The sequence below is a fragment of the Rhinoraja longicauda genome, chromosome 2 (genome assembly GCF_053455715.1).
Source record: "Rhinoraja longicauda isolate Sanriku21f chromosome 2, sRhiLon1.1, whole genome shotgun sequence".
NCBI lineage: Eukaryota > Metazoa > Chordata > Chondrichthyes > Rajiformes > Arhynchobatidae > Rhinoraja > Rhinoraja longicauda.
In genome coordinates this window covers 61,169,776-61,413,568 of record NC_135954.1, presented here as the reverse complement: position 1 = coordinate 61,413,568, position 243,793 = coordinate 61,169,776, and the positions used below count along the sequence as shown (strand labels likewise).

The window sequence follows — 243,793 nt, the reverse complement described above, 5'->3', positions numbered from 1 at the left end:
TGAGAGAACAGTGATCATGATAGGAAGAACTATGTACTGAGAAGTGTGTGCATGACTGATTATATGCGTGTGTATAGAGAGAGGGAGAGAGAGAGGGAGGGATTGAAATTGAAAGATAAAGGTTGCTAAACAAATAATTAGAGGAAATCACAAGAAAGAAACAGTAAGAAACAGTAAGAAATAATAAAATCAGAGAAATTAAGCAGGGGGAAACATTTAAAAATAACAATAACAAAGAAAATGTGAGTTGATGAGATATTTTCTGCATTTTAATGGTACTGATTACACTGCGAGAGGCGGGTTTGCTTACTAAAATGGCGGCCGCTCCGTTCCGTTGCGGACTTCGCTCCTCCAGTGCACGCGATGTCGACGGTTGGTCCATCTTGTTCCTCTCTGGTGTTCACCAAGTCCGATTGGCCGCTACAGCGCAGCGGAGCGGCGCCGCCGGCAACAGGTAGGAAATGTGGGCGAGCTCAGGGGAATGACGCTGTCTGCTCCCCCCACAGGGAAGCGACCCCCAAATGCGCCTCATCTATTGAAAATACGGCGGCGGGGGCGGGTCCGGGCACCGTGTAACGAGCAACGTCGTGCGCCTGGCCTGGCCTGACCTGCCCGCTCACTGCACGAGCGCGGCGCAGCGCAGCACCGACCCCGGCTGCAGGCGGAGCTGTGGCGCGAGTCGCTACCTGGCGCCCAGTTTGCTTTTACTTTCTGAGGAGGCCGAGCTGCAGCTCAGGTGTGATGTTGGGAAGCACAGCCAGGCCCAACTGCCCGGGCAGCTGTGTGCCAGCGTACGTGCTTGACAATATTGTATGTCCCACAGGCTTCAGGAGGTTTCTTCATTTTAAAAAAAACACTGGGTAGGATTGTTTCATTAAATTAATAGTTGGAAATATTACTCAGCAAATATGATTCCACATTCTGTAACATCTGTAGTTGGAAAGTTACTGGAGAGTATTCTGAGGGATAAGAGACACAGGCATTTAGATGAACAAGGGCTGATTAGGGACAGTCATGAGTGGGAGGCCATGTCTCACAAATCTGGTTGAGTTTTTTGAAGACTTGACCAAAACATTCGATGAGGGCAGAGCTGTAGATGTGTATATGGACTTCAGTAAAGCATTCGACAAGGTTCTGCATGGGAGGCTGCTCTGGAAGGTTAGACCGCATGGAATCCAAGGAGGGATAGGTAGCTGAATGGATAGAAAATTGGCTTCGTGGCAGGAAGCAGAGGGTGATGGTGGAAGGTTGCTTCTCGGACTGGAGGCCTGTGACGAGTGGTGTGCCTCAGGTTTTTAGTACTGGGCCCGTTACTGTTAATCATCTATATCAATGATTTGGATGAGAACATACAGGGCAAGGTTAGCAAGTTTGCAGATGATACAAAAGTGGGTGGTTTTGTAGATAGTGAAGATGGTTGTGAAAAATTGCAGCAGGATCTTGATCGATTGGCCAGGTGAGCTGAGAAATGGTTGACGGAATTTAATACAGAGAAATGTGAGGTGGTGCATTTTGGGAAGTTTAACATGGCAGGCCTACAGAGTGAATGGTGGGGTTCTGGGGAGTGTTGAGCAGAGGGATGTAGGAGTGCAGGTGCATGGTTCCTTGAAGGTGGAGTCGCAGGTAGATAGGATGCTTAAAAAGGCGTTTGGCATATTGGCCTTCATCAGTCAGAGTATTGAGTATAGAAGTTGGGTGGTCATGTTGCAGTTGTACAAGACGTTGGTGAGGCCGCATTTAGAGAATCGTGTTCAGTTCTGGGCACCCATGTTATAGGAAATATGTTGTCAAGCTGGAAAGGGTACAGAGAAGGATGTTGCCAGGGATAGAGGGTCTGAGCATTTGGGAGAGGTTGAGTAGGCTGGGACTCTATTCCTTGGAGTGCAGGAGGATGAGGGGTGAACTTATTGTAAAATACATGAGGAATAGATCGGGTAGATGTGCAGAGTCTCTTGCCCAGAGTAGGTGAGTCGATGATCAGAGGACAGATGTACAGCACTTTGGTCAACGTGGGTTGTTTTTAAATGTGCTATACAAATAAAATTGACTTGACTTGACTTGACATAGGTTTATGGTGAAGGGAAAAAGATTTAATAGGAATCTGAGGGGTAACTTTTTCACACAATGGGTGGTGGGTGTATGGAACAAGCTGCCAGAGGAGGTCGTTGAGGCAGGGACTATCCCAACATTTAAGAAACAGTTAGACAGGTACATGGATAGGACAGGTTTGGATGGATATGGACCAAATGCGGGCAGGTGGACTAGTGTAGCTGGACCATTGTTGGCCGGAGTGGGCAAGTTGGGCCAAAAGGCCTGTTTCCATACTGTATCACTAAGTCTCCTTTGGTGCCGTAGAGCCAACAGCTAGGGCAGTGGTATGCTCCTCCTGTAGAATATGGGAAAACGGAGACTTCCAGTGCCCCTGAGGACAACACCAGTGGGAGTTACAGTTACAGGTTTACAGTTTGCAATGTGTCCAACTGCAGTTTCTTATAGACTCTGTTATGGAACTGGAGCAGCGGCTGACAACAGCAGGATCATCCAGAAGGATGTCATAGTTATGAGTTACAATGACATCGCCATGTTTAAAGTTCAGGCAGAAAGTAGTTGGACCACCACCAGGAAAGGGAATAGGCAGAGAGTGCAGAGACCCCTATGCTCATTGCCCTTGCCAACAGGGTATACCCCTTTGTTTTCTGTTGGTGAGGATAACCGGTCAGAGTAGAGCAACAGCAGCATCAGGTCTGTGGCACTGGCTCCAATGCACATCGGGAAGCCAGGCGTTAGGGGGGTAGACAGGCGGTTCTGTGGCGGCAACAAGACTCCAGGATGATGAGTTGCCTCCCTGGGGCCAGGATCCAGGATGTCTTGAAGTAGCTGCAGAACATTCTCAACAGAGAGGGGAAACAATTGGAAGTCAAAGTGGAATGTTTTATTCCTTGGAGCGCAGGAGGCTGATGGGAGATAGATGGGGTGAAAGCACAGTCTTTCACCCAAAGTCAGGGAATCAAGAACCAGAGGACATAAGTTTAATGCGAGAGAAACAAGATTTAATCAGAACCTGGTAGGAAACGTTTTCACTTGAAGGGTGGTGGGTAAATGGAACAAGCTTCCAGAGGAGGTAGCTGAGGCAGGATCTATAACAAGCTTGTCAAGCTTGAAATGGTTCAGAAAAGATTTACGAGGATGTTGCCAGGACGAGGGTGTGAGCTACAGGGAGAGGTTGCGTAGGCTGGGTCTCTATTCCATGGAGCACAGGAGAATGAGGGGAGATCTTATAGAGGTATACAAAATCATGAGAGGAATAGATCAGGTAGATGCACAGAGTTTTTTGCCTAGAGTAGGGGAATCGAGGACATAGGTTCGGGGTGAAGGGGAAAAAAATTAATAGGAATCCGAGGGGTAACTTTTTCACACAAAGAGTGATGGGTGTATGGAACAAGCTGCCAGAGGAGATAGTTGAGGCTGGGACTATCCCATCGTTTAAGAAACAGTTAGGTACAGGGATAGGAGAGGTTTGGAGGGGTATGGACCAAGCGCAGGCAAGTGGGACTAGTGTACTTGAGGCATTATTGGCCAGTGTGGGCGAGTTGGGCCGAAGGACCTGTTTCCACACTGTATCACTCTATGACTCTATAACAGCATTTAAAAAAGCTTTGGACAGTACATGGTTAGAAAAGGTTTAGAGGGATAAGGGCCAAACAAGGAAAAACGAGATAAGCTTAGATTGGGCATCATGCTTCTGTGCTGTATGACTCGATTCATAAGCATTACCTTCTTAGCGAGATGAGATAACATTTAGGATGACTAAAGAGGCTGGGTTTTTTTCCCCCTCATACCCACCTGCGTTCAGGGGCATTTCGAACAGTTCCTTAAAGAACTGATCAGAAGTGTTTGGTCTTTTGAACCTCGGATTTTTCAACCATGTTAATCTAATTCATGAAGTCTTGGTGACTTATCCTATTTGCACTTGCATTTGTTAATTGTTGCTTTGTACAATTCAAATAACATAGTGTGTAGGAAAGAACTGCAGATGCTGGTTTAAATTGAAGGTGGACACAAAAATGCTGGAGTAACTTAGCGGGACAGGCAGCATCTCTGGAGAGAAGGAATGGGTAACGTTTCGGGTCGAGACCTTTCTTCAGAAGAAGGGTCTCGACCCAAAACGTCACCCATTCCTTCTCTCCAGAGATGCTGCCTGTCCCACTGAATTACTCCAACATTTTGTGTCTACCAAATAACATAGTGGTTGGCAGGACACACAATCTCAACAAGTACCTTCACCCGGAAGATGCTGTTAAAGTTCGGTTCAGCAACCAGACACATCCTTATGAGCAATTGCCATTCCTTCACTTATAACAATATAGAAGCTCCACAAGCATACAAACAGGTTTGCAGACAATGGCCAAGCATCCCATCATGCAAAGTCAATAGCCATTAACTCTTTCAATGCGACCATGAAAAAGATTTGTCTAATCCAAATGGTGAGACCAATTTGCATTTTTTATAGAGACACTATGCATATGCTGGAATCTTGCATAGAACACAAAGTGCATAGAACACAAAATTATGTAGTTCTTTACATGATGTGCATTTCCATATTGCCTTAATTATGGTGATCAGTGCATAATTTAATGAATTGACACTAAAATCAGTTGGGGCTTTTTTCTGATTTCGTTTTTGTTTTCTCTGCAGCTGCATACACATTGGAAATGGACTACATTGTGCAGTTTCTGAACTGGATCTATGGTGGAATTGAAGCAGTATTTTGTGTAGCAGATTTTATGCTGTTTTATTTTGTTGTAATTTCAGTTACTGGATTAGTTATAAGTTACATTTATACAGAATTCTTGACCAAAGATGGATTAACATCTGAAGAAGACATCGCATCTAATAGGGAGCTCAGTGCAAGTGAAGAAACATCAGAAATAAAGGAACCAGTCACCATTGGCACATGGACTGAAAACAGCAGTAAAATATTACAAAGTGGAAATGACATGGACGCGTCCAAGGACTTGGTTGCTCTGCTGCAACACATTAAAGGAGTAGAAAAACCTGAAACTTTAGTTGAATATAAAAGCAATGAAGATATATCTTCAATGAATGCCCAAAAATCTATGGATTTTCTTGATATCTACACTAGCATGAATGACAGTTGCTGTACTGATGATACGAGCAGCAAATTGCAATTGGCCAGGTAACGTGAAATGACATTGCAAGTGCATAGTAACCCGAAATATAATACAAAATCTGCAGGTGATGCCGATTTTGTGGCGGGTAGCACTGGTGTTTGATTAACACCAAGGACGGGTATAACAAACAAACTATTTCCAAGATGTGTGTGAAGCAAAATGTATTAGTTGTAAGAATAAGAAAATAGCACAAATTCCATTGAAAATCTTGGTCTTGGAGAGTTAAAGGGATCCACTGGCTATGTTTACCTCAATTGATGTCAGCACAATTACAACAACTTGCATTTGTAGCATATCTTTAATATAAAAATTGATTAAGATGCTTTGCAGAGATATCTATATACTAAAACTCTTGTTTGTTTGTTCCTGAACTACAGCCAAAACGGTACATGATAGCGCGACAATTTAAGGCCCACCTTACTCACTGTCATCCCTTTGGTGCTAATGGGAGAAGTTTCATTGAAATTGGTGTTATATTTTTCAAGTTATTCACATTTTAAAGTTTAAATTATCTCCTAGGGAGATAGGAGATAGGTGGGGGGTTGAGGGGGATGGAGTGGGGTGGGAGGGGAGGGGAGGAGGGGGAGAGAAGGGAGGAGGGGAGAGGTGGAGAGGGAGAGGGTGCTGCACGAATGCAGGAGAGGTTTGGGCCCAACGGGTCCACTTGGTCTAGTTAGCAACTAAAATCTGGCTGAACCTTGTGAGGGAGTGGCTAGGGAGTTTGACTGAGTGAGAGCGTTAAATGTAGATCTTAGAAGAATAAAGAGAGACATGGAAGTTTAGGAAGAGAATTCTAGAACTTAGATCTTCGACAGATAACGGCATGTTTGCTGATGGTCGACTGATTACGTTCACAAATGATCGGCATCAGAACTGAAGGTGAGGATTAGAAGGCTGGAGAAGATTACAGATATTGGAAGGTTATTAGATTAATGATGATTTTAAAATTGAAACCTTATTTAAATGGGAACCAAAATTGGTTAATGGGCAGAGGGTAAATGGTGAAAGGTGTGAGATGGGACAGAAGGTAGCCTCATTGTTACAGGGTGGAAGGTAGGAGGCCAGTAAGGATTGTATTGTTATGGCTGAAGCTAACAGAGGCATAGATGAGGTTTCAGTAACAGACAAGTTGATGCAGGTGCACTGTAAGGCAGCATGGCAGTAGTAGAAATAAACGACCTTCGTCATGACAACGATACGTGGGCAGATATGACATAATGATTGCAAAGAGTCGTTCACTCAGTTGCCAGGGAGAGGGGGAGAATCTGTGCCTAGAGAATGGAATTTTTAGACACAAAGGAATGCAGAGGCTGGTTTAAAAAAGACACAAAATGCTGGAGTAACTCAGCAGGCCAGACATCTTCTCTGGAGGACATGAATAGGTGGCATTTTAGATTGGGATCCTTCTTCAGACTGATTGAAGTAGGGGGCAGAAAGTTGTGGTTGTGCTCTGGGCTGAGGTGTGTGGTTGAGATCGATTAAGTGAAATACGCAGAATCAAGTCAAGTCAAGTTTATTTGTCACATGCACATACACGATGTGCAGTGAAATGAAAGTGGCAATGCCTGCGGATTGTGCACAAAAAAGAATTACAGTTGCAGCATATAAATAAAAGTTAATACAGAGAAGACAAAATTTAGTCCCTGGAGTTATAAAAGTTAATAGTCCTGGTGGCCTGTGGGAAGAAACTCCGTCTCATCCTCTCCGTTTTCACAGCGTGACAGTGGAGGCGCTTGCCTGACCGTAGCAGCTGGAACAGTCCGTTGCTGGGGTGGCAGGGGTCCCTCATAATCTTGCTTGCTCTCGATCTACATCTCCTGATGTATAGGTCCTGCAGGGGGGCGAGTGTAGTTCCCATGGTGCGTTCTGCCGAACGCACTACTCTCTGCAGGGCCTTCCTGTCCTGGGCCGAGCTGTTCCCAAACCAGACTAATGTTGCTGGACAGGATACTCTCTCCAGCCCCAGAGTAGAAGCAATGAAGGATCCTCAGAGACACTCTGAATTTCCTCAGCTGTCTAAGGTGGTAACGGCGCTGCTTTGCCTTACCCACCAGTGTGGCAATGTGCGTAGCCCATGTCAGATCCTCTTTGATGTGGACTCCCAAGTATTTAAAACTGTTCACCCTATCCACAGTAGACCCATTTATCTCCAGTGGCATGTACGTCCTTGGATGTTGAGCCCTTCTAAATGTGATACTAATTTAGGATACACATGCGTGCTGCATGGTTTCACGCTAACATCGGCATTCCTGGTTCCGGTGGAGATGCTAGGATTATTGTAATTGTTGAAATTAAATGGTGTCAGAAAATTTGCCAAATCAATGAAACAGACCTGCTGGCTTCCCAGCCATATGTCTTTGTGGGCCAGGACCAACAGGATTGCACATACCCAGCTCCATCAAGATCGACACATCCCTCGACTTGCTAGATTTGTATATTCTGCCTCAGTCATTCTATTCCCTCATTAATATCCGAGGTGCTTATCTCAATCATGCCTGTAGTTACACCATCCATAATGCAATTTGTGCCAGTGTGCAAATTATTTTCCATTCTAGCAAAAGACAAAAAAATGTGTGAATTGGTGGAGGATACAACAATTGGGCAGCTTTCATCTGAAATTCTTAACTTAATCTAAATTAAATTATTGAGAGGTTGTACATGTCTACTGTAAACTGTAAAAAGATAATGGGGCATTTTCCATACAGATAGTCCTGAACTGTCTGAGTTTACATCTGAGTTTAATTTCATTTCAATATTCCATGATGTTGCATGTTTTCTAAAGGCTGGAATGGGTTGCTGTGCATGAACAAATTTAAATCAAATTATAAAGGGGAGAGTAAATACAAAATGCAAATGAAATGGTGCATTTATGATCCATATTATGAGCTGCTACATTATTTTGTCCTTTGTATTTTCTAGTATTGATTGTTATGCCTTGTGTATTTACCTAGTACTGAGGAAGAAGACCTATACTGTGGGGTGGAGGACTTTAAGGAATGGCATCTGAGAAATTCAGGTACTCTTAGTGTATGCATATTGGATGTTTATTTCAAATATTATTTCAGTCTGTAGCTGCAGCATGTTAATATTTGAAAGTTACTCACGAACACTAAAGAGCGAAGGTCTAACAACACCCGGGGGTAACTGCAGTAGGCGTACTAGTTCTACATGCAAGGAAGTAAAGTGCTGGAATTTAAAAAGCCGCAGATGCTTGAAATCTGAAATAAACTTAAAGTGCAATATATGCTCGGGCAGTACAGTGCCCTCCATAATGTTTGGGACAAAGACCCATCATTTATTTATTTGCCTCTGTACTCCACAATTTGAGGTTTGTAATAGAAAAAAATTACATGTGGTTAAAGTGCACATTGTCAGATTTTAATAATGGCCATTTTTATACATTTTGGTTTCACCATGTAGAAATTACGGCAGTGTTTATACACAGTCCCCCCCATTTCAGGGCACCATAATGTTTGGGACACAGCAATGTCATGTAAATGAAAGTAGTCATGTTTAGTATTTTGTTGCATATCCTTTGCATGCAATAACTGCTTGAAGTCTGCGATTCATGGACATCACCAGTTGCTGGGCGTCTTCTCTGGTGATGCTCTGCCAGGCCTGCATTGCAGCCATCTTTAGCTTATGCTTGTTTTGGGGGCTAGTCCCCTTCACTTTTCTCTTCAGGTGATTGACTTGGCCACTCAAGAATTGATCATTTTTTAGCTTTGAAAAACTCCTTTGTTGCTTTAGCAGTATAATTGGAATCATTGTCTTAAAAACATAGAAAATTGATACAGGAGGAGACCATTTGGCCCTTCGAGCCAGCACAACCATTCTTTGTGATCATGGCTGATCATCCAGAATCAGCAACCTGTGCCTGCCTTCTCCCCATATCCCTTGATTTCGCTAGCCCGTAGAGCTCTATCTAACTCTCTCTTGAATTCATCCAATGAATTGGCCTCCACTGCCTTCTGTAGCATAGAATTTCACAAATTCACAACTCTGGGTGAAAAAGTTTTTTTTCTCATTTTAGCTTTAAATGGCCTCCCCTTTATTCTTAGACTGTGGCCCCTGGTTCTGGACTCCCCCAACATTGGGAACATTTTTCGTGCATCTAGCTTGTCCAGTCCTTTTATAATTTTATATGTTTCTATAAGATCCCCTCTCATCCTTCTAAATTCCAGTGAATACAAGTCCAGTCGTTCTATTCTTTGATCATATGACAGTCCCGCCATCCCGGGGATTAATCTCGTGAACCTACGCTGCACTGCCTCAATAGCAAGGATGTCCTTCCTCAAATTAGGAGACCTAAACTGCACACAATACTCCAGATGTGGTCCCACCTGGGTCCTGTACAACTGCGGAAGGACCTCTTTACTCCTATACTCAAATCCTCTCGTTATGAAGGCCAACATGCCATTAGTTTCCTTCACTGCCTGCTGTACCTGCATGTTTACTTTCAGTGACTGGTGTACAAAGACACCCAGGTCTCGTTGCACTTCCCTTTTTCCTAACCTGACACCATTGAGATAATAATCTGTCTCCTTGTTCTTGCCGCCAAAGTGGATAACCTCACATTTATTTACATTGTACTGCATCTGCCATGCATCTGCCCATTCAATCTGTCCTAGTCACCCTGCAATCTCCTAGCATCCTCTTCGCAGTTCACACTGCCACCCAACTTTGTGTCATCTGCAAATTTGCTAATGTTACTTTTAATCCCTTCATCTAAATCATTAATATATATTGTAAATAGTTGCGGCCCCAGCACTGAGCCATGCGGCACTCCACTCGCCACTACCTGCCATTCTGACAGGGACCTGTTTATTCCTCCTCTTTGTTTCCTGTCTGCCAACCAATTCTCTATCCATGTCAATCCATCTCTTGCACTGGCTGCCTCGCCAACAGTCTGTCTGTCCTTTCTACTGTTTTATTATTATTTTTAGTATGTGTTAAAATATGTTTTAGTGTTTCTTGGTTTGTTTTATGTGGGGGGGGGGTGGGAATTGGGGGAAACCTTTTTTCAATCTCTTACCTCGACGGAGATGCGATTTTTCTCCGTGTCGTATCTCCGTCCCCACAGCGGCCTAACATCGTGGAGTGGTGTGGCCTTTCCTGGCGTTTCAGCCCGTGGGCGCTGCACGGACATTAACATCGTGGAGCTGTGATCCTTTGCCGAGGATTGACTGTGAAGAGCTCCAACCGCGGGGCCTGGGGACTTTAACAACATGAAGTCTCTGGTAAGAAGAGGCCAATTCGGGAGCTCCATGCCGCGGAGAGAGGTTCAACCATCCTGACGCCGGAGTTTCGATCATCCCGACGTGAGGGCTTCGGACATCAGACTGTCGGTAGCGGCGATTGCGGATGGCTCAACAGCCCCAACTGTGGGTGAACAAAGAGGAAGCAGATTGAACTTTATTACCTTCCATCACAGTGAGGAATGTGGAATCCGCTATGGTGGATCTTTATGTTAAATGTTATTTTATGTGGCTGTGTGTCTTGTTGCTGTTTACTTAGTATGGCTGTAATGAAGTCTTCTGCGAACAGTGGTCATTGACAAATCCACACCTGACTCCTGAAGAGTGTTTCTGATCTGTCGGACAGGTGTTTCAGAATTTTGCTTTATTATAGAGAGAATTCTTCAGTCATCAGCTGCGGAGGTCTTCCTTGGCCTGCCTGTCCTTTTGCGATTAGTAAGCTCACCAGTGCTCTCTTCTCAATGATGTTCCATACAGTTGATTTTGGTAAGCCTACGGTTTGGCTGATGTCTTTAACAGTTTTATTCGTGTTTCTCAGTCTCATAATAGCTTCTTTGACTTTCATTGGCACAACTTTGGTCCTCATGTTGATAAATAGCAATAAAAGTTTCCAAGGGTGATGGAAAGACTGGAGGAAAGACTAGGTGCTGAGAGCTCTCTTATACCTGCGTTATGGAGGCAATGAAACACACCTGAGCATTTACAAACGCCTGTGAAGCCATGTGTCCCAAACATTATGGTGCCCTGAAATGGGGGGACTGTGTATAAACATAGTTCTAATTTCTACATGGTGAAACCAAAATGTATAAAAATGGCCTTTAATAAAATCTGACAATGTGCACTTGTGATTTTTTTCTATTACAAATCTCAAATTGTGGAGTACAGAGACAAATAAATAAATGATGGGTCTTTGTCCCAAATATTATGGAGGGCACTGTATCTGAGAAAGGAGGAACAGAGTTAAAGTTTCAGACTTTAAACTTTGGAGATACAGCGCGGAAACAGGCCCTTTGGCCTACCGATCCATGCTGACCAACAATCAACCCGTACACTAACCTACAGACACGAGGGAAAATTTTACAACTTATTGAAGCCAATTAACCTCCAAACCTGTATGCCTTTGGAGAGGGTTGATGACTTCGCCAGAACAGAAGGCAGTGGAGGCCAATTCACTGGATGTTTAGAGAGAGTTAGGTTTAGCTCATAGGGCTAACGGAATCAAGGGATATGGGAAAAAAGTAGGAATGGGGTAATGATTTTGGATGATCAGCCATGATCATATTGAATGGCGGCACTGGCCCGAAGGGTTGAATGGCCTCCTCCTGCACCTAGTTCATATGTTTCTAACTGAAATGTTAATAATATTTGTCCTTCCACAGGTGCTGCCTGACCTGAGTGTTTCTTACTTTTTCTGATTTTATAATTTAAGTCAAACAGTTTCAGCCACAACTGGAGTGTTCTGCCCGGTTCTGTGTACCATGCTGTGGGAGAAATTTGCAGGCCTCAGACAAGGTGCACATTCACTAGATTGATTCCAGGGATGAGGATTTTAGTTGGTGGATTGAGAGAAGTTGGAGTTGGCCTTGGAGCAAAAGTGGTTTTGTTGGGATTCTGATTTGTGAATTTAAAATCGTGAAGTGGTAGGTGTGCAGTGGAATAACTTCATTTGTGGCAACCAAGTTACTGCACAAGTATCTGAAAGGAAAGAAATTGCAAGGCTACGGGGAGAAGTTGCACAAGCTGGGGTGATCCTTAAGGTTGGTATGGATATGACTGGTAAATTACCTCCTGCAATAAAGAAATTTTGATTATCTTCTTTTTGTCTTAAACCCATTTGAAAATATATCAACACAAGGTAACAGAGGCTTGGATCACCCTTGCCCAACCACCCCTGTTTATGTGCATTTCTATTGAAAAATAAATAAAATAAATATGTTAATTGGTGGGTTATTGAACTTTGGCTGATCCAGGTGGATACAAACTGAATACTGGAACATGATTTCAGTGCACTACATTGTGGCGAATGGACTGAATGGTCTTGTTATTTGGTATTCTCTATACATTTGATTTGTCAATTGTGATTTCCCACTCAAAGTTTAGTGATAAACTTGAAAAGATTATCAATAATACAATGACAAAAGATATCTTCTCTGATCTTTGGCAGATTCAGGCAATGGTTTAAGAAGTGACCATGTTTTACATAATGAAATTGAACAAAATTCGACCAAAATGGAGGTAAGATGATAGATGTTGTCCTAAATTTATTCAACTAATAAATGATCTGTGCTTCAGAGCATGTTGCGGACTTCAGTGATCGCTCTACAAATTTCAAATTCAAATTTCTTGATGTTTATGAAGCCTACTTCTGGTCATACCAACGTTAATGTTGCTTTCTGATGGATTTCACTTTAATGTTGTCGTCCTGCTACTCTTTTCATGGTGCCTACACCTGGGCCTATGCGTACGTGTCCTGTTATTCAGCAGATACTATTCAAAAGTCAGGAAGCTTCACAGGAAATTTATTTCCCAGCATTGCAGGTTGCTTTAAGGAAATCTGTCACTGGGGAAAACAGAATTACAGTAAACCCTCGTTTCAACAGACCTCTTTGTAGATTTCGGTTTTAGCGGACTGAATCTGTTGTAGATGGAGTTCATTGTTTCACGGAATGACCACGATGGAGCAAATATTGTTTTTGAACCTTTTTAGCTTAGTTTAGTGTAAAGATACAGCATGGAAACACCGAGTCCGTTCTGACCAGCGATCACCCATATACCACTTCTATCCTACACATTAGGGACAATGTGTAGGATAGAACCATCACAGTGGTTCTCTTTTCTCCCACTTTGCAAAGACAAAGTCATTGTGACAGCGTGGGTTTTCCCCCACTGCAAAGACCTGCTGGCGTCCAGCAAGCCCACTGGCCTCTGTGACCTGCTGGCAGAGCCCCCACCCGTCAGCACCAGAGCTCCGGGCCTGACCCCAACCTCCCCCGCACAGCAGCTCCATCCCACACACTGGAGACAACTTTCACATCGTGTAGGAATGAACCTGTGCACTGGAGCACCTGCAGGAAACCCATGCTGCTGCAAAGAGCACCCGAGGTCAGGATCGGACTCTGTTCTCTAGCGCTGCAAGGTAGCAACTCTACCGCTGCACCATTGTGAAGTCGCAAGGTATTGTGTATTTTTTGTCCTTTACTGTTTATTGTGTAGTGTATGTTTATTTACTATTTTAACAATAGTGCTGTATATATTAACCCCCTTATTCAGTTATAGTGGAAAATTGGCAATAACGGATGCCATCCCTCCCTCCGTGTGGTACTTATGGGGAGGGTTTGCTGTATTCAACTGGAACCTTTGAGCTGAGGTTCTATAAGGCGCTGGTCAGGCTCCATTTGGAGTATTGAGACCAATTTTGGACAGTATATCTGAGGAATGATGTGCTGGCCCTGGAGAGGTTTCAGAAGAGGTTTATAAGAATGAAGATAGACACAAAATGCTGGAGTAACTTAGCGGGACAGGCAGCATCTCTGGAGAGAAGGATTGGGTGACGTTTCGGGTCGAGACACTTCATTAGACTGATGTCAGGGTAGAGAGAGATACATGCATAAGGAAGTGTAAAGTGTGAAAACAGGACAAAGGGAATTGAGAGCAAGGAAAATGTAGAGTAGATCATTGTTAGCTGGGAGAAGGTAACAACAAAGCAAACAGAGATAAACTGTAATTGGAGACAGTAGGACGGGTCGGAGAACTGGGAAGGGGGAGGGATGGAGAGAGAGGGAAAGCATGGGTCACTTGAAGTTAGAGACGTCAATGCTCATACTGCTGGGGGGTAAACTACCCAAGCGAAATATAAGGCGTTCCTCCAATTTGCGCTGGGCTCATTCTGACAATGGAGGAGGCCCAGGACAGAAAGGTCAGTGTGGGAATGGGACGGGTTGTTAAAGTGTTTAGCAACCAGAAGATCGGGTAGGTTTTGGTGGACTGAGCGGAGGTGTTCAGCGAAACGATCGCCGAACTGCGCTTAGTCTCGCTGTGAGTGGGTTAACTTATGAGCATTTGACGGCACTGGGCCTGCAGGGCCGTCTTAACGCATGGGCCTGATGGGCACTTGCCCGGGGGCCCACGAGCATAGGGGCCCCATGCAGATCTGTGTATGTTAAGTGACTTGCAATAAATAAATACTACTTTAAAAATGTAGGTTCATTAAGTGCTTTTTTCGCAACATTTTCGGTCACTAAGTGCTTCTCACAGCGATCTGTAAGTGCTTTTCGCAACAATGTAGCACCCTAAGTCCATCGTTAAGTGCTTTTTGGTAAGTGCTTTTCGCCGGCACGACAGGGGGGGGGCTGGTAGGGAAAGGGGGGTGGGGGAGAGTAACGGTAGGGGCCCCAGTACACTGCTTTGCCCGGGAGCCCATAATGCTGTAAAAACGGCCCTGTGGGCCTGTACTCACTGGAGTTTAGAAGAATGAGGGGGGACCTCATTGAAACGTGCCGAACAATGAAAGGCTTGGATAGAGTGGATGTGGAGAGGATGTTTCCACTAGTGGGCGAATCTAGGACTAGAGGTCATAACCTCAGAATTAAAGGACATTCCTTTAGGAAAATGAGAGGAATTTATTTAGTCAGAGGGTGGTGAATCTGTAGAATTCTTTGCCACAGAAAGCTGTGGTCATCAATGGATATTTTTAAAGCAGAGATAGATAGATTCTTGAGTAGTACGAGTGCCAGGGGTTATGGTGAGCAGGAAAATGGGGTGGAGGGAGAGATAGATCAGCCATGATGAATGGCGGAGTAGACTTGATGGCCGAATGGCCTAATTCTGCTCCTATCACTTATGACCTTATGACTTCATGCAGGAAAATGGTTGCTTTAAGATTAATTTAGTTTAAGATTACAGTCATCTTTATTTGAAGTTCTTTTAAATATACTTGAAAACACTGCTTGCTTTTTCTCCCCTTAAGGTTGAAAAGGCTATAAGTTTGAAGAAAGATAATTATCATCAGTTACGGAAGATTGTATGTCAGGCATTGGAGAAAGGCAAGCAACTCCCTTCTTGGATAATGACCGAGGAAGCTTCACAGGTAATTCAGTAATTGATTAACTTGGTTTTCTGCATTGTTTATGCAATATTCTAAAGCTCACCAGACTGTGTGTTTCAGTTTGGATACCTGTAGGCAAGCTTGAGCCCAGGAGTGAAACAGCTCTGTTTGTGTGTTCAACTCCAAGAAGGCCATTCCCCATTTGACACCGCTCTTCTCTTACTTTCTTGGAATTTAGGGGGCGAGATTCCTCATTTTTAAGACATAGATACATTTGCAATAGAATGAATCTAATTACATTCTGTCCACAGATCAAATTAGCCCACCAAGGATACTATTCAACTTTACTTTATCATCAGATACGGTGAATCTACTAGAAAGTAATATTACAACATTTGTACAGAGTCTGAGATTGTCAAAGTAAAGCGTCATGATATTAACCCAGTCGTACCATCCACAATTGTGCAGTTCTTCTAGCTGATATGCATAGACAATTGAGAACATCGCGGTAGTACTACACAAGTTCACAAGTTATATGCGTAGAATTAGGCCATTCGGCCCATCGAGTCTATTCCACCATTCAATCATGGCTGATCTCTGCTTCCTAATCCCAATTTCCTGCCTTCTCCCCATAACCCTTGACACCCATTCTAATCAAGAATTTGCCTATTTCTGCCTTAAAAATATTCACTGACTTGGCCTCCACAGCCTTCTGTGGCAATGAGTTCCACAGATTAACTACCCTCTGAGAAAATCAGTTTCTCCTCACCTCCTTGCTAAAAGAGCACCCTTTAATTCTGAGGGTTTGAACTCTGGTCCTAGACTCTCCCACCAGTGGAAACATCCTTTCCACATCCACTATGCCTTTCATTATTCTGTATGTTTCAATGAGGTCCCCCCTCAACCTTGTAAACTTCAACGAGTACAGGCCCAATATTGTCAAACGCTCATCATTATGCTAATCCATTCATTGCTGGAATCATTCTTGTAAACCTTCTCTGGACCCTCTCCAGAGCCAGCACTTGGAGCGGGTACCCTGGAAAATGCACCCTACGAGACCATATGGGTAGAACTTGGGAATAAGAGCAGTTAGTTTGCTGGGGTAATACCACAGGCTACCCAATAGTCAGTGAAATTAGAGGAACAGATATGTAAGCAAATCACAGAAATGTGCAAGAGCAAAGTTGTGAGGGATTTAAATCCTTATATTAACTGGGATTGGCCTCGTGCAAGGGATTTGGTAGGGGCAGGAAAATGTTTGTGCAAATAAATTAAAGACTGCATTTGATATATTAATCAAATTGTGATCAGCTAAATTGATTAAGTTCTTCGAAATGGATTGAATGTTGAAAAGATGAAATAGACGAAATTCCATAAGCCATTTGAAGAATGAAATCATAAACTTGTTAGCAGAAGTAGGCCTCGGGATTAAAATATTGAAGAGAGCACAGTATTTACCAAGGAACAGGAAGCGTACAATGATAGTGAATGATTGCTTTTTCAAACGTGAAAAGTGTAGAGTGATGCCCTCTATGGTTCAATATTAGAAGTACTTTTCTGGATAAAAACATAGAAAATAGGTGCAGGAGGAGGCCATTTGGCCCTTCGAGCCAGCACAACCATTCATTGTGATCATGGCTGATCATCCACAATCAGTAACCCGTGCCTGCCTTCTCCCCGTATCCCTTGATTCCGTTAGCCCCTAGAGCTCTATCTAACTCTCTTTTAAATTTATCCAGTGAATTGGCCTCCACTGCCTTCTGTGGCAGAGAATTCCACAAATTCACAACTCTCTGGGTGACAATAGACAATAGGTGCAGGAGGAGGCCATTCGGCCCTTCGAGCCAGCACCACCATTCAATGTGATCATGGCTGATCATTCTCAATCAGTACCCCGTTCCTGCCTTCTCCCCATACCCCCTGACTCCGCTATCCTAAAGAGCTCTATCCAGCTCTCTCTTGAATGCATTCAGAGAATTGGCCTCCACTGCCTTCTGAGGCAGAGAATTCCACAGATTCACAACTCTCTGACTGAAAAAGTTTTTCCTCATCTCAGTTCTAAATGGCCTACCCCTTATTCTTAAACTGTGGCCCCTTCTTCTGGACTCCCCCAACATTGGGAACATGTTTCCTGCCTCTAACGTGTCCAACCCCTTAATAATCTTATACGTTTCGATAAGATCTCCTCTCATCCTTCTAAATTCCAATGTATACAAGCCTAGTCGCTCCAGTCTTTCAACATATGATAGTCCCGCCATTCCGGGAATTAACCTAGTAAACCTACGCTGCACGTTTTTTCTCGCCTCAGTCTTAAATGGCCTCCTCTTTATTATTAGACTTTGGCCCCTGGTTCTGGACTCCCCCAACATTGGGAACATTTTTCCTGCATCTAGCTTGTCCAGTCCTTTTATAATTTTATACATTTCTATAAGATCCCCTATCATTCTTCTAAATTCCAGTGAATATAAGCCCATCTTTCCAAGATTTCCAATCTTTCCTCATATGACAGTCCCGCCATCCCGGGCATTAACCTCATGAACCTGGTGATCCTAATGTTAAAGATCTAGAACAAAGCATGAGGGTCAAGAGATAGACACAAAGGGCTTGAATAACTCAGCAGGTCAGTCAGCATCTCTGGAGAAAAAACCATAACCCTATTGATTCGAGTTAAAGTAGTTCTTTGTTTAACATCCATAGATTCCCAAAAGATTATCCGTGGAAGGCTACGGCTGGATAAATCAATGGTGTGTTGAACAGAAACTTTGTGGAAATTCCATTGAACAACTGGAAATTTGTCTGGAAACGCTTCAGAAGAAGGTACAATTTTTAAATCTATGGTGTAATATAAGGTGTTTATTCATGCTCTCACTTGTTTACATCAGCATTAATGAGACCAGGTAATTTAAAGTCAGTAATATGCTTGGAAAATAAAAGTTTGCAAGTATAAACTGCAGGAAATGTCAGAGTTGCAAAGTACATAAAACAGGAAAGAAGGAGCCATCTGCTAAAATCTGCTATGCAACTAGTCCATCATAAAGTCATTCTTTATAAAAATAATTTACCACATAAACATTTCTTGAAAATTGAATGTTTTTTATTTTTGAAAGACAATTAGAATACTGAATAATCTGAAGTTTATTCCAAAAAAAATTAAACCTATTTACAACTATTTCATAACCAAAATATAGAAACAAATATACAATTTATTTTTACAGTGGACATTAATATCTTCCATACAAAGTGAGACTGGAAGAGCAAACGAATGCAAGAAACTGGTTGAGGATCAAGTGACTGAGCAAAAAGTGTATGAAGGCATAAAGTTTCTAATGCTATACAAGGCTATTCATCTTCACAATACCATGGAAAATGGAAGAACTGTTCCTGAATTTTGTAAACATTTGTTTGCAAGGAACACCTCACTTTACCCATATTATCTAATGATAAACCATCTAAATTTGATTGGCCACACCAGATGTTTTGAAGAGGTAAGCAATGATACTCATCCATTTTGATGTGATATGATAGAATTCAACCTTCAGTTTGAAAAGAAGAAGCTGAAATCAGATGTAGCGGTATTGCTGTTGAATAAAGCGGCATGAAAGAGGAGCTGGCTAAAGTTGATTGGAAGGGGTCCCTAGCAGGAATAATCATGAAGCAGCAATAGCAGGAGTTTTGGGAGTAATTCGGGTGAAGCAGGGACTTTTTACCCCAATGAGGAAGAAAGATACCGGGGGAGAATGAGACGACCGTGGCTAACAAAGGAAGTCAAAGTCAGCCTAAAGGCATATGATGTGGCAAAGATTAACAGGGAGCTAGAGGATTGGGGAGCTTTTAAAAACCAACAGAAGCCAATAAGGTGAGAAAAGAAGAAATATGCAGGTAAACTCACCAACAATATAAGAGGATACCATAATTTTTTCAGATATATAAAGAGTAAAAAAGAGTCGAGTGGACATTGGACTGCAGAAAATGATGCCTGAGAAATAGTAATGGGGAACAAAGAAACGGCAGAGGAATTGTATACATTTTTTGCGTCAGTGAAGGACACCAGTAACATGCCATAAATTCAAAGAGTCAGGAAGCAGAAGTGAGTACAGTCACTATTACCAACGAGAAGTTGCTTGGGAAGCTGATAGGTTTGAGATGTTCTCCCTTTCCTAGCCTCCTCTTGTCTTTCCAATGGCTTCCATTATTCTTTTTGTTCCCCCATCCCATTGAACTTGGCAAACCATTTTTCTCAAACATTTCTACTTCCCCTTCCCACCCCCACCCTCAATCCAAATTCAGCACCGGTCTCAATTATTTTGCCAACTATGTCCAAACTTAGCAGACAGGATTGAATAGAAAAATATGGGATACTCACTACCCTCTGCGTGGAAAAGGTTGTCCCTCAGATTCCTATTTAATCTTTCCCCTCTCATCTCAAACCTATACCCTCTAGTTTGTGATTCCCCTACCCCGGGCAAACAAAAAGTATACATTCGCCCTATGCATTGTCTTCTTGATTACATATATATCAATAAGATCCCCCCTCAGCCACCTGCACGCCAAGGCCTGTCCAACCTCTTCCTGTAGCTCATCCCCTCAAGTCCTGGCACCATCCTTGTACGTCTCCTTCCAACTGAATACCATCTTTCACACAGCAGTGAGACAAAAAGTGAACATAATACTCCACGTGCGTTCTGCCCCCCCCCCCCCCCCCCATATCTACCTGTGATGCCACTTTCAGGGAATTGGATCAACTCTATTTTTGTGAAGACCAAAAATAGGACCATATGAGAGAAGTTGAAAAAATGTAGAAAACTTTTAGTGAAGAATATTGCATGTTAAGATTTAACATGTACACTCTAAAAGAAGATGAGAGGAAAATAAGAGCTGGAAAGAGGCTTGTGGCAAGTCTACCATTGCCTGATACTGACCTGTGGGAAAGTAGAGACATTCTTCTGACACCCAACCCTTTTACAGAACCATCAGCATAAAATTGTTGCCAGAAGCAATTTTGATATTGTAGCTTGCACAATATCTTGAGGGCAGGCTAGCACAAGCCTTGGTCCTTATACAGCTTGGGGGGGGGGGGGGGGGGGGGGGGGGGGGAGAGGAAGAAATGAAAATTTTAAAAAAACATTAATTTAAAAAATATGAAACAGTTAATAAAATTAAAGTTTTAAACTGCAAAACACACCATACGCTCAATTGAAGGTGAGCTCTCCATAGGTATGAATGGAATGCTGCACTTATGCCAAGTCCTACCTGGCACAGGTTCAACTGCTGGGAGATTGCTTACAATTTATCGTGCTGCTGGGCTCTAGGAATCCAATATCAGATCCATTTTTTTAAAGTGAAGAGCAGCTAACAAATTTGGCTATTTCGTGCTGGCATAGATATACTGAGCATAATGGCAGACATAATATCTGTATATATTACCCACAAAATACCCAGACATAATACCCACAAAAATATCTGTAGTTTGATGTGTAAGTGCTGGAATTTCCCAGTAACTTTAGGTTCAGTAAAATAATAAATGCAGACCTAAGTAAGATATCAAAGAACAGGAAGCGGAAGAGTAAATTGTGTTTACATATTTCTCTCAGCATAAACCATCTGTTCTTTTCGTACTTAAAAGGATGATTTTCAGACACCGTTTCAGAGGTTGGCATCCATTTCATTAGTAACCTTTTATATAACATCTTCTAATTTGACTTTTAGGGGTTTCTTTCATCCTCATCACATCCATAATGTCTTTAGTTATGGATGAAGATCCATTTAAATTTAACACTTGTTTCATACCATGAGATATTATATCAAATCAAGATTATTCTTTCTTAGTTGATCCATATTATGAAATTAGTATTTAATCCCATGTCCTTTAACATAACCAGGTCTAAAATAAACTATTCCCTGGTTAGATTTACAACGGTGCATGAAAGTAACTTTAATTTGATTCGTCCTGGCGATTATATGATTTTCTAATCTTACAAACCCTAATTTTTTTAAAAAATATCTTGATTGGTACAAACTGGATTGACCTTTAGAGCTTTTGAGTGTTTGCATATGTTATACGCTTCTCCAAGTCAGACTAATTTCGTGAAATTAAAAGATGATTGATCAATTGGTTACCGTAAGCTTAGTGTGGGTAAGTCCTAATAGATTTGAAGGGGGAAGTTGATGGGTGTTGGGGAGTGAGAATAAATTGCAGGGTTACAGGAATGGATGGGGAAAATTGATACTGCTCAGCTGAGAGGAAGCAAGTACCCCACAGGCTAAATGGCCTTCTCCTTTAGTATATCTCGGGGATCTCAAAACTATGGCCCACGGACCACATCCGGCCCGCCACGAGATTTTATCCGGCCCGCAGCAAGCTCTTAGACAGTGGGGACTGGAGGCAGAAGCTGCCGGCGAAGGTTCGCTGGATCGCCACTGACCCAGAGCCGGGACAAGGCGAGAGATTGCAGCGACCCATCAAAACTTCCCTCCTCGCCGCCGCTCAACCTGGGAAGAGAGAGGGGGGGGAGAGAGTCGGGGTAGAGGGAGCAGCAGGTGAGAGCGGGAGCGTGGGGTGGGGGAAGAGTGTCAGCGGGGGCTGCTCCCTCCCGCTCTCCCTCCTTCTCTCTCCCAGAGCCAGAGAGATCTGTGCCGCTCCTCCACTCTCTTCCCCGACCCGTCTCCATCGAACGCAGCAAAATAAGAACAAACACAAGTGAAACTTCCCTTCTCGCCGCCGCCCCTCACCCCGGGGATGCGGGGCTTCTGAACAACAACTACACTTGTGTTTGTTCTTATTTCGCTGCGTTAGAGGGAGATGGGGCCGGGGAAGAGCAGCGGCGCAGATCTCCCTGGCTCTGGGAGAGAGAGAGAGGGGAGAGGGGGGGGAGCAGCCCCCACAAGTGGAGACGCTCCCTCACTGGACCCGCTGACACCCTCCCCCTCCCTACGCTCCCGCTGCTCTCTCGACCCCGACTCTCCCCACCCCCACTCTCTCTACCCCTCCCTTTCCTCACCCCCATTCTCTACCCCTCCCTCTCCTCTCTATTTCCCCCAGTGGTGGTCACTATATTTTTTCTGTTTTATAAATAATTGTATACCTACAGTATGTATATATATATATATATATATTCCAATATTTCAAGTTTAAAAAAAATTGAATATTATTTATTTGTTGCCATATAAACCTGATGTAAACTAAGCTAATCTAACCTAACCTAGTTTAACCTTTCCTAATCCAATCGAATGTAACCTGGTCTGAACTTTTTTGAGTTAATTAAATTTATAAAACTCACACTTCTTTTTTTTTCCTACGGCCCGCAAAAATGTGCCAAATATATAATGTGGCCCTCATGCTGAAAAGTTTGGAGGCCCCTGGTCTATCAATCAGTTAGACAATGGCCTTTTGATTTCCCTTATCACCAATTCCTGTTCACAGTCCAGTGGAAAACAAATCAGCCCGTTTATACTTTGTTTAAAAAGTTTATGGAACTAGATATTCTTTCATTTGCAGTGCTATTGGATGAAGTAAATCACAAAGCACGTTTGCTTTACATTAGTGATGTAACTGATATGGATAAACAGGGAGACAATGTGGCTGATCTTGTTTTTTTCTAAAAACATTTTTTTGAGATTCCTTGGCTCCCCCAAGATTTTTTATTTTTCATAAATTACATGTGGAATCTCATTGTTGTTAATGTAGCAATTTTGGTGTAGTCGTTGATCAGATCTGTCCTGCCGTGTTGTCTTACTGCAGTGAATAAGACATTCTCAAAAAAAGTCTGCGTAAATGTACAGTATTGTCAAAAATAGAGAAAACATTGAAGAATAGTTACCCAAGTAACAGCACATTACTAATTAAGTATTACTGCTTCACGGAGTGGTGCAATGATGTCATCTCTCGTTTATTTGGATTTGTCTCTTTTATTTCAGACTGAGAGAGCGCTCCTGTGTTACACTTTGGAAATTGCAATGACTGACAGCTTTGTTCTGGAGTAACTGGATCCCTGGCATTCTCAAGTAATGAATATTGACATGTATCCACTGAATAAAATCAAATTGTAACAGCTTACAATGTAACAGCTTACAAAGGACAGCTGACATTCTTACAACTGCTGGATTCAAGTCGAGTCACTTTGAGTTTATTGTCATATGCGATGATGGTGATGTGTAGGTATAATGAAAATCTTGTTTACAGCAGCATTGCAGACAGACAACATACATTATATGAATTGTATGAACATTATACATGAATGACATCCAAATTCGGCAAGACTGAAAAAGTTTGTAAACAATTAGAAAAATTACCCATGGTAGTCCAAAAGGAGTGCGTAAATTCTAGGAAAAAGAGAACTGCAGATGCTGGTTAACAAACAAAGACAAAGTGCTGGAGTAACTCAGCGGGTCAGGCAGCATTTATGAAGAACGTGGGTTGGTGATGTTTTGGGTGAGGACCCAAGAAATAGGTACAAGTCCAAGTGGGGCCTCTTGCAAGAGTGAGGCCGCACACAAATAGGAGGAACAGTGCCTCATATTCTGCTTGGGTAGCTTTCAACCCAACCATATGAACATTGAATTTTTCAATGTTAGGTAACTAACCTACAAAAAACCTACCCTGTGCCCCACCTGGACTTGCACCTACTTCTCCCCGCCCACATACATACGTTCTTTTGGCTTCACAATATACACTTCTACCCTTATCTCACAGCTTTGTCTTTTCATCTCTGGCATTTGTCCAACCATCTGCCTATCAAAAAAAAAACGTATCTGTATCCATATCAGTCACCAGGCTTTGTCATGCCCCTCTATTCCAGCATTCTTCCCCCTCACCTCGCCACACAATCAGTCTGAAGAAGGGTCCCATCTCAAAACATCACCCATCCACATTCTCCAGAGATGGTGCCTGACCAGCTGAGTTATTCCAGCACTTTGCCTTTTCTATAAATTCTGTTCATTTCAAATGAATGACAATGGATAGAAAATAAAGTATTAAACTGATACAAAAAGTGATTTTTTAAAAAACAAAGAGCATGCATCTAGAAAGTGCAAGCTATGAGGAAAAGGAGTTGAATTAAAGTGAGCTATTCTGCACATAACATTCAATTAAGGAGTGAAATAAAAGAATGGATCAACTGGGCTTATAATCACTGAAATTTGGAAGGACGAGAGGGGATCTTACAGAAATAAAAATGTCTTAAGGGATTGGACAGGCTCGATGCAGGAAAATGTTTCTGATGTTGGGGGAGTCCAGAACCAGGGGTCACAGTTTAAGAATAAGGGGTAGGTCATTTAGGACTGTGGTGAGGAAAAACTTTTTCACCCAGACTTGTGAATCTGTGGAATTCTCTGCTAACGGAATCAAGGGATATGGGGAGAAAGAAGGAACAGGGTACTGATTTAGGATGATCAGCCATGAACACATTGAATGGCGGTGCTGTCTCGAAGGGCTGAATGGCCTACTCGTGCACTGATTTTCTGTTTCTATCATTTGTTTGCAGAAATAACATTACTTAAAATATGAACAACAAAAGCCAACTTCCATAACAGTAAAAAGCCAGTGTCACAGAAATATTGTTTAAAAGATGGGCATTCACATAAGGAGACTTTGGGGGCAATTATCAAATATTTTGTCAGAAGAGATGGTATCTTGAAACAGTGCCTTAAAGAAGAAAGTTTAGAGAAGTAAACAGGTCTTTGGGTAGTTAATTCATAGTTTAATCTCCTGGTAATGAAAGACAAGCTAGGAGCAATACATTCATAGGATGCTGAGAAGGCTGGAATTAGAGTAGAAGTGTGCCTGGGAGAAAGTATAGGAGTGGAGGACCCGCTGATGCAATTTAAAAGACAAGAAATAAGAATTGGGAGTTGGTTCACCAGAAGCTGGGGAAAGTCGACGAGAATAAGGATGATAATAGAATGGGGTGTGATTAAAGTGAGGCCACCATTTTGGATGGTAGCAAGTTTGTGATGAACAATAGAAGTGAAATCAAGAGGGCAATGGAACAGTGGAGTAAGGAGAGAAAGGCACCAACAAAGTGTCAGATCATCAGAAGCAGCAGCAAAGACTGGCAAATACTAGACAGCTGAAAAGCAATGCAAGAGATGGTATAGCTATGCGGGCTGAAACTGGCTGTTTAGCAGGCAACAAACTAAGCTGAAACTAAGATTATCAATACTAGTTCAAAAAGCTTCATGCTCTTCAATTAATTGTTAGCTTCATATCGAATGCAACAAACAGCACCTTGTAGTGAGTCCAAAACGAGCGTTATTGTTCAAAGGTCTTTATTCGTAGGTAACCGTAACAAACTGCAACTGCTTACTTTGGACACACACTACTTAACTAGCCAATACAATCTAATCTCATCTCTCCAGCTGGGCGCCAGACACAACTATACCTCGCGCTCCCGCATCCCGTGACTCGTTAGCCCAACCGAGGGTTCGAGACCCCCCCGCTAATCCGTATGTCCCTACATGACCCCCCCCCCCCCAGAACCCTCGAAACCGTACCTCACGGGTGCCCGGACCTCCCTCCCGGAACGCGTACGGAGGGGGGAAACCGATACCGCCAATGTGATGGGAGGCGGGGAGGTCGCCGCCGCCGGAGGCGATGGAGAGCGCTTGATCGGGAACGGGGGCCCGGGCCCAACCATAGGCGGCGGGGGGGCTGAGGGGTGGCAAACAAGGCGCCGCTGGCGGCACCAGGGGGGCAGCCATAGGCCGGCCCCTGCGCGGCGGCTGGGCCACCGACACAGGGAGGTCCTGGTCCAAATGGGCCGGCTTGAGCCGGGATACGGAAACGAGTTCCTGGCGATTACCCACCAGTAAGATAAAAGTGACAGCCCCTCTCTTCAGTACCTGAAACGGGCCCTGATAAACCGGCTGAAGAGGGGGGCGGTGGGAATCTTTCCGCAGGAACACGAAATCACAGTCCCGCAAGTCCGACGGGACGTGGACCGCCGCGCTTCCATGCCAGGATGTCGGGACTGGAGCCGGAGAACCTACCCATGCCCGGAGGGAACCCAACACCGACGTAACGGGTGGTGGCAAAGCGGGGACGGAAGGGAGGATGTCACCTGGTACCCGCAGGGGCGAACCGTAGACGAGCTCGGCCGAGGATGTGCCTAGCTCGGCCTTTGGGGCCGTACGAATGCCGAGGAGGACCCAAGGCAGCTGGTCAGCCCAATCGTGGCCGGTCAGTCGGGCACAGAGGGACGCCTTAAGCTGCCGATGGAAGCGCTCAACCATCCCGTTGGATTGGGGATGGTAGGCGGTGGTCTGCTGTAAGCGAGACCCATACAACTGTGCCAGCGCGGCCCAGAGGGAGAAGGTGAACTGGGCTCCCCGATCTGTGGTGATGATAGCCGGTACGCCGAATGCAACGCCAGGGCCCGTGCACAGGAGGCCGCCGAGGTGTCCGACAATAGGAGCGCCTCCGGCCAACATGTAAACCGATCCACCACCGTCAGGAGATGAGTATAACCCCTGGAATAAGGCAATGGACCCACCAAATCCACGTGGATGTGGAAAAAACGGACTGGGGGAACCTCGAAACTCTGGTATGGCGGCTGGACATGGCGATGAACTTTGGAAGTTTGGCACGGAATACAGGCCCGTGCCCAGGCCGCCACCTGCTTCCGCAGGCCGTGCCAGACAAACCGGGCGGCCACCATGGCCGAAGTCGCCCTGATGAACGGATGTGCCAGGCCGTGAATGGCCTCAAAAACCTTACGCCGCAGGGCGGCAGGCACCACCGGGCAAGGGCGTGAAAGGGAAACGTCACACCACAACTTGGTACCTGTGGGGCCATACGCCACCTGCTCCAAACGCAGTCCCGAGGCTGTGGAGGCGTACACCTCGGCCATTTTTTCCAGGCGCTGAGCCTCCGCTAGCTCCTGGAAATCCACCTGTCCGCCTACCACGGCAACGGAGGGAATGGCCGGCCGGGACAGGACATCAGCAACAGTATTAAGCCTACCCGCAATATGACGGACATCGGTGGTAAACTCCGAAATTAGGGTGAGGTGCCGCTGCTGGCGAGCTGACCACGGATCAGAGACCTTAGCAAAAGTGAATGTCAGAGGTTTGTGATCCGTGTAGACCACGAAAGAACGGCCTTCCAAAAAATAGCGGAAGTGGCGGACTGCTAAATAGAGGGCCAGGAGCTCCCTATCAAAGGCACTATATTTGAGCTCGGCTCGCGAGAGCTGCCGGCTGAAAAACGCCAGGGGCTGCCATTGACCTTCGACCTGCTGCTCCAAAACCCCACCCACCGCCACGTCTGAGGCGTCCACCGTCAGCGCCGTGGGGGCGGAGGAGCGCGGGTGCACCAGCATGGTGGCGTTGGCGAGGGCCTGTTTGACCGCGACAAAAGCCGTCTCTGCAGATGCGGACCATACCAACTCTGCGGGGTTACCCGCGAGGCATAGAAAAAGAGGGCGCATGCCCCGAGCTGCTGCAGGCACGAACCGGTGATAAAAGTTCACCATGTCTACGAATTCCTGGAATCCCTTGATGGTAGTAGGACGTGGAAAAGAGCGGACCGCCTCCACCTTAGCTGGCAAAGGGGTGGCTCCGGCCGATGTAACCCGGTGACCCAAAAAATCTACCACCGACAGGCCGAATTGGCATTTGTCCGGGTGCAGAACCAGGCCGTGGTCCTGCAGCCTCTGGAATATAGTGCGGAGGTGGACTAAGTGCTCCTGGACCGAACGGCTGGCAATCAAAATGTCATCGAGATAAATAAACACGAACGGCAAACCTCGACCCACACGGTCCATGAGACGCTGAAATGCCTGAGCTGCGTTTTTAAGGCCGAAAGGCATGCGCAACCACTCAAACAATCCGAACGGAGTAATGGTAGCCGTCTTTGGGATGTCCGGCGGATGGACCGGGATCTGATGATACCCCTGCACCAGATCGATCTTCGAAAAAATTGTAGCCCCCTCCAGGCTAGCTGAGAAGTCCTGTATGTGCGGAATCGGGTAGCGGTCCGGCCGTGTTGCCGCGTTAAGTCGTCGGAAATCCCCACATGGTCTCCACCCCCCAGATGCTTTGGAAACCATGTGCAAGGGTGAGGCCCACGGACTACTTGAAGGCCGCACAATTCCCAGCCTCTCCAAGCTCAAGAACTCCTCTCGAGCCATGGCCAGCTTTTCGGGTGGGAGGCGCCGTGCCCGGGCAAAAACCGGCGGGCCCTCGGTCGGAATGAAATGCACCACCCCATGCTTCTCGGAAGGTGCATCGAACCGCTGAACGAGGAGCTGCGGGAACTCCGCTAGGACCGCATCGAACTGACCGGGGGCCGTGATGGCCTGGATCGCTGAACTGGGTGGGGCGGTGCTTGGAGGGGCCGCAGGCCCCGTACTTCGGGGCCGTACGTCGGCCGAGGGCTGCAGGCCGATACCGTGGACGTCTACGACCAACGAAAACGCCCATAGGAAGTCTGCACCCAAAATGGCCTGACCCACATCCGCCATGATGAAATTCCAATGGTAGGTCCTAGACCCAAAGGACAGGGACATAGCCCTCTTACCGTAAGTGCGGATGGCGCTACCGTTCACTGCAATAAGGGGCGGCCCCTTCCCCCCCGCTTGAACTTCACAGCCGTAGGGAGGCACAATACTCACAACCGCTCCCGTATCCACCAGAAACACGATCCCGGTCTCTTGGTCCGTCACGTAGAGGCGGCAATTACGGCCAATCGAAACTGCCTCTACGTTCGATCGGCCCAGGCATTTCCCGGAAACGTACACGGGGCTCTGCAACTTCGGGCATCACTGCCCCACCGCCGATGGAAGAAACACCAGCCGCTTTTATTCTGCCGTGCTGGTTGTGCCCGCGACCAATAAACATGTTCTGCAGCCCACTCTTGCCTGGCAGACTGCGAAATAGCGGCCGAGCCGTCGCTCCCGGCCGCTCCCCCGACTGCCGCTGGGCCTCGAGACACGATTGACCGAGTCGTCCCGGGTGTGTCGCTCCCTGACGAGCACGTCGGCTTTCTCGGCGAACGTTTCCGGGTCGTCAAACGAGACGTCGGCCAACACCAGCCTGACGTCCTGGGGTAGCTTCTCTCGAAATGCCGCCTCGAACATCATGCACGGCTGATGGTCGCCCACCAAGGTCAGCATTTCCGTCATCAACTCAGACAGCAGCCGCTGCCCCAGCGCTGGTAGATGGAGCAGCCTCAGAGCCCGCTGGTTCTGGCTCTAGCCGAATTTCTTCAGTAGGAGCCTCTTGAGCCCCACATACTGCTCCGTTTGGGGTGGACTGGTCAGATATTGACTGACCCTCACCGCCACCTCCGCCTGCAGACAGCTCACGAGGTGGTGGAACTTCTCCAGTTCGCTATCCACCTTTTTAATATGGAACTGCGACTCCGCCTGTACAAACCACAGGTGCGGCTGATGGGCCCAGAACGGCGGTAGGTGCACCTCGCCCGCACTCGCTCCCACTTGCGACATTCTGCGTGTTCTTCGCGTTCAGGTCACCAATGTAGTGAGTCCAAAACGAGCGTTATTGTTCAAAGGTCTTTATTCGTAGGTAACCGTAACAAACTGCAACTGCTTACTTTGGACACATACTACTTAACTAGCCAATACAATCTAATCTCATCTCTCCAGCTGGGCGCCAGACACAACTATTACTCGCGCTCCCGCATCCCGTGACTCGTTAGCCCAACCGAGGGTTCGAGACCCCCCCGCTAATCCGTATGTCCCTACAACCTTGGTTTTAGTATCTCACTACATGAAGTGGACTCATTGGGCCCAAACCACTCCTGCAATGGTGCAGCACCCTCTCCTTCCCCTCTCCGCACCACTCCCCTCTCTCCCTTCTTCTCCTCTCCCTCACCCCCTCCCTCCCCATCTCTCCCCCCCCCTCCCCTAGGGTTGCCTCTCCTGCATTGATGCAGCACCCTCTCCCCAATCCCTCCCCCCCTCCCTCATGGGAGCCTCCCGGCCCGGGCGGCCAGCATTGGTGGGGAGGGGAGAGTCCTGTCCCGGTGCGGGGATGTTCAGTGGTAGACGGTGGTGGCTCTCCCACTGTTGCTGAGCCACTGGACTCTGGGCGGCATGGGGAAAGCACTGAGCCGGCCGGGGAGAGGAAGGGGGACGGGAGAGCCGAGGGCAGGCCCAATGCCAGGCCTCGGCCTCACTGCCGCTGCCGCATTTCCCCTTGGCCCACGCGGTTACCAGGTCACGCCATGGCTCCGGCTGCTTCCTCCGGCACCAGGCCTGGCTCTCCCGCCCCCAAGAGACAGGCGGCCAAGCCTTGCTCAATGGACCCCAACTGCGCAGGCGCGGACGCATTTGTTCTGCACACGGCGGCCATCTTACGTAAGTACCAGATCAACGGAGCCTCAACTGCACATGCGCAGTTTGTAAAACATTAAAATGTGAATAACTTTAAAAATATAACACCGATTCCAATGAAACTTCTTCCATAGGACCACAGGACAATGGTGAGCAAGGTGGGCCTAAAATTGTTGCGCTACCATGTACCGTTTTGGCTGTAGTTCAGGAACAAGCGAACAAACGAGAGTTCTCGTATAGAGATGACAGCTGATGTAAAAACCTTTTTTTGGTCAGTATCTGTTGCACCTTGGAGCTGCCTTCATCGTGATGTTGGCTCTCTAAGGCAAGCAGAGTATGTTTGATAAGTGGGAGTGCACATCCACCTGACAACAGCACGCCATATTTATTTATGTCCAAGTACAGCCAAATTACATCTAAATATGTAATATTAAACAGAAGTTTGAAATATTGAAATATAAACAGATGAATAGTAGCAGACTACTATAGATTTATCATGTGCATGAGACTAATGGTATTTCCATAGTCTTAATAGATGTGGTTACAGTACTTTATTAGATTTTCTACATTGGGATTGCTCAATTTCTTTTTGGTTTTACAATCAATTGACTTAAACTTTACAAAAGATCCGTTGCCTCATTGATCTGTATCCAAACCTCTACTAAAATTCTTACCTATGGTGCATCAGTTCCAGATGAGCTATTGCAACTCTTTCCACACCATGCTCTCATTCTCTGTAAACACACGTTCACACAAACCACTCTTTCTTGGTTGATTACACACAGCTTGGGGTAAGATAACAAATCCAATTTAAATTGTACTGATTCACATACTTATCATGCAATTTGCTTTTATTTTAGAACTGGCATTATGTTCTGGTCACCTGTCGCCCATGCTGTTATGGGCCCACAAATGCTCCTAATATCCCCAAACTTTCATTTTAAATTGTTCATCAAGTTTAGATCCTTTCATATCCTTTCTTTTCAATCTCACAATTCAATAACATTCTTCGTACCCTAAAAATCTGTTGCTGTAACTGATTAACTCAACTGTAAAATAACATAGGGACATTTCTTCTCCATTAAACATTTGTTGGTTCTTTTGTCAAAAGATTCAATTTAATCTTTAATAAGTAATGAGGCAACAGTACGTATCCACCAACTAATCTCTCCTTTAAATCTACTACCAAAATGGCTGACATCAGCCAGAAACACAGGCTGGAGGAGTAACTTGGAACATTTTGTTCAGAATGACAGTCGCTCCATCAGCAAACTGATTCCGGAAGGTCAATGGTCAGCTTCTTTCCACACTAATATGAGCCAGCACATTCTGAATGAGGATAAGATAACAAGAGAAAAAATTGGAATCAGTGAGATTTTTACAGCGTATCAGGCAGCAAATTCCTAAAACAATAGTATGAAAAACTGTAACAGTTTCTGACTGAAGATGGAACACGACCCAAAAAGTCAGCTGTCAATTTCTCTCAACAGATGCTGCCTGATCTGTATATCTCCAATGGTTTGGTTTTTGCTCAAGATTCCAGCAGCTGCAGTATAGAAACATAGAAACATAGAAAATAGGTGCAGGAGTAGGCCATTCGGCCCTTCGAGCCTGCACCGCCATTCAATATGACCATGGCTGATCATCCAGCTCAGTAACCTGTACCTGCCTTCTCTCCATACCCCCTGATCCCTTTAGCCACAAGGGCCACATCTAACTCCCTCTTAAATATAGCCAATGAACTGGCCTCAACTACCTCCTGTGGCAGAGAATTCCACAGACTCACCACTCTCTGTGTGAAGAAATGTTTTCTCATCTCGGTCCCAAAAGACTTCCCCCTTATCCTTAAGCTGTGACGCCTGGTTCTGGACTCCCCCAACATCGGGAACAATCTTCCCGCATCTAGCCTCTCCAACCCCTTAAGAATTTTATATGTTTCTATAAGATCCCCCCTCAGTCTTCTAAATTCCAGCGAGTACAAGCCTAGTCTATCCAGTCTTTCTTCATATGAAAGTCCCGCCATCCCAGGGATCAATCTGGTGAACCTTCTCTGTACTCCCTCTAAGGCAAGAACGTCTTTCCTCAGATTAGGAGACCAAAACTGCACACAATACTCCAGGTGCGGTCTCACCAATGCCCTGTATAACTGCAGTAGAACCTCCCTGCTCCTAAACTCAAATCCTCTTACTATGAATGCCAACATACCATTCGCTTTCTTCACTGCCTGCTGCACCTGCACGCTTGCTTTCATTGACTGGTGCACCATGACACCCAGGTCACGTTGCATCTCCCCTTCTCCTAATCGGTCACCATTCAGGTAATACTAATCTTGTGTCTTTGTAAATAACAGCTGTTTCAAAAAAATTCTGAAAATCAATTTGCAACCTAGAATCTGTCCAAGATTTATCAAATCTATTGCTATCATCAAACACCTGTTACTAACATGTGCAGAAAAAAATCATGACTGTGTATAACAGTATAGACATTGCAATATCATTGCTAAAAGGAAAATTAAATGGTAATAATAGGGTCCTAAAACATTTTTAAATTAAAAAAATATTTCCATTTCCTAGGTCATTTAAAGTCTGTTTGATCGATGTCTCCCCATCTAGCATTTATATTGAGTCTGTTGTCTTATTTTGATGAATTTTTATTTTGTATAGTAACTTAAGATGTTATTATTTCAAATATTCATGGATGATGTAAAATACCTGGATTAACTCTTTACGTTTCAGCCATATTTACTAAATGTTACTGTTTATATTTGTAATGTGCCACGAACATAAGAATTTTTAAAAATAAATTTGTTACTTCAATAATGGAAACTACTTGCATTGATGTTTATTATAAATTACATATTTATTGCAATCTGAATAAACCCAATGATTAAACTGTTCCAAAGTGTAGCAGAATGGAGCAGAAATTGGTTATCATTAGGATTTTAAGGTTAGCTTTCACGACACATGGCATTTTACTTAATCATAACTCTTATCAAAATACAATTTACCAACTTTGATTCACATCACAGTTTTGTATTAAAACTTTAAAGTGGAGCTTGTCATCTGATTTCTTCCTAAACTGATGCATTTCATCTTTTTCCATTGCTTGTTAACCATTTTAAAAATATATTACTTTGCATGATTTCAAAGTTAAAATGACATTTACGACATATGCAGCATAAATCTGAGCAGCAGGCAGTTTGGCTTCTTCCAGTAAACATCTTTAATTCAGATTTCAAGCTTCAACCTCAGCCAACAGCAAAATGAATATGGAAGCGAGGCAGTGGATGTGAAATTGTCATAATTTCCCCACTACCCCTATCATGGCGCCAATACATTAAATTTCCCTTCCTTGTGTTGCCAATTAGGCCGAGATGAGGAGGTACATTTTGACAAACTCGCTGTGGTTGTACAGATACTGAAACAATGAATTTTGTGTATTGTTTTCTGACTTTCAGCTTCTGCATCTGTCACTATTGGAGTTTATACTGGTTTACATAGACATTAGTCTTTCAATTCAACTTGGTATTTACCTCTGTAAGAATGATAGTTTTAAAAATCACTCTGCCCACCTCATTTCTGCACCCTTTTATCTAAACCAAAAATATTATTACATTCTGTGAAAGTTATAAACCAAGATTGCAATACAAATATTGCAGATCTGAATTACAATTGATAAAATATATTTGAGAACTGTGGTTTAAGTGACATGCACTGTTTCAAAACATTGGAGTAAAACTTGTAAAAACTTTCATTTTACATCCATGTGTTCCGAGGATGGAAAACACAAGAATTATTGTATAATTTACACACAATTTACAAAAATACAGTCAGAAAATATCCTTAAAATTTTACTAATTACATTTTTGATTAACATCAACAAATAGGAAATAAAAATTTCATAAATGTTCTTTTTATTTGTTCTCGGCATGGAGAAAGTTCGATTAATGGGGGGAGGGAGGGTTGGGATCGTATGGGACAGTAATCAACTAACATGTGTGAACTACCATCCTTTAAACAATTAAACATAGTTTGAACATTTTTGATGGCTAATAAATCAAATCTTGTCAAGATACTGAACTGTTCCATGCTTAGCAGGAGTATTTATCGAGTGGTATTCTGGCAAGATCTAATTGCTGAACCAAAATTACGAGAGAAAAAAAATTCAGAATGAATCAGCTGGCAATGGGACTAAGAAAGCAGGTGTGAACCTGAATAGTCATCTTAGGCTTGCAGCAATAATATTTTCCTCCCATTTCCCTATAAAAAGTGCAATGGAATGCACATACCCCCAGGGTGAATTGAATTAAAATTAACTGGAGCTCTATAATCAAACAAAACACCCTGATAATTATTTCTGCCAAGCTCAGGAGAGTTTTACCAATTTATTCACTTGAATGATCAGATTATCAACATATATTTTCACAAACACCTCTGTGACAGTGCAGGCAGAAATACCACAACAAAAACTTTCTCCATATCCAAGGAATAAGTAAAAGGAACAATTATGAAAATGTGATTTCCTGATTCCTTGTGTTTATCAAAATATAATCAGGACATTGAGTACAATTTTGCTTACACTCTGTTTGGTGTACTGGTCAGGAAAATTGTGAGTATTGATTTAATTCAACTTTACACACTTTAAGCCACCATGACAATTTTATAAAAGTACTCTGCAGGAAAGACTTCCTTATGCAGGAAAGACTTCCTTATACAAGAACAAATTAGTAAAATCAGTCATTTGCATTGAGCAGCTATCAGGAAAATATGAATTTAGCTTATTATTGTGACTTGGCTTTGTGCTTTGTTTTCATTACACTGGGACAGTCTGTTGCTTCAGATTACTTCTGCAATAAACAAGTTTTTCAATTATTTAGTAAAGTAGTTCTATGATCAGAGCTTGGTGTACATAAATAAAATATGACTCAATTAGGATCTTGTTCAGCTCACAGGCATTCAGCTATCCACTTGTCCTGTCCATGCCAACATCTTTCACAGTGGAACCGCTGGACAGAATTCTCTATCACTGATTTAAAACTATAATCATCTTGCTACAAACAAAATAGTCTGGAAAGGATATCACTCCTTTAATTTGGAGCCAATTTAAATATCGTCTGCAACACTTGAACTGTAATCTCAGAAGAGCCTTATCACTTGTATCCTTGCCCTTTTGCAATAATTGTTAACTTTTCATTTGGCTTTCTAATTGCTTGCTTCACCTGCAGAGTAACTCAATTTTCTGTACAAAGACACTACGATCAACAACGTTTTAATATTTTTATTCGTCCTTCAAAAATTATCAATCCCACATTCTACTCCAATTGCTACCTTTTGCCCTCTTTCTCCACCTGCCGGGCCCGCCCTAAGTCCCGCCCACCGCCCCGTCACTCTCGGCCCATTGGTCCATCTCCTGCCCTGGGCGCGGTTGATTGGCCGCGCTGGCTGTCCGTCAGAAGGCGGTAGTGGGGGGTGCGCTCCATGGTCAAAGTGAAAGTAGCCTGAGCCGCGCGCTCCGGGGCCGCGATGGCGACGCTGCTCCTCAACCACGACAGCAACGCCACCGTCTCAGGTAAATGCTGCACCCTCATTAGTGCACGGGGTAGGAGTCCGCTTTGCTATCAGCTCGTCTTGTGGGCTTGGCCCGCTTGGGTGCAAACGTTTACTTTCCGCCACTGCAAACATGCCTTAAACCCTCCCCGTTTATTCACCCACCCCTTCAAATAGGCATCCCTTGCACTTCGACTTTGCCTTTCAGATTGACAACATCTGGTCAAGTGTCAGGAACTTTACCTCCTCAAGACCAAACTTCCAGCCACAGACTGACCTACATCTCTCTGACTCACCTCTTTTGAACTTCCTCTGTAAACAGCGGGCCACCCAATCCCCTCTCGACTCCCATGTTAGTAGATACTTTAATTACTGGCCTCTTTAGATGCTACCTTCCCCCCTCCTCGTGTTATTACCATGAAATCTGTGTGCATCTTTTCAAAGTGTCTCTTTGTTCGAATCTTTCCAATCATGTTAGGTTCAAAATGTTGGAGTAACTTAGCGGGTCAGGCAGCATCTCTGGAGAAAGGGAATAGGTGACATTTTGGGTTGAGACCCTTCAAATTATGACCTCGCCTCATCACAGCACACAAACAGCTCTGATCAAATGTACCAATGTCGCCATTTTTGTCCTACTCACACTGCTTGCACCATTTACTGCTACATCCTTTATTTTCTGTCCAAACAATCTTCTGTACTAAATACTCTACCCATATCCTGTTACTTCTAGTTGCACCAGAAGGTCTTTCCTTGCTCGCTCCTGTTTCGCAACTAACGGCCGCCCCTCAGTAGGACAAGTCAAGTTGAGTTTATTGTCATATGAACATGCGTGGCGAGGTACAGGTACAATGAAAATCTTACTTGCAGCAACATCATAGACTTGGACAACATACAAAAACATACTTTATAAATAGAGAACAGGTGTAAAGAAGGTAGAGCTGAAGGCTAAGCATGCATCCTTGAGGTGCACACATTCTACAAGGCAATAAAAATAAAAAAAGACTGCAGAAAGCAAGACATTGGTGCAAAAATACAGAGTTAGAAAACATCTTCAAGGCAGTGTAATCGGTGGTCCACAGTATTTTGTTGTCAAAGTGGAGTTGTGCCTATTAGTTGGTAGATGCTGCCTTCTTGATGTGCTTTCATGTAGATGTTTTAATGATGAGAAGGGCTGCACTGCTGGGCTGGAGCGAGTCCACCATTCTCTGCAGCTTCTCGTGTTCCTCTGCATTCTAATTGGCGTCCCAAGCCATGATGAAACCCATCAGAATACTTTCTGCAGTGCATCTGTCGAGGCTTGTTGGAGTTGTGGAATCCCTTTAATCTTCTCAAAACGTGGAGGTGGAGCATTGGTGTGATTGCATCTATGTGCTGGGCTGTCTATGAAATCTGGAATTTAAAACAGCAAATTTCTGCTGCCGACCACCAGTGAAAACTGGCAAATGAGCTCCCTACTTCTCTTCCCAAGGTCAACGGTTTGTTCCTTAGTTTTGTGGACACTGAGCAAGAAGTGGTTACTGCGGCACCACTCGACCATGTTTTCTGTCGCTCTCCTGCATGTTGACTCATCACCACCCATGATTCGGCCAACACCAGTCGTTGCCATCATGAATTTATAAATGGCATTGGAGTTGTGCTAAGCCACACACATAGATGTAAAGGAAGAAAAACAGGAGGCTAAGCACACAGCCTTGAGGTGCACCTGTGCTGTTGGTCAATGAGGAGATGTCACCAATGTGCCCTTTGAAAAACTGATCAGAAAACACAAAGGGACAAGAGACTGCACATGATGGAATCAGTAGCCAAAAGTTGCTGGAGAAATTCAGTGGGTCAGGCAGCTGGAGTATATGAAGGGATTCGATGTGTAACGCCGATTAACCATTTCTTTCTAGAGATGCAATGTGACATGGTGAGCTCTTACAACTGCCCTCCTTTTCTGTGCTATCATATACATAAACAATTATACAGCAATCATTTAAAGGCTATACCCCGTGGTTTAAAATTGAAATGCAAGCACACACAGAAATCAACAGCCAGACATGTTCTGGCAGAACCTATTTGGAAATGACAGCAGTTCTATCCTGAACCACCAGCATGGTCTACATACAGTGCCCTCCATAATGTTTGGGACAAAGACCCATTGTTTATTTATTTGCCTCTGTACTCCACAATTTGAGATTTGTAATAGAAAAAATCACATGTGGTTAAAGTGCACACTGTCATATTTTTATAAAAGGTATTTTTATACATTTTGGTTTCACCATGTGGAAATTACAGCTATGTTTATACATAGTCCCCCCATTCAGGGCACCATAATGTTTGGGACACGTGGGTTCACAGATGTTTGTAATTGCTCAGGTGTGTTTAAATGCCTCCTTAATGCAGGTATAAGAGAGCTCTCAGCACCTAGTCTTTCCTCCAGTCTTTCCATCACCGTTGGAAACTTTTATTCCTGTTTATCAATATGAGGACCAAAGTTGTGCTAATGAAAATCAAAGAAGCCATTATGAGACTGAGAAACAAGAATAAAACTGTTAGAGACATCAGCAAAACCATTGGCTTACCAAAATCAACTGTTTGGCACGTCATTAAGAAGAAAGAGAGTACTGGTGAGCATACTAATTGCAAAGGGACTGGCAGGCCAAGGAAGACCTCCACAGCTGATGACAGAAGAATTCTCTCTATAATAAAGCAAAATCCCCAAACACCTGTCCGACATCAGAAACACTCTTCTGGAGTCAGGTGTGGATTTGTCAAGATGCAAACCACTGGTGAGCCGCAAAAATAGGATGGCCAGGTTACAGTTTGCCAAGAAGTACTTAAAAGAGCAACCACAGTTCTGGAAAAAGGTCATGTGGACAGATGAGATGAAGATTAACTTGTAGAGTGATGGCAAGAGCAAAGTATGGAGGAGAGAAGGAGCTGCCCAAGATCCAAAGCATACCACCTCATCTGTGAAACACGATGGTGGGGGGTGTTATGGCCTGGGCATGTATGGCTGCTGAAGGTACTGGTTCACTTATCTTCATTGATGACACAACTGCTGATGGTAGTAGCATAATGAATTCTGAAGTGTATAGACACATCCTATCTGCTCAAGTTCAAACAAATGCCTCAAAACTCATTGGCTGGCAGTTCATTCTACAGTAAGTCATTGATCCCAAACATACTGTTAAAGCACAAAGTAATGATAAGAGTGTTATTATTCAGCAATTGTTGATATTGGATCTGCAAGAGGATGGTGCACACTTGCTATGTAGATCAGGAGAAGGAAGTTGGGCCTCTTATTTGGCAGTAAGTCTGTCTGCCCTATAAACCTATTACATTATCACAACTTACTTAATTACAATGATTCAGAAGACATGAGATTGCAGATGCTGGAATGTTCAGTTTCAGTTTAGTTTATTGTCACGTGTACCGAGGTACAGTGAAAAGCTTTTTGTTGCATGCTAACCAGTCAGCAGAAAGACAAAACATGATTACAATCGATCCATTTACAGTGTATAGATACATGATAAGTGAATAATGTTTATTGCAAGGTAAAGCCAGCAAGTCCGATCAAGGATAGTCAGAGGGTCATCAAAGAGGTAGATAGTAGTTCAGTGCTGCTCTCTGGTTGTGGTAGGATGATTCAGTTGCCTGATAACAGCTGGGAAGAAAGTGTTCCCGCATCTGGTGGTGTGCATTTTCACACATCTATACCTTTTGCCTGATGAGAGAGGGGAGAAGATGAAGTGGCCAGGGTGCGACTCAACCTTGATTATGCTGCTGGCCTAGCCGAGCCAGCGTGAGGTGTAAATGGAGTCAATGCAAGGGAGGTTGGTTTGTGTGATGGTCTGGGCATAGAAGTTAAATTTACTAAGCAACCAGCTGTAGATAATTGCTAGCAGAAATTGATATTCTGCCTATGTGTTAAGTGGTTGACCAAAGCTTGCATTCCACCATTCGGGAGGAACTATGGAAAACTCTCTTCCAATTGTCCCACCCGCAGAAATTCCACTCCAACTAGCTCTCGTTCCACGATAGCATGCAAATTATGATATTAACCAGTAGCTGTACAGTGGAACCAATCCCCATGAAGACTAGAGACAAACAAGGCTGTGTCATTGCCCCAATGTTTTATCAATCTTTCTTGTTACAATGTTATATCTCAAATTTCTTTTGGGAGTGCAGTAAATCTTCAGACTCACGGGAAATCATTCAATGCCCAGTGACTACACTTCTGAACCATGGTTGCCCGAGCCTCCAATAGTCATGCTGTAGAATGTGGATGGCACTTGTGTTTGAGCCTACTCAGAGGGCAACACCAGGATGTCATAGATGCTCGTTGTAGAGAAGAAACATTCAAGATGATACAAAGAATCTCCAGACCATGCATCAGAAGCACACAAAGACTGCGTAAGCAGTGGACCACCTCACAAACTGCCCTCCTGCCTGCTCCTTTGGTCACCACCTGCACTATCAGCAGAAGATTCATTGAGTTCCACAAACTGGAATGGAAGCGAGTCGTTATTAATCCTGAGGACTGCCTAAGATGAGGCTAATGAGGTTTAATTTCATCCATTGGCATATTGTCCTTTGAAACTGTTGGACGCAGCTGGTAGAGCTGCTGCCTCACAGTGCCTGGGACTTGGGGGGGGGGGGCTTCTGTGTGGAGTTTGCACGTTCTCCTTGTGACCACATGGGTTTCTCTGGGTGCTCTAGTTTCCTCCATTCGTTCCCTACACGTACCAAAGACGTGAGGGTTTGTAGGTTAGTTTGTCTCTGTAAATTGCCCCGAATGTGTAGGGAGTGGATATGAAAGTGAATGTGATAACATACAACTTGTGTGAATGAGTGATTGTTGGTCTACTTGGGTTAAAGGCCGTTTCCATGCTGTATCTCTAAACAACCCATAAACCAAAATTATGTTCTTCATATCTTGTGGTGTCCTCACAAATTTAATTTACTCTCTTTAAGTAAATTGTCTTTTTCCCCTACCCAGTGATGTGGCTCTGAGTACAATCTTATTTTGACCAACTGAGCCTTGTTTCCATGAATAAAGCATGTATGTAGAAAACTTTTCCAGATCAGCAGAATATTTTACACAGCAAGCTAATTTGCTATTAATTGAATACACAGTGGAATCAATAACATGGTCAGATTCCAGTTGTTTGTTTGTTAACAAGAAGGGCGGTTAACAAAGGAGTTGGAAAGAAGAAACTATTACTCAATTCATCTCTGTGAGTGTAAGCCTGCTCACTTTGTTCACTATCTCCATCAACAATTCTGAACTTTTAATATACAAATAGGTGATTTGTTACAGGTTCCCTTACTTATTTATCTACCTCCACAAATATGTCCATAATAAAACTTGTAATATGATTAGGCATCGTATGTGTATTATATACAGGATGTCATATTTTCTAAATAATCTGCTCCATCCTTTTATGTTCTAAAATATTCTAAAACTTTCACTAAAACATTATCAAACAATATTTAACATTTAGCCACATGAGAAAGCACAATAGCAGGTTACCAGTTTCAGTTTAGTTTATTGTCACGTGAACCAAGGTACAATGAAAAGCTTTTGTTGCCTGCTAACCAGGTGCAGCGAGACCTTGGTGTCCTTGTACACCAGTCACTGAAAGTTGGCATGCAGGTACAGCAGGCAATGAAGAAAGCTAATGGAATGTTGGCCTTCATAACAAGAAGATTTCAGTATAGGAGTAAAGAGGTTCTTCTGCAGTTGTATAGGGCCCTGGTAAGACCACAACTGGAGTAATGTGTACAGTTTTGGCACCTAATTTGAGGAAGGACATCCTTGTAATTGAGGCAGTGCAGCGTAGGTTCACGAGATTGATCCCTGGGATGACGGGACTGTCATATGAGGAAAGATTGAAAAGACTCGGCTTGTATTCACTGGAGTTTAGAAGGATGAGAGGGGATCTTATAGAAACATATAAAATTATAAAAGGACTGGACAAGCTAGATGCAGGAAAAATGTTCCCAATGTTTGGGCGGCACGGTAGCGCAGCGGTAGAGTTGCTGCTTTACAGCGAATGCAGCGCCGGAGACTCAGGTTCGATCCTGACTACGGGTGCTGCACTGTAAGGAGTTTGTACGTTCTCCCCGTGACCTGCGTGGGTTTACTCCGAGATCTTCGGTTTCCTCCCACACTCCAAAGACGTACAGGTATGTAGGTTAATTGGCTGGGTAAATGTAAAAATTGTCCCTAGTGGGTGTAGGATAGTGTTAATGTGCGGGGATCACTGGGCGGCACGGACTTGGAGGGCCGAAAAGGCCTGTTTCCGGCTGTATATATATGATATGATATGATATGATAATGTTGGGCGAGTCCAGAACCAGGGGCCACAGTCTTAGAATAAAGGGGAGGCCATTTAAAACTGAGATGAGAAGAAACTTTTTCACCCAGAGAGTTGTGAATTTGTGGAATTCTCTACCACAGAGGGCAGTGGAAGCCAAATCACTGGATGGATTTAAGAGAGAGTTCAATAGAGCTCTCGGGGCTAGTGGAATCAAAGGATATGGGGAGAAGGCAGGCACGGGTTATTGATTGGGGACGATCAGCCATGATCACAATGAATGGCGGTGCTGGCTCGAATGGCCTCCTCCTGCACCTATTTTCTATGTTTCTATGAAATATCAACTAATTTTCCTTCTCTTCCTTTGCTGCCTGATATGCAAGGTACTTCCAGCATTTTCTGTTTTTATTTGATTTTCAGCAGTTGTACAATTCTGCCTTCTGAAAATGGTTTTAAATTCTGTTTTAGGGTTAAGCATATAATCAAAGTGACATTTAATTGAATGTGCATAAAATGTTGATATTCAGATGAGATCAGGTCAGTTGAAGATATAAAATAACATTATTAATATTGTGTACAAAATCATGAGAGGAACAGATCGGGTAGATGCACAGAGTCTCTTGCCCAGAGTAGGGGAATCGAGGACCAGAGGACATGGGTTTAAGGTGAATTGAATAGGAACCTGAGGGGTAACTAATTCACACAGAGAATGGTGAGTGTATGGAATAAACTGCCAGAGGAGGTCGTTGAGGCAGGTACTATTGTAACATTTAATAAACATTTAGACAGGTGCATGGATAGGATCAGTTTAGAGTGATATGGGCCAAATGCAGGGAATCTGGGACTGGTGGAGACGGGACATTATGGGGCCGGTGTGGACAAGTTGGGCTGAAGGGCATGTTTCCACGCTTTATGACTGGTCTGTCACTATTTGTGGAACTTATAGTTTAGAGGAGATAGGCACAAAAAGCTTGAGTAATTCAACGGGACAGGCAGGATCTCTGGAGAGAAGGAATGGGTGACGTTTTGAGTCGAGACCCTTCTTCAGAGAAGCAGGGGCAGTTTACAGAGGTGCTAGCAGCTGAGCCACTGTGCTGCCCCCTTGAGCATATGCCTGGATAGCAACAGTGTGTCGACTTCAAAAATAATTTAATGATTTGGGGAGCAATTTGGCTAGGCTGTGGCTATGAAATAACCATGTAAAGGAATGTGGATAAAAAAGGCATGAAATCATAATTGTTCACCTTATTGAACAATTGTTTTCTCAAAAGTGGAAGCTTTTGCACTGTTTCTAGGCTTATGCTTCTTATGACAATATAAAGTGAGTGCTCCTAAAAAATAATTGTTATTTTCAATGCAGAAACAAAGATACACTCCGTAAGTCAAGCAGTCTCCTGGATCATTGACTGGACCTGGAAAAAGCTTCCAAATCCATTAATCGTTGGAATAGCAGCAATTTTGTTAAGTTCATGGTTTGTCAGAACACCTTACAAATGGGTAGTATATCTTCTAAAATGGTATGTGACTGATTTTTTAACTGATGTTGTATCATATGTCAAGCTGTTGTGTTGATCTAGCTAATTTTCTACAAACTCTTTTCGTAATCTGCATCCTTCCTTTGTCGCTTCCTTCATTCCAGGTTAGTTTAGCAAGCTGTCATTTCATTTAAACTATTCCACAGTTCTCTTCTTGTCGAGTGCACTACCTCGTGAACTAGATTCATTTGTTGCTAACTGCTGCTCTGAATATGTCTATTGTTTTCAAAACCAATACAGCAGATCCCTGACTAAATCTATGTTGATCCACAGCTATCATTTCAGATAAACCATTGAGAAAAGCAGCAGAGTATGTCTTATCACCAGCAGAAGCTTGCATGAGTTTGTCCCTTTAAATCTAATTCCCGTTTCAGAATAATGCCTACCCATCTTGGACAGCAGCACCTGCAGTGCACACAAAGTGTAGAACTTTGAGAACAAAGTTTCCTTAAGAGCGTTATGATAGACTGGGAAATTACGTTAAAGGATATACCAATACACAGGCTAGGGCTGACTTTCAGAGAATTAACACGTCCCAATATGTCACTTTAAGACAGGAAAAGCCAACAAGAAAGTTAATTAGGAAAAGTTTCGACTTTAACAAAATAGGACAAGGCATTATTAAGAAGAAAGAAAGGATAAGAGTAATCCGGTAGTAAATATATCAACGGATTGTAAAAGCTTCTCAATACATATAAAGAGAGAAATATTAGTTAAGAATGAGATAGTGGCAATGTCATTGGGGGAATGAGGAGATGATACAGAAATTAAGCAAGCAATTTGTTTTTGGCTTCAGAGTGGAAATCTCCAATAATACCTTTGCCAGAAAAAAATCTACGCCAAAGGATTTTGGAATTTTGTATTTTTCAAGTCCCTCACAAAAAATGATTTGGAGTTCTTGAACTAGTCAGGTTGGTGTCTGGTTCTCTCCCAACTCAGGAACTGTGGCTTCCACATGATAGTCTGAAATTAGTCAAGCATGGAATTGTGAGCATGAATCCATGTGCATCTACTTGGGAGAAAACAGTTGGATTGGCATTATAAATATAAAATGTAAAAAATAGTTGAATGCTTTATGTTTTATATGCACCTACTTAAAATATAAATCAACTACCTGGACATTGATATTTCTTTCTCCCATTTTACCTTTACAGGCCTTTAAGGATAAGAGGCAAAAGTAAGAGATGATTTATTCTTTCTGAAGTGTTCGTGTTCAGTTTGTTTTTTGTGAATCTACTTCATACATTAAGTGGGAGAATTTTTTTTGCCTCTCATTTTGATTCAGAAAACATTTCTGTTGGTCCATCAATGGATGTCTTAGAATATGCAAACATCGAATGGAAAGGAGATACCAAGCAAGCTGAGAAGCTGAGAATGGTAACTATAAAGGATTTTTAACTCTACTGAAACATCCATTCCAAAAATGCTGCCCTCTGAAACAAAACAGTGGGCTGGACTTTGTGGTGTAATGTTGTCAGCTTTTCTTTGTGCTGGTCTACAGGGTTCAGGATTTCGACAAATTAATACTCTGATTAGGAGTCTAGAAAAGTAAAGCTGCAACAAATCCACGCACCCACACTGGGGATTTACTGGTTAGATCTGAAGCAGGGATCTCTCCTTCATTAATTTCAATGGAGGAGAACAAATGCTAGAAATTTAGAATTGTGTTGGTATTAAGAAATATTTTGATCATTACAATTCTATTTCAATGTTTGAATGAATTTTTCATAAGTTCAAAATTAATAATGATGTGCTTAATCCACGCCTTCATCACCGCCCGTCTGGACTACTGCAACAGCCTCCTCTATGGCTCACCCTCAAAAATCATCAGCAAACTTCAATACATTCTAAACTCCGCTGCCCGTCTACTCACCCACTCCCCGATCCGTGACCATATCACCCCCGTCCTTTACAAACTCCACTGGCTCCCCATCCCCCAGAGAATCCAGTACAAAATCCTCCTCATGACCTACAAAGCCCTCCATAACCTGGCCCCATCCTACCTGACTGACCTCCTCCACAGGCACACTCCCACCTGCACCCTCCGCTCTGCTGCTGCCAATCTCCTGTCCCCCCCCATCCGGACCAAACTCAGATCCTGGGGGGCAGGGCTTTCTCCATCGCTGCTCCCACCCTATGGAACTCACTACCCCAAACCGTCAGAGACTCCTCCTCACTCACCACATTCAAAACATCACTGAAGTCTCACCTCTTCAGCACTGCCTTCAACCGCTGAAGGTCACCTCACCTTCTGTCTCCTTTCTCTGTTCGTTTACTTATTTATCTATTTATTCACTTCTCTATGTTCTAGAAATCCCTGTAAAGCGTCTTTGAGTGTTTGAAAAGCGCTATATAAATGTAATGCATTATTATTATTATTATTATTATTATTAATAGTTCTGGAATATTTTTTAACGATCGGAAACATTTCCAATTTTGACATCCAGCTGAACTAAGGATTTAGAAGCCTTTTGTTCAGCAATTCTGTGGGTAGGGCTTGTTCTGCACTCATTTGTCCTTCCTCCATCCCCAGCCCGCAATCCCCAACCAGTATACCAAAAGACTTGCAAAGGCATGGGTTTTTTCGGGGTGTTCTGGTTTCCTCCCACATCACAACGTTGTGCGTAGATCAATAATGCTAAACACATTTAGTCCCCGTTTGCAAAATCTTCAAGAGTTAAAACACAGTTTAATATTGTATTTAGTTTTCAAAGTTATCTACTTTAAAAAAAATGCATGGCAGTCTTTGAGATCCATTTTACATTAAAATTCTAAATGTCCGGAAGTGTGGATTTAACCAGATTATTGTAAAATGTTTGGAAATTTATGCTTTTTTTTGAGGATTTCAGGAGTTGATAGTTCTTCCAAGATCTTGTTTAACAAGTCTCTACTGTAAATGGATTAGCCTTTTTAATATTCTAGTTGAATTTTTGAGCCATTGGATTTATGTTATCTGCCCATGACAAATATACAGATTCCGATTCTATGATTTATTTCTAGGCTCTATTTCCTTATTAAATTTGACTAGTCTGATACTGAACTATAGAATGCCAGTCATATGCTTTTCTCTTAATAATTATTCCTCTGCAGCCAGAGTGCTCCATCAACTGTTACGAGCTGCTTAACAAGATTGATAAGATGCTGCTTGTTAAAATATTTTAAGAATTCGAAGTATGGAAAAGAACACATTGACGAATCTTCGGCAGTCATATGAACTAGGCCCACATCGCATTTATACAAAACTATAACATCAGTATGAAATACTTTTGCTTAACATAGACACTAATTGATGGCATAATGCTCTCAGTCCAGTGTGATAACCTAATTTAGAACCCAACAAAGATGAGGAGTTTCCCTGAAGTAGTGGGTATTTTTCTGCACTAATAAACAAAATGGAATCTATTTGGGCTGCCAAAATCTCAGAAGCTTAGTGTTTGTACAAAGTGCTTTTGCTTTTATACCACCCTTAAACTATTTTTAAATTTCAAAAATAAACTTTATTTGTAATAAAAAATATCGTGTCTATACATTAAATATTGCTAGTGTTATGCTCAGTAGTGTAGGCACCTGTCTTTACACAAAACACCCTTGCCACTCGTGGCCCCCTGGATGACATCCTTTCCATTCTTAAACTTGTGCAGTCTAAATATGTTGTTCATAAACACAACCATTCAACTAAGAACAGCCATCAGTGATTCTTTTAATGAAATAACATTTAAAGAGAAGACGATCAGGAATTCTTATACTTGTATTGTATAGTGTGATTCCAGAAAATATTAATATTTTATGTGTAGGAAACTCCCTCCCTTTGTCCATGACACCTCACACACTTTTTTTTCCAATGACTTCCGTTTTCCAGGCCCCCACGCCCTCATCTTTACTATGGATGTCCAGTCACTCTACATCTCCATCTGCCACCAGGAAGATCTTAAAGCCCTCCATTTCTTCCTCGACCGCAGAACCATCTAATTTCTGTCTACTAATACTCTCCTTCATCTAGCTGGTCCTTACCCTCAACAACTTCTCCTTCGACTCCTCCCACTTCCTCCAAATCCAAGGCGTAGCTATGGGACTCGCATGGGCCCTAGCTATGCCTGCCTCTTTGTAGTGTACTTCGAACAATCACTGTTCCAGACGTACACTGGCCCTATCCCCGAACTCTACCTCCACTGCTGTATATATATGATATGATATGATATGATACATTGACGAGTGCATCGGAACCCATGCAGAACTCACTGACTTCATCAACTTCACAACTAATTTCCATCCTGCGCTCAAATTCACTTGGACCATCTCTGACATCTGATTTCTAGATCTCGCCGTCTCCATCGCAGGAGACAGACTATTGACCGACATCTATTACAAACCGACTGATTCCCATAGCTATCTAGACTACACTTCTTCCCACCCTGCTTCCTGTAAAGACTCTCCTACTCTCAATTCCTCCGTCTACGCCGCATCTGCGCCCAGAATGAGGTATTCCATACCAGGGCATCAGAGATGCCCTCATTCTTTAGGAAACAGGGGTTCCCCTCTTCCATTATAGATGAGGCTTTCACTGGGGTCTCCTCGATATCCCACAGCTCCACTCTTGCTCCCCCTCCCCCATTCATAACAAGAACAAGGTCCCCCTTGGTCCTCACCTTCCACCCCATCAGCTGTCGCATACAGCATATTATCCTCCAACATTTTCACCACCTCCAACGGGATCCCACTACTGGCCACATCTTCCCATCTCCACCTCTTTCTGCTTTCCACAGAGACCGTTCCCTCCGCAACTCCCTTGTCAACTCGCCCCTTCCCACCCAAACCTCCCCCTCCCCAGGTACTTTCCCCTGCAGGAGTTGTAACAACTGTCCCTTTACCTCCCCCCTCGACTCCATCCCAAGGACCCGACAATCTTTTCAGGTGAGGCAGAGATTTACTTGCACCTCCTCCAACCTCATCTACTGTATCTGCTGTTCCAGGTGTCAACTCCCTTACATCGGCAAGACCAAAGGCAGGTTCTGCAATCATTTTGCTGAACACCTCTGCTCAGTCTGCCTTAACCTACCTGATCTTCTGGTTGCTCAGCCCTTTAACTCCCATTCCCAATCTGACCTTTCTGTCCTGGACCTCCTCCATTGTCAGAGTTGAAGTGCTGAGCCACCGGGAGATCAGGTTGATTAAGGCGGACTGAGCGAAGGTGTTGAGCGAAACGATCGCCGAGCCTGCGTTTGGTCTCACCGATGTAGAGAGGTTGACATCTGGAACAGCGGATACAATAGATGAGCTTGGAGGAGGTGCAGGTGAACCTCTGCCTCACCTGGAAAGACTGTTTGGGTCCTTGGATGGAGTTGAGGGGGGAGGTAAAGGGACAGGAGTTGCATCTCCTGCGGTTGCAGGGGAAAGTGGTTTGGGTAGGAAGGGACGAGTGGACTACGGAGGGAACGGTCTCTGCGGAAAGCGGAAAGGGGAGGAGATGGGAAGATGTGGCCAGTAGTGGGATCCCGTTGGAGGCGACAGAAATGTTGGAGGATAATTTGTTGAATACGCTGGCTGATGGAGTGGAAGGTGAGGACAAGGGGGACTCTATCCTTGTTACGAATGGGGGGAGGGGGAGCAAGAGCGGAGCTGCGGGATATAGAGGAGGCCCTAGTGAGAGCCTCATCTATAATAGAAGAGGGGAAGCCCCATTTCCTAAAGAATGAGGACATCTCTGGTGCCCTAGTGTGAAACACCTCATCCTGGGCGCAGATACGGCGTAGACGGAGGCGTAGACATAGTGAGGCCCACCGCAAATTGGAGGAACAGCACCTCATATTTTGCTTGGGCAGCTTACAGCTCAGCAGTATGATCATTGGCTTCTCTAACTTTAGATAGCTCCTCTGTCCCTTTCTTTCCCTCCCCCTTCCCAGTTCTCCCACTGTCTTCCTGTCTCCAACTATATCCTACCTTTGTCCCGCCCCCCCTGACATCAGTCTGAAGAAAGGTCTCGACCCGAATCGTCACCCATTCCTTCTCCAGAGATACTGCCTGACCCGCTGAGTTACTCCAACATTTTGTGATACCTTCGATTTGTACCAGCATCTGCAGTTATTTTCCTTCACTGCTAATGATGATTTTTAGAATGTGGGAACAGAGATTTTAGATTATCGCAATATGATTCGGCAGAGCCAACAAAGATGAAGAAAGGAAAATTTGGTTTCATTATTCCAATAAATTTTATTTTGAGGATGATAAGGGAAAATCAATGGGTGCAGTATATCTGGATCTTTTCAAGATATTTAATGACGTATTACATGAAATGTAACAGTAAGATTCATTGGTTTTTGGTTACGTGTGTTGATGGAGGATTGATTAAAGAGCAGATGAGTAATAAACAGATAAAGTTAACGTTGGCAGATTTTTTTTCTCATGGAGTTACACTGTGACCACGACTAGGTCCTCGGCCAATGTGAGATAAAGACAGATTGATTAATGTAGTCCCAATTCAGAGGTACGAGATGTGCAAGATTGTGAGACAGATTGACAGGGTAGCTACCAAGTGCTGCTTTTTTTCAATCTGGTCAGTTAAAAAACAGGGGACACAGGAAAGCAGACACCCAAATAGAATTAAGATGAGGAGAAATATTTCTATGTAGGTGGCTGTAAATGTTTTGAATCTTCTGTCATACTTAGTGAGCATATAGATCTTGGATAATAATGGAGGAATGGGCAGCACCAACCTTTGAATAGTGAAGCAATAAGTCAGATGGCTTGGTCATGTTTCCATTTCTTATATTCCACCAGTTTGATAATTACATAGTCCAATTTCTATGTTCCAGGCTTATGAAGATATTTATGTGCTGCACCACATTAAACACATGCGAAGAATCAGAGGAGATAACTACTGTGCTCTGAGGGCGGTGTTGTTCCAGATTTTCAGCCAGGGTATACCTCTTCCATCATGGATGAAGGAACAGGACATAACCAAGGTAACTTGAGCTTGTAGGGACCTAATGCAAAACAGTTGTATCTCAATGCATTGAATCAGTGAAAGATTGACTGCTTCCAAAACACACATTTATTTCATTATTTTTGTGTGAAAGTATATTGTATACCTTTCAGCTGTTTATTGTGTAAACATGAGGGCATACAGAGAGCATTTCTAATACAGAGAGGATATATAGGACAGAGGAAATATCTATAATAGGATGAGATCAGGGTTGCTGTAGGGATAAGTTGTTACTGAAGTAATATAACTTGTTATTACCACACACTCAGCAAGTAACAGATGTAGTTGCTGAATGTGATCCACAGCACTGCATGTATGTCTTTTTGGAGCTGTTGCCCCTGTTGGTAAGATGATGATATGGAAAGGCTTGTTATCAGGACCTGTTTTAAGTTCTCTTAACATTTTGCTAATTTGTCGCTTAGAATTAACATTTGTGGTGTAATTTAATAACTTGTAAGTACAAGATCTGATAATAATAGATAATGATAATAATAATAATAACAATGATAGATAGATAGATAGATAGATAGATAGATAGATAGATAGATAGATAGATAGATAGATAGATAGATAGATAGATAATAAAAATAATAGACAATAGGTGCAGGAGTAGGCCATTCGGCCCTTCGAGCCAGCACCGCCATTCACCGTTATCATGGCTGATCATCCATACTCAGTACCCCGTTCCTGCCTTCTCCCCATATCCCTTGACTCCGCTATCATTAAGAGCTCTATCTAACTCTCTCTTGAATGCATCCAGGGAATTGGCCTCCGCTGCCTTCTGAGGCAAAGAGTTCCACAGCTTCACAACTCTCTGAGTGAAAAGGATTTTCCTCATCTCCGTTCTAAATGGCCTACCCCTTATTCTTAAACTGTGGCCCCTGGTTCGGGACTCCCCCAACATCGGGAACATGTTTCCTGCCTCTAGTGTGTCCAATCCCTTAATAATCTTATATGTTTCAATAAGATATCTGCCTACCAATTCTTCTGTATATATAAATAATATGGACGTAAAAGCTGTCAGAGATTACTAATACCAAGTCAAGGGGCAGGACTGACAGATTTAGATTGCAAACATGTGATTGTTGTAGTTTTACCAAACTCCATGGATTATTGTTAAGAAAATGAATTGGAATAGAGGTTGATATTCCTCAATGAAAAGGAGAAATGGGGATCCACATTGATGGAAAAAATAAACTTTAAATGTAAGTGATATTCTGAGTTTTATATCAGGGAACTAAATGCAGAGTTAAGAAAGTGAAAATGAAGTTGTCTGATTCTTTTGTTAATTTAGTTTGAAGTTGTGCACTTAGCCACTGGCTTTGTCCTTTCCAAAAATTTATTCTGAGCACAACTATTTGGAAAGGGTATTGGAAAAGATGCAAAATGAATTCTGTGGAATGTACATTGTATTAGAGGATATTATTCTGTTAAAATATTTTTAAATTTAAGTAAACTTCAAAAGCAGAGAAGAGCTCAACAATTTGAAAGGTTTGAAATGCAGATTGTTTGAAGTGCATGTTCAATTGGCAATATATTTAACATAGACAGCAGCAAGAGAGGTTATGAAAAAAAAAATCAAAGTTACCCGATAGTGCAATTCATGTTATTAGACACCCCTGCTCTCACCACTGTCCCAAGACAGTGAAATACATCTGTTCAAGATGAGGAAATATATTCAGCAGCTTTAATTTATTACTCTTTAAAAAAAAGTTTAATTTGAAAAAGGCAGTTGTTTTCCGTAAAGGTATTTTGGGGTTTACAAAGCTACTTTGGTTCGTTAATGACTTCCAACTTTGATGCTTTTGCAGTCTCTATATTCTTGTCAGAGACTGCTTGGATTGCTCTGCAATTAAATGCTGAACTATTTTCTGTTTGAATTGTGATACATGTATGTTGAAGCAATGATTTATTCACAAAATGGTGGAGTAACTCAGCAGGTCAGGCAGCATCTCGGGAGAGACGGAATGGTTGACGTTTCGGGTCGAGACCCTTCTTCAGACTGATGTCAAGGGGTGGGACAAAGGACCCGCCCCCTAACGTCAGTCTGAAGAAGGGTCTAGACCCGAAACGTCACCCATTCCTTCTCTCCCGAGATGCTGCCTGACCTGCTGAGTTACTCCAGCATTTTGTGAATAAATCGATTTGTACCAGCATCTGCAGTTATTTTCTTATACTATATGTTGAAGCATTGTACTGGTTCAACATGTTTTGTAAGACTGTCACAAAAAGTGTCTTTGTTAACATCAGCAATGCAAAAATCAGGTTGGTTAGACATGTGTTATAACTTTGTGTTCATTATCAAAAGCATGACAATAATGTAAAAATTATTATAAAATATACGAAGATTGACATATATGTATTATGCATTATTTATTAATAATTGTGAAGTTCATGGTACTGCATTAAGATCAAATGCCCACAAATGGCATTTCAATTGGATGTATTTTCATTTGGCTACCTTGTATATATTTACTTCTGTGTAGTGGGCACCATAATCACATGTGACATTTCATCCATTAAATGGTGCTTTTGAAACTAATATAGTGACAGATTCTGTGTAATTTTGTTCGGGAAAACCTATATTTTCTTTTCATCAACATCCCTGTACTCATTTGACATGTAGATTAAATGTATGAAAAGAGGTGATTTGTAATTAGATTTTTTAACTTCATTTTCAGTTACCAGAAAAAATATTTATGCATGGCTGTAACTGGGTGCAACAATACAACTTTGGTCCTGAGAGATATACTGGGACTAATGTTTTTGGAAAACTTCGCAAGTGTTTGGAACTCTTACAAGTGCAGGTAGGGTATGCGAAGTATTTGTTCATGAAGGGAAGAAAGGACTTGCTTTTCTAAAGAGCCTTCTGTCCTCATCATAGGCAATTAATCACTTAATTAATTGCAAATGATCTGTAGTTCCTGCTGTTTTATCTTCTCGGGCAGAGCTATGAATAACCAGTTATTTAGATCATAAAGAAACAAGGAAATGCTGTTGCTGGCTTACAAAAAATGGCATAAAGTGCTGGAGTAACTCGGGGGGGGGGGGGGGGGGGGGGTTAGGCAGCATCTTTGGAGAACATGGATATCCATGGTTCCTCAGCGATTGCTGCCTGACCCACTGAGTATCTTCCTGCACTTTGTGGTCTGAAGAAGGATCCCGACCTGAAACGTTGCCTATCCATGTTCTCCAGAGATGCTGCTTGACCACTGAGTTACTCTAGCCCTTTGTATCTTTTTTAAATTGGATAATGAATGTGTTTAGAAGGAACTTTATGGATGGGCCAGTTATGCAAAACATACCATCTGTGATATAGAAAGATGGAAGATCTATTATCCTCATTAAGGATTATTACAACTGTTCTATACCTTATTTCATGATAAATAATAGAAACCAACAGCAGGTTGTAACAAAGATGATAATTTGAACTGCATTAAACAGAAACAAAAAGTGCTGGTGGAATTCAACAGGTCAGGCAGCATCTGGGGAGGGAAGAGATACTCCTCAGTCTGAGGAAGGGTCCAAACCTGAAAAATCATCTGTCCATACCTTCCCCAGATCTGCCTGACCCACTGTTCCCCCGATCTGCCTGACCCACTGTTCCCCCAGCACTCTGTTTTGCTCAAGATTCCATCAACTGCAGTTCCCTGCATCTCTTGTCAAAATTAAAGTTCTCTAAACTCAAAAATACAGTGCCATATTGGATTTCTACATTTTTAAAATATTATAAATTCACAACAACTGTTTTCTCATTTCCAATTCAAAACACAGAGTGCTGGAGAAACTCAACAGATCAGGCAGTATCTGTGAAGGGAGTGGATAGGCAACATTACAGGTCAGGACCCTTCTTAGGGCTGAATGAGGTAAAGGCTATAAAGCTGCAAAAGAAAGGTGGGGACACGACAAAGCCTGGCAAGTGATAGGTGGTTAGACATGAGGATGGTTTGATTGGCAGATGGGTAGAGTAAGTGACAAAGTGGGAAAGAGGGGGGTAAAAACCAAATGACGGTCCAGGAATTGGAGATAAATGTAAAAAGGAGCAAGGTGGATTTTGTAGTGGAGTTAAATTCCAATTAATACATCCACTCTTCGGCTGAATGTAGAGGCCTCCAGCATAAATTTCTCTGCAATACAAATACAATTTGCAATTATTTTGTAATTAGAAAAACAACCCAAGGAAATTCTCAAAGGCGTATCCAAAAAAGCAGTGTCATAATATATCTCACTAACTGCACATCATCTGAAATTGATGCGACTGAAAACATTCCTATAGTTATTTAATTACTTAATGCCCTGGCTCTTTTACCCAGTACACTTGAATTTGTTCCTGTCCAGGAATCATAATCTGAGTCAGATCAAAATCCATATTCTCGCTTTTCAAAGAAATAGGCAGCACAATAGCACATTAAAATGATCTCTCAATATCTTCCAGAAGTACATCACAATCTTCTGAATGTGGAAGGAAGGGATACTCCTGCTTGGAGGGAACAGGATAGCTAGTGAGGAAAATGGGCAGGTGCCGTACTTTGCTGTCGGGTGGGCAAGATGTTCTGAGTTCAGAGGTAGGATTTGCTGTACTCTACATTTGGCTGGACAGCGTCTTTCTCAAATTGGGAAGAATAATTTTCCCCAGAGAGAACTCACTAGGTATAAAGTTAAAACCTGACCTGACCACTGCCAATTCTGACCTAAACCCAAGTACCTATTATTTTTTCCATATCTTGCCTTCCTGGCTATTGCCATAAATAATGAAAAACATGCCATTGGTCTGTGTGGGGTGGCATGTGATACCCAATCAGAATTAAACCCAAATGTTTTTTTCAGCATATACACCCACCCTCCTGAGAACCTGATACGTACAATTATGTGCAGGAACGAACAGCAGATGCTGGTTTAAATCAAAGATATACACAAAAAGTTGGAGCAACTCAGCGGGTAAGGCGGCATCTCTGGAGAAAAGGAATGTGACATTTTGGATCAAGACCCTTCTTCAGACACTTATAGTTATGTCCAAGTCAGATGGCAGGATTCTATTCCCCACCGCTGAAATCATACACATTTTTTAATGAGAATTCAGATAAGTTCTTTGGCCATCAGAAAGATTTTTACTTTTGTGCCAATCCTCTGGATGTCTTACTTGCAATTCATCAGTTTTATATGCTTCATTGGTCTAACTTCTGAAGCAATTTGTGATGTTTTGATTAATGTAATCCATTTTATTCTATTCTAGTGGATCAACTTTCATGGAATTAAAGACCAGGAGAAAAGAACAGCGATGTGTGTAAAATTATTCAGTAAGGAAGAGAATGAATACAAGATGTATGAAGCCATGAAATTTCTGATGTTGTACACGGTGTTTGAACTCCATGAAGGCTTAAAAGATGGAGAAGATGTTCCTGGCTTTTGTTCTATTTTCTTTGCCCGAGATTCCTCGCCAGATCCTTTGAGTTTTATGATGAACCATCTCAACCAGGTTGGTGACACAGGTGGACTGGAACAGGTAAGGAGTTATGACCCAATGATTCCCTTCTAAATTTTCTTTATTGATGTAAATGGAAATTCTCATGCATTGTGTGCATTCCAATAGCACCATCACATGGCCAAGATTATACATTCAGTAATTGGGAGGCTATGCCTTGGAGCCAGTAGATCGATGTTTTATGATTTAGTGTAATATCATAAATATTATGTATGTATGGATAATACTGGTACCTCAACTCAATAGAATAATAGAATATCATCCACATGCTAGCCATGGCAGAATAATAATATAAGCGACTAGGCGGGCGTGGAACCGTTGAGTCCAAATCTCTCCTGCGGGCCCAGCAACCCTCCATGCAAACCCCCCCCCCCCCCACTCATGCATTCACCCACTCCATCCCCCCTCAACCCCCCTTATCCCCCCCATCTCCTCACCCCCCCACCGCCGTTTGCACCATGGCAAAGTCAAAATATCGTAAGTCAAAGCATGGTAAATCGGGAAGCATCTGTATCAGATCAACGGGCCCCAACTGCGCACGCGCGGACCTTCTCCCCTTGTGACGTCGAAAACGCAGCTCGGCGGCGACGGCTGTCTTGTTTGACCCTCTGCCGCCACGGGAGGAAGGTCAGGCACAGAGCAATTGGCATTAGGTGCTTAAAAGAACCCTTATTTTGAAATATTACATAACAAGATTTCTCATGTTAATTTATAACAGTGGAATACTGAACATTCCCATGTGGCTTTTCTTTAGAGCTACATCACTTTCCCCAGTCACGGTTGGAAATCAAAGATAATATCGTAGTGTAAGAAAATAACTGCAGATGCTGGTACAAATCGAAGGTATTTATTCACAAAATGGTGGAGTAACTCAGCAGGTCAGGCAGCATCTCAGGAGAGAAGGAATGGCTGACGTTTCGGGTCGAGACCCTTCTTCAGACTGGGGGGCGGGACAAAGGATGGATATAGGTGGAGACAGGAAGACAGTGGGAGATCTGGGAAGGGGGAGGGGAAGAGAGGGACAGAGGAACTATCTAAAGTTGGTGAAGTCAATGTTCATACCACTGGGCTGCAAGCTGCCCAGGCGAAATACGAGGTGCTGTTCCTCCAATTTCCGGTGGGCCTCACTATGGCACTGGACGAGGCCCTTAACAGAAAGGTCAGACTGGGACTAGGAGTGGGAGGGGGAGTTGAAGTGCTCAGCCACCGGGAGATCAGGTTGGTTAAGGTGGACTGAGCGAAGGTGTTGAGCGAAGCGATCGCCGAGCTTGCGTTTGGTTTCGCCGATGTAAAGAAGTTGACATCTAGAGCAGCGGATGCAATAGATGAGGTTGGAGGAGGTGCAGGTGAACCTCTGTCTCACCTGGAAAGACTGTTTGGGTCCTTGGATGCAGTTGAGGGGGGGGGGTAAAGGGACAGGTGTGGCATCTCCTGTGGTTGCAGGGGAAAGTGCCCGGGGATGGGGTGGTTTGGGTAGGAAGGGCCGAGTGGACCAGGGAGTTACGGAGGGAACGGTCTCTGCGGAACGCAGAAAGGGGAGGGGATGGGAAGATATGGCCGGTAGTGGGGTCCCGTTGTAGGTGACGGAAATGTTGGCGGATGATTTGTTAGATACGCTGGCTGGTGGGGTGGAAGGTGAGAATGGGGAGGATTCTGTCCTTGTTACGAATGGGGGGCGGGATGTAGAAGAGACCCTAGTGAGAGCCTCATCTATAATGAAAGAGGGGAAGCCCCGTTTCCTGAAGAATGAGGACATCTCTGATGCCCTAGTGTGAAACACCTCATCCCGGGCGCAGATGCGGCATAGACGGAGGAATTGGGAGTAGGGGATAGACTTTTTACTCACTGACTTCATACACTTCACTTTCAATTTCTACCCTGCCCTTAAATATACCTGGGCTATCTCCGACATCTCCCTCCCGTTTCTGGACCTCAACATCTCCCATCACAGGAGACAGACTAGTGACTGACATCTACTATAAACCCACTGACTCGCACAGCTATCTGGACTACACTTCTTCCCACCCTGTCTCCTGCAAAAAGTCTATCCCCTACTCCCAATTCCTCCGTCTACGCCGCATCTGCGCCCGGGATGAGGTGTTTCAGACTAGGGCTTCCGAGATGTCCTCATTCTTCAGGAAACGGGGCTTCTCCTCTTCCATTATAGGAGGCTCTCACTATGGTCTCTTCTACATCCCGCAGCTCCGCTCTTGCTCCCCCTCTCCCCATTCGTAACAAGGACAGAATCCCCCTCGTTCTCACCCACCCTACCAGCCAGCGTATCCAACAAATCATCCGCCAACATTTCCATCACCTACAACGGGACCCCACCACTGGCCATATCTTCCCATCCCCTCCCCTTTCTGCGTTCCGCAGAGACCGTTCCCTCCGTAACTCCCTGGTCCACTCGGCCCTTCCTACCCAAACCACCCCCTCCCCGGGCACTTTCCCCTGCAACCGCAGGAGATGCAACACCTGTCCCTTTACCTCCCCCCTCAACTCCATCCAAGGACCCAAACAGTCTTTCCAGGTGAGACAGAGGTTCACCTGCACCTCCTCCAACCTCAACTATTACATCCGCTGCTCTAGATGTCAACTTCTTTACATCGGCAAAACCAAACCCAGGCTCGGCGATCGCTTCGCTCAACACCTTCGCTCAGTCCGCCTTAACCAACCTGATTTCCCGGTGGCTGAGCACTTCAACTCCCCCTCCCATTCCCAGTCTGACCTTTCTGTCATGGGCCTCCTCCAGTGCCATAGTGAGGTCCCTCTGGAAATTGGAGGAACAGCACCTTATATTTCACCTGGGCAGCTTGCAGCCCAGTGGTATGAACATTGACTTCTCCAACTTTAGATAGTTCCTCTGTCCCTCTCTTCCCCTCCCCCTGCAAGATCTCCCACTGTCTTCCTGTCTCCACCTATATCCTTCCTTTGTCCCGACCCCCTGACATAAGTCTGAAGAAGGGTCTCGACCCGAAACGTCACCCGTTCCTTCTCTCCTGAGATGCTGCCTGACCTGCTGAGTTACTCCACCATTTTGTGAATAAAAGATAATATCATGATAACCATAATGACTTCCATAAATACATTTATTTTGATCACCTATTCTCAACTCCAGCTCTTAAGTGTGAACAAAATTAAATTCCTATCCGCAGGTCTGAGACTATTTATTCAGCTGTGCCCCTAACTTGGCACCTCTCCACAATTATTACTCACGGTACCAGCTTGTGCTGCAGTTTGTAATCCCCCACCCAGTTCTCAGTGACTCCCTAAGACTCATTTCTTCCTTGATTGTTGACTTATTCGAAGTCTGACTTCAACAACTGTTGGACTTGATGCTAGATTCTCTATGTTCAGGCAGATTTGCACAACCTTTCCAAATTGAGCCTCTGGATTGTTCCTGACAACGGGTGCTGTCTGTATTGAGTCTGTATTCTCCTTGTGACCACATGGGTTTTCTCCCGGTGCTCCTGTTTCCTCCCACATTTCAAAGATTTGCAGGTTTGTAGGTTAATTTGCTTTTGTAAATTGCCCCTAGCGTGCAGGATGCAAAACTGGGATAACATAGAACTAGTGTACGGGTGATTGGCACAGACTTGGTGGGCTGAAGGGCCTGTTTCCTATCTGTGTCTACTAAACTCGCTTTCAACTCTCACTTTATTAAGATTCCCTCAATTACTTGCATTAGTCATAGAGTTGTACAACGCAGAAATGGCTAATCTGGTCAACGGCAACCATTGTGCCCATCTATGCTATCTAATTTGCCAGCATTAGGATCGTATTCTCTATATTTTGCCTATTTAGGTATCTGTATAAGTGGCTCGTAAATGTACTAATTGTATTTGATTCTACAACATCTGGCAGACCATTCCAGAAATGAACCACTCTGTGTGTAACAAAAATACGTATCCTTTTTGATGTCCAACCTCAGTTTAAAACTATGGCATCTTGTTTTTAATATCCCTACCATGGAGAAAATAAATGCCTCTTACAATAGAAACATGGAAACATAGAAAATGGTGCAGAAGGAGGCCATTCGGCTCTTTTGAGCCAGCACCGCCATTCATAGTGATCATGGCTGATCATCCACAATCAGTAACCCGTGTCTGCCTTCTCCCCATACCCCTTGATTCCACTAGCCCCAAGAGCTCCATCTAACTCTCTTTTAAATGCATCCTGTGAATTGGCCTCCACTGCCTTCCGTGGCAGAGAATTCCACAAATTCACAACTCTCTGAGTGAAAAAGTTTTTTATCATCTCAGTTTTAAATGGCCTTTTCTTTATTCTTAGACTGTGGCCCCTGGTTCTGGACTCCCCCAACACTGGGAACATTTTTCCTGCATCTAGCTTGTCCAGTTCTTTTATAATTTTATATGTTTTGATAAGATCCCCTATCCCTCTAAATTCCAGTGAATATGCCCAATCTTTCCTCATATGACAATCCTGCCATCCCGGGGATTAACCTTGTGAACCTACGCTGCACTGCCTCAATAGCAAGGATGTCCTTCCTCAAATTAGGAGACCAAAACTGCACACAATACTCCAGATGTGGCCTTACCAGGGCCCTGTACAACTGCAGAAGGACCTCTTTACTCCTATACTCAAATCCTCTCGTTATGAAGGCAAACATGCCATTAGCTTTCTTCACTGCCTGCTGTACCTGCATGTTTACTTTCAGTGACTGGTATACAAGGACACCCAGGTCTCGTTGCACTTCCCTTTTTTCTAATCTGACACCATTGAGATCATAATCTGCCTCCTTGTTCTTGCCGCCAAAGTGGATAACCTCACATTTATCTACATTGTACTGCATCTGCCATGCATCTGCCCACTCACTCAACCTGTCCAAGTCACCCTGGAACCTCCTAACATCCTCTTTGCCGTTCACACTGCCACCGAGCTTTGTGTCATCTGCAAATTTGCTAGTGTTACTTCTAATCCCTTCATCTAAATCGTTAATATATATTGTAAATAGTTGTGGCCCCAGCACCGAGCCTTGCGGCACTCCACTCGCAACTGCCTGCCATTTTGACAGGGACCCGTTTATTCCTACTCTTTGTTTCCTGTCTGCCACCTGAGTGGGGCTTTCTGAAAGTCCAGCTACACTGCATCCACTGGCTCTCCCTCGTCCATTTTACTTGTCACATCCTCAAAAAATTCCAGAAGATTAGTCAAGCAGGATTTCCCCTTCATAAATCCATGTTGACTTGGACCAATCCTTTTACTGCTATTCAAATGCGCCATTGTTACGTCTTTATAATTGACTCCAGCATCTTCCCCACCACCGATGTCAGGCTAACTGGTCCATAATTTCCCGTTTCCTCTCTCACTCCTTTCTTGAAAAGTGGGATAACATTAGCTACTCTCCAATCCACAGGAACTGATCCTGAATCTATAGAACATTGGAAAATGATCACCAATGCGTCCACGATTTCTAGAGCCACCTCCTTGAGTATCCTGGGATGCAGACCATCAGGCCCTGAGGATTTATCAGCCTTCAGTCCCATCAGTCTACCCAATACTATTTCTCACCCAATGCAAATTTCTTTCAGTTCTTCTGTCTCCCTAGATCCTCTGTCCTCTAGTACACTGGGAGATTGGTTCTGTCTTCCTTAGTGAAGACAGAACCAAAGTACCTGTTCAACTCTTCAGCCATTTCTTGTTCCCCATTATAATTTTGCCTGTTTCTGCCTTCAAGGGACCCACATTTGTCTTTACAATCTTATCTTCTGTCAAGTTACCTCCTCAGTCAGCTTTACTTCAGGGAAAACAAGCCCAGCTAGCCAATATCTTTCCCCTCACCCTATGTACCATTTCACTCATATCCCTCCCACTGGCTTTATATTTCACTCTTCCTCTCCTCTCGTCTGACATTCTTGCGTCTCCTTTTTACTTCTAGCCTATGTCATTTACTCCACTTACCTGCCAACTATTCCCCCCATCTCACCTGCATCGACTTGTCTAGGCTTTGCCCCATTCTACCTGTCTTTTCCAGCCTTCTCCCACCTACTCCATCAGTCTGATGGGTGCCAATCTGAAAGGTAGTCTGGCCATTCCCTCCACAAATGCTGCCTGACCCTTTGAGTACCTCCAGTAGTTTTTTTTTGTTTCACTCATGTCCTTCATGTAAGAAACTCATCTGTATCTGATTATACTCCCTTTATTTGGAGGCAATTCATGGACAATAAATGCCAGCTTTGTCAGTGATGTTTCTGAATTAATATATAAAATGTTATGCGTCCAGTATTATCGTGTTTGCTGAACCAGTTTCTTTAAATCACTAGTTCATAGATGTGGATTAGTATCTCCAGAGAATGTTTTACCTATGGATCCAATGATGGCAAATGAGGCCATTCTAACATTGCTTTCTCTAGAAAACTTTGGTGAGGCTGCATTTGAATGATTGTGTGTAGTTCTGGTTGCCCCATTACGGAAGGATGTGGAAACTTTGGAGAGGGTTCAAATGAGGTTTACCAGGATGCTGCCTGGATTAGAGTGTGTTAAGTATGAGGAGCGTTTGCACAAACTTGAATTGTTTTCTCTGAAGCATTGGAGGTTAAGGAGAGACCTGTAGAAGTTTATAAAATTATGACAGGAATGGAAGGATGTTCAGTTGCAGGCAGATGGGATTGGTTTACTTTGACATTAGTTTGGCACAGACACTGTAGGCTGCAGGGCCTGTTCCTGTGATGTACTATTCTCTGTTTTTTGCTATTATTTGGATTTATAATTTTGAGTAGAATGCCTAGATTAATTCTGCTCATCACTACACTTCTCCCATTCCTACTTTTCCATTTCCTTTTTATCAGTTTCAAAGTGCTCAGAATTTTTGTGGTAGCCTATCAGTTCATGTCTTTGTGTTGCTCTGATTCTGTGGTTTGATGGCAATGGCAAGGGATAGATGGAGGTTGGAAAGAACACGACAAATAGACAGAGTGCTAATGTCGAGTTCGACTTCGCGTTCGCGGTCAGTTGGATGACAATAATCAGAGACGGCACAGACTTTACCTGTTAGTTTATTAGAGATCTCTTGGACAAGTTTCTAAAAGCACACACAGAATTACGGACTCCGGGGCCAGTGGAAACGTGTCACACCAGCCCCTAGAATTAAGCCCCTTTTATCCCCCAAAACCGCAGAATTCACAATTATTTACAAGGACAGATCTCCACACTTTGAGGTGAGCAAAATTCCAGGACAAAATGGTCAAATTTCATCCGATAATATTTTATTTATCTTGAGACAAAACGCATTTGACAGTTGAAATAATTTTTACCCTCTGTGTATTTATTTCTTTCTAGATTGAAATGTTTCTCCTTGGATGCACATTTCAATTGAAGATCATAACCTTCAGACTCTACAAACATGGTACTGAGGAATATGTGACGTGTTATCCTCAGGACTGCCAGAGGGAATGGCATGAAATTCTTATTCTGACTGAAGACGACAGGCATTATAATATCCCCATTACCTGCGGGTGATTACATTATCAAGATTCTGTGAAGACATTGACTGAATTTTAAATTATATGTTTTGATTTACTTAACATGTTTGTGCTAATTGTTACGTGCAAACTTTGTTGCAACAAAATCGTTTACTTTTATTGAATCTATTGATCATATAATTTGATATTTCCAACATGCTGCAAGCCTAAACATTTCCTGAAGATGCACATTTTGGTTTAAACAAGAAACATTTACATTAGGAAATAAAAAGTAAAATTCACAAAATAATATTATATAAATAATGAATTAATTGATGTTTCTTTTCTTTCTCTCTTTTTTTTGGTATCTGTAACCTGTCTCGTCCACTCCATTTGTAATGCAGCACTGCATTTTAAATACTGATATCCTGAAGCACTTTTACTGGATTCCTTTAAAATTAGTCAGCAATGAATGTTATTTTTGAAGGAGTAAATGATGTTGAGGGCACATGAGAAAGAGGAACAAATTCTGGGATGCACATCATCTCTTATTCTGGAGTTTCTGATCACCCAAAAATTCATCTGCCCTTTGCTCCTAAAGACAGACTCGAGCACTCACAGGTGGTTCTGAGAGGCTCAATTTCCCTGACTCTATCTCTGTGTATGTTTAGTAACTGCTGCTCCTCTTGTAAAAATACGCCATTAAGTGAAAATCAATAAATCAATTCAAACTGCACCAAGGGCAACTCGTAGGGTGAATAAAGTGTTCCACATCAACAAATAAACCAAAGAAGCCTCAATGAAAATGTTATTTCAACAGGAGTTGTTAGTCATAGACTCATGGACCTATACAGTATTGAAATAGGCCCGGTGGCTCAACTCATCCATGCTGACCAAGCTGCCATACTGGGCTGGTTCCATTTGGCCCAAATCCCTCTAACCCCTATCCATATCTCTGTCAAAATGTCTTTTGAATCATCTGGGAGTCCGAATTCCACTGGAATGCTGAATTCCAGTGGAATTTAGGGCTCCTACCTCAGGATACTGGCACGATATATTGCAGTGGGAGTTGGAAGGATAGATTAATTATTTTGCTAGTGCCTCCCATCCCCTCAACTGATCTGCACATCACAACATGTGTGGCAAAGTATGATTTTAAAGGGCTGTTATCGATGAACAGCAACCTGATGTTTGGAATTGGGATTAGTGGGGATTTGGGGAATTTGAGTGGCTAAAAACATAACTAGTGTAAAGAAAGTGATTCTGGTTGTTGGAGGTAAATCATCTCAACTGCCGGACATCAACTTCATCAGGGTAGTGATCTCCACCCACCTATTTTAAACTACTTCCCTCCATTGAAAGGTCATAAGTGGATTGTTCACTAATGATTGTGCAGCATTAAGCTCCGTTCATGATTAGTTAGATATTAAGATGTTCTATATTCACATGCAGTGTGGTCTGACTAATGTCCAGGCTAGGATTAAATGGTGGGCAAGTGATATTCACACCACACAAATACCAGGTATTGGGCGGAGAGAGCCTTGGTGTTTCTTGTAAGAATCCATAATATTATCAGGGCTAACTCCTTTACTGACTAATTTAATTGTACCAGTTGCACAACATTGCAACTGCAATGGAGTCCATATCACATACCAGTAAAATGGTTTCTGCTTGTTGATACAAGGAAACATTTAATTTCTACCAGTAAACTGGGGAGGGCTTTTAGCCACCAGGGTTTCACTGCTTCAAATGTCCTCTTAAAACCTATCCAACTCTTTTTATTAACAAAAATATCAAAATAATTTGGCTGAATAAATTATTCAGTGTTTTTGAGGAAGGTGATTGAGTGATGAATGTTGTCTGTTATTTTATATGGAAAAAGAGCATAAAAATGTGGGAGCCTTGCTGGGATTGGCCTAGGTCATGGTGAGATCTCACTAAGATGATATTGTATAATTGTAGTCTCTGTCCCTGAAGTAGAATTGACTTGTTTCAAAGTTTGTATGATATCAATTCACTAAATTGATTTGTGGGAAATGTGCTTCTCCTTTGAAGAGACATTGATTGAAACTGACCTGTGCTCAGGAGAGTTTGAGAATCAACACCTTATCCATTGAGAGTGGAGAAGATGAGGATTGTTTGCTTCAGCTGCAGAGTGTAGTATTAGGAAAATGTGTTGACCATAGAGGACCAAGACATGAAGAAATGTTTTCTTGTTGATTGTTCTAACTGTTTGGAATTCTCTGTCTCAGAGAGTTATGTATATGCTTTGAGTATGTGCAAAGCTGAAATTTATATATTTTTGAACAGCAATGTGTTAAGAAGCTGTGGGGATGGAGTGACAAGTTGACTTGAGGGATAAGGTCAAATATAATCTTATTAGATGACGGATGAGGCTCCAGATGATGGATGCCCTCCTCCTGCTCCTTGTGTCAGGACATGAGAAGAACTTCTGTTGTGCCCAAAAAGTGCTAGTCAGGCATTGGGCATTCTGAGATTAGCAAACCTTCAACTGATGGGACTTCCCATAATGCAGCACTAATAATCAGCCCAGATTATTAACGGAATCTTCCATGGGAATGTGTGTGAGTGAATGAGATAAAGGCTGATGCTTTTGTTGAAGTGAGAAATTATTTTATTGGTTGTAAATTGCCACCTTAAAATTCAGAGATTGTAATAAGTGACATGTCAATGAAGCTTTTTCCTTTTTCTCTATTATGCTAATGGTTGATGCATTTGGGATTCTGTTTATATTCCTCTTCAGCCTGTCCTCCTCCCTTGCAGCATCCAAGGAGTCTAACAAGTTTGTTTAACATTATATATTAGCTTGGATTTTTGCATGCTGCTATAGTACCATAGGAGGTGTCCTGATTAATAACAGTTCAATACTCAACTTTAACCAGACCTCTTTGCATTTCATTAGCAATGGGTGAATCTTGATGGTTTATGATTGGTTTATAGATGCACATTTTAGTCAGAGATTAAAATGCTAAAGCAATATATGAAAAATGTAGGTAAAAGTAGTCAAGTTGGACTCTTTCAGTCATTTACAAGATTATGAATAAAAGGGCAGCTTTTACTTTCTTTAAAATAATTAGATGCCTCATCATAAAACAGTTATTTTTCTATTGTCTCCTATGTCAGATGGTGAAGAAATGTACTTTTTATTTCCTTTGGTTACAAAAATCTGTACAACTGCCAAGCATAAAATAAGCATTTAATTGTTTTATGTTGCCTTATTTTTGATAAATTGGGAAAGGTTATACATGCCATGATGTTCAATAATTTTAATTATTTTTGTACTATAGAATGTAAAAATATGTAATGTTTGAAATAAAGGATTCCATAGTGTCCTTATGGTGTCATTAAAATACATTCTTTTTCAGAAGAATCCTTAAAATATACTGAGATGTTTGTACATATTCTGTGACACTAAAATGACAAAACCAGGTCTTATAAACAGGGTGAATAACATTCCAATGGTTATTAGATAATACTGTACTCAGGCTGTTTACTCATTTAAAAGCCTTCTGTGTCTATCAAAGATAACAAACTGTTTATAAAAACATACCATTTAGAGTAAAAATAAAACAAACCTTTTTGCTGTGGTAAATATTAAGATAAAAGCATATGATAGAATGGCAATCAGTATCTAGTGCACAATCTTTTATGTATAGTAGATAATCAAATCACAATTTAATTTTAAATTCTTCGTGCATTATTTTGGCAACAGATGTATTACAAACGTTTATTGTTGTCATTTATCATGATTTGTGTTATTCAGCTTGAGGTGCTAATATAGAGCCAAATTATTTTTGTTTTATAAATATGGATTTAAAATTGTGTTCAGTTTTTCTCCGTGACCATGTGGGTTTTCTGCGGGTGCTCCGGTTTCCTCCAACATTCCAAAGACATGCGGGTTTGTTGGTTAATTGGCTTCTAGAAATTGTCCCTAGTGTGTAGAGTAGAACTAACATGGTCAGCATGGTCTCGGTGGGCTGAAGGGCCTGTTTCCATGCTGTATCTCTAAACTAGACTAATATGCAGGGAATGATGGGATGTAGATCACAAGCAGGCAAAGGAATTAGTTTAACCTGGCATCATCTTTGGCACAGACTTGTGCTGTACTGTTCTATGTTCCAAATTATCTTTGGTATTCCCTACCAAACATGAACAAGAAAATTATCTCCCCTTTAGCATAAATGGTGTTTGAGTATAGTTTTCCCCTCTAACCATAGTTGGATATACATTTGGAAATCACAGATAAAGGAAAAGATTTTCTGGTGATTTTTATAAAGTTAATGCCAGATCACTAATTCTGCATTGAATGCATCTGTAAAGAGTGCAACAGCACACCATGTGGATACTAACAACCTCGGCATTTAATGAGCAGCTGCACAATTCCAGACATTGCTGTTAATTTCTCCAATAATGCAAGCAAGCAGGGAAGGATTATATTGCTGATTTTACACACAAATTCCCACCTGTCACAACATCATTAATATCAATTTGTATCCTTAGAAAGTGAATCACAATTCAACAATGTTCCAAAGCTGTTTGGGAGATTTAAACCACAATCAGATTAGTTACCCCAAACAAGTTATTTATTTTTTAAATGAGTTGAATTCTTAAAGAAGCATTTGGAGATTTACTATCCCCATCCACAGTTTTTGATGTCTGAATGGAGCTCACTTCATTCATCTTCATTAAGCACTTTAAATGGTATCAACATTTACACACTTAATCACCTTTGAGAGGACCTGCTACTATTATGTGCTAACAACTTCTTGCCATAGTAATCAATGGGGAAGTTAGACAAATAAAAATGTTGCTTATGAACACCTACGATCATTGCCAACAGCGTTCAGAATGAGGGGGTGGGGTGGGTGGGAGGTTTGATTGTTTTCAAACCAACAATCAATATCTGGTGGGGTACCACAGGGATCAGTGCTGATGCAGAAAATAGAAAGTTGTGAGGACTCAAAACGCTTACAAAGGAACATAATAGGTTATGGGCCTGTCCCGCTTTAGGCGATTTTAAGGCGACTGTCAAAGTCGTAGCAGATCGCCGAACTTTTCTTTTACCCGACGACAATAACCACGACAATGCCGAGTCAGGTCGAGATTACAGCGTCTTCGGAAACATCGCAAAATTCCCACGCTGTCAATGCTTCTCCGGCTTCATAATTTTCGCCGAAATCACTGACAAGTCGGTAAGTACTTGAGAGTTTTGAACTATAACATCTTGTATGGGTTACTTAAAAACCAAGCATCACTGTAACAACACTGTAACTGGATTTACTTCCAGTTTACTAATAGCTGTATTTTTTATTTTTTTATTTTTTAAGTGGTTAAGTGGATTTTTGTGAAAAGTGTGTGGGCATTCTTTGAAAATGTACGGGAGATGCATATCTGGTTTCTGGGTTGCATATCTGGGTTGGGACCCCACTTTAAATGTAATGGCTGATGGCCATAAACATCGCGAAATTCCCACGCTTACCTGACCGTCAAACTGTCGCCTCCAATCTACCTGTCAAATGTCCTGACGGTAAATAAATTGGTTAAACACAAGCATTTGATGGTATTTTGAAATGACTTTACTTATTTTAATATAATGTGCTTCTAAATGCATCTAAGAGAACCTAGCAAACCTGGGTACAGCAGGCGACAGCGCCCGCAATAAGCAACGATACCTGGCGATAAGTCAGCTGATGCCGAGAAATTTCACTCCGGATGATTTCTCAGCGACACGCTGAGATCCACTACGATTCTTGGAAGACACCTCACGATCATGCCCGCAACACCCGGCGAACTGTCGGCGACAGCCTCCTTAAAATCGCCTAAAGTGGGACAGGCCCTTTAAGTGGATTAGCAAGAAGTTTGCAGCTAGAGTATAACGTGGGAAAAGATGAGGTTATCCATTGGAAATAAGAATGAAACTGAAAATTATTATTTAAGCAACATAAGTGGTACAAATGGATCCGGGGTCACCATAAAACCATGCAGATGATTAGGAAGGTTAATGGATTGTTAGCTTTTATTGCAAGTCATAAGGACATTTCCACGCAACTTTACATGCCACTTGTGACACTGCACCTGGAGTAATGTGTACTGTTGAGTTTATTAGAGGTTGACCATTGAAGAAAAGTGTTTGTTTGGATACCACCTAGTATGAAATCTATGATCTTTAGTCCTCCAGCCACATAATGGCTACAATGTTGCTACATTTACTTTGTGCTTGCAATCCATTCAGTCATTGAATAGATTGCAAGAGACTGTTATCCTCCTTAGCAAATACATGTTTGCCAGGAAGGCCGGGGAAATTCAGTGGTTTTTATTAAGCTTAGTTCCTTCATAAAGGCATTGTGCAATGTGGGCTGTCCCCCTAGACAAATACTAACAAATATCAACAGCTGCTGGGAAATTATAAGTGCCGTGAAAGACACACACTGGTGTGCTTGAAATTCCCCAGTGCTCTTGAGCAAGCTGATGTCCACAGCTCAGTACTACAAATTGGTAAGGTAAAAAATGCAGGCCTTCCTGCTCAAGGACAGGCTGGTGCTAGGTGCAGTGACAGGAGGGTTTGATAACAAAGAGCCACTGTTTTACAGCCTTCCTGTCACTGCACACAAATTAGCTGAAATCTGTGTTAAAATCCCATGAACTACTTACTTTAAGATTGTAAAAGAATAACAACTAATGACTTTCCAAGAGAAATAAGGTATCCCAAAATGCTGGAGTAACTCAGCGGGTCAGGCAACATCTCAGGAGAGATGGAATGGGTGACGTTTCGGGTCCTATTCCTTCCAAGAGAAATAACATGACTTTCTATTAATATGTTTACTTGAAAGGAGATGTTCAGGGCAACTGTTTTTTTTGTACAGGTGGGTGCCTGGAACGCGCTGCCAAGGGTGGTGGTGGAGGAAGATATGTCAGTAGCATTTAAGAACCTTTTAGATAGGTATATGCACATGGGGGGGGGGGGACAGTTTAGATTTTTTTTTGTAGGAAAGAACTGCAGATGCTGGTTTAAGTCGAAGGTCGACACAAATTGCTGGAGTAACTCAGCGGGGCAGGCAGCATCTCTGGAGAGATGGAAAGGGTGACGTTTTGGGTCGAGACCCTTCTTCAGTCGTTTAGATATTTAAATGCACAGTGTCTTTATGACCTTTATTTTTGTGATTTTCTTCACTATCATTTAGCTGACTTGATATGTATGAATGTAATCCTTTTCTAGTTTAAGTAGGGTGAATTAGAATAAAAACACTTAGCTCATTTCAGGTGGGATGTCAGTGGTTAAAACATGCTTAAGCTTCCCTTTTTAGAAGGGGAAAAATATCAACAAAGGTATCGATTACTGGAATTTCTCTACTTTTGGAAAAATGGCAGGTGGCCTATTTACTGAAGTCTTATCCACTTTCCCATTAGACTTCATCCTTTAGTAACATAGTTCAGTAAACAGGATTTTTGCACACCACTGCAAGTCACCATCTAAGATTTTTCTTTTCTCTATCCCAAAATGCAAAATGACCAATCTATGCAAAACAGAAGATATTCAATCACACAATTGAAAAACAGTTTTTCTTTTTAACTGGCACAAGAGTAACAAACATTTCCAGCCCAAAATTCAACCGGACATATCTGGGCCCAGATTTGTTCTTAATATCAGCAAAACCAGAACCAGGGGCCACAGTTTAAGAATAAGGGGTAGGCCATTTAGAACGGAGATGAGGAAAAACTTTTTCACTCAGAGTTGTAAATCTGTGGAATTCTCTGCCTCAGGAAGCCAATTCTCTGGATGCTTTCAAGAGTTAGATAGAGCTCTTAATGATAGCGGAGTCAGGGGGTATGGGGAGAGGGCAGGAACGGGGTACTAATTGTGGATGATCAGCCATGATCACATTGAATGGCGGTGCTGGCTCGAAGGGCTGAATGGCCTACTCCTGCACCTATTGTCTAAAATAGTGCCCCAAATGACCTGTTTACCCTTACAACAAATAAAGGGACTATGTTGATCCAAAGCATCCATCATTGGGCAATTTTGCAACAATCTGGTCTTCCCAGCAGTGCTGGACTGGGATGTCTTCCTACTAACCCACTCCCTGAGCGACCCCAATCACATCCATACCCAGAGAATTGTGAATCTGTGGAACTCTCTGCCACAGATGGCGGTGGAGGCCAATTCACTGGATGTTTCCAAGAGAGAGTTAGATTTCACTCTTTGGGGTAACGGAATCAAGGGATATGGGGAGAAAGCAGGAACGGAGTACTGATTTAGAATTATCAGCCATGATCTTATTGAAAGGTGGTGTTGGCTCGAAGGGCTGAATGGCCTACTCCTGTACCTATTTTCTATTTTTCATACTTGCCAGCCTCACAATCTCCTGAACGCCTCCACCAATCCACCATCACTCCCTCCAAAATCAAAATCTGGCATTTCTGATCCTCCCTATCCCCTTCTAGCAGTGCCGGGCTCTGATGCACTTTTTTCCTCATCTGGCCAAACCCATGAACAAAGGCCTCCTTCCTATCTGTGTAGCAAGCAGTAGATTCTCAGTGAATGTACGAAGTTCACTCCGGTGCATCCACTGCCTAGCGATCTGAACCAGCAACTGGAAAGATGTAAGGGAATCAGGATGCAAGGGAATCTCCCAAAGCAGGGCGCAGACATCTAAAGTACTGCTTTCAGTCCAGGAACTCCCCTCGCTTTGTGCTCGCGACTGATGTCCAGTGCAATCGCCACTCGCACTGCCAGGAATTGAGGGCAATTCCGAACAGCCCGCCAGTCAGAAAGCTTGGGAGACATCTCATGCCATCTTTTTCTTGCATTTGAGGCAGCAGAAATTATGTAACGCCCTCCAGGCGCTGTAGCCAGTGCAATGTGCTGTTGTCAAGGGCCATGAGGTCTACCCCTCCACCAGGGGGATGGAGGACAGTGCAGTCGAAAATGACGTGCTGCGCTGTTTGCTGGTCTGCTCCACACACGCAGGCTGCTGATGGACGCAACCCCCAACGATGCATGTTGGCATTGAACCGGCCGACCCCTGTGCGGAACCGGTTCAGGGCGACCCACTCTTTGCGGGGCATGTCCGAGCCGGCTGGGGCTGTGGTGTTCGGTGCGATAGTGAATTGAGGAGGTCGCAATGTCTGTTCCCAGCTGGTTCTCCATGCTCCTAGTATGTTGAAACTAGAGCCACAGAGGGTCACTGCATGACAGGAGAGAGGGTGACGAGATGGCAGGCATTGAGGTCCCAGTTGCTGTGAATCCTGGGCGAGGTGGTGCAAAGGATGTTTGGCGTTTGATGGGGCCTTGCACGCCAGCCTATGAGTGAAGAACACTGCGAAGCTTGGCGGGTGCGATACCTGCGAGCACCGGCAGGAGATCCGTCGGAGTAGGGCATAAGCAGCCAGTGATGATCCGCATGGTGTCGTTGAGGGTGGCGTCTAGCTTGCTGGTATGAGCGCTGCGGCACCATGCTGGGGCGGCGTACTCAGCGGCGCTGTACACAAGTGCAAGAGCACTGGTTCGAAGAGTAGATGTCCTGGCGCCCCATGACGATCCGGCCAAGCAACGCAGGAGGTTGTTCCGTGCCGAGACTTTAGCACGGAGAGCTTCAAGGTGTTATAGACAATAGGTGCAGGAGTAGGCCATTCAGCCCTTCGAGCCAGCACCGCCATTCAATGCAATCATGGCTGATCACTCTCAATCAGTACCCCGTTCCTGCCTTCTCCCCATACCCCCTCACTCCGCTATCCTTAAGAGCTCTATCCAGCTCTCTCTTGAAAGCATCCAACGAACTGGCCTCAACTGCCTTCTGAGGCAGAGAATTGCACACCTTCACCACTCTGACTGAAAAAGTTCTTCCTCATCTCCGTTCTAAATGGCCTACCCCTTATTCTTAAACTGTGGCCCCTTGTTCTGGACTCCCCCAACATTGGGAACATGTTTCCTGCCTCTAATGTGTCCAATCCCCTAATTACCTTATATGTTTCAATAAGATCCCCCCTCATCCTTCTAAATTCCAGTGTATACAAGCCCAATCGCTCCAGCCTTTCAACATACGACAGTCCCGCCATTCCGGGAATTAACCTAGTGAACCTACGCTGCACGCCCTCCATAGCAAGAATATCCTTCCTCAAATTTGGAGACCAAAACTGCACACAGTACTCCAGGTGCGGTCTCACCAGGGCCCGGTACAACTGTAGAAGGACCTCTTTGCTCCTATACTCAACTCCTCTTATCATATCATATCATATATATACAGCCGGAAACAGGCCTTTTCGGCCCTCCAAGTCCGTGCCGCCCAGTGATCCCCATACATTAACACTATCCTACACCCACTAGGGACAATTTTTACATTTACCCAGCCAATTAACCTACATACCTCTTGTTATGAAGGCCAACATTCCATTGGCTTTCTTCACTGCCTGCTGTACCTGCATGCTTCCTTTCATTGACTGATGCACTAGGACACCCAGATCTCGTTGAACTCCCCCTCCTCCTAACTTGACACCATTCAGATAATAATCTGCCTTTCTATTCTTACTTCCAAAGTGAATAACCTCACACTTATCTACATTAAACTGCATCTGCCATGTATCCGCCCACTCACACAACCTGTCCAAGTCACCCTGCAGCCTTATTGCATCTTCCTCACAATTCACACTACCCCCCAGCTTAGTATCATCTGCAAATTTGCGTGTTGCTTGTAGGACAGCTGCCGATCTAGTTTCACCCCGAGGTATTTAGGAAATGGGTTGTAGGGTAGGGGTGACCCATTGAGTGTGACGGTTAGCTGGCGTTGAGCTTCCTTGTTGTTCAGGTGAAAGGCCGTTGTGGTGGTTTTTGCCGTACACAGTTTTAGTCTCCAGGTCTTAAGGTAGCCTGCGACGTTCCATATCCGCCAAGAGCACATCCTCAACATTTGACCAACTCTTGTCCGAGTGCAGTAGGGCCAAGTCATCTGCGTATCCATACTGGCGCGAGGCAGATCACTGATATAGAGATTGAAGTGCATGGGGGCCAGTACCGAGCCTTGGGGGACTCCGTTTCTTAGGCGTCGCAGTCGGCTAGATTGTCCGTCGCTGGTCTTGAGTACAAAACTGCGGTTGGCAAGGATGGTGGCAAGGAACCGCACTAAATAACGGTCAGGGATGGTTCGGAGGAGCTTCAATATCAAGCCCTGGTGCCACAGTCTCACATCGGTTAATTGGCTGGGTAAATGTAAAAATTGTCCCTAGTGGGTGTAGGATAGTGTTAATGTGCAGGGATCGCTGGGCGGCACGGACTTGGTGGGCCGAAAAGGCCTGTTTCCGGCTGTATATATATGATATGATGATATGATATCTCAGGCCGGGAAATCAGGAGACCGACGCCTCACGCTGCTTGCGTCCAATGAGCTTAGGATAGAGGTGGCAAGGTGGCATTGGGGGAATTTCTTCCAGATCAAAAAAAGTACTTTTTTTTCCCCCCTCGTTCATTCCCCTTGAACAAAAACAGGACATAAATTTAAACAATAGCAGGGCCACTGAAACTTCCGTAAAAAAATATATATCTCCCTGAGTTGGAGTCTGCAAGACGAATCTCAATGACACCGACCGTGAAGCGCCGCCAACAGCCCCCGCTGCAGTGAAAGTGAAACTAACGTGGTAGCTCGCTTCCCTCTGCTCCCAGCGTCGTGGGAAGGGCGCCGGTCCTTGGCCGAGGGGCGCCCTGCCCTCTCTCAGCGAGGGGCTGAAGGCGGGGCCCTGCCTGCATCGACCCGCCCGGGGCTGCGCTGTGCTGCCACTGCGCTGCGCTCCCGCCGCCGCCGGGGTCGCTGCGCTGTGCTGCCGCTGCCGGGGTCACTGCCGCCGCCGCCGGGGTCGCTGCGCTGTGCTGCCGCTGCCGGGGTCACTGCCGCCGCCGCCGGGGTCGCTGCGCTGCGCTGTCGCTGTGCTGCCGCTGCGCTGCGCTGCGCTGCCGCTGCCGGGGTCGCTGCGCTGCGCTGTGCTGCCGCTGCGCTGCGCTGTGGAGCCTGGAAGGGAGGGCTGTCTGTCTCCGTTCTGTAACCCCAGCTCGGGCGGCGTAGGTCGGGAGTGTTAACTACACGCTGCTGCTGCTGCTGCTGCTGCTGCTGACATTGCAACCCTGACACGCACAAGGTACCGAACAAACTTATCCAACTCCAAAAGAAAGGAGATATCGCGCGGGTTGCATGCAGACTGGAGTGGGGACGGGCTTATCATGGGAATGACGTCCTTGTTGTTGTGTCCCTTACGTGGATTCAATGTTAATTTGGACTGTTGGCGGCCTGGCCCACACGGAATGTGTTTTGCATATAAGTGTATGTTGATGTTTGGAAGAATTTACTTGTTGAAAAAAAAGCTGCTGCTGCTGGAGGAACTAGGCGGGTAAAGCAGCATCTGTGAAGGCAATTAGTTGGCTGTTTCGGTCGATGCTCCAAGATCAATCCAGCTGAACTTGCTGATGTATTGCAGCAGTTTGTTTTTGTTTTGCTTCCAGTTTCTACCATCTGCAGTTTCCCGTGTCTGCATTTCCACGGCACTCCCCTTTCTGTTGCAGAGCGGAAGCAATGGCTGCTCACTGATGCCTCAGAAACAGCACAGCGTTTCCAATCCCAGCCTCTGGATGGAATCAGGTAGCTGGTTGGGTTCATACATTCTAGGCGCAGTTAGGCCATTCGGCCCATCAAGCTCTACTAAGCCATTCAATCATGGTTGATCTATATCTCCCTCTCAACCCCATTCTCCTGCCTTCGCCCCATAACCCCTGACACCGTTACTAATTGAGAATCTGTACAATTTATTGCCCTGAAATGCAAGGCTCGGGAGTCGTTCATAACAGTGATGTGATGGTGTGTTTTCTATTTAGCTTGTGAGGCATTGACTTGGCCTCCACTGCCATCTGTGGCAATGAATTCCACAAATTCACTACCCTTTGACTATAAGAAAATAACTCCAGATGCTGGTACAAATCGAAGGTATTTATTCACAAAATGCTGGAGTAACTCAGCAGGTCAGGCAGCATCGAAGGTGTTTATTCACAAAATGCTGGAGTAACTCAGCAGGTCAGGCAGCATCGAAGGTGTTTATTCACAAAATGCTGGAGTAACTCAGCAGGCCAGGCAGTATATAATTTGCCTGACCCTTTGACTATAATTCCTTCACAGAAATTTTCAGGAAATGGCAGGAAGATTTTTAGCCTTGTGTAATGTTCTGAAATGTATTTGAAAAAGTTGGTACAATTGGCATTTTGTTGAACTTTTAAAATCTAGATTTATAAAATGGAACTCAAGGTTAATAGTTTTAAATTAAAATGGTGCATCAGACTTTTAATCCCAATAATTTAATTACAACAACGTTGGCAAGATGTGACACACTTTATGTGTATTTTTAATTTCTGTGGGTATTTTTTGCCAAGATTCCTGTAGGTATAGATCAATTTCTTAAATAAGTGATGCAGAATTATCAGTTTATACTGATGAGAAAGGTATGGAGCGCCAGTGCACTTTATTGCCCTGAAATGCAAGGCTCAGGAGTCGTTCATAACAGTGATGTGATGGTGTGTTTTCTATTTAGCTTGTGAGGCAGAGTAAAGCTGTTCCCAAACCAAGCTGTGATGCATGACAGTATACTTTCTATGGTGCATCTGTAGGTTTGTAAGAGTCACTTAAGCTGTCGAATTTCCTCATCAAGTAGAGATGTCAGTGTGCCTTCTTGGCAGTCTCATCAATGTGGTTGGTCGACAACAGATTATCTATATCTATCTATCTATTCTGCATATTATTAAAAATCTCATCTTGTTTGTGGGTTTGTGGATATATTTGATCTTGTAATACAGCCAAAACAGTATACGATAGCGCAACAATTTTAGGCCCAACCTACTCACCACTCCCCCGTGGTCTCAATAAATCAAGTTTTGTTACTTTTTAAAAACAATTAACAATAAACTTTAATAAATGTTCTTCCCCCCCCCCCGGCCAGGAGGACCGGCACCCGTCCCCGTGCCTGACCTTCCTCCCATGGTGCAGCACAGCGGCAGAAGGTCAAACAAGATGGCCTTCGCCACTGAGCTGCAGGAGAGGTTTCAGCTCCACGGCTTGTGCTGGCTGCCGAGGTGAGTGGCTCCCTCTCCCCTTCCCTGTCCCCCCTCGCCCGCCCACGGCCCCGGGGGACACTCCCCGGCCGGCAACAGGTCCATGGATCGTCAGTTGGCGGACTTTATTCACAAAATGCTGTAGTAACTCAGCAGGTCAGGCAGCATCTCAGGAGAGAAGGAATGGGTGATGTTTCGGGTCGAGACCCTAAACGTCACCCACTCCTTCTCTCCTGAGATGCTGCCTGATCTGCTGAGTTACTCCAGCATTTTGTGAATAAATACCTTCGATTTGTACCAGCATCTGCAGTTATTTTCTTATGCCGTCAGTTGGGGAAGGGTTGCCGGGCCCGCAGGAGACGTTTGCACACAATGGGGGTTATCGCACCTGCAGGAGAGGTTTGCACAGAGGGTTGCTGGGCCTGCAAGAGAGATTTAAAAATCACTTTTTAAACTTTAATACTTACGTAAGATGTCCGCCGATCACTTTATCAACTTTAATACTTACTTAAGATGGCCGCCGCATCCACGCGTGCGCAGTTGGGGGAGGGTTGCCGCTCGGAAGGTGGGCGGGGCCCGTACAAGTAATGGGAGTGGCAGCCAATGGGGGGGGGGGGGGTGTAAGGAGAGCTCTCCTGCCGCTGGAGAGTTTTGGATCAGTTGGGAGAGGGTTGCCGGGCCCGCAGGAGAGATTTGGACCCAACGGGTCCACGTCTGTCCAGTTGGTAATATTAAGGCCAAGGAACTTGAAACTCTCAAACATTTCCACTTCCGCACCGTGATGCAGTGTGGGTCATGTACTCCACCATGCTTCCTGAATTCAATACCTAGTTCCTTAGTCTTGCAGATATTGAAGGAGAAGTTGTTGCCCTGACACCGTGTCGCTAATTTCTCCATCTCCTTCCTATACTCTGCCTCATCATGATTCAGCCCACAACAGTGGTGTCATCTGGAAATTTGAAATTTGTAGATGGAGTTAGAGGCAAAGTTCGCCATACAGTCGTGAGCATATAGTGACTGATAATGCATCTTTGTGGGGCACCAGTGTTGCAAATTATTGTGGAGGAAGTGTTATCGTCTATCCTCACTGATTGTGGTATGTGGGTCAGAATGTCAAGGATCCAGTGGCAGAGGGGGGAGCTGATTCCCAAGTCCAAGAGTTTGGAGATGAGTTTTGATGGGTTTATTGTGTTGAAGGAGAAGCTATCGTCTATAAATCGGAGTCTAATGTAGAAGTCCTTGTTGATTACATGTTTGCAGAGATGATATTAGGGCTAGGGAGATGGCATCTGCTGTGGACCTGTGCGATGGTAAGCATTAATGTGCTTAAGGGAAAACTAGTTAAAGAATATAAAGCAAGATGGGCATGCTGAACATGGGAAGACAGTTGGGGCAGGCCCATGCCAATGTTATTGCAAAAAGTTGGACAAGAGTAAGAGAGGTAAGAAGTGGATTGTTGAGGTGGTATCAAAACATTGGCAAGGAATAGAAAGTTATAATACAAGAACGATCTAGTGAGAAAACAATTAGAAAATAATAACGGGCAAGAGCAGAGTGAACATGAAAGGTGGAGTTATTGAATAATACAGTGTGGAAACAAGCCCTTTGGCCCAACTTGCCCACACCGGCCAATATGTCCCAGATACACTAATCTCACCTGCCCGTGTTGGGTCCATATCCCTCCAAACCTGTCCTATCCATGTAAATGTCTAACTCTTAAATGTTGAGATGGTCCCTGCCTCAACTACCTCCTCTGGCAGCTTATTCCATACACCCACCACCCTTTGTGTGAAAATGTTATCCCTTAGATTCCTATTAAATCTTTTCCCCTTCACCTTAAACCTATGTCCTCTGGTCCTCAATTCGCTTACTCTGGGCAAGAGACTGTGCATCTACCTGATCTATTCCTCTCATGATCAATAAGATCACCCCTCATCCTCCTGCGCTCCAAGGAATAGAGACCCAGCCTACTCAACCTCTCCCTGTGGCTCACACCCTCTAGTCCTGGCAACATCCTTGTAAAGCTTCTCTATATCCTTTTCAGCTTGACAACATCTTTCCTATAACATGGTGCCCAGAAATGAGCAGAATACTCTAAATGCGGCCTCACCAATGTCTTGTACAACTGCAACGACCTCCCAACTTCGACATTCAATCCTCTGACTGATGAAGACCAATGTGCCAAATGCCTTTTTGACCATGCTATCTACCTGCGACCACATTCAAGGAATCATGTACCTGTACTCCTAGATCGCTCTGCTCTACAACACTTCCCAGAGCCCTACCATTCACTGTGTAGGTCCTGCCTACGATAGACTTTGCGAAATGCAACATCTCACATTCCTCTGTATTAAATTCCATCAACTATTCCTCAGCCCACCTGGCCAATTGATCAAGATCCTGCTGCAATTTTTCACAACCATCTTCACTATCTGCAAAACCACCCACTTTTGTATTATCTGCAAACTTGCTAATCTTGCTGTGTCTGTTCTCATCCAAATCATTGATTTAGATGACAAACAGTAACGGGCCTGGCACCTAACCCTGAGGCACACCACTAGTCACAGGCCTCCAGTCTGAGAAGTAGCCTTCACCATCACCCTCTGTTTCCTTCCATGAAGCCAATTTTCTACCTATTCAGTTATTTCCCCTTGGACCCATGCGATCTTACCTTCCAGAGCAGCCTACCATGTGAAACTTTGTTGAATGTTTTGCTGTAGCCCATATTTACAACATCTACAGCTCTGCCCTCATAGACCTTTTTGGTCACGTCTTCAAAAAATTCAATCAGATTTGTGAGACACGACCTCCCACGTACAAACCTATGCTGACTATCCCTAATCAGCCCTTGTCCGTCTAAATGCCTGTATATTCTATCTCTTAGAATACTCTTTAGTAACTTTCCAACTACAGATGTTAAGCTCACTGGCCTATAATTCCCAGCATTTTCCCTGCTTGCAGTTATGTTTGACCAACTGGAGAACTAATAATGAGCAGAATAGTTAAAGGGGAATCAGTGCCTGTAGACTTGCAAAACCCATGACAAAGAATCATATGAGATTATTTAACAAAATTAGATCACATGGACTTGATGGGTGATGTATTGCCATGGATAGAGTGTTAAATGGCCAAAAAATCAGGAATGACCAGATCATTGTTGAGTTGGAAGGCCCTGGCTAATGGGGACGTAGGAATTAGTGGCAGGTAGCTGCAGAAGACCATTTGCAACATATCCCACTTTGTTACTGATATAAAGCTGGATGGCAGTAGGAGTTTGGAGTTTCTTGATTACTTCCATAACAGCACAGTGATGATTCAATGGTGCTTTATTGTCATGCTGAAGGTACACTGGGTACACTGAAATTCCTTTTTATGGATACAAATCAGTAAAAATCTTATTGTACATAAGCACAATCATGCGCAAGTACAAGAATGCAAGAATAGTAGATTAAACTGAGGCACCATCTTGTATACTTAAAGTTTCAAAGTTGTTAAAAACAGAGCCTTATCTTGGTCTTAAAGGCCCGTTATCCTAGTGGCGGCACTGGATCAGAGTTGCAAGGGTTTTGCCTGGTCTGGTGATGATGTTAGTGTGTCGCTCCATGCTGCTGCAGGCCGCACCTGATCCCTGCTCTTGTCCGACCTCTGTGGGGACTAGCAGTGCATGAGCACATCGACCCAGACATGTCAATCTGCGAATGCACCGACCCTCTCCTCCCACAGCAACCACTCTGCCCAGACTCCATGCACTGGAGTGCCTCCCACAGTCCTGCCTCCCACAGTCCTCAGAACACTCAAAGTGCCCCAACCTGGTCACCAATCTTGAGTAACTCAGTGGGACAGGCAACATCTCTGGAGAGAAGGAATGGGTGACGTTTGGGGTTGAGATCCTTCTTCAACCCGACCCGAAACATCACCCATTCCTCTCTCAGAGATGCTGCCTGGCCTGCTGAGTTACTCCAGCATTTTGTGTATATCTTCGGTTTAAAAAGTTTTTTTTTAAAATTCCCCCAACCCCCCCCCCCCCACCTCCACCCTTCACATAAAACAAGCTAAAGAACACTAAAACATACATTTGACACTTACTAAAAAAACAACAAAGAAGGAAGGGATGAGGCAGACAGTTGGCGAGGCAGCCATTGCTGGTGCCACCCGAATGTATGAATGTTAAAATCTTCTATATACTAAAACTCTCGTTTGTTTATTTGTTTGTTTGCTGCTGAACTACAGCCAAAACAGTACATGATAACGCGACAATTTTAGGCCCACCTTACTCACCGTCATCCCTTTGGTGCTAATGGAAGAAGTTTCATTGAAATTGGTGTTATATTTTTAAAGTTATTCACATTTTATAGTTTAAAACTATCTCCTCGGGAGAGAGGGGGAGAGGGGAGTGAGGGAGGAGAGGGTGCTGCACCAATGCAGGAGAGGTTTGGGCCCAACAGGTCCACTTGGTCTAGTTAATCATTAGAAACTGGACAAATACACAATGTTAAAGTCATCAAGGTTGTGTATTATTTGTCATGTAATACCATCCAATATATTTCATTTATAAAATGCTATGAAATGTGTACAAGCATAATATATTATTAATTTGAGTATTATTATTTTGACCATTTCTGTTCAAATAAGAAAATAGCACACAATATGTTTGTTTTTTTCTGTTGCAGATAAATCAATGCACCCGTGTAATTGGTGAATGCCAAAAAGATTTAAACCCAGGAGTGAATTCTTGCTTCAGGCATCTGATATCCCCTTCAATCGCCTGAAGGTACAACTTTGGAGGTTCAGGCAACTGTGCGCAAACCTTGCATGACAGCTTAACAGGATTGCTGGACAATCATGGATTACTTTCTTAGTAAAGATTAAAATGGGCAATGCTATGTGTTGCCGATGGTCATATTGCCAAAGTGAGGTGAAATCAATGGCTGAAAGTGAACAAGCTTTACTGCATGTTACCAAAACCAGTTCATGCAGGACAAATGATGTTCGAGAGCAACCAATATCTCCTCAAAAATCAGAAGGCAGTGAGGATCCTTCAGAGCCAAGAAACAGAACTGACAACACTGAGGATTGTAAAAGGTAATTTTGTTTTCGTTTCAGTTCTGCTAATTTCACTGTTTACATCTGCTTTAGTACTGTTTCAACGTATTAGTCTATGACTTGGTGATTTGATGAAAAGGAATATGAATTCATAGCCATCCAACAGAAACCACCACAAAAGTGGTATTTCCATGATTTCAATGCATTTATGAATTGCAATTTTGAATTATTTTGGACATTAAAGTATTGAGTATATGGGATAGGGGATGGCGAGGTTAGCACAGTGGTGCAGCTGGTAGAGCTGCTGTCTCACAGCAGGCAGTGGGCTTGACTCCTGCACCCTCGGAAGTGCTCTGGGGAGTTCCAAGGCCAACTGCGAGAGGTGCTCCGGGGCATGGAGGCTGAAAGGTGGCGGCGAGGGGGTGAATTGGGCTGTTGGAGGCCCTGCAGCCGCCAGGGGATCGCGAGACTCGGGCGCTGCTGGAGGCCCCACAGAGGTCAGACAAGGGCTTGTATCAGACGCGGCCTGCAGCGGGATGGAGCAGTGGAAGACACTGACCGCATCGCTGGGCCAGGTCAACCCCTGCCACACCAACCCTGTGCCGCCGCCAGGACAATGGGCCTTTATGGCCAAAATAAGACTCTGTACGCTTATGAACTTTGAACTTGAACAGTTCAAGCTGGTGGCAGAAACGTGGCGACTCTTCATGTACTGCTTCGGTGTAGTCTACCATTCTTCCACTCCAATCATTGCACTTTTGTATTTATCAATGATTGTGCTTATCCAGAGAATGATTTTATCAGGTTTTCTGCAGAAACAAAGAATGTCGCTGTACCTACGTGCATAAAGCATCGTTGCCATTGTCATGTGGAGTTCTGTGATCAGTTTTAGGTTCCAGACGGCAGGAAAGATCTCTTGGTCTAGGAGAAGCAGCAGTGCAGACTTACCAGATTGGTAATAAAAAGGAACTGCAGACACTGGTTTCTACCAAAGATAGACAAAATGCTGGAGTAACTCAGCGGGTCAGGCAGCACCTCTGGAGAAATGGAAAGGTGACGTTTTGGGTCTGAATCCTTCTTCAGATTGATTATAGTCTAGAGGGGGTTGGGGGAAGAAACGAGAAGAGAGGGAAAAAAACAGGTCAAATCAGAGCTGGCAACAGATGACCTCGGACAAGGAGGTTCCCTTATAGGACAATTGTTGGATAGAGATGGTGTGCGCATAAGAAAGATGCATCATTGTGAACTGTGGAACTAGTTAACCGACGTTTAGTGGAGAAACGGGATGAAATGGGGGGAAAGGGAGAGTGACGGGAGGAGGGAGAGAAGTGTTTGTAGAAGTTACCTGAAATTAAAGAATTCAACATTCACACTGCAGGCTTGTAAGCTGCCCAAGGGAAATATGAGATGCTGTTCGTCCAATTTGCATGTGGCCTCACTCTGGCTATGGAGGAGGCCCAGTTCAGAATGGGAAGTAGAGTTAACGTACTTCGCAAACGGGAGATCCTGTAGGCCTTGGCGGCCCGAGCGTAAGTGTTCAGTGAAACGGTTGCCAAGTCTACACTTTGTACAGTAGCCCACATCGGGAACATCGGATGCAATAAATGAGGTTAGAGGAGGTGCACATGAACCTCTAGCTCACCTGGAAGGACTGCTGGGGTCCCTGGATGGAGTCAAGAGAGGAGGTATAGAGACAGTCTGGGTGGGATGACGTGTAGTCAAGATAACTGTGGGAGTCGGTGGGTTCGTAGTAGATGTCAGTTGATAGTTTGTCTTCTGTGATGGAGACAGAGGGATCAAAGGGGAAAGAGGTGTCAGAGATAGTACAGGTGAAATTGAGGGCAGGGTGGAAGTTAGTGAAATTAATGAAGTCCATGAGTTCTGCACGGGTGCAGGTAGCAGCCCCAATGCAGTCGCCAATGTAGTAGAGAAAGAGTTGGAGGATATGACCAGTAAATGCCTCGAATAAGGACTGTTCGATGTAACCAACATAGAAGGCAGGCATAGCTGGTGACCATGCGAGTACCCATGGCTACACCTTTAACTTGGAGAAAGTGAGAGGAGTCAAAAGAGTTGTTAAGTTCCGTTTGGTGGAGGAGAGTGTTAGGAGATGCTAATTGGTTGGGTCTCTGTCAAGGGAAAAGCAGAGGTCCTTGAGACTTTCCTGGTGGGGGGTGGAGATGTAGTGGGATTGGATGTCCATGGTAAAGATGCGTGACTGGAAGCTTAAAAACTGAAAGTTATTAAAGAGTTGAAGGACCTGTGAGGTGCCTCAGATGCTCAGATGTAAGTGGGAAAGGATTGGACAAAGGGGGCATAGGGTGGAATCAAGGTTTGTGGGGATCAGTTCAGACTAGAGTTTAGGTTAGAGATACACTGCGGAAACAGGCCCTTTGGCCCACTGAGTCCGTGCGGACAAGTGATCCCTGTACACTAGCATTATCCTACACACTAGGGACAATTTACAATTTTTACCAAAGCCAAATTAGCCTACAAACCTGTACATCTTTGGAATGTTGGAGGAAACTGGAGCATCTAGGGGAAAACCCACACAATCACGGGAGATGGTACAAACTGCGTACAGACAGCACCCGTAGTCAGGATCGAACCCCGGTCTCTGGTGCTCTTAGGCAGCAACTCTACTGCTGTCACCATGCCACCTCAGTGGAGGGATAGCTGGATTCAAAGAGAAAATTGCCAACTGGGATTGTATTCCCTACGATTTAGGTTAAGAGGCTATTTTGATCAATACTTGAGATATCAGAGAAAAACAATGAGGTAGAAGATGAGAAACATTTCCCCTGTGAGAGGGGCTTAGTACAATGGGCATAGATTGGGAAATAGAATTTAAGGTTTTGGATTGAAGTTACAAAGTACTATTCCACAAACTGCAGAGATGAACCCTGTTCTACAATTAGCAAGTTATTCCTGGGCTTTTAATTTTGAAATCTGAGGCTGATAAATATTTGTAAACTGGATATGTAAAGGAAATTGGAGGAATTATGGTTTAGCTGTTTAGTAACAAATCAGGTGAGAAATCATTGAATGACTGCAGCATTGTTTTCCAATGTACATTAGTTTCTAGAGTAACAATAATTAAACATTTGATAGAGTAGGAAGTCAAGGTAACAGTCAAGGAAATGTGCTACATGCAACGTAAAGCAAAACTTGCTTTGCATTTATTTTATACTAGACCAAGTGGACCCGTTGGGTCCATTCCTCGTAGAGGGGGGGCAGGGAAGGGGAGAGGGTGTGACTGAGAGGCTGAGCCCTGGACCCAAAGTCTCTCCTGTATTGGTGTAGCACCCTAAATTCCCCCCACCCCCGCACTCAATCCCCCTCCTCCCCCCACTGACCCACTCCATCCCCCCTAGCCCACCCCAACTTGCCCCTCCCCTGCCCCCACCCCCAGCCCTGCCTCCACCCCCATTCCCCCCTCCTCACCCCCACCTCCCTGCCCCTCCCCCATGCCCCTCCCCCCACCCCCACTCTCCCCTCCTCCCCACCCCCACTCTCTCCTGCCCCCCACAGTCCCCCTTCCCCCCCACCCCATTCTCTCTTTCCCCTACCCGCACTCTCCCCGACCCCCTCTCCCCACCCGTACTTTCTCCGCCCACACACCCCTCCTCTCCACCCACTCGGCTGCCACGCCCACTCCCCTCCTTGGAGCCGTTGGCGGCAAAATGCACTTACCAGTGCCCGTGCGTTCAACGCTGACGTGCTAGTCTCCCTCGGGGCCGGGCGAGGGGAGAGGCGAGAGGGAGCGAGGGAACGACTGAGGTCGGGCGGGCGGCGGCGCTGCCGGTGTCCATCTTGTTTTGGCGAGTGAGGAGTAAATGAAGTCGAACGTGGCCGATTGTGACTTTCAGGAAATGGGTTAGAAAGTGAATTTTTAAACTTTAAAATGTCTGTAGCTTTAAAAATGTACCTTCAATTTGAATGAGAATTGTTAGAGATTATGCCCAGGATAATGGTGAGTAAGGTGGTGGAACAATTGTGGTGCTATGGTGTACCGTTTTGGCTGTGCGAAGCACCAAAGTTATAGTGCGCACATACACACGGAGAGTTTTAGTAATATCAAACACAAATTCAGTTAATGCGGGAGAGTTTTAAGGGGGGGTTGAGGCGGGAATGGAGTGCGCTCCCACCCCCCCTTCCCTCACCCAATCCATCCTCCCCCTTCACCCTCACTCGCTCCATCCCTCCTCAGCACTGCCGCCCTCTTGGAGCGGGAGAGGCGACGACACCTCCCGACGGTCAGCATGGCCCGATCTGAGGAATGGCAGGCGCTAGGCATGCCGGGACGGGCGGCTGGGATCCGGGCGGGGGCGGGGGGGGGGGGGAGCGCATCAGTTAAAGGTCCGGGGGGGGGGGGAGCGCATCAATTAAAGGTCCGGGTGGGGGGATCGCATTAGTTAAAGGTCCGGGTGGGGGGATCGCATTAGTTAAAGGTCCGGGTGGGGGGATCGCATTAGTTAAAGGACCGGGGGGGGGGTGGGCGTAATTGGGAAGCAGTGTCGAAGAGTAAATGGAACGCAACTCAAGGGTTTTAATTGTTTTGATGTAAAACTTAGTCAATGTACACTTTAAGGAAAAAGTAGCTCTGTAATTAAAATATTGAAAATAATACTTGCTTAGTTTTGTAAACATACACAGATGTCTACATTCTAAAAAATATGTATTGATTGGATATTAGTTTCACTAAAACATGATTCTAACTGTTTTCTAAAACCTAGCAGTGAAATAATTGAAAAAACCGAACAAGAGAATTTTGGCACGGTTGTGAACAAAACTATGCAAAATCACGAAAACAACGGGCTGTTGGATTCTGCGCCAGAAAAATGCGAGAGGGTCTCATTACCAGGATCTACAGAGAGAAGACATTTGTTTAATGTGGAAGATTCTAACAAGCAGGCCAAAATAGCGAAACACTCTCAATGTGATTTGAGTGATGGGTGGGTCCTCTTGTGTAAGCTCTGTGGCCAGTTGATTAATTGCACTTTATTTTTGATCATTTGTTTTTGCCTTCCATAAACTTGCATCTAACAAATGAACCTCCCTTCCATTGACTTCATTTACACTTCATGTTGTCTTGGCAAGGCCACCAACAAAATCAAGGACAAGTCTCATCCTGGTCACTCTTCTCCCCTCTCCCATCGGGCAGGAGTTAGAGAAGTGCGTATACCAAACCTTCAAATTCAGGGATAATTTCATCCCAGCTGTTATCAGGCAACTGAACCATTCTATCAACAACTGGAGAGCAGTCCTGAGCTAATACCTGCCACACTAGAGACCTTCAGGCTATCTTTAATCAGGCTTCACTGGACTTTATCTGCACTAAACGTTGTTTATCGTGTATCTGTATGCTGTGGATGGCTTGATTGTAATCATGTAGTCTTTCCACTGACTGGCTAGCACGCAACAAAACTGTACCTTGGTACATGTGACAATAAACTAAACTAAACTAACCACTTTTACAGGGATTACAAGGAAATTTATTAGCCAAGTATGTAAGAAGAACATTCAAAGAATTTGATTTGCCATTTTCAGTCATACCAAGAAAAAGCAACAGGATACACAACTACATAAAAGTTAACATAAACATCCACCACAGCGCACTGTGATGGAAGGCAATAATGTCTTATCTTCTCCCCTCCTTTTCTCTCGCAGTCGGGGCAATTGAACCATCCGCAGTCGGGACGATCGAAGCTCCCACTGCCGGCGATCGATGATCCCGTGTTGGGACGGTTGAATCTCCTGTGGTTGAAGCTCCCGAAGTCAATCCCTGACAAAGGGATCGCCCGCTCCATGATGTTAGGTCCGCAAGCTCCCGCGGTTGGAGCTCCCTAGGTCAATCCCCAGCAAGAGGCCGCCAGCTCCATGATGTTAGGCCGCTGTGCGGATGGAGATATGACACAGAAAAAGTCGCATCTCCGTTGAGGAAAGAGATAAAAAAAGTTTCCCCCACCTTCCGCATAATACAAAAATAAAGGTACTCTAAAACATACATTTAACAACAGACTAAAAACAACGAGAAGAAAGGGACGAGACAGATTGTTGGCGAGGTTGCCATTGTACGGCGCCACCCAGTGTAAACTCTTTGAAGTGACTTAAGGCTTAGTTTTGACTTGCCAGAAATAAAGAAATGAAAAGGCAGCTGTGTTACCTCAAGATGCTTCATTCCATATAACATGTGTTCTGCTTGACCGGTTCAGAGAAGGTAGGAATGTGGAGCGTCAAGATGACGGTATGAGATCAAGTCAGCAATTCATTCTAATTGCAGTCATGGTCTGCTCACACTCCACCTTGTGGCACAAGCTGGGTGTTCTCATACTAACTCCTTCACCAGTGAGTGTCCTTCACATTCTGTGCCCAGAGAGTACATATACATTTGTAGGCATTATTTTGGAATCTTGGGATATCTCATGGCATCAAAAGTCTTACAGTTGCTGAGTCTAATCTCTTCCCCGATATTTAATCTGCTGAAATGGGTACCTTGTTTTTTATTCCTTTGCCACCCAGAAAATTCATGCTCCCCTTGTATCTCTTTTTGCTTGGCCATCTTAATTTTTAGTTAACCATGTTATTATTAACTATTGATTAACATGTGTAACTATTAGTTACTCATTCCTAGTTAAGATATAACTGTTAGTGCTGTTTTCCTTTACATTGGATCTGTTGATTTGAGAAGGATAATTACGATAGGATGTGGTTGCACTTGAGTGGGGAAAAAATCCTGTCGATTTAATGAAATATGTAATATGTGTTTTAATTTTATAGCAAGAGTTAACAGTTCTGTGTTTCTTTGATAAATAATTTATTGATCAATGCTGTTTTGACTTCATAATCAATTTCATCGCTAATAGAAGCATGCCTGAGTCACAGTTGCAAGCCAGACAGCAGTAAACTTGGTACTGATGTTGCCTCGTTTGTGAAATATCTTTGTAATGCTTGTTTGTTTTTTGTGTTGATAGAGACCATCATAAGAAGTTTGGTCAGATGCAAGTGACTATTTCCAGGGATGAAACCAGACCAAAAAATCTAGGAAGTGAACAGTTGGATTTTGGAATAGAAGGGATGAGGAACCACCAGCAAAGTGAACAGATCAATACAAGTGTGAAAGCAACCAAACAGGTTATTGAAGAACCCGATTTATTGGAAACGAAAGATAACCTCTTCAAAAGTGATGTTTCCGTTGCTGCAGAAACTGATGTTCATATTGTTTGCAATCAGGAAGGAAATAATGGGTATGTTGCAACTTGGATTTTACGCCGCTATTTAGCGGGTACAAATACAAACATTTTCTGAATTGACTTCAAAGCGAGGCGATCTTTCTAAATAATGCAGCGTAGAATTCAATGGAATTCTGATTTACAGTGGAACAGAGAAATATATAAAGTTTCGGTTAGGTAAACTAAACTCTATCTTGATGGTATCCTTTGAAAATTTCTAGACTTTATGAAAGTAGGTCTGCAGTGAGACTATATCTGCACCCAGCAGAAGAGAAGGTAATTGCCACTCTATTCATTTTTCATGTTCACTGTTAATCCTAAACCTGTGGCATTTTTTAAATCTGCTATGCCTTGGAATGGTGCCTGGCATTTTTTTTACTTCCACTTTGAAATATTACTGTACTGTCATGGCTGTAAACTGAAGACGTGACTAGATACAGTAAACCCTCATTATAAACATCCCTTTATAATGGATTTTGGTTATAGCGACCTACTGATCTTCACCGCCAGGCTGGGCTACTGACATCACCCCCAGCCCGCACCACATCCCCGACCATTTCCAGGCCGCACCTGTTACCACCGCCAATCCTTGCCTGCACTTCGGCCACCCACAGGCTGCGACAAATGACTCCATCGATTCTCACCTCTCCCGAGCCGCCAGCAGGCTTGGGCTGTCAACTCACCTGGATTCCAGGCACAGTTCCAGACCGAGAGTCTGAAGAAGAGTCTCAACCCAAAATATCACCTATCCATGTTCGCAAAATATGCTGCCTGAAGAAGGATCTCGACCCGAAACTTCACGCATTCCTTCTATCCAAAGAGGCTGTCTGTGCCACTGAGTTACACCAGCATTTTGTGTCTATCTTTGCTGCCTGACCTGATTTACTCCATCATTTTTTTCCTTTTGTGTATTAACCAGGATCTGCAGTTCTTTGTTTCTAGTACTTTTACAATGAAACTATATTACTCAGTAATCCCTTTCTTGATTATAGTGGACAATTGCAATAACAAGCACATTTCCCCCCCACCACAAGGTCTGTTATGATGAGGATTTACTGTACTGGAATCTTGAGCAAAGAACAAGGTTCTGGAGGAACTTAGCAGGTGTAGCAGCATCTATGGCGGGAAATGGAGAAATGATGTTTAGAGTTGAGACACGTTTTCATACTGATGGGGTGGTAGGGAGGATAGGTGGAAACTGTCTGTAAACTGACAGAGTGGTGCAAGTGACTACCCCATACTGCTGGCTATCCCAAATAATCTACATTGATCAGAGATACAAACTACATTTTGCAACCATGCACAAAAGTCTCAGAAAAGACTCTTTGGATCCTCATCCTTGCCTTCCTTACCCTCCCCAAACCCTACCTCTGACCAACTCCACGACAATCACTCATTTGGTTGCTGATGTACCATATCCCACAATTAGGATATCAATAGAAAGGCTGTTCAGAATGGAAGTAGATTGGAAATAGAGCAGCACCAAGAATTCAACTAAAATCAAATTTATTCAGTGGATTGAAGAATTTGGATCATCTTCCAGAAGAAAGTAAAAAATTCCACTGAAGATTTGCAATTAAACTAAGAATATTTGACAAGCTCTCTAGTGAATGACAGTTGGCTGAAGTTAAAGCTCATGGAATTGAAACAAAATTATTGACTTGGTTGGGAAATTTTGCTGAGTGGCGGGAGTATTGCAAAATAATGGGCAGGTATTTTAATTGGTAAGATATGACAAACAATGTTTCATAAACATTCAGCATATTTATTCCCTCATGTAGTTAGTTTATAAAGCAACACATGTCCAAAATTCCCATGATATGTGAGGCAGCATCGTCAGCTGTACAGTTGTAAAAATTAGGCTGCAGAGAGCAAAAGGACAAAACTGCAACAAATGAAAGGAAGTAATTTTGTTGGGAAAAAAAGGAAGAACAGCAAAAGAGGCTAGAACAGATAGTGGAAGTTCCAAGAAATGAAAGGTTGACCACAAAAAGTCATGGCCATGTTGAGAATATAATCAACAAGTCCAATGGAATACTGACCTCTATTTCTGACCTAAATAATCAAGGGCATGTAAGTTAGGTTGCAGCTGTGCAAAGCATTGATAAGATCATAGCAGTGACACTGTGAGCAGTGATGGGCATTTAGACAGGAGACGTTTGACTTTGGGAGTGCAGTGTTATTGAAACGATAATAAAGAAAGATGTTGAAAATCAGAAATAAAAACAGATTGCTGGATACTCAAAGAAGATACCGTGGATCCTGACAGAGTCTCAGATCTGAAATGTTAACTTTGTTTCTCTTTGACCTGATGCTGTCTGAGCAGCTCAGTATTTCTAGCATTTTCTGTTGTTATCAGAACAAAACCTGGATGTCAGGACTTGAACTGGAAGATGTATTTTCTGTAGAATTGTCACCTTGTCAGAGATCACAAAAGTGGTTGTAGAATCATTACATAAAGGAGATGGGACTTACCTCTTCAAGCACACATAGGCTGTAGTCCAATCAGTCACATTCTTCCGTTCTTTCTTTGTTGCACTGCTAATGTTATTCCCTCGTGTATTGATCATTAAAAACTATCACCAATTCAATCTTCATTTTCCCCTCGAATATTGAAAGCAATGGTTGAATCTGCTTCCACTTTTTTTAGGTAATGAATTTCTGACAGTGACTACTCACTGTACTTAAATATTATTCCTTATGTCACCCAGTTCATCATATTTCTGCTCATCTTAATCACCTTAAATGTATCTGTTCTGTAAATGGAAAATATTTTCTTTTATTCACTTTGTTTGGATTCTTGATGACTTTGAACACCTCTGCACAATTTTGCAATCTTTTCTGCTCCTTGGGAAATAATTTCTTGAGTCAATCCAAGCTAGTTCAAGGCACTCATTCCTGGAATCGTATGACAGCATGGAAACAGGCCCTAAAGCTCAACCTACCCACGCTGACTAAGATGCCCCATATGCACTGGTCCCACCTGCCTGCTTTTGGCCAATATCCTTCTAAACATTTCCTATGCATGTACCTGTCCAAATGTCTTTTAAATGTTATGATAGTATCTGACTCAACTGCCTTCTCTGGCAGCTCGTCCAATATACCCACCTGTCTGTAGGTAAAAAAGTTGCCCCTCATGTTTCTATTAAATCTTTCCACTCTCACCTTAAAATGTTTTGTTTCTGAACTTTATTGAAAAGTCTTCAATCCTTTTAAACATGAAGTGAATGGGCATGATGCTCCAGTTGTCACCAAACTGTTGTTTTATACTTGTTCAATGTAACCTCCTGGCTTTTGTGCTGTATACTTTTTCCTTATAAAAGACCAGTATGATCTCCAAATCATTTTTTCCCCTCCTATGCTGACATCTTGCAAGATTTCAGAGTTCTGACCCCGGATCTGTTTTCCTGAAGCTATTTTGGCACTTTTTATATTTGTGCTCTTCCTCCTTCTTCCTAACGAATCATATCAAACCTCTCTGCATTAACCTTTGTCTAATTTCTTTCTATTCCACTGTCTGTCTCCTTGACATTGGTCGCTATCCTCCTCACTGTCTCCCACACAAAGATTTGTCTCGTCTTCAAATCTTGAAATGTTGTCCCTTACACCCATACCTTTTTAAAACAATTGTTTGGCCACAACTAGAAAATTGTTCAAGGTATTATTATATTCCAAGAAAAGTAAGAGTCCTAATACCAACCTTTGAGGACACCATTGAATATCTTGTTTTTACATTAAGGTCCCAAACTGCATTGGAAATTAGGTGTGGCAGGGTTTGAAAAATAAATCAATTTATAGTTGATTAATATACCTTTTCAAGCTTTGTAATTAAATTTCCCCTAAATGTGGAACAAATAATTTATTCTTCTTTTGCAGAGAGGAAGACCTTTACCGCGATGAAGATGATATAGAGAAAGACAAATCTCAAAGGCTGCTTGATGAAAGCCAGCTTGCAGGTGATCTTGTTTCTTGCTGCATCCTACCTTTCCCCACACTTCTTTTCTTGTTTTAAACCTCCTCAGCCCAATGAATTTGACAAGAATCAAAAATCATCACTCATGATTTTGTAGTTAAGCTTCTCAGTTTAAAGTAAAAGGGGCACTAAGAAATGAGAAAGCAGTAACTTCGCTGGACTAAGGAAGATCCCCCAAAATAGTTGAAATTGAATGTTTGTATTGGTATGGAAACTCTAATGTAACATGAAAAGTGCATTAAAGCAGCACTATGCAGTTGGTTCATGCCAACTTGGGTGAAGCATACTGGTAGTCATAGAACATCAAACATGGAAAGGTACAGCACAAGAACAGGCTCTTCATCCCACTGTGTCTGTGCTGAACATGATGCCAAGATAAACTAATCTTGCCTGCCTGTACATGATCCATAACCCTCCGTTGTCTGTATATCCATGTGCCTATCTAAAAATCAATTATTCCCATTTTGAATCACACCAATGTGGGTGATGAAAGGATGAAAGCACCCCTACAGTGCTGTGGGATTGGGTGTCCAAGGGTTTAGACCCAGCAATGAAAAACAAGTCATTTCCAATTCAGCATTGTATGCAACTCGAGGGAAGAATTTGCAGCTTATATAGTGCCATGATCAAGCTGCCATTGAGCATACAGGTTGAGTATGCTGTAAGTTTAGAAGGTGCCATTGAAGAAATCTAATCGAGGTGTTGCAGTGCATTTTGTAGTTGGTATATCACGGCAGTCAGTGGTGAAGGAAGGAAGATTAGGTGGAGATTAAGGAGCTGCTTATATTGTTGGAACATAGAACAGTACACCACAAGAACAGATTCTTCAGCCCACAATGTACATGATGCCAATACCATTGCGTATCTACCTGTACATAATCCATATCCCTTCAATCCCTGCATATCCATATGCCTATCCAAAATCCTCCAAAATACCACTATTATATTTGCTCCATTAGTATTTCACTTGGGTGGCTTACAACCCAGTGGTATGAACATTAAAATGACTCATTTTAAGTAACTTTTATTTACTCCCCCCCCTTCCCCCTTCCTCCACCCTGTTTATTTTGCCAGTTCCTCAATTCTTTACATTTCCTCTTGAGATCACACCGTCCCTAGCCAACAATGGGCATACCAGGGACCGCTTTGTCAAAGGTTATTTGTGGCCGGCCTTGATTTGTCATGGTCTGTTCTCGCCTCCTGCTCTTCAGACCACCACCCCCACACCTCCCTCCACTATCCCCTGCACCTCAGTCTGAAGAAGGGTCCTGGCCCAAAATATCACCCATCCTTTTTCTCCAGAGACACTTTCTGACCCGCATTGTGTCTATCTTCAATAAAAAGAATAGTCCATTCTTAAATACTCACCTACAGGTGACTAGAGATTCTGTTCATAAGGTCATACTCGTAAGTGATTGGAACAGAATTAGGCCATTCGGCCCATCAAGTCTACTCTGCCATTCAATCACGCCTGATCTATCTCTGCCTCCTAACCATGTTCTCCTGCCTTCTCCCCATAACCCCCTGACCCCCCCCAAATAATCAAGAATCGATCCAGCTCTGCCTTAAAAATGTTCATTGACTTGGTCTCCACAGTCTTCTGTGACAAAGAATTCCACAGATTCACCACCTTTTAGTTGTTCCAAGTAACAACCAAAACATGGTGCCTCCAAGAATTCCCTCCGGGAAATAAGGTTCTATTATATCGTATCGTAGAGGGAAATCTGCCTGTGTTAGACCTGAAGGAGAATTTGAACATGATTAACAATCTTTGCATCCAGTTGAAATTGTATTATTCTCTTTCCATTTGTGAGATTATCATGTAACATAAGTTCACAAGTTGTAGGAGTAGAATTGGGCCATTCAGCCCATCGAGTCTACTCTGCCATTTTCTCTGCCTCCTAATCCCATTATCCTCCCTTCTTCCTATAACCCTTGACACCCGTTCCAATTAAGAATTCATGCAACATCATGCAAGATAATTTATGATTGGTATTCCAGATGGTTCATGTAATTTGCTAAAGGAGAGAAATGACTTTCTTTCAAATGGCTTTTTTTTTCAGCAGTTGCCACAGAGAGGTCCACTATTGAACCCAGCATGACCATTTTGGAATATTGCACTAGAGAATGGAAAGGAAACACTGCAAAAGCGCAGCTGATAAGAAATGTCAGTAATTACTTGTATTTTTATTATTTGGTCTTTGAAGGATATTTTATCAAATTAAATATCTCCAGCACAACATCTGTTCTTGGTTTCTGACTGATGAACCACAGGATTTGCAAACAAACTCCTGTATTTGAACTGCTGATGAGCATTCAGCTCTCCAATCCACCTGTGGTTCAGTTTATCTCTTTTTAAATCCATCACCAATCTCCTTATTAATTCACTTCCAATACTGTTCTTTCCACTACCATCCAAAATATTGAGCTTATTTTTCTTTTCGTACTCTCTCATTTACCCATGTAATCACGAAAGTGTGTTCCAAGTACAAGAACAGCTCAGTTATTGCATTCTTATTATTTCCAAATGTCTTCCATTTAGATGTAATAATAATCAGGCTGGTACATGTGCAAGATCTTGGTGCTGCTCTATTTCTGAACTCTTGTGTATTGCCAATTTTAATTGCTCCACCATTAGTGAATGTGACTTCAGCTTCCTGGGTTGTAAGCTCCGACCTTCTTAAAACGACCTCTTTGCTCAAAATTTTCCTTGTGCCTCAACCGTCCTTGAGATCTAAAGCTAAATTAGGCTTGTGCTGCACCAGTGAAGTAATTTCAGATGTTTTGTACAGTTAGCAGAACTGTATAAATGCAAGTTGTATTTGTTCACAATCTGCTTAGGTTGTTATGATGCATCATGTTTTGATAATTTTGTGATCCTATTGCCTTATCCAGTTGGGAAACCAATCAATGTTCATTTTGAATGATGATCTGTGTTTGCCGAGCCCATTTTCTCTGATACTTGTTTGTCATTGTTGTTATTTTTTAATTATAGAAGCTTTCTCAAATCTTGCAGTGCATCATGTGATGGCTACTGCATTCAACAAATTCACATTCCCTGAACTCTTGTGTGCAATTCTAACTCAACTGCTGTGCACCAGGAACTTGAGATTGTTGCCAAGTCATCTTGCTGATCCTCTTCTAATTCAAATTTGCCTTTCAAAACCAGCAACAAACCTGAAGTTTAAAAAGAATCAACTTTTTTTTTTAAACAGGCCTACGAAGCTATATGTGAAGATTTCAATTCCATACGCAGAGTTCGGGGTGATAATTATTGTGCTCTGAGAGCCACACTATTTCAAGCATTGCATAATGATGAAAAACTTCCATGCCTGCAACAGGATGATCTAGACCAGGTATTTCTGTGTATTGTTCAATCTATCCATCTCTTCACTTTTTCTGTGTCTTGACCAGAAGGTTTTCTCAGCTTAAGTCATTGTTATGTAATTAGAATTGTGTTTTATCATATGAAATTTATATTTGAAAGTAATTCGTGTTGAGTAATGAAAGTTATGATTTATTGAGTCTAACCATACAGAGGGAGGCCATTAAAGTTTGTACCAACTTTTCCCTGAGCAATTGAATCGCTCTGCTCTGTGCTCTGTTCTCTAACCGTGCCATATTTTTGCCCACATATTTGAAAGTTAAGATTAATCTGTGTCCGGTATCCTTTATGTTGGGTATTCAAATCCTAACCACTCATTGGTTTTTAACAAAAGTGATTTTTGTTTTCCTTTATGCGACTGTGTTAATCTCCTTCCTGAAAAAAGGTTTATATTTTAGAAGATTTAGAGAAAAGTTTCACTATACTGGATTCTGGGATAACTGGTCAGTCATGTGAGAAGAGTTTGAGTAGGCTGGTCTACTTCCCCAGAAGAAGACGAGGAACAAGTAGCTCTTCTTAAGATTTTAAAAGAATGAGAAGCGATCTCATTGAAACGTATACATTTTCTGGAGGGTTAGCTAATGGAGAGGAAGTATCCAGAGGCTGAGGAGTCCAGAAATAGGTTATTATCTCGAAGTAGGGGATTGAGCATTTAGGGCTGAAATGAGGAGACATTTATTCACCCATGCTGAACCTTTGAGTTCTGTACCTGCAGAAATGTTAGATATTGTCTATGATTCTACGTCATTGCTCTTGCTACGTATTAGGGATATCCAAATCATTTTCAACTGGTATTGATATTGAAACAACTGATTCAGTATTGTTTCATTGCAACATTCAGAATCAATTCAATTATTCTTCTTTCTAGATACCAAATAAACTCATTGGGGAAAACCATGTCTGGATTAAGCAGTGGTATTTTAGCATTCAAGACTCTGGGGATGGAAATCCTGTGAAACTCCTGAGTGGATATTTGAGGGCGCTGAAAGACAAGGTGCATTTTTCTGTTAATTTATGCAATATAATAATTTCTCAGTGTTAACAAAAATGTTGAAATGTCCTTCACCATTCTCCATTTTTTTGCTCTTAAATGCCTATTTTAAATAGAAAATTCAAGTTAATGGACAGCTGCACCTTATTTTTCCATCAGGAAGGTCATACTCGGAGCAATATTAGGCAATTAAGCCCCTTGATTGCTTTCTGCCATTCAGTTGTATCGTGGCCTTTTATAGTCATAGAGAGTCATACAGTATGGAAACAGGTCTTTCGGCACAACTTGCCCACGCCGACCAACATGCCGCATCTACACTAGTCCCACCTGCCCAAGATCTATATCTATACATTAGTAAAACTCTTGGTTTGTTTGTGTGTACCATGCCCTCTACACAGCCAAAACGGTACTGATTGTGGATGATCAGCCACGACGGGCCGAATGGCCTCCTCCTATAAAAAAAGTAAATATAAAAAACATATTTTCTATGTTTCTATGGTACACGACAGCTCGACAATTTTAGGCCCACCCTACTCACCATTCTCCCGTGGTCTGAATAAACCCACTTTTGTTACTTTTTAAAAACAATTTACCTAATAAACTAATAAATGCGCCCCCCCCCCCCCCCCCCCCTCGGGAGGACCGGCGGCCGTCCTGGCATGTTCCGTGCCTGACCGTCCTACCGTTGTGCAGCGTGACGGGAGACGGTCCACAAGATTCCTACCGCACAGGTTCCTATTTCATCTTTTCCCCTTCACCTTAAAACTATGTCCTCTGGTTCTCGATTCCCTACTATGGGTAAAAGACTGTGTGTTTAGCCTATCTATTCCTCTCATGATCTTCTACACATTTATAAGATCACCCCTCATTCACCTGCGCTCCAAGTAATTAAGTCCTAGCCTGCTCAACCTCTCCATATAGCTCAGGCCTGAAGTCCTGGCAACATCCTCATAAATCTGCTCTGCACCCTTTCTAGCACATCTTTCAGGGTGACCAAATCTGAGCATAATACTGAATGTATTGTATACAGTGCATTCAGATAGTATTCAGACCCCTTCACTTTTACCACATTTTGTTACGTTACAGCCTTATTTAAAAATGGATTAAATCCTTTTTTTTTAGCATCAATCTACACACAATACCCCAGAATGAAGAAGCGAAAACAGGTGTTTAGAAATTTTTGCTTCTTCATTCTGGGGTATTGTGTGTAGATTGATGCTAAAAAAAAAGAATTTAATCCATTTTAAAATAAGGCTGTAATGTAACAAAATGTGGAAAAAGTGAAGGGGTCTGGATACTTTCTGCAGACCTCCCAACCCTCCTAAATTTGGCAGAAAGTTTCCGCTTTCTTATTTCATTTTCACTATTCCGATTTCGCCTCACATTTTTCCGCAAGACAGTATTGCGATCCTTGTTAGCACGGTCACAGACTCGCGCTATGAGATCCTTCCGTATGCTTTGTCGAGTCACATATATCAACGCATACGTCACCGCGGGGCCGTCAGCGACGACAATCGGGGATATATAGCACGTTAACAGCTGCGGATGATAGAGTACGCATGCAGATCCATCTGCTGTCAGTAATGTTTACACCGTGTACGTGAAATTCCGGATAGCGAATCCACGGGCATTATTTTGCGCTGATACCTTTTGCATACCGTTTACGACATATAACACGAACTTCAGCGAAATTAAGTGTGCACATGCATATGGTGGATCAAAACAAATGCTGCTGTGAAAACGATTATGGCTTATGTGGTGAAGCCTACATCATTGAAGGAATACCCCCTGCTTCAAGTACCATACACCAGTAGTGAACATCAGAAAGCTGACAATGATGTGTTCATAGGGCATTCTACGAAAGATTTTCTGAGTGCACATCAAGAAATAGACAGTGTCAACTTCTACAGGATGGTCAGAGATTTCTATTGCCGTGCACTGGATTACATGATTGCCAAATTCCCACTCTCGGATCCAACGTTGGTACATGTTATTTTTTTGCTGAAAGGTTGCATTACGCGCCATATTATGAATTTTGATGTAGAATTCTGAATTTTGGACATCAAAATTATGAATTTGTACAATCCAATGTTGGGAGGTCTGTTTCTGAATGCACTGTAACTTTAACTTGACCTCCCAACTTATAACTCAATACTGTGACTGATGAAGGTCAAACTGCCAAAAGCCAATTTGACCATCCTATCCACCTGTGATGCCACTTTCAAGGAACTATGTACCTGCATTTTTAGATCCCTCTACTCTACAACAGTCCCCAGAGCCCTCCCGTTCATTGTGTAGGTCCTGCTCTTGTTAGACTTTCCAAAATGCAACACCTCACATTTCTCTGTATTAAATTCTATCAGCTGCTCCTCAGACTAGCTGCCTAACTGATCAAAATCCTACTGCAATTTTTGAGAACCATCTTCACTGTCTACAATACCACCCACTTTAGTGTCATCTGCAAACTTGCTAATCATGCCTCGTATGTTCTCATCCAAATCATTGATAAAGATGACAAACAGAAATGACCCCAGCATGGAGGCACACCACTAGGTACAGGCCTCCAGTCCAAAAAGCATCCTTCCACCATAACCCTCTGCTGCCTTCCATGAAGTTAGTTTTCTATTTTGTCAGCTATCTCTCCTTGGAATTTCTACCACAATTTGACCATGTTCATAAATGAAATTTCGATTGATCCAACTTCAAAGGAGCTAAAGGTTAAATTGACAGTGTCCGTATTACAACTGACCGGTTCGAAATTTGAGTTGTTTCGATCCTTGCCTTTTTGTGAAGAAGTGTTTCTCGACACAACGCGTGAATAACCTAGCTTCAACTTCTGATGTAGGCTCTTCAACCTGAAACATTAACTCTCATTCTCTTTCCACTCATGCTGCCTGACCTGCTATGTGTTTTTCCACATCTCCAATTTCTAGCTTGTGAAGTTAAACACTAAATGCTGGAGTAACTCAGCGAATCCGACAGTCAATCCAAATTGTCACTTATTCCTTTTATCTAGTGATGCTGCCGGACCCTCTGAGTTACTCCAGCAATTTGTGTCTATCTTCGGTGTAAACCAGCATCTGCATTTCCTTCCAATATATCTAGCTTGTGGAGTTTTTCGTTTTCTAATTTTGACAAGTAAAAATTCCATTGTTCTGATTCAGTACGTATGACAATTAAACATTCGTGACTTTCTTAACATTACTCCCTCTTATTTTGACACTTCCATCCGAGTAATTTTTCTCTGATTCCCTGTTACATCCTTTAATTATGGCACTTTTGTTGGTGCTAATCTTGATGTATTTGTGGAATTACAAACCTGTGCGAACCATTATCCACAATTGGATCTATTATGGTCCACAAGTATTACCAATAATCAATAGGAGTAGGCCATTCGGCCCTTCGAGCCAGCACCGCTTCAATGTGATCATGGCTGTTCATTCACAATCAGTACCCTGTTCCTGCCTTCTCCCCATACCCCCTGATTCCGCTATCATTAAGAGCTCTAACTCTCTCTTGAAAGCATCCAGAGAATTGGCCTCCACTGCCTTCTGAGGCAGAATTCCACAGATTTACAACTCTCTCCGTTCTAAATGGCCTACCCCTCATTCTTAAACTGTGGCCCCTGGTTCGGGACTCCCCCAACATCGGGAACATGTTTCCTAACTCTATCTTGTCCAATCCCTTAATAATCTTATGTTTCAATAAGATCCCCTCTCATCCTTCTAAATTCCAGTGTATACAAGCCCAGTCGCTCCAGTCTTTCAACATACGACAGTCCCGCCATTCCGGGAATTAACCTAGTGAACCTACGCTGCACTCCCTCAATAGCAAGAATGTCCTTCCTCAAATTTGGAGACCAAAACTGCACACAGTACTCCAGGTGTGGTCTCACTAGGGCCCTGTACAACTGCAGAAGGACCTCTTTGCTTCTATACTCAACTCCTCTTGTCATGAAGGCCAACATGCCATTAGCTTTCTTCACTGCCTGCTGAACCTGCATACTTACTTTCAGTAAACAAGGACACCCAGATCTCTTCGTACTTCCCCTTTTCTAATTTGACACCATTCAGATAATAATCTGCCATCCTGTTCTTATCACCAAAGTGGATAACCTCACATTTATCCACATTAAACTACATCTGCCATGCATCTACCCACTCACACAACCTGTCCAAGTCACCCTGCATCTTCATAGCATCCTCCTCACAGTTCACACTGCCATCCAGCTTTGTGTCATCTGAAAATTTGCTAATGTTACCTTTAATCCCTTCATCTAAGTCATTAATGTATATTGTAAATAGCTGCAGTCCCAGCACCGAGCCTTGCAGTACCCCACTAGTCACTGCCTGCCATTCTGAAAGGGACCCATTAATCCCTACTCTTTGTCTGCCAACCAATTTTCTATCCATGTCAGTACCCTACCCCCAATACCATGTGCTCTAATTTTGCCCACTAATCTCCTATGTGGGACCTTATCAAAGGCTTTCTGAAAGTCCAGGCACACTACATCCACTGGCTCTCCCCTTGACAATTTTCCTAGTTACATCCTCAAAAAGTTCCAGAAGATTAGTCAAGCATGATTTCCCCTTTGTGCTTTTTATCTCTGTGCTTTTTATCTCTGTAGATCTGTAATCTGTGTAATTTTCTGATTGCTTCCTTAAATCCCAGTTATGAATAGTGTGTAAATATCAAAGAGGTAGAAATTTTAAACAATTCAATTATATTATTTGTTAAGGAAATGCCAAAACTATATTATTTGTGAATTAAATAAAAGTTAAAAAATTGGAAATACTCCAGCAGGTTAAGTAAGGGCTGTGGAAAGATAATTATTTTGCATTGCTCCTCCTCTTAATGTTTCACTATTATTACTTTTGTCAATTAATCTCTGCTGCAGACCTTCTCCGATTCTCTCTCTCATCTCCCCATTAATATATGCTTGCTAAACTCGTCCCACAGAAGGGCATTCATTTGGCTCTGTTTCTCTGCCTGACTGTAATTGCTGAGTATTGCACACATTTCCTGTATTGTTCGACCTGAATCATTAAGTTATGCCTATTCATCATAATCATTAATGTATTGTGTTCCTGTGCATTAGTGCATCTTCCTGTAGGATGCCTAAGAGTCAAGGGGAGAGGAAGTGGTGGCTGAGGCTTTTTAAGGGAAAACAATCTTGGTGAGGACCAGATCAGGTTCAAGGTGATGCTTGCAGTCACCAAAGTTATGGCATGCTTTGCTGATTAAAACAACACTTTCTTCTGTGATTTTATGTTCAACCATGTGGCTGCTTAATGAACTTTGTTGAATTGTTGCTTCAGTGTACTGACAGATGAAATGCTTTTTGTGTGTTTTCCCCCTTTTTTTCAAAACTTCATGCATGGTTGATAGCAAAGCTTCAAAGGCACCCAAGACACTTCTGAAATAGTTTATTACATGTGTTAATATAAATATTAATGTGTTAAATAAAGTTCTATTGTACCACCTCAAACAAAAAACAAACACTTCTAAAGTACTAACGTCTACTATGCTTATTAGATGCAAAACTGAGTCCAGTGTGTTTATACATACAAACAAAGTTATGGGTAAATTCAAATTAGGCTGTGCTTAAGAGATTCTGATTACATTTCAGCAGCAGTACAAAGTCTTAGAAGGGTTGTATTGATCGTATTCCATGAGTGAATAATATTTGCTCGACCTGAAGAGGCTTGTCAACTCTTATCACGCACACATTACAAGTGTTTTTGAAACAAATATATCCATGGGGGTATATGTAAATTCTATCCAAATTTGCTGATGATTCAAATTTAGATGGGAACGTAGGTTTGTGAGCAGAAGCACCAAATGATTTTAGAAACAAAGAACTGCAGATGCTGATTTACAAAGAAAGACAAAGTGCTGGAGTAACTCAGCATGTCAGGCAGCATTTCCGGAGAACATGGATAGGTAACGTTTTGGGTTGGGATCCTACCCCACACTGGTAATAATGGGGGCAAGGCAAAACCTGGTGAGTGATAGGTAGATGGTTGGACAAACGCCAGAGGTAAAAAGTGTGAGATAAGGAGAGAAGGTGCGAATTTTGAAGCTAGAGGAAGGAATACAGTTGCTCCTCAACTTGGGTTTATCCTCTGACAAACCCATCGTAAACCGAAAATATCGTAAGCCGAAAATGCCTTTAAATACACCTGATCACGTGACCGGAAGCGAGCTGCCACTCGTTGCCGCTGCCCAGTGTTTGCATCATCGTAAAGTCGAAATATCGTAAGTCGAAGCATCGTAAGTTGAGGAGCATCTGTATAAGTGGAATTGGAGGGGAGAAATTGGTGTGCATCCAGGTGGGGTGCAGGGAAGGAGCGGGGACCATGAAGAGTGGATGATGTGGTTTTAGAGGTTAGTTACCCCAAATTGGAGAATTCAATGTTCAAACCGTTGGGTTGTAACCTACCCAAGCAGAATATGAGGTGTTCCTCCAGTTTGTGTGTGGTCTCACTCAGGCAATGGAGAAGACTCAGGAAAGAAAAGTCAGCATGGGAAGGGGAGTTAAAATGGTTAGCAACCAGGAGATCCAATAGACCATGGTGGACTAAGCTCAAATGTTTGGCGAAATGGTTGCCGACTCCATGCTTGTTTTCGCCGAAGTAAATGAAGCCACTTCGGGAACACAAGATGCAGTAGATGAGGTTTGAGGAGGTGCACTTCTGTCTTCCCTGGAAGGACTGCAGGGGTCCCTGGATGGAGGTGAGGGAGGAGGTAGGGACAGATGTTACATCTCCTGCGGTTGCAGGGGAAAGTGAATGGGGTAAAATGCATGGGAAGGGATGATTGAACCATGGAGTTGCAGAGGGAGCAGTCTCTGTTGAAGACAAAAAGGGGATGGGAAGATGTGACTGGTGCTAGGATCACGTTGAAGGTGATGGAAATGTCTGAGCATGATATGTTGGATGTAGAGGCTGGTGGGGTGAAAGGTGCAGACCAGAGGACTCTATCCTTGTTCTGTCAAGGAGGAAGGGGAAAGCAAGCAGAACCACTGGAAACAGGCGACGCAGATGAGAGATCCATTTATGACAGCGGAGGGGAACGACGTTTACTAAATAAAGAGGACATCTCGGTATCAAAAAATGGTATATAATGCGGGTAAAGTATTCCATTTTATTAGGAAGAATAAAAAGGCAGAATATTAGTTTGAACGGTGTGAGGTTTAATATGGTGGTATTTAGGATAATTTGGATTATTTTTTATTGCCAGAAGGAAGGACTGCAAAAATGCACCATGTGTGTAGGACTTGTGCGAGCACACGGAGTAATCTTGTCGCTTAGAATTATGGATCCTTTCCTTAAAGAAGGACATGGAGCAGTGACAAGAAGCCTCAATAGATTTATTCTTGGGAGGAAGCGTTCTTTTATGCAGAATAATTTTGTAAATTGAGCTTAAGCTCTGGAATTTAGAAGAGTGCGAGGCAATTTCTTAGAAAAATAAGAATTTGATTGAAGGATAGATGTAAAGAGAATCTAGAATGAGGGGCATAATTTTGACTAAGCTAAAGCTGGAAATCTCTGAAATTCTGTACTCCAGAGAACTGTCGATGAGACATTAGATATATTCAAAGCTGAGATAGATTTTTAGATTTTAAAGGAGTTGGGGCAACAATCGGACAGTCATGCTCTTATAGAATGGTGGAACAAATTTGAGCATTTTGCATTCTATTCCAATTTTTTGTATGTTATTATTGTGCATGTGTAAAATTTGCCATCAATTTTCAAATGTTGACAACAAGAATTTACAAAGCTCTCTGGTTACAGAATTAATGCGTTGTGATTTTAACTTTCCCCTCTGCCCCTTCTTGTCACCACCATTAGTGCACTCGTTTATATGAAATGGATTCCTGGGAAGAAAGAAAGGCTGCCTGTGAAGAACTGTTCCAAACCGATACAGAGGAGTACATAATGTATGAAGCTGTGAAAATTATGATGTTGGCTAAGGCGATTGAACTCAACAGCAACCAGGTGCAAGAAAAAGATGTTCCTCTATTCAGCTGGCTGTTGTTTGCTCGTGATACTTCTACTAGCCCTTATGAGTTCATGAAAAATCATTTGAATCATGTCGGCAACACTGGTGGACTGGATCAGGTAAGGGAATACAATGATAAAATCTTGAAATAAACTATCAAAGTCTAGGAGCTCTACATCATCAGGAGTTCAAAATTGTCATTTCACTCCACTTTTCAATGCTTGTTCACAGTGCATTTCAGCACACAGTGGATGGAGCCAGTCCATAGATTTTGTACAATGTACAACCTTTTTTTAAATTGGATGTGCATAAAATAAACGGAATGTCAACATTTAACTAGGGTATACCGCATTTACAGTGCCCTCCCTGTTTGGGACAAAGACCCATCATTTATTTATTTGCCTCTGTACTCCACAATTTGAGATTTGTAATAGAAAAAAATCACGTGATTAAAGTGCACATTGTCAGATTTTAATATTTTTATACATTTTGGTTTCACCATGTAGAAATTACGGCAGTGTTTATACATAGTCCCCCCATTTCAGGGCACCATAATGTTTGGGATACAGCAATGTCGTGTAAATGAAAGTAGTCATGTTTAGTATTTTGTTGCATATCCTTTGCTTGCAATGACTGCTTGAAGTCTGTGATTCATGGACATCACCAGTTGCTGGGTGTCTTTTCTGGTGATGCTCTGCCAGGCCTGCATTGCAGCCATCTTTAGCTTATGCTTGCTTTGGGGTCTAGTCCCCTTCCATTTTCTCCTCAGCATATAAAAGGCCTGCTCAATTGGGTTCAGATCGGGTGATTGACTTGGCCACTCAAGAATTGACCATTTTTTAGCTTGCAAAAACTCCTTTGTTGCTTTAGCAGTATGTTTGGGATCATTGTCTTGCTGTAGAATGAACCGCCGGCCAATGAGTTTTGAGGCATTTGTTTGAACTTGAGCAGATAGGATGTGTCTATACACCTTAGAATTCATTATGCTACTACCATCAGCAGTTGTTTCATCAATGAAGACAAGTGAGCCAGTACCTTCAGCAGCCAAACATGCCCAGGCCATAACACCCCCACCACCATGTTTCACAGATGAGGTGGTATGCTTTGGATCTTGGGCAGTTCCTTCTCTCCTCTATACTTTGCTCTTGCCATCACTCTGATATAAGTTCATCTTCATCTCATCTGTCCACAAGACCTTTTTCCAGAACTGGGGTTGCTCTTTTAAGTACTTCTTGGCCATCCTGTTTACGGCTAACTAGTGGTTTGCATCTTGCAGTGCAGCCTCTGTATTTCTGTTCATGAAGTCTTCTGCGGACAGTGATCATTGACAAATCCACACCTGACTCCTGAAGAGTGTTTGAAGATTTTTCTTTATTATAGAGAGAATCCTTCAGTCATCAGCTGTGGAGGTCTTCCTTGGCCTGCCAGTCCCTTTGCGATTAGTAAGCTCACCAGTGCTCTCTTTCTTCTTAATGATGTTCCAAACAGTTGATTTTGGTAAGCCTAAGGTTTGGCTGATGTCTCTAACAGTTTTATTCTTGTTTCTCAGTCTTATAATGGCTTCTTGACTTTCATTGGCACAACTTTGGTCCTCGTGTTGATAAACAGCAATAAAAGTTTCCAAAGGTGATGGAAAGACTGGAGGAAGTTTGAGGTGCTGAGAGCTCTCTTATACCTGCAGTAAGGAGGCAATTAAGCACACCTGAGTAATTACAAACACCTGTGCAACATTGTGGTGCTCTGAAATGGGGGGGCTATGTATAAATACTCCTGTAATTTCTACATGGTGAAACCAAAATGTATAAAAATGGCCTTTAATAAAATCTGACAATGTGCACTTTAATAACCACATGTGATTTTTTTCTATTACAAATCTCAAATTGTGGAGTACAGAGGCAAATAAATAAATGATGGGTCTTTGTCCCAAACATTATGGAGGGCGGTGTAAGCTCCATGCAGATTAAAGTTGATTTTGGTCAGCAAATAGAACTTGTGGAAATGAAAGACTACTAAATAATGAGTTGTTATTGTGCAGTCACTTTCCAGCAGCTATGCCTTTGCTCACAGGGCAGTGACTGGTCATTAGCTGCTGCCATCATGTTAGGCAGGATTCTTTCAAGATTATTCACATTCGGGCACAAGGAATAGAATGGAGAATTGGCCTTTTGGCCGTTCAAACCTATTTTTCCATCAGTAAGATCATGGCTGATATGATCGATGTTTGCCTTGCCTCCACTTTCCTTCCCACTCCCCTTAATCTCTGACTAGAAAATCAGAGTCCCCCCCACGGCTCATAGTGCATGCAGCAATAGAGTTATTACCTTATAGTGCCAGAAACCCGGCTTTGATCCTGACTGCAGATGTACAGTTTATATGTTCTCCCCATGACTACATGGGTTTTCCTCGGTTGCTCCGGTTTCCTCCCACAGTCCAAAGACACACGGGTTTGTAGGTTAATTGGCTTTGGTAAAATATGCAAATTGTCCCTAGTGTGTAAGGCAGTGCTAGTGTACGGGGATCGCTGGTCAGCGCAGACTCTGAATGGATCTGAAGGGCTTGTTTCCACACTGTATCTCTAAACTAAAGCAGTGTCCAGAAGGTTCATCATTTGTTCCTAGAGATCCACATAAAATAAAGAAGTTGCTAACCTTCATCTCATCTTTTGTGAATTGTTTTCTTGCCATTTGGAGGTCAATGCCACCCACGAAATTCTGACAGGTCTAAAGATCAAAAATGATTTTCTTTTATTTATTGCCAAACTGAAGGATTACTAAGATCATAAGTGATAGTAGAATTTGGCCATTCGGCCCATCAAGTCTAATCTATCTCTCCCTCCTAACCTCATTCTCCTGCCTTCTCTCCATAACCTCTGACACCTGTACTAATCAAGAATCTATCTATCTCTGCCTTAAAAATATCCACTGACTTGGCCTCCACAGCCTTCTGTGGCAAAGAATTCCATAGATTCACCACCCTCTCAGAAATGTCTCCTGATCTTCCTAAAAGAATGTCCTTTAATTCTGGGGCTATGACCTCTAGTCCTAGACTAGTGGAAACATCCTCTCCACATCCACTCTACCCAAGCCTTTCACTATTCTGTGTTTCAATGAGGTCCCCCCCTCATTCTTCTAAACTCCAGCAAGTACAGGCCCAGTGCCGACAAACGCTCATCATAGGTTAACCTACACATTCCTGGGATCATTCTTGTAAACCTCCTCTGGACCCTCTCCAGAGCCAGCACATCCTTCCTCAGATATGGTGCCCAAAATTGCTCACAATATTCCAAATGCGACCTTACCAGCACCTTATAGAACCTCAGCATTACATCCATGTTTTTGTATACAAGCCCTCTTGAAATAAATGCTAGCATTAAGTTTGCTTCCTTTAATGTTTTGTGAGCCTGTACCCACTGTCCATCGTTAACAAAAAAGGCGCACAGTGATGGAGTATCTCAGCAGGTCAAGCAGTATCTCTGGTGAATATGGATAAGTGACATTTCAGATTCTGACCCGAGACGTCAGCTATCCATGTTCTCCAAAGATGCTGCTTGACCTGCTGAGGTACTCTAGCACTTTGTGTCTTTTTATTGCAAACCAGTAACAACAGTTCCATGTGTCTACCATCCATCATCCTTTCACGGCACCAGTCCTTCAATTTGATTCTCCAAAATGCATCATCTCTTGATGAACTTAATCACCTATGTGATAGGGAGCAGCTTGTTATAGTGGAATCCAGTGGGATATTTTCATATTGTTTTGTGGGGCTGAAAAAGTTTTAAAGCATCAGCTGATGTATATATGGAACATGAAGAATCGAATATCCCATGGTCACACAATTGCACCTATGGTATCTAAAATTTGCCATTATTCATTCCCCACAAAACAAATGAAAATTGCCCAAATTTGAAATTCCCCTTTTAATGATCTTGCTGCCCAGGTATGGGATCAAATAGGATCACCACTCTTGGATCAAAGGGAGCATAGTCTGGTGAATTTGTCAGCAAGGACTGAGCAGATATGCCATATCTGCTTCAATCATTCAATCATACCACAGCTCCAATCATTCCTTCGAGGTTGCCAGCAAAGCCCAGGAAATTTAATCCATTGAGACTCTGTCTTTCTGAATGGTTAAAATTTTATTCTCATCCACCAATTTTATGATTGCAAAATTGTTTCATTGCCCAGTGTAAAAAGTTAACATTTTAGGTTATGTAAATAATAAAGGATAATTTGGTCGTGATGAGAGAAGAGATGCATTTACACATTCTGCCAACTGGCTGAATTTTCTGGCTGCAGTAGAAAGCTTGCTAATCTTGAGGCTTTGACCAAATGTTCCTTTACACATTCACCACTTGCCTAATGAACAGCCGTGCAGAATTGAGCAATAAGTAGACAAATGTCACACCATTTATCTGCTGGTACTACTTCAGTGAGCCATCTAGTGAAAGAACCAGTATTTTCATCAGGAACAGGTTGCCCACACCAGATGGCAGTATTGCAATTTGTAGCAAGTTTCTGAAATGGCCATTGTAACCTCAGAAATTAATATCATCACTTGCTTTCTGCAAAGGGCAAATGTTCATTCCTTTTCAGAATTTAACTGGTTGTTGAACAACATTCACAGGCTTGTAAAAAATTTTGACGACATGCTTAATTGTTCAAGGCAATCATTTTGCTGTTTTAAATTCTGTTACTGGTAAAAAATAATTATCAGGAGTTTGTTAGGACTCTTCTTCAGACAGATGGAATAGAGAAGAGAAAGCTGAAAAAGCAAGGTAAGTGTGACAAGTGATAGGTGACATGGATACAAGGAGCAATTTACAGATGGGTGGAAATGATGACAAAGACTAAAAGTGAAATGGAATAGGTACCCTTTTGCCTATATCCCTCCCTCCAGATTTACATTTCACTTATCTTCCTTTCTTATCTGACACGGTTTCTCCTTTTCATCTTGAATCTTTGTCACTATCTCCACCCTTCTGCACCTGTATCCACGTCACCTGCCAGGCTTTGCACACCCTTTGTACGAGGTTTCTCACTCCACCTGACTGAAGAAGTATCCTGACCCAAAACATTCTGTCCATTTCCCTCCATAGATGCTATCTGACCCGCTGAGTTCCTCCAGCACTTTGAAGTCTTAATGAAATTGCCAAAAATCTTTGAGAAAACACCTGGGTAATGTGTACAGTTTTGGTCCTATTGCCCAAGAAAGGATGTAGAAAGGATTGAAACAAAGATTCAGTAGACTGGTTCCAAAAAGGTGGGGTTGTACTATGAAGAGAGATTGATTTAGCTTCTAGTGTTTAGAAGGATGAGAGGAGATCTCATCAAAATTTACCAAAATCTTAAAGGGCCTGACAGACAAGGTACAGGGAGATTTTTTCCTCTTGCTGATGTATCCAGAAGCAATGGCACAGACTGAGAATAAGGGATAGTCAATCAATTCAAGATGGAAAGGATGTGAAATTTCTTCATTTGGATGGTATATAATTTTTGTAATTCTTTAACTTGGACAGCAGTGGAAGTTCAGCAACTATGTTCATTCATATCAGTGGGCAATAGATTTCTGGGCATTAAGACAATGGAAGGATGTGGGGATAGTGCTGGATACATGATCCTGATGGGACGGCAGGATATGCTCAAAGGGCAGCATGACCTGTTCCCACTTTTTATATTCTTGTGCTTGCATGCAGCAAGATCCATTCACATAATGTGAGTCAAGGCCACAAATGAGAATCTAACCACCTAGCCTGGCATTCAATGACTTTACCAATGTTGATTTCACCAATATCAATATCCTGGGGGTTACCATTGGCTAGAAACTCCAGTGGCCCAACTAAATAAATACCATGGCTCTAAGAACAGTCCAGAGGCAGGAGATATCCTGTGGTGAGTGAGAGCTTTCCAACATTCACAATACATAAATCATGAATGTGATGGAATTCTCTCCACTTCCTGGATGTGACAACAATTCTCAAGAACCTTAACACCATTTGGTATTAAACAGCGACTTGAGCGGCAAGCCCATAAACTATCCTATGCTTTCATTCTTTCTGCCACCAGTGAACAGTAGCTGCAATATGTATCATCGACAAAAAGAACCAGTTATTGCCAAGGATACATCATCAAGAAGGACAGGGACAGCAGGCATAAAGGAACACCACATGCATGTTCTACTCCCAAGTTAGATACTATTCCGATTTGGAAATATATCATTGGTCGTTCGTTATTAGTGAGTCTAAATTCTGGAAACTCCTGCTCTATAGCACTGGCAATAGCTTCATGGGAAGAACTTAGCAGTTCAAGAATTGTTGTATTCATTGATAGTTACCCTTTCTGCACCAATAGAAATTATGTGCAATAACTGTTATCAAACTGATATATTCCCTTTTTTCTCAAACATAACAGGTGGAAATGTTTCTTCTGGGATACTCCTTGCAAGTGACTATCCGAGTATTCAGGCTCTACAAATTTGGAACTGACGAGTTTATCACCTATTATCCTGATAATCACAAGGATGATTGGCCAATGGTTACCCTAGTAACAGAGGATGACAGGCATTATAATGTACCAATGAAAGACGACCAAGTGACTATTTTATAAGGTGGATTTGATGGGATGGGTGTAATTGGCAATACATATCTGGAATTTACAAAATCCAATTGGGGTTTTATGGAAAAGAGTTGCAGCTGAAGATGCATGACTTGAATCTTAAGAACTGTTCAGGTTAAAATAAAAGGTTGAGTGTATAATACAGAGGCAAGAAGAATAAATCTGCTGTTCCAGACTAATTTTGGTGTTCTATTAATACTTTGTAAGATTGTTCCTTTGTACACGGAAACTGCCTTCATAAATAATACTTGGAAATGTTATAAATTTATAAAATTTATTATACATGTAAGTGTTGAGATGTGTAATGATTTAATTTCCAAACTTTTGAGAACTTTATTGACTGAGGGACTTGGCATTCTGCCTCAAAGTTATATTTCACCTTTTTGGTATGCTAAAATATCATTGCTCTTTCAATTTCATGATTTTTTGGTGGGGCCAAAACAAAAGTCCATCAGGATTGCATAGCTTTTCCATCCAGAGAAGCACTGAAAGACAATGCCACTACCTTTGAGGGGATCCATTCCAAATGTGCCCGCGGCTTCTTTGCTGTGCAGGAGTCAGGTGGGTGTCATTCCTTAAAGGTATGGTGGCCCGATCTCAATGAGAAGCACCGACTGCCATGGAAGAGGCTGCAAGGGGCGACAGGGAGAAAGAACCTAGATTTACAGAAAGGGAAATTAAAGACACACAAGGGAGATAAATGCCAGGAGCAAGGTCTGATATCCTGGGGGTGCTGAAGACACAAGGCCTTCACAAGAATGGCCTCAAAGAAGTGGAGCTATGTTGCCAGAGCTTTCATAGCCTGTCAAGGTGTATCAATCAAGGTGAGTCACAGACCAGTAAACCTTCGTTTTTCCTACGTTTGTAAAGATTGATACGTGCACCTTGACCTCCCAATCATATCCCTCTATCCATATTTAGTTCCAGCAATCTACACAGGTAAAGCCCTGAAATGTGAATAATGAAAAGGTATTAGATGTTTTTCGTTTCAATTTAGGCTAAAACAGCAAGGAGTAAGAAGGTTCCGTTTATTAGGAATCAAAGTTGTGTGAAATCTTCCAAGTGTACTCTTCAGCATGTTTCATTGTGATTGGTACTGTATCGATCAACCACATATGTTATTACCGTGCAAGCTGGTAATGACACATTTCATCACTTTAAAGTATGTTCTAGGAGCAGCCTATTGCCTACAGTTCTCTTCTGGTTTGCTTTCCCAGGCTTCAAAGACTTATTTTTGTCCTTGCCACAAAATGAAGAACCAAAGATGCAGGAGGGAAGAGTGGAGTAAAAGAAGGAAAATGACGATGAAGAGTGCGTCATTGTTTCTGACACGACAGTGAACATCCTTAGAGACGGGCACTGTGAGAGCTGAGCAAATAGGTTTGGAGTGGGGTGCATCGCGGGGAAGTACTCAAAAGTGCAGACAGCCGCAGTCCTGCTTGAGGCATTGAGAAACTGGTGCTGGGACTTGCTCTGGGATAGGCCATTCTGCGCATTCATTCCCTCCAGGCATGGATGAGGATTTTGATTAGGGTGCGCCGAGAGATGAGGAGCACGTTGCTGGCAAAGTGCAGAAGATGATGAGCAGTTTGGATGTGCCTATCTCCCGAGGGGTAACTTCTTCACACAAAGGGTGGTGAGTGTATGAAACAAACTGCCAGAGGAGGTAGTTGAGTCAGGAACTATCCCAACATTTAAGAAACAGATAGGTACAGGTTTGGAGGAATAGGGACCAAAATCAGGCAGGTGGGACTAGTGTAACTGGGACATGTTGGTCGGTGTGGGCAAGCTGGGCCAAAGGGCCTGTTTCCACACTATCACTCTGACTCTATAAGTTGCTGAATACCATTGGTCAAGGCTATTTTCTTACATTGAATTGCTTTTGATGTTTTTGACGAAATACAGCATTATTTTCTAACAGCAAACCTTACCCGAGAAACTTGAGAAAATGGTTTGGATTGATGTGGCATGCCTGATATGTGAAATCCATTTACAGGATTATTGCATCCAAAGACATTTTTGGTAATGCCTAACTTAAAACACATTTGTCTGTGCAATTCTTGACTTTATCTTTTGACCCATGGTGTGAGCTTCTGAGACCTTTTAAAAGGTATTTAAGTCAGTTGATTCAAAAAGTATCAACTTAAGTGAATGGGTGAGATCTTGGCTGAAATGTCTAAAAACAGATTGTGTATCCCTTCATGGGCATTATTTTAACAGAGGCTTTATGTTGGATTTACTGCTGTCTGATTTGTCTGAGCAAGTTAGTCAAAACATGAAGATACGGTTAGGAAAGAAGCAATGGCAACACTGCAACATATTGCTCAAACGATAGTGTGTACCCTGAGAAGGCATTGATAACCAGCTAAATATATGAAAGGTGGTAGCTTTCAGTAAAATAAAATATATTGATTAGTTATTGGACACTTCAGGTGAAAAAAAATCGACTGATATTTCTCTAACCTTAAACATAAAATTACATGCATCTTTTCACAGACTAGATATCAATATTATTAATACATTGCTGTGAATATACTGGTTAAATTTAGTTGCTGTTTAGTTATCAGGAGATGAAAAAGTGAAAAATAAATGGTGCAGTCAATTTGTAAAGACTGGAGATAACACAGAAAAATTGTATTCAGCATATTGTAATCTGTATTTTGAGTTTAAAGTTATCACTACAATTTGTATTAAATTATCTGCTGGAAAAGGGCTGCAGAAAGTCCTCAGAGAAAAGAATAGGAAAACTTTCCATGCAGTTAATCATTGGCTAAGGTTAATGCTGTTATAATCTTGTTGAACAGAACAAAGAGTTGAAGCAATTGCCATTTTTGCATGTGGTGCTGTTAATTGTGTAAATAACTGTACTGAATCAATATTATGACATTAATCATTTTAATAATCACTTTGAATTGATCTACTTACATAGGGGAAAAATCTCTTCATTATAGGTGTCGCTCCTTACTGTTTATTTCCCAAATAATTAACATATTGTTGGGGAAATTCTCCAAGTTGAGCAATGTATGTGATGACCTAGTTATGTTGTGTGTTTTTATTGCCTTATCCCATTTGCCCTATTCTGCTGCTGAGGGTAACTGAAATTTAAATCTCTAATCTTATTTTATAAAACATCAAACTGTTTCATATGGCCCGACGTAAAAGTGATCAACATTAAAAAAAAAATTAATTGAATAGCCAACTGAAAAGTACAAGATCATCAACCCAAAATAATGGATTCAAATCAGATTAATACTGTGGAAAATATACATAATATATAGAAGGAAATAATATATTTGGTATATTAAAATTACACTTGTATGCTAAATGGGGCATGGTGGTACCTTAAATTAGTGAAGACTGAAACGTTTCACTGCTTGAAGAGATTTAAAGCAATGTTGTAGAACTAGGTTGGCTATTAAAGAGAACAGGTTTTCACTCATTTACACAACATTCATATTTTTTACACAAAATTGCATCTAACAATTTAGTAACAATAATACTGAGAATCACGTCAAGATAATTTCAATGAATATTGTCAGGGGCCTCTTCTTCAAGTTAAATAGAAGAATATGTGACCATAAGTGTTTGAAACACTCAGTATAGCAATGATCACATGATGCACTGATTAAAAAAAAAAATAGGCTTTCACTTCCCTGACTAAAAAAACACTGCTCCTGTGAAGCCATTTTATGCCTTTCAGTAATGGGTGAACTGCTTACCAAATATTTTGGGTATTACCACAGATTTTGCCTGCAAGTGCCTATTGCACACACTCACAAAACACATTGATTTACTAACGGGTGGCTGTGATTTCTTTTTCTCCTTAAGCAAATCTGCTGAAATTTTGGAATTTCCACACCCAATCACATCATAGGGCGCTTTGTGGCCATGTGCTGGAGTGTTAAATAAAAAGCAAAGCTCCTCTCTTCTGTCCTAATAGTGCATTACTCTGTTAACCTTGTCCCTGAGAGCCAGCCATTATGGCTCTCAAAGAAATTTCCCTTTCAAAGATAAAATAAAGGTTGTCACTTGTTCAATGGGCCTTAACAATAAACGATTTTCATCCTTATAACCTTTTGTTATATTTTTCACTGAAGCAATTGAAGTATAGTAACAATTGGATTAAAATAATGTCCGGCAGAATGAACTTTGATTTAGAACAAAGGTCGATTATCTGAAGAAATTTAATGACTTTTCAAATGGCTTATCAAATTAGTATACTGATGAGTATATTTAAATCCAGGTTCCTTTAACTTCTAATGTACATGCAGAAAATGAAATGCCACTTAAACAGTGAAAAGGTATTTGCACATTATGATCAGTGCTGGTGACACTCTTCCAGAGAACCCGACCAAGCACTCAGTTGCAACGTACTTGCTATGAATGATTATAAGAAATAGCTATTTTTCAACATGTAAACCTCTGATCTAATAAGCTGTAATGAATTAATGATTCCCTCTTTACAATATACAATGCTTTGAATCAGTTCACATATTTTATAGTGTGAGTAACAAACTTGTGTACTTTGATGTCAAATTTCACACCACTTTAAAATATATATTTTTCAAGTATTGACCTCGTACCTTTTTAATATCACGAGTTTATGAAATTCAAGTAATGTCTGTTTTAGTATTAATTTCTCTATATTTAGCATTTTACTTGCATCACCATCCCACGCACATTATTATGCTCAAATTCTGTTATCAAACTCTTTTTGGTATTAAAAAAATAATCTTGATATGTTTTAAACTTTTTCTAAATTGTGTACTTTGTGATTTTGGTGCCTTGAGCTCCACCTTGAGCAGCAACATTATGGCAATAAATCACACAGGTCGCTAGAAATCTAATTGCAAACAAACATTTGAAAGAAATAATACTTAAGCAATTAAATAAAGTTAAATTCCCAAATATACACCCTTTGCATTTCAAATATTTATGGAAAACAGAACGGCAAGAGAGCCAACAGTAGAAAAATGAAAGATGCTTTGGTTGCACATGTGTTGCTAATATCATGAGAGGAAAGGTGTCAGCCAAGCTAAAGGTGGAAGACTTTCTGGATGTTTTATTTTGAAGTTTTTCTTCCTCCATGTAATAGCAGAAATGGAACAGCACTGTACATTTGGAGATCCTTCCTTGCCTGCACCTGTCCAATAGTGCAAATAATACAGCAGTACAATTAGAAGTTGTCTTTGGCAATAGACACTTCTAGAAAAATAAAATGGAAGAGGGAGAAGAAATGGAGGGCATAATGTAGTACCAGAGTGATTGCCGCAGTGTGTAAATCCAGCTCACTCATCATCATCCAATTCCACAACCTCAGACATTTCTTCAGGGACAACATCATAATTCATTGCAGAGTCTTCCCCTTCAACTGCTGCTGTATCCAGTGTTCTTTTCTTTTTCTGTGTGACAACACAATTTTAGCATTACAGTCTACATCTCAACCATTGAACAATCCAACAATACATTGACACATATATGTAATCAACCCTTCCTCACAGGCACATTTCCCAACAAAATGAAAATAGCGAAAGTCATTCCTGACTACAAGAATGGAGACAGACATTTATTTTCAAATTACAGGCCGATATCTCTGCTTCCTCAATCCTTAAAAATATTAGGAAAATTATTTGTACAAAGACTTGAAATCTTTATTGATAAATATAACATACTAAGTGATGACCAGTATGGATTTCAAGCTAAAAGGTCTACCTCACTTGCGCTAATGGAACTAGTAGAGAATATTTCAACTGCAATTGATAATAAAGAATATACTGTGGAAGTATTTATAGATCTCAAAAAAGCGTTTGATACCATAGATTATGGTTTACTGATGAATAAGCTGGAAAGATATGGTATTAAAGGAGTAACATACTCCTGGTTAAGAAGCTACCTTGAAAACAGATATCAGTATGTTCAAGTAAATAATTTTGATTCAGAACTTATGAATGTTACCTGTGGGGTTCCGCAAGGCTCGGGGCTGGGCCCAAAACTCGTTATACTCTATATAAATGATATTTGTATGGTGTCAAAATTGTTACATTTAGTTATATTTGCGGATGACACAAATTAATTTTGTTCAGGGAAAAACATGAAGCAACTTTTGGACACAGTTAAAGGGGAATTGGAAACCCTAAAGAAGTGGTTTAATACTAATAAATTGTCATTAAATCTAAGTAAAACAAAATTTATTGTGTTTGGAAATCGAAAAATAAATTTGGAGGTAACACTTATGATTAATGATGTACAAATTGAAAGAGTGTATGAAAATACATTCTTGGGAGTGATAAGAGATCATAAACTCTGTTGGAAACCTCACATAAAACATATCAAATCAAAACTGTCTAAATCCTTTGAGTCTGAAGAAGGGTCTCGACCCGAAACGTCACCCATTCCTGCTCTCCCGAGATGTTGCCTGACCTGCTGAGTTACTCCAGCATTTTGTGAATAAATCCATTGCAATACTGCACAAAACTAAGGCCATCTTGAATCAAAATTCACTATTTACGTTATATTGCTCACTCATTATTCCATATATTACATACTGTAGAAGTATGGGGAAACACCTACAAAACTAGCACTAATTCAATCTTTATATTGCAAAAAAGAGCTATAAGAATTGTCAATAAGGCTGATTATAATGATCCAACCAACCCATTATGAAATCATATGCCCTAAAATTTATGGACCTAGTAGACTTTAAAACTACAAATAATGTTTAGAGCAAAAGAAAGAACACTTCCCGACTGTATCCAACGTTTGTTTTCAGTGAGGGGGAGCAGGTATCCACTCAGCGGTAATTATATATTTGAAAAAATGAGGGTAAGAACAAATGTGAAAAATAGATGTGTGACTGTTAAAGGTGTCAATTTATGGAATAGTTGCACGAATGAATTACAATAGTGTATTAATATGTGTAAGTTCAAGAAAATGTTCAAAAATATTATATTTTAAAGATACAAAATATGTGATCAGCACTGAGAAATGATTGACATGATAGAAATGATGGTTCTTGACTATATTTGTGTTTCTTTCTATGTTTTGTTTATCTGCTTCTGACCTATGATGTTGTGTTTTATTTTTAAATTATATTTTGTTAAGTATTAAGGGTAGGCATAATAAGCTTTGGCTTCTGCCTACACCTTTATTTTTTTCAGTCAGAAAATATGTGAGATTATATTGTTTTATTTTTTGATACAATGTTTTTTGCACTATTTAACTTTCACAACTCTACGGTCAATCTGTTGTATTGGTCAGAAAAAAATGATTTCTTGGTGCCTCTCATTCCATCCTGTTCCATGATACAGGGCAGCAAAGATATACTGATACACTGAAGATCAGAAAATCTCCACTTTAAACAGACTGCATGAACCCGTGTGCTGCTCTCCATGGTACAGGAAGCAACAGTTGCATTGAACCATGCCTCTACTGGACAATCTATTGTTTTTTTTTTGCGTTGGCCAGATTTTGGCTTTCCATGATCTATTGCCCAACAATTTTTTTTAAAGGGTATATGCAGAATGTTTTCTCAGGGAGGAGGTGATGTGCATGTTGGTGTCTACAATGGAATGCAAGAATCTGTCTTGCAATTTGACTGGGGTCAGGAGGTAGGCACTGAAATGGGTTGGGGAGGTGAGAATCAGGCTTGCGCTTGGGGATGCAAGAGTTAGCTCACACTTGCTATGGTGTTGAAAGTCAGTCTTGCAACTTAGATTAGATTGATAGTTGAGTTCATACGTTGAGTACAAAAGGTTGTTTTTTCAGGCTAATAGTGAAGATCGACTCTCCATTGGTTGGGTGCGACTGGTAGTCTCTTGAACCTCGCTGAGGGCAAGGTTCAGACTTGCAGTCGGGTTAGGAAAAAGGTGTGTCTCTATTGGAGGTGGGGGAAGGGGAAGATACAGAGACAATGATTCATTTCTGGTAAAATTAAAGTCATGTTCATGATTAGTTTGGGAGGACAAGGATCAACTTTGCAATCAGCTGAGGAGGGTCAGGACTGGGTCTGTGATCAGGGTTGAAATACAGGCCTCAGCAGTGATGGGGTTATTAAGGGCAAGTGAGAGTAGGGTGTCACACAGACTGAGGATTTACTTTCCATTGAGTCTATGAGGGACTCATGATCAAGGTGAGGGGAATATTGTAATTCTGTTGAAGGAATCAGGCTTCCATAATGGAAGAGGACACTGAACAGTTGGGATTTAGGTGGGACTGGGGAGGGTTGGACTCTTCAGCCAGTGGAGTATGTATGGCCCTCTACTGGACACCAAAGCTGGTTGGTGTGAGGATCAGTCTTGTAATTGTATTAGAGAAGTCAAGCTTCAATGCAGGTAATGCATACACTTCTGATTGGGGATAATAATGTCGGTCAATGTCAATCTGAAGGGCAAGAGTTAGACTTGCAATTGGGTTGAACTTGTGCATGAAAGGCAAGATGTTAATCTCCATGACGCTCTCAATCCCTGAGTGGATAATTCTTTGAATGCGTTTGATCTCCATTCAGCTTGCAATTGCTAGTTCTACTCGGGAGTATTTAGAATGACAGAGCGGTGGGAACCAGAGCAGCAGGTCAGGGTATGGAGGGATCGATGTGGGATAAGAAAGGTTATGACAACTGAGTCTGAAAGGAAGGATATGCAGGAACAGGATAATAAACAAGGTGAGAGTGCTGGGCTGAACTATGGGCAGAACAGACCATTTCTGATGTTATCACTTCCGACTGTCTGCCCTCCACATCCTCCAACCTTATCGTCCCCAGACCAGCATGGCCTGGTTTTATCTTCTCTCCAAAATCCATAAACACAACTGCTCCTGCAGACCCATTGTTTCTGCCTGGTCCTGTCCCACTGAAATCATTTCCATGTCCCGTGACTCCATCCTATCCCCCCTCATCCAATCTCCCCCGATCTATGTCTAAGGTACCTCACTCGCCCTTTGTCTCTTCAATGACTTCCGTTTTCCCGATCTGCCACCCCCTCATTTTTTACTGTGGACGTTCAGTCACTCTGCACCTTCATCCCCCACCGAAAGCCTTAACGCCCTCTATTTCTTCCTTGATGGCAGAACCGGTCAATTTCCTTCTACTCACACTCTCATCTGCCAAACGGAGCTGGTCCTCACTCTTAACAACTTCTCCTTCGTCTTCCTCCAAATCAAAGGCATAGCTATGGGCACTTGCACGGGCCCCAGCTATGCCTGCCTCCTTGTAGGATACATTGAGCAAAACCCTGTTCCAGGCATACATTGGCCCTATCCCCGAACTCTATTTCCATTAAATTGTCGACTACATCGATGCTACCTCCTGCACCCACGCAGAACTCATGGACTTCATTAACTTCACCGATTATTTCCATCCAGCACTGAAATTCACTTGGACCATCTCCAACACTTTCACTTTCTTGATCTCACCTTCTCCATCGCTGGAGATAGAATATAGACTGACATCTATTATAAACCTAATGACTCTCACAACTATCTAGACAACACTTCTTCCCGCCCTGCTTCCTGCAGACTCTATCTCCCACTCCCAATTCCTCCATCTACACCGTATCTGCGCCCAAGATTAGATGTTCCATACCAGGACATCCAAGATGTCCTTATTCTTTAGGGAACGGGGGTTCCCCTCTTCCATCAAAGAGGAGGCCATCATACATGTCTCCTCAGTACCCTGCAGCTCCGCTCTTGCTCCCCCTTGCCGTAAGTACTCGTCTGTACTCGTTCTCACCTAGGCCACAGCAAACAATGGCCGGTTTCCTTTATCATCATTACTTTTTTGCACATCTTCCATTTATTTGCTCTATATCTCTCTATATCACCATCTATACTTCTCATTTCCCTTTCCCCTAACTCTCAGTCTGAAGAAGGGTCTCAACCCGACACATTACCTATTCCTTTTCTCCAGAGAATCCTGTCCAAGTCACTGAGTTCCTCCAGCTTGTGTCTCTTTTGTGTTTATGACAAATCATTGATATGGGCAACGCGGATGAGGATAGAGCTTGAATCAATGAATGAACTATGATGTTGTGGCAATTATGGGGGCTGATGGTGAAAGGGATAGGACTGATGGCTTAATAGTCAAGGATTTCTAGGTTTCAGATGTGATTGAGAGGGAAATAAGAGGTACAGCAATTGCCTTACTAATTAAGAAGAATGTCACAGCTGCATTCAGAAGGCTCATCGACTGAGGCAATATGGATAGAGCTCTTATTTCTGAGCTATAGTATTGTTCACTCCTAATAGCCAAAATTTAAAAGCAACAGAGTTGCTAATTTCCAACATGGCTAATTTCCTGGATATTGATCAAGACTTCCTTAGTACAAAAGGATTACAAGGTGCAAAATTTGTTAGGTGTATCCGAGAGATTCCCGAAACAATATGTGGATAGTTCAACTCAAAGTTGGTCCATAGTGGACCTTGTATTGGGAAATGAACCTGGCCAGGTGACTGACATTTCAGTGGCAGAGCATTTTGAGAAGGGTACTCACAACACCACTGGTTTTAACCGAAGATAGACACAAAATGCTGGAGTAACTCAGCGGAACAGGCAGTATCTCTGGATAAAAGGAATGGGTGACATTTCGGGTTGAGACCTTTCTTCAGACTGAGATGGTCAGGGGAGAGGGAGACAGAGATATGGATGGGTAAGGTGTGAAAACAAGAGATCAAAGGGGACGTAGATCAAGGAAAATGGAGAATGGACCATTGTTAGATGAGGGGAAGCTGATAATGAGGCATACAATCAGTAATATTTAATCAGGAGGACACTGAAATTAGTTGGAGTATATAGGATGGGGGAGGGATGGAGAGAGAGGGAAAGCAAGGGTTACTTGAAGTTAGAGAATCTTCATACTGCTGGATTGTGTTGCCCAAGTGAAATATGAGGTGCTGCTCCTCCAATTTGCATTTGGCCTCATTCTGACAGTGAGACCCAGGCCAGAAAGGTCAGTATAGGAATGGGAGGGGGCATTAAAATGTTTAACAACTGGGAGATCGCTTAGATCTAGGCGGACTGAGCGGAGGTGTTCAGCGAAATGATCGCTGAGCCTGCGCTTGGTCTCACTGATATGTAGGCGTCCACACCTGGAATAGTGGAAACAGTAGATGAGGTTGGAGAAGGTGCAAATGAACCTCTGCCTCACCTGAAAGGATTGTCAGGGTCCTTGGATGGAGTTGCGTGAGGAGGTATAGGGACAGGTGTTACATCTCCTATAGTTGCAGAGGGAAGTACCTGGGGAAGGGTGATTTGGGTGAGAAAGAATGAGTTAACCAGGGAGTTGTGGAGGGAACTGTCTCTGTGGAAAGCAGAAAGGGATGGAGAGAGGAAGATGTGGCTTTGGTGGGATCCCGTTGGAGGTGGTGAAAATGTCAGGATTATGTGCTGTACGCGATGGCTGATGGGGTAAAAGGTGAGGACTAGGGGGACTCTGTCTCTGTTGCGACTACGGGGAGGGGGAGCACGAACAGAGCTGCGGGATATCAAGGAGATACGCGTGAGGGCCTCATCTATGATGGAAGAGGTGAACCCCCATTCCCTAAAGAATGAGGACATCTCAGATATCCTGGTATGGAACACATCCTGGGTGCAGATGTGGCATAGATGGAGAAATTGGGTGTAGAGGATAAAGTGTTTGCAGGAGGCAGGATGTAAAGAAGTGTAGCCTAGATAGCTGTGGGAGACAGTAGGTTTATAATAGATGTCAGTCAATATGCCTTCAGGTGAGGCAAAGGTTCACTTGCACGTTTGTGTCTGCAGTTCCATCCTACTCCATTGGTTTTAAGATAGTTATGAATAAGACTAAGTTTGGATATTGGGGAGTAAACTGCTAAATTTTGGTTGTCAAATCAGCATTATTCACCAGGGGCCAGACCAGCTGTTCATGTTCAAGTCCATTATTGGGCAAGTCCACATCAGGCAAGTGGGAGTCATTTAAAGGCCAGTTGATCAGAGTTCAGGACCAGCATGTTCCAGTTAGGAGTAGGGCCAAAGATGGCAAGGCGAGGGAATCTCAGATGACAGGAGTGGTTGTACATTTGGTCAAAAGCGGAGAAAGCATATGTAAATTGCATATGCACAAGGGGACCATTGAGGAATATATCGAAAGCAGGAAAGAACTCAAGCAGGGCATTAAGAGTGTCAGAAGAGCCATGAAATTTCATTGGCTAGTCGGATTAAAGAGAATCCCAAAACTTCTTATACATACATTTGAAACAAGGGTAATTAGAGAAAGGGTACGACCACTCGAGGATAAAAGGAGAGAATATATAATTTATGGAAAACGTGGAAGACATATGATACACAACATTCACCCCAGCACAGATCCCTGGGGCTCCACTGATCACAGATCATCTAGCCAGTATAACACCCTTCCACCATAACGCGCTGTCTTCTATTAGTATGCCAGTTCTGAATCCCTTTGACCAAGTCACCATGAATTCTGTCCATCTTAAGCCTTTGTATCAGCTTACCATGGGGGACTTTATTAAATGTCTTACTATGCAGATAACATTGCCATGTAGATAACATCACGTCCTACCCTCATTGATCACATTCATTACCTCCTCGGAAAACTTGATCAAGTTATTCAGACATGAGCTGCCACTTGCAAAGCCATGCTGATTGTTCCTAATTAACCTATCCTCTTTCAAATGGTAGCGATTCTTGTCTCGAATAAACTCCTCCAATAGCTTCCCTACTGATGTGAGGCCTACTGGCCTATAATTCCCTACATTCATGCAACTTCCCTTTTTAAATAAACAATTACAAGGCATATCCGATTGACAGGGAGAAATATAGATAGATGAAAAACAGGAGACAGTCCCTCAGGTTTCAAGAAACTGAAGATGCATGATATTGAATTGTTAGGGTGTTAATTTGGTAATACAAAATTAGCAATGGCTGTTCTCTTTTAGCCCATTAAATTGTTGACTTTCACTGGCCAATCAATGAGCACTAATGAATAGGCAGTCTATTTTCCAGACTCTCAGTTCCATTCAAGTTATTTCGATACCATCTATTTGTCATTTGATAGTTAAATTGAACCCTTTGAAGCCTTTTGCACAAACTGTATTGAGACTGTATCATCAGTGCCTATTCTAGTTTCAGGCATAGTGTCAAAAATAAAACAGCTACAAAATCTTGTGCAGATTTTTTTTTTACCTCTTGACGATAAACATAACAAGATGCTATTGCTACCATAGCCGATTCTCCAAGGAAACCAGCAAGAAGTGAACCAACCCCTAAAGAGGCTCCATGGACTCTGAGGAGAAACAAAAACACTTCTATAAATTATTAGCACTGTTGCGCAAGGATGACAATTCAGAAATATAATTGCTGTTACAAAGTGCAAAAATGTTTATAACACACAAAGCACACAATTGATTTAATATTTAATATTGTTGGTGAATGATAGCCTCTCTGGATGAGGAAATCAATTTGCGTATAGGAAAGGCAGCAGCCACCTTCGGGAGGCTAACCAAGCGAGCATGAAAGAACAGGAAACTCACGATTAAGACCAAGATAAGTCCCTATAAACTCTCTATAAAACTCTAAAAAGCGTCTTGAGCATATCACAGTACAGTAGTGATGCTTGGATGACTAACAACATCAAGAATGGTAACAAAATAACTTTCATTTCCATTGTCTTCCAGGAGTTCCTTAGCAGGACAAAATCACGAATGAATCTGTTCGCTCCCTAATCAACATGCCTCGCATTCCTGCGATCCTCAAGCAGGAGCATTTCCGTCTGCTGTCTTGGACATGTACACAGGATGGAAAATGGACGCATCCACAAATGTGCTAAACTGGGAGGCTGCCAATGAACAGAGGGAAAGAGGAAGACCAAAGCTTCACTACAAGGATACGATTTAAAGAGATATAACAAATTTTAACATAGGCACTGACAACTGGGAAGTGGCTGCTGAGGACGAGGGGAAGTGGAGAAAGGATCTTCAGGTGGGTGTAAAACTCCACTACAGCATATGGCTCAATACTCTGGTGGCCAGGCACCCACGCCGCCAAATGATCAACGGCAAGAGCAACACACTCCCTTATCCAACGGTCAGAGACACATAATTTGTGCGAGGATTTACCTGTCAAGGATAGGCCTCGTCAGCCACAGCAGGAAATGCAGCCATAGATAAAACATTCCCTCTCCAAACTGGACAACAGCAAAGCCACACCATCATCTCTTGCACTTACTGGAGGTGAGGAAAAACTTTTTCATTCAGAGAGTTGTAAATCTGTGGAATTCTCTGCCTCAGACGGCAGTGGAGGCCAATTCTCTGGATGTTCTCAAGCGAGTTAGATAGAGCTCTTAATGATAGCGGAGTCAGGGGGTATGGGGAGAAGGTAGGAACGGGGTACTGATTGTGGATGATCAGCCATGATCACGCTGAATGGCGGTGCTGGCTCGAAGGGCCGAATGGCCTACTCCTGCTATTGTCTATTTCTACTTGGACAGATGCCAACTTAACTGTTTATTACCAAAGCCATGGATGTTACATTTGATGTTTTTCTTGCTAGATGCTTTAAAAGAATCAGTAATTTTAAAATAAAGCAGGCCTGCTACCTCTTGAAGAAATTTACCTGATGAGTTCACTGAAAAGTGTCCCTTTTGTCAGAGCAGAAGTTGCTGCAAGACAAAGTAATCTGACACTTCCTGACCTTCCCGAGTATTTCCAGTATTTTCTGTTTTTCCCGCCCATATTTTCAACAGCTTAGTATTTTAAGTTTTTATTGCAATTAGGTCTTAAAGACATTCAAAAGAAAATTGCAGAAAAATACAAGGTAGATTTCAGTTTGATAATCCAGGGAGTACCAGGTTAAATAAGCAATGCAGAAGACTGGAGGTTTGATCAATTTTATCCTTTAAAATAAAGAAATTTATTCCTCTTAGTTATAATCCAACCAGTTGCCATTGGTCATGGGAATTTAAAAAAAGAAACAACTGAAGAGAAAATAAAAGCCTTTTGGCAAATATGGATGAATAAAAGATATGCAGCAAACTTCCTAAAAGCATGTTTATGAGCAAATTCATTGAGTTTCTTGATGAAGTACCAAAGTCTAACCACAGGCATCTGGATTTACCCATATATCAGGCAAATTAACTTTCAAAAGGAATTTAACAGAGTGATGCATAACAAGTTATCCCATGAGCTTCAACTCTGCTAACAGTGAAAAGGTTACAAGCTGCTAAGCAGTTTAAATCAATTGTGGTAAATATTATACTATTATACTAAGATTTACAGTAATATGCCCCAGGGTCCAGTTTCACAACTATGCTGTTTCCAATACATATTAATAACTAGGTCTGCACAGCACAATCAGTTTCAGAGGGCTCAGAGGGTAAATGTTTAAGTGGATGGAAATAGAACACACAGGTTGATAAAATAAATAGATTCATGACAGATGAAATTTAACACAAAAGTGAGGCATTTGCTAGAATAAGAGACAAACACCAAATTAAAAGAAAAACATATCAAAATTAGACACTGAAAGTAGTCAGCTTGAGAAATGGTAATGCTCATGAGAAAAATGAATATGAATGTGGGCCTTGAACCCATCCTTCCCAACGTAATGTGCAGATGAATTTCACCCTTTCAATCACAAGTTTAACAACTGTGACTAAGGGTGTGCACTTTGATAATGATTTGCTCTTTTCACCATGTAATGTACAAACTCACAGATTAACAACAGTAATCAGCCATTAAGGCAGCCAATCCTGCTCTGTCTTTCACAAATTGATCTAAATGTAGCCACAACCACTCTCCCCTACACAGTAACCTTGCAGTCTTGCCCATTAAGCGCATACCTATTTCATTCTTTAAAAACATTTAAAGAAATATTTCCCCACCCTTGAGCAATAAATGTCATAAATTAAAGATTTCTGAGAAAAAAATTAAAGAGAATCAAGAGTATTTTATGGTCATATGTACCAAAACGGGACAATGAAATTCTAAATTGCAGCAACAAACAGGTTTCTAAACACAGTACTCAATCAAATGTCATCAGGAAATCGAAGTTTAGCACATCCACCATATCCTCTTTAGCTACAACACGTTACTTCAGCTTGTAAGCTACCCACGTGGAATACAAGGTTCTTTTCCTCCAGTTTGCAAGTGGTCTCACTCTGGTGAAGGAAGAGGTCACAGTTTCTCGCCTCCTAGCTATGCTCCTTCCTCTGGATTCACACCTATTCGTGTATCACATTTTGTCTCATCATATCTGGCCTTTGTCTGTCTTTCTGCTGACTGGATAGCATACAACAAAAAAACTTTTCACAATACCTGTGTACACATGACAGTAAACTAAACTAACCATCTGTCAATCAACCCTCCCTCCCCCCCCCCCCTTCAGCTGTATCCACCTATAACTCACCAGAATTTGTTCTGCCCCACCTTTCTCACAGCCCCCCCCCCCTCCCACCAGAGTCAGTCTGCAGAACAGTCCCGATCTGAAACATCACCTATCTATGTTCTCCAGTGATGCAGCCTGATCTACTGGGTTACTCCAGCACTTGGTCTCTTCTTCCTCATTCTTCTTCCTCGTCCTCATTGTATCATCTTGTCCTTGAAACCACAGCACTCGCACATCTCATACATTGACCTGGCTGGCGTAGGATCTGAAGGCATGACTTGATTGAGAAAAGGGGGAGCACTGCCACCTGAGACACTGATGATGGGCAATGAACTAAAAGGTAGCAGAATGGAATTTACTGCAAGATGTTTCATTTTGTTAAATAAACATGAATAATATGAATAGGTAAAAGATTTGTGCTGAAGAGTGGGGTGCCTGGTTGAGAGTGCAATTAAATAAGCCATGACTGACATTAAACATGGCACATGTACAAGTTTAGCAGACAATTTCTTATTCATCACTACATCAATGTCCATTTAAGAATTGCCAGAACTGATACTGACCCCATGTAAGGCAGCACAATCAGACTTGTAATGAGAAGCACTATCCTTAGGACTGAACTGGGTGCCAGCACAAAAGTCTTCTTCAAGGTCATCAGCCAGCCAGTGAGGTGCGCTCGTATAGTCACTGTGCAAGAAAGAATGGGTGTTAATGAAACAATGTGATGCACATCATTTTTAAAATTTCACTTTAGTTTCATGCAGTTAAAAATAAAATCTAATTCTGCAACACATTTAGAGGCTTGGATCAATGCAGGTGTATTCAAAACATAGAATACATGTTGCAATCAAAATAAAGTGTTGTGCACTGCTCTTTTGAGATAGGCCATATGTATTGTAGGATTAAGTGATGAAGAAACTGAAAACTTTTTGCAGAGAATGGGCAGTGATACAAAAATCCCACTGTTTCTGATTGTTGAGAAATAAGAGAGAGAGAGAGAGCATGGACAATGGAAGAGAAAGAGAGTGCAGATATAGGTGCTGTGTCCCACAACATTCTTAATTATACACTTTTGTAGAATGATTTATTCCAATTAATATCTGTTCTTCCTGTCGTCACTGAAAATTCATTAGTAAACTGGGTATGATTGCTTCGGGGCGAATTTCACACAAATTACTGTATAAAATTAGATAGTGACACAAAGGTTTGTGTGACAGCATGTTTTCACTGGCAAACATTGCAATCAAAAGGAGCTTCCATATTAGAGTCAAAGCACTTAAGCACAAAGCTAACTCTCCGGAAAGCTATGTGCTTCTCCCAATACATACATGTTTTGTTATCCATCAAGGACCTCCACCCGAATTATTCCATGAGGTATATACAATTTTATGCTGCATACAATTTTATGCAGTTTACTAGGATTCTAAGGGCTAGGTAGCATTCTTTATTCTCATCCCCCGAGATGTATTTTCAACAAAATGGATATCAATATTTTCCTCTGGGTGGTAGAGATTAATGGCCAATTTCAACTATCCTATTGAATGTGAATTCATGGAACAAAAAAGCTTGGTAAAGTTAAAAGAAAAGTAGTCAACCATTCAAACTATGCCCACCGACGAAATTGCCCATCCCAAAACTGTGCATTACCACAGATGCCCAATGCTGCCCTGCCTCAATTCATCATGTAAACTTCCAGTCTTCCACCCACTCCCCTGGGCTTAAGCCCACGCCTGTTGAGGGCTCTGGCACTGGGTTACTTGAACTGACTGTTTCAAAGTATTTCCGTCCTGGTCAGTTCAGGTTTACAGGCAAAGGCCTTAGACTGAAATGGATTGCTACCGGCAATTGCACACATCTTGTGCAGACATTAGTGTACATCAGCATTTCTAGGCTTCTGTATGATCACATGAAAATTAACCTGATCCAAATTTAGAAGCTTGGTAGCCATGTTCCATTTCTTCCTGCTGTTCACTACTTGAATTTGCTTATGTGTAGGGAAATAACAGCAGATGCTGGTTCAAATCGAAGGTAGACACAAAATGCTGGAGTAACTCAGCGGGTCAGGCAGCATTTCAGGAGAGAAGGAATGGGTGACGTTTTGGGTCGAGACCCTTCTTCAGACTGAATTTGCTAATATGATTGTTATTCGAGAAATGTTTTACACATCATCTGTTGGTTTGCCAAATTTGAATCATTAACAAATGTAATTTTTCCTGTTCTCTGGTTCACAGTATATTTCCTGTTCCACAGTATATTTTTTCAGGAAACTATCCAGAATTCATTCCAGAAAATTCCATAACAGAAATTTAGATCTGGCAAATCTACTCAGCTGAATCTGAAAATGAAAATGTTCCACTAAAACTATTCTGCTTTTATGTTTAGTTTTATTAATATTGTCAAGTGCACCAAGATTCAGCAAAAACATTTATTTTGCATTCCATCCTGGCACATCATACCATACATACTTAGATCAAGTCAGTGAAAAGAAAAACAAACAGAATGCAGTATATAGTGTTACAGCTACAGAGATATTTCAGATAAAAGAAGTGCAAGGGCTGGTTGCAAGTGCAAGAGGTAGGTAGGGAAATGAAGAATTCATCCTAGCACGTGAGAGGAGCATTCTTGAGCCTGATAACAATGGGAAAGAAGTTGTTCTCAAGTATGGTGTTAGGTGCATTCAAGCTTTTGCCCGATGGGCGAGGACAGTATGACTGGGATGGCAAGGGTCCTTGATTACCATGGTTGCTTTCCCAGGGCTGCAGAATTATAGGCAGAGTTAATGGAGGGGAGGTAGGTTTTTGGCTTAATCTTGGCTGCATCACGTCTCTGCATTTTATGTGGTCAGACAGAGCAGTTGCCATACCAAGCTGTGAAGCACACTGATAGGACGCTTTCTATGGTGCATCTGTACAAAATTGATAAGAGTCATTGGGGACATGCTGAATTTCCTCAGTCTTGGGAGAAAGTAGAGGTATTGGTGTACTTTCTTGAGCAAAGTGTCAAGTGGTTGAACCAGGATAAATTGTTGGTGAGGTTTACACCCAGGAACTTGCGCTCTGCCACCTCAGAATTGCTATCAAAAAGATTATACGAGACTCCTTCTAGGATCTTAAATTGCTTTCTATTTTATAATTGTACCCATAAAATCATCCATTTCCTTACTTCCATTAGGGGACTCATATAATTGAAATAATTTTCATCCTGAACTGTCAGGACTATTCATCGTCACTTCTTTATAAATGTAGTTTATTCAATTCTCAAATCTGAGCATTTTGCATACATGACTTAGTAATACATTCCATGTCATAACCTTGATGTCGAAATCGCACATGCAATTAATTCAATGTATTCCTTGAATTCCATGTGCCTGCATAAGTAATCTGTATTAGGGCTACATACACAGACCTGTCCTTCTGTTCTAATGTTTTGCTGTTATTTTTCTCTCATGCCTTAATTAGGTTATACGTTTCAATTTTCTCTTTGTAATCACCACCAGATTATTAGTCTACCTTCTTCCTTTCAACTAGCTTTATTAACACCAACCTTTTCCATGAGCAGTTACTACCTCCCCAACTCCACATTTATTAATTGGAAGTTATTGTGACCACTCTACTTATTCTTTGTTCTAGAATCCTTGTCCCAGCTTGGTTCAGGTGTCAGCAGCCCCAAAGGTACAATTCCTTCTGTCACAGTACTGCTGCCTGTATCCGATGAAATGGGTCTTTTCATGTGTTCACCTACTTAATCTTTTTATCCCGATGCTCGTGTAAAAATCCAGAGATTATGAACGCCTCTTTTAAACACCTCTATGAAAGGATATAAATTTCCAGCCTAAAATAAAATGTTTTTGCAATGGTGAAAAATATTGTTTTATAAACTTAGCAATTATTAAAATATGGTCTTGAATGTGCCAACAAAAGTTATAGAGGGACACAGCACGGGAACATTCCCTTTGTGCACTGCCCCATTTACTCTAATCCCTGATTAATCCCAGTTTTTTAAATTCACTTCACATGGAGGATAGATAGCAAGACCCCCCACATAGTGTATACTGATATGCTCGGGGTGTTTGAGATCAAGGAGGTAGTTGTGTTGGGTCACTTGAAAGCATAAAGTTGACTAAATCCATGAGAACTGATGGGATCTATCCTAGCTTATTATGAAAGGCAACAGAGGAGATTGCTAGGAGCTTGAAGAAGATGTTTGTATCCTCTCTGGCCAGCAGGAAGGCCCAGGAAGATTGGAGAATGGCCAATGCTGTTCCTTTGATGAAGAGTAGTAGAGATAAGCCAGAAAATTGAGGGCTAGTGAGCATCACTCCAGAGGCACCGAAGCTATTGGGGAGGATTCTTCAGGATAGGAATTACTAACTTTTGGAAGAGAGTGGGCTAACACTGATTAAAAGTCAGCATGGTTTGTTCTGTAGTAGGTTGTGTCTCACAAACTCGATTTAATTTTTTGAGACGGCGACAAGGGTAGGATAGTGGATGTTATTGACATGAATTTTAGTAAGGCAATTAATAAAGTCCCTCATGGCAGGCTGATCCAGAAGATTATTCTCAATGTTGAATTTACAAATGCAATTAATTTAATTTATTCCTTGTATCAATGTGTCTATATAAGTAACTCGTATTATGTTCTACTCTTATTTTTCTTTCATGTATTAATAGTTTATATGTGAATGAATGAATGAATGCCTTTATCGTTGAAAGCACTGCATACAACAAAATTATTATTGCCACTCCATTGGTGCATAATATACTAACATAAAAGCACAGGACACAATTTTAAAACAATGTTATTCAACTAGGGCTTAAGATAAATAAATAATCAATATTGCAATATATCAATAAACAATGGTGATAGTACGGTAAAATGCGAGATAGGTAGCAGCATGGAAGAGTGCAGCATGAGTAATACTCAGTAGCTTTTCATATTGAGTATGCAGATTGCTTTGGGGAAGAAACTGTCTCTTAGTCTGGAGGTGCGTGTTTTGGCCCACCCGTTCAACAGGGCAACAGTTCAAACAGGTGGTGACCGGGGTGTGTGGAGTCTTTAATGATGTTAGTGGCTCTGCTGTAGTGGCATGAGATGGCAATATCCTCCATAGAGGGCAGTGGGCAGCCGGTGATTCTTTCTGCTGTTTTTACCACACTGGAGCGTTTTTTTACTTGCAGCAGAGCAGCTGGCATACCACACTGACAAGCAATATGTCAGTAGACTCTCAATAGTCGCCCGATAGAAGGCCCCCAGCAGCTCCTTCCTGGTGTTGTGCCTCCAGAGCACTCTCAGGGAGTCTCTGTTGTGCTCTCTTGACAGTTGCAGTGGTGTTGGCCGACCAGGAGAGGTCCTCAGCTATGAGGACTCCTAGGAATGTAAAGGTCTGCACCCTTTCCACCCACGCCCCATTTATGCAGAGTGGGGCCGGGGCCATGTCCTGTTTCCTCCTGAAATCAAGTATTAGCTCCTTTGTCTTGGTTGTGTTCAGTGTCAGGTTATTTACCGAACACCACTCTGACAGTCGCTGTACCTCATCCCTCCCTGTATGCTGACTTGTCCCCCCCTAAGATAAGCCCGATGACAGTTGTGACGTCAGCAAATTTAATAATCGTGTTGGACGGGTGGGCAGTCATAGGTGTATAAGGAGTAAAGGAGTGGACTCGGCTGTTTCATTTTTTCTCTGATTTTTTTCAAACAACACCACATTATTAGACTGGACCATGGATTCACCAACGATCCATGGTGACTTGGTATTTGGACTCGGAACAGGATTAGCCATAGCAGACAGAGGTGGAAGGATGTTATTCTGGCTCTCAGTCTATGACCAATAGAGTTCTGCAGAAATCTGTGCTGGGACATTGGTTGCTGGTGATGTAAATGGACGACTTGGATGTATATGTAGATGGATTGGTTCTTACGTTTGCGGATGACACTAAGCTTGCTAGGGTTGCAGATTGTGAGGAAGCAGAATATAGATCAGCTGCAGAAATCAGCGGAGAAATGGCAGATGGAGGTTTATCGTAGCAAATGTGAGAACTCTGGAGAACATGAATATGGGATGTTTCAGATCGAAACCCTTCTTCAGACTCACAGGAATATGCAAGCTCAACACATCAGCACCCATATTTATAACTGAACCACGAGCTAAAGTCACAACTACTGTAATCTTTGAAATTGTTTCCTCCACCTAAAATTAGTTAAAACTTCTCGTGGGGATTGCTGGGACTTCTTTGGCATTTAATCATCTTTTGACTTTCTATACCTCTTCATTAGTGGAATTCTGAATGAACTTTCAGGATTGACGAGTTGTATGATTTACAGGGAGTTCTTTAAATTTTCATCGTAACTTCCTCTTATAAAACTTGATCACTCGTGTGGGAGCAGTTTAATGTCAATTGGGTCAGGATAGAAAGGGAAATTAGGTGACCATATTTTACATTGTACAACCTTCACTGTTACTAAATTAAGGCACACATTTGAACCAACAAATGCTTTTAGAAACAGAAAAATAGGTGCAGGAGTAGGCCATTCGGCCCTTCGAGCCAGCACCGCCATTCAATATGATCATGGCTGATCATCTAAAATCAGTACATCGTTCCTGCTTTTCCCCCATATCCCTTGATTCCTTTAGCCCCAAGAGCTAAATCTAACTCCCTCTTGAAACCTAACTCTCTTTTGTTGGCATTTCTGGAAAAAAAGTGGCAGTGAGGATATCTCTTAGTCAATTAATAACAGCTCTTGAATGTTGAATCATTACTTTAAAAAAAAGCTTCATACCTGGAAAAGGGAAGAAAGAAAAGATTCGCAGTGGAATCACGCAGAGCTCAGCAAAAGCAAAATTCACACCTATCAGGTTAACCAGAATTTTCTCCGACAGATGTGGAGTCCAGAACACTACAAAGCACAACTGGGAAAATAGGAGAAATTTGTTAGAAAACAGCACAATCCAGTCAAACAGTTACCTGAACACTGACGTCTGAGCACAATTAGCCAATAGATTCAGAACCACAGCTTGAACTACTGTGTTACGGTCTGAGATGTCCACGTCACTCTTAAGATATTACATGCTGCAGAAAGTTCTTCAGAAGGTAGTACTATTCTGGCTGTGATATTCAGATACACACCCAATAGTGCAAGGTCTTGATAAATCTATAGATTGACTGTCTTTACATTCAATTTAAAAAATATGCTTTTAGCTATAGGAACTATACACGTTCACGTTTTCAAAGTCAGAAATACAAGCAAGATATCAAATTCATCCTTGTAACTTTGAAAGATGCTGAGCCCAAAAAACAAAGTTCTGGAGGATCTCAGGGGTCATGCAGCATATGTGGCGGGTATGAACACACGATGTTTCAGGTTAAGACCCTTCTTCAGATGATCAGGCTGGATTGTCCATACCCTCCACAGATACTGCCTGAGGCACTGAGCTCGAGCTCTTTGTTTTTTGCTCAAGATTCCAGCATCTGCAGTCTTATGTGTCTCCTCTGATTAAGAAGTAGAGCTAATAAATGCTTTTCGTCTACAGAAATTGTAAATCAGGAAGAATCAGCTTTAAATTTAAAGTGAAAATTTACCCACCTCTCCGATGCGGCTGGCTCTTGCAGAAAACCATTCTGAACACGTTCCAGAAATTCACTCTTTCAGATTTGAGCAAATCTGCTCATCAATGTCTTCTTGAAGTTTAAAATTTCTTATTGAAATCTTAGCTACATGCTTATATGGTTTTAGCGTTTAATCATTCTATCACATTACCACCATTAATAGGAGCCCTTCCCTGCAATTTGCAATGAATTATTTTTTAAATTCTGCTCATGTATTCCCTGCCCAGTTTCCGCCTTATAAGCTTTCTCAACATTGAAGTGATTTTCTATGTTATTAAGACTATTCACCTCTTCAACTATTTCCTTACCTCGCCTGTGCACTTAAACTTTATAATTAACTTCCAATCTTATTTCATTGATGTCATTCATATACCATCACAGTTGTAATTCATTGTTTCACAGATTGGAAGTTATTCCCATAGCGCAATATTTTTGTATACTATACATGTGAAGCATATAAAAATGTATTTCATGGAGCCCAACCTAAAACACCAGCTGCTATGTGGTGATGCATGCAAATGTCTGGTATGGATTTTGCATAGATGATGACAATATCTCTACCTGAATTTGGTTAAAAGTGGAAGTGTAGGACAGTGAGAATGAAGCCATAGTTGAATGTGTGTACTTAGTAATTTAGCAACTCGAGGAACTTATCCACCTGCCAAATGCAGATGCAAATAGTAGATTGAACTGAACCATCCTGGCAACTACTAGACAGCAGTCATGAGCTATTATCTACCTCATTGGAGACTCTTGATCCATCTTCAATCAGACTTTTCTGGACCATCTTGCGCTAAACATTATTCCCTTTATCATGTATATGTGCACTGTGGGCGGCTCGATTGTAAGCATGGAGAGTCTTTCCGCTGATTGGTTAGCACTAAACAAAAAGCTTTTCACTGTACCCAGTACGCGTGACAATACACTAAACGAAGATTAATGAATATAGGGCATGGAAAATTGATTCAGATTGCTTCACTGCCTCCCTTAGTTTCATAATGTTGGAAAAAATGTCTTTTTATTCAGTTTGTTCCATGATATTCGGCTTTAAGTGACAGTGGTATTACACATGCAAACCAAATGTATGTTGCAACTTTAAATTGTGATTATGAAAGCTGAATGTTTTGGGAAGAAAACAAGATTTATGCATGTCAGAAAGAGCTTTGTGGTAACAATATAGAATATCTACAATTGGATATATTCTTGCTTTGTGGTATAGAATACTGACCATGTCTGAAGTGACAGTCAAAGCCTTTGACATTCAAAACTCCCAGTACAGTATCCCAAAAGATGTAACTGATGTTGTGTACATCACCAGCAACTAACATAGCACAAAAAGTAAGGAAATTTGTGTTTGGTAGATTATTTCTTTGTTGTAACAATGCTTCTTGGCAATAAATCTTATACCGTTGGAAAGCCTGTTTATTTCCATTTTAAATGGTGCCACATTTGTAAGGAACATGCATTTGTGGGATGAGCAGCAGAGCTGAGTATATGGGGTGCGCCCATGAAAAATTTGCCAAATCTTCTCTGCCAATGCCAAACAGCTTATTCTGCTGTTGCTATTGACTCTTGTTTTGAGCTTCTGGTACCCCCAGGTGCTGACAATCAGGTGCCTGATTGGCACCTGATTGGCAGCATCTGTGAGCATGGGCCCTGCTACAGTGGTCAGTAGGTGTCTGCTCCAAGAATCGGCATGCCACATTTGACTGATCTGGATAGGGCCCGTGCGATAATGAAACTTCAAGCTGGTGTTCCGCAAAACCAAGTTGCGGCATTATTTGGAGTGAGCCCTAGTACCATCTCCAAAGTGAAGGCCAAGTTCCATATAACGGGGGATGTCAGAGACAGGCCGCGAAGTGGGCGTCCCAAGAAGACGACACCCGAAGAAGACCGTTTCCTCACCCTGTCAGCACTTAGGAACCGTAGGCTGTCTTCTACAGATTTGCAGTCAAGGTTTGCAGGACGATATGGCCGACGGCTCTCTGCCCAGACAATTCGGAACAGACTGCACGCAGCCGATCTCTGGTCTCATAGGGCTGCCAGGAGGCCTGCCATGACTGCCCTTCACCGTCAGGCCCGTTTGCGCTGGTGTCGGCAACACGTGCACTGGAACCTGAACATGTGGAGGAACGTTATGTTCAGCGATGAGTCCAGATTCTGCCTACGGCAGTTGGATCATAGGGTCAAAGTGTGGAGAAGACGCGGAGAACGCTATGCTGATTGCTGCACCGATAGAGTAACATCTTTTAGTGGAGGCAGTGTGATGGTGTGGGGCGGCATCTCCCTCACTGGAAAAACGAGGCTTGTCATCATTGGAGGCAATCTCAATGCAGAGAGATATCGAGATGAGATTCTACAACCAGTGGCAATCCCATATCTCCAGTCTGGGACCGAACTCTATCCTCCAAGATGACAATGCTCGCCCCCACAGAGCAGGGTTTCTCAGAGACTACCTCCAGAATTTGGGAGTGGAGAGGATGGAATGGCCTGTCAGCAGTCCTGACCTCGACCCCATTGAACACTTGTGGGATCAGCTTGGGCGTGCTGTTCGTGCCAGAGTGACCAACACAACCACGTTGGCTGACTTGTGACAAATGCTGGTTGAAGAATGGGATGCCATCCCACAACAGTGTGTGACCAGGCTGGTGACCAGCATGAGGAGGAGGTGCCAGGCTGTTGTGGCTGTGTATGGTTCTTCCACACGCTACTGTGGCTCCTGTTTATTAAATGAATAAATTGTTAAATTGCCAATATGTCTTGTTTCTTCAGACTTCAATCATCCAATCCACCAAACAACACCGAACAAGAGTCAATGGCAGAATAAGCTGTTTGGCATTGGCAGAGAAGATTTGGCAGATTTTTCATGGGCGCAACCCACATACTCAGCTCTGCTGCTCATCCCACAAATGCATGTTCCTTACAAATGTGGCACCATTTAAAAGGGAAATAAACAGGCTTTCCAACGGTATAAGATTTATTGCCAAGAAGCATTGTTACAACAAAGAAATAATCTACCAAACACAAATTTCCTTACTTTTTGTGCTATGTTTATATTGGTGGCAGCCTCTGTAGTATCTGTGGTGAAGGTGACTGCAACAATGCAGTTTGGGGAGGGAATTTGGGCACAATAGCAATTTTGTCAGTGATGACCAGTTTCCAAATAAAAAGTGTTTCATGCATGTTCTTCAGAGATGCTGCCTGACCTGTTGAGTTACTCCAGCTTTTAGTGTCTGACAACAACATATCTCAGCTTAATGGACTAAGAATGCAAAAATGTATCACAATAGATCTGTGGACAACACCAACATCTACTTAACTGGGCTCCAGGTTGGGGACATCCACCTGCCTGATCCAACTGCTTCACATAGACAGACTCTACTGGGTCCTGCTGCTCCCCCTTCCACCAGGTAACCTCAGCTGCTGGGTTCTGCTGCCCTTCCCCTTATACCAACCGTGCCATTTCTCCTACCACCCCTCCCCCCCACCCACACTACCCCTCACATCCTCCCCTCATTATCCCACAGTACCTCCTCCAAGCTTCCCTCCACCTCTTGCCCTCTCTTTCTTTGGTAAAAAATGATTTATCTCCCTGCTACCATAGATGGATCCCTCACCTGCATCTCCTCTGTGTTCTGGTCTCACATTCCTGCCCCCTAGAAGGAACAAGGATAGAGTTCCCCGGTCCACACCGTTCACCCCACTAGCCTCCGCATCCACGACATCATCTTCCAACATTTCCGTCACCTCCAATATGATCCCACCACCAGACACATCTCCCCATCCTCACCCCTTTCCACCTTTGCAGAAACCACTCCTTCCACAACTCGGGTCACTCGTCCCATCCCACCCAAACCACCCCCTTCGAGGTACTTCCCCCTGCAATCACAGAATATGTACCACCTGCCCCTATACCTCCTCACCTCCATCCAGGGACTCCACCAGTCCTTCCAGATGAGTCAGAGGTTCATCAGCGAGACCAATTGTAAACTCGGCGACCATTTTGCTAAACACTTGAGCTTGGTCCTTCAAGGCCTAATAGATCATCCGTTTGCTAACCATTTTAACACATCTTCCCATTCCCATGCTGACCTTTCCATCCTAGGTCGCCTCCGTGGCCAGGATGAGCCCACATACAAAATGGAGGAATAACAGCTTATATTCCATTTGGATAACTAACACAACCCAATGTTTAAACCTTGAATGCTTCAATTTGAGTTAATTACAACTCCCCCTCCCTCTCCTTCATCCCCCACCCTCCCATCCACCCTTCCCTCCCTCCCCCACCTGGACGCGCAGCTCTTTCTCTCCTCCCCTTTCACCTTCATTCTTTCCTCTCGCTTCACAATCCGCAAATCTTCATTCCTTTTGCCTCACTCCTCCTGTCTTTTCACCTTTGGCTTGTCCAACCATCTGCCCAACCCCCCCCCCCCCCCCCTCCCACATATAACTTGCCAGGCTTTGTCCTGCCCTTCCTCTCACCCAGCTTTCTTTCCTCAACCCACTCCCACCCCCCACATAATTACTTTGAAAACCCAAAACATCATCTATCCATGTTGTCCAGATATGCTGCCTAAACTGTAGAGTTACTCCAGCACTTTATTTATGCTGCTGGTCTTGCCGAGGCAGCTTGAGATATAAATAAATTCAATGGAAGGGAGGTTGGTTTGTATGATGGTCTGGGTTGCATCCACAATTCTCTGCACTTTCTTGCAGTCTTGGATGGAGCTGTTCCCAAACCATGCTGTAATGCATCCCGACCAAATGCTTTCTGCAGTGCATCTGTCGAAGTTGGTGAGAGTTGTTGGGGACATGCCAAACTTCTTAAGTCTTTGAAGGAAGTGGAGTAATTGGTGTGTTTTCTTGGCTATTGCTTCAATATGGGTGGTCCAGGAGAAGTTGTTAGCGATAGTTACTCCTAGGTATTAAGCTTTCAATCATCTCTACTTTGGCACTAAATACTTTGGTTACAGATTAGAGTTAAAATATATATATTTTTAAATATAATTTGTATCAGACTATTCTCAAACAACTGGATTATAATCTTTTTAGTTTAGTTTAGTTTAGTTTAGAGATACAGCGTGGAACCAGCACAGAATCCATGCCAACCAGCGATCCCCACACATTAACACTCTCCTACACACACTATGGACAATTTTACCAAGCCAGTTAATCTACAAACTCCCGGAGAAAACCCACGCAGGTCAAGGGGAGAATATACAAACTCCATATAGGCAAGCACTCGTAGTTAGGATCGAACCCAGGTGGATATGTGGACATATTAATATAACTTTGCCTGCACCGTGTCATTTAAAGTCAACTTGTTTCAATTACTTGTGGCTGACAGAGGAGAAATGACACCTGCACATAATTAGTGTCTGCAAAGCTTGGTCAGCCCAGAGCCTGCAATGCACCATTTAATGGGTTTGTATTTTTAACTTCAGCAAGGTTTGCTGGATTACAATAGTGTTTACCACTGTTTGCAGAGGATTGTTTGCAGAGGATTGTTTGCAGAGGATACACCGATCAAATGATGTGCTTTTGTTATTAAAAACACGATTCTAAATGGAAAATATTCCGTAATTCTCTACCATTTCCACAGTCGTAACCACAAATCAGGAACAAATCATTCCTGGCACATTTCAAACCTTGCCAAAGCCCTTGCATCGACATAGTACATGCATCAATCAAGCCCAAGACCACCTCCCACAGATCCATCCGGATCTAGCCATGGTTCTACCCTTTCCTGAAAACCTGCAATGTTTATTCAGTTCCAACCGAGACCCAAACCAACTAATGTTTGCAGTGGGAGCCCAGTACCTCAACAATCCTTGAGGTTCAATCCTCATGCACCCATTTAGGAAACTTGCCATGCAACATTAAAGTTAGAAGTGGTACTAAGGCATGTCGCTTTTCTAAATCCAATATCACTACTGTAAAAGCCACAGCACTTCAATTTTCTTAAGACCCCGAAGCTTGCTTTGCCCAAGTGTAATTCTTGTGCTTGCATCATGGTCACTGTTGACTAAATGCTTCCTGGCTTTATTGTTTATTGCTCCCTGCATTAATATTAATGCTTTGTTAACAACAAAATACATAGTTTAGATGTTTTTGCTTGGCAACTTTTCATTATTCTGTCTTTATATTTGACCTTTCAGCTTTTACAACTCCAACAATACATGCACACCAACAATTATTTATCTTTTCAACTGCTAATTCTATCTGGTGTTCCCATTCTGACTTTCAACTCTCCTTCACAGATCTAAATCAACTTCTATCAAAGCTCTCCGCTGTCTCAGCTGGTTTCAAGCATATGTCATGCTGTAAATATAATCTCTGTAAATGCCCCGGCACTTATTCTAATATTTGAGTCATTGAAACCCTTCCCTCCAGAAGAATTGTTATGTATACAACCTGACTTGTGTACTGGCTATTGCACTGATGTACTGGGAACCCAGGGATCCTTGTTTGGGTCATGAAGATTTTCCTGTAGCTCTCTTTGCGGGAACTGAATTTTATTCTTCCTCTTACTATTTGTTCCAATCTGAACCATAACATTTGGCTGATTCTTTCCAAAGGCCCATACTCCATTTACCCCTGGACCCTGAAAGCGAAAGAGTAATTAGGACACAAATTTACTATTGCAATTGTTTTTTCCTTTTGCTTCTGAGTTGCTGTACTTTGCACCCTCTTATTTGATTTTTTGTCAGGTGCTTTTTTCCTTTGATAGTAACTACAATTAATCCATCACCTTTGATAGTGCAGATCAATATAGTCACGTCACCACAGCAAGGTCAACTTCCAGATATAATCTTTACATTCTTAGTTTCCTATTAAAGGTCTTATCTCTTCGTCCAAATGTCGAAGACTAGAGATCTCATTATGAGTGGAATTATGGACGTTTATTATTCCAGTGAAACTCAGCACAAGCTTTTCAAACAACATCTTGTTTTTCAGCTGTGTACATTACAATGCACTGGACTCAACACCGAGTTGTCATTTCAGATAATCTTTTTGTATTGCATTCCCATTCTCTTTATCTTTCCAGTAATTTCAGATATTCAAACATTCTCATTTACCGTCTCCAAGGTGACCGTTTGTTATTCTTTATTCCATTTATCACCCTTTCTGCTCCACTATCATCCATTTGGCCATTGAATCAATCTCCTGCCCTCCACCTGATCATTGCCTTGTCATGCATTCTTTACAACCCCTCCTTCCTATCCGTGCTCTTTAAAGTTTCACCTCTAATTTTACCCAGTTCTGATGAAAGATTATTGATCTGAAATGGTTTCTCTCCCCATACATGCTTCTTCATACATAAATTATCTGCTTTTACTTCAGGGTCTGTTCTTCTCTACCCATACCATGCCAGTAAAAATTGGCTATTATGAATCATTTAACAATAGACAAAAGTACTATCATCAAATAAAATCTAAATAACAGATAAAATCTGCATTCAAGGACTCCAGCCAAAGGTAATTTTGACAGAATTAAGCAAAGCTGACAAATTTGGTCATATTTTCCAAGATGGTTTGCTTGACGTTTACTGATTCTGAAAAAGATCTCAGCAACTTAAGTTCAGAAATTATTTGAAAACAAGGCATGTTTATTTGTCTCATTCCTTAATTTCCTAATACTTTGCGTCTTTGGACTTCTGCACCTGGAAGAAAGACTCCTAGTATCTTATCTGTTACTTCCTGTCAATTCCTTAAAAGGATAACAAAATGAAAAGATTCTCATCACATATATGTCTAACACGCAGAATATTTCCAGCATATTCGATTGTTATTTTGGATATGTTACCTTCACCCAAGTCACTAGTATAAATATTGAATAGTTGTGGTCCAGTACAGATCTCTAGAGAACCCTACTATTAACAGTCTACCAAGCTGAAAATAATCCTTCTATTCCTTCTGTTTTATATCCTATAACCAATCCTTTATCGATGCTAAAATACGAACTCATCTTGTGATCCTTTATTCTCTTTACAGAATATTCTACTTCATCAGAAAAACAAAACATTTTCCAGCACCGCTTAGTTGTCAAATACGTCTCATCCTCATGCTTATGTGATTCATGCTCAGTCTACCTCCATTCATCAGCAGAATGGTTAAAAAAGAAGGAAGTTATGAACAAGCCAGGGGTCACCTAGTTCACCTTTGACTCATCACCTCAGCAGCAAAGTGATACATTCCATCATGTGATCAAATTCCTCCTACTTAGCAGATTTAGAGAATGGTAACTTCCTACAGTGATGCAGGCCTGTCACGCTGGTGGATAAAGCTATCCAACTATGAGAACATTACAAGTTGAGCAACAGAAACGGCATTGGCAACATGGCCTCTCAAGTCTGCTACGCAATCAATCTCAAGGCCAACTCTTTACCTTGTCTATTTTGCGATCTGACACACATTTCCATCAATTGTTCAAATCTATTGATTCCGGCCTTGATCACACAAACATGAGCATTCACATTCTCTGGAAATGAATGATCAAGATATATAATCTCACGTTAAAGACATTTCCTTTGTCTAGGTCCTAAATATCCTAATAATTTGCCCCTTGTTTAAGCCTCTGCAGCTAGAAGAAACAGACTCTTCGTGTGGTATCAGCCACCCTCAGGTTCCTAAAAGATATCAGGGCAAAATGTTTCAATCTACATACATGCTGGCTGACCTGCTCAATTTTACATTTTTATTTTGGAAACATTCCTATCTTTTCATCAAGGACATGAGTACGAATGGTGAATAGTTGCGATCTGGTACTGATTCTAAAGGAACCGTACTATTAACAGTCTACTAATCTGATAATAACCCTACATTCCATCTGTTTTCTGTGCTATAACAAATCCTTTATCCAGACTAATATGTTCACCCATCCGGTGATCCCTTATTTTACATACAAATTCTACATAGAGACATTGCATTTCCCAGTCCTTTAAGCAGATTTCAACCAATCCTTCTGTCCATGTAGCAACCCTGTGATTCATCTTCCCCCATTGACAAACTGTACACTGCAAGGGCCAGGAAGCGAGCGGGCAAGATCATCTCTGACCCCTCTCACCCTGGCCACAAAATCTTTGAAGCACTTCCCTCTCGAAGGCGACTCCGGACTGTCAAAGCAGCCACAGCCAGACATAAAAACAGCTTTTTCCCCACGAGTGGTAGTTCTACTCAATAACCAAAGTCTGTAGTCCCTTTTTTGCTCTGGTTTATTTTCACCCACATGTTTAGACCGTAATGTTGTATCCTTATTGTTTTGTGTGTTTATGCTTTATTCTTAATTGGTAACTATGTTGTGTTGTCATTTGTGAGCGGAGCACCAAGGCACATTCCTTGTATATACACATACTTGGCCAATAAAATGTATTCATTCATTTATTTTATGCAATAACCTTTGGTTGGGTGCCTTATCAGGTTAGATTCATTCCTCTGCTCTTTTCCCATTTATCTCATTCGCTCTGAAATGTTACGATTGATTCAATTTTCACATTGTTCACAGGTATGTCATTGCAGACCAGAACATTCTAAATAAAAAATGTTTCCTTTTGTTCTTTTGCAAGTCACCTGAAATCTGTATGTTTTGATTACAACAGAATTTCTTTGTTTTTGTCAAGCGATTCATTATTTTATCATTTCTGCCGAATCTTCTCTCAGCCTTCTCTGGCCCAGCCTTTCCTTCCTTGCCACAGAAAAGTTATCTCTCACACCTTACAGTAAATAGCGGCACACTCTCTAAAAACCTTGAATTCTTTCCAAAGAGCTAATGGAACAGAACACTCTATCTGTCCAACCAATGTTTTGGATGTTTGAACATATTGTCATTGTCTGTTAAAAAAAATCACAAATACTCATGTTCTGTATCAACTTGTCCCACCACCATGAAAGATTGTAAATATAAATTCCAGCTGTTCCTAGGCATTCTTTAAAAGTGAACAATTTAGCAAACATTGGCTCTAATTCAACCAACCAAATTATCATCTTTACTTGAAATTGAAATGTCGTCTTCCGTGTGTAAACATCAATATTTTGTTTTGGCGTCTGTATCAGCACTTTGCTTTTCATTGTTTACCATATTTATAAAATTTGTTCGTCTGAAATCTTAGAGATTATATCCTGGTAATCCCAGACCAGATTATAAACAAATATCAAAAAGTAACGGTCATAGTGTTGACATCCAAGGAAATCCATCGTACATCTCCCTCTAGCCAGAAGAGTAACTATTCACCATTATTTTGGCTTTTTGTCCTCCAGCCAAATGTGTATCCAAGCTGCAATAATCAAATTAATCCCATAGGTTTTAATTTTATTAATGTCAATGATGTAGTAGTACATGTTATCTTTGTATGCTTCATGTCACCTTCCCCTAGCTAACTATGATCTATTCTACATTTTCCTTGAACTTCATCCCCTTTGATGTCTCATTTTCAGACCTTCTTTATCTCTATGTCTCCCTCCCCTCTCAGTTTGAAGAAGGGTCTCAACCCAAAATGTCACCCATTCCTTCTGTCCAGAGATGCTGCCTGTCCCGCTGAGTAACTCCAGCATTTTATTTCTATCGTCAATAAATTATTGATGTCTATTTACTTATCGACTGCCTCTGCTATTTCAAGGATTCAATTATGTTAGTCAAATGTGATTTGCCTTCAACAGGTCCACAGACTTCCACTTTCCAATTGCCGAATGTCCGTATTGTAGGCTCAAATTCCTCATCACAGTCATTTGGCTGAAATGCGTGTGGTATGTCAGTTTTATCCTTGTCCACATGTTTGAGTAAGACCATTAGATTTGCAAACACTCTATGCTCATGACAACCGCAATTTCCACACTTCCGTATGGGAGTAACCAAGGATACAAGTGACATTTCTGCAAACACCATTTAAAATTCCATCTCTTTATGAAGGAAAAGTAAATTTCCTTTATAAAGAAATGTTTACGTAGAGTGTTATCATTTGATTGGGGAGCACACAAACGAAAGCTTTCCACTGTACCTCAGTACATGTGATAATCATAAACCTAAAAACTCCTCTGCTCTTCCTTGAAGAGCTGCCGCAGGATCTTTTACATCTAATTGAGAGGGTTCGGCCACCTTAATGACATCTCTGTTCTTCAAATCACCCATATCCTAACAGAGACCAAATAATGTTCACCCATTACCACCATGCTGACTGACCCACAAGACACCTAGATGAGCAATACTACACCACATCTCTGTAATAACCTATACCCATGCATCTCTGAGATATTAGACAATAGACAATAGACAATAGGTGCAGGAGTAGGCCATTCAGCCCTAAGATCCCCCCTCATCCTTCTAAATTCCAGTGTATACAAGCCTAATTGCTCCAGCCTTTCAACATACGACAGTCCCGCCATTCCGGGAATTAACCTAGTGAACCTACGCTGCACGCCCTCTGATTAGGACTTCTCTGATTCTAGACAGCAATACATCTATTTGAGTTCTTGGAAAAACACTTGGATATTTTGCTTTGTTGAAGATCCAATATAGCTGAAAGTATCTCTAGATTTACTGACCTATGTATTTAGATAGTGTGGTAGTTTACATTTATCATTGTTGGAGTTAATTTACAACCCATTTGCTTAATGACACAATAATAAGTAAGAGGAACCGATACGACTCCTTAAACCTGAATCTCTGTCCAATAAAAACATGGCTCCTCTGCTCTTGGTTTCAATGCCATAACCCTCAACTTTTCTATAAGCCACATATACAAAACCCTCAGAAGAAATTCCTTCCAATCTCTCTTTTAAGTGGAAGGAAAATATATATCCTGCTTCTGGATTTCCCACTAAAAAAAAATATTCTCGGAGTATCTAAAATTTCCCACAAATCTGATATGTTTCAATTAAATTACCTCATCCTTTTAAACTGAAAGGAATGTAGATCAAACCCGTTTCATTGGCCCTACTTTTAACTTGAGAATAAACTTAGTGAATCTTCTTCTGAACAGCCTCCAGAACAAGTATATCCTCTTTAAATAAGCAGATCACAACTGAACATGTACAGGTGTAGCAGTTACAGCAAGACTTCACTATTTCTATGCCCGTATTCTCTTTGTATTAAAGGCCAACATCCTATTTGCCTTCTCAAGTATTTGAGAAATCTTACTGTATGCAATCTTTTGTCTTTTCTTGTCTATTTTGCATTGTTGGCAGATAAACACATTTAGAAATTGATTAAAAAAAATTCTGGCCTAAATTTTCAACAAAGTAAGCAATTCCATTATTTACATACAAATGAATAATGTAATTTATTAAACAAAATGAAATTACTGATGAAACACTGTCAAATTAACCTTACTCCAAAGATTTTGTACTTACCGTGACAGAGATAGCCAGGCAGGTGAAAGTAAATCTCTTAATATGTGACTTATTGATCACGTTCCCAAGTTTATTGCTGGGATTGTTCTGTAACCAATTAAAAAAATATATTAGTTTCTGGTTTCATATTAATGAAATATGAAATAATTATTCTTTTAAAAACAGCGAACCTTTCAAATTATCAGTTTTTACCATGCCTGAATATCAGGTTAAAAAAATCTGCGGTTATTATTCGTTTCTATCAATAGTTTCGCAAAATAAATGATGAATTGACCTTGCATTGTTATAAACGACAATCCCAAAAAAGATGGAGGCTTTAAGAATAGTGGTTGACATCTTTTCCACTTTCGTCAAGTACCTTTATCCAGTGCCGGATTAACATGGTAGCAAAAGTAGCATTTGCTACGGGTCCCGCACATTCGAGGGCCCCGCACTAAACGCTTGCAAGCTAAATGCTTGAAATCTGCATCCCACGGAGGGGCGCTGTGTAGCGCACGCCACTCCCCAACTGCCACGGTTTGAATGTGTTGGCGGGGCTGCATGGACCAATGGGCAGCCGACACGTCACTGCCCTACCATCAACCCTGAGACACAGACCCTCACCCCCCACACACACCCAGAGGGACAGAGACCGGCACCGGCAGCAAGACAGACAGGCAGCGGCGGTGGCACAGAGGAGAGAGACCGGGGTAGACTGTGGGGTGGGGGGAGTACCGTTAAATGGTGCTTTGACAAGGTGTGGGTTGGGGCTGGTTTGGGACAGAAACTGGTGTGAGGGTCAGTGTTGCCGTGTGTGTGTGTGAGGGTCAGTATTCCCGGGGTGTAAGGGGGTTGCCGGGGGGTGAGGGTCAGTGTGGCCGTGTGTGTGTGGAGGGGGGGGGGATGAGGATCAGTGTTCCCAGGGAGGGTCAGTGTTGCCGGGGAGTGAGGGCCAGTGTTGCCGTGTGTGTGTGTGTGGGGGGGTGAGGGCAATGTTGCCGGGGCTGTGTGTGAGGGTGAGTATCGCCGGGTGTGTGTGGGGGGGTGAGGGTCAGTGTTGCTGGGCTGTGTGTGGGGGGGGTGAGGGTCAGTGTTGCTGAGGTGTGTGTGGGGGGGGTGAGGGTCAGTGTTGCTGGGCTGTGTGTGAGGGTGAGGGTCAGTGTCGCCGAGTGTGTGTGGGGGGGGGGTGAGGGTCAGTGTTGCTGGGGTGTGTGTGTGGGGGGGGGTGAGGGTCAGTGTTGTTGGGGTGTGAGGGGGTGTGTGTGGGGGTGAGGTTCAGTGTTGCTGGGGTGTGTGTAGGGGGGGTGAGGGTCAGTGTTGTTGGGGTGCAGGATGTGTGTGGGGGGGGAGGGTCAATGTTGCCGGGTGTCAGGGTCTGTCGCCGGGTTGCCGGGTGATCGATTCGCTCTTCTTGCTTGCTTTGGTGTTGTTACTACTTTATTTCTTCTACCTGGTTGTATTATTAGTTCTTGTACAAATAAAGTTTATTTTAATATATTCTGTGTCTTACATCAGCTCGGCCCCTGAAAACACGACACATACCTTTTTATTTCTTGACGTTCACATGTTTATTTACATAAACCATTTCTTTTTAAATGCATATTTCATTGAATTTTTTTTCCATTGCAGACAGCAATGAGCAAAAGAGCCAAAGATATTGGACGTCATTATGCTTCTGGAAGAGCAAAACGCAAAACGAGACCAACTTGTGATATCAAAAACAGGTAAGTTGACAGAATATTTGAATGTTCATGGTGATGGTGCTATAACGGCTGAAGCTGGAAATATAGGAACAACTAGTACTAGTGCGGCAGGCATGATACAGCAACAGCCAGCATCCATTGAATGTGAAAGAACAAGCGAAAAGATCAAGTACTCTAATGATATTGGTGAATGGCCAAACAATCTAGGTGATTGTGATCGTGAATATTGGATAGCCAAGGGAAGTGATGAATGTCAACATGCTAATAGTGACTTTTCTTCATCCATGCGATTGTATGACAATGAAAAGAGTCCTTGGCACTGTCAGAAGTCTTATTTCACATATGTTCATAAACCCACAAACAAGCAACATGCAAGAAATTTGTTATGCTATTCAGAAAGCAAAGGAAGCCTATTCTGTTTCCCATGCAAGGTTATGACTTCAGGATGTTCATCAAAGTTTAGTGAAGAGGGGTTTAATGACTGGAAAAATGCAAGCAATCTATTACATCGACATGAAGAAAGTTCCTCACATAGACAAGCTTTAATTTCACTGTTGATGCGCAAAAACAAAGGTGAACGTATCGATTCCCAACTTGTGAAACAAATGGAGACTGAACAAAAGTATTGGCGCACACTTCTAGAGCGAATAATTGAAGTTGTGCAGTTTTTAGCAGAACGAGGCCTTTCAGTTTGTGGTAATGATGAAACTGTTGGCTCTCCTCATAACGGAAATTACTTGGTGGTGTTAGAATTACTGGCCAAGTTTGACCCTTTTCTGGCAGAGCATATAAATACTCATGCAAACAAAGGAAAGGGACATAAATCATACCTATTTAAAACAACATGAGGATTCATCAATCTGATTGGATCCAGCATACTGGATCACATTATCGGTGAAGTGAAGAAATACAAGTATTATTCTGTTTCATTGGTTTCTACTCCAGAATATCTAATGTGGACCAGCTGACTTTGACTGTGCGCTATGTTTTGCCATCTGGACCAGTTGAAAGATTTATGAAGTTTTTGGACATGGAAGGTCGTAGTGCTGAACAGCTCGCTGAAAGTTTACTTGACTTTTTAAAGAAAAATGTCCGATATAAAAGACTGCCATGGTCAAAGTTATGACAATGCCAGCCACATGAGTGGCAAGTATAGTGGCTTACAAGCACGAATTAAACAGCTGAATGAGTTTGCAGATTACATTCTGTGTTTTGCACATTCACTAAATTTGGTTGGAAAATGTGCTGCTGAATGTTGTCAAGAAGCATTAATTTTCTTTGACTTTGTAGAAAGCCTGTACACATTTTTTTCTGCTTCTACTTATCGGTGGGATCTTTCTGCTGCATTATCTGATGGTGGTGTTCATTCGCCCATTGGCAAAAGAATGTCAGATACCAGGTCTGAAGAAGGGTCTCGACCCGAAACGTCACCCATTCCTTCTCTCCCGAGATGCTGCCTGACCTGCTGAGTTACTCCAGCATTTTGTGAATAAACCGTCAGATACCAGGTGGTCAGCTCGTGCACAGGCAACAAAAGCACTTTTACACAGCTTTTCTGCAATAAAACAAGTCTTGGATGACATTTCAAATAACAATGAGCAGAAGGCTCGTGGTTGACAACAGGTTCGTGGACTTTCAACCATGAAGTTGGAAACAGGAATAATGGTCATATTGTGGGATCAAATGCCCAGTGCTTCTTTGCAATTGTTTGACCAAGACTTGACACAAGACTTGCACTCTATGAATCCTTGCATGGATATATTCATGCTATGCAGTCTACTTTTTCAGACATTGAGCAAAAAGCCAAGGATCTGACTGAGTGTGGATCATCAACAATAAACTCGAAGAAAACACAAGCGAAATCCCACGTATGATGATTTCAGTGGTTCCAGCACTCTTGATCCACTTGTTGAATCTCAAAAGGCTTCTCAGAAGTTTAAAAGCCGAACATTTCTAGCCATTATTGATAGCTTGCTTTCTGTCCTGTCAAAACGCCAGAAAGCTTATCAAAATGGTGTATTTGGATTCCTTCATCAGTTACAGTCGTTTACTCCTGAAGAGATTGTAAAGAGGTCATCAAATCTTATCAAATCATATCCGGAAGATCTGGAAGAAAGTCTTTGTGAAGAATTTGTGCAGTTTACTACCTTGTAGAGTTACAGTTGTACCGTTTGATAACTGACAATTCTTTGGAGTCTTGTTTTCCAAATGTAGAAAATGCCTTGCACATCCATTTGTCACTCATGGTTACCAACTGCAGTGGAGAATGCTCATTTTCAAAACTGAAAAGGATTAAAAATGAACTAAGGAGCACCATGGGTCAAAACAGATTGAACAATCTCACTCTAATATGCATTGAACATGAACTTCTGTGTGAAATAGACATTGCCAATATCATCAACAAATTTGCTCATGCTAAATCTAGACAATGTGACACTTAAAGTGTAGTTTTGTTATTTTTTACATTTGAAAATGAAAAGTAAAAAAATTATGTTTTAAAATTTATGTGTATTTTTTTAATTTAAGGCCCCTTTATAACATAACTAGCTTAATCCGGCCCTGCCTGTATCATGTAAGTTTCAAGCACATGGGATAGCGTGGGAAGAAATTTCATGTTACTTTACCAAGGCGAGTCTTATAAGAGAGCCTTGAAACGCACTATCTACACCAGAAGGCATTCAAACTCCTAAGGAGGAGCAACCTGTCCTGTTACATTTTTCACTGTCACGTTACCAGCAGCAGCCGAGGTCGGAGAGGCCCTTACATAATCAAGGAGCAAACCTTAACCTTCTAACATCACTGTGCAAACCTCGTGGGCTGCATGTGTATGTGCACCATATGCATTTATAGCAATCCAGCATATGCTCGCAACTACAATGGGGTTTCCAGGGCCCGATTAACATAGTAGCAAAAGTAGCATTTGCTACGGGCCCCGCGCTGTGCCGCTCCCCAACCGCCGCTGTTAGAACTTGTTGCCAATGCCGCGGTTAGAACGTGTTTGCGGCGGGGCTGTGCGGACCAATGGGCAGCCGGCACGTCACCGCCCAACCGCCAACCCCAAGACACAGACCCCCAGCCCCCCCCACCGGCCAGGGGTGCACGCTGCCGGACCACTGCTCCGGCGCCTCTGGTCTGAAGAAAGGTCTAGATCCGAAACATCACCCATTCCTTCGCTCCAGAGATCCCGCTGAGTTTCTCCAGCATTCTGTGTCTATCTTCGGTGTAAATCAGCATCTGCAGCTTCTTTTGACGCGTCCCGGCAGGCCGCGGCTGTGGACTGGGAACGCGGCCAGAGGCCTTTACCACGACGCCGCAGTCTCGATGCCCCCCGGATCGCCATGTAGAAGCCTGGGTCGGGGCCTCGCAGTGTGGTGGGCAGATGGCAGCTCTCCCACTGACGGCCCTCGGGGGGGCCAGAACATGTTGCTGCGCTGATGCCGATGCCGCTGGGCGGTGTGGGGAAGGCGCTGAGCCGGCCGGGGAGAGGAGGGGCCGAGGGCAGACCCAGCGCCAGGCCTAGGCCTCCACCAACGCCCGGCCTCACCGCCGCTGCTGCCGCCGCCTTTCCCCCTGTCCCACATCAAGCTCACGGTTACATGGTCACGTCCAGGCCCTGGCTCCGGCTGCTTCCTCCGGCACCAGGCCGGGCTCTCCCGCCGCCACGTAGCCAGAAGAGACTTCGGAAGAGTCTCGACCCGAAACGTCACCCATTCCTTCTCTCCCGAGATGCTGCCTTACCCGCTGAGTTACTCCAGCATTTTGTGTCTATCTCCAGACACTAAGTCTGGGTGTCGCCTAACCCGCCTCCCAGCCCCGGCGGCCACCATTGGTGGAGCGGGAGCACTTGGCCGCTGGCTGGGCGAGGTCACGTGGGCCGCGGGCGGTGACGTCACCTTGTCCCGTATTTAGAACCTCTTTATAACATATGCTACGGGCCCCGCACTAGCTTAATCTAGCCCTGTGGGTTTCCACAAAGTTACATTTGTTTGTGGCACATAAAGGCCTCATGCTCTGCAATAACATTTTAATTCCACTAATTTTTAAATAAAACTACTCTCGAAATTTCACTAACATTTAAAGAAATGTATTGCAAAAGTATTATTGCAAAAGTTATTCCCAAACCTCATGGACCTGTAAAATTTGAAGTGGGGTCTAGAAGCAGATAGTACGTGGTTATACAAAGGTTCAATTGTATGACATTAACTGGCTAAAAGTGATGATATCTAAAGAACGTCATCATCATATATATTATACATTCATTTGAACCAACTTTGTTGAGAACCACGCAGTAAGCAAGATTATTTCCTTGCAATCTTTATTGAACTATTTCGACATTTGCCGAGCTTAGCATTACCTTGTCAAAAGCAGGGTAAACTGCTCGAAGCTCAGTCAACCAGCCATAAGGCATGTGACCAACTGGATATGTTGCTGTCAGAACTGCAACAGCCTTAAAAGAGAAAAATAAACATTAATAAATCAATATGTATAACTTTCCTATTATATAGGGAATAATTTCTGGTCATGAACACTAAAGTGATTGTGCATTAATTAATTGTTATACACTTGATTTTCTCTCTATTGACTCGCTTGCTTCCTGCTCCAAAGGCAGGGTCTTGCTTTCCATGTAGGTTGACTACAGTTTATCTTACAGAATTAGATCAATGTGTCGCTGCCATCATGTTAAAGCATAGTCTCACACTGTCAATGCCTTGGTCTCTTTGTATCCCCTTGTTGAGGAGTTTACTGGTTCCTTTCACCCAATTCTTCCTCTTACCATAGAAAGTACAAATTTTGTGCATGAGTGCAGTCCATTGTCTCTCTAATCGTGGCCAAACAAAGCCACCAAATATAAACCCACTTTATGTCTGCAGTGCCTCCAATTATCAGTAAATCAACTATTATACAGTAAGTACCATGAGTACCAAGATTGCTATCTGTCTTTTTGAAATTGTTATCCAATTATTCTCTTTCTTCAACATGGGGGTTTACAAAAAACAAATTTAAATCTTTGCTGTGAGGTGCCATATGACTAAAGAATTTAATGTGATGCTTTTATTCAGGAAGGTCAACAGTGATCAGCCAGGTAATTAATCCAATGGCAGTGGGGGGGGGGGGGGGGGGGGGGGGGAGGGGGGAGAGCGGAGGGAGAGCGGAGGGAGAGTTATTCAATTGAGGGCAAGATTAATCTTCACTTGGAATGACAGGGTTGATCAGATCAGGAAAAGGTAGCACAACTTTTGTGTCAAGTGATCCTGCCTGACTAAACAAGGTTTTTGCAAAAGTAATAATGTATTGATGAGGGCAGTGCAAGTCTGAAAGGCCAGGAGATCCACTACAAGTTGGCATTTTAGAGCTATGGTTGGCTTGGAGCACGAATGTGACAATGGAAGATTGTTTTTCTGATTAGAAGCCTATGGCCAATGGTGTGCCATAGAGATGGCTGCTGAGACCCTTACTGCTTGTCATGTAAATTAACATTTAAGATATGAATGTTGGAGGTTTGAATAATAAGTTTGCAGAAGACACAAACATTATTGGTGGTGATAATGAGGAAAATTGTTTTAGGTCGCAGAATGATATTGATCAGCTACTAAATTGGGCAGAGCAATAACAAATGGAATTTAATCCCAGAAGATGCGAGGTGATGCATTTTGGCAGATCTAAAATAGGTAGAACACATACTATACCTTTCAAAAACTATTACAGGGAATTTAGATGTCATTATAAAAAAAATAGTTGATGAATCTTTTTGTTAAGTTTGGTAAGAGAAAAATGGACCAAACTCTGTGTATCTGTGTCACAACATGTTCTGAATGAAAGAATTTCAATTTGTTTACTCAAATAATTTACTGCTTTTACCACAAAGCTGATAGGAATTGAAACAAATATGCCCATAAGATACCTTGGTAGCAAAGTGAAAACAAAGCTTCTCTTTATTTTTAATGTATTCATAAATAAAAGGACTGAACTGATCATTATTAACCATTGACAACCTCCCTTTAGCAGAAATGGAATTAGCAATTACAATTAGGTGAAAATCCATAGATACTGTTTGAAACCACCAGCAGGAAACACAAGGTTTCATGCCGCAATACCACAAATTGAGGAATCATGAGGTGGTAGAGGTAGGGACGAGTGTTATGTTTAGTATAAACTAGACCAGGTGGACCCGTTGGGCCCAAACCTCGCCCGCATTGGTGCACCACCCTGTCCTCCCCCCCTCCCCTGTCTCCTCAACTCCCCCCTCCCTTCTCCCCCACTCCCCCCTTCCCTCCCTCCTCTCCTCCCCCTCCCCTCCTCTCCTCCCCCTCCCCTCCTCCTTTTAAACTTTAAAATGTGAATAACTTTAAAAATATAAGACCGATTTCAATAAAACTACTTGCATTATCACTAAAGTGACAATGGTGAGTAAGGTGGGCCTAAAATTGTCGCACTATCGTGTACCATTTTGTCTGAAGTTCAGTCACAAACAAGATAACAAACGAGAGTTTTAGTATATAGATGTTCCCAGCATACGGTCTGCACAGGGACTCTGTGGTTCTGAATTCTAACAGCAGCAAACACAGGCTTTTATTTGAATAGACTAAAACAAACTCACCTCTGTGGCTGTTGGACTGCCTCCCATATCGCGAGACACAAACAAATTGACTATAGGTCTGCTGATTCGCTGAGTCGCTAAAATCAAGGCCAAAGGCCACCAGAAAGCCAACATCTTCTTTATTGTAGCCTCACCCTACAACATGAAAAAAAAAGTTCAGATCCAAGTGCAGTTCAAAGACAATACTCAAACATTACGGAAAGGATGTAGAGGCTTTGGTGAGGTGCAGAAGAGCTTAACCAAGGTGCTTCCTGGATTAATGGGTACTAAATACAAGGAAAGGTTGGACAAAACATTGTTTTCCCTGGAGCGCAAAGACAGAGGGGCAAACTGATTGAAATTTATAAAATGGAGAGGCATAAATAGGGCAATTTAAAAAAAAAAATTTTAAACAGAGTGTGGTAGGAGCTTTACATGGGCTGCTAGAAATGGTGGGTGGAAGCAAATAGGATAATGACATTTAAAAGGCCTTTATAAAGGCACATTAACGTGTAGGGAATGGAGGGATATGGATCTTGTGCCAGGAGAAGTGATCCATTCAAATTGGTATCATGTTGTGGAGCAAGGGCATGTTTCTGTGCTGTACATTTGCAAAAAACGTCAGTGAATTTAAGAGCAATTTTCTGCTATTCTGGACTCCAAAACATCCTTTTTATCTATTATTTTTTGTTTATCCCTCTTGCACCTCCCACTTTCACAATGGCAATTATCCCTTTCATTTTTCTGTTTGTGTAATATACTGTAACACCAATACTTTAATTCACAAAACACGTTTGAAATGTTTCTTGGAATATGCAATGGACTACTGAGAGAAAAGATTATTTCAGATGATGTTTTGCAATTTGACACAACTTAATTGGTAATCTCACATTAAAGAATTCTCTCGGGCAGGGCAGCCATAAACAGCAACATTGGTGATGAAGGATGTTAGGACCTTGAGAGTGACATACTCAAATCCATAGTCATAAGCCAATTAGATATTTGGGAGAAAATAAATTGGAAAATTAAAACATTAAATTGCAAATATTTAAATAAATATTCTATTATTCTCAATGGTTATTAATTTCACTGAGAAATAAAAAATATCCTCAAGAAAATTGTTTTATTCTTGATGTGCCAAAGAGATTTAGAATGCTGGATGAAAAGAGGCGTATAATTTTGCAAGCAGTTACAAAATTGAGACGTTTTAGAAACCAAAAGACAGTCAAAAGGGAAAGAAAAAAAAAGTATACAAGATCAAGCAGAGATTCTGCAGTTATTAAAAAGGAGAGCAAGGGAAGTAGACGTCAGTCATTTAGGACTTTTCTAACTTCAGATGAACATTGACTTCTCTAACTTCAGATAGCCCTTGCTTTCTCTCTCCATCCCTTCCCCCTTCCTCCTTCTCCCACTAGTCTTACTGTCTCCGACTACATTCTATCTTTGTCCCGCCCCCTCCCCTGACATGTCAGAGGAAGGGTCTCGACCCTAAACGTCACCCATTCCTTCTCGCCAGAGATACTGCCTGACCCGCTGAGTTACTCCAGCATTTTGTGTCTACCTTCAGTCATTTAGAAGTAGGAAATAATAAAAGGAAGAAGGAAATGGCCAAGACATTAAACAATTATTTTGTATGTCTTCAAAGCAGTAGACATAACAAAAGATAGACACGTAGATGTGTTGTATGCGACGGCTGATGGGGTGAAAGGCAAGTACTAGGGGGACTGTTCCTGTTGCGACTAGGGGGAGGGGGAGCAAGGGTGGAGCTGCAGGATACCAAGGAGACATGTGTGAGGGCTTCATCTATGAGGGAAGAGGGGCACCCCCGTTCGCTAATGAATGAGGACATCTCGTCAAACCAATGATATAACGGAAGTGAGGGTTTTAAGTAATTAGAGTCATAGAATGATACAGTGTGGAAACAGGCCCTTCAGCCCAACTTGCCCACACCGGCAAACAATGTCCCTGCTACACTAGTCCCACTTGCCTGACTTGGTCCATATCCCTCCAAACCTGTCCTATCCATGTACCTGTCAAACTGTTTCTTAAACGATGGGATAGTCCCAGCCACAACTACCTCCTCTGGCAGCTTGTTCCATACACCCACCACCCTATGTGTGAAAAAGTTACCCCTCGAATTCCTATTAAATCTTTTCCCCTTCACCTGGAACCAATGTCCTCCAGTCCTCGATTCCGCTATTCTGGGCAAGAGACTCTGTGCATCTACCCGATCTATTCCTCTCAAGATTTTGTACATCTCTATAAGATCCCCCCTTATCCTCCTGTGCTCCATGAAATACCCAACCTACTCAACCTCTCCCTGTAGCTCACACACTCTAGTCCTGGCAACATGCTCGTAAATCTTTTCTGAACCCTTTTAAGCTTGACAATATCTTTCCTATAACATGGTGCCCAGAACTGAACGCAATATTCAAAATGCGGTCTCACCAATGTCTTATACAACTGCAACATGACCTCCTAACTTCTATACTTAATACTCTGACTGATGAAGGCAAAATTGCCAAAAGCCTTTTTCATCACCTTATCAATCTGCAACTCGACCGTCAAGGAACCATGTACCTGTACTCCTAGATCCCTCTGCTCCACAACACTGCCAGAGGCCTACTGTTTACTGTGTAGGTCCTGCCCTTATTCGACATCCCAAAATGCAACACCTTACACTTCTCTGTATTAAATTCCATCAACCATTCCTCCATCCACCTGGCCAATCGATCCAGATCCTGTTGCAATCTTTCATAACCACTCACTTTTGTATCATCAGCAGACTTGCGAATCTTGCCCTGTATGTTCTCATCCAAATCATTGGTGTAGATGACAAGCAGTAACAGGCTCAGCTCTGAGCCCTGAGGCACACCACTAGTCACATGTCCAGTCCAAGAAGCAACCTTCTACCATCACCCTCTGCTTCCATCCATGGAGCCAATTTGCTATCCATTCAGCTATCTCTCCGTGCATCCCATACGGTCTAACCTTCCAGAGCAGCCTACCATGTGGAACCTTGTCGAATGCCTTACTGAAATCCATGTACACAACATCCACAGCTCTGCCCTCGACCTTTTTGGTCACGTCTTCAAAAAAAATCAATCAGATTTGTGAGACTTCCCACGTACAAAACCATGCTGACTATCCCTAATCAGCCCTTGCCCATCCAAATGCCTGTATAACCCATCCCTCAGAATACTCTCCAGTAATTTTTCAACTACAGATGTTAAGCTCGCCGGCCTATAGTTCCCAGCATTTTCCCTGCAGCCCTTCTTGAAAAAGAGGCACAACATTTGCCACCCACCAGTCTTCCGGCACCTCTCCTGTATTTAAGGACGGCTCGTAAATTTCAACCAGGGCACCCGCAATTTCCTCTCTAGTTTCCTTGGACGTATCTGATCAGGCCCTGGAGATTTGTCTACCTTCATACATGATAGTGCCTTCAGTACTTCTTCGACAGTGACACTGACTGCTCTCAAGACACTTCCAATGGCTGCTACAATTTCCTCTATCCTACTGTCTTTTTCCTTGATGAGGTGACCGCTTCGATTCCTGAGAGGTCCCACTCTCTCGCTAGTTATCCTTTCCCCCTTATCAAAATATTACTAAAATTCTCATCTTGTATGCATGTATGTATGTTCCCGAAATACAGCCAAAACATTACACGATAGCACGACAATTTTAGGCCCACCTTACTCACCATTGGCCTGCGGTGTGCAGTAGCAAGTTTCATTCAATTTGTTGTTATATTTTAAACTTTAATAAATTGTTCCCACTTGCCGTGCCCGGCAGCTGCGCCTGCGCATAATGGGAACGGGTCATATGAGATTGCCATTTTGATCTAATACGGCGTCACAACGGGAAGGGTTGCTGGACCCGGCAGCGGCAGGCTTGCGCATCAACGCCGGGAGGACCGGTGCCCGTCCCGGTGCGCCCCGTGCCTGACCTTTCTCCCGTGGTGCAGCGCAGGGCCTGGTGGCGGCGCGCCTGCACAGCAGCGCCGGGTGGACCGGTGCCCATCCTGGCGTGCCCTGCGCCTGCCCTTCGTCCCATTGTGCAATGCGGCGGCAGAGAGAAGGTGAAAGAAGATGGCCGCCAGCAGGACAAACATGCGGCAGCGCCATGCGGCCACTCTCCTGCTACTGGCCGCCATGATGGCCGCCCGGGGCCAGGGTGAGTGGCTCCCTCTCCCCTTTCCTCTCCCCTTTCCTCTCCCCTCCCAGCTGCCTCCCGCTCCTCATCACCCGGTGCCCGCGTCCGCCCGTTGCCGTGCCCCCCCCCCGCCTGCGGCGAGCGGATTGAGGCGGCGGCCATGGGCGTGCAGGGCTTCCAGGAGTACATGGAGAAACACTGCGCTAGCGCCGTGGTGCCAGTGGAGCTGCAGAAGCTGGCCCGCGGCAACCTGGTGGGTGGAGGCCACAACCGGCGCTGCACAGCCCGCTTCTCTACGCCTGCTGCACAGTTACTAAAGAACCTTTAGTAACAACGGGACCCAACAGGTCATCTAGTGCTTTTATAAAATCTTTTGGGATTGTCTGTAATGCTTTCTGCCAGAGCTATCTCCTGGCCTCTTTTTGCCCTTCTGATCTACTTTCTCAATTTACTCCTTAGTTCCAGAAACTCCTCCAGGGCTGCCTATACCTGTCCCATGCATCTTTCTTGTTTTTGACTAACGTCTCAATTTCCCTCATCAGCCAAGCTTCCTTATGTTTGCCTGCTTTGCTCTTCACTCTAACGGGGATGTACCCATCCCGAGCTTTCATCAGTACACTTTTAAAAACATCCCACTTGGCCAGTGTTCCTTTCCCATCAAATAACCTGCTCCAGTCAACTTGAGCAAGACCATCTCGCATACCCTCAAAATTGGCCTTACCCCAGTTGAGCATTTTAACACGTGTACCCTCTCCGTCCCTATCCATAACTATCTTAAACCTAATCGAACGGTGGTCCCTATTTCCAAATGGCTCCTCCAAACACTTCATTAACTTGCCCTTCCCAATTCTAGATCCAGCGTTGCCCTCTCACGTGTGAGGGCCTCCACTTACTGCTTAACAAAACTCTCCTGAACACTTTTGAGGAATTGCACCCCATTTAAACCTGTCACTCTATGATTTTCCCTGTCTATATTGGGAAGGCCAAAATCCCCTACTACAACAACCTTATTTGACCTGCAGCTGTCTGCAAGCTCCGGCCACATTTTCTCTTCTAATTGCAATAACTCGTCGGGGGTCTGCAGTACTCCCCCAACAAGGTGATCATCCTTTTTTGCTCCTCAGTTCCACCCATTTCGCCTCACTAGACGAACCGTCCGTAATGTCACCTCTGATCTCTGCAGCATGTATTTATACCAGAGTATTGTTCACGCGTGCGCACATCTTCACTCATCACATTTGGCTCATGATCCTGAATGTCCACAAATTTAAAATTTGTTGTTTTAAATTTAAATCCCTTCATTTCTCGCTGCCCTATTTCTCTATAATTTTCTAACTCTGTTTTGTACATTTCCCTTTCTACACTCAATCAATAGATTTATCCCTTTTGCTTTTGCAAAACTTTCTTGCCCTGAAATTTTGTCCCTAAATCTCAACTTTCTGCTCTTTGCTTGATGATCACCATTAAAAGGCAGCTAATTGAATAGTTTTTTTCTTAATCTTACTGTCCAATATTTAACCTTGTGGGTTCCTCTAGGACTTTTAAGATGTTACACAAGTACAAATAGTTGCTTTATGAACCAATTTAAAAAAAACTGATAAGAGCTTTTGTCGTCAATCATTAGTCCTAAAATGGCTATGAGCCTGAAGCATAAAATGCCTCAGCATGACTTTTAGGATGTTGTATAAATACAAGGAATTGCTTTATGATCACAAGATTACCTTAAAATGGCTAAGAGCCTTAAACAACTGTTGTGAATCGATTTTTTTTGCTTTTTGCAAGTGAATATAACGTGAGAGCTAATTTTCAAGCACTCTGAATGCATCTAGAATTTTCAAGCATCTCTGAATGGCCATTTAGAACGGAGATGAGGAAAAACTTTTTCAGTCAGAGTTGTAAATCTGTGGAATTCACTGCCTCAGAAGGCAGTGGAGGCCAAGTCTCTGAATGCATTCAAGAGAGAGCTAGATAGAGCTCTTAAGGATAGCGGAGTCGGGGGTATGAGGAGAAGGCAGGAACGGGGTACTGATTGAGAATGATCAGCCATGATCACATTGAATGGTGGTGCTGGCTTGAAGGGCCGAATGGCCTACTCCTGCACCTATTGTCTATTGCCTATCTAGCAACTAACAAATTACTTATCCAAATTAGATTTGGCTAAGTGTTTCACCTAGACCTGACAAGCCATTCCGTTTAGATCAAAGAGTGTCTGTTGGTTTGATTCTAAATCACAGTCTACGAGCCATGTGTAAATCCCAGATGCCTGTTATACAAACATTAGCAGTAAATAATGTAGACACACCTTAAGAGCAAAACGGAGAAGTTCTACCACATATTCTAAAACAGGTTATTCCATGACTCCTTTAATCTTAATCTGTTCTAAATCTTCCCTTTTGCTATCTCTTTGAACATAATATTTACCCCCATTTCAGGTCCACTTCTCTCAGGAATGATATCATGCACATTCTTGTAGTATCCAAGGCCCACCATGGTAAACCGAACCATCACTCCCATGTACAAGGCTAGAATCGGAATCAGGAGGGGCTCTGTACATTCCAAGTGACTGTGAAGCAAAATGGATACAAATACAATCTGAAAAATAAAGGAGGTAAATTAGATTAGTTAAACCCGAGTTTATAATTTGCCTGCAGTAAATCGATTTACAGATTTTGAACACTGGGCCAATAAGCTGATGTATTAAAATATCTCGACTTGCAGTCACAACAAAGGGTGATTAAATTAGAAAAACATGAAATTGAGGAGATGTATGAAATCCTAACTAAGCAATCAATATTCCACCAGGAAACGTGATAGCATATACATTTGGTCAGTGATAACATTTAATACTACAAATTGGCATGGTTTGATTGTAATCACATTTAGATGATTCACTTGCATGGCACACAAAAACGTTTCTCTACTGTATCTCATTACAGGAGACAATAAACAAACCAATATCAAATGCTGCAAAGATTCGCTGAAAGTTAATAATGGATAAATGAAAAGACCAGCATTATTAATTGTCTCATCAATTACGGTGTTCAAATATACAAGGCAGTAATATGTTGGTAAAAACTATTGTAGTTTTTCCAATTCAATTCAGGCACAACTTGTATCAATGTAATGCAAGTTTGGTCACACTTGGCTGGCTACATACAGTGTCATGTCCTATGGAAAACAGAGAACAAAATTGACTTTCATTATTATAAAGGGACAAGCAAAGCTGAATGTTTCTGGGATAATTAGAATTATTTGAAAGATACTTTCAACTAGATGTGGATTGACAGATATACCAGGTTAATGGGATGAGTGTGCACAGGACTATCTGCAAGTTTAGTCCCAGTCATGAAATACTTTGTTGCAGCAAAGATAATCATCGCTTGAGCCAGCCATCAGCAAGGATGATGGAGATCACAACACTGGACTCTTAGGAGGTACATTTTATAATAGAAAGTTAGTAAAATTTGTTTTCTATAGAGACAGATTAGATTGACTTTTCATCCTAACTGCTAAAAAATAATCAGATTCAGGTCCTTTCATATACTTGTATGTAGTGCTGGCAACTTTCATCCAAATAATCAGTCAAATCTAAATTTCAAGAAATAGTTCAATGTCCTACTATGAAATACTTTTCCGTAACAATTCCAAGTTCTATATTTTTCTGTTAGGTCCTCTGTAATACAATTTTTATTAACAATGTTGGTAAAATTTTAAATTTGTGTAATAAGCAGGATCAGAAGCTTATATTAAGTATTTATCATAAAACGTTAATGTTATTATTTGATCACAATTGTACCTACAGTCAGAGAGTAACACAATAATCTACAGAATGGATTTTATGTACAGGCAGTTCTTGGCTTACGAGTGCCAGACCTATGGACACCCTATGTACAAATGAGTTCCCATAACATTATTAAATTCAAAAGTCCAACACTTATGCATTCCAAAGAGCAGCAGAACTCATTTCTCCCCTTTAACCAATTTTCTTTTTTTATCAATTGAATGTGATTTAGATACCATGCACTCCAAAACTGTGGAGGTACAGTCACAATACTGATTTTTGTGCAGTTTCCAACTTGGGGGAAAATTAAGTTATGGACATCTGTAAAAAGGAAACCCATTTGTTGCCTGGGAATGGCTGTAAACTATTCACACTATTGATCTTCTTAAAACAAACACGCCAATATACCTTAAATTTACCTCCATATTGATGTTTCTTGGCATCTACCATCAGCATATTCTCTTTTATGTTTCTGCTGTATAATATTTCAACTCGCATAATACATTCCAATACTATAACTGATTGCACTGAACAATCTTTCAGACTATATTAAGCATGAAAAATATTTAGCAGGGATATTTAGATACAAATGGGATGATTAAAATCATACTGGCTTCGTCTGCTCCACTTGTATTAAACAAATTAACTTACCTGAGCAATAACATCGGAGACAGAGGCACAGCCCACCAGTAGACTGTATTTGTGCTTCAACAGAATGCCGGCATGCGTCCATGCCTAAACAGAAAGAAAAAAATATTGAATTGAATTCCGTCATGTTGCTATTCACTTAGTTCCCAGGCACCTATCAATTTATTTTATGTTCGGTGAATCTTCATGAGAGAACATTGGTCTCAGTTCCTCTGAAGATCAGGCTATCTACTTTCAGCAGGTCTCTCTTGCCAATGAAATTTTGTAATGCTTGAAAAAAAAAATCTTGTTCTCTCTCTTCACATTTCTCTAAAATGTCTGCATTCAGGTGTCTGAACATTGTTCATGCTATAAGCAATCAAGTGGCAGTTACATCTACTAAACTTGATGCAGATACTCAAGAGATAGCTGCTTAAGCATCCTGGTGTATTCTGGCCAGGGAATCTCAAAAGGCACATGATTTCAAGGTGGGCTATCACTGCCTCATTTACTGCCTCTGTGCCAGAGGATTAGCAGGTTTTAAGTAAATCTCCATCTGGAGGCCAGAGTTGCCATCTGCCAACATGTTTTTCCATCTCTGTACCTAGCTGGCAAGGCTGTCTAGCATGCCACCATGATTGAATGGTGGAGTAGACTTGATGGGCCGAATAGCCTAATTCTGCTCTTAAACCTTATGATTATCCTAGTAATGAAATGAGAGGTTAGAAAAAGTGCAGCAATTTCAAGGAGGTTATATAAACCTTTTATCTAGCCCAAGAATCTTCCTGAAATTTGTTAAATGGCATTTAGATGACAAATCCCAATTACAAGGAGATTACTTAATAATAGGAGTTTGGGGTGATATCAGCAGTTAAGCTTTCATAAAGTAATAGAAGAACTGGAGTCTTTCTTAAACCAGCTTTTATAATGAAGTTAGGTGAAATTGTCAAAATTGGCATGAAAGGAACTATCTTGTTAATAGGCCCCAATTATTTTGTGCTATGGATCTACGGCAATGGCAGCTGAGGTACAGACCAGTCATGATACAACTGGGTAACTCAATAGGTTCAAGGTGATGAATTGCAAACTTCTGTTTATATATTTCAGTGTGATTTCATTGCACTTCATTGACACATTAAAAGAGCCACCCTCACTATTTAATGCTCTTTGATTTTTACTACAAAAATAGCAAAAAATAAGAGATAACTTTGTGCCATAATTTAAATGCCAAATTGAAACATTTAATTTTGAACACAAAAAGAAATGAGCCTCCAGTAGAAACGCTTTTTGTTGGCAGCTGCTAATTAGGTCCGTGCACATACTGTGCATGCCACAATTCATGCTGATGAATTTTGTTGGAGTTCTTAAGGGAGATTAGGTTGCTCATCAGTTGTTTAATAATTCATACAACAACATATTGCCAACTTTTAAAGCACAGATTGTGTGTTGGACACAGCACCATAAAACTGATCATTTTTTGCTTCAGTCTCTATACTAACAATGGATCCACTGTGGACCAATGTATGTTTCATAGAAAGATAGAGAAACAAACATGTGCAAGTCAAAAAAGAGGGAAATGGAAGAAAAAGAGTGCACACAATAAATAAATCAGAAGGCATTAACATGTGATATGTGCGTGTACAAAGGAGCCGAGAGAACAGGCTCGTAGCCACATACAAAATAATTAATATACAAAGAGTGGCATTTATGTTAACTGACATAAGCTATCATTTGCAGAAACGGAAATATTGTATTTATTTTATTTTTCTTTGAACAAGTCAAAGAAATAAACTCAATATAATTTATCTGTAAATTAGTTGTCATAATAGAATAGTTGAAATCAAGAATAATTTACTTTGTTATTCAATGGTAACCACTCTTTTTCACATAAACAATAATTTTGTGTAATAACAGGGTGCTCGAGAGAGAAAAGTTGGAACTTTAAAGTTTTGATGCATGTCAACCATACATCAAATGTAACTTATGAAACTTTTGGTTCGTTGAAGAAATGTGGGTCATTACTAGTGATCTTGTATCTTGTGGTAAAAAAATAAAGGACACAGTATATGATATGGTCCCTCATGGCTACTTTGGTGAAGATATCTCTCCTCATTTCTGTCCTAAATGGGCAATTCTAGTTATTAAAATCCATGGTCAGACCACCACTGTAGACAACCAAAGTCAAAGAAACACTGTTACCATTCTTAAAAACCAAAACCATGTTTAGTTTACCAATGAATCCAGCATCGGGAAGGCAGCCAGGTAGAGGAAAGCCTTTCTTGTTTTAGTTCCCACAGAATCATCCACATGATGTAATTTGTTGATGATATAATATCCCAGATCTGTGTGTGCTGGAAAGAAAACAGACAAAATAAAGGGTCAAATTTATTACACCTAACATACTGTCCGTTAGAACAATAGGAACGCGCCCCTCGGCCCACAATATTTGGCCAACCATAATGCCAAGTTAAACTGATGTCATCTGCCTCCACATGATCCACATCCCTCTATTCCCCGCCCTTCCACATGCCTCTCCAAAAACCTCTGAAACAACACTATCATTGGCTCCACCACCACCCCTGGCAGTGTGTTCCAGGCTCCCACCACTCTCAGTGTAATAAATGTGCCCGCACATCTCCATTAAATGTTCCTCCACTCACCTTATAACTGTCTTCTAGTGTTGGATATTTCCACCTTGGGAAAAAAGGTTCGACTGTCTACCCCATCCTTACTTCTCATAATTTTATGTAGTTCTATCAAGTCTCCCCTCAACCTTCAATGTTTCAGAGAAAACAATGCAAGTCTATCCAACCTCTCCTTCTAGCTGAAATCCTCTAATCCAGGCAGCATTCTGGTAAACCTCCTCAGGAATCTCTCCAAAGCCTTCACATCTTTCCTGTAACGGGGCGACCAGAACTGAACATAATAGTCCAAATGAGGCCTACCAGAAGTCCGATAGAGATGCATCATCATGACTCTAAAAATATTCAATGAAGGCAAGCATACCATAAGCCTTCTTCACCCTCCCCATCTACTTGTGCGGCCACCTTTAGCGAGCTATGAACTTGGACTCCAAGATCCCTCTGCACATCAATGCTGTTAAGGGTCTTGCCATTAACTGTATACTCTCTCCTTATATTCATCCTCCCACAGTGACACTAATGTGGCTGGTTTTGTAGATAGCGAAGATGATTGTCAAAAAAACAGGATCTTGATAGGTTAGGCAGGTGGGCTGAGGCATGATTGATGGAGATTAATACAGATAAGTGCAAAGTGTTACATTTTGGGAAGTCTAACCAGGGCAGAATCTACACAGTGAATGGCAGGGCTCCGGTGAGTGTTGTGGAGCAAAGGGATCTAGTTCCTTGAAAGTGGTATCACAGGTAGATAGGGTGATCAAAAAGGCTTTGGCACATTGGTTTTGTAAGAAAATAACTGCAGATGCTGGTACAAATCGAAGGTATTTATTCACAAAATGCTGGAGTAACTCAGCAGGTCAGGCAGCATCTCAGGAGAGAAAGAATGGGCGACGTTTCGGGCCGAGACCCTTCTTCAGACATTGGTCTTCATCAGTCAGAGTACTGAGTATAGAAGTTGGGAGGTTATGTTACAATTGTACAAGACATTAGTGAGGCCACATTTAGAGTATTGGGTTCAGTTTTGGTCATCCGGTAAAAAGATGGTGTAAAGCTGGAAAGGGTGCAGAGAAGATTTACAAGGGTGGTACCAGGACTCGAGGGCCTGAGCAATAGGGAGAGATTCAGCAGGCTAGTACTTTATTCCTTGGTGTGCAGGAGGATGAGGGCATAGATCGTGAGAGAAATAGATATGGTGAATACATGGTGAATACAGGGTGGGGAAATAAAGAACCAGAGGACATAGGTTTAAGGTGAGAGGGGAAAGATTTAATCGGAACCCGAGAGGAAACTTTTTCACACAGAAGAAGGTGGGTATGTGGAATGAACAGCCAGGGGAGGTCATGGGCAGCATAGTGGCACAGCGCTGGAGCTGCTGCCTTACAGCACCAGAGACCCGGGTTCAATCCTGACCACAGGTACTGTCTGTACGGAGTTTGCATGTTCTTCCTGTGACCATGTGAATTTTCCCAGGTGCACTGGTTTCCTCCCTGCACTCCTAAGATGTATAGGTTTGTAGGTTAATTAACTTCCGTAAAATTGTAAATTGTCCCTAGTGAGTAGGATATTGTTAGTTTAAGGGGTGATTGCTGATCAGCGCGGACTCGGTGGGCCGAAGGGCCTGTGTCCGCGTTGTATCTCTAAAGTCTAAAGGAGGTCGTCTTGGCAGTTACTATAACAACATTTAAAAGATATTTTGACAGGTGCTTGGATAGAAAAGGTTTAAAAGGATTTCGGCCAAACGCAGGCCGGTGGAACGTGTAGAAGGGGCACCGGCCCTTGGTCGGCGTGGACAAGTTGGGCCGAAGGGCCTGTTTCCACACTGTATGACTCTATGACTTCCAAAGTCACATCACCTTACACTTGCTCGGATTAAACTCCATCTGCAGTTTCTCTGCCCATTTCTGTAGATAGTCCATATCCTGCTGTATCTTCTGACAACATTCCTCATTGTTTGCAAATCCTCCAATTTTGTTGTCATCAGTAAACTTACTCTCTAACCGATCTACATTTACGTCTAGGTCACTAATTTATATCGCAAACAGAAGAGGTCACAGCACAGATCCCTGCTGAACTCCAATGGTCACAGACCTCCAGCCGGAATATCTACCTTCCACCTCAACCCTCCGCCTTCTATGAATAAACTTCTCCTGGATCCATTCTGGGGTCAATCACTATGTTCCCTTGTTAAACATATACATTTCTAAGCACATAGTCTGCAGCAAAGTCCATCAATTAAATTGATTATGTTGTTAACTATACATTGGTTCAAATATATCAATCTATTTGGACCTTTTCTCATTTCTAAGTTGTCATACTGCTACTGCTACCTAATATCCTCCACAGAATAAGCTGAAACCCTTTTAATTAGAGATTGGGAATATTGACACAATCCTGCTTGATCAGACCATAAACTCCCAACTCCCTCTCAACTCCACCCCTCTGTGGCAAATGGTTGTTATGGAATCAGAGAATTTGCAGTTTTTATTGTATTTGACCTGACCTAGTGCTCCAGATCATATATTTATGTATTTTAATGCTGCGGCAATGGCTGCTTCCAGCTTCCACCAATGAAACGCTCACATTTGCCTTTGTGATCTCCACATTTGATTGTCAGATACACTTCTCAGAGGCCTCACTTGATCTCCACCCTATAAACCTGATATTATCCTGACCTTAGCTGCTCTTTTCCAATCTCGCACTGCCCCATTTATCCATCAGTTGCTGGCTGAATGCTCGTCTACACTGCCATCTGGTTAAGCAACGTCTTGATTTTAAAATTCATAGTCGTATGGCACAGAAAAAGGCCTTTCGGTGCACTAAGTTCATGCCAACCCATCTACCAGGATTTTATCTGTAGTCTTCTAAGACTTGGCAATTCAAGTGACCATCTAAACACTCCTTTATTGTTGCGAGAGTACTCACATCCACCAAATGTTCAAGTAATGGCTTCCAGATTCTAACTAACCTGTGGCCGAAAAATTATTTCTCAGATCTCCTCTGAACTCATGTTCTTGAGTTTTTCACACCTGTTTCCTGTTTATGCAAATCATAATTCTCCTCACATTTTCCTACATTATATTTCACCTGACTTACTTAACTACACTCACTTAACATTTGCATGCTCTCTTATCTTGTGATATATATTCTTTATGTTCGACCAGAAAGAAGCATCTCTGAATAACTGAAAGAAATAATATGTTCACCATAATTTGACCTAACCTTTGCACTGAAAAATTACTCACAGCACTTTTCTTTCATTTTAATTGTGCTGCTTACACTTATCTCTGTGGTCACAGTTGATTTTCTCCTACCTTGTAGTGAAATATCTACACTCTTGTTTCTTTACCTGAATTTAAGCAGTGGAATATGAGAAAACCTGATAAAAATGTTTCCAACAGTTGAATGAGATTTTACAAAAAACAAAGAACCAAGAAAGATACGAAAGCAGGGCTTGGGTAAGTTTAAAGGATAGATATAACTAGAATGCTTTTAACGGCCTGTGATCTGTTGTGTAGAATAAAAAGCTGAGAAAGACTAAGGAAATTCAGGATCGACAATGTCAAAAGTGACTTGTTACAAAAAGGGAGATAGAGGTCAGAAAGAGCGAAGCTGGATCAAAACCAACCGCAGTTGTGTGGAGTCCGGGAGAGCGAGACAGGAATATTAATGGTATTCATAGTATGTTTTTTCTTGCGTGATTATACATGCAATTTGTGGTCGTTCTCTAAAACTGTGGTTACATGCTGTTGTGCACAATATAATCTAGTTACGTGTACCTGTTTCAAAGGATAATCAATAACAGTTCATATCATGTAGACTAATTTCTAGAGCAGACCAAAAAGAATTGTAAACAATTGAACTATTATGTAACCTAAGAACAAATAATCGCTTACAATTGTAATTTAGCTGACAATGTGGTTACTGTGTAAATCTGAAAAAGTTATTTTGAGTTTGCAATTATAGCTTTGCATTTTAGCATTAAACCTCAGATTTATCCCAGCATGGCATAAAATGTTGAATGTGCAAAAAGAGAAGGGAGAGAATGGATATCTAACGCAGATCTTTACTGTTTATGCCTTCTGATAGAGAATAAATAAGATAGTTCTCCAAAATCCTAAGGAAATATATCTGTGTCTATTGTAACCCTCCAAAGTGCTCACATTAAACTGTGTTATACCTTCCCTCCAAACCTTTCCAGCTCTACCATTGTACTGTGGTAATATGAATAGTAGCAAATTAAGCAGCATAAATATCTTTCTCGTTAAAAATATGTTCAGTCTTTCAGCAGGGAGCACAACGTTAGCAGCAAATACAATAAAAATTGAAACTCGGAAACAAATTAAAAAAGCATTTCCATTCGCCATCATAACCCACAGTTAGGAATGATCCTATAATGACTGATGAAAATTGCTCCTTTTACCTTTTGAGGAAGATACAAGTGGAATGAATTTAACCATAAATCTTTGATATTCAGCTTCTGCAATGAGTATATTGCCAAAGCCTTAGACATTTGAAATTTGCATTTTTTATAACAAACTTTTGAGGGTTTTTTGGGGGTAAATTTTGTTCACTCAGAATCAAGTTCAAGAAAATCTAGGAGTGTCACCTGCTGTACAACACGTCTCCAGTCTTGGATCAAAGGAGACTGTGAGAAATCTGCTGGGCAGTGATGTACCAGTGCATACAACCTCAGACATCTGAAAATTATCTTCCAGATAATCAACCAACAACTACCTAATTCTTGCTACAGTAGTGAAGACAAAAGATTACCTATTAGAATGTGAAAGATGGCAGCCACAGTGCCAGCTGTGACCATGCAGAGGACAGCCTTGATCCTATCCCGTCTACTGTGAACAAATACCAGGCCCACATTCTTAAAGTCACTCATTGGCCCAGTGAAGAACTTCATGAGGGAGTAGGCCAGCCCATAGCTGGCAAGCATTTCAATTGCGTCCTCTTTTACAGCTGCTATACCCCTGTTTAGTGCCTGTTCAGAAATGGCAGGAGACAGAAAAATACAATAATTAATGTAAAATCCATAAAAGTGCATTTTAAAATATAAATTCAGTGAATTTTAACATTGTTTTACCCTACACTTATGAGAAACGTATAATTCATGCACAGTTAAGAGATTCAACTGATCCACAGAATAAATAGGAAGAGAATCATCTCAGTTTTGTTCAAGTTTCTCAATGAACCAACACTTCTAATCCAAACTGAAGCTGCACAAGTATCGACTCTTGAACATAACTGCAATTAAAAGTAGTTACAAAGGAGTATTTGTTGATCAGAATCAAAGGCTTATATCAAGGGCTCCTAAACCTCAGCCTTTTTAGGCAGTGACACAACATTCTTAAAGCTCCTACAGTATTTTATTTTACACATTTTAGCTCAAGACTACTGTGTTATCCCTATATGATTTCTTCAATATCCACAAATCTAACAATCCCTGCTTTGAATGCAATCTACGGGCAAGTTCTGCAGCCCATAAAAAGGGAGAGAATTCCACAGATTCACCAAGATCCGAGTGAATTTTTTTTATCTATACCTTAATCCCAAGTGGTCTACCTCATGTTTTGAGACCTCTGTTTCTACACTCTTCAACTAGGGAAACATCTTGCCCGAATTTTGCCAGAGCGGTTCACAAAGAATTTTGTACGAGGTCATCTCTTACACTTCCAAACTCTGGAGAACAGAGGACCAGAGGACCAGATTTCAGAGGATTGAAATATAATGCTTTCTTTGATTTATCAAAGTACATTTCTATGTTCATTCAAAGTTCATTCCTCTCATCGTACGGCTGACCTGCCATCTCTGGAAACAGTCTGGCAAATTTTAACCACACGTCCTCAATAACATGTGCACCTTCCTCAGAAAAGGATACCAAAATTGCACACAATACTTCAGATGTGGTCCAAGTCCCTATTCAGTTGGACTTAAATCCTCAACCAAGAATGACCAAAATACCATTTACATTCCTAATTGCCAGCTACACCTGAATGCTACTTTTTCAAGACTTGTGTCCAAGAACATCAACAGCTCCCATTCTCTCGCCAATGAAAAAATATTCAGCTTTTTTGCTTTTTTAAAAAAATGAAATGGATAAGCTCACATTTTTCTAGTGTACGCAATCTTCCATGTTGATGGCCACTCACTGAACGTCTCCATAACCCATGGCACGTCACTATCATTACTACGCACATTACCAATGAGTTTGGTGTCATTGGCATAATTCAAAATGTTACATTTGGACCCCAAACCAATTCATTGATGCAGATTATGACATGTGGAAGCCCGAGCACAGATCCCTGCAGTGAAGGTGATGGATTGCCAATCTGGGACAAACCCAGTTTGTTCTTCAGTCTGCAAAGACTCTATATATGATTAATTCTAAGCACAAATCCACAGTGAATGTATTTATTCAGAAATTGCTGCCTCAGCAAGGCATACATTTTCCCACCACATAAGTTAACAGATGTTTTATTTAAAAGTTCAATTTCTAAAGATTCTGCGTTCAATGTTTTTTCTTTGTGTGCTGCATTATTGTAGAGTGGAATTCTGGTGAAGTTCCCAAGTCTGTATGACTCTTACTCTAAGCCAGATGTACATGGAGGCTCAAGGCAAATAACCTGACGTTTAGTGATGAGCTTATTCGGTATTATGATGTTGATGGCTGATCTGTAATCAATGAATAGCTTCCTAAGATTGATGTTCATATTTTAAAGGTAATACAGGGCTAAATGTAGCATAAGAGAGATGTCATCCTCTATAGACCCATTTTTTTGTACATTAATTGCATGGGGTCAAGAATTCCCAAAGATTGGAGCAAATGACTTTTACTGATTTTTCAAAGCACTTCATTATGGTTAATTCTGGAGCTACTAGGCAGAAGTCATTGAGGTAGGTAATTTTATTTTTCTTGGAGCTGAATGATGGAGGTTTCCTTGAAGCAGATGGGAACAGTAGACTGTTGAAGTGAGAGTTTGAAGGCATTGGTGAATACTGTGGCCAGATTGGCGTATTATTTCAGAACCTGCCAGTGACTCCATCTGGTCAATGCTTTCCAATAATTTACCCTTGTGAAAGCAGATCTAACTTCTGTCACCAATATGCATGAGACCGAGGCAGCAGGTGTCAGAGACTTGCGCCGAGGTGGACCTTTGCTTATTTTTTATTTATTTTTTCCATATTTCAGATACAGCGCGGAAACAGGCCTTTTCGGCCCACCAAGTCCGCGCCGTCCAGCGATCCCCGCACACTAACACTATTAACACCATCCTACACACACTAGGGACATTTTTTACATTTACCCAGTCAATTAACCTACATACCTGTACGTCTTTGGAGTGTGGGAGGAAACCGAAGATCTCGGAGAAAACCCGCGCAGGTCACGGGGAGAACGTACAAACTCCTTACAGTACAGCACCCGTAGTCAGGATCGAACCCGAGTCTCCGGCGCTGCATTCGCTGTAAAGCAGCAACTCTACCGCTGCGCCACCGTGCCGCCCCTTGTCAACTCAAAAAGAACATAAAAGGCATTAAGCTCTTCCAGTAAAGATGCATTGTTGACATTCAGGCCCTGCCAGTCACCTGGCACCCACTTGATTAAATCTAGCCTCCACTTTGTTTCAGAAGTTCTCTAGGCATCCCTGATACTTTTGGCTTCTTGTACAATGCGGGATCATACTTCTAAAAAACGGTGGATCTGGTCTTCAATAGAGAGCAAGTTTTGCTGATCATCCAAGGTCTCTACTAACGACAGACCTCAAATATTTTTGTTGAAACGCAATCATCATCGAATTTGCTGATGAAACCAGCGATGTCTGCAGTATACTCATTCTTGAAGTGGCTAGACTCAGCCTTCCCACATCACCACTACACAGTAAGCCCCGATTGTAACAGACTATTTGGGGGGGGGAGTGGTGTCTGTTATTGTTGACTATCCACTGTAACTGAGTCAGGGCTTACTGAGTAATAGAGTATCATTGCACAGTGATGGAGTAACTCGGGTAGCATCACTGGAGAACATGGACAGGTGACATTTATGTTCAAGACCCTTCTTCAGACTCTTGACCTGTAAATGTGCCTGCAATAGCGGGGAGTTGACGGTCCTGCCAGCTGGCAGCCGGGGGAGAGGCGACAATTGGCGGAGTCATTGGCTGCGGCACGTGGGCAGCCGGAGTGCAGGTAAGAGTTGGTGGTGGCGGCGCCAGGAGGCGGCCGAATAAGATGTACGAGCTGATGGTGGTGGCAGTACGTCCAGCCTGGAAGCAACTGGAGAGGCATGTGGGTCAGCATCGGCAGTCCGGCCTGCGGTGAAGGTTGGTAAGTCTGTCCGCTATAACCAAAATCTGTTATAAAGAGATTCTTAATAACAATGACGAAGAAGGATCTCGACCCGAAACGTCACCCATTCCCTCTCTCCTAGATGCTGCCTGACCTGCTGAGTTACTCCAGCATTTTGTGATACCATAATAACAATGCTTTACTGTATTACTCTTTTCATTGGTGCCTCGCATTTCTGTCTCAGTCTTTAGACTGGCAGAAGCAAAACTGACAGATGATCAAAGTGGCCAAAAATAGTGCGAGGAATGGAATGAAATGGGTAATTGATAGTTGTATAGCTGTGATCAAGAGTGATTACCTGGCATGAAGCTGGAGCTACAGTATTTGTTGTGTACATTAACTTGATTGAAGTCACTGGCGATAACGAACAGGGCATCAGAATTCACTGTCTTGTGAGAGCTAATGACAGAGTATAGATTTTCCAGTGTCACTTTGGTGTCGGTTTGGATGATACGTACAATGCTGACAAGATGATAGAGGTGAATACCATTCCAGGTTAGTCAGCTAAGACTGACACATCAGTGCGCCCAGAAACACTGACCAAAAAGCAGATGCTACCACTTTTCTCCTTGCCTGACGATACTGTGCAGTCCGTACGATAAATGGACAACACATTGGAAAACACGATGGTTAATACACAAAAGGACACAAAGTGTTGGAGTAATTCAGCAGATCAGGCAGCATCTTCTCCTCATGTGTTTTCTTCAGGAGCTCCGGTTTCCTCCCACACCCCAAAGACATACAGGCTTGTAAGCTAATTGTCTTGGTAAAATTGTAAATTGTCCCTTGTGTGCAGAATAGTGTGCGGGTATCGCTGGTCGGTGCAGACTCGGTGGGCCTAAGGGCCTATTTCCGCATTGTATCTCTAAACTAAACACGTTCATGAAGTAACATTGGCAGAGAACTAGTCATGGAGTTTAACACTAGGAGTACGAGCTATCTCTGTCCCTATTCCAGTGACCTCACTGGCCTGACCACATTAGTACTGTGACCCACAAACATGGCATCAGCACTTACAATACCACACTCAGCAATACTGCAACATTCACATGGAATCCACAGCTGAAAAGTTATTCCATTACAAAATGTATCACATGCCATTCTCAACCACAAACGACTGTTTCAAAGTTCAGACTCCATTCCATTCTTCCACTTCCTCTGTCCCTATCGCATTTGCTCAGATGACAAAACATTCTGCACAGCTTCCCTCTTGCTTAACTGTGGTCCCCCCCCCCCCCCCCCCCACACCACTGTGGATAAAGGATGTGATAGTTACTCATCCATTTCCCATCCCCCTGCTCTTATCCCCTCTCCCTCTCCAATAGACTTCCCTGGATTCTCATTCCCACCCCACCAACCTCTCTTTTCCAGGAATCATCCATCACATTATCTGGCAGCTTCAAAAATATTCCACCAGCAGACTATTCACCTACTGTAGAAGAAAAAAATTAAATCTTCATTTACTTAATTTTGATCGGAATTAAACAAGGTAATGAAAGGGTGTGCAAATGTGGCAATTGGCATCTCTCGTTGACCAGGTGCAGAAGAAGATCATGGGAATTTGGCTAAACAAGTTTCAGTCGCATTATCTTTTCTTTGGGAATGCAAAGCATGGCGAATAAAGCCCAACAAATTAGGACACAAATAAGGGAGCCTGTTTCTCAGTGGAAATTTACTGAATGCTGGATCACAATAGTTGACTCTGTAATTGCGGTAACTATTGTGATAAAAAACACAGCAGCAATAGCTGGGTAGACCCCCACCTCTAGTAGCACAGAAACATTGCAGTAAATGGTGGCTTATGATTGGCTCAGAGAGGGAGCAGTGGCGCGGCCTGCTTGAAAGATGAAGTAAAATAATGTCAAGATGCCCTTGTATTATGTTTGACGTATTAACCATCTGTTGTTGAATAAGATTAACATAAACAAAAAGTATATTATGTCCAATTACATAATTAATACCCATGTAGTAGATAGTAATAACAGGAAAACATGTAGCCAAGGACAAAGTATATTTTCGTATAGTTGTATCTAACAAAATAAATTTGTTTACTGCACTGTATAACTGTCGGCTAATTCTGCTGCAAAGACAGAGAACTGGTGAGCAGTTAACTGCCACCATCTCTCCATGATATCATGCAATAAAGCCTCTTGAAGATAACCTCGAAGTCTCTGTTTTTCCTTCAATTTTCCTCAGTCAATTTCCTCGACACATACACATCCCTTCAGGATTACAAGGGATTACACCAGAGTACCTGCACAGTGCAAACTCCACACAGACAGCACAGGGAGCGAGAATAAAATTGGGTTACGGGACAGGAAAACAGCAGCACAACTGTAGTGCCAGAGAGCCAGGTTTGATCCTGTCTATGGATGCTGTGTGTATGGAGTTTGTACATTCTCCCTGCAACCGCATAGGTTTTCTCCGGGTGCTCTTGTTTCCTCCCAAACTCCAAAATGTACTGGTTTGCAGGTCAATAGGCTTTGGTAAAATTATAAATTGTCCGTAGTGTGTCGGAGAATAGTGTTAGTGTACAGGGTGATCGCTGGTCAGCGTGGACTCAGTGAGCCAAAGACATGTTTCCGCACTGTATCTCTAAAGTACAAAAGTAAAACTCAGGAATCAAGTTCACAGAGGAAAGTAAAACCACACCTGGCCTTTCTAATATTTAGTTGGGAGGAAATGTCTGCGTATTGGAGAAGCAGTGTGACAAATTAGGGAAGAGATTGGGGTGCGAGCAATGGGGGAGGAACGGAGAGCCATTTGTGTATTGCGTCAGTAGCAGAAGCCTGATGGAGGGATTTAAATATGGAATTGCAGCAAACATGCACAGACTTGGGAAGCAAAACCACCACAGACTTTGAAGAGGAAAGGGAGACTAAAAATATGGTCGCTGTTTACAAGTTCAATCTGGTCAACAGTGGATTTTTATTTCAAGGACAAAGTTAATTACAGCAGATTGAGTGAAAGGGCAACCTTGACTGAGGAAACATAATCTGCTTGCGAGGACCATTAAGGGATGTTAGGTGGACAGCAGTTCACTGCGAGTGGAATCAAGAGTGTAGGGGGAGAATCTTTGTGACAAGAATATTTTGGGGAGAGCACAAGGAGAGAAAGATAAGAGTTAAGATTAAGACGATAGGAAATGTTATGGAAATTTAGCCATGTGACTCTGGCGATAAGTAGCGGGTATTATCAATAACAGTGGCAAAAAATGAAGTACTCAAATGTTACTGGAGGTGAGGGACAGAAGGCGATCATGAAGGTGTGAGACATTTTGCGGAATGGATGATAGGGGTTTTTTTGTCAACCTTCTGTCTACGATACAAATTTGCCTCCCTTGGACTTGTCACAGCTTGGATAGGAAAAGCACACAGGAAAAGGCAAGAGAATGAGAGGGCAAGAGAGTGAATGAAGGTTTGGTTAAACAGAAGTGGGAAATGAATGGAAGGCCAAAGGTTAGACAACTGAGAATTTAAAAATAAATGAAGAGGCCAAGGTTTTTTCCAGGATCAGAAACAAATTAAAAATTAATTTGGTGGTAGTTGTTGTTACAGATGATCAAATATATCCTCAAAGTTCTAGAATATTCGGAGTTCAATGTCAAATTTATTTTATTTTGTGTACGACAGCTTTGTGTTCCTTTCCTGGCTAAAATTCAATGTTGATCTGTAATGTGAAGCTAAGATACGTTAGCCTCTAAATAATTTAAGAGGTTAGCAGTTACAACAAAGGGGATGCTCAATAGTAGCAGGAAAATGTAATTTGTGCTACACTTGCAATTCATTTCATAGTTTACCAACTTCATGTATTTTATCATACTCCAAATCAAGCGCGAGGGGAACTGATTACCCAAACATCACTTGCTCAAATACTAAAATATAGAATTATCTAAGATTCTTTCACTGTGATGTGTGTAATGAGGGAGTGCATTATGCAACGTGAAAACACCGCGTAATGATGACTGTGACGTCAAGTATCTTGGGCAATGCACTTACACAAAAATGCCCGAGCACAACAAGAGGGGCACATTCAACCATCGCTGTGTTACAGGAAAACAACCATTTGAAAATTCAATAGCATTTAAAGCTCAAGGTGTCAGGTGCTACCAAATTTGTAAAAGGAAGGCCTTTCTTTCAGAAGAAATCAGTGAGGTTTGGGAACACAAGCAGGTCCGGTGAGCAGTGGGGAGAAAGTTCCAAAGGTGCCGAGCACCAAAGCCTGTGATCATTTGTCTTGGAGCTGCAGGTGCATGTTATTCAAGTCATATGGGGTTAATCGAATAATCAGTGGGTGGGCGAGCAGAGAATCATTAAGCAAAAGTCGTAAACTTATTTATGATTGATGAAATGGCGGCGCTGCCATAGCAGCTGCGGCTTACCTGCGGTCCATTTGTCTTTGTGTTTTGTTGTTTTTTTGTGTCTTAATTGTCGATGTGATGTCGTGTTTTTGTGTTTGAGTACTATGTTTGGGTGTGGGGGGGAGGGGGGGAACTGTAAAATTGTAAATATGTGTCCCTTCCGAACGGAGACCCGACCTTTGTTTTCTGGGTGGTGTCTCCGTTCCTGCTGCGGCCTACCATCGGCCCAACTCCTGGAGCTGGCGGCCTCCAGGGCTCTGGTTCACAGAGCCCGCGGATCGGACTTACCATCAGTGGAGCCGGCCTTCTTCGGAGGCTGCGGGAGCGGCTGCGACTCGCCTTAGGCTCGGGCCGCATGTATGCCGACATCGGGAGCTCCGGCAGCGGCAGCGTGTTCGCCCGCCCCGGATTGCGGGGCTTGGGTCGCGGACATTTCACCGTCCGGCGCGGCCTAAAATAGGCAGCGGGATTTCTCTCTGCTGGGCGGGAGCCACGACCGCCCCGACGTGCAGCAGCAGCGGCAACGACAGCGTGTTCGCCCGCCCCGGATCGCGGGGCTTGGATCGGCCCGCTGCCGACCTTTCACCGTCCGGTGCGGCCTGCAGCCACAACAACCTGACCGCGGGAGAAGACGGCAGGGGAAGGGAAAAGACATTGTGGCCTTCCATCACAGTGAGGAGAGGACTGGAGGAGACTCACTGTGATGGATGTTTCTTTTTTTTTGGTGTGTTTTTGGGGTTGTGTAATTTGCCTATTTTAATGCTTTATTGTGTAATCTGCCTAATTTAATGTTTTATTGTTGGACTGTGGGTGACTGAATTTCGTCCAAAAAAATCGTTTTTTTGGATGACAAATAAAGCTATCTTGAATCTTGAAAGGGTGAAGCAAAGGTGTGACTGAAGGGTGGTGACGGATGGTGTATGGGGGGTCAATAGAAGGTTGATAAGATAAAGAAAATCCACCTTAATCAGGTTCTTTGCAGCCAGGTGGAGCAAAATCTTGGGCGGAACGATCCAAGCAGCAAGTGGAGCTGCTGGCTCACAGCAAATAGAAACCCAGGTCCAATTCTAAGCTCGGGCATTTCATGGAATTTCCCTCCAAAAGCTCCACTTTCCTCCCAAAAGACGTGGTTGGTAAATAAATTGACCAATGTAAATTACCCTTTGTGCATCAGACAGTGGTAGAATTTCAAAGAATGGAGGGGGGAGGGGTGGTTAGGGTTTGGTGCAAAAGCAGGAGTGTGGTGGAATACTCAACACTTGTCAGGATGAACTTCAGTGATACAAACAACGTTATACCAACCACAGCCAAATAGATTATTTGATTAAGACCTCTTTCTACAGCCAATACATTTCATCAAGGCACACTGTGACACTGAATTTACTAAATCAGCCAATCACCCAGGAAAATCCAATCAGCTTGCTGATGTCCTTCACAGAATGAACTAATTACCCCAACTCGCCCGTGATGCAGTGTCAATTACATGAGGCCCCACCAAAAACTGATCATGTGCTAACTTTTGGTCTGCATTTAAGGAACATTGCATAAGAATATGAGAAAGACAAAGAGGAGGAGGAGGAGTAGGCCAGTCATCTACTTGAGTCAACTCCATCATTCAACAAGATCATGGCAATCCAATATTGGCCTCAACACCTAGAAAAAGTAACTAGTAACTTTGGGGAGCAAATCTATTAAGTAATAAAAAGCATAGGAAAAATAAAAAAAACAAAAGAATCTTGGGGTCACAGTGCATGGAACTCAAAGGGTTAGCATTCAGGTATCTTTAAAATCAAGTGAGGAAATTCAAAGTGCTTAGCATGGGTGAAGAGTGTTGGCAACTAATAGAACCAAAATATCCTCTGAATTTGATAGCCTGGACTCTAGTGTTACCTGCTGAATGACTGGAGGTGTACAAATGACTTTTGCAGAGCTTCCCTACATAAAAATTAAACATAAGAACTTTGCTTAATTGTATGTGAACATGGGATGCCCCTGATGAGTGCTGGCCTCACCAGCATTTTCCCAAGTGCTCTTCGTGGAATCCAGCAGTGTCAATGGCAGACAAGTTGGAATTTATCTCATAGATCAGCACCAAATTTGGATGATCCATCACTGATTATGAATTGTGAGCAATGGTTTCGATCCTCTTGAAGTTGAGGTCTGGTAAGTGACTGGCACCTATGGATTGACACTACTATAGTTAATACATTAAGATTAAAGGCCAGGTATCTCAGCAGTAGGATGTGAAAGCAGTAGTTAAAATACAGAATTTGAAATAAACAGAAATTACAAGACCACAGAATACATTTGCTGGTCTGCCCACTATACATGAATTTAAAAGACATTATCTTTATCACCTTAACACAGGCAGGTAGGATTAGTGTAAACGGAGCATGTTGGTCAGCGTGGGCAAGTTGGGCCGAAGTGCCTGTTTCCACACTGTGCGAAAGCATTTAAGGAACATAGTAAAAATTTAGCATGTAAAACTTGCAGTGGGTTGATCGACATAAATGTGCTGTTATGTGGTGGTGAATAAACAATGACTCCAATCCTGCAACGTTCATGTATGCGGCCCTGTAGGGGCGACGCAATTTTTTGTGAATGAAAAATGCCATCCAGGAAGTCAGACAGGAAAGGTTTTGATGCTAGCCAACAAGCAAGAAGCCTAGAGAGTGGGAGGGGCCAATGGTGCATCAGGGCATTATTGGTGTTGCAGACGGGTAGAAGAGTGGCGATGGGGATGAGAGGAGAGAAATTTGACAGCAAAAGGCAAATATGGGACATGGCTCATTGGGATTACAGCCAAATATGATGCTGTTAGAACATGGTTATCTTGGGAGCGATCAAGGACAAGACTGGAAATACACCAAAATAACTAGCACCATGTGATATAATTTTGTGCCTCTTTTAATGTGGTGACACACCAGTAAAACCACACATTTGTAAATGAAGTCTATTAAATGATTAATCTAATACACCAACCCAGCATTGCTAAATATTTGCATTTCTGTTCAGTGGTTATTCAAAGGTTATTAACAAACAAATAAGCTCCTCTTTTTTCTAAATAAAAAAAAGAGCACCTTTGGGTATCCTCCATTAAGATGGTACATATTTTCAGTAGGTCTCATACGATGATATGTATGTATGATAAGCTTGCTGGAACTTAAACTGGAGGATAACAACTGGTTCTGGCTTTGTGTGAACGTGACTCAAATGATAAAATAAAGTTTCAAAATCAGTGAAATACTGTGAAAATAATGCAGGAAAACAAATGGAAATAGGCTAAACATCAAAATATGACAGATCATTTTAAATGATGCTGGGTCCACTTGTTGTTTGTCATCTATATTAACAATTTGGATGACAATGTTGTGAACATGGTTTGTGTAAAATTGGCGGTAATGGTACAATTCAGAGTGAAAAAGGTTACATATGATTACAACAAAATCTAAATAAAATGGGGAATTGGGCCACAGAATGGAAAATCAAATGTAACTGGTGCATTTTGGTCAGTTAAAGCAGGTTGGAGTGTTGTAGATCCGGTACAAGTACATAGATCCCCAAAAGTGGAAATGCAGGTAGACAGGGTAGTGAAGAAGGTGTCTGCTACACTTGCCATCATCAGCCACGACAATAACTTCATTATTACAACTCTTGGGATGCTACGTTAAAACTCTACAAATCATTGACGAGACTGCCCTTAGAGTATAGAGTGCAGTTCTGGTTTCAAATGCATGAAGGACATTATTAAACTGGAAAGGATGCAGAAAAGATTCACACGGATGTTACCGGAACTGGAAGGCATGAGTTATAAAACAAGATTGGATAGGCGTAGACCTTTCCCTGGAGTAGAGGTTGAGGGGTGACCTTACAGTTTTATAAAATCATGAGGGCCATAGATTAGGTAGTATATATCTTGCAGCCCAGTGGTATGAACATCGACTTCTCCAACTTTAGATAGTTCCTCTGTCCCTCTCTTCCCCTCCTCCTTCCCAGATCTCCCTCTATCTTCCTGTCTCCACCTATATCCTTCCTTTGTCCCGCCCTCCTGACATCAGTCTGAAGAAGGGTCTCGACCCGAAACGTCACCCATTCCTTCTCTCCTGAGATGCTGCCTGACCTGCTGAGTTACTCCAGCATTTTGTGAATAAATGCCATAGATTAGGTGAATGGTTAGTCTTTTTCTCAAAATAGGGGAATTTACAACTAAAGGGACAGATTTAGGGCGAGTGGGGAAGGATTTAAAAACAGATCCTGTTTTTCACACAGAGGGTGGTGGGTATATGGGACAAGCTGCTCGAGGAAGCTGCAGAGGCAAGTAAAATTAAAGCCATTTAGACAGATACTTGGATGGTAACAGTTTTGAAGGATATGGGCCAAATGCAGCTAAATAATAGCGCAGGGAAACAACTTAATCGGCATGAATGAGTTTGGTCAAAGGGCCTGTTTCTGTGCTGTACAACTGATTTTTTCAGACATACCACAGCTCTGAAATCAGTGAATTGCAGGAGTTTCCAGGTTCTGATAGAATACAGCATTTGATAGTACAGTAACCATCATTATAATGGACCGTGGTGGAAAGGGGAAGGCAGGTGGGGGGAATGGTGTCCATTGTTGCCGATTGTCCAGTATAACCAAGTAAGAGATGACCAAGTAATAGAGTATCATTGCAGAAGCAGCAGAAACAAAGAACTGCAGATGCTAGTTAATACACAAAAGGACACAAAGTGCTGGAGTAACTGAGTGCTTCAAGCAACATCTCTGGAGAACATGGCTAGTGACATTTCAGGTCAAGATCCTTCTTCAGACAGTCTGAAACTGAGCCGGGCATCCAGATGAGTTGACGACATGGGCCTGGAGGTGGCTGGGGGAGAGGCGAGGATCAGCGGAGTCATTGGTCACGTCCCGCGGTCGGCCGGAGTATAGGCAAGGGTCTGCGGAAGCGGTGGCGACAGCAGACTCGGCCTGGAAGCGGCTGAGGAAGCTGTGTGGACAAGCAGTGCTGGCAGTAGCTCCGGGCCATTGGGGTGGCGGAGTGGCAGGGTGAGGAATCCCTGTCCTGCCCACTGAGCGTTCAGGATGAAAGGATCACGATCTTCAACGTTAACTCTGTTTTTCCATCCAAATTCTCTATCCTGCCTAACTTGCTGAATATACAAAGTCCTTTTTAAGCAGGTAAAAATGTAATTTGTTATTGCAAGCTAAAAATACTAAAGGCTTCCAGGTAAGAGAAAACGGCCTTTAATAACTGGAAATCTGCACTCACTCAGCCAAAGTTCACATGTAAATGAGTGGTTAAAAAGTGTGAAAGATTGAAGTGTAGCTCGTCATGGAGGGCCCAGAAAAGCATCTTATCAATCTGCAGTGCAGGCTGGACCCTTCACACCAAGGGATATAAATATACATATTTCTTTTAAAAGGTAGGTGGGCAATTTGATAAAACAGTCAAAAAAAATCCTGGCTTTATTATAAATATTGAAATGTGCAAAAGCAAAGAAATTACATTAAACCCTTGCAAAAATACTGGTTAGGCTTCAACTGAATTATCTTCCATACTTCCATGCTTTAAAGAATATTTAGCTTTTAAAGAGATGTTTGATACCAGGAATAAAAGATTTTATTTGTGCCATGACGAGAAGAACTAGGGTAGTTCTCCTGAGCGAAAGGAAGGTTATCGAGTTTTTTGGTGCTCAATACAAAGACTTAGATTAAATAAATATGGGGAATCTCATTCCAGTCACAGAGGGTCAGTAACGAGGAGACATCCGAAGAAACAGATGAAGTGAATTTTTTTTGCATTGAATTATGTTCCAATAAGTACTTCTAGAACATAGGTAAAGCAAAAGGGAATGTGAAATAATACATTTTTAATTCATTTATGGGATATGTGCAAGGCTATGATTGCCTAGGGTTTGGTGAGCCAGTTTCTTGAGCCTCTGGAACCCATGCTTACTTCCATGGCACTGCAGAGCCTCAGGGTTCAGACAAAGCAATGTATACAGAACAGTAATACATTTTCAAGTCAGGATAGTGTGCAACTTGGAGGGGACCATGAAGTGACATTGTTCCAATGTATCTGCTGCTCTTGCTATTCTAAGGAGTAGACATTGTAGGTTTCAAAGGCACGACACCCACACGATACTTTGATCTGCTCTTGTGTCACAGTATTTTTTACTGTGCCAGTTGAATTTCTGGTCAATGGTGACCCCCAGGATGCTGGTGTGGAAGACAGCAATAGTAATAGAATTGAGTATTAGCTAAACTTATTGGAAGTGGTCACTGCCTGCCACGAGTAATGCATGAATTGTGCTAGCAGCTTTTTGGGCAGCACAGCAATGCAGCAGTAGAGTAATGCCTTACAACACCAGACACCCGGGTTCGATCCTAACTATGGGTCAGTACGGGAATTACATTCTCCCTGTCACTGCGTGGGTTTTTTCTGGGTGCTCCGGTTTCCTCCCACGCTCCAAAGATGTGCAGCACAGGAATGGACCCTTCGGCCACAAACTGCTGAACATGATGCCAAAATAAACTAATCTCATCTGCTTACACATTATCCATATCCCTCCATTCCTTACATATCCATTTGTCTATCTAAAAGCCTCTCTAATGCCACTGTAGTATTTGCCTCCACCGCCACACCTGGCAGCACATTCCTGGCATCCACCATCCTCTGTGTAAAAATAAAACTTGCCCACACATCTCTTTTAAATTTTGCCCCTCTCACCTTAAAGCATGACTTTGACAGTTGCACTGGGAGAAAGGTTCTGACTGTCTATCTTATCCGTGTCTCTCATAACTTTATATACTTCCATCTGATCCCCCCTCAACCTCTGATGCTCTAGAGAAAACAATCCAAGTCTGCCTAAACTGTCCATGAAGCTAATTATGGTAAAGCTCTTCTGTGCCCTTTCCAAAGCCTTCATATCCTTCCAGTAATGATGCAACCAAAACTGCACACAATAATCCAAATGTGGCCTAACCAAAGTCTCAAAGAGCTGCATCATAATAATAATAATAATAATATATTTATTTTATATAGCGCCTTAACACATGCACAAAGCGCTTTACAAATACAATTAACATAGAAACAGACAAACAGACAAACTATCCTGACGGAAAAGCGGCGAATAATCAACGCCAGCGTCCTCTCACGTCAGGGTCCGGCAGTAGACATTAAAGAACACAAGACACACAGGTACAATTTTTTACACAAAACAGCCATCACAGTGATTGCTCTAGGCATACCCTCACTGTGATGGAAGGCAAAGTCTTATCTCCTCCTCGTTCTTCTCCCGTGGCGCCACGAGGCGATCGAGGCTCCCAACCCCTTGAAGCCCCCACCGGGCGATGGAAAGTCCCAGGGCCGAGCCGAGCAGGCCGATGAAAGTCCTGAGCCCCCACCGGGCGATGTAAAGTGCTGCGGCCGAGCCACGCAGGGCGATGAGAGTCCTGAGCCCCCACCGGGCGATGTAAAGTGCTGCGGCCGAGCCACGCAGGGTGATGAAGGGCCTGCGGGCGGGTCGATCGTGCCTCGTGCTTCGGGGCGGTCGAAGCTGCTACGGCTGGAGCTCCCAAAAGCCGGTCGCCAGCCAGGGACCTGCGAACTCCCGATGTTGCGGTCTGCAGGGCCAACGGCCGAAGCCTCCGAGATGGTAAGTCCAGGCCCTGCGACCGGAGTCTTCGAGGTCGATCCCAGCTGGAGGCCGCCGACTCCACGATGTTAGGCCGTTGCGCGAACGGAGATACGACACGGTAAAAGTCGCATCTCCGTTGAGGAGGAGATTTAAAAAAAGGTTTCCCCCAACCCCCCCACCATCCCCCTACATACACAGAATTAAAAATAAAACAAAACGTACATTTAACATCAACAATGACAAAAAAACCACTTCTGACATCATGACTTCTTGTCTCGTATACTCAATGCCCTGAGCAATGAAGGCCAGCATACTATACACCTTCTTTACCACCTCTAGGTTGGTTAATTGCCTTAATAATTATGGTGGAGTGAAGGATTTAAAAAGGCTGTGAGTTTACAGACTATAGTGGAACACAATTCTGGTGTTATTGATGGCCCACAGTATCATACAATATCCTGTCAAATCTTGAATGCCATGTGTTCTAAAATGATCCCATGCGTCACACATGATGGTTGCCCTTGGTACAAAGACTACACGAGTGCTACTCATATAGATGCATCAGCAAGCAACAGTTGCGAGAGGAGATGTAGCGATTAAATAGCTATTCCTCATGCCGATTTGCTTACCATCTGTCTGCTAGCTCAGCCTTGCCACTGTTTTTGTCACAGAATTCAGCACCACAGGACACGGATCAAGCCACTGCCGCTACTAGTGGTGAAGACCAAAGTCTCCCAGAATTGAGAGGAGGCACTGGGAGATGATGGAAGGTTGCTTTACAGATTAGAAGCCTGGGGCAGCTGTGCAAGGATCAGGGATGGGGTGCTGGATGTTTATGATATACATTAACTTGGATATTCATGTAGGAAATGAAATTGGCAAGTATGCAGATGACACAACTATATGTGGCATTGTAGATAATGAGGATGACTATCTTCAACTACAGCAGGGTATTCATCAGTTGGAAAGTTGGCAGAACAATTGCAGATCGAATTCGATCCTGACAAGTGTGAAAGAATACATTTGAAAGTTCAAATAAACAAAAGACATAGTAAATGGAAGTGCCCTGGACAAGAGTCCATGGATCCATGAAAGTGCAACACAGGTAAATAGAATAGTGAAGTGGCAGATGAAATGCTTGTCTTCAGATATGCATGCGGCTGAAGACTCCTAGTGAGCGCCACGGCCTTCAGGGGTAGCTGTCGAGCAGACAAGACCACGGCTGACCACAAGACCCGGTGGACTGCAGCCTGTAGGGGCTATCCACCGAGGCGGCCCATGCTCGGAGGACCCAGCGGACCGCAGACTGGAAGTGGAGCCAGCCGAGCTGCTGCTATCCATGGACCCAGCGATGCTGACGGATGCGATGGGACAGGAGCGAGGCTGGTAGGAAATGAAAGGGAACCTGGTCTGCCACGCCTTCAAGGTCAGCTGTGGGAGGCACCCCCCGAGGCACAAAGGTGGACAGGCAAGGAGAGGACATCGGTTGCTGATCAACCAAGAAAGGCAATGACTGGAGGCCCACAGCAGCCTTGGGCTTGTCTGTTGCATGGGGATCAGTAGACTATTTCTGTTCAATTGCTATTTGGGGATGTGATTAGGTGTGGCAATAGTCTACAATAGTCTTACAATAGTTTGTAAGAAAATAACTTCACTGTGCGCCTGCACTTCGCACATGCAACAATATAGCAGCATTGAACAGAGGGAAAGAAGCCGTTCAAGTCTAAAGGTATGCTCTTTCTAGTTTCTGTATTCTCTGTCAGACAAATTGGGGTGAAGGAATAACCGGGCGGGGTAAGACATCTTTGATTATGTTGGCAGCGTGAAGTATAAATAGGAGTCAATGGTGGCGAGTCTGGTCTGTGTGATGGACTGGGCAACATTCACAACCCTCAGCAATTTCTTGCAGTCTTGCATGGAGCTGTTCCCAAATCAAGCTGTGATGCAACCCGACAGTATGCTTTCTACAGTACGTTTTAATCTGTACAGAAATGCGACTCATCCACATCTTTCTTCAAGCACCTACCAATTTATGCTGCTAATTTCCCTACAAGGACACCAGGCCTCTCAAATCTTTTTTCAAATCTTCCCATTTATGATATTCATTCATCTCCACATTAAACTCTATTGGCCACATTTCAACTATTCTGTCTTTATTTTCCTAAAATCTAGTTATGCTCTATATTATCTGTGGTATTGGCATGTTTTATCCATCTACAGGCATTATAATGCCTCTCCTCACCCAAGTTTACTTTGGCCCTGAAACATAAAAAGTAGGTCTTGGCAAACAAATACTGCAAACCACCTTCCCGATCAAAAAACAATTAAATGTAACCCAAGCCCTCCTCTTCTTCTTGTTGCAGTGGTAATTCTGTATCCTTGACCCAACTTGTATCTAAATTCCATTTTCTTCCTAAGAGATCGCATGGCACGGTCCAATTTCTTAATGTCCAAATGTACCATATATATGTCACAGTCTTTTGGTCGGATGCAAATTCCTTTAACAGATCCACATTTGCTCTTTTGACAAATTCGTGCCATTTCAACAAAACCATTATTTTCACTACTAACATTGAAGTGCCAGGACCACATGACCGGGCCTGGTTCCTTTGTCTTGAATGTCCTTCCCTGCTGCTATTAAGACTCCTGACCCAATTACCCATTCCATACCCCCTTCCCCAGAGGCGCTGCCACGTAAACTCACTCTTAACTGCTTTATTTGGTTATTCAGTTATTGCACTTTATTTTTATATAATGGTGGATATGATAATGAACTAATCTGAATATGAATCCTTGCCACTCGACCAAGACCTTGTTCTGTGTGGTCAATGGAGTGCTTGGTGTCTAATAGCCATCATACATGCAGGAACGGGGTATTGATTTTAGATGATCAGCCATGATCATATTGAATGGCAGTGCTGGCTCGAAGGGCCGATTGGCCTACTCCTGCACCTATTTTTCCAAATGTTTCTATATTAAAATAAACCAGTATCTACCCCTTCTCTATGCTGATGCAGAAGAAAGTCATCCTTGACCCCAAAGGGGCTGCATAATATTAGCAACCTTCCAGTATTCCATCACCTCTTCTGTATCCAACAACAACTTTAAAATAGTGATTAAAGACTCTACTTATAACATACAATATATTGTAATACTCTGGTCTCCATTACAACTCTCTCAATAACATACCATGTTTAATAATAAAGCACCTATTTTAATCATGAACACTATCTGTACCCAAAGATTCCCTTTGGGTTCTTGGTAGGCCATCTTTTTACCTCCTACATTTGAGGTTTAAATGCTTATAAAGATGGTAAACGTTCAATATTATTGGTTGATGGACTTCACCTCCCATACTAAGATAGCAGAACATACTGAATGCAGAAAGACATTGTCCTCTGACAACAGCCTTGAAATGAAGTATCCCAAAGCCTTGTTAGTAATAGTTGGGGACTTTAACCTGTTTAACCTCAAGAGTGTGGTACCAAAACTTCTATCTAAATACCCTTGACCACTGCTACACAACCCATTCGTCTTTTATAATTGACCAGCATTTTCCCCACCAATGATGTCAGACGAACTGGTCTATAATTTCCCGTTTTCTCTCTCCCTCCTTTCTTAAAAAGTGGGATAACATTAGCTACCCTCCAATCCACAGGAACTGATCCTGAATCTATAGAACATTGGAAAATGATTACCAATGCGTCCACAATTTCTAGAGCCACCTCCTTAAGTACTCTGGGATGCAGACCATCAGGCCCTGGGGATTTATCGGCCTTCAGTCCCATCAGTCTACCCAACACCATTTCCTGCCTAATGTGGATTTCCTGCAGTTACTTCGTCACCCTAGGATCTCTGGCCACTAGAACATCTGGGAGATTGTTTGTATCTTCCTTAGTGAAGACAGATCCAAAGTACAGGTTCAACTCGTCTGCCATTTCCTTGTTCTCCATAATAAATTCCCCTACTTCTGTCTTCAAGGGACCCACATTTGCCTTGACTATTTTTTTCCTCTTCACATACCTAAAAAAGCTTTTTACTATCCTCCTTTATATTCTTGGCTATCTTCCCCGTATTGCCTTTTTAGTTATCTTCTGTTGCTCTTTAAAAGAGTCCCAATTCTCTGGCTTCCCACACTTCTTTGCTATGTTATACTTCTTCTCTTTTATTTTTATGCTGTCCTTGACTTCCCTTGTCAGCCACGGGTGCCTCTTACTCCCCTTAGAATCTTTCCTCCTCTTTGGGATAAATTGATCCTGCAACTTCTGCATTATTCCCAGGAATACCTGCCATTGCTATTCCACCATCTTCCCTGCTAGGGCCTCCTTCCAGTCAAATCTGGCCAGACCTCATGCCTCTGTAATCCCCTTTGCTATACTGTAATACTGACACGTCCGATTTTCCCTTCTCCCTCTCAATTTGTAGAGTAAAACTTATCATATTGTGATCACTGCCTCCTAATGGCTCTTTTACCTCAAGTCCCCTTATCAGATCAGGTTCATTACACAACAATTCAATTCATCCACCTTATCATGAATGCTCCTCGCATTAAGACTCAAAGCTTTCAGGTTTGTTTTTCTTATCTTCTACCTTTTGCTTCTGTTCTCCTTTTATGTCCCTCTGTCTCCTTGCATTGGTCCCATCCCCCTGCACTGTTAGTTTAAACATGACCTATCCTACACTCTTTCCCGTTAACTGCACGAATACGCAGACCTCCGGACATTTGATTTTACAAATTCATAATTTTGATGTCCATAATTCAGAATTTTACATCAAAATTCATAATATGGCACCGTAATGCAACGTTTCACCAAAAAAAAGTATGCACGCCAAATAATGCGCATATGCGTTGCGCTACATTCATGTGTGATAAACGACTATTATTTCCATCAGTCTGTAGTTCTTGGACTACATGTACAATGTCAGGCCGATCATGAGTATATTCTGCTATATATAGAAAGGTTATTGAACAGAAATACTTTTTACAACAAAGACATTTTTTTTATTTTTTTTTCCTATTTTGCTTTTTTCTTACACATCACAATTCTCTAGGTATTGAATAAAAGAACAATGGTCATAAAATGTATGACTAAGTTACGAAGAAAGAGTTTCATTTAAAACTGCACATACCCAATTTCATTGAAGACATACTTGCTCCAGTGGTCTTCAAAAGCAAATCACAATGGTCCATGTCCTCCTCAGCCCCCCTCCCCACCCCTAATCCCACCGACTCCCACCTACCCCCAAACCCCACCACTCCCCCTCCCTTCCTCCCCTCCCTTCCTCCCCACCCCACTCCCCACCCCTGCTCCTCCCCCACCCTCCTTACCCCACTCCCCTCCCCACCCCTACTCCCCTCCTTCCCCACCCGCCCCCACTCCCCACAACTCCCCCATCCCCTCCCTTCCTCTGCCCCCCCCCACTCCCCCCCTCCCCTGCCTCCTTTCCCCCAACCCCCCCCCCATTCAACCACCCCATCCCCTCTCAACATCAACGGACCACACGCTACGCTACGCGGCGAGGCAAGGCCAGGCCAGGCGAGCGGCGAGGCTAGGTGAGGCCAGGCGAGCGGCAAGGCCAGGCGAGCAGTGAGGCCAGGCCAGCGGCTGGGTTTTGTGTTTCGCGTGTGGTATGTGTTTTGCTGGAAAAATGTGAAGCAAAATCGGAATGGCGGAAATGAAATAAGAAAGCGGAAACGATCCGCCAAATTCGGAAGGATTGGGAGGTCTGCATACTCTTCCACATTGTTAACTCCACCCCCTCACTGTTTAATTTGAACCCACCCGTGTAGCACTAGCAAACCTGCCTGCCAGAATGTGACCTGTCCCTTTTGTACAGGTCACCCCTGCCCCAGAAGAAATCCCAGTGATCTAGAAATCTAAATCCCTGCCCCCTGCACCAACTCCTCAGCCACACATTCAGATCCCCTATCTCCCTGTTCCTACCCTCACTAGCATGTGGTACTGGAAGCAACCCAGAGTTAACCACCCTAGTCCTGCTTTTCAGCCTCCTACCTGGTCCTCTATACTCACGTTGCAGAACCTCCTTTCTCTTCTTACCTACGTCATTTGTGCCTACATGCACAACTACTTCCAGCTGTTCACCTTCTCTCACGAGGATGTTCTTGAGTTGGTCTGAGACATCTTGGACCCTGGCACCAAGGAGCCAACACACCTTCCTAGAGTCTCGCCTGTCGCCACAGAATCTCCTGTCCGCACCTCTGATAATGGAGCCGCCCACCACTATGGCTCTGCCTGTCAGTCTCGCCGGTCGAGCCTCAGCGGCAGCTTTCGAGCCACAGACTCCGCCGCTCGGATTGGAAGCATCGTCTGCAATGACAGCTCCCAAGAGGGTGTATCTGTTTTCAAGAGGTACTTCCACCGAGTCTCCTGCACTAGTTTCATCCCCTGCCTTTCCGTCTCTAACCGTTGCACCTCTTGTATTCTTGGAGTGACGATCTGACTGTTGGTCCTGTCCAGGAAGCTATCGTCTTCCCGGATGGACCGCAGGTCATCGAGCTGCTGCTCCAGTTTTCTAACTCAGTGCTTGAAGAGCTGCATCTGGACACAGTTCCCACAGGTGTAGTGGTCAGTGACACCAGCAGTGCCCCAGGCTTCCCACATCCTGCAGCAAACGCACTGCAGTAATATTCCTGCCATCACGCAAAAAAATATTGAAATTAAATTAAACACACAACTGAATAAATGTAGTCTCCTCACCTCAACCTCCTCCCTGAAGACTCTTGAGCCAAAGACTCACACTTCACCACCCAAGGCACTTCACCACCCAAGGCACTTCACCACCCAAGGCACTTCGCCTCCCAAGGCACTTCGCCTCCCAAGGCACTTCGCCTCCCAAGGCACTTCGCCACCCAAGGCACCTCGCCTCCCAAGGCACCTCGCCTCCCAAGGCACCTCGCCTCCCAAGGCACCTCGCCTCCCAAGGCACCTCGCCTCCCAAGGCACCTCGCCTCCCAAGGCACCTCGCCTCCCAAGGCACCTCGCCTCCCAAGGCACCTCGCCTCCCAAGGCACCTCGCCTCCCAAGGCACCTCGCCTCCCAAGGCACTTCACCACCCAAGGCACTTCACCTCCCAAGGCACTTCACCACCCAAGGCACTTCACCTCCCAAGGCACTTCACCTCCCAAGGCACTTCACCACCCAAGGCACTTCACCACCCAAGGCACTTCACCACCCAAGGCACTTCACCACCCAAGGCACTTCACCACCCAAGGCACTTCGCCTCCCAAGGCACTTCGCCTCCCAAGGCACTTCGCCTCCCAAGGCACCTCGCCTCCCAAGGCACCTCGCCTCCCAAGGCACCTCGCCTCCCAAGGCACCTCGCCTCCCAAGGCACCACGCCTCCCAAGGCACCACGCCTCCCAAGGCACCTCCCCTCCCAAGGCACCTCGCCTCCCAAGGCACCTCGCCTCCCAAGGCACCTCGCCTCCCAAGGCACCTCGCCTCCCAAGGCACCTCGCCTCCCAAGGCACCTCGCCTCCCAAGGCACCTCGCCTCCCAAGGCACCTCGCCTCCCAAGGCACTTCACCTCCCAAGGCACTTCACCTCCCAAGGCACCTCACCTCCCAAGGCACCTCACCTCCCAAGGCACCTCACCTCCCAAGGCACCTCACCTCCCAAGGCACCTCACCTCCCAAGGCACCTCACCACCCAAGGCACTTCACCACCCAAGGCACTTCACCTCCCAAGGCACTTCACCTCCCAAGGCACTTCACCTCCCAAGGCACTTCACCACCCAAGGCACTTCACCTCCCAAGGCACCTCACCTCCCAAGGCACTTCACTTCACCTCAGCAAGGCCGCTCCCCTAGAGTGAGCTCTACTTTTATTTGCTCATTTAGATTCTGCAGCCAATCCCCACACGCAATCCTTCAACTGCCGCTCCTCTACCAACCTTGAAGTTAAGTGTTGCAGTCTGGCCCTGACTGGTTTTTAAATGAAAACAGTGAAAAAGCCTACCAGGGTTTAACTTTCTGCAGCCAATCTCTGCACTCGCTCCTTCAACTGCCGCTCCTCTGCTGACCTTGAAGTTAAGGTGATTCTTGATTCCCCTACCCTGGGTAAAAGAATCTGGGTCCACTGGAAAAACTCATCCTACTATTCCCCTCATAATGTTATACACCTGGATACCTGGATAAGATCACCCCTCAGCATGCTGTGCTCCAAGGAATAAACTCCTAGCCTGCCCAACCTTTCTCTATTGCTCATGCCCTTGAGTCCTAGCAACATTTTCATAAATCCTCCCTGCACTTTCAGCTTAATGACATCCTTCCTATAACAGGTGACCAAAAATGCACACAACACTCCAAATGCGGTCTCACCAATGCCTTATGCAACAGTAACAAAACATCCCAACCTCTATACTGATGATGGCTAATATAGCTACTTTACCATACTTTACACCTGCAATGGAATGATGTGCCTGCAATCCTGGATCCCTCTGCTCGACAACATTCACCAGGGCCTTGCCATTCACCTGAAGGTCCTGCCCTGGTTTGATTTCCCTAAATGCATCATTTTTTCTTCTTAGCCCAGCTCATCAAAATCCTGCTGGTAATTTTTGATAATCGTCTGCACTATTCACAATGTCACCTACTTTAATGTTATCTACAAACTTGCTAATCATGCCGAGTACATTCTCATCCAAATCGTTGATATAAACTACATACAGCAATGGGTCCGGAACCAATCCCCGAGGCAAACTACGAGTCACAGGCCGCCAGTTTGAAAAAAAAAAACTTCCGCTATCACCCTCTGCTTCCTTCCATGAATTCAATTCACTACCTGGTCAGCTAGCTCTCTCGGATCCCATGCGATCTAACCTTCCAGAGCAGCCTGCCATGCAGAACCCTATCAAAGGCCTTGCTGAAGTCCATATAGACAATGTCTTTGGCCTTGCCTCATCAACCTTATTGGTTACACCTTCAAAAGACTCAATCAAATTCCTAAAATATGATCTCCCACGTAAGATATGCTGACTATCCCTAATTAGCCCCTGCCTATCTAAATGCATATATAACTTAACTCTTAGAATTCTCTCCAGTAACTTACCCAGCATAGATGTTTGGCGCATATATGGACTATACAGATGTTTGGCTATATAATTGGCTAGATATAGACTATATAATTCCCAGGCCTTTCTTTGGAGACCTTAGAGGCTCAACATTACCCACTCTCCAGTCATCTGGCATCTCACCGTGTCTAACAATGATTCGTATATCTCGCCTAGTGCTCTTGCAATTTTTTCTCCGGCTTCAGTGTCCATGGATATATCCAATCAGTCCGGAGGGATTTATCTACCTTTAGATAGGATGTCCAGCAACTCAACTCTAATACAAACTCTCCTCAAGACATCTCCATTAATTGTCCCAAGTTCCCCAATCTTTGTACCTTTCTCCACATTAAAAAAAAAAAGAGAAATACTCATTGAGGATCTTTCTGCTGCAGCTCCGCACATATTAATCACTTTGATTTCTGAGGGGCCCATTCTCTCTCCAATTACGCTCTTTCCCTTAATGTACTTTGGATTCTCCTAAATTTTCTCCTTAATTTGATCTGCACAAGCTATCACCTGCCCCTTATGTGCCCTCCTGATTTTCTTCTTAAGTATGCTCCTCAGTGCCCCGAACATCTCCAGGAATACTTGCTCCAGCTGCCTCTTCCTGGCCTACACCTCCTTTTTCCTGACCAGAGCCTTAATTTTTCTTATCATCCTTGGCCTTCATTATGGCAGCAACACACATGCCTTAAACTCTCACCATCACTCTTTTCAACACATTCTACTTGCCAGACGTCTCTTTGCCGACAAAGTGGGCAAACTAACCTACTACAATTAACTTTAGCAAGTTCCTGTCTAATACCATCAAAGTCGGCCTTGCACCCAATTCAGAACTTTTACTTGTGGGCCCACCCTGTACAGGGCCATAAAGCTAATAGAACTATGGTCGCCAGTCCCCAAAGACTCACTCCCTCCGACACTTCAGTCACTTGCCCTTCCCAATTTTCTAAGAGTAGGTCAATCTTAGCCCTCTCCTTGAAGGGCCCTCTACATATTGCCGAAGGAAACTTTTATGAATATATTTGACAAATTCCACCCCATCTAAGCCCTGGGCATAATGGCCATATTGGAAAAGGTAAAATCCCCTACAATGACAAATCTATTAGTCTTGCAGCTGCCTGCAATCTCCCAGCATATTTAATCAAGGGGGAAATTCAGCATCTAGCAGTAAAGAAAAGGAATTTAACTGTTGGAGGCCAATGAACACAACTGGAGGTCATTGCCATAAGAATTCTTCAGGTCAGTGTCATGGCCTCAATCATTTCCAGCTGCTTCACGAATGAGCCCTCCACTCCATTTTAAGTTCAAAAGAGGACATGTTTGCTGATGATTACAGCGTTCAGCTTCCTTCACATCTCCTCAAATAAGAAGTCATTTCATATAATCACATGCAACATAATCTGGGAACTGTTGGTTTGATGTTGATATACGACAAATAACATTCACATTTTACAAATGCCACGTAATCATCATCTCCCAAAATTAACCGTGCCGCAAGATCACACTAGCAATGATCTTTGGCTTACACTGATCACAAGCTTAACTGCACCAGCCAACTAAATACAGTACTAAAAAGGAAGGACAGAGAGTTGGGTATACTGTTGCCACTGAAATACTTTTTTGATCAAAGCCTTTCAATCCCCTACAAGTCAACAGTAAATTGGAGTACCTTTATCAATTGCCTGGCCTCCTGACATTCAATATCACTAAGACAAGAAAGCTTGTTTAATTTTTGATCCATCCATGACACTGAAGGCACACTACCAGTGTGTAGTAACTAAAAGTCACATTGTGACATATGATGAAAGAATGGGTCGACTGGGCTTATATTCACTGAAATTTAGGATGAGAGGGGATCATAGAAACATATTAAATGGACAGGCTAGATGCAGGAAAAATGGTCTCGATGTTGGGGAGTCCAGAACCAGGGTTCACAGTTCACAGGCCATTTAGGACTGAGAGGAGGAAAAGCTTTTTCACCCAGAGAGTTGTGAATTTGTGTAATTTGCTGCCAGAGAAGGCAGTGGAGGCCAATTCACTGGATGTATTCAAGCGAGAGTTAGATATAGGGCTAACAGAATCAAGGGATATGGGGAGAAAGCAGGAACGGGGTGCTGATTTTGGATGATCAGCCATGATCATATTGAATGGCGATCCTGGCTCAAAGGGCCAAATGACCTACTCCTGCAGCTATTTTCTCTGTTTCTCTGTTTCTAACATGCTTATGCCTCTTCAGAAGTACATTCCACACTTACATTACTCAGAAATAACCACACAGAAGCTCCACAATCTACCCTTTCTTTCCAAGTAACTTAATATTTTCAAATTACTTCATCAGTGTTAGTTTAAATCCTGGAACTTGTTATCCCACAATACCGAGGAAATCATGGAATACCTATATCATGAGGATAGCTGCAATTCATGGTGGCGACCTAGGTACTTGATGGAAATTAAATCAGGCAATAAATCCTAATCATCTCAGTTATGCCCATATGCCAAGGAAGTTTTTAAAAAAGCACTTAATTAAGGTTTATAAATAACATTACAGTACTCTTCACAAATAATTCCACCAATTTTGTTAAGGGATAATAATAAAACATTTAATTTAGACAATGCTTTGCAGCCTAACAAAAAATACAAGGATCTGGAAAATATTAGGGACCACCACTTCATAGCAAATATAAAAACTACCTGATATCGGTTGTTTAAGTCAACAATGTTCCAGGTATAATTGCACTCAGTTTACTGTGACATGAGCAATTTGTTTTTAATAATTTACATGCTTGCAAATATAAACTGTTGACAACATGTATTCCACAACTGGTAATTGCACAATCGTTTAAAGTAGAGCAGAACACTGATTGTGTTCCACTTTCATTCAGATCGTGAGGTCATATCTCATAGTGCAGTGCATGCTCTTGGTATAGACCCAAGAATGGGGTTTATAACAGGACTAGGCTGTGGATTTGCTATTGATGTGACTCAGAGCAATTTTACTGCATCGCCGGTGATCATTATCTTAATGCACTAACTAATGTTCTCCCATAGGAAACATAAAAGCATAAAGCATATAGGTACACATATTTTATACTAATTTACCAAACATTTGCTAAAAGTATATAAACATTGTAGAGATTGTTTACTGCCGTGAAAAAAGCATTGACCTGCCTCGTTACTGCCACTGTCTGTTGCGAGGCTCTAATCATTTTCTACAAAGATTAGTGTGTGGTGTTGTAAAAAGGAAAATGGTATTGCCTGCACCCAAGTGTGAGCATTGACAATGTTATTGCCAGAAGCAGGTATGGAAGATGGCACCCAACTATTTGTGTGCTCGTCACAGAAGCATATCTGCAATCACGCATTACAATAGTTTCACACTTTAAAATCTCTACTCCTACAGCAACATTTCTTACTTTAACTATGGTTTTCTTAAACTCCTCTAAACGTTATTCCCTTATCATGTATCTGTGCACCGTGTCTGGCTCAATTGTAATCATGTGTTGTCTTTCCACTGACTGGTTAGCACACAACATAAGCTTTTGTTATGTTATAACATAAACATTATCGTTTATGCACGTGATAATAAACGAAAACTGATAAACTGGATCCTGTCTCACACACTGTCATACAACACCACACAAAATTACCAGTTTCAAGCCTCTTTTAGTGCATTTCAAAGTAAAAACAGCCATTACAAAATAATGTGAATATGTCACTGTACATTAATAACATTTAAGTAAATTCACACATTAATTGATAATCAGCCCAAAAAGGTGTTAATTGGCTTTTCTGCTGTGTTTTATATTTTAACCCCGTCTTAATTAATTTAGATATATAATTTTGTACTTAAATTTAATATTTACTCATTTCAGTTCCACCACTGATTTTCTGGCATTCTTGGTTCCAGAGCTTTGCTGGTTTATCCAGCTGGTCAAGGAAGTCGGCTATGGAGATAGATTTGCTGGCTCCAGCTGGGCTGGAGTTCCAGAGCCCCGGCCGCAGGTTACAAATTCAACCCACCGATCGGCCGTGGAAGTCCCAATGAGGTTGAGATTAGCTGCCTTGCCCAGCCTAGGTGCCACATTTTGGTAGGGACTTCCAGGGCGCGCGGTGGGGGGGGATTTCTCACGGAACCCCTAGCGACCTCTAGCGGAACCCTAGTGTCCATTCCAAGTCTACACATCTTTTTTTTTTCTTTTTTTCGATCCGATTTCTCTGTTTATTTGGCAAAGTGAAAAACGCTGAAACCATGCAAAAAGCGCGGGAAATGAATTTTAAAAACGTGGAAATCCACGGAAACTTCACATGCATGTACACATATAGCTCTACCATGGCCCGGGTCCACTGTATTTTGATTGCTGAACCGAAGTCATTGGCACTTCAGGGATGCAATGTCAGAAGCATCTAACTGAGCACAATTCTGTTCTCTGTGTCATAAAAAAGTTAGACTGACACAGATGCATAAAAAGAACTATAAGGATGATATCAAAACTGTGAGCTGATAACTATCAGGAAAAATTGCACAGACTGGTGTTCCTTTCCTGGGCAAAGATGATGTGACAGAGTATTTAAAAGTAAAGATAAGTTTTATGGGAATGGGCTGAGAAAGACAATTTATGTGTATGTGGAAGAGCCAGAATAGGAGACCATTGATAGACTTATCACTAATAAATGCAATATGGATAATAGGGATGATTTTGTTCGCTGTATAATGGTTAGAATCTGTAACTTACAGCACAAGTAGCTGAAATGAATTGCGTTGATGCACTTAAGAGGAAATTTTTGCTCACTGGGAAAAGAACAGAAGCAACCAGGAGGAGAAAGGAAAATGTTGAGAGGGAGCCCATGAGGAACATAAATAATAATAGACCTGTTGGACTCAACAGCCAATGTGTGCTGACATGTGAAGATGAAATAACTATTTAATGTCAAAAAACTGAAAGGCCACAATTATTACTTAAGATTAAGCTGACTCACTGCTACAGCAATGTTAAGCAGACAAATATTTTAACAAGTGATGCATTGTGTGCATCAGACAACAAAATAAGGAATCCATTCAGTGAAATAGTAGATGTATAATAGGATAGAACAAGCAATCTGTTAGAACCTTTTGCAATGCTGAATATGCAAAATGTTTAAAAGTTACAATTAAGATTTTTGTCCTCTGCATAACATCCCTGATATATGTACATGAAGACCAAAGTTGCAATATTTACCAACATTCACCACTATTCTTTTGAGCCTCCTGAGTGGCTTATTGTTCCTTCAAAGGCAGGACTGCATACCAAGTTATAATTAGACTTTGGCATAGCCAGAATAGTTGTGACGTTATTGGCCACGTAAAAATAAACACAGAATTACTAAGATTAGGACAAAGGCAGAGATCAGGTCTTATCCACTTCAATTAAAATACATCCATTCAGATGTTTTTGACCTCTACTAATTACCCCTATGAAGTACTCGAGTCTCTGGCTAGTCAACCAGAACAAGTCATTTAAATTTAATTTTCAAAATGATATATAGTCACTTTCCTGCCACAAATCCATAAGTAGACAAAGAGAAGTGGACAGGGTAAATAAGTAATAAATAATAATAAAGTGGATTTAATGTAAAAATGGAAATATTCTGGAAGGCTATTTCCAGAGCATAGGTCCATGATGTAAAGGGCTGTGTCTGGGGGGTGCAGTACAAATGGTAAAAGACACAAGTCAGTAATTGGAAAAGCTAAAATTATTTCTGGATAAGTTTGTAGATGTAAGCTGCAGCAGACATGAGAACAAAGTTTTGCAACAGAAAGTCATAGATGCTCATGAAGACTGGGCAAACCTCACACATCTCATTTCTTGTGTGTATGGTTTTACGCTGATTACTGGCAGATCACTCAACCAGAAGAGCATCATTAGCTCACAAACATGTTTATCTGCCTTTGACATGCTCCTACTTTCCAACACACACCAACAGAGAACTGAGAATTAATAGAAAATAGAAAATAGGTGCAGGAGAAGGCCATTCGGCCCTTCGAGCCAGCACCGCCATTCAATGTGATCATGGCTGATCACTCTCAATCAGTACCTCGTTCCTGCCTTCTCCCCATACCCCCTGACTCCGCTATCCTTAAGAGCTCTATCTAGCTCTCTCTTGAATGTATTCAGAGAATTGGCCTCCACTGCCCTCTGAGGCAGAGAATTCCACAGATTCACAACTCTCTGACTAAAAAAGTTTTTCCTCATCTCTGTTCTAAATGGCCTACCCCTTATTCTTAAACTGTGGCCCCTGGTTCTGGACTCCCCCAACATTGAGAACATGTTTCCTGCCTCTAACGTGTCCAACCCCTTAATAATTTTATACGTTTCGATAAGATCCCCTCTCATCCTTCTAAATTCCAGTGTATACAAACCTAGTCGCTCCAGTCTTTCAACATACGACAGTCCCGCCATTCCGGGAATTAACCTAGTAAACCTACGCTGCACGCCCTCAATAGCAAGAATATCCTTCCTCAAATTTGAAGACCAAAACTGCACACAGTACTCCAGGTGCGGTCTCACTAGGGCCCTGTACAACTGCAGAAGGACCTCCTTGCTCCTGTACTCAACTCCTCTTGTTATGAAGGCCAACATTCCATTGGCTTTCTTCACTGCCTGCTGTACCTGCATGCTTCTTTTCAGTGACTGATGTACTAAGACACCCAGATCACATTGTAGGTCCCCTTTTCCTAACTTGACACCATTCAGATAATAATCTGCCTTCCTATTCTTACCACCAAAGTGGATAACCTCACACTTATCTACATTAAATTCTGGTTGTTTACCTTCCCGGCAAAGAGGAGGAATTGGATGTAGCAAATATTTATGTATAACAGAGGGGTGGTAGGGCAGCAACATCTTACTATGACCTTAAAAATCACATGGTCATTAGATGAGAAATCAATAAATTAACAATAAACGTGTTTTAATGAATAGAAATGGTTATTTTTAGCAAGATACTTTGTACATATTGTGCTGCGGATCTTTTGTTAATGTGAGTATACCATTACATTGTGCATATTCCGTGCTGCGGCGCTCTATGACTCTTCATCAAATAGTTGATGTTAACATTATTGAAAAATCTGTCGAAACAATCTGTATCAATAAGTAAACGTTTAGTAAATTAGCAGTGAGTAGCCACATATGATTAGTAAATGACGGGCAACACTGACAACCTTAACATGAGGGAGGGCTGAGATTGGAAGGTCACACACGATCTTCTGTGTGGATCTCTCGTCACTTGAAGCAAATGAAACACAGGCCTTTAATTGATATTGTGATGTACTTGCTCTCTCTCTCTCCTCGGTGACAGAGGCAAGGAAGGAACGACAGGCGTTGCTCCCACGCACCTTCATCTGGTTTCAAGCCCGCCGCATTGACTGCATCCTCGGCCCTCCTCCCATGTGGCGATGTAACTAATAACACGATGCTCTTCGTCATTGCAGAAATGAAACAGGAACGCAGACAGCAGCGCACTGACGGACAGCGAACAGCTGATCATGGTCACACCATCTTGCCCGTCCTCACTCCCCCCAGAACCCGCTCAGCCGGCCCGAAAGACCAAACATGTCCCATCCCCGCCCGTTACCCGGTGGCTAACCCTCCACCAGCCGCGCTAATCCCGCTGCACATCGCACATTGCAGAGCGGATGGAAAAATACAACATGAAGCCACTGACCTGTTCGCCCAGGTCCACCGCGATGTTGGTGACGGCCAGGGGTACGAGGAAGCGCACCAGCGGCCAGTAGTGGGTGTGGAAGGCGGCGAGTTGGAGCATGGTCCCCGCGCCCCGCTTCCTCGCTCCCGGCCCGGGGATGGCTGGCTGCTGGCTGGCTGGGTGGCTGGGTGCAGGGTGGGTGGGTGCTGGGTGCAGGGTGCAGCTGGGCTGGGGCTGGACACGGGGCGGGGGAGCAGAGCAGGGCAGGGCAGGGCAGCTCCGCCAACAAACAAACAAACAAACCCCACCAGGAGAGCTGACGGTCTCTTTTTTCACCCCCCTCCACACAATATTAGAAGAGGCGTTGATGGTCCAGCAGTTTCTGCCATTGTGCGGCGCAGTAAACAAGGAGAGGGCGAAAACAAGCGGTCGACAGCATAGCGGCGGGCAGCAACAACTGGGATCGGTGCACGGAAGCTGCTGGCGTAATCAGCAGCAACATGATGAGTGTGGAGATATCGGGGTGTGTGTGTGTGTGTGACCGCGGCCGGGGAGACCCGCCCAGCAGCCCCTCACCAGTGTGTCAGGGGAGGGGAGAGGGGAGAAGGGAGGAGGGGAGAGGGGAGGGGAGAGGAGGGGAGAGGAGGGGAGAAGGGAGGAGGGGAGAGGGGAGGGGAGAGGGGAGGGGAGAGGAGGGGAGAGGAGGGGGAGGGGAGGGGAGGGAGAGGGGAGAGGGGAGAGGGGAGGGGAGAGGGGAGGGAGGGGAGATGAGAGGGGAGATGAGACGGGAGGGGGGAAGGGAGAGAGGAGGGGAGGGGAGAGAGGAGGGGAGAGAGGAGGGGAGAGGGGAGGGGGGAGGGGAGAGAGGGGGGGAGGGGAGAGGAGAGGAGGAGAGGGGAGGGGAGAGAGGAGGGAAGAGAGGAGGGGGAGGGGAGGGGAGGGGGAGGAGAGGAGAGGGGAGAGGGGAGGGGAGGGAGAGGAAAGGAGGGGAGAGGAGGAGAGGAGAGGGGAGGAGGGGAGAGAGGAGATGGGGAAAGAGGAGGGGGGAAGGGAGGGGAGGGGAGAGGGGAGGGGAGGTCGCTGCTCGCACTCGGCGGCTCACACCCAGCGATCACTGCCGCCTCTCAGGGCACAGCAGCCGCTGGGGTGCAGACAGATAGCTGAATGAAAGATTGAAATTAACCAAGCAAGACTCATTTAGAAATGAGCCACCCACACATCTTAGAAAAAGGTTGAAAGATTGCACACAAATATTCTCGGAAAAACTAGGGGTGCGTGAGGATGTCTTGTCCTGGCCGGGCTGCCTGCAGTAGGGTTGGGAAGTTTGTAGGAGGGAACCGCAGATACTGGTTTCAACTGAAGATAGACACAAAATGCTGGAGTAACTCAGTGGGACACTTCCTTATCTCTGTATCTCCCTCTTCCCTGATTTCAGTCTGAAGAAGGGTTTCGACCCGAAACGTCACCCATTCCTTCTATCCAGAGATGCTGCCTGTCCCACTGAGTTACTTAAGCATTTTGTCAATGATGTCACTGCATTTTTTGTGCAAATGTTCCCACGAATGTCCTTTAATAATTTGGAGCCCACTGCAGTCGTCTGGCTCTTTTGGTGGTTTTGCAACGGCAATATTTACGTAGCATCTTTTACATCAGAAAATATCTCATGGATTTTTTAAAAAACTCAGAACTGGGAGGTTGCTGACAAGGTAAGTATATGTAAGAAAATAACTGCAGATGCTGGTACAAATCGAAGGTATTTATTCACAAAATGCTGGAGTAACTCAGCAGGTCAGGCAGCATCTCAGGAGAGAAGGAATGTATATGTACAGGTGCAAACAGAAAATACAAGATATAAACTGTCAGGACTTGACCTTTTGTTCATTGTCTATTGTCTATTAAGCACATACAAATAATTTGACTCGTAATTTAAACTTATTGTGGAAATCAGCGGATGCATTTTATAATGATTTACTGAATATTTACTGAAAGTAAGCATGCAGGTAAAGCAGGCAGTGAAGAAAGCTAATGGCATGTTGGCCTATATTGCCAGAGGAATTGAGTTTAGGAGAAAGGAGGTCCTATTACAGTTGTACAGAGCCCTAGTAAGACCACACCTGGAGGATTGTGTGCAGTTTTTGTTCCCTAATTTGAGGAAGGACATTCTTGCTCTTGAGGAAGTGCAGCGTAGGTTCACCAGGTTAATTCCCGGGATGGTGGAACTGACATATGATGAAAGAATGGGTCGACTGGGCTTGTACTGGAATTTAGAAGGATGAAAGGGGATCTTATAGAAACATATAAAATTCTTAAGGGATTGGACAGGGTAGATGCAGGGAAAATGTTCCCAATGTTGGGGAAGCACAGAACCAGGGGTCACAGTTTAAGAATAAGGGGTAGACCATTTAGGACTGAGATGAGGAAAAACATTTTCACACAGAGAGTTGTGAATCTGTGGAATTCTCTGCCACAGAAGGCAGTGGAGGCCAATTCACTGAATATTTTCAAGAGAGTTAGATGTAGCTCTTTGGGCTAACGGAATCAAGGGATATGGGGAAAGACCAGGAACGGGGTACTGATTTTGGATGATCAGCCATGATCATATTGAATGGTGGTGCTGGCTCGAAGGGCCTACTCCGCACCTATTTTCTATGTTTCTATGAAAAGGGGATTGAAGGCTTTGTAGCCAAGTTTGCAGATAGAAACATAGAAAATAGGTGCAGGAGGAGGCCATTCGGCCCTTTGAGCCAGCACCACCATTCATTGTGATCATCCACAATCAGTAACCTGTGCCCAACTTCTCCCCATATCCCTTGATTCCACTGGCCACCAGAGCTCTATCTAACTCTCTCTTAAATTCATCCAGTGATTTGGCCTCCACTGCACTCTGTGACAGAGAATTCCACAAATTCACAACTCTCTGGGTTAAAAAGTTCCTTCTCACCTCAGTTTTAAATGGCCTCCCCTTTATTCTAAGACTGTGGCCCCTGGTTCTGGACTCCCCCAACGTTGGGAACATTTTTCCTGCATCTAGCTTGTCCAGTCCTTTTATAATTTTATATGTCTCTATAAAATCCCCTCTCATCCTTCTAAACTCCAGTGAATACAAGCCTAGTCTTTTCAATCTTTCCTCATATAACAGTTCCGCCATTCCAGGGATTAATCTCGTGAACCTACACTGCACTGCCTCAATTACAAGGATGTCCTTCCTCAAATTAGAGGACCAAAACTGTACACAATACTCCAGATGATGCTAAGATAGGTGGAGGGGCAGGTAGTGTAGAGGAAGCAAGGACTCTGCAGAAGGACTTGGACAGGTTAGGAGAGTGGGCAGAGAGGTGGAAAATGAAATTCAGTATAGCAAAGTGCGGAGTCATGCATTTTGGTAATAAGAATAAAGGCGTAGATTATTTTCTAAATGGAGAGAGAATCCAGAAATCGGAGATGCAAGGGACTGGTGCAGGACTCCCAAAAACTTAATTTGCATGTCGAATCGATGGTAAGGAAGGCAATTTCAATGCCACACTTATATCAAGAGGACTGGAATACAAAAACGGAGATGTACTGTTGAGGCTCTATAAGGTGCTGGTCAGGCCGCATTTGGAGTACTGTGAGCAAATTTGTGAGCATATCTAAGGAAGGATGTGCTGGCTCTGGAGAAGATCCAGGAGGAGGTTTACTAGAATGATTCCATGAATGAGTGGGTTAGCATATGATGAGCGTTTGACAGCACTGGGCCTCTACTCCCTGAGTTAGAAGGTTGAGGGGGGACCTCATTAAAACTTACAGAATAATGAAAGGCGTAGAGTGGATGTGGGAAGGATGTTTCCACTGGTGGAGAATCTAGGACCAGAGGTCATAGCCTCAGAATTAAACTGCGTTCTTTTAGAAAGGAGGTGAGGAGGGTAGTTAATCTGTCAATCTCATTGCCACAGAGGGCTGTGGAGGCCAAGTCAGTGGATATTTTTAAGGCAACTCTCATCTTCCTGCACATAATCTATATATCTCCATTCCCTGCATATTGAAGTGCCTATCCCGAAGTCTCTGAAATGTGACTATCCTATCTGTCTTCACCATTAATACTTTTGTGTATCTTCCAAGCTGAGTGTGTTGAGCAAAAACAAATTGCTGCAGGAACTCTGTGGTCCAGGCAGCATGTGTGGAGGAAATTGAATGGAAGATTTTGAAGAGATTCTCCTCAGGGTCTCGACCCTAAAAATCGGCTGCCCATTTCTCTCCACAAATGCTGCCTGACAAGCTGATTGCCTCCAGCAGTTTGTTTTTCCAGCTTCTGCAATCTCTTGTGTGTTTGTTTGATAGATGTCTTGTCGTTGAAGATAATTAGGAAATGTGGAGACTGGGCTGGACACAATCTAAATTGAAGTCAATATTCAAAGCATAGAATTGGAAACATGACATTTACATTACAATATAGGAAATTCTAAATGATAAAAAGCTAAGTTCTTGTATCTATCTCTTTAGAATTTACACGAACAGAATGATAACATCATTGAAATCTATGTCAATCTATAACAGAAATGATGTAAGGAAATTTAAATAATGCATGGCTGTGGGAAGGTCCAAAGTTTATCTGATATTCCAAACAAGATGCAGTTTGTACATTTGATGGAAGGATTAAACAAGAACCTGAAAAATTATCAGACCATCTTTCAGCTATCAGTTGACATTAATTTCTAATGGAGGCATGCCATTTTATAAAGTAAAATGCAGCCATTTTACTCTTTTAAAATGAGTACAAAGGAGAACTATGCTGCTTGAGATAACACACAGGGAATTCAGTGAGCTTTTGTTATTAACATTATAAATCCTAAATGCTGATTTTACTGTTCTTTGAACTGGTTCTTCAGATACTGTTCTTCCCCAGCAACAAGCCTGCTACTATTCACTGCAATAATTACCCCCATTAGGTTTGTCCATATACTTTATTGTACTCCACGTCACCAGTGCAATTGTATGCAATGATAACGTTATTAACATCTTGTCAAAATCCAACTCCAATTTATTTTTAATCTTCTGAAGAGTTAACGTTGCATTTTATATTGATGTAATCAACAAATTTAGAAACTTTAACCCTCCACATTGGAAATCACCTGCAAAACAAACGAGATTCCAGTATCTGCATCTTCTGTCTGTACTTAGAACTATTGGCCCATGTATGCAGTAATGCAGCTAAAGTTTATTGTGAATGTTCTGCTTTTTAAGGTGATTTAAATTTATAGCAGCACAGAAACTACTTTAGTTTGATTTCAATGCTACCAAACTTTTCAGTTTTACATAAATAAAATAGATATATTTTTAATATAAGCTTTAACATTTTAAAATTCCATGCAAGGTAAATTGGTTATCACCCAGCTGGAGCAGATAATTAGCATCATGTTATCAGGATGCAGCTAAACCTTGCAGACAGACTCTGCCCTTATCTCTGCTTAGATCACTGAACAACCCTGAATATTCATCATAACTCGTGGAGAAGGATCTTGACCCAAAACGTCACCCATTCCTTCGCTTCGGAGATGCTGCCTGTCTCGCTGAGATACTTCAGTATTTTGTGTCTGTCTAAGGGCCAACATGCACTTCAGTAACATCATTCATATATATGCAGCATAACATCTCCAAACAATCCAGTAGAGTTTTTAGCCTGCTTAATGAAGAGGTGAGGAAAGTTCTCATAACTTTAGTCCTCTAAAGAGCTGAACACGATCTAGTTCCTACTGCTGAAATACCTCAACATAAAAATTAGTATTACATTTATTTTTCAAAGCATTTCAAAGTGAAATGCTAAGAGCATAACATAGCGATTAAAACTAGAATTAACTTGTATCCTCTTTCCATTGTGCAGAGTTTATTTAAGTTAACATGTTATCCCTTCCCCCAACGTAACAACCTGTTGCGTAATGCCTTATTAAATGCTTTCTCAATGTCACCTCTCCATTTCCCTCCACAGATACTGCATGACCCACTGAATTCCTGCAACAGGTTTTTTTTAACCTTCCAATGTACCCACCAGTCCATGCACACTGACACACAAACAACACACCGCAACTACTTATTTCCTTGAGAGGATAAAAAAGCTAGGTCAGGTTTTGTAAGACATACAGTGCCCTCCATAATGTTTTGGACAAAGACCCATCATTTATTTATTTGCCTCTGTACTCCACAATTTGAGATTTGTAATAGAAAAAATCACATGTGGTTAAAATGCACATTGTCAAATTTTAATAAAGGCCATTTTTATATAATTTGGTTTCACCATGTAGAAATTACAGCAGTGTTTATACATAGTCCCCCCATTTCAGGGCACCTTAATGTTTGGTACACAGCAATGTCATGTAAATGAAAGTAGTCATGTTTAGTATTTTGTTGCATATCCTTTGTATGCAATAACTGTTTGAAGTCTGCGATTCATGGACATCACCAGTTGCTGGGTGTCTTCTCTGGTGATGCTCTGCCAGGCCTGCATCGCAGCCATCTTTATCTTATGCTTGTTTTGGGGGCTAGTCCCCTTCAGTTTTCTCTTCAGCATATAAAAAGCATGCTCAACTGGGTTTTGATCGGGTGATTGACTTGGCCACTCAAGAATTGACCATTTTTTAGCTTTGAAAAACTCCTTTGTTGCTTTAGCAATATGTTTTGGATCATTGTCTTGCTGCAGACTGAACCGCCAGCCAATGAGTTTTGAGGCATTTGTTTGAACTTGAGCTGATAGGATGTGTCTGTACACTTCAGAATTCATTATGCTACTACCATCAGCAGTTGTATCATCAATGAAGATAAGTGAGACAGTACTTTCAGCAGCCATACATGCCCAGGCCATAACACAGATGAGGTGATATGCTTTGGATCTTGGGCAGTTCCTTCTCTCCTCCACACTTTGCTCTTGCCATCACTCTAATATAAGTCAATCTTCGTCTTATCTGTCCACAAGACCTTTTTCCAGAATTGTGGTTGCCCTTTTAAGTACTTCTTGGCAAACTGTAACCTGGCCATCCTATTTTTGCGGCTAACCAGTGGTTTGCATCTTGCAGCGTAGCCTCTGTATTTCTGTTCATGAAGTCTTCTGCGGACAGTGGTCATTGACAAATCCACACCTGACTCCTGAAGAATGTTTCTGATCTGTCGGACAGGTGTTTGGGGATTTTTCTTTATAAAAGAGGGAATTCTTCTGTCATCAGCTGTGGAGGTCTTCCTTGGCCTGCCAGTCCCTTTGCGATTAGTATGTTCACCAGTGCTCTTTTTCTTCTTAATGATGTTCCAAACAGTTGATTTTGGTAAACCTAAGGTTTGATTGATGTCTCCAACAGTTTTATTCTAGTTTCTCAGTCTCATAATGGCTTCTTTGACTTTCATTGGCACAACTTTGGTCCTCATGTTGATAAACAGCAATAAAGGTTTCCAAAGGTGATGGAAAGACTGGAGAGAAAACTAGGTGCTGAGAGCTCTCTTGTACCTGCATAAAGGAGGCATTTAAACACACCTGAGCAATTACAAACACCTGTGAAGCCATGTGTCCCAAGAATTATGGTGCCCTGAAATGGGGGGGACTATGTATAAACACAACTGTAATTTCTACATGGTGAAACCAAAATGTATAAAAATACCCTTTAATAAAATCTGACAATGTGCACCTTAACCACGTGTGATTTTTTCTATTACAAATCTCAAATTGTGGAGTACAGAGGCAAATAAATAAATGATGGGTCTTTTTCCCAAACATTATGGAGGGCACTGTATTCTCTTTATAAATCCACCCTAGTTTTGCATCGTACCATGATTTACTGTGCCCTGTTACCGTGTTTGTAAAGATGCTGACTGCAATTTTCTTTGAACCACTATACTAAATTCTCTTTGCTCAACTATTTTTTCAAGGCTACATATTTGGGTTTTTTTTAATAACAAAATGTCTCGCCTCACATTTGTTTTAATTGAATTGCTAGACTTTAGCTCATCCTCATTTTGCCATTCCATTTTTTGTGTTAGTGCCAGAGACCTGGATTCGATCCTGACTAAGGGTGCTGCCTGTGTTGAGTTTGCATGTTCTCCCCTTGACCGCATGGGTTTTCTCAGGTGCTCCGGTTTCCCGCCACACTCCAAAGACGCACAGGTTTGTAGGTTAATTGGCGTTGGTGAAAATTGTAAATTGTCCCAAGTGCTTAGGATAGTGCTAGTGTACAGGGGTCGCTCGTCAGCCCGGACTCGGTGGGCCCGTTGCCATGCTGTATCTCTGAGCTGAACTAATCTAAACATCTTCCAAATCTGACCAGATAGAAATAGAGCTATAGAACCATCATGGTTCTGATCTAAGATATCTAGGACTCAAGAAAAATAAATGAAGCAGATTCAGGGAAACAATTTTAAGATTCATTACCTATTCTTCTCAGGTATTGATGGGAATGATGTGTTGTGAAACATCACCTGAATTTGATATTGAAAGCACCAAGGATCCAGATTTGTAGACACAAGGTACTGCAAATGTAGGAATCTTGAGCAAAACACAAAATGCTTGAGTAATTCATCAGATCACGCAGAGTCTGTGGAGGAAATGGACAGGTGACATTTCGGTTCAGGATCCTGCTTCTTGAGTTACTCCAGCACTTTTCGTTTTACACGGGATCTGATTGATTAGTAGGACTGGCTGTTACAATCCCTAAGGTTTTGCTATAATTATTGAGATTCTGAAATTCTGATATCTGAAATTCTGATATCAGAAATTCACTCAAAAACATTTCTCTGGAAACAAATTAAAATGATTCACAAATAATATTTCAATGCAGTTCAACAATTTCAGTATCATGGGCTGAAAAATTGGACCATTTTTGTTACAACCATTCATTCAAAACATAAGGCTGGCTCTGGCTGTTTCAGGGAGAGCTAATCTAACCAAACGACCTTAAAACAGGATAGATAATTTTTAATTAAATACAGAATAACATGAATCAAGTACAGGGGTAGTCGCTTCTCATCCTCTTATTCCCGAGGGCTTTCTCTGTACATATTGGTGCCCCACAAGAACATCAGTTGTTTTTTTAAAAGTGTGTCGGCACATTATACGTGGTGACTCATTGCAAACCTTGTGTATGGTATGCAAAACTAAAAATTTCACTATGACATATCACATGTGATAATAAAGTATCAATCAATCAATCAATCAATCGTTTGCTGATGCATACTGTATAAGAGATATAATGCCATTCCATGCAAACTCTTGTTTTTGTAACAATAATAAGATGAATTATTTTCATGTTGGAAGGATTTGCTAAAATGGAGAGCAACTAAACTGTTGGTTTGTAATACTTCAGAAATAATCTGAAAACATAATTTACCAAAAAGCTGCAGCTTGTGACAAAGGGCATTTTATTAAGAAAGAACAAAAGAAGCATGCAGAAAATGCAAATGAATTTTACCCAATGAATGGTATAATTATGACAGGTTTACAGTTGTAGAGCTGTAGTAAATACTACAGTTCGAAAGCAAAATCTGAAGTGCGTGGTTGGAACTGGTGGGAATTGCAGTACCTCTACTGTTGTAATGGAGGCCGACCATTCCAACTGTTTGGGGAAAACGGGCACATCTCCTCAATGTGCACGTCTGAAGCCAAGGAGTGAGATGAAAGTTTTCACAGTTAAAAGCCAGAATGAGCATATCAATGCACTACTCATTGAAGCAACCAGAATGGAAAATTACATTTATTTTAGATTTACATCGTCTTGTCAGTTCTGGTGAACAAAACAATTTCAAGATGGAATAAAACGGTAAATGCTCAGCATGTCAGGCAGCATATTCAAAATGAGAACCACAGTTAATGTTTCAGGTTAAAGATTCTTCGGCAAATGTTCTGATGTATGTTTCCAACATTTTCTGGGTTTTTTTGTCGCTTTGATTTTTCAACTTCAAGACAGAAGTCTGGTTAACTAGTCGTTGCAGTGACATGGCAGCATATTGCTCAACATGTACTTCTTTACATAGACGATGGACTATTCGTGATTGAATTGAATCATTGAATCAATCACAAGGTGAAATAATAGAATTGTTCATCAATTCATAAAGGAATGACAGTTGACGTAAATATCAGAACACAATATGATAAAGTTGGCACTTGACTCATAAAAGAAGGAGCAAGGTGGCTAACAAGCGATTATTAGTAGCTTGGAGAAGTGGTCTTATTCTTAACCATCATCTGGAGGTGGTCAACGTACAGAGCCTAACATGGATCACAGCCTAAGAAGCTCTTTCTCTCCATCTTTCTTCTCCACTTCTCTGCGCTGCCTGGTTTTAACGCTCATTTTAGGTACAGCAAAGACCCCCAAACAATCACAGGCTCCATTAATCCCTCAAGTCACCCATCCAGTTATTACAGGGCGGTTAGCTCAATGGACTATGACAATACTGGATCCAGCCCAAGAACGCTTTGTTTCTTGTTTGTCATCTTGCTCATTTGTGAAAGGCAGTTAGCGAAAGAAAATAGCACCATCCCCAACACTTTATCAGTTGTGCTCTGAAGCACCAAGGCCCTTTTCTTGGTATAAGCCTGTGCTCCACTGATAACTTCTGCCAAGAATTTTCTCTGTACTTTCCAAGGTCATGTTGATATCACTAAGATAGCTGGTCAGCATAAACAGGTTGCCACCAATGTATGAGCATTTATAAAAAGGGAATGTGTGAAACTGAGTGCTGAACAGGCCTCTCTTTCTGTGCAAGTTTAATTGATTATTAACATCTTCACCCATATTTGTTATAATCATTTTTTTTATTTATGTCCATGCCATGTCTCAAACATAATGAACAAAAAATGTATAGCATTGCACTCTATCTCTGATGAGCAACACTTCTCACACTCCTCACGGACATAGAAAAATAACTTTTAATAAAATACATATTTATTTTATTTAGTAACAACATCCCTATGTACTTCATTTGAGCATGATCAAACTAAAAATTGGCATTGAGCCAGTTTTGAATCGCCGAGTTTAGGCATTGGCAGCTGAATGCATTGCTGCTAATGATCGAGTAATTGACCGAAGATAGACACAAAATGCTGGAGTAACTCAGCGGTGCAAGCAGCATCTCTGGAGGGAAGAAATAGGTGACATTTCGTCCATTCCTTCTTTCCAGAGATGCTGCCTGTCCCGCTAAGTTACTCCAGCATTTTGTGTCCATCTTTGGTATATAGCCAGCATCTGCTGTTCCTTCCTACACGATAGAGTAATTAACTTGGGATTGCACAAAAGGCACAATAGCGACGGCGGTTTTAAACAGAGAAACAACAAGGAACGTGACTATGGAGACTTTTGAAAACAAGGATGATAATTTTAAGGCATTATTTAAATGCGCCCTGAACAGTTCAGAAAGGACATTGGGGGAGGTGAGGGTGGGACATCCTGCTAGAAGTGTTTGGAATGGTGGAGTCTTGATGCAAGAATGAGGATTTCAGCAGCAGATGACATGAAGCAGGGATGGGTTCAATCAATGACCATCAATAAAGTATATATAGTTATTGTTAAATTTGCTTCAAATATAGTCATCCACACAAGGTCAGTCCAAGCTGCAGTAAGCAGGGTGCTGTTGATTTTTCTTCCCACTGATGAACCACTGTCACATTACTGTGTAGAAACATCAAATGGAAATTAAATGCTTTACACAAAGAGAATTAAAAGATTTTGTTCACCTTGATGGTTGGTTCAGGGTTTCATATAATCTTGGAATCAACAGAGAAGAAATTGATTTGTCCCATGTTTGGAGGCATGCTGTACCTGCATGCTAACTTTAAGTGACTGATGAACAAGGACACCCAGATCTCTTTGTACTTCCCCATTTCCTAACTTGACACCATTCAGATAATAATCTGCCTTCCTGTTCTTTCCACCAAAGTGGATAACCTCACATTTATCCACATTAAACTGCATCTGCCATGTTTCGGGTCAAGACCCTTCTTCAGACTATAAAAGGGTCTTGACCTGAAATGTCAGTCTGAAGAAGGGTCTCGACCTGACACGTCACCTATTCCTTTTCTCCAGAGATGCTGCCTGACCTGTTGAGTTACTCCAGTTTTTTGTGTCTAGTCGGTTTAAACCAGCATCTGCAGTTCCTCCATATACAATATGATCAATGGGTCAGTTATACATGTGATTTACTAATTTCCAGTTTGAACCTTAGTGCGTCAAGCAATGAAAGGGAACCCTATCTATGGGTGAGGCAGGTTAATAATTTGAAAGTTCACCGAAAGTTTATCACTGGTTCTGAGGTTTAAAAAAGGGCATTTTGTTTTCCAGAGCAATCTGAAACTCATCAGTGAATCCTGGTGAAAGCAGAATGACATTGGACATGGACTGAGGAGCTGAAAATATATCTTCACTATAGATACAGCAACCTCACAACTGCTCTCCTGAGTGACTCTGATAGCTGGATACTTGCATTATAGAACAGTACTGTGCTGGAACAGGCCCTTCAGTCCACAAAGCCAAGATAAACTAATTTCCTCTGCCCGCACATGATCCATATTCCTCCATTCCCTGCATATCCTTGTGCTTATCCAAAAGGCCACTCGTATCTGCCTCCACCACAACCCCAGGCAGCGCATTCTAGGCACACATCACTCAACCATGTAAAGAACTTGCATCGTACATTTATTTTACAAAATGCTGGAGTAACTCAGCAGGTCAGGCAGCATCTCAGGAGAGAAGGAATGGGTGACGTTTCGGGTCGAGACCCTTCTTCAGACTGATGTCAGGGGCGCGGGACAAAGAAAGGATATAGGTGGAGACAGGTAAATAGAGGGAGAACTGGGAAGGGGGAGGGGAAGAGAGGGACAGAGGAACTATCTAAAGTTGGAGAAGTCAATGTTCCTACTGCTGGGCTGCAAGCTGCCCATCTCCTTTAAACAATGCCCCTCTCACCTTAAAGTTGTGCCCTCTAGTCAATCAATGAGTCACTCGGGCTCCATAAACAAAGCCATCTTTTCTTTTAGATGTTATATAGAAAACCATCAGAATGCTGGAAGCGCAGTTTAGATGCCCTGTCTATCTTTAAGCAGCACTTTAATACGTAACTGCCAAGGTGTCTAGAATGATGGTGGTCTGCGGCACCATTCACAACATGACGTAGGCGTGAACGCTGGTATTTGGCATCACAGGAGCTCCCCGGATGAGTGGTAGGATGACGAGGAGCAATTGTGCAGGCAGCTGCATGAGATCCACTTATAGCAGCATGGTTTCATTAGAGTGCCATCATTGACATCTAGATTGGATCCCTTTTGTGCTTTTGAAAAAACATATTTGCTGCAGACCAGAAAGTGGTGTCAAGCAATTACTTCAATGTAAATGTAAACCACAGAAAATTAATTGTCTAACATTATGTAAAATACCCTCAAGCAGTCTCTCGTGCAGAAACAAATCTTTACCTTTCTGCTTCCTAATGCTTCCTACAGTGTGCACTGCCTGTGTTTTTCTTGAGGTTGAGCTAGACAGCTGAGATGCTGATTGACCATTGGTGCTTTATTTGTCACATGTGTACCTGCACAGTGAAATTATTTTTGCATTTATTACACATGCAGGCGCCACCATGTTTTGGTGCCATTATTCAAATTCCAAATTTCGGTTGGCCTGCACACAATGTATTGGAACAGTTCCCACAAACCAATGTCCCTCTCCACTTCTGGCCATCTTTGTGTCCTGGGGACACCTCTTGTAGTTGACCTTGGAAGGTACTGAAAGCATTAACATGGTTCACCCTCCCACCGGCCCTTGCCCCTCACATCTGATAAGTCCCGCTCCCTCCCAGTCCCGCCGTCTGCTAAGCCTTCGGGTGGGTTCCCAGTCCGACAAACCTTCAAGCAGGCCCCACCGACCAACGATCCTGCTCATCTTGGAGCCTGTGAGGACAGCCTGTACCACCCCAAGCATGTGAAAGGGGCAAGCTAAAAGCAGAAAACGTGAGAAATAGAGTGAGACAACTTCTCGGACTAATGAACCTCCGTCAGAACTGAAAAATGTTCAGAAATATTCAGGCCAACTGACCCTGGGGCAGTGGCAATAAATATGCCATCGTGTGCTGCAATCTGTCTCTGATTCATTTAAATGACTGTAATGGAATGGATTTTAGAGGCAGAGCATTAGGTGCTGATGCTGTTCCTGGCTTGTTTAATGCCATCAGCTGGGCGCCAATTTCCAGCAACCGGTTTGGAGGAAAGTTAGGAGGAAGATGGGCAGAGGGAGAGGGGCTTGACTGTGGCAAGGCTGGTGAAAGTCGGAGGTGGGTAAAGGATCAGGATACGGGCCAGCAAATGGGCATCTGAGCTAGTGGACATCTGATAGAGGTCTGAAGTTGAAGCTCCCATTACCACAGCCACTATTACAACCATCTCATGGCCCTCTTGCACTTACCTGCTGCTAAGCACCTTAAGCAGGTCAGTGGATTATTGAATAGCCCAGATTAAATTGATTGTGGCATTTACTACTCGGTGTGTGATCATTCCATGGGATGGAGACACCTTTGGAAGGAGGTGTCCCTCATGTCCCAGGCCACATGCTCAAGTATCTTGTGGTTTATTCATGACTGGAGGTGCTGTATCTGCACCAGCCGAGCTCAGCTTGAAGAATTTAATTGCCTCTGGCACTGAATCTCCCTGTGCTGTCACAGTCTCCACTACCTGCTCCTGCTCAATGTGTGAGACCTAGAGTCATCGAAATACAGCGCAGAAATAGGTCACTCAGTCCAACTTGGCAATGCCCACCAAGATGTCTCATCTAAGCTAGTCCCACTTGCTTGTATTTGGCCCATAATCCCTCTAATCATTTTCTATCCATGTACCCGCCCAAGTGTCTTTTAAATACTGTTACAGTACCTGCTCCAACTACCTCATCTGGAATCTCCCTCCCTCAGTTTGCAGAAGGGTCCCGACCCAAAACGTCAGCTATCCATTTTCTCCAGAGATGCTGCCAGACTGTGTTACTCCATTTTATGTCTATATTTGGTTCCTTTTTATTACCTCCTCTGGAAGCTCGTTCCATATGCCCATCACACTGAGTGAAAACGTTGCCCTTCAGGTTCATATTAAATCTTACCGCTCTCACCTAAACCCAAGTGCAAGCCCACCTATCTGTCCTGCTGGCATCAGTTCTGTGGAGGTGCACTCACTGAGCAGTTTCTGCCACTATCCCTCCTGTTGCATGTTTTGCAGAATGAGCAAAGTCCTTCCATGGAAGACTGAAGACGCAAGCTGGATGTGTATAGGTAAGAATGTTTGTAGCTTTAATTATACACTTTTTATACAATGACAATTAATAAATACAATTATACACAAGATCACCTTCCACTTCCTTGAGGAAGCAGGTATGGCAATAAATGGATATTTAAGAGGTGTTTACATAAGCACACAAACGGGCAAGGATGTGAAAGAGACAGACACAAAAAACTGGAGTAACTCACCAGGTTAGGCAGCATCTCTGGAGAAAAGGAATAGGTGACGTTTCGGGTCGAGACCCTTCATCAGACTGTGAGTCAGGGGAAAGGGGAACAAGAAATATAAATGGTTCTTAGGACAAATGAATGGAAGATATGTAAAAAGCACATGCAAGCAGATGTACAGTTTAAATTGTATCATTGACAGCGCAAATGTTGTGGGCCAAAGGACCTGTCCCTGCTGATCTATGTTTTGTGTTCCTCCTGATATCTATTCCAGCTGAAGAGATGATGAATGCAATGAAGAATGCAATGTCTGAAGGGTCTCCAGCATTTTGTGCCTCCCTTGATTCCTTTAGCCCCAAGAGCTAAACCTAACTCTCGAAAACATCCAGTGAATTGGCCTCCACTGCCTTCTGTGGCAGAGAATTCCACAGATTCACAACTCTCTGGGTGAAAAAGTTTTTCCACATCTCAGTCCTAAATGGCCTGCCCCTTATTCTTAAACTATGACCCCTGATTCTGGACTCCCACAACATCAGGAACATTTTTCCTGCATCTACCCTGTCCAATCCTTTAAGAATTTTATTTGTTTCTATAAGATCATGACCCTATATTCTATAAGACCCCATCCTTCTAAATTCCAGCGAATACAAGCCCAGTCGACCCATTCTTTCATCACATGTCAGCCCCGCCATCCCGGGAATTAACCTGGTGAACCTACGCTGCACTCCCTCAATAGCAATAATGTCCTTCCTCAAATTAGGAAACCAAAATTGCACAATACTCCAGGTGCAGTCTCACCAGGGCCCTGTACAACTGCAGGAGGACCTCCCTGCTCCTAAACACAAATCCTCTCGCAATGAAGGCAATTAGCTTTCTTCACTGCCTGCTGTACCTGCATGCTTACTTTCAGTGACTGATGTACAAGCACACCCAGGTCTTGTTGCACCTCCCCTTTTCCTAATCTGACACCATTCAGATAATAATCTGCTTTCCTGTTCTTGTCACCATAACCTCACATTTATCCACATTATACTGCATCTGCCATGCATCTGCCCATTCACCCAACCTATCCAAGTCACCCTGCAGCCTCATTGCATCCTCCTCGCAGCTCAAACTGCCACCTAGCTTCGTGTCATTCACAAACTCGGAGATGTTACATTTAATTCCCTCGTATAAATCGTTAATATATAAATTGTAAATAACTGGGGTCCCAGCACAGAGCCTTGCAGCACCCCACTGGTCACTGCCTGCCTTTCTGAAAAGGACCAGTTAATTCCTACTCTTTGCTTCCTGTCTGCCATCCAGTTCTCTATCCATGTCTCGTCCGTCTTAACCTACCTGATCTCCCGGTAGCTCAGCACTTCAACTCCCCCTCCCATTCCCAATCTGACCTTTCTGTCCTGAGCCTCCTCCATTGTCAGAGTGAGGCCCAGCGCAAATTGGAGGAACAGCACCTCATATTTCGCTTGGGTAGTTTGCGCCCCAGTGGTATAAACGTGACTTCTCTGACTTCAGATAGCCCTTCCTTTCCCTCTTTATCCCCTCCCCCTACCCAGTTCTCCCACTAGTCTTACTGTCTCCGACTACATTCTATCTTTGTCTGCCCCCTCCCCTGACATCAGTCTGAAGAAGGATCTCGTCCCGAAACATCACCCAAATCCCCAAAAAAATCCAAAATCCAAAATAGCTTTATTTGTCATTCGTTCAGAACGAGATTACTTAGCCAGCAGTACAAAAAACACAAGACACAACCCCAACACAAACATCCATCACAGTGACTCCAAACACCCCCTCACTGTGATGGAGGCCAAAAACTTCCCCTCTCTCTTCCCCCATGCCCCTCCCACGTACAGACAACTCGACCCCTACCGAGGCGACCGACCCGCACAGCCCCCGCAAGGAGATGGAAAGTCCACGCGGCCGAGCCGCACCGGGCGCTGGAAAGTCCCGCGGCCGCGCCGCGCTGGAAAGTCCTGCGGCCGAGCCGCACCGGGCGCTGTTCAGTCCCGTGGCCACGCCGCATCGGGCGATGGAAGGCCCCACGGCCGAGCCGCACCGGGCACTGTTCAGTCCCATGGCCGAGCCGCACCGGGCACTGTTCAGTCCCATGGCCGAGCCGCACCGGGCGATGGAAGGCCCCGAGGAAGAGACCTAAAAAAAGAAAGATTTCCCCCACCCCCCCCCACATAACCCCCCCCCCACATAACCCCCCCCCCCCCCCCACACATACACCCCCCCACACATACACAACCAAAACAAAACACCCCAACACCAACACACAAACAAAAAAAGGACAAAGGACAAACAGACTGCCAGCGAGCCGCAGCCGTTAGGCGCCACCACACGTGACAACCATTCCTTCTTTCCCGAGATACTGCCTGACCCATTGAGTTACTCCAGCATTTTGTGTCTATCATGTTAATCTATGTCAATCCCCTACCCCAATACCATAGGTTCTAATTTTGCACACAAATCTATTGTGTGAGACCTTGTCAAAGGCTTTTTGAAGGTCCAGATACACTACATCAACTGGCTCTCCCTTATCCATTCTACTTGATACATCCTCAAAAAATTCCATATTAGTCAAGCATGATTTCCCCTTCATAATCCATGCTGACCTTCACCGATCCCCTCACTGCTTTCCAAATGCACTATTACGTCTTCAATTATCGACTCAAGCATCTTCCCCATTACCGATGTAAGGCTAACTGGTGTATAAATCCCCGTTTTCTCTCTCCCTCCTTTCTTAAAAAGTGGAGTTACATTGGCTACCCTCCGGTCCACAGGAACTGATCCAGAGTCTATAGAACATTGGAAAGTGATCACCAATTCATCCACGATTTCTAGGGCCACCTCCTTGAGTACTCTGGGATGCAGACCATCAGGCCCTGGGGATTTATCTGCCTTCAGTCCCAAAAGTTTACCTAACACCGTTTCCAGACTAATGTGGATTCCCTTCAGTTTCTCCCTCCCACTAGATCCTTGGTCCCCGGGTATTTCTGGGAGATTGTTCACCTGGTGGCGCTGCGATGGCTGCCTCGCCTACAACCTGTCTGTCCTTTTCGTACCTTTTTTTGTTATTTTTGGTAAAGTTTTAAAAGTCTGTGTTAATGTTCTCTGGTTTGTTTTATGTGGGGGGTGGGGGAGGGGGAAACTTTTTTTCAATCTCTTACCTTGCCGGAGATGCGATTGTTTTCCGGATCATATCTCTCTGCGGCCTAACATCCTGGAGGCATTGCCTGGGACTGACTTTGAGCCTCCGTGGGGCCGTGGACTTACCATCTGACCATGCGATTCCTTGCCTGGATCGACGCTCTAACCGCGGCCTGCGGACTTTATCATCAAGGAGCTCACAGTCTCGGGTTGAGTCCGCGGTCGGGAGCTCCAAGCCGCATGATGTTCGACAAGCCCCAACCTGGGGTAGATTGCCTGGCGTGGAGGAGCTGATATCTCCCCCGTCCCCCCTCCCCCCGATGCAGGAGCTGGATCGCCCCGACGAGGAAGGCCCACCGCCAGTTACGGGAGTCAAGATCGTCCAGTCAATGGAAGGTTAGAGGCCCCCGACCGCTGGATCACTGTGGTTGTGTTCATGTTAAAATGTTTTTTGTGTGTCCTGTTGCTTTTTATGACTGTATGGCAAATGAAATTCCTCGTATGTTGCAAATAAAGTATGATTGTGAATTGTGAATTGTGAATTGATTTACGAATAGTTTGTGTCTTCCTTAGTGAAGACAGAACCAAAGTACTTATTTAACTATATATTCACAAAATGCTGGAGTAACTCAGCAGGTCAGGCAGCATCTCGGGAGAGAAGGAATGGGTGACGTTTCGGGTCGAGACCCTTCTTCAGACAAAATGGCAGAACTTGTTTAACTGTTCTGCCATTTCCTTGTTTTCCATTGTAAATTCACCTGGGTCTGATTGTGAGGGACCTACATTTGTCTTCACTAATCTTTTACTTTTTACATATCTAAAGATCTAATACAAGATTTCAAGATTTCAAGATTAATTTATTGTCACATGTACCAATTAAGGTACAGTGAAATTTGAGTTATCAAATACAAACCATTGTGTAAATAACAAAGTGACTCCAGTGAGTCTAGCTCTATTTGTAAAGGGCATTTACAGGAGTGGCTATTAGTGGAAACAACCATTAACAAGTTTTTGATTGCTGATAAACTCAAAAAGCAATTATCTCTACCAAAGCCATCTTTGTTATGCTAATCGAAGGTATTTATTCACAAAATGCTGGAGTAACTCAGCAGGTCAGGCAGCATCTCAGGGGAGAAGGAATGGGCGACGTTTCGGGTCGAGACCCTTCTTCAGACTGATGTCAGGGGGGGGCGGGACAAAGGAAGGATATAGATGGAGACAGGAAGATAGAGGGAGATCTGGGAAGGGGGAGGGGAAGAGAGGGACAGAGGAATTATCTAAAGTTGGAGAAGTCAATGTTCATACCACTGGGCTGCAAGCTGCCCAGGCGAAATATGAGGTGCAGTTCCTCCAATTTCCGGTGGGCCTCACTATGGCACTGGAGGAGGCCCATGACAGAAAGGTCAGACTGGGAATGGGAGGGGGAGTTGAAGTGCTCAGCCACCAGGAGATCAGATTGGTTAAAGCGCAGGTGTTGAGCGAAGCGATCGCCGAGCCTGCGTTTGGTTTCACCAATGTAAAGAAGTTGACATCTGGAGCAGCGGATGCAATAGATGAGGTTGGAGGAGGTGCAGGTGAACCTCTGTCTCACCTGGAAAGACTGTTTGGGTCCTTGGATGGAGTTGAGGGGGGTGGTAAAGGGACAGGTGTTGCATCTCCTGCGGTTGCAGGGGAAAGTGCCCGGGGATGGGGTGGTTTGGGTAGGAAGGGACGGGTGGACCAGGGAGTTACGGAGGGAACGGTCTCTGCAGAACGCAGAAAGGGGAGGGGATGGGAAGATGTGGCCAGTGGTGGGGTCCCGTTGTAGGTGACGGAAATGTTGGCGGATGATTTGTTGGATACACTGCCTGGTGGGGTGGAAGGTGAGAAAGAGGGGGATTCTGTCCTTGTTACGAATGGGGGGAGGGGGAGCAAGAGCGGAGCTGCGGGATGTAGAAGAGACCCTAGTGAGAGCCTTATCTATAATGGAAGAGGGGAAGCCCCGTTTCCTGAAGAATAGCATCTTCCTCACAGTTCACACTGCCACCCAGCTTTGTGTTATCTGCAAATTTGCTAATGTTACTTTTAATCCCTTCATCCAAGTCATTAATGTATATTGTAAATAACTGCAGTCCCAGCACCGAGCCTTGCGGTATCCCACTAGTCACTGCCTGCCATTCTGAAAGGGACCCATTTATCCCCACTCTTTGCTTTCTGTCTGCCAACCAATTTTCTATCCATGTCAGTACCCTACCCTCAATACCATGTGCTCTAATTTTGCCCACTAATCTCCTATGTGGGACCTTGTCGAAGGCTTTCTGAAAGTCAAGGTACACTACATCCACCGGCTCTCCCCTGTCCATTTTCCTAGTTACATCCTAAAAAAATTCCAGAAGATTAGTCAAGCATGATTTCCCCTTCGTAAATCCATGCTGACTCGGAACGATCCTGTTACTGCTATCCAAATGCTCCGCAATTTCGTCTTTTATAATTGACTCCAGCAGTTTCCCCACCACTGATGTCAGACTAACTGGTCTATAATTTCCCGTTTTCTCTCTCCCTCCTTTCTTAAAAAGTGGGATAACATCGAACTTCAAACATTAGTTCTTCTTTGGAGGTGGTATAGTCAGACTGGAAGGTTGTGTTAATTGAATTACCATGGAAGTGGTTTTTGGATTACTACTAAAGAGATCACAAAGAGATGGAGACAGCTGTAGTTGAGGATGACATTTTTGTAACACCTTACAAGGAGTTAAAGCTAGAACCGTCAGGCCCCAAGTGGTCAGGATGGGGGAACATACATCTAGCTCCCTCATCCTGAACACAGGATCCCCCCAGGGTTGCGTCCTTAGCCCCCTACTGTACTCCCTGTACACACATGACTGTGGGGCCAGGTTCAGCTCAAACTCCATCATCAAGTTTGCTGATGACACTGTGGTGGTGGGCCGGATCTCCAACAACGATGAGAAGGCCTACCGGGACGAGGTGGCTGATCTGGCACACTGGTGTCAGGACAATAGCCTCCTCTTGAATGTCACTAAAACGAAGGAGCTGATTGTGGACTTTAGAAGAGCTAAACATCCAAGGACGTACATGCCACTGGAGATAAATGGGTCTACTGTGGATAGGGTGAGCAGTTTTAAATACTTGGGAGTCCGCATCACAGAGGATCTGACATGGGCAACGCACATTGCCGCACTGGTGGGTAAGGCAAAGCAGCGCCTTTACCACCTTAGACAGCTGAGGAAATTCAGAGTGTCTCTGAGGATCCTTCATTGCTTCTACTCTGGGGCTGTAGAGAGCATCCTGTCCGGCAACATTACAGTCTGGTTTGGGAACAGCACATGGCCCTGCAGAGAGTAGTGCGTTCAGCAGAACGCACCATGGGAACTACACTCGTCCCCCTGCAGGACCTATACATCAGGAGGTGCAGATCGAGAGCAAGCAAGATTATGAGGGACCCCTGCCACCCCAGTAACGGACTGTTCCAGATGCTACGATCAGGAAAACGCCTCCGCTGTCACGCTGTGAAAACGGAGAGGATGAGACGGAGTTTCTTCCCACAGGCCATCAGGACTGTCAACTTTTATAATTCCAGAGACTAAATTTTTGTCTACACTATAGTAACTTATTAACTTTATTTATATGCTGTAACTGTAATTCTTTTTTGTGCACAATCCGCAGGCATTGCCACTTTCATTTCACTGCACATCGTGTATGTGTATGTGACAAATAAACTTGTTGACATTGAATAACATGACCTGTCAGACAACATTACCACTAACTAAAATCATCTAGCTTTAAAGAATAAATAATGTTTAGAGTTGAACAGTGCTGGAAAAGCCAAGTTTCTGTTTGGAAAAGAGAGGTGGGGCCTGGTCAAAGAGTCGCTGCCCATTCCATCCCCAGGTGCTGCTTGACCCGCTGAGTTACTCCTGCACTTTTTGTTTGTTGAAGATTCCAGCATCTGCAGTTTATCGCCCCACCATTTTAATAAGGTCATAAAGTAATAAGTGATAGGAGCAGAATTAGGCCATTCGGCCCATCGTCTATTCCACCATTCAGCCATGGCTGATCTATCTCTCCCTCCTCACCCCATTCGCTTGCCTTCTCCCCATAACCACTGACACCCGAACTGTTTCGAGTTGAAAGGCAACTGCAAATAGGATCTATCCCGTATCTGGAAAAAAAGGCCAATGAGATGAAAGCTTGTGAAGCATAGCATGCAAAGTTATTATCAGAGTGTAGACACAAAGGACTGTAGCCCACCTCATCCACGCCGACAATGAAGCCTAACTATGCTCAACCCATTTGGCTGCATTACACCTATGTTCCCTCCGTGCCTTTCCATCCTAAATACCTGCCCAAAAGCCTTTAAAACAATGTCATTGTATCTACCTCCACAACCTCGGCAACTTATTCAAGATAATCACCACAAAAAAAACATACCCCTCAGATCTCCTTTAAATTTCTCCCCTCTCATCTTAAATATGTGCCCTCTTGACTCCCCCATCCGTGAAAAAGACTCTACCTCTTGTATCTGTGCGCCTCATAATGTTGTAATGCTCTATATGGTCACCCCCCCCCCGGACTCTACTACGTTCCAGTGAAAACAAACTGAACCTCTCAATCTTTCATTATAACTAGTACAGCCCTCCATTCCAGGAAACATTTTGATAAATCTTTTCTGTACTCTATTGCTACCTCATCATTCCTGATGTGTGATGACCGGAACTGTACAAAATACTCCAAATGCGCTCGAACCAATGTTAGCTGCAAACTCTTACACTCTCAGCCTCATCCGACAAAGGCAAGTATACCAGATGCTGATCCACCTGTGTCACAACATTTAGTGAGCTATGGACAAAAGCCCCAAGTTCCCAATTTATATCAATACTCCTGAGATTCCTGCCTTTACTCTGCCAGAATTTGACTTCCCTAAGTGCATTGATAAATGATTCAATTAATTGCCACCCGCTCGCGATCCTTCCAACTTTCCTGCGGATTTATATCTCGTATTCAGAAACAAACTTCTTTGTTATGAACAACTCCACAATTAACATTACACGTGTAAACTTACTAGTCAGACCATCTACATTCTCATTCAGAGGTATTTATTCACAAAATGCTGGAGTAACTCAGCAGATCAGGCAGCATCTCAGGAGAGAAGGAATGGGTGATGTTTCGGGTCTCGAATGGGGGGAGGGGGATGCTGCCTGATGCTGCCTGACCTGCTGAGTTACTCCAGCATTTTGTGAATAAATACCTTCGATTTGTACCAGCATCTGCAGTTATTTTCTTACATTCTCATTCAGGTCATTTATATATATATTGCAAACCATTGTTTGTATATATTGCAAACCATGGTCCCTATAACTAATCTCTGCAGTACACCACTTGCGACAAATTTACAGTATTATAAACACCCATTCAGCAATACTGTCTGCCTCCTCTCACAAGCTAGTTTTGGATCCAACATGCTTTGGATCTCTTGTGTAGGAAGGAACTGCAGATGCTGGTTTACACCAAAGATAGACACAAAATGCTGGAGTAACTCAGCAGGGCAGGCAGCATCACTGGAGAGAAGGAATGGGTGACGTTTCGGGTCGAGACCCTTCTTCAGATGGAGATTCAGCGGAGAGAGAGACATAAAGATATGAAAGGGGAAGGTGTGAAAATGAGAGATCAAAGGGTTCAAAGATCAAGGGAAATGTAGAATAGATCATTGTTAGCTGAGGGGAAGGTAACAACGAGGCATATTATCAGTAATATTTAAACAGGAGGACAGTAAACTAGTCAGAGTTTTGTAATGGATCATTTGTAACTTGCCCAGTGAATCTGAGTGGAGTCATGGCACAGCCATGGGCTATTTTCACCTGCTCCTCCTTTGATATACTGAAAACTCTGGATTCCAAATGAAATTATTGAAATGTGTCTTTTAATATCTCAGCTGAAATTGATGTGAGTGTGTGCAAGAGAGATGATCTCACCCACTCTGCTTAATATGTCAGGAAATATGGCACTGACCTGCTAATTGGGCAGCCGAGTTAAGGCTGCACTAGTAAATAATTGGTTTCCTGCCTGCTGGACAGCTCCCACACACCCAACATGAAACAGAGTTAAAATTTTTCCCAATGTGTTCCTTCAAAAGAGCTATTCAATTAGCCTGACATTCGTGCTCCTGTTCCATGACCCTGCAATTTTCTGCTTTACAAGTTCATACAATTTTTTATTCCATGAAAACATGTGGGCGAAAGGTTCTCAAAATTGCTACCATGTGTGGTGAATCATAATCAAGCAGGTTTAATAAAGGAAATGGTAATGTGTGTGGATCATAAAATTGAGTTAGCAGTGCATTTCCTCTGGATGCAACGAATTCAATTGCTAACATTAAAAATAAATCTTTGTACTAAACACCTGAAAATATGTTAAGAGTATAGAAGTAAGGAACAGCAGATGCTGTTTTTAACACTAAAGGACACAAAGTGATGGAGTAACTCAACGGGTCAAACATCGCTGGAGAATATGGATAGGTGACATTTCAGGTTGGGACTCTTCTTTAAACCTCCTTTAAAGGAAGGGACCCGACCAAAACGTTACCTACCCATGTTCTCCAGAGATGCTGCCTGACCCGGTTAGTTACTCCAACACTGTGTGTCTATTTACCTAAAATATCGTGCTTTACTGCAAAACAGAAGCATGTGGTAGCACCGCAGTTAAATTGTTGGTGTGAAAGGCATGGAGTGGGACACAAAATGCTGGAGTAACTCAGCGGGACAGGCAGCATCTCTGGAGAGAAGGAATGGGTGACGTTTCGGGTCGAGATCCTTCTTCAGACTGATGTCAGGGGAGTGGGCGGGACAGAGATAGAATGTAGTCGGAGACAGTAAGACTGGTGGGAGAATTGGGAAGGGGGAGGGGATGGAGAGAGGGGGAAAGCAAGGGCTATTTGAAGTTAGAGAAGTCAATGTTCATACAGCTGAGGTGTAAGCTACCCAAGCGAAATATGAGGTGCTCTTCCTCCAATTTGCACTGGGCCTCACTCTGACAATGGAGGAAGCCCAGGACAGAAAGGTCAGATTGGGAATGGGAGGGGGAGTTAAAGTGCGAAGCAACCGGGAGATCAGGTAGGTTAAGGCGGACTGAGCGGAGGTGTTCAGCGAAGTGATCGCCGAGCCTGTGCTTGATCTCGCCGATGTACACAAGTTGACATCTGGAACAGCGGAGACAGTAGATGAGGTTGGAGGAGGTGCAAGTGAACCTCTGCCTCATCTGAAAAGAATATCGGGGTCCTTGGATGAAGTCGAGGGACAGGTGTTGCATCTCCTGTGGCTGCAAGGGAAAGTACCTGAAGAGGGGGTGATTTGGGTGGGAAGGGACGAGTTGACCAGGGAGTTGCAGAGGGAAAGGTCTCTGCAGAAAGCGGAAAGAGGTGGAGATGGGAAGATGTGGCTAGTGGTGGGATCCCATTGGAGGTGGCAAAAGTGTTGAAGGATTATTTGCTGTATGCGACAGCTGATGGGGTGGAAGGTGAGGACAAGGGGAACTCTGTCCTTGTTGCGAATGGGGGGGGGGGGGGGGAGCAAGAGAGGAGCTGTGGGATATCGAGGACTCATCTATAATGGAAGAGGGGACCCCCGTTTCCTAAAGAATGACGACATCTCCGACGACCTGGTATGGAAAACCTCATTGTGGGCATAGATGCGGCGTAGACAGAGGAATTGGGAGATGGGGATAGAGTCTTTGCAGGAAGCAGGGTGGGAAGAAGTGTAGTCTAGATAGCTATGGGAGTCAGTAGGTTTGTAGTAGATGTCGGTCAATAGTCTGTCTCCTGCGATGGAGATGGTGAGATCTAGAAACAGTAGGGAGATGTCAGAGAAGGTCCAAGTGGATTTGAGTGCAGGATGGAAATTAGTCATGAAGTTGATGAAGTCAGTGAGTTCTGCATGAGTGCAGGAGGTAGCACCGATACAGTCGTCAATGTAGCGGTGAAGTTCGGGGATAGGGCCAGTGTACGCCTGGATCAGTGATTGTTCAACGTACTCTACAAAGAGGCAGTCATAGAGGGCCCATGCGAGTGCCCATGGCGAGGCCCCAGGCACGGAGTGATGTTCCAATGTAAATTCCATCATTCAGTAAATTAAGTAAATCCAGCATAAACAATTTCCCATGATAATTGTGACCATGACATTCCCAGACTGGTAAAATAATCCATCTTGTCTATTTATGGTCTTGGCAAAGGAACATTTCCATCCTCAGCCGGTCTGCATCATGTACTTGATTCAGAGCTATACCAATGTGATCGAGTAGCTGCTTTCTGAAGAGGCATATCTGGGCACTTTGTTCAAGTGCACTTGCGGATCTGTAATAAATGCTGGCCTTGCCGTTGGCACCCACCTGAATTTACAAGGAAGACGCGTGTACTGCCACATAGCTGACTTACGCTGGGTAGCTGCAGAGGTTTATGGAAAGACCAGTTCTGTCACTCCTTGAGAATCCCTCACAAACTCCTCAGAATTTCTCCACTACAGATGGTGCTCAAGTATGCATTGCCCTCTGGTGGGCAGGACGCAAACACTGCTGAGAGCACAATTCCATACGATTGTTTGTATCTGCAGGCCATAACATTGGGATTCATTGTGTCACTTTGTTGTCTTTAACATTTGACTAGAATTTTACGGCTGATGTGCCACTGTATATGTTTGAAGTGCCTTCCAAGTTCAGAGGAGCAGGACATTTGATTTTCATGCACACCATATACAGTGCATTTACATCATAACACCAATAAGGGCTGATCTTTTTGCCTGTTTGGCTAAATTGGATCTTGGTGATCTAGCTAATCCTGTAAATTCAAAGACTTCAACCAGGCAAACATTAAGAATGTGCTACCAAAATATTATCAGCTCATCTCTTGTCCCACTAGAGGCCCAAACACACTTGACCACTACGACACAACCATCAAAGATACCCACTGCTCCATCTCCTGACTGTACTTTGGTAGTCTGATCCTGGCTGTGCTTCTGCTCCCAGGTTAAAAGCTGAAACGGAAGTGGAAGAATACGGTACAGCAAGTCGTGTGGGTCAGGTCTGATGAGATCCTTTGCAGTTGCTTTGAGTGGTGGACTGGCCCATATTCAAGAACTCTGTGGTCAACCTAAACAGGTATGCTGCCACTGCCGCCACATACTTCATCAGTAAGTGTGTGGAAGAAAGTGTGCCAAAGACCACAATACAAGTGTTCCCCAAACTAAAACCATGGATTAACTGAGGTCATTGTAGCACTTGAATTTTTTATCTGCACTGTTTCTGTGCCTCGAATGTTATAACACTGTGACACTATTCTGTACACTGTATCTTTCTCTCTACACTACCTGTTGTACTTGCGCATCACTTGATTGTACTCAAGTATAGTACAATTTGACTGGAAGCACACCAACAAATGTTGTCACTGTATCTTGGTACAAGTGACAATAATAATCCAGTACCAATACCACCTCCCGCTCTCCATCCCCATTTGTGTTTTTTATAGAAACCATTAATTAATTGCAGTTTTGTTGTTGCAAGAGGCCTGAGAAGCTGCAGCTGTCCAACACACACTCTTCCATTGAGTTTCTCCAACACTCTGAGCTGGCTCAGGGAGTTGGTGACCAATATGGAATGAGGTAAACCTACAGTAAATCATTTTCAGGGCCTTGCAAAGGATGTGAGTCATTATAGGATCAGATGTAGATAGAGAGACATGGAATCATCGAGTCATACAGTGAGGAAACCAGGCCTTCGGCCCAATTTGCACATGCTGTTCAACATGTCCCATCTACACTCGTCTCACCTGCCTGCAATTGGCCCATATCCATCTAAATCTATCCTAACCCATGTAACTGTCTAAATGTTTCTTAAATGTTGTGATAGTAGCTGCCTCACTAACTCCTCCGGCAGCTCATTCCATACACCCACCACCCTTTGTGTAAAAAGGTAACACCTCAGGTTCCTATTAAATCTTCTCCCCCTCACCTTAAACCTATGTCAAAGCTAGGCACAAAATGCTGGAGTAACTCATTCCCTGCAAATCCAGGTGCCTATCCAAAGGTGTCTTAAATGCCACTATGGTATCTGCCTCAACCATCACCCCTGGCAGCACATTCCAGGCACTCACCACTTTCAGTGTAAAAAACACGCTCCACACATCTCCATTAAACGTCCCCTCACTCACATTGTTATGCACTCTAGTGTTGGATATTTCCACTCTGGAAAAAAGGTTCTGACTGTCTACCCTACTTGTGCCTCATAATTTTATATACTTATATAAACTCTGCCCTCAACCTCCAACGTTTCAGAGAAAACAAACTAAGTCCATCCATCTTTTTTACACCTCACCTCCCTCACCTTAAACCCATTACCGCATCACGCAATTAAACTTTGTTCAAGTCGTAGACCCTTCAGTCCTCCGAGTCCATGCCAACCATCAACCATCCATTTACATGGCATTTTATCCTCTCTACATTCCCAACAATTCCTCTCCGATTCTACCCCTCACCCACACACTGGGGTCAAGTTACAATGGCCAATTAACTTACCAACACGCACATCTTAGATTTGTGGGAGGAAACCAGATCATCCTGCACAGGAAGAATTTACACACCATTTCTTTTTGTTGCCTCCTCCCTTTCGTACACCTTTCCCTGCCTCTGTGCTTGCTTGACATATATTGCATCCAGTGACAGGTAAGAGCCTTTAAATGGTAACTCTGGGGCTCATGTTGTCGACCTCCCCGTGGTGAGCCCTGTCAACTGACCTCAGTCAGGCGAACGACAACAAACAGCAGAAGCAGAAGCAGCTTCAGAACTTCTGTTGCCTCAAACGCTAGAAGAAGAAGAATGGTAACTCTGTTTGTTCTGCCCACAGTGTTGACTGACCGGCTAAGCATTTCCAACATTTCCTGTTTTTGCAGATATTCTCAGCACCTGCAATGTTTAGGGTTAAAGAACATAATAAATAGAACTGGAAATGGGACATTCAGATCTCCTGACTAGTCTGTAACGGATGCACATTAACGTCTGCTCATTTATTTCCACACAGAAACTGTTACAATTTGCTTTTATGTTTCTCGCTAGATTACTCTGAATTGAACTTTGTTTCATTCTTAGATTTTTAGTCCTCCTATATTGAAACTGTAGCGACCATAGAGAATGGTCCAGGTAGTCGAACCCTCGGATTGGCCAGCGAGGTCACGTGGGAACGCGACCATGGGGATTGGTCCAGGAAACGACATCGCTGATTGGCCAGCGATGTCAGGTGCGCGTTTGGCGCCCGTTTTAGCCAGTTCGGCGAAGTCTTCAAGGAAGACAGTAAGTTTATATTGGTTGTCCTGTAACTTGTTGTTTTGACTCTGTATTCGTGTATTGCGGCTGCAATAAACTTCGTCTACAACTAGCAAGTTTCGGACTCGCCATATTGGTGACCCCGAACGTGATCTGGACGATCACCAACTGAACAGGAATCAACGCCTCGTTGACGATGACCGAGCAGGGCGCACCGGAGTCAAGCGCGGGAGGCGTGCATCTTCCGTTATTTTGGACGTACGCACCGCAAGCTTGGTTTATCCACGCCGAGGCTCAATTCCACATAAAGAAGGTGTCGGACGATGCAACGAAGTACTTCTACCTCGTCAGCGCTCTATCGCCGGACACAACCAAGCGCATGATGCGGTTTATCATAACTTCACCTGCGGAAGACAAATATGAAACCATGAAGAAGGCATTACTGCGAACCTTCGGGTTAAATAAGCATGGTGGTGCGGCAAAACTTCTGCACCTACCGGAGCTTGGAGACCAACTGCCTTCCGTCCGCATGGCCGAAATGATGGTGCTAGCCGGTGAGCACACGGATTGCCCGATGTTTGAACAGGCATTCCGCGAGAAACTTCCCGAGGATGTCCGACTGCTGCTTACGGATTGTTCTTTTAAGGACCCCGAAGCATATGCAGCGAAAGCGGACGCGCTCATAGCGGGAAAAAACAAGGCAGGGGATTCCATCAACAAAGTCTCGACATCGGTGACCACGCCACAGCGACGGCAAGATGGCGCCACGTCTCCCGCCAATTGTCCGAAAGCCCGCCAAAAAGATCCGCACAAGCGCGGCTGGTGCTACTATCACCTACGATGGGGTAACGAATCCCGCAACTGTCGTTTGCCTTGTACCTTCGCGGGAAATGCCTCGGCCGATCGTACATAGGGGCAGTTACGATTGGCCAGAACCGGCGCCTCTATGTCCATGATCGATTCACGGACACAGAATTTTTGGTAGACACCGGAGCCATCGTCAGCATAGTGCCGCCGACCGACCTCGAAACCAGATCGGGTAAGACAGGTCCCACCCTCATCGCGGTTAATGGCAGCCCTATTCGCACTTTCGGCACACGGAAGATGTCCCTTGCGTTAGGCCTCCGCACGTACGAATGGCCATTCATCATAGCCGACGTCAAACAAGCGATCCTGGGCGCAGATTTTCTCTGGGCTTTTTCACTGGTTCCTGATGTCCGCGGTAACGACCTCCGACCCGCTGCTGAAGACGAGCACGTCGCTCCGGCAATCGCCTCCTCGCCCAGCCCTACTGTCCAGGCCGTCGTCGCGGCCCCCGACTCGTATGCTGCGATTCTGGCAGAGTTCCCAGAGCTGCTCGTCCAACGTTTTGACGCACCTTCAGCTAAGCACGGTGTGGTCCATCACATCCGCACCGAAGGCCCTCCCGTTTTCGCTCGGGCCAGGAGACTACCGCCAGACAAACTGGTGGTGGCACGGGCGGAGTTCAGGAAGATGGAGGAAATGGGAATTGTTCGTCAGTCTGACAGCCCGTGGGCCTCGCCGTTACACATGGTCTCCAAGGCATCTGGGGGGTGGAGGCCATGTGGCGATTATCGGCGTCTCAATGCTGTCACCACGGCTGATCGCTACCCCATACCGCACCTACAGGACTTTTCATCTGGACTGGAAGGAGCGGTAGTGTTTTCCAAAATCGATTTGGTGCGAGGATACCATCAGATTCCGGTGCGACCGGAGGACATACAAAAAACTGCAACTATTACTCCGTTCGGGTTGTTTGAATGGTTGCGTATGCCTTTCGGTTTAAAGAACGCGGCACAGGCTTTCCAGCGACTGATGGACCGCGTGGGCAGGGGTTTACCCTTTGTGTTTATTTATTTAGACGACATCCTGGTAGCCAGCCCCTCAGTGCAAGAACACCAGGCCCATTTGCGGACCGTGTTCCAGCGGCTCCAAGACCACGGGCTCATTATTCAACCCTCCAAATGTCAATTCGGCCTGCCTGCTCTCGATTTTCTAGGACATAGAATTACCCCTGCCGGCGCTGTCCCTTTGCCAGAGAAGGTGGAGGCTATCCGGGCTTTCCCCAGGCCTACCACAGTAAAAGGGCTGCAGGAGTTCGTTGGCATGGTTAATTTCTACCATAGATTCGTTCCGGCAGCGGCTCGAGTCCTGCGCCCGCTTTTCCAATGCCTTGCAGGTAATCCGGTAGAGTTGTTGTGGTCCCCGGCCGCAGAGTCGGCTTTTACGGCAGCTAAGGCAGCCTTGGCAGACGCCACCATGTTGGTCCATCCGAGCCCCTCCGCCCCCACGGCCCTGACGGTTGACGCCTCTGACGTGGCGGTGGGTGGAGTTCTGGAGCAGCAGGTTGGTGGCCGTTGGCAGCCTTTAGCGTTTTTCAGCCGGCAACTAAATTCGGCCGAGCTGAAATATAGCGCATTTGACCGAGAGCTTCTAGCTCTCCATTTAGCTGTCCGTCATTTCAGGTATTTCCTCGAGGGCCGCCCATTTGTGGCATTTACGGACCACAAGCCATTAACATTTGCTTTTTTGAAATTGTCTGACCCATGGTCGTCCCGCCAGCAGCGGCACCTGACTGCTATCTCAGAATTTACCACAGATGTCCGTCATATCGCGGGTAAGCTGAATGCTGTTGCTGACGCCCTGTCTAGACCTGCTTTTCCCCCTATTTCGGCGGTGGACTGCGAAGTGGATCCCCAGGAGCTTGCGGAGGCACAGCTCCTGGCGGATACCGTTTCGACGTACCAGTCCACCACTTCGGGATTGAAGTTGGCCCAGGTAGCTTGTGGGTCGGAGGGCACGAAAGTCTGGTGCGATGTTTCTCTTCCTCGCCCCAGGCCGGTAGTACCGCCCTCCCTTCAGCGCCGGGTTTTCGATGCCATTCATGGGCTGGCGCACCCGTCCATCCGCTCCACCTCTGCCTTGGTGGCAGCGAGGTTTGTCTGGCATGGCCTGCGGAAACAGGTAGCGGGGTGGGCACGTTCCTGCGTGCCCTGTCAGACCGCTAAGGTCCAGCGCCACGTCCAGCCCCCCGTACAGGATTTCGAAGTCCCGGCTTTTCGTTTTTTCCACATCCACGTGGATTTGGTCGGGCCTTTGCCTTCCTCCCGGGGCTACACCCACCTCCTCACGGTGGTGGATCGGTTCACCCGGTGGCCAGAGGCTTTCCCATTGTTTGACATCTCGTCAGCGTCTTGTGCTAGGACTTTGGCCCTTCATTGGGTAGCTCGTTTCGGGGTCCCGGCAGTTATTACAACTGACAGAGGACCACAGTTCACTTCGTCCCTCTGGGCCGCGCTGGCGGAACTGTACGGGTCCAAATTACAACCCACAACTGCATATCACCCCCAGGCAAATGGTCTCGTAGAGAGGTTCCACCGCCAACTTAAGGCGTCCCTCAGTGCAAGGCTTGAAGGCCCGGACTGGGTAGACCAACTCCCTTGGGTTCTTTTGGGCATCCGGACGGCTCCTAAGCCAGATCTCGGTGCGTCGTCCGCAGAGCTGGTATATGGCTCGATCCTTCGAGTACCTGGAGATCTGTTTCCGGACACTTCAGCACTGCTCCCTACAGTCCCAGCAGCGTTAGCAGCTCTCCGGGAACGGGTGGGTTCCCTGGCTCCAGTGCCGACTTCACATCATGGGTGTCCCATGGTACATGAACCGTCTTCCCTGAAGGACTGTGAGTTTGTTTTTTTGCGTAAAGATGCCCATCGCGCCCCGTTGCAGAGGGTCTATCAAGGGCCGTTTCGGGTTTTACGTAAGGGAACGGCTACTTTCACCTTAGACATGGGCGGCAAGAGTGAACTCGTCTCGGTGTCCCGGCTTAAACCTGCCCATTTGGACCCGGATCAACCAGTCCTGGTCGGTCAAACCCCTAGAAGAGGCCGACCTCCGTTAGTTCCGCCCAGTCCACAAACCCCCATTCCGACAGTTCCTCCGGGACCCCCAGTTTCGGCAGTTCCCCTAGGACCCCCCGTTTCGGCAGTTCCTCCAGGACCCCCCGTTCCGGTAGTTCCTCCAGAACCTCCCGTTCCGGCTGTTCCACCAAGTCCGGAACCTCCGGCTCCTGTGGTTCTGGCTGTCCCTCTCCGTACTCGTTATGGTCGCGAAATCCGGCTCCCTGCTAGGTTCCGCACCTCGGGTTCTGGGGGGGGTCATGTAGCGACCATAGAGAATGGTCCAGGTAGTCGAACCCTCGGATTGGCCAGCGAGGTCACGTGGGAACGCGACCATGGGGATTGGTCCAGGAAACGACATCGCTGATTGGCCAGCGATGTCAGGTGCGCGTTTGGCGCCCGTTTTAGCCAGTTCGGCGAAGTCTTCAAGGAAGACAGTAAGTTTATATTGGTTGTCCTGTAACTTGTTGTTTTGACTCTGTATTCGTGTATTGCGGCTGCAATAAACTTCGTCTACAACTAGCAAGTTTCGGACTCGCCATAAAACCCTATTTTTTCCCCTATCTCCACTTGTTGGTGTTATATGGATTATCTTTTGATGTAATACCATCTTTAACTCTTCTTGTCACCTAGCCTGGACCACCTTTGCAATTGGATATTTAGTTCTAAGGGCATATATATTTGCTGTAAATATGGCACTCGATCCTTCAATGTTAGCCATTGCTCAATGACTGTCATATAATTTATTTTAATGTAATTTCCCAGTCTGCCAGCAAACTCATGCTGCATAATGCACAACACAAAATTTTGCTTTTTAAACCTCTTAGTTATATGCTTAGGTTTAAGACCCAGATTTCAGATTGAACCAAGTTATTCTACATCTTTGTGTGACCTTGTATCTCTTAATTATAATTTGTTCCCTAATGGCTCCTTAACTGCCAGATTATTAATTAATCATTTCTCAGTGCCCAATACTAATCTAAAATGGCTTGTTCCCTCAGTCAATCCTTAACAAGATGATCCAGAAAACATTCACCGTATTATTACTGCTAATTTGTTTTGCCCTTAAGGACTTCGTTTAATATGTAATTGGACAAAACAGATTAGCAGTGATAGTGTGGTGAATGTTTTCTAGATCATCTTGTTGATCTGAAGAAGGGCCCCGACCCGAAACCTTCTTTCCATTCCCTCCACATTTGCTGCCTGACCTGCTGATTTACTGCAGTACTTTGTGTTTTGCTGAATGTTTATTATGCAAAGTTCAAGCATTAAATGTCAAAATTCCTCAGATGCTGTATGTTGGTGCTAAAAATGTCAGATATTGCCAGTACATAAATGCAAGTCCAGGTCGCTGGTTGGGAGATGGTTCATCAGGCTAGTGAATCTAGAACTATGGAACACAGCCTATGGATAAGATTGGGTCTGAGGACTGACATAGGGGGCAATTTCTTCACCCCGAGGATTGCAAATCTATGAATTTCACAACTCAGGGGCTATGGCTCATCAGCTATAGAATATTGGACACTCAAGGAATGAAAGGACATGGGGACAGGTGGGAAAGTGTAGTGGATCAGCCACGATATTGAATGGGAGAGTGAGATCACAGGACTGCATGATCTTGTTGTTGCTATTTTTGGTGTTCTGTAGCCCTAAAATCATTACATATACGTTAACAAATTTAGTTCTGTCATGGTCACAAATTTGTCCAAATCTCATTTATCAGTCCTTAATAATTAATGTTAATGTTGATATCATGTATGTACTAAAACTCTCATTTGTTTGTTTGTTTGTTCTTGAACTACAACCAAAACGGTACACGATAGCACAGTTTTAGGCCCACCTTACTCACCGTCGTCCCTTTGGTGCTAATGGAAGAAGTTTCATTGAAATTGGTGTTATATTTTTAGTTATTCACATTTTAAAGTTTAAATCTATCTTCAAGGGAGGAGGGGGAGGGAGGGAGGGAGGGAGGATAAGGGGGGGTTGTGGGGGGTGGAGTGGGAGGGGGCAAGGGGAAGGAGGGACGATAAGGGGGTGTTGTGGGGGGTGGAGTGGGAGGGGGAAAGGGGAGAGGGGGGGGAGGGTAGGGGGGTGGAGGGAGGGGGGAGGGTAGGGGGTGGAGGGAGGGGGGGAGGGGAGGGGGTGGAGGGAGGGGGGGAGAGGAGGGGGGAGGGGGAGAGGGGAGTGGGAAGAGGGAGGGGGAGGAGAGGGTGCTGGACTAATGCAGGAGAAGTTTGGGCCCAACGGGTCCACTAGGTCTAGTTACATATTACATCTGTGGCAGACAGGTTTATCAGCAAATCAGACCAGTATTCCCACATTAGTACATACAATTGATGGATGCTGCAGGAGATACTTCCATTCCCCCAGTTTCATGTCACCGTAACACTAATTATAAAGGATGATGTCTAGCATCATGGCTGTTTATTTAACTGGGAACTAATAACCATGAAGAATCAGTGATATTTTTTTCAAATTCGATTACTTTGAGTTGTGCTTCACTTCCTAAAGTCCACTTTGGTTGGGTCCAGAGCAGAGTTCAGGAAGTAAAGTACAAACTATAAACAGCTCAGACAGAAAAAACTCAACCTTGTTTATGTTCAAATCTAGAACTAAACTCCCCAGAGGTTGGTTCAGCAACAAAATCGGCACAAGTATGTTGTTTTTTACAATTACAGAATAAATTCTCGCAATAACAGACTGTTTCTTTTCAGTGGGTTGGGAAGAAGAGTCCTGACTCAAAACGTCATCTGTCCATTTCCCTCTGTCCATTTCCCTCATATTTTTGTATACCTCTAACAGGACCCCTCTCAGCTTTCTCCATTCAAAGAAAATCAGCCCATTCAATCTCTCGTCATAACAGAGACACTTCACCCCAGGAACATCCTGATGAATCTCTAGAGCACTTTCTCGAGGTCAGTGTGTAGTGTGGTGACCAGAACTGCATGCAATACGCCAGGTGTGACCTCACCAATGTTTTACAATCCATACCATAATTTCACCACTCTTAAGTAAGCTCTGCATTAGCTAATAAGATCAACATCCCTTATGCCTTCTTTGCTACCCTACCTACCAGTGGTGTCACCTTCAGGGATCTTTGGATTTGTACACCAAGACTGCTTTCTTCTTCAATACACCACTTCAATACAATATGTTCTACCTGTATTTGATCTCCCAACATGCACCTTTTCATACTTATAAAGATTGAATTCCATCTGTCCTAGCCCACTTACCAGCTGATAAACAACTTTCTATAGCCCAAGATTATCCTCCTTACGTTCCACAACTCCATATTTCTCTGGAGTGGGACTTGAACACACAACTTTTCACTTTGATGAAAGATCTGTCCTCAAGCCACATTCAGAATGGGTCAGGAAATGGGTATGATATTTCACCTCCTGACTCCCCCTGTTGTTACAATACATTTCTGCAGGATAATGCGCATAAAGCACTATAAATTATGAAATGAATGCATAGAATGGACAATAGGTGCAGGAGTAGGCTATTCGGCCCTTCGAGCCAGCACCACCATTCAATGTGATCATGGCTGATCATCCACAATCAGTACCCCGTTCCTGCCTTCTCCCCATACCTCTTGATTCCACGAGCCCTAGGAGCTCTATCTAACTTTCTTTTGAATGCATCCAATGAATCGGCCTCCACTGCCTTCTGAGGCTGAAAAGTCCACAAATTCACAAATCTCTGTGAAAAAGTTTTTCCTCATCTCAGTTCTAAATGGCCTACCCCTTATTCTTAA

At 43.1% G+C, this 243,793-nt stretch overlaps 4 protein-coding genes across 13 annotated transcripts; 3 read left to right on the top strand and 1 right to left on the bottom strand.

The window, feature by feature from the left end:
* Positions 1-315: 315 nt before the first annotated feature.
* Positions 316-33,513, top strand: LOC144604995 (uncharacterized). 4 transcript variants are annotated; one of them, XM_078419995.1, is made up of 8 exons: positions 316-454; positions 4,696-5,197; positions 8,144-8,208; positions 12,615-12,685; positions 15,417-15,536; positions 18,192-18,311; positions 18,710-18,979; positions 23,409-33,513. In XM_078419995.1, exons 1-8 carry the CDS (start codon positions 364-366, stop codon positions 23,472-23,474), a joined length of 1,305 nt encoding a protein of 434 aa, XP_078276121.1. In that variant the 5' UTR covers positions 316-363; the 3' UTR covers positions 23,475-33,513. The 4 variants fall into 4 exon arrangements, with proteins under 4 accessions (XP_078276121.1, XP_078276140.1, XP_078276150.1 ...); XM_078420014.1 differs by lacking the exon at positions 316-454 and adding an exon at positions 488-736; XM_078420024.1 differs by lacking the exon at positions 316-454 and adding an exon at positions 488-791.
* Positions 33,514-36,246: 2,733 nt separating this feature from the next.
* On the top strand, positions 36,247-67,442 carry LOC144604988 (inactive ubiquitin thioesterase OTULINL-like). The gene is made up of 8 exons (XM_078419985.1): positions 36,247-36,352; positions 43,996-44,152; positions 45,325-45,347; positions 45,456-45,547; positions 50,980-51,129; positions 53,831-53,956; positions 56,383-56,652; positions 63,931-67,442. The coding sequence occupies exons 1-8, from the start codon at positions 36,307-36,309 to the stop codon at positions 64,108-64,110; spliced, it is 1,044 nt and encodes a 347-aa protein (XP_078276111.1). The 5' UTR covers positions 36,247-36,306; the 3' UTR covers positions 64,111-67,442.
* An 8,548-nt stretch (positions 67,443-75,990) lies between these two features.
* LOC144604973 (ubiquitin thioesterase otulin-like) lies at positions 75,991-113,568 on the top strand. Of its 6 annotated transcripts, XM_078419942.1 has the most exons (11): positions 75,999-76,196; positions 78,039-78,171; positions 82,821-83,232; positions 87,930-88,148; positions 90,168-90,440; positions 94,302-94,381; positions 96,462-96,565; positions 97,614-97,754; positions 98,652-98,777; positions 106,628-106,897; positions 113,186-113,568. In XM_078419942.1, the coding sequence occupies exons 3-11, from the start codon at positions 83,021-83,023 to the stop codon at positions 113,378-113,380; spliced, it is 1,620 nt and encodes a 539-aa protein (XP_078276068.1). In that variant the 5' UTR covers positions 75,999-76,196; positions 78,039-78,171; positions 82,821-83,020; the 3' UTR covers positions 113,381-113,568. The 6 variants fall into 6 exon arrangements, with proteins under 6 accessions (XP_078276097.1, XP_078276078.1, XP_078276089.1 ...); XM_078419952.1 differs by lacking the exon at positions 78,039-78,171 and having other exon boundaries at positions 75,994-76,196; positions 87,933-88,148; XM_078419963.1 differs by lacking the exon at positions 78,039-78,171 and having other exon boundaries at positions 75,996-76,196; positions 96,465-96,565.
* A 2,699-nt stretch (positions 113,569-116,267) lies between these two features.
* LOC144604955 (progressive ankylosis protein homolog B-like) lies at positions 116,268-206,866 on the bottom strand. 2 transcript variants are annotated; one of them, XM_078419887.1, is made up of 13 exons: positions 206,274-206,866; positions 173,923-174,139; positions 168,746-168,864; positions 166,538-166,621; positions 164,527-164,697; positions 157,972-158,106; positions 155,728-155,820; positions 149,692-149,778; positions 136,521-136,650; positions 130,307-130,430; positions 126,546-126,645; positions 118,647-118,791; positions 116,268-118,532 (listed from the first exon to the last, which is right to left on the bottom strand). In XM_078419887.1, exons 1-12 carry the CDS (start codon positions 206,370-206,372, stop codon positions 118,678-118,680), a joined length of 1,473 nt encoding a protein of 490 aa, XP_078276013.1. In that variant the 5' UTR covers positions 206,373-206,866; the 3' UTR covers positions 116,268-118,532; positions 118,647-118,677. The 2 variants fall into 2 exon arrangements, with proteins under 2 accessions (XP_078276013.1, XP_078276003.1); XM_078419877.1 differs by having other exon boundaries at positions 116,268-118,791.
* Positions 206,867-243,793: the final 36,927 nt, after the last annotated feature.

Excerpts from the sequence above, each read along its gene's own strand:
- LOC144604995 (XM_078419995.1), top strand. The coding sequence starts at position 364 with ATGTCGACGGTTGGTCCATCTTGTTCCTCTCTGGTGTTCACCAAGTCC. Across the intron at positions 5,198-8,143 it reads AGCAAATTGCAATTGGCCAG|TACTGAGGAAGAAGACCTAT; the intron begins GTAACGTGAAAT and ends GTATTTACCTAG. Across the intron at positions 12,686-15,416 it reads AAAATTCGACCAAAATGGAG|GTTGAAAAGGCTATAAGTTT; the intron begins GTAAGATGATAG and ends TCTCCCCTTAAG.
- LOC144604988 (XM_078419985.1), top strand. The coding sequence starts at position 36,307 with ATGGCGACGCTGCTCCTCAACCACGACAGCAACGCCACCGTCTCAG. Across the intron at positions 44,153-45,324 it reads GTAGTATATCTTCTAAAATG|GCCTTTAAGGATAAGAGGCA; the intron begins GTATGTGACTGA and ends TTACCTTTACAG. Across the intron at positions 53,957-56,382 it reads TGGAACTCTTACAAGTGCAG|TGGATCAACTTTCATGGAAT; the intron begins GTAGGGTATGCG and ends ATTCTATTCTAG.
- LOC144604973 (XM_078419922.1), top strand. The coding sequence starts at position 83,021 with ATGGGCAATGCTATGTGTTGCCGATGGTCATATTGCCAAAGTGAGGTG. Across the intron at positions 88,149-90,167 it reads CAATGTGATTTGAGTGATGG|AGACCATCATAAGAAGTTTG; the intron begins GTGGGTCCTCTT and ends TTGTGTTGATAG. Across the intron at positions 98,778-106,627 it reads TGAGGGCGCTGAAAGACAAG|TGCACTCGTTTATATGAAAT; the intron begins GTGCATTTTTCT and ends CACCACCATTAG.
- LOC144604955 (XM_078419877.1), bottom strand. The coding sequence starts at position 206,372 with ATGCTCCAACTCGCCGCCTTCCACACCCACTACTGGCCGCTGGTGCGC. Across the intron at positions 166,622-168,745 it reads TCCCGATGCTGGATTCATTG|GCATGGACGCATGCCGGCAT; the intron begins GTAAACTAAACA and ends CTTTCTGTTTAG. Across the intron at positions 158,107-164,526 it reads GAAGTGGACCTGAAATGGGG|GGTGAGGCTACAATAAAGAA; the intron begins GTAAATATTATG and ends TTCATGTTGTAG.